Source organism: Mesoplodon densirostris, chromosome 1, assembly GCF_025265405.1.
Source record: "Mesoplodon densirostris isolate mMesDen1 chromosome 1, mMesDen1 primary haplotype, whole genome shotgun sequence".
Classification (NCBI taxonomy): domain Eukaryota; kingdom Metazoa; phylum Chordata; class Mammalia; order Artiodactyla; family Ziphiidae; genus Mesoplodon; species Mesoplodon densirostris.
This window is the reverse complement of record NC_082661.1, coordinates 239,394,831-239,683,188: the sequence shown is the minus strand read 5'-3', so window position 1 is coordinate 239,683,188 and position 288,358 is coordinate 239,394,831.

The following is a 288,358-nucleotide window of genomic DNA, read 5'->3' as shown; positions in this document are numbered from 1 at the left end:
GGCAATCACAGATTCATTAAACAAACTTAGGGTTCACCAATGGAAAGGTGTGAGGATTGGTTTCATTACGATATCGGGGTTAACAGACATAATCAAAAACAGGTGACATATATACTCACCAAAGACCTACGGAATACCAAGAGAAGACTACTCAACATTCTGTCCTAACGTACATGGGAAAAGGATCCCAGGAAGAACAGACATCTGTATATGAGTAAAAGAACCACATCTTCCACACCTACAACAAGCCAAACATTGTAATCAAACTTGCTGTAATAGAAAAAAAAATTAAAAACACGAACAAGAAGTAGTGAGACAAACTTGAGGGGCTTTCTCCTGGCACATTCCATTCTAAATTCCAATCTAGAACACGACTTCCATTGAGGCTCTGTTGCTCTAGTAACCAGATTTGGTAAGGGAGAACTGCTGCCACCTTGTGGCCGTTTCACGCAACAGCAGCTTTAATCCCAGCGCTAATGGTTAGTTGATATGCAAAATCATTGCAGGCCTGTAAATGACACCTGCCCTGAAAACAAATCCTGGGGTCACATATCGTCAAAAAAATTCAAAGGACGTCCATATTTCAAAACGACCATTTCAAAAGGCATATTTTACGCACATTAGTGTTCTGCTTCTTTTTCTTTCTTTCCTTTTTTGTTAAAAAAATCGGGAATGGAAAATGGCATCCCTCAGGATGGGCGAAAATCGTTGCAAATGAATCAATGGACAAAGATTTAATCTCCAATATATATATAAACAGCTCATGCAGCTTAATATTAGAAAAACAAACAACCCAATACAAAAATGGGCAGAAGATCTAAAGAGACGTTTCTTCAAAGAAGACACAGAGATGGCCAAGACGCCCATGAAAAGCTGCTCAACAGCACTAATTATTAGAGAAATGCAAATCAAAACTATAATGAGGTATCACCTCACACCTGTTAGAATCGGCATCATCAGAAAATCTACAAACAACAAATTCTGGGGAGGGTGTGGACAAAAGGAGCCCTCTTCCACTATTGGTGGGGAGGTAAATTGATACAGTCACTATGGAGAACAGTATGGAGTTTCCTTAAAAAAAATTGAAATAGAATTACCATCTGATCCAGCAATCCCACTTCTGGTCATATACCCAGAGAAAACCATAAATCAAAAAGGCACATTCACCACAATGTTCATTGCAGCACTATTTACAATAGCCAGGTAATGCAAGCAACCTAAATGCCCACAGACAGATGAATGGATAAAGATGTGGTACATATATAAAATGGAATACTACTCAGCCATAAAAGGGAATGAAACTGGGTCATTTGTAGAGACATCGATGGATCTAGAGACTGTCATACAGAATGAAGTAAGCCAGAAAGAGGAAAACAAATATTGTATATTAATGCATATATGTGGAACCTAATAAATGGTACAGATGAACTGGTTTTCAGGGAAGAAATAGACACAGAGGTAGAGAACAAACGTATGGACACCAAGTGTGGGAAGCCCTGGGGTGGTGGTGGTGGGATGAGTTGGGAGATTGGGATTGACCTGTATACATGTATATGCATAAAATACATAACTAATAATAACCTGCTGTATAAAAAAATAAATAATATTAAATTTCAAACTTTTAAAAAATAAAATTTTAAAATAAAACAGAGAAAAGTTCTTCCCTTCACACAGATGTATTTATAGGAATGAATTATTTCCATGCTTATATCTATAAATACATAAGAGGAATCAAATCTAACTTGAACCATAAAAGAAAAAAAAAAACCTGAACCCACCAGTTATACAGAGGGAAACACTATCAGGGCACTTGCTCCAGCGGTAAACAATTCTGAAATTGGTCAGAGGTGGGGAATCACCTCCCATACAGCCAGCAACCCACACCCCATGCAAGGAGCGTCCTCATTGCAAAGCTGGGGGACCGTGCTGAGGCATCTGTGAGTAAACGTGAGCTGAGCCCCAGGCCAGCTGCTGCTGAACTGTTCCCACCCTTCCCAGGTAAAACACCTAAATATGTACAAGGGCTTGAAAGCCTAGAGGAAGGGCCATGGAGCCACACCAGCGACAGCACGCAGGCCAACTTGGTGCCTGCAGGCCAGCCAGGATGGTCCTGGCCCCGGGCACTGTTCTGGAAGCTTTCTAATGCCCTACCTGAGATACCCCTCCTGTCCCGGCCTCCACTGCTTTTTTCGTTCCTCACCTCTGTCCGGAGAGAAATTCCATCGGAAGGTATGGGTGACACATCCTCTTCTTTACAGGTGGCAGCCTGGCAACTCCTGCAGAAAGGCCAGCAGAGCCCCACTCACACCGGGCCACCAACAAAGCCTTGGCCCCTCACTCCCTCCCACCAGCACAGCCCCGAGACTGCTGACGGGGCAGAGAATATGGAGTCAGGCACAACTTCAGGGTCTATTGCTGCCTGGAGTGCTGTTTATATTGACCTCAACCAGGCACACCTGGGGAGGGCCGGCCGGCAGGGTAAGGCTGCCCAGGTCAGCTAATCCACAACCCTCAGGGAATCACATTGTTGAAAATGGACCTCACTAAGGCAGAATAGAAGCCAAGGAAAAAAAGGACACAATGCCATTTGCAGCCCCGTAGATGAGTCTAGAGGTAATCACGTGACTTGGAGTAAGTCAGAAAGTGAAAGACACATATCGTATCATATCACTTATAGGTATTACCTAAAAATGGATACCAGGGCAGATACTTCCACGGAGAAGCGCAATCACAGATTCATTAAACAAACTTAGGGTTCACCAATGGAAAGGTGTGAGGATTGGTTTCATTACGATATTGGGGTTAACAGACATAATCAAACACAGGTGACATATATAATCACCAAAGACCTACGGAATACCAAGAGAAGACTACTCAACATTCTATCCTAACGTACATGGGAAAAGGATCCCAGGAAGAACAGACATCTGTATATGTGTAAAAGAACCACATCTTCCACACCTACAACAAGCCAAACATTGTAATCAAACTTGCTGTAATAGAAAAAAAAAGTAAAAACACGAACAAGAAGTAGTGAGACAAACTTGAGGGGATTTCTCCTGGCACATTCCATTCAAAATTCCAATCTAGAACACGACTTCCATTGAGGCTCTGTTGCTCTAGTAACCAGATTTGGTAAGGGAGAACTTCTGCCTCCTTGTGGCCGTTTCACGCAACAGCAGCTTTAATCCCAGCGCTAATGGTTAGTTGATATTCAAAATCATTGCAGGCCTGTAAATGACACCTGCCCTGAAAACAAATCGTGGGGTCACATATCGACCAAAAAATTCAAAGGACGTCCATATTTCAAAACGACCATTTCAAAAGGCATATTTTACGCACATTAGTGTTCTGCTTCTTTTTCTTTCTTTCCTTTTTTTTAAAAAAATGGGAATGGAAAAAGGCATCCCTCAGAATGGGCGAAAATCGTTGCAAATGAATCAATGGACAAAGGTATAATCTCCAATATATATATAAACAGCTCATGCAGCTTACGATTAAAAAAACAAACAACTCAATACAAAAATGGGCAGAAGATCTAAAGAGACGTTTCTTCAAAGAAGACACAGAGATGGCCAAGACGCACATGAAAAGCTGCTCAACAGCACTAATTATTAGAGAAATGCAAATCAAAACTACAATGAGGTATCACCTCACACCTGTTAGAATCGGCATCATCAGAAAATCTACAAACAACAAATTCTGGGGAGGGTGTGGACAAAAGGAGCCCTCTTCCACTATTGGTGGGGATGTAAATTGATACAGTCACTATGGAGAACAGTATGGAGTTTCCTTAAAAAAACTAGAAATAGAATTACCATCTGATCCAGCAATCCCACTTCTGGGCATATACCCAGAGAAAACCATAAATCAAAAAGGCACATTCACCACAATGTTCATTGCAGCACTATTTACAATAGCCAGGTAATGCAAGCAACCTAAATGCCCACAGACAGATGAATGGATAAAGATGTGGTACATATATAAAATGGAATACTACTCAGCCATAAAAGGGAATGAAACTGGGTCATTTGTAGAGACATCGATGGATCTAGAGACTGTCATACAGAATGAAGTAAGCCAGAAAGAGGAAAACAAATATTGTATATTAATGCATATATGTGGAACCTAAAAAATGGTACAGATGAACTGGTTTTCAGGGAAGAAATAGAGACACAGAGGTAGAGAACAAAAGTATGGACACCAAGTGTGGGAAGCCCTGGGGTGGTGGTGGTGGGATGAGTTGGGAGATTGGGATTGACCTGTATACATGTATATGCATAAAATACATAACTAATAATAACCTGCTGTAGAAAAAAATAAATAATATTAAATTTCAAACTTTTAAAAAATAAAATTTTAAAATAAAACAGAGAAAAGTTCTTCCCTTCACACAGATGTATTTATAGGAATGAATTATTTCCATGCTTATATCTATAAATACATAAGAGGAATCAAATCTAACTTGAACCATAAAAGAAAGAAAAAACCTGAACCCACCAGTTATACAGAGGGAAACCCTATCAGGGCACTTGCTCCAGCGGTAAATAATTCTGAAATTGGTCAGAGGTGGGGAATCACCTCCCATACAGCCAGCAACCCACACCCCATGCAAGGAGCGTCCTCATTGCAAAGCTGGGGGACCGTGCTGAGGCATCTGTGAGTAAACGTGAGCTGAGCCCCAGGCCAGCTGCTGCTGAACTGTTCCCACCCTTCCCAGGTAAAACACCTGAATATGTACAAGGGCTTGAAAGCCTAGAGGAAGGGCCATGGAGCCACACCAGCGACAGCACGCCGGCCAACTTGGTGCCTGCAGGCCAGCCAGGATGGTCCTGGCCCCGGGCGCTGTTCTGGAAGCTTTCTAATGCCCTACCTGAGATACCCCTCCTGTCCCGGCCCCCACTGCTTTTTTCCTTCCTCACCTCTGTCCGGAGAGAAATTCCATCGGAAGGAATGGGTGACACATCCTCTTCTTTACAGGTGGCAGCCTGGCAACTCCTGCAGAAAGGCCAGCAGAGCCCCACTCACACCGGGCCACCAACAAAGCCTTGGCCCCTCACACCCTCCCACCAGCACAGCCCCGAGACTGCTGACGGGGCAGAGAATATGGAGTCAGGCACAACTTCAGGGGCTATTGCTGCCTGGAGTGCTGTTTATATTGACCTCAACCAGGCACACCTGGGGAGGGCCGGCCGGCAGGGTAAGGCTGCCCAAGTCAGCTAATCCACAACCCTCAGGGAATCACATTGTTGAAAATGGACCTCGCTAAGGCAGAATAGAAGCCAAGGAAAAAAAGGACACAATGCCATTTGCAGCCCCGTAGATGAGTCTAGAGGTAATCACGTGACTTGGAGTAAGTCAGAAAGTGAAAGACACATATCGTATCATATCACTTATAGGTATTACCTAAAAATGGATACCAGGGCAGATACTTCCACGGAGAAGGGCAATCACAGATTCATTAAACAAACTTAGGGTTCACCAATGGAAAGGTGTGAGGATTGGTTTCATTACGATATCGGGGTTAACAGACATAATCAAAAACAGGTGACATATATACTCACCAAAGACCTACGGAATACCAAGAGAAGACTACTCAACATTCTGTCCTAACGTACATGGGAAAAGGATCCCAGGAAGAACAGACATCTGTATATGAGTAAAAGAACCACATCTTCCACACCTACAACAAGCCAAACATTGTAATCAAACTTGCTGTAATAGAAAAAAAAATTAAAAACACGAACAAGAAGTAGTGAGACAAACTTGAGGGGCTTTCTCCTGGCACATTCCATTCTAAATTCCAATCTAGAACACGACTTCCATTGAGGCTCTGTTGCTCTAGTAACCAGATTTGGTAAGGGAGAACTGCTGCCACCTTGTGGCCGTTTCACGCAACAGCAGCTTTAATCCCAGCGCTAATGGTTAGTTGATATGCAAAATCATTGCAGGCCTGTAAATGACACCTGCCCTGAAAACAAATCCTGGGGTCACATATCGTCAAAAAAATTCAAAGGACGTCCATATTTCAAAACGACCATTTCAAAAGGCATATTTTACGCACATTAGTGTTCTGCTTCTTTTTCTTTCTTTCCTTTTTTGTTAAAAAAATCGGGAATGGAAAATGGCATCCCTCAGGATGGGCGAAAATCGTTGCAAATGAATCAATGGACAAAGATTTAATCTCCAATATATATATAAACAGCTCATGCAGCTTAATATTAGAAAAACAAACAACCCAATACAAAAATGGGCAGAAGATCTAAAGAGACGTTTCTTCAAAGAAGACACAGAGATGGCCAAGACGCCCATGAAAAGCTGCTCAACAGCACTAATTATTAGAGAAATGCAAATCAAAACTATAATGAGGTATCACCTCACACCTGTTAGAATCGGCATCATCAGAAAATCTACAAACAACAAATTCTGGGGAGGGTGTGGACAAAAGGAGCCCTCTTCCACTATTGGTGGGGAGGTAAATTGATACAGTCACTATGGAGAACAGTATGGAGTTTCCTTAAAAAAAATTGAAATAGAATTACCATCTGATCCAGCAATCCCACTTCTGGGCATATACCCAGAGAAAACCATAAATCAAAAAGGCACATTCACCACAATGTTCATTGCAGCACTATTTACAATAGCCAGGTAATGCAAGCAACCTAAATGCCCACAGACAGATGAATGGATAAAGATGTGGTACATATATAAAATGGAATACTACTCAGCCATAAAAGGGAATGAAACTGGGTCATTTGTAGAGACATCGATGGATCTAGAGACTGTCATACAGAATGAAGTAAGCCAGAAAGAGGAAAACAAATATTGTATATTAATGCATATATGTGGAACCTAATAAATGGTACAGATGAACTGGTTTTCAGGGAAGAAATAGACACAGAGGTAGAGAACAAACGTATGGACACCAAGTGTGGGAAGCCCTGGGGTGGTGGTGGTGGGATGAGTTGGGAGATTGGGATTGACCTGTATACATGTATATGCATAAAATACATAACTAATAATAACCTGCTGTATAAAAAAATAAATAATATTAAATTTCAAACTTTTAAAAAATAAAATTTTAAAATAAAACAGAGAAAAGTTCTTCCCTTCACACAGATGTATTTATAGGAATGAATTATTTCCATGCTTATATCTATAAATACATAAGAGGAATCAAATCTAACTTGAACCATAAAAGAAAAAAAAAACCTGAACCCACCAGTTATACAGAGGGAAACACTATCAGGGCACTTGCTCCAGCGGTAAATAATTCTGAAATTGGTCAGAGGTGGGGAATCACCTCCCATACAGCCAGCAACCCACACCCCATGCAAGGAGCGTCCTCATTGCAAAGCTGGGGGACCGTGCTGAGGCATCTGTGAGTAAACGTGAGCTGAGCCCCACGCCAGCTGCTGCTGAACTGTTCCCACCCTTCCAAGGTAAAACACCTGAATATGTACAAGGGCTTGAAAGCCTAGAGGAAGGGCCATGGAGCCACACCAGCGACAGCACACAGGCCAACTTGGTGCCTGCAGGCCAGCCAGGATGGTCCTGGCCCCGGGCGCTGTTCTGGAAGCTTTCTAATGCCCTACCTGAGATACCCCTCCTGTCCCGGCCCCCACTGCTTTTTTCCTTCCTCACCTCTGTCCGGAGAGAAATTCCATCGGAAGGAATGGGTGACACATCCTCTTCTTTACAGGTGGCAGCCTGGCAACTCCTGCAGAAAGGCCAGCAGAGCCCCACTCACACCGGGCCACCAACAAAGCCTTGGCCCCTCACACCCTCCCACCAGCACAGCCCCGAGACTGCTGACGGGGCAGAGAATATGGAGTCAGGCACAACTTCAGGGGCTATTGCTGCCTGGAGCGCTGTTTATATTGACCTCAACCAGGCACACCTGGGGAGGGCCGGCTGGCAGGGTAAGGCTGCCCAAGTCAGCTAATCCACAACCCTCAGGGAATCACATTGTTGAAAATGGACCTCGCTAAGGCAGAATAGAAGCCAAGGAAAAAAAGGACACAATGCCATTTGCAGCCCCGTAGATGAGTCTAGAGGTAATCACGTGACTTGGAGTAAGTCAGAAAGTGAAAGACACATATCGTATCATATCACTTATAGGTATTACCTAAAAATGGATACCAGGGCAGATACTTCCACGGAGAAGGGCAATCACAGATTCATTAAACAAACTTAGGGTTCACCAATGGAAAGGTGTGAGGATTGGTTTCATTACGATATCGGGGTTAACAGACATAATCAAAAACAGGTGACATATATACTCACCAAAGACCTACGGAATACCAAGAGAAGACTACTCAACATTCTGTCCTAACGTACATGGGAAAAGGATCCCAGGAAGAACAGACATCTGTATATGAGTAAAAGAACCACATCTTCCACACCTACAACAAGCCAAACATTGTAATCAAACTTGCTGTAATAGAAAAAAAAATTAAAAACACGAACAAGAAGTAGTGAGACAAACTTGAGGGGCTTTCTCCTGGCACATTCCATTCTAAATTCCAATCTAGAACACGACTTCCATTGAGGCTCTGTTGCTCTAGTAACCAGATTTGGTAAGGGAGAACTGCTGCCACCTTGTGGCCGTTTCACGCAACAGCAGCTTTAATCCCAGCGCTAATGGTTAGTTGATATGCAAAATCATTGCAGGCCTGTAAATGACACCTGCCCTGAAAACAAATCCTGGGGTCACATATCGTCAAAAAAATTCAAAGGACGTCCATATTTCAAAACGACCATTTCAAAAGGCATATTTTACGCACATTAGTGTTCTGCTTCTTTTTCTTTCTTTCCTTTTTTGTTAAAAAAATCGGGAATGGAAAATGGCATCCCTCAGGATGGGCGAAAATCGTTGCAAATGAATCAATGGACAAAGATTTAATCTCCAATATATATATAAACAGCTCATGCAGCTTAATATTAGAAAAACAAACAACCCAATACAAAAATGGGCAGAAGATCTAAAGAGACGTTTCTTCAAAGAAGACACAGAGATGGCCAAGACGCCCATGAAAAGCTGCTCAACAGCACTAATTATTAGAGAAATGCTAATCAAAACTATAATGAGGTATCACCTCACACCTGTTAGAATCGGCATCATCAGAAAATCTACAAACAACAAATTCTGGGGAGGGTGTGGACAAAAGGAGCCCTCTTCCACTATTGGTGGGGAGGTAAATTGATACAGTCACTATGGAGAACAGTATGGAGTTTCCTTAAAAAAAATTGAAATAGAATTACCATCTGATCCAGCAATCCCACTTCTGGGCATATACCCAGAGAAAACCATAAATCAAAAAGGCACATTCACCACAATGTTCATTGCAGCACTATTTACAATAGCCAGGTAATGCAAGCAACCTAAATGCCCACAGACAGATGAATGGATAAAGATGTGGTACATATATAAAATGGAATACTACTCAGCCATAAAAGGGAATGAAACTGGGTCATTTGTAGAGACATCGATGGATCTAGAGACTGTCATACAGAATGAAGTAAGCCAGAAAGAGGAAAACAAATATTGTATATTAATGCATATATGTGGAACCTAATAAATGGTACAGATGAACTGGTTTTCAGGGAAGAAATAGACACAGAGGTAGAGAACAAACGTATGGACACCAAGTGTGGGAAGCCCTGGGGTGGTGGTGGTGGGATGAGTTGGGAGATTGGGATTGACCTGTATACATGTATATGCATAAAATACATAACTAATAATAACCTGCTGTATAAAAAAATAAATAATATTAAATTTCAAACTTTTAAAAAATAAAATTTTAAAATAAAACAGAGAAAAGTTCTTCCCTTCACACAGATGTATTTATAGGAATGAATTATTTCCATGCTTATATCTATAAATACATAAGAGGAATCAAATCTAACTTGAACCATAAAAGAAAAAAAAAACCTGAACCCACCAGTTATACAGAGGGAAACACTATCAGGGCACTTGCTCCAGCGGTAAATAATTCTGAAATTGGTCAGAGGTGGGGAATCACCTCCCATACAGCCAGCAACCCACACCCCATGCAAGGAGCGTCCTCATTGCAAAGCTGGGGGACCGTGCTGAGGCATCTGTGAGTAAACGTGAGCTGAGCCCCACGCCAGCTGCTGCTGAACTGTTCCCACCCTTCCAAGGTAAAACACCTGAATATGTACAAGGGCTTGAAAGCCTAGAGGAAGGGCCATGGAGCCACACCAGCGACAGCACGCAGGCCAACTTGGTGCCTGCAGGCCAGCCAGGATGGTCCTGGCCCCGGGCGCTGTTCTGGAAGCTTTCTAATGCCCTACCTGAGATACCCCTCCTGTCCCGGCCCCCACTGCTTTTTTCCTTCCTCACCTCTGTCCGGAGAGAAATTCCATCGGAAGGAATGGGTGACACATCCTCTTCTTTACAGGTGGCAGCCTGGCAACTCCTGCAGAAAGGCCAGCAGAGCCCCACTCACACCGGGCCACCAACAAAGCCTTGGCCCCTCACACCCTCCCACCAGCACAGCCCCGAGACTGCTGACGGGGCAGAGAATATGGAGTCAGGCACAACTTCAGGGTCTATTGCTGCCTGGAGTGCTGTTTATATTGACCTCAACCAGGCACACCTGGGGAGGGCCGGCCGGCAGGGTAAGGCTGCCCAGGTCAGCTAATCCACAACCCTCAGGGAATCACATTGTTGAAAATGGACCTCACTAAGGCAGAATAGAAGCCAAGGAAAAAAAGGACACAATGCCATTTGCAGCCCCGTAGATGAGTCTAGAGGTAATCACGTGACTTGGAGTAAGTCAGAAAGTGAAAGACACATATCGTATCATATCACTTATAGGTATTACCTAAAAATGGATACCAGGGCAGATACTTCCACGGAGAAGCGCAATCACAGATTCATTAAACAAACTTAGGGTTCACCAATGGAAAGGTGTGAGGATTGGTTTCATTACGATATTGGGGTTAACAGACATAATCAAACACAGGTGACATATATAATCACCAAAGACCTACGGAATACCAAGAGAAGACTACTCAACATTCTATCCTAACGTACATGGGAAAAGGATCCCAGGAAGAACAGACATCTGTATATGTGTAAAAGAACCACATCTTCCACACCTACAACAAGCCAAACATTGTAATCAAACTTGCTGTAATAGAAAAAAAAAGTAAAAACACGAACAAGAAGTAGTGAGACAAACTTGAGGGGATTTCTCCTGGCACATTCCATTCAAAATTCCAATCTAGAACACGACTTCCATTGAGGCTCTGTTGCTCTAGTAACCAGATTTGGTAAGGGAGAACTTCTGCCTCCTTGTGGCCGTTTCACGCAACAGCAGCTTTAATCCCAGCGCTAATGGTTAGTTGATATTCAAAATCATTGCAGGCCTGTAAATGACACCTGCCCTGAAAACAAATCGTGGGGTCACATATCGACCAAAAAATTCAAAGGACGTCCATATTTCAAAACGACCATTTCAAAAGGCATATTTTACGCACATTAGTGTTCTGCTTCTTTTTCTTTCTTTCCTTTTTTTTAAAAAAATGGGAATGGAAAAAGGCATCCCTCAGAATGGGCGAAAATCGTTGCAAATGAATCAATGGACAAAGGTATAATCTCCAATATATATATAAACAGCTCATGCAGCTTACGATTAAAAAAACAAACAACTCAATACAAAAATGGGCAGAAGATCTAAAGAGACGTTTCTTCAAAGAAGACACAGAGATGGCCAAGACGCACATGAAAAGCTGCTCAACAGCACTAATTATTAGAGAAATGCAAATCAAAACTACAATGAGGTATCACCTCACACCTGTTAGAATCGGCATCATCAGAAAATCTACAAACAACAAATTCTGGGGAGGGTGTGGACAAAAGGAGCCCTCTTCCACTATTGGTGGGGATGTAAATTGATACAGTCACTATGGAGAACAGTATGGAGTTTCCTTAAAAAAACTAGAAATAGAATTACCATCTGATCCAGCAATCCCACTTCTGGGCATATACCCAGAGAAAACCATAAATCAAAAAGGCACATTCACCACAATGTTCATTGCAGCACTATTTACAATAGCCAGGTAATGCAAGCAACCTAAATGCCCACAGACAGATGAATGGATAAAGATGTGGTACATATATAAAATGGAATACTACTCAGCCATAAAAGGGAATGAAACTGGGTCATTTGTAGAGACATCGATGGATCTAGAGACTGTCATACAGAATGAAGTAAGCCAGAAAGAGGAAAACAAATATTGTATATTAATGCATATATGTGGAACCTAAAAAATGGTACAGATGAACTGGTTTTCAGGGAAGAAATAGAGACACAGAGGTAGAGAACAAAAGTATGGACACCAAGTGTGGGAAGCCCTGGGGTGGTGGTGGTGGGATGAGTTGGGAGATTGGGATTGACCTGTATACATGTATATGCATAAAATACATAACTAATAATAACCTGCTGTAGAAAAAAATAAATAATATTAAATTTCAAACTTTTAAAAAATAAAATTTTAAAATAAAACAGAGAAAAGTTCTTCCCTTCACACAGATGTATTTATAGGAATGAATTATTTCCATGCTTATATCTATAAATACATAAGAGGAATCAAATCTAACTTGAACCATAAAAGAAAGAAAAAACCTGAACCCACCAGTTATACAGAGGGAAACCCTATCAGGGCACTTGCTCCAGCGGTAAATAATTCTGAAATTGGTCAGAGGTGGGGAATCACCTCCCATACAGCCAGCAACCCACACCCCATGCAAGGAGCGTCCTCATTGCAAAGCTGGGGGACCGTGCTGAGGCATCTGTGAGTAAACGTGAGCTGAGCCCCAGGCCAGCTGCTGCTGAACTGTTCCCACCCTTCCCAGGTAAAACACCTGAATATGTACAAGGGCTTGAAAGCCTAGAGGAAGGGCCATGGAGCCACACCAGCGACAGCACGCCGGCCAACTTGGTGCCTGCAGGCCAGCCAGGATGGTCCTGGCCCCGGGCGCTGTTCTGGAAGCTTTCTAATGCCCTACCTGAGATACCCCTCCTGTCCCGGCCCCCACTGCTTTTTTCCTTCCTCACCTCTGTCCGGAGAGAAATTCCATCGGAAGGAATGGGTGACACATCCTCTTCTTTACAGGTGGCAGCCTGGCAACTCCTGCAGAAAGGCCAGCAGAGCCCCACTCACACCGGGCCACCAACAAAGCCTTGGCCCCTCACACCCTCCCACCAGCACAGCCCCGAGACTGCTGACGGGGCAGAGAATATGGAGTCAGGCACAACTTCAGGGGCTATTGCTGCCTGGAGTGCTGTTTATATTGACCTCAACCAGGCACACCTGGGGAGGGCCGGCTGGCAGGGTAAGGCTGCCCAAGTCAGCTAATCCACAACCCTCAGGGAATCACATTGTTGAAAATGGACCTCGCTAAGGCAGAATAGAAGCCAAGGAAAAAAAGGACACAATGCCATTTGCAGCCCCGTAGATGAGTCTAGAGGTAATCACGTGACTTGGAGTAAGTCAGAAAGTGAAAGACACATATCGTATCATATCACTTATAGGTATTACCTAAAAATGGATACCAGGGCAGATACTTCCACGGAGAAGGGCAATCACAGATTCATTAAACAAACTTAGGGTTCACCAATGGAAAGGTGTGAGGATTGGTTTCATTACGATATCGGGGTTAACAGACATAATCAAAAACAGGTGACATATATACTCACCAAAGACCTACGGAATACCAAGAGAAGACTACTCAACATTCTGTCCTAACGTACATGGGAAAAGGATCCCAGGAAGAACAGACATCTGTATATGAGTAAAAGAACCACATCTTCCACACCTACAACAAGCCAAACATTGTAATCAAACTTGCTGTAATAGAAAAAAAAATTAAAAACACGAACAAGAAGTAGTGAGACAAACTTGAGGGGCTTTCTCCTGGCACATTCCATTCTAAATTCCAATCTAGAACACGACTTCCATTGAGGCTCTGTTGCTCTAGTAACCAGATTTGGTAAGGGAGAACTGCTGCCACCTTGTGGCCGTTTCACGCAACAGCAGCTTTAATCCCAGCGCTAATGGTTAGTTGATATGCAAAATCATTGCAGGCCTGTAAATGACACCTGCCCTGAAAACAAATCCTGGGGTCACATATCGTCAAAAAAATTCAAAGGACGTCCATATTTCAAAACGACCATTTCAAAAGGCATATTTTACGCACATTAGTGTTCTGCTTCTTTTTCTTTCTTTCCTTTTTTGTTAAAAAAATCGGGAATGGAAAATGGCATCCCTCAGGATGGGCGAAAATCGTTGCAAATGAATCAATGGACAAAGATTTAATCTCCAATATATATATAAACAGCTCATGCAGCTTAATATTAGAAAAACAAACAACCCAATACAAAAATGGGCAGAAGATCTAAAGAGACGTTTCTTCAAAGAAGACACAGAGATGGCCAAGACGCCCATGAAAAGCTGCTCAACAGCACTAATTATTAGAGAAATGCAAATCAAAACTATAATGAGGTATCACCTCACACCTGTTAGAATCGGCATCATCAGAAAATCTACAAACAACAAATTCTGGGGAGGGTGTGGACAAAAGGAGCCCTCTTCCACTATTGGTGGGGAGGTAAATTGATACAGTCACTATGGAGAACAGTATGGAGTTTCCTTAAAAAAAATTGAAATAGAATTACCATCTGATCCAGCAATCCCACTTCTGGGCATATACCCAGAGAAAACCATAAATCAAAAAGGCACATTCACCACAATGTTCATTGCAGCACTATTTACAATAGCCAGGTAATGCAAGCAACCTAAATGCCCACAGACAGATGAATGGATAAAGATGTGGTACATATATAAAATGGAATACTACTCAGCCATAAAAGGGAATGAAACTGGGTCATTTGTAGAGACATCGATGGATCTAGAGACTGTCATACAGAATGAAGTAAGCCAGAAAGAGGAAAACAAATATTGTATATTAATGCATATATGTGGAACCTAATAAATGGTACAGATGAACTGGTTTTCAGGGAAGAAATAGACACAGAGGTAGAGAACAAACGTATGGACACCAAGTGTGGGAAGCCCTGGGGTGGTGGTGGTGGGATGAGTTGGGAGATTGGGATTGACCTGTATACATGTATATGCATAAAATACATAACTAATAATAACCTGCTGTATAAAAAAATAAATAATATTAAATTTCAAACTTTTAAAAAATAAAATTTTAAAATAAAACAGAGAAAAGTTCTTCCCTTCACACAGATGTATTTATAGGAATGAATTATTTCCATGCTTATATCTATAAATACATAAGAGGAATCAAATCTAACTTGAACCATAAAAGAAAAAAAAAACCTGAACCCACCAGTTATACAGAGGGAAACACTATCAGGGCACTTGCTCCAGCGGTAAATAATTCTGAAATTGGTCAGAGGTGGGGAATCACCTCCCATACAGCCAGCAACCCACACCCCATGCAAGGAGCGTCCTCATTGCAAAGCTGGGGGACCGTGCTGAGGCATCTGTGAGTAAACGTGAGCTGAGCCCCACGCCAGCTGCTGCTGAACTGTTCCCACCCTTCCAAGGTAAAACACCTGAATATGTACAAGGGCTTGAAAGCCTAGAGGAAGGGCCATGGAGCCACACCAGCGACAGCACACAGGCCAACTTGGTGCCTGCAGGCCAGCCAGGATGGTCCTGGCCCCGGGCGCTGTTCTGGAAGCTTTCTAATGCCCTACCTGAGATACCCCTCCTGTCCCGGCCCCCACTGCTTTTTTCCTTCCTCACCTCTGTCCGGAGAGAAATTCCATCGGAAGGAATGGGTGACACATCCTCTTCTTTACAGGTGGCAGCCTGGCAACTCCTGCAGAAAGGCCAGCAGAGCCCCACTCACACCGGGCCACCAACAAAGCCTTGGCCCCTCACACCCTCCCACCAGCACAGCCCCGAGACTGCTGACGGGGCAGAGAATATGGAGTCAGGCACAACTTCAGGGGCTATTGCTGCCTGGAGCGCTGTTTATATTGACCTCAACCAGGCACACCTGGGGAGGGCCGGCTGGCAGGGTAAGGCTGCCCAGGTCAGCTAATCCACAACCCTCAGGGAATCACATTGTTGAAAATGGACCTCGCTAAGGCAGAATAGAAGCCAAGGAAAAAAAGGACACAATGCCATTTGCAGCCCCGTAGATGAGTCTAGAGGTAATCACGTGACTTGGAGTAAGTCAGAAAGTGAAAGACACATATCGTATCATATCACTTATAGGTATTACCTAAAAATGGATACCAGGGCAGATACTTCCACGGAGAAGGGCAATCACAGATTCATTAAACAAACTTAGGGTTCACCAATGGAAAGGTGTGAGGATTGGTTTCATTACGATATCGGGGTTAACAGACATAATCAAAAACAGGTGACATATATACTCACCAAAGACCTACGGAATACCAAGAGAAGACTACTCAACATTCTGTCCTAACGTACATGGGAAAAGGATCCCAGGAAGAACAGACATCTGTATATGAGTAAAAGAACCACATCTTCCACACCTACAACAAGCCAAACATTGTAATCAAACTTGCTGTAATAGAAAAAAAAATTAAAAACACGAACAAGAAGTAGTGAGACAAACTTGAGGGGCTTTCTCCTGGCACATTCCATTCTAAATTCCAATCTAGAACACGACTTCCATTGAGGCTCTGTTGCTCTAGTAACCAGATTTGGTAAGGGAGAACTGCTGCCACCTTGTGGCCGTTTCACGCAACAGCAGCTTTAATCCCAGCGCTAATGGTTAGTTGATATGCAAAATCATTGCAGGCCTGTAAATGACACCTGCCCTGAAAACAAATCCTGGGGTCACATATCGTCAAAAAAATTCAAAGGACGTCCATATTTCAAAACGACCATTTCAAAAGGCATATTTTACGCACATTAGTGTTCTGCTTCTTTTTCTTTCTTTCCTTTTTTGTTAAAAAAATCGGGAATGGAAAATGGCATCCCTCAGGATGGGCGAAAATCGTTGCAAATGAATCAATGGACAAAGATTTAATCTCCAATATATATATAAACAGCTCATGCAGCTTAATATTAGAAAAACAAACAACCCAATACAAAAATGGGCAGAAGATCTAAAGAGACGTTTCTTCAAAGAAGACACAGAGATGGCCAAGACGCCCATGAAAAGCTGCTCAACAGCACTAATTATTAGAGAAATGCAAATCAAAACTATAATGAGGTATCACCTCACACCTGTTAGAATCGGCATCATCAGAAAATCTACAAACAACAAATTCTGGGGAGGGTGTGGACAAAAGGAGCCCTCTTCCACTATTGGTGGGGAGGTAAATTGATACAGTCACTATGGAGAACAGTATGGAGTTTCCTTAAAAAAAATTGAAATAGAATTACCATCTGATCCAGCAATCCCACTTCTGGGCATATACCCAGAGAAAACCATAAATCAAAAAGGCACATTCACCACAATGTTCATTGCAGCACTATTTACAATAGCCAGGTAATGCAAGCAACCTAAATGCCCACAGACAGATGAATGGATAAAGATGTGGTACATATATAAAATGGAATACTACTCAGCCATAAAAGGGAATGAAACTGGGTCATTTGTAGAGACATCGATGGATCTAGAGACTGTCATACAGAATGAAGTAAGCCAGAAAGAGGAAAACAAATATTGTATATTAATGCATATATGTGGAACCTAATAAATGGTACAGATGAACTGGTTTTCAGGGAAGAAATAGACACAGAGGTAGAGAACAAACGTATGGACACCAAGTGTGGGAAGCCCTGGGGTGGTGGTGGTGGGATGAGTTGGGAGATTGGGATTGACCTGTATACATGTATATGCATAAAATACATAACTAATAATAACCTGCTGTATAAAAAAATAAATAATATTAAATTTCAAACTTTTAAAAAATAAAATTTTAAAATAAAACAGAGAAAAGTTCTTCCCTTCACACAGATGTATTTATAGGAATGAATTATTTCCATGCTTATATCTATAAATACATAAGAGGAATCAAATCTAACTTGAACCATAAAAGAAAAAAAAAACCTGAACCCACCAGTTATACAGAGGGAAACACTATCAGGGCACTTGCTCCAGCGGTAAATAATTCTGAAATTGGTCAGAGGTGGGGAATCACCTCCCATACAGCCAGCAACCCACACCCCATGCAAGGAGCGTCCTCATTGCAAAGCTGGGGGACCGTGCTGAGGCATCTGTGAGTAAACGTGAGCTGAGCCCCACGCCAGCTGCTGCTGAACTGTTCCCACCCTTCCAAGGTAAAACACCTGAATATGTACAAGGGCTTGAAAGCCTAGAGGAAGGGCCATGGAGCCACACCAGCGACAGCACGCAGGCCAACTTGGTGCCTGCAGGCCAGCCAGGATGGTCCTGGCCCCGGGCGCTGTTCTGGAAGCTTTCTAATGCCCTACCTGAGATACCCCTCCTGTCCCGGCCCCCACTGCTTTTTTCCTTCCTCACCTCTGTCCGGAGAGAAATTCCATCGGAAGGAATGGGTGACACATCCTCTTCTTTACAGGTGGCAGCCTGGCAACTCCTGCAGAAAGGCCAGCAGAGCCCCACTCACACCGGGCCACCAACAAAGCCTTGGCCCCTCACACCCTCCCACCAGCACAGCCCCGAGACTGCTGACGGGGCAGAGAATATGGATTCAGGCACAACTTCAGGGGCTATTGCTGCCTGGAGCGCTGTTTATATTGACCTCAACCAGGCACACCTGGGGAGGGCCGGCTGGCAGGGTAAGGCTGCCCAAGTCAGCTAATCCACAACCCTCAGGGAATCACATTGTTGAAAATGGACCTCGCTAAGGCAGAATAGAAGCCAAGGAAAAAAAGGACACAATGCCATTTGCAGCCCCGTAGATGAGTCTAGAGGTAATCACGTGACTTGGAGTAAGTCAGAAAGTGAAAGACACATATCGTATCATATCACTTATAGGTATTACCTAAAAATGGATACCAGGGCAGATACTTCCATGGAGAAGGGCAATCACAGATTCATTAAACAAACTTAGGGTTCACCAATGGAAAGGTGTGAGGATTGGTTTCATTACGATATCGGGGTTAACAGACATAATCAAACACAGGTGACATATATAATCACCAAAGACCTACGGAATACCAAGAGAAGACTACTCAACATTCTGTCCTAACGTACATGGGAAAAGGATCCCAGGAAGAACAGACATCTGTATATGAGTAAAAGAACCACATCTTCCACACCTACAACAAGCCAAACATTGTAATCAAACTTGCTGTAATAGAAAAAAAAAATTAAAAACACGAACAAGAAGTAGTGAGACAAACTTGAGGGGCTTTCTCCTGGCACATTCCATTCTAAATTCCAATCTAGAACACGACTTCCATTGAGGCTCTGTTGCTCTAGTAACAAGATTTGGTAAGGGAGAACTGCTGCCACCTTGTGGCCGTTTCACGCAACAGCAGCTTTAATCCCAGCGCTAATGGTTAGTTGATATGCAAAATCATTGCAGGCCTGTAAATGACACCTGCCCTGAAAACAAATCCTGGGGTCACATATCGTCAAAAAAATTCAAAGGACGTCCATATTTCAAAACGACCATTTCAAAAGGCATATTTTACGCACATTAGTGTTCTGCTTCTTTTTCTTTCTTTCCTTTTTTGTTAAAAAAATCGGGAATGGAAAAAGGCATCCCTCAGAATGGGCGAAAATCGTTGCAAATGAATCAATGGACAAAGATTTAATCTCCAATATATATATAAACAGCTCATGCAGCTTAATATTAGAAACACAAACAACCCAATACAAAAATGGGCAGAAGATCTAAAGAGACGTTTCTTCAAAGAAGACACAGAGATGGCCAAGACGCACATGAAAAGCTGCTCAACAGCACTAATTATTAGAGAAATGCAAATCAAAACTACAATGAGGTATCACCTCACACCTGTTAGAATCGGCATCATCAGAAAATCTACAAACAACAAATTCTGGGGAGGGTGTGGACAAAAGGAGCCCTCTTCCACTATTGGTGGGGATGTAAATTGATACAGTCACTATGGAGAACAGTATGGAGTTTCCTTAAAAAAAACTAGAAATAGAATTACCATCTGATCCAGCAATCCCACTTCTGGGCATATACCCAGAGAAAACCATAAATCAAAAAGGCACATTCACCACAATGTTCATTGCAGCACTATTTACAATAGCCAGGTAATGCAAGCAACCTAAATGCCCACAGACAGATGAATGGATAAAGATGTGGTACATATATAAAATGGAATACTACTCAGCCATAAAAGGGAATGAAACTGGGTCATTTGTAGAGACATCGATGGATCTAGAGACTGTCATACAGAATGAAGTAAGCCAGAAAGAGGAAAACAAATATTGTATATTAATGCATATATGTGGAACCTAAAAAATGGTACAGATGAACTGGTTTGCAGGGAAGAAATAGAGACACAGAGGTAGAGAACAAACGTATGGACACCAAGTGTGGGAAGCCATGGGGTGGTGGTGGTGGGATGAGTTGGGAGATTGGGATTGACCTGTATACATGTATATGCATAAAACACATAACTAATAATAACCTGCTGTATAAAAAAATAAATAAAATTAAATTTCAAAATTTTAAAAAATAAAATTTTAAAATAAAACAGAAAAAAAGTTCTTCCCTTCACACAGATGTATTTATAGGAATGAATTATTTCCATGCTTATATCTATAAATACATAAAAGAGGAATCAAATCTAATTGAACCATAAAAGAAAAAAAACCTGTACCCACCGGTTATATAGAGGGTAACCCTATCAGGGCACTTGCTCCAGCGGTAAACAATTCTGAAATTGGTCAGAGGTGGGGAATCACCTCCCATACAGCCAGCAACCCACACCCCATGCAAGGAGCGTCCTCATTGCAAAGCTGGGGGACCGTGCTGAGGCATCTGTGAGTAAACGTGAGCTGAGCCCCAGGCCAGCTGCTGCTGAACTGTTCCCACCCTTCCCAGGTAAAACACCTGAATATGTACAAGGGCTTGAAAGCCTAGAGGAAGGGCCATGGAGCCACACCAGCGACAGCACGCAGGCCAACTTGGTGCCTGCAGGCCAGCCAGGATGGTCCTGGCCCCGGGCACTGTTCTGGAAGCTTTCTAATGCCCTACCTGAGGTACCCCTCCTGTCCCGGCCTCCACTGCTTTTTTCGTTCCTCACCTCTGTCCGGAGAGAAATTCCATCGGAAGGTATGGGTGACACATCCTCTTCTTTACAGGTGGCAGCCTGGCAACTCCTGCAGAAAGGCCAGCAGAGCACCACTCACACCGGGCCACCAACAAAGCCTTGGCCCCTCACTCCCTCCCACCAGCACAGCCCCGAGACTGCTGACGGGGCAGAGAATATGGAGTCAGGCACAACTTCAGGGGCTATTGCTGCCTGGAGTGCTGTTTATATTGACCTCAACCAGGCACACCTGGGGAGGGCCGGCCGGCAGGGTAAGGCTGCCCAGGTCAGCTAATCCACAACCCTCAGGGAATCACATTGTTGAAAATGGACCTCGCTAAGGCAGAATAGAAGCCAAGGAAAAAAAGGACACAATGCCATTTGCAGCCCCGTAGATGAGTCTAGAGGTAATCACGTGACTTGGAGTAAGTCAGAAAGTGAAAGACACATATCGTATCATATCACTTATAGGTATTACCTAAAAATGGATACCAGGGCAGATACTTCCACGGAGAAGGGAAATCACAGATTCATTAAACAAACTTAGGGTTCACCAATGGAAAGGTGTGAGGATTGGTTTCATTACGATATCGGGGTTAACAGACATAATCAAACACAGGTGACATATATAATCACCAAAGACCTACGGAATACCAAGAGAAGACTACTCAACATTCTATCCTAACGTACATGGGAAAAGGATCCCAGGAAGAACAGACATCTGTATATGTGTAAAAGAACCACATCTTCCACACCTACAACAAGCCAAACATTGTAATCAAACTTGCTGTAATAGAAAAAAAAAGTAAAAACACGAACAAGAAGTAGTGAGACAAACTTGAGGGGCTTTCTCCTGGCACATTCCATTCAAAATTCCAATCTAGAACACGACTTCCATTGAGGCTCTGTTGCTCTAGTAACCAGATTTGGTAAGGGAGAACTTCTGCCACCTTGTGGCCGTTTCACGCAACAGCAGCTTTAATCCCAGCGCTAATGGTTAGTTGATATTCAAAATCATTGCAGGCCTGTAAATGACACCTGCCCTGAAAACAAATCGTGGGGTCACATATCGACCAAAAAATTCAAAGGACGTCCATATTTCAAAACGACCATTTCAAAAGGCATATTTTACGCACATTAGTGTTCTGCTTCTTTTTCTTTCTTTCCTTTTTTTTAAAAAAATGGGAATGGAAAAAGGCATCCCTCAGAATGGGCAAAAATCGTTGCAAATGAATCAATGGACAAAGGTTTAATCTCCAATATATATATAAACAGCTCATGCAGCTTACGATTAAAAAAACAAACAACCCAATACAAAAATGGGCAGAAGATCTAAAGAGACGTTTCTTCAAAGAAGACACAGAGATGGCCAAGACGCCCATGAAAAGCTGCTCAACAGCACTAATTATTAGAGAAATGCAAATCAAAACTACAATGAGGTATCACCTCACACCTGTTAGAATCGGCATCATCAGAAAATCTACAAACAACAAATTCTGGGGAGGGTGTGGACAAAAGGAGCCCTCTTCCACTATTGGTGGGGATGTAAATTGATACAGTCACTATGGAGAACAGTATGGAGTTTCCTTAAAAAAACTAGAAATAGAATTACCATCTGATCCAGCAATCCCACTTCTGGGCATATACCCAGAGAAAACCATAAATCAAAAAGGCACATTCACCACAATGTTCATTGCAGCACTATTTACAATAGCCAGGTAATGCAAGCAACCTAAATGCCCACAGACAGATGAATGGATAAAGATGTGGTACATATATAAAATGGAATACTACTCAGCCATAAAAGGGAATGAAACTGGGTCATTTGTAGAGACATCGATGGATCTAGAGACTGTCATACAGAATGAAGTAAGCCAGAAAGAGGAAAACAAATATTGTATATTAATGCATATATGTGGAACCTAATAAATGGTACAGATGAACTGGTTTTCAGGGAAGAAATAGAGATACAGAGGTAGAGAACAAACGTATGGACACCAAGTGTGGGAAGCCATGGGGTGGTGGTGGTGGGATGAGTTGGGAGATTGGGATTGACCTGTATACATGTATATGCATAAAATACATAACTAATAATAACCTGCTGTATAAAAAAAAATAATATTAAATTTCAAACTTTTAAAAAATAAAATTTTAAAATAAAACAGAGAAAAGTTCTTCCCTTCACACAGATGTATTTATAGGAATGAATTATTTCCATGCTTATATCTATAAACACATAAGAGGAATCAAATCTAACTTGAACCATAAAAGAAAAAAAAAACCTGAACCCACCAGTTATACAGAGGGAAACCCTATCAGGGCACTTGCTCCAGCGGTAAACAATTCTGAAATTGGTCAGAGGTGGGGAATCACCTCCCATACAGCCAGCAACCCACACCCCATGCAAGGAGCGTCCTCATTGCAAAGCTGGGGGACCGTGCTGAGGCATCTGTGAGTAAACGTGAGCTGAGCCCCAGGCCAGCTGCTGCTGAACTGTTCCCACCCTTCCCAGGTAAAACACCTGAATATGTACAAGGGCTTGAAAGCCTAGAGGAAGGGCCATGGAGCCACACCAGCGACAGCACACAGGCCAACTTGGTGCCTGCAGGCCAGCCAGGATGGTCCTGGCCCCGGGCGCTGTTCTGGAAGCTTTCTAATGCCCTACCTGAGATACCCCTCCTGTCCCGGCCCCCACTGCTTTTTTCCTTCCTCACCTCTGTCCGGGGAGAAATTCCATCGGAAGGAATGGGTGACACATCCTCTTCTTTACAGGTGGCAGCCTGGCAACTCCTGCAGAAAGGCCAGCAGAGCCCCACTCACACCGGGCCACCAACAAAGCCTTGGCCCCTCACACCCTCCCACCAGCACAGCCCCGAGACTGCTGACGGGGCAGAGAATATGGATTCAGGCACAACTTCAGGGGCTATTGCTGCCTGGAGCGCTGTTTATATTGACCTCAACCAGGCACACCTGGGGAGGGCCGGCTGGCAGGGTAAGGCTGCCCAAGTCAGCTAATCCACAACCCTCAGGGAATCACATTGTTGAAAATGGACCTCGCTAAGGCAGAATAGAAGCCAAGGAAAAAAAGGACACAATGCCATTTGCAGCCCCGTAGATGAGTCTAGAGGTAATCACGTGACTTGGAGTAAGTCAGAAAGTGAAAGACACATATCGAATCATATCACTTATAGGTATTACCTAAAAGTGGATACCAGGGCAGATACTCCACGGAGAAGGGCAATCACAGATTCATTAAACAAACTTAGGGTTCACCAATGGAAAGGTGTGAGGATTGGTTTCATTACGATATCGGGGTTAACAGACATAATCAAACACAGGTAACATATATAATCACCAAAGACCTACGGAATACCAAGAGAAGACTACTCAACATTCTGTCCTAACGTACATGGGAAAAGGATCCCAGGAAGAACAGACATCTGTATATGAGTAAAAGAACCACATCTTCCACACCTACAACAAGCCAAACATTGTAATCAAACTTGCTGTAATAGAAAAAAAAAATTAAAAACACGAACAAGAAGTAGTGAGACAATCTTGAGGGGCTTTCTCCTGGCACATTCCATTCTAAATTCCAATCTAGAACACGACTTCCATTGAGGCTCTGTTGCTCTAGTAACCAGATTTGGTAAGGGAGAACTGCTGCCACCTTGTGGCCGTTTCACGCAACAGCAGCTTTAATCCCAGCGCTAATGGTTAGTTGATATTCAAAATCATTGCAGGCCTGTAAATGACACCTGCCCTGAAAACAAATCCTGGGGTCACATATCGACCAAAAAATTCAAAGGACGTCCATATTTCAAAACGACCATTTCAAAAGGCATATTTTACGCACATTAGTGTTCTGCTTCTTTTTCTTTCTTTCCTTTTTTTTAAAAAAATGGGAATGGAAAAAGGCATCCCTCAGAATGGGCGAAAATCGTTGCAAATGAATCAATGGACAAAGGTTTAATCTCCAATATATATATAAACAGCTCATGCAGCTTACGATTAAAAAAACAAACAACCCAATACAAAAATGGGCAGAAGATCTAAAGAGACGTTTCTTCAAAGAAGACACAGAGATGGCCAAGACGCCCATGAAAAGCTGCTCAACAGCACTAATTATTAGAGAAATGCAAATCAAAACTACAATGAGGTATCACCTCACACCTGTTAGAATCGGCATCATCAGAAAATCTACAAACAACAAATTCTGGGGAGGGTGTGGACAAAAGGAGCCCTCTTCCACTATTGGAGGGGATGTAAATTGATACAGTCACTATGGAGAACAGTATGGAGTTTCCTTAAAAAAACTAGAAATAGAATTACCATCTGATCCAGCAATCCCACTTCTGGGCATATACCCAGAGAAAACCATAAATCAAAAAGGCACATTCACCACAATGTTCATTGCAGCACTATTTACAATAGCCAGGTAATGCAAGCAACCTAAATGCCCACAGACAGATGAATGGATAAAGATGTGGTACATATATAAAATGGAATACTACTCAGCCATAAAAGGGAATGAAACTGGGTCATTTGTAGAGACATCGATGGATCTAGAGACTGTCATACAGAATGAAGTAAGCCAGAAAGAGGAAAACAAATATTGTATATTAATGCATATATGTGGAACCTAATAAATGGTACAGATGAACTGGTTTTCAGGGAAGAAATAGAGACACAGAGGTAGAGAACAAACGTATGGACACCAACTGTGGGAAGCCCTGGGGTGGTGGTTGTGGGATGAGTTGGGAGATTGGGATTGACCTGTATACATGTATATGCATAAAATACATAACTAATAATAACCTGCTGTATAAAAAAATAAATAATATTAAATTTCAAACTTTTAAAAAATAAAATTTTAAAATAAAACAGAGAAAAGTTCTTCCCTTCACACAGATGTATTTATAGGAATGAATTATTTCCATGCTTATATCTATAAATACATAAGAGGAATCAAATCTAACTTGAACCATAAAAGAAAAAAAAAACCTGAATCCACCAGTTATACAGAGGGAAACCCTATCAGGGCACTTGCTCCAGCGGTAAACAATTCTGAAATTGGTCAGAGGTGGGGAATCACCTCCCATACAGCCAGCAACCCACACCCCATGCAAGGAGCGTCCTCATTGCAAAGCTGGGGGACCGTGCTGAGGCATCTGTGAGTAAACGTGAGCTGAGCCCCAGGCCAGCTGCTGCTGAACTGTTCCCACCCTTCCCAGGTAAAACACCTGAATATGTACAAGGGCTTGAAAGCCTAGAGGAAGGGCCATGGAGCCACACCAGCGACAGCACACAGGCCAACTTGGTGCCTGCAGGCCAGCCAGGATGGTCCTGGCACCGGGCGCTCTTCTGGAAGCTTTCTAATGCCCTACCTGAGATACCCCTCCTGTCCCGGCCCCCACTGCTTTTTTCCTTCCTCACCTCTGTCCGGCGAGAAATTCCATCGGAAGGTATGGGTGACACATCCTCTTCTTTACAGGTGGCAGCCTGGCAACTCCTGCAGAAAGGCCAGCAGAGCCCCACTCACACCGGGCCACCAACAAAGCCTTGGCCCCTCACTCCCTCCCACCAGCACAGCCCCGAGACTGCTGACGGGGGAGAGAATATGGAGTCAGGCACAACTTCAGGGGCTATTGCTGCCTGGAGTGCTGTTTATATTGACCTCAAACAGGCACACCGAGGGAGGGCCGGCCAGCAGGGTAAGGCTGCCCAGGTCAGCTAATCCACAACCCTCAGGGAATCACATTGTTGAAAATGGACCTCGCTAAGGCAGAATAGAAGCCAAGGAAAAAAAGGACACAATGCCATTTGCAGCCCCGTAGATGAGTCTAGAGGTAATCACGTGACTTGGAGTAAGTCAGAAAGTGAAAGACACATATCGTATCATATCACTTATAGGTATTACCTAAAAATGGATACCAGGGCAGATATTTCCACGGAGAAGGGCAATCACAGATTCATTAAACAAACTTAGGGTTCACCAATGGAAAGGTGTGAGGATTGGTTTCATTACGATATCGGGGTTAACAGACATAATCAAACACAGGTGACATATATAATCACCAAAGACCTACGGAATACCAAGAGAAGACTACTCAACATTCTGTCCTAACGTACATGGGAAAAGGATCCCAGGAAGAACAGACATCTGTATATGTGTAAAAGAACCACATCTTCCACACCTACAAAAAGCCAAACATTGTAATCAAACTTGCTGTAATAGAAAAAAAAAGTAAAAACACGAACAAGAAGTAGTGAGACAAACTTGAGGGGCTTTCTCCTGGCACATTCCATTCTAAATTCCAATCTAGAACACGACTTCCATTGAGGCTCTGTTGCTCTAGTAACCAGATTTGGTAATGGAGAACTGCTGCCACCTTGTGGCCGTTTCACGCAACAGCAGCTTTAATCCCAGCGCTAATGGTTAGTTGATATTCAAAATCATTGCAGGCCTGTAAATGACACCTGCCCTGAAAACAAATCCTTGGGTCACATATCGACCAAAAAATTCAAAGGACATCCATATTTCAAAACGACCATTTCAAAAGGCATATTTTACGCACATTAGTGTTCTGCTTCTTTTTCTTTCTTTCCTTTTTTGTTAAAAAAACGGGAATGGAAAAAGGCATCCCTCAGAATGGGAGAAAATTGTTGCAAATGAATCAATGGACAGAGGTTTAATCTCCAATATATATATAAACAGCTCATGCAGCTTAATATTAAAAAAACAAACAACCCAATACAAAAATGGGCAGAAGATCTAAAGAGACGTTTCTTCAAAGAACACACAGAGATGGCCAAGACGCCCATGAAAAGCTGCTAAACAGCACTAATTATTAGAGAAATGCAAATCAAAACTACAATGAGGTATCACCTCACACCTGTTAGAATCGGCATCATCAGAAAATCTACAAACAACAAATTCTGGGGAGGGTGTGGACAAAAGGAGCCCTCTTCCACTATTGGTGGGGATGTAAATTGATACAGTCACTATGGAGAACAGTATGGAGTTTCCTTAAAAAAACTAGAAATAGAATTACCATCTGATCCAGCAATCCCACTTCTGGGCAAATACCCAGAGAAAACCATAAATCAAAAAGGCACATTCACCACAATGTTCATTGCAGCACTATTTACAATAGCCAGGTAATGCAAGCAACCTAAATGCCCACAGACAGATGAATGGATAAAGATGTGGTACACATATAAAATGGAATATTACTCAGCCAAAAAAAGGAATGAAACTGGGTCATTTGTAGAGACATCGATGGATCTAGAGACTGTCATACAGAATGAAGTAAGCCAGAAAGAGGAAAACAAATATTGTATATTAATGCATATATGTGGAACCTAATAAATGGTACAGATGAACTGGTTTTCAGGGAAGAAATAGAGACACACAGGTAGAGAACAAACGTATGGACACCAAGTGTGGGAAGCCATGGGGTGGTGGTGGTGGGATGAGTTGGGAGATTGGGATTGACCTGTATACATGTATATGCATAAAACACATAACTAATAATAACCTGCTGTATAAAAAAATAAATACAATTAAATTTCAAAATTTTAAAAAATAAAATTTTAAAATAAAACAGAGGAAAGTTCTTCCCTTCACACAGATGTATTTATAGGAATGAATTATTTCCATGCTTATATCTATAAACACATAAGAGGAATCAAATCTAACTTGAACCATAAAAGAAAAAAAAAACCTGAACCCACCAGTTATACAGAGGGAAACCCTATCAGGGCACTTGCTCCAGCGGTAAACAATTCTGAAATTGGTCAGAGGTGGGGAATCACCTCCCATACAGCCAGCAACCCACACCCCATGCAAGGAGCGTCCTCATTGCAAAGCTGGGGGACCGTGCTGAGGCATCTGTGAGTAAACGTGAGCTGAGCCCCAGGCCAGCTGCTGCTGAACTGTTCCCACCCTTCCCAGGTAAAACACCTGAATATGTACAAGGGCTTGAAAGCCTAGAGGAAGGGCCATGGAGCCACACCAGCGACAGCACGCCGGCCAACTTGGTGCCTGCAGGCCAGCCAGGATGGTCCTGGCCCCGGGCGCTGTTCTGGAAGCTTTCTAATGCCCTACCTGAGATACCCCTCCTGTCCCGGCCCCCACTGCTTTTTTCCTTCCTCACCTCTGTCCGGAGAGAAATTCCATCGGAAGGAATGGGTGACACATCCTCTTCTTTACAGGTGGCAGCCTGGCAACTCCTGCAGAAAGGCCAGCAGAGCCCCACTCACACCGGGCCACCAACAAAGCCTTGGCCCCTCACACCCTCCCACCAGCACAGCCCCGAGACTGCTGACGGGGCAGAGAATATGGAGTCAGGCACAACTTCAGGGGCTATTGCTGCCTGGAGCGCTGTTTATATTGACCTCAACCAGGCACACCTGGGGAGGGCCGGCTGGCAGGGTAAGGCTGCCCAAGTCAGCTAATCCACAACCCTCAGGGAATCACATTGTTGAAAATGGACCTCGCTAAGGCAGAATAGAAGCCAAGGAAAAAAAGGACACAATGCCATTTGCAGCCCCGTAGATGAGTCTAGAGGTAATCACGTGACTTGGAGTAAGTCAGAAAGTGAAAGACACATATCGTATCATATCACTTATAGGTATTACCTAAAAATGGATACCAGGGCAGATACTTCCATGGAGAAGGGCAATCACAGATTCATTAAACAAACTTAGGGTTCACCAATGGAAAGGTGTGAGGATTGGTTTCATTACGATATCGGGGTTAACAGACATAATCAAACACAGGTGACATATATAATCACCAAAGACCTACGGAATACCAAGAGAAGACTACTCAACATTCTGTCCTAACGTACATGGGAAAAGGATCCCAGGAAGAACAGACATCTGTATATGAGTAAAAGAACCACATCTTCCACACCTACAACAAGCCAAACATTGTAATCAAACTTGCTGTAATAGAAAAAAAAAATTAAAAACACGAACAAGAAGTAGTGAGACAAACTTGAGGGGCTTTCTCCTGGCACATTCCATTCTAAATTCCAATCTAGAACACGACTTCCATTGAGGCTCTGTTGCTCTAGTAACAAGATTTGGTAAGGGAGAACTGCTGCCACCTTGTGGCCGTTTCACGCAACAGCAGCTTTAATCCCAGCGCTAATGGTTAGTTGATATGCAAAATCATTGCAGGCCTGTAAATGACACCTGCCCTGAAAACAAATCCTGGGGTCACATATCGTCAAAAAAATTCAAAGGACGTCCATATTTCAAAACGACCATTTCAAAAGGCATATTTTACGCACATTAGTGTTCTGCTTCTTTTTCTTTCTTTCCTTTTTTGTTAAAAAAATCGGGAATGGAAAAAGGCATCCCTCAGAATGGGCGAAAATCCTTGCAAATGAATCAATGGACAAAGATTTAATCTCCAATATATATATAAACAGCTCATGCAGCTTAATATTAGAAACACAAACAACCCAATACAAAAATGGGCAGAAGATCTAAAGAGACGTTTCTTCAAAGAAGACACAGAGATGGCCAAGACGCACATGAAAAGCTGCTCAACAGCACTAATTATTAGAGAAATGCAAATCAAAACTACAATGAGGTATCACCTCACACCTGTTAGAATCGGCATCATCAGAAAATCTACAAACAACAAATTCTGGGGAGGGTGTGGACAAAAGGAGCCCTCTTCCACTATTGGTGGGGATGTAAATTGATACAGTCACTATGGAGAACAGTATGGAGTTTCCTTAAAAAAAACTAGAAATAGAATTACCATCTGATCCAGCAATCCCACTTCTGGGCATATACCCAGAGAAAACCATAAATCAAAAAGGCACATTCACCACAATGTTCATTGCAGCACTATTTACAATAGCCAGGTAATGCAAGCAACCTAAATGCCCACAGACAGATGAATGGATAAAGATGTGGTACATATATAAAATGGAATACTACTCAGCCATAAAAGGGAATGAAACTGGGTCATTTGTAGAGACATCGATGGATCTAGAGACTGTCATACAGAATGAAGTAAGCCAGAAAGAGGAAAACAAATATTGTATATTAATGCATATATGTGGAACCTAAAAAATGGTACAGATGAACTGGTTTGCAGGGAAGAAATAGAGACACAGAGGTAGAGAACAAACGTATGGACACCAAGTGTGGGAAGCCATGGGGTGGTGGTGGTGGGATGAGTTGGGAGATTGGGATTGACCTGTATACATGTATATGCATAAAACACATAACTAATAATAACCTGCTGTATAAAAAAATAAATAAAATTAAATTTCAAAATTTTAAAAAATAAAATTTTAAAATAAAACAGAAAAAAAGTTCTTCCCTTCACACAGATGTATTTATAGGAATGAATTATTTCCATGCTTATATCTATAAATACATAAAAGAGGAATCAAATCTAATTGAACCATAAAAGAAAAAAAACCTGTACCCACCGGTTATATAGAGGGTAACCCTATCAGGGCACTTGCTCCAGCGGTAAACAATTCTGAAATTGGTCAGAGGTGGGGAATCACCTCCCATACAGCCAGCAACCCACACCCCATGCAAGGAGCGTCCTCATTGCAAAGCTGGGGGACCGTGCTGAGGCATCTGTGAGTAAACGTGAGCTGAGCCCCAGGCCAGCTGCTGCTGAACTGTTCCCACCCTTCCCAGGTAAAACACCTGAATATGTACAAGGGCTTGAAAGCCTAGAGGAAGGGCCATGGAGCCACACCAGCGACAGCACGCAGGCCAACTTGGTGCCTGCAGGCCAGCCAGGATGGTCCTGGCCCCGGGCGCTGTTCTGGAAGCTTTCTAATGCCCTACCTGAGATACCCCTCCTGTCCCGGCCCCCACTGCTTTTTTCCTTCCTCACCTCTGTCCGGGGAGAAATTCCATCGGAAGGTATGGGTGACACATCCTCTTCTTTACAGGTGGCAGCCTGGCAACTCCTGCAGAAAGGCCAGCAGAGCCCCACTCACACCGGGCCACCAACAAAGCCTTGGCCCCTCACACCCTCCCACCAGCACAGCCCCGAGACTGCTGACGGGGGAGAGAATATGGAGTCAGGCACAACTTCAGGGGCTATTGCTGCCTGGAGTGCTGTTTATATTGACCTCAAACAGGCACACCGAGGGAGGGCCGGCCAGCAGGGTAAGGCTGCCCAGGTCAGCTAATCCACAACCCTCAGGGAATCACATTGTTGAAAATGGACCTCGCTAAGGCAGAATAGAAGCCAAGGAAAAAAAGGACACAATGCCATTTGCAGCCCCGTAGATGAGTCTAGAGGTAATCACGTGACTTGGAGTAAGTCAGAAAGTGAAAGACACATATCGTATCATATCACTTATAGGTATTACCTAAAAATGGATACCAGGGCAGATATTTCCACGGAGAAGGGCAATCACAGATTCATTAAACAAACTTAGGGTTCACCAATGGAAAGGTGTGAGGATTGGTTTCATTACGATATCGGGGTTAACAGACATAATCAAACACAGGTGACATATATAATCACCAAAGACCTACGGAATACCAAGAGAAGACTACTCAACATTCTGTCCTAACGTACATGGGAAAAGGATCCCAGGAAGAACAGACATCTGTATATGTGTAAAAGAACCACATCTTCCACACCTACAACAAGCCAAACATTGTAATCAAACTTGCTGTAATAGAAAAAAAAAGTAAAAACACGAACAAGAAGTAGTGAGACAAACTTGAGGGGCTTTCTCCTGGCACATTCCATTCTAAATTCCAATCTAGAACACGACTTCCATTGAGGCTCTGTTGCTCTAGTAACCAGATTTGGTAATGGAGAACTGCTGCCACCTTGTGGCCGTTTCACGCAACAGCAGCTTTAATCCCAGCGCTAATGGTTAGTTGATATTCAAAATCATTGCAGGCCTGTAAATGACACCTGCCCTGAAAACAAATCCTTGGGTCACATATCGACCAAAAAATTCAAAGGACATCCATATTTCAAAACGACCATTTCAAAAGGCATATTTTACGCACATTAGTGTTCTGCTTCTTTTTCTTTCTTTCCTTTTTTGTTAAAAAAACGGGAATGGAAAAAGGCATCCCTCAGAATGGGAGAAAATTGTTGCAAATGAATCAATGGACAGAGGTTTAATCTCCAATATATATATAAACAGCTCATGCAGCTTAATATTAAAAAAACAAACAACCCAATACAAAAATGGGCAGAAGATCTAAAGAGACGTTTCTTCAAAGAACACACAGAGATGGCCAAGACGCCCATGAAAAGCTGCTCAACAGCACTAATTATTAGAGAAATGCAAATCAAAACTACAATGAGGTATCACCTCACACCTGTTAGAATCGGCATCATCAGAAAATCTACAAACAACAAATTCTGGGGAGGGTGTGGACAAAAGGAGCCCTCTTCCACTATTGGTGGGGATGTAAATTGATACAGTCACTATGGAGAACAGTATGGAGTTTCCTTAAAAAAACTAGAAATAGAATTACCATCTGATCCAGCAATCCCACTTCTGGGCAAATACCCAGAGAAAACCATAAATCAAAAAGGCACATTCACCACAATGTTCATTGCAGCACTATTTACAATAGCCAGGTAATGCAAGCAACCTAAATGCCCACAGACAGATGAATGGATAAAGATGTGGTACACATATAAAATGGAATATTACTCAGCCAAAAAAAGGAATGAAACTGGGTCATTTGTAGAGACATCGATGGATCTAGAGACTGTCATACAGAATGAAGTAAGCCAGAAAGAGGAAAACAAATATTGTATATTAATGCATATATGTGGAACCTAATAAATGGTACAGATGAACTGGTTTTCAGGGAAGAAATAGAGACACACAGGTAGAGAACAAACGTATGGACACCAAGTGTGGGAAGCCATGGGGTGGTGGTGGTGGGATGAGTTGGGAGATTGGGATTGACCTGTATACATGTATATGCATAAAACACATAACTAATAATAACCTGCTGTATAAAAAAATAAATACAATTAAATTTCAAAATTTTAAAAAATAAAATTTTAAAATAAAACAGAGGAAAGTTCTTCCCTTCACACAGATGTATTTATAGGAATGAATTATTTCCATGCTTATATCTATAAACACATAAGAGGAATCAAATCTAACTTGAACCATAAAAGAAAAAAAAAACCTGAACCCACCAGTTATACAGAGGGAAACCCTATCAGGGCACTTGCTCCAGCGGTAAACAATTCTGAAATTGGTCAGAGGTGGGGAATCACCTCCCATACAGCCAGCAACCCACACCCCATGCAAGGAGCGTCCTCATTGCAAAGCTGGGGGACCGTGCTGAGGCATCTGTGAGTAAACGTGAGCTGAGCCCCAGGCCAGCTGCTGCTGAACTGTTCCCACCCTTCCCAGGTAAAACACCTGAATATGTACAAGGGCTTGAAAGCCTAGAGGAAGGGCCGTGGAGCCACACCAGCGACAGCACGCAGGCCAACTTGGTGCCTGCAGGCCAGCCAGGATGGTCCTGGCCCCCGGCGCTCTTCTGGAAGCTTTCTATTGCCCTGCCTGAGATACCCCTCCTGTCCCGGCCCCCACTGCTTTTTTCCTTCCTCACCTCTGTCCGGAGAGAAATTCCATCGGAAGGTATGGGTGACACATCCTCTTCTTTACAGGTGGCAGCCGGGCAACTCCTGCAGAAAGGCCAGCAGAGCCCCACTCACACCGGGCCACCAACAAAGCCTTGGCCCCTCACTCCCTCCCACCAGCACAGCCCCGAGACTGCTGACGGGGCAGAGAATATGGAGTCAGGCACAACTTCAGGGGCTATTGCTGCCTGGAGCGCTGTTTATATTGACCTCAACCAGGCACACCTGGGGAGGGCCGGCCGGGAGGGTAAAACTGCCCAGGTCAGCTAATCCACAACCCTCAGGGAATCACATTGTTGAAAATGGACCTCGCTAAGGCAGAATAGAAGCCAAGGAAAAAAAGGACACAATGCCATTTGCAGCCCCGTAGATGAGTCTAGAGGTAATCACGTGACTTGGAGTAAGTCAGAAAGTGAAAGACACATATCGTATCATATCACTTATAGGTATTACCTAAACATGGATACCAGGGCAGATACTTCCACGGAGAAGGGCAATCACAGATTCATTAAACAAACTTAGGGTTCACCAATGGAAAGGTGTGAGGATTGGTTTCATTACGATATCGGGGTTAACAGACATAATCAAACACAGGTGACATATATAATCACCAAAGACCTACGGAATACCAAGAGAAGACTACTCAACATTCTGTCCTAACGTACATGGGAAAAGGATCCCAGGAAGAACAGACATCTGTATATGAGTAAAAGAACCACATCTTCCACACCTACAACAAGCCAAACATTGTAATCAAACTTGCTGTAATAGAAAAAAAAATTAAAAACACGAACAAGAAGTAGTGAGACAAACTTGAGGGGCTTTCTCCTGGCACATTCCATTCTAAATTCCAATCTAGAACACGACTTCCATTGAGGCTCTGTTGCTCTAGTAACCAGATTTGGTAAGGGAGAACTGCTGCCACCTTGTGGCCGTTTCACGCAACAGCAGCTTTAATCCCAGCGCTAATGGTTAGTTGATATTCAAAATCATTGCAGGCCTGTAAATGACACCTGCCCTGAAAACAAATCCTGGGGTCACATATCGTCCAAAAAATTCAAAGGACGTCCATATTTCAAAACGACCATTTCAAAAGGCATATTTTACGCACATTAGTGTTCTGCTTCTTTTTCTTTCTTTCCTTTTTTTTAAAAAAATGGGAATGGAAAAAGGCATCCCTCAGAATGGGCGAAAATCGTTGCAAATGAATCAATGGACAAAGGTTTAATCTCCAATATATATATAAACAGCTCATGCAGCTTAATATTAAAAAAACAAACAACCCAATAGAAAATGGGCAGAAGATCTAAACAGACGTTTCTTCAAAGAAGACACAGAGATGGCCAAGACGCACATGAAAAGCTGCTCAACAGCACTAATTATTAGAGAAATGCAAATCAAAACTACAATGAGGTATCACCTCACACCTGTTAGAATCGGCATCATCAGAAAATCTACAAACAACAAATTCTGGGGAGGGTGTGGACAAAAGGAGCCCTCTTCCACTATTGGTGGGGATGTAAATTGATACAGTCACTATGGAGAACAGTATGGAGTTTCCTTAAAAAAACTAGAAATAGAATTACCATCTGATCCAGCAATCCCACTTCTGGGCATATACCCAGAGAAAACCATAAATCAAAAAGGCACATTCACCACAATGTTCATTGCAGCACTATTTACAATAGCCAGGTAATGCAAGCAACCTAAATGCCCACAGACAGATGAATGGATAAAGATGTGGTACATATATAAAATGGAATACTACTCAGCCATAAAAGGGAATGAAACTGGGTCATTTGTAGAGACATCGATGGATCTAGAGACTGTCATACAGAATGAAGTAAGCCAGAAAGAGGAAAACAAATATTGTATATTAATGCATATATGTGGAACCTAAAAAATGGTACAGATGAACTGGTTTTCAGGGAAGAAATAGAGACACAGAGGTAGAGAACAAACGTATGGACACCAAGTGTGGGAAGCCATGGGGTGGTGGTGGTGGGATGAGTTGGGAGATTGGGATTGACCTGTATACATGTATATGCATAAAACACATAACTAATAATAACCTGCTGTATAAAAAAATAAATACAATTAAATTTCAAAATTTTAAAAAATAAAATTTTAAAATAAAACAGAAAAAAGTTCTTCCCTTCACACAGATATATTTAGAGGAATGAATTATTTCCATGCTTATATCTATAAATACATAAAAGAGGAATCAAATCTAACTTGAACCATAAAAGAAAAAAAAACCTGAACCCACCAGTTATACAGAGGGAAACCCTATCAGGGCACTTGCTCCAGCGGTAAACAATTCTGAAATTGGTCAGAGGTGGGGAATCACCTCCCATACAGCCAGCAACCCACACCCCATGCAAGGAGCGTCCTCATTGCAAAGCTGGGGGACCGTGCTGAGGCATCTGTGAGTAAACGTGAGCTGAGCCCCAGGCCAGCTGCTGCTGAACTGTTCCCACCCTTCCCAGGTAAAACACCTGAATATGTACAAGGGCTTGAAAGCCTAGAGGAAGGGCCATGGAGCCACACCAGCGACAGCACGCAGGCCAACTTGGTGCCTGCAGGCCAGCCAGGATGGTCCTGGCCCCGGGCGCTGTTCTGGAAGCTTTCTAATGCCCTACCTGAGATACCCCTCCTGTCCCGGCCCCCACTGCTTTTTTCCTTCCTCACCTCTGTCCGGAGAGAAATTCCATCGGAAGGAATGGGTGACACATCCTCTTCTTTACAGGTGGCAGCCTGGCAACTCCTGCAGAAAGGCCAGCAGAGCCCCACTCACACCGGGCCACCAACAAAGCCTTGGCCCCTCACACCCTCCCACCAGCACAGCCCCGAGACTGCTGACGGGGCAGAGAATATGGAGTCAGGCACAACTTCAGGGGCTATTGCTGCCTGGAGCGCTGTTTATATTGACCTCAACCAGGCACACATGGGGAGGGCCGGCCGGCAGGGTAAGGCTGCCCAAGTCAGCTAATCCACAACCCTCAGGGAATCACATTGTTGAAAATGGACCTCGCTAAGGCAGAATAGAAGCCAAGGAAAAAAAGGACACAATGCCATTTGCAGCCCCGTAGATGAGTCTAGAGGTAATCACGTGACTTGGAGTAAGTCAGAAAGTGAAAGACACATATCGTATCATATCACTTATAGGTATTACCTAAAAATGGATACCAGGGCAGATACTTCCACGGAGAAGGGCAATCACAGATTCATTAAACAAACTTAGGGTTCACCAATGGAAAGGTGTGAGGATTGGTTTCATTACGATATCGGGGTTAACAGACATAATCAAACACAGGTGACATATATAATCACCAAAGACCTACGGAATACCAAGAGAAGACTACTCAACATTCTATCCTAACGTACATGGGAAAAGGATCCCAGGAAGAACAGACATCTGTATATGTGTAAAAGAACCACATCTTCCACACCTACAACAAGCTAAACATTGTAATCAAACTTGCTGTAATAGAAAAAAAAAGTAAAAACACGAACAAGAAGTAGTGAGACAAACTTGAGGGGCTTTCTCCTGGCACATTCCATTCAAAATTCCAATCTAGAACACGACTTCCATTGAGGCTCTGTTGCTCTAGTAACCAGATTTGGTAAGGGAGAACTTCTGCCACCTTGTGGCCGTTTCACGCAACAGCAGCTTTAATCCCAGCGCTAATGGTTAGTTGATATTCAAAATCATTGCAGGCCTGTAAATGACACCTGCCCTGAAAACAAATCGTGGGGTCACATATCGACCAAAAAATTCAAAGGACGTCCATATTTCAAAACGACCATTTCAAAAGGCATATTTTACGCACATTAGTGTTCTGCTTCTTTTTCTTTCTTTCCTTTTTTTTAAAAAAATGGGAATGGAAAAAGGCATCCCTCAGAATGGGCGAAAATCGTTGCAAATGAATCAATGGACAAAGGTTTAATCTCCAATATATATATAAACAGCTCATGCAGCTTACGATTAAAAAAACAAACAACCCAATACAAAAATGGGCAGAAGATCTAAAGAGACGTTTCTTCAAAGAAGACACAGAGATGGCCAAGACGCACATGAAAAGCTGCTCAACAGCACTAATTATTAGAGAAATGCAAATCAAAACTACAATGAGGTATCACCTCACACCTGTTAGAATCGGCATCATCAGAAAATCTACAAACAACAAATTCTGGGGAGGGTGTGGACAAAAGGAGCCCTCTTCCACTATTGGTGGGGATGTAAATTGATACAGTCACTATGGAGAACAGTATGGAGTTTCCTTAAAAAAACTAGAAATAGAATTACCATCTGATCCAGCAATCCCACTTCTGGGCATATACCCAGAGAAAACCATAAATCAAAAAGGCACATTCACCACAATGTTCATTGCAGCACTATTTACAATAGCCAGGTAATGCAAGCAACCTAAATGCCCACAGACAGATGAATGGATAAAGATGTGGTACATATATAAAATGGAATACTACTCAGCCATAAAAGGGAATGAAACTGGGTCATTTGTAGAGACATCGATGGATCTAGAGACTGTCATACAGAATGAAGTAAGCCAGAAAGAGGAAAACAAATATTGTATATTAATGCATATATGTGGAACCTAAAAAATGGTACAGATGAACTGGTTTTCAGGGAAGAAATAGAGACACAGAGGTAGAGAACAAAAGTATGGACACCAAGTGTGGGAAGCCCTGGTGTGGTGGTGGTGGGATGAGTTGGGAGATTGGGATTGACCTGTATACATGTATATGCATAAAATACATAACTAATAATAACCTGCTGTAGAAAAAAATAAATAATATTAAATTTCAAACTTTTAAAAAATAAAATTTTAAAATAAAACAGAGAAAAGTTCTTCCCTTCACACAGATGTATTTATAGGAATGAATTATTTCCATGCTTATATCTATAAATACATAAGAGGAATCAAATCTAACATGAACCATAAAAGAAAGAAAAAACCTGAACCCACCAGTTATACAGAGGGAAACCCTATCAGGGCACTTGCTCCAGCGGTAAATAATTCTGAAATTGGTCAGAGGTGGGGAATCACCTCCCATACAGCCAGCAACCCACACCCCATGCAAGGAGCGTCCTCATTGCAAAGCTGGGGGACCGTGCTGAGGCATCTGTGAGTAAACGTGAGCTGAGCCCCAGGCCAGCTGCTGCTGAACTGTTCCCACCCTTCCCAGGTAAAACACCTGAATATGTACAAGGGCTTGAAAGCCTAGAGGAAGGGCCATGGAGCCACACCAGCGACAGCACGCCGGCCAACTTGGTGCCTGTAGGCCAGCCAGGATGGTCCTGGCCCCGGGCGCTGTTCTGGAAGCTTTCTAATGCCCTACCTGAGATACCCCTCCTGTCCCGGCCCCCACTGCTTTTTTCCTTCCTCACCTCTGTCCGGAGAGAAATTCCATCGGAAGGAATGGGTGACACATCCTCTTCTTTACAGGTGGCAGCCTGGCAACTCCTGCAGAAAGGCCAGCAGAGCCCCACTCACACCGGGCCACCAACAAAGCCTTGGCCCCTCACACCCTCCCACCAGCACAGCCCCGAGACTGCTGACGGGGCAGAGAATATGGAGTCAGGCACAACTTCAGGGGCTATTGCTGCCTGGAGTGCTGTTTATATTGACCTCAACCAGGCACACCTGGGGAGGGCCGGACGGCAGGGTAAGGCTGCCCAAGTCAGCTAATCCACAACCCTCAGGGAATCACATTGTTGAAAATGGACCTCGCTAAGGCAGAATAGAAGCCAAGGAAAAAAAGGACACAATGCCATTTGCAGCCCCGTAGATGAGTCTAGAGGTAATCACGTGACTTGGAGTAAGTCAGAAAGTGAAAGACACATATCGTATCATATCACTTATAGGTATTACCTAAAAATGGATACCAGGGCAGATACTTCCACGGAGAAGGGCAATCACAGATTCATTAAACAAACTTAGGGTTCACCAATGGAAAGGTGTGAGGATTGGTTTCATTACGATATCGGGGTTAACAGACATAATCAAAAACAGGTGACATATATACTCACCAAAGACCTACGGAATACCAAGAGAAGACTACTCAACAATCTGTCCTAACGTACATGGGAAAAGGATCCCAGGAAGAACAGACATCTGTATATGAGTAAAAGAACCACATCTTCCACACCTACAACAAGCCAAACATTGTAATCAAACTTGCTGTAATAGAAAAAAAAAATTAAAAACACGAACAAGAAGTAGTGAGACAAACTTGAGGGGCTTTCTCCTGGCACATTCCATTCTAAATTCCAATCTAGAACACGACTTCCATTGAGGCTCTGTTGCTCTAGTAACCAGATTTGGTAAGGGAGAACTGCTGCCACCTTGTGGCCGTTTCACGCAACAGCAGCTTTAATCCCAGCGCTAATGGTTAGTTGATATGCAAAATCATTGCAGGCCTGTAAATGACACCTGCCCTGAAAACAAATCCTGGGGTCACATATCGTCAAAAAAATTCAAAGGACGTCCATATTTCAAAACGACCATTTCAAAAGGCATATTTTACGCACATTAGTGTTCTGCTTCTTTTTCTTTCTTTCCTTTTTTGTTAAAAAAATCGGGAATGGAAAATGGCATCCCTCAGGATGGGCGAAAATCGTTGCAAATGAATCAATGGACAAAGATTTAATCTCCAATATATATATAAACAGCTCATGCAGCTTAATATTAGAAACACAAACAACCCAATACAAAAATGGGCAGAAGATCTAAAGAGACGTTTCTTCAAAGAAGACACAGAGATGGCCAAGACGCACATGAAAAGGTGCTCAACAGCACTAATTATTAGAGAAATGCAAATCAAAACTACAATGAGGTATCACCTCACACCTGTTAGAATCGGCATCATCAGAAAATCTACAAACAACAAATTCTGGGGAGGGTGTGGACAAAAGGAGGCCTCTTCCACTATTGGTGGGGATGTAAATTGATACAGTCACTATGGAGAACAGTATGGAGTTTCCTTAAAAAAACTAGAAATAGAATTACCATCTGATCCAGCAATCCCACTTCTGGGCATATACCCAGAGAAAACCATAAATCAAAAAGGCACATTCACCACAATGTTCATTGCAGCACTATTTACAATAGCCAGGTAATGCAAGCAACCTAAATGCCCACAGACAGATGAATGGATAAAGATGTGGTACATATATAAAATGGAATACTACTCAGCCATAAAAGGGAATGAAACTGGGTCATTTGTAGAGACATCGATGGATCTAGAGACTGTCATACAGAATGAAGTAAGCCAGAAAGAGGAAAACAAATATTGTATATTAATGCATATATGTGGAACCTAAAAAATGGTACAGATGAACTGGTTTGCAGAGAAGAAATAGAGACACACAGGTAGAGAACAAACGTATGGACACCAAGTGTGAGAAGCCATGGGGTGGTGGTGGTGGGATGAGTTGGGAGATTGGGATTGACCTGTATACATGTATATGCATAAAACACATAACAAATAATAACCTGCTGTATAAAAAAATAAATAAAATTAAATTTCAAAATTTTAAAAAATAAAATTTTAAAATAAAACAGAAAAAAGTTCTTCCCTTCACACAGATGTATTTATAGGAATGAATTATTTCCATGCTTATATCTATAAATACATAAAAGAGGAATCAAATCTAACTTGAACCATAAAAGAAAAAAAACCTGTACCCACCGGTTATACAGAGGGAAACCCTATCAGGGCACTTGCTCCAGCGGTAAACAATTCTGAAATTGGTCAGAGGTGGGGAATCACCTCCCATACAGCCAGCAACCCACCCCCCATGCAAGGAGCGTCCTCATTGCAAAGCTGGGGGACCGTGCTGAGGCATCTGTGAGTAAACGTGAGCTGAGCCCCAGGCCAGCTGCTGCTGAACTGTTCCCACCCTTCCCAGGTAAAACACCTGAATATGTACAAGGGCTTGAAAGCCTAGAGGAAGGGACATGGAGCCACACCAGCGACAGCACGCAGGCCAACTTGGTGCCTGCAGGCCAGCCAGGATGGTCCTGGCCCCGGGCACTGTTCTGGAAGCTTTCTAATGCCCTACCTGAGATACCCCTCCTGTCCCGGCCTCCACTGCTTTTTTCGTTCCTCACCTCTGTCCGGAGAGAAATTCCATCGGAAGGTATGGGTGACACATCCTCTTCTTTACAGGTGGCAGCCTGGCAACTCCTGCAGAAAGGCCAGCAGAGCCCCACTCACACCGGGCCACCAACAAAGCCTTGGCCCCTCACTCCCTCCCACCAGCACAGCCCCGAGACTGCTGACGGGGCAGAGAATATGGAGTCAGGCACAACTTCAGGGGCTATTGCTGCCTGGAGTGCTGTTTATATTGACCTCAACCAGGCACACCTGGGGAGGGCCGGCCGGCAGGGTAAGGCTGCCCAGGTCAGCTAATCCACAACCCTCAGGGAATCACATTGTTGAAAATGGACCTCGCTAAGGCAGAATAGAAGCCAAGGAAAAAAAGGACACAATGCCATTTGCAGCCCCGTAGATGAGTCTAGAGGTAATCACGTGACTTGGAGTAAGTCAGAAAGTGAAAGACACATATCGTATCATATCACTTATAGGTATTACCTAAAAATGGATACCAGGGCAGATACTTCCACGGAGAAGGGCAATCACAGATTCATTAAACAAACTTAGGGTTCACCAATGGAAAGGTGTGAGGATTGGTTTCATTACGATATTGGGGTTAACAGACATAATCAAACACAGGTGACATATATAATCACCAAAGACCTACGGAATACCAAGAGAGGACTACTCAACATTCTATCCTAACGTACATGGGAAAAGGATCCCAGGAAGAACAGACATCTGTATATGTGTAAAAGAACCACATCTTCCACACCTACAACAAGCCAAACATTGTAATCAAACTTGCTGTAATAGAAAAAAAAAGTAAAAACACGAACAAGAAGTAGTGAGACAAACTTGAGGGGATTTCTCCTGGCACATTCCATTCAAAATTCCAATCTAGAACACGACTTCCATTGAGGCTCTGTTGCTCTAGTAACCAGATTTGGTAAGGGAGAACTTCTGCCTCCTTGTGGCCGTTTCACGCAACAGCAGCTTTAATCCCAGCGCTAATGGTTAGTTGATATTCAAAATCATTGCAGGCCTGTAAATGACACCTGCCCTGAAAACAAATCGTGGGGTCACATATCGACCAAAAAATTCAAAGGACGTCCATATTTCAAAACGACCATTTCAAAAGGCATATTTTACGCACATTAGTGTTCTGCTTCTTTTTCTTTCTTTCCTTTTTTTTAAAAAAATGGGAATGGAAAAAGGCATCCCTCAGAATGGGCGAAAATCGTTGCAAATGAATCAATGGACAAAGGTATAATCTCCAATATATATATAAACAGCTCATGCAGCTTACGATTAAAAAAACAAACAACTCAATACAAAAATGGGCAGAAGATCTAAAGAGACGTTTCTTCAAAGAAGACACAGAGATGGCCAAGACGCACATGAAAAGCTGCTCAACAGCACTAATTATTAGAGAAATGCAAATCAAAACTACAATGAGGTATCACCTCACACCTGTTAGAATCGGCATCATCAGAAAATCTACAAACAACAAATTCTGGGGAGGGTGTGGACAAAAGGAGCCCTCTTCCACTATTGGTGGGGATGTAAATTGATACAGTCACTATGGAGAACAGTATGGAGTTTCCTTAAAAAAACTAGAAATAGAATTACCATCTGATCCAGCAATCCCACTTCTGGGCATATACCCAGAGAAAACCATAAATCAAAAAGGCACATTCACCACAATGTTCATTGCAGCACTATTTACAATAGCCAGGTAATGCAAGCAACCTAAATGCCCACAGACAGATGAATGGATAAAGATGTGGTACATATATAAAATGGAATACTACTCAGCCATAAAAGGGAATGAAACTGGGTCATTTGTAGAGACATCGATGGATCTAGAGACTGTCATACAGAATGAAGTAAGCCAGAAAGAGGAAAACAAATATTGTATATTAATGCATATATGTGGAACCTAAAAAATGGTACAGATGAACTGGTTTGCAGAGAAGAAATAGAGACACACAGGTAGAGAACAAACGTATGGACACCAAGTGTGAGAAGCCATGGGGTGGTGGTGGTGGGATGAGTTGGGAGATTGGGATTGACCTGTATACATGTATATGCATAAAACACATAACAAATAATAACCTGCTGTATAAAAAAATAAATAAAATTAAGTTTCAAAATTTTAAAAAATAAAATTTTAAAATAAAACAGAAAAAAGTTCTTCCCTTCACACAGATGTATTTATAGGAATGAATTATTTCCATGCTTATATCTATAAACACATAAGAGGAATCAAATCTAACTTGAACCATAAAAGAAAAAAAAAACCTGAACCCACCAGTTATACAGAGGGAAACCCTATCAGGGCACTTGCTCCAGCGGTAAATAATTCTGAAATTGGTCAGAGGTGGGGAATCACCTCCCATACAGCCAGCAACCCACACCCCATGCAAGGAGCGTCCTCATTGCAAAGCTGGGGGACCGTGCTGAGGCATCTGTGAGTAAACGTGAGCTGAGCCCCAGGCCAGCTGCTGCTGAACTGTTCCCACCCTTCCCAGGTAAAACACCTGAATATGTACAAGGGCTTGAAAGCCTAGAGGAAGGGCCGTGGAGCCACACCAGCGACAGCACGCAGGCCAACTTGGTGCCTGCAGGCCAGCCAGGATGGTCCTGGCCCCGGGCGCTCTTCTGGAAGCTTTCTATTGCCCTGCCTGAGATACCCCTCCTGTCCCGGCCCCCACTGCTTTTTTCCTTCCTCACCTCTGTCCGGAGAGAAATTCCATCGGAAGGAATGGGTGACACATCCTCTACTTTACAGGTGGCAGCCTGGCAACTCCTGCAGAAAGGCCAGCAGAGCCCCACTCACACCGGGCCACCAACAAAGCCTTGGCCCCTCACTCCCTCCCACCAGCACAGCCCCGAGACTGCTGACGGGGCAGAGAATATGGAGTCAGGCACAACTTCAGGGGCTATTGCTGCCTGGAGCGCTGTTTATATTGACCTCAACCAGGCACACCTGGGGAGGGCCGGCCGGCAGGGTAAGGCTGCCCAGGTCAGCTAATCCACAACCCTCAGGGAATCACATTGTTGAAAATGGACCTCGCTAAGGCAGAATAGAAGCCAAGGAAAAAAAGGACACAATGCCATTTGCAGCCCCGTAGATGAGTCTAGAGGTAATCACGTGACTTGGAGTAAGTCAGAAAGTGAAAGACACATATCGTATCATATCACTTATAGGTATTACCTAAAAATGGATACCAGGGCAGATACTTCCACGGAGAAGGGCAATCACAGATTCATTAAACAAACTTAGGGTTCACCAATGGAAAGGTGTGAGGATTGGTTTCATTACGATATCGGGGTTAACAGACATAATCAAACACAGGTGACATATATAATCACCAAAGACCTACGGAATACCAAGAGAAGACTACTCAACATTCTATCCTAACGTACATGGGAAAAGGATCCCAGGAAGAACAGACATCTGTATATGTGTAAAAGAACCACATCTTCCACACCTACAACAAGCCAAACATTGTAATCAAACTTGCTGTAATAGAAAAAAAAAGTAAAAACACGAACAAGAAGTAGTGAGACAAACTTGAGGGGATTTCTCCTGGCACATTCCATTCAAAATTCCAATCTAGAACACGACTTCCATTGAGGCTCTGTTGCTCTAGTAACCAGATTTGGTAAGGGAGAACTTCTGCCTCCTTGTGGCCGTTTCACGCAACAGCAGCTTTAATCCCAGTGCTAATGGTTAGTTGATATTCAAAATCATTGCAGGCCTGTAAATGACACCTGCCCTGAAAACAAATCGTGGGGTCACATATCGACCAAAAAATTCAAAGGACGTCCATATTTCAAAACGACCATTTCAAAAGGCATATTTTACGCACATTAGTGTTCTGCTTCTTTTTCTTTCTTTCCTTTTTTTTTAAAAAAATGGGAATGGAAAAAGGCATCTCTCAGAATGGGCGAAAATCGTTGCAAATGAATCAATGGACAAAGGTTTAATCTCCAATATATATATAAACAGCTCATGCAGCTTACGATTAAAAAAAACAAACAACCCAATACAAAAATGGGCAGAAGATCTAAAGAGACGTTTCTTCAAAGAAGACACAGAGATGGCCAAGACGCACATGAAAAGCTGCTCAACAGCACTAATTATTAGAGAAATGCAAATCAAAACTACAATGAGGTATCACCTCACACCTGTTAGAATCGGCATCATCAGAAAATCTACAAACAACAAATTCTGGGGAGGGTGTGGACAAAAGGAGCCCTCTTCCACTATTGGTGGGGATGTAAATTGATACAGTCACTATGGAGAACAGTATGGAGTTTCCTTAAAAAAACTAGAAATAGAATTACCATCTGATCCAGCAATCCCACTTCTGGGCATATACCCAGAGAAAACCATAAATCAAAAAGGCACATTCACCACAATGTTCATTGCAGCACTATTTACAATAGCCAGGTAATGCAAGCAACCTAAATGCCCACAGACAGATGAATGGATAAAGATGTGGTACATATATAAAATGGAATACTACTCAGCCATAAAAGGGAATGAAACTGGGTCATTTGTAGAGACATCGATGGATCTAGAGACTGTCATACAGAATGAAGTAAGCCAGAAAGAGGAAAACAAATATTGTATATTAATGCATATATGTGGAACCTAAAAAATGGTACAGATGAACTGGTTTTCAGGGAAGAAATAGAGACACAGAGGTAGAGAACAAACGTATGGACACCAAGTGTGGGAAGCCCTGGGGTGGTGGTGGTGGGATGAGTTGGGAGATTGGGATTGACCTGTATACATGTATATGCATAAAATACATAACTAATAATAACCTGCTGTAGAAAAAAATAAATAATATTAAATTTCAAACTTTTAAAAAATAAAATTTTAAAATAAAACAGAGAAAAGTTCTTCCCTTCACACAGATGTATTTATAGGAATGAATTATTTCCATGCTTATATCTATAAATACATAAGAGGAATCAAATCTAACTTGAACCATAAAAGAAAAAAAAAACCTGAACCCACCAGTTATACAGAGGGAAACCCTATCAGGGCACTTGCTCCAGCGGTAAATAATTCTGAAATTGGTCAGAGGTGGGGAATCACCTCCCATACAGCCAGCAACCCACACCCCATGCAAGGAGCGTCCTCATTGCAAAGCTGGGGGACCGTGCTGAGGCATCTGTGAGTAAACGTGAGCTGAGCCCCAGGCCAGCTGCTGCTGAACTGTTCCCACCCTTCCCAGGTAAAACACCTGAATATGTACAAGGGCTTGAAAGCCTAGAGGAAGGGCCATGGAGCCACACCAGTGACAGCACGCAGGCCAACTTGGTGCCTGCAGGCCATCCAGGATGGTCCTGGCCCCGGGCGCTCTTCTGGAAGCTTTCTATTGCCCTGCCTGAGATACCCCTCCTGTCCCGGCCCCCACTGCTTTTTTCCTTCCTCACCTCTGTCCGGAGAGAAATTCCATCGGAAGGAATGGGTGACACATCCTCTACTTTACAGGTGGCAGCCTGGCAACTCCTGCAGAAAGGCCAGCAGAGCCCCACTCACACCGGGCCACCAACAAAGCCTTGGCCCCTCACACCCTCCCACCAGCACAGCCCCGAGACTGCTGACGGGGCAGAGAATATGGAGTCAGGCACAACTTCAGGGGCTATTGCTGCCTGGAGTGCTGTTTATATTGACCTCAACCAGGCACACCTGGGGAGGGCCGGCCGGCAGGGTAAGGCTGCCCAGGTCAGCTAATCCACAACCCTCAGGGAATCACATTGTTGAAAATGGACCTCGCTAAGGCAGAATAGAAGCCAAGGAAAAAAAGGACACAATGCCATTTGCAGCCCCGTAGATGAGTCTAGAGGTAATCACGTGACTTGGAGTAAGTCAGAAAGTGAAAGACACATATCGTATCATATCACTTATAGGTATTACCTAAAAATGGATACCAGGGCAGATACTTCCACGGAGAAGGGAAATCACAGATTCATTAAACAAACTTAGGGTTCACCAATGGAAAGGTGTGAGGATTGGTTTCATTACGATATCGGGGTTAACAGACATAATCAAACACAGGTGACATATATAATCACCAAAGACCTACGGAATACCAAGAGAAGACTACTCAACATTCTATCCTAACGTACATGGGAAAAGGATCCCAGGAAGAACAGACATCTGTATATGTGTAAAAGAACCACATCTTCCACACCTACAACAAGCCAAACATTGTAATCAAACTTGCTGTAATAGAAAAAAAAAGTAAAAACACGAACAAGAAGTAGTGAGACAAACTTGAGGGGCTTTCTCCTGGCACATTCCATTCAAAATTCCAATCTAGAACACGACTTCCATTGAGGCTCTGTTGCTCTAGTAACCAGATTTGGTAAGGGAGAAGTTCTGCCACCTTGTGGCCGTTTCACGCAACAGCAGCTTTAATCCCAGCGCTAATGGTTAGTTGATATTCAAAATCATTGCAGGCCTGTAAATGACACCTGCCCTGAAAACAAATCGTGGGGTCACATATCGACCAAAAAATTCAAAGGACGTCCATATTTCAAAACGACCATTTCAAAAGGCATATTTTACGCACATTAGTGTTCTGCTTCTTTTTCTTTCTTTCCTTTTTTTTAAAAAAATGGGAATGGAAAAAGGCATCCCTCAGAATGGGCGAAAATCATTGCAAATGAATCAATGGACAAAGGTTTAATCTCCAATATATATATAAACAGCTCATGCAGCTTACGATTAAAAAAACAAACAACCCAATACAAAAATGGGCAGAAGATCTAAAGAGACGTTTCTTCAAAGAAGACACAGAGATGGCCAAGACGCACATGAAAAGCTGCTCAACAGCACTAATTATTAGAGAAATGCAAATCAAAACTACAATGAGGTATCACCTCACACCTGTTAGAATCGGCATCATCAGAAAATCTACAAACAACAAATTCTGGGGAGGGTGTGGACAAAAGGAGCCCTCTTCCACTATTGGTGGGGATGTAAATTGATACAGTCACTATGGAGAACAGTATGGAGTTTCCTTAAAAAAACTAGAAATAGAATTACCATCTGATCCAGCAATCCCACTTCTGGGCATATACCCAGAGAAAACCATAAATCAAAAAGGCACATTCACCACAATGTTCATTGCAGCACTATTTACAATAGCCAGGTAATGCAAGCAACCTAAATGCCCACAGACAGATGAATGGATAAAGATGTGGTACATATATAAAATGGAATACTACTCAGCCATAAAAGGGAATGAAACTGGGTCATTTGTAGAGACATCGATGGATCTAGAGACTGTCATACAGAATGAAGTAAGCCAGAAAGAGGAAAACAAATATTGTATATTAATGCATATATGTGGAACCTAAAAAATGGTACAGATGAACTGGTTTTCAGGGAAGAAATAGAGACACAGAGGTAGAGAACAAATGTATGGACACCAAGTGTGGGAAGCCCTGGGGTGGTGGTGGTGGGATGAGTTGGGAGATTGGGATTGACCTGTATACATGTATATGCATAAAATACATAACTAATAATAACCTGCTGTAGAAAAAAATAAATAATATTAAATTTCAAACTTTTAAAAAATAAAATTTTAAAATAAAACAGAGAAAAGTTCTTCCCTTCACACAGATGTATTTATAGGAATGAATTATTTCCATGCTTATATCTATAAATACATAAGAGGAATCAAATCTAACTTGAACCATAAAAGAAAAAAAAACCTGAACCCACCAGTTATACAGAGTGAAACCCTATCAGGGCACTTGCTCCAGCGGTAAATAATTCTGAAATTGGTCAGAGGTGGGGAATCACCTCCCATACAGCCAGCAACCCACACCCCATGCAAGGAGCGTCCTCATTGCAAAGCTGGGGGACCGTGCTGAGGCATCTGTGAGTAAACGTGAGCTGAGCCCCAGGCCAGCTGCTGCTGAACTGTTCCCACCCTTCCCAGGTAAAACACCTGAATATGTACAAGGGCTTGAAAGCCTAGAGGAAGGGCCATGGAGCCACACCAGCGACAGCACGCAGGCCAACTTGGTGCCTGCAGGCCAGCCAGGATGGTCCTGGCCCCGGGCGCTGTTCTGGAAGCTTTCTAATGCCCTACCTGAGATACCCCTCCTGTCCCGGCCCCCACTGCTTTTTTCCTTCCTCACCTCTGTCCGGAGAGAAATTCCATCGGAAGGAATGGGTGACACATCCTCTTCTTTACAGGTGGCAGCCTGGCAACTCCTGCAGAAAGGCCAGCAGAGCCCCACTCACACCGGGCCACCAACAAAGCCTTGGCCCCTCACACCCTCCCACCAGCACAGCCCCGAGACTGCTGACGGGGCAGAGAATATGGAGTCAGGCACAACTTCAGGGGCTATTGCTGCCTGGAGCGCTGTTTATATTGACCTCAACCAGGCACACCTGGGGAGGGCCGGCTGGCAGGGTAAGGCTGCCCAAGTCAGCTAATCCACAACCCTCAGGGAATCACATTGTTGAAAATGGACCTCGCTAAGGCAGAATAGAAGCCAAGGAAAAAAAGGACACAATGCCATTTGCAGCCCCGTAGATGAGTCTAGAGGTAATCACGTGACTTGGAGTAAGTCAGAAAGTGAAAGACACATATCGTATCATATCACTTATAGGTATTACCTAAAAATGGATACCAGGGCAGATACTTCCACGGAGAAGGGCAATCACAGATTCATTAAACAAACTTAGGGTTCACCAATGGAAAGGTGTGAGGATTGGTTTCATTACGATATCGGGGTTAACAGACATAATCAAACACAGGTGACATATATAATCACCAAAGACCTACGGAATACCAAGAGAAGACTACTCAACATTCTATCCTAACGTACATGGGAAAAGGATCCCAGGAAGAACAGACATCTGTATATGTGTAAAAGAACCACATCTTCCACACCCACAACAAGCCAAACATTGTAATCAAACTTGCTGTAATAGAAAAAAAAAGTAAAAACACGAACAAGAAGTAGTGAGACAAACTTGAGGGGCTTTCTCCTGGCACATTCCATTCAAAATTCCAAGCTAGAACACGACTTCCATTGAGGCTCTGTTGCTCTAGTAACCAGATTTGGTAAGGGAGAACTTCTGCCACCTTGTGGCCGTTTCACGCAACAGCAGCTTTAATCCCAGCGCTAATGGTTAGTTGATATTCAAAATCATTGCAGGCCTGTAAATGACACCTGCCCTGAAAACAAATCGTGGGGTCACATATCGACCAAAAAATTCAAAGGACGTCCATATTTCAAAACGACCATTTCAAAAGGCATATTTTACGCACATTAGTGTTCTGCTTCTTTTTCTTTCTTTCCTTTTTTTTAAAAAAATGGGAATGGAAAAAGGCATCCCTCAGAATGGGCGAAAATCGTTGCAAATGAATCAATGGACAAAGGTTTAATCTCCAATATATATATAAACAGCTCATGCAGCTTACGATTAAAAAAACAAACAACCCAATACAAAAATGGGCAGAAGATCTAAAGAGACGTTTCTTCAAAGAAGACACAGAGATGGCCAAGACGCACATGAAAAGCTGCTCAACAGCACTAATTATTAGAGAAATGCAAATCAAAACTACAATGAGGTATCACCTCACACCTGTTAGAATCGGCATCATCAGAAAATCTACAAACAACAAATTCTGGGGAGGGTGTGGACAAAAGGAGCCCTCTTCCACTATTGGTGGGGATGTAAATTGATACAGTCACTATGGAGAACAGTATGGAGTTTCCTTAAAAAAACTAGAAATAGAATTACCATCTGATCCAGCAATCCCACTTCTGGGCATATACCCAGAGAAAACCATAAATCAAAAAGGCACATTCACCACAATGTTCATTGCAGCACTATTTACAATAGCCAGGTAATGCAAGCAACCTAAATGCCCACAGACAGATGAATGGATAAAGATGTGGTACATATATAAAATGGAATACTACTCAGCCATAAAAGGGAATGAAACTGGGTCATTTGTAGAGACATCGATGGATCTAGAGACTGTCATACAGAATGAAGTAAGCCAGAAAGAGGAAAACAAATATTGTATATTAATGCATATATGTGGAACCTAAAAAATGGTACAGATGAACTGGTTTTCAGGGAAGAAATAGAGACACAGAGGTAGAGAACAAACGTATGGACACCAAGTGTGGGAAGCCCTGGGGTGGTGGTGGTGGGATGAGTTGGGAGATTGGGATTGACCTGTATACATGTATATGCATAAAATACATAACTAATAATAACCTGCTGTAGAAAAAAATAAATAATATTAAATTTCAAACTTTTAAAAAATAAAATTTTAAAATAAAACAGAGAAAAGTTCTTCCCTTCACACAGATGTATTTATAGGAATGAATTATTTCCATGCTTATATCTATAAATACATAAGAGGAATCAAATCTAACTTGAACCATAAAAGAAAAAAAAAACCTGAACCCACCAGTTATACAGAGGGAAACCCTATCAGGGCACTTGCTCCAGCGGTAAATAATTCTGAAATTGGTCAGAGGTGGGGAATCACCTCCCATACAGCCAGCAACCCACACCCCATGCAAGGAGCGTCCTCATTGCAAAGCTGGGGGACCGTGCTGAGGCATCTGTGAGTAAACGTGAGCTGAGCCCCAGGCCAGCTGCTGCTGAACTGTTCCCACCCTTCCCAGGTAAAACACCTGAATATGTACAAGGGCTTGAAAGCCTAGAGGAAGGGCCATGGAGCCACACCAGCGACAGCACGCAGGCCAACTTGGTGCCTGCAGGCCAGCCAGGATGGTCCTGGCCCCGGGCGCTGTTCTGGAAGCTTTCTAATGCCCTACCTGAGATACCCCTCCTGTCCCGGCCCCCACTGCTTTTTTCCTTCCTCACCTCTGTCCGGAGAGAAATTCCATCGGAAGGAATGGGTGACACATCCTCTTCTTTACAGGTGGCAGCCTGGCAACTCCTGCAGAAAGGCCAGCAGAGCCCCACTCACACCGGGCCACCAACAAAGCCTTGGCCCCTCACACCCTCCCACCAGCACAGCCCCGAGACTGCTGACGGGGCAGAGAATATGGAGTCAGGCACAACTTCAGGGGCTATTGCTGCCTGGAGCGCTGTTTATATTGACCTCAACCAGGCACACCTGGGGAGGGCCGGCTGGCAGGGTAAGGCTGCCCAAGTCAGCTAATCCACAACCCTCAGGGAATCACATTGTTGAAAATGGACCTCGCTAAGGCAGAATAGAAGCCAAGGAAAAAAAGGACACAATGCCATTTGCAGCCCCGTAGATGAGTCTAGAGGTAATCACGTGACTTGGAGTAAGTCAGAAAGTGAAAGACACATATCGTATCATATCACTTATAGGTATTACCTAAAAATGGATACCAGGGCAGATACTTCCACGGAGAAGGGCAATCACAGATTCATTAAACAAACTTAGGGTTCACCAATGGAAAGGTGTGAGGATTGGTTTCATTACGATATCGGGGTTAACAGACATAATCAAACACAGGTGACATATATAATCACCAAAGACCTACGGAATACCAAGAGAAGACTACTCAACATTCTATCCTAACGTACATGGGAAAAGGATCCCAGGAAGAACAGACATCTGTATATGTGTAAAAGAACCACATCTTCCACACCCACAACAAGCCAAACATTGTAATCAAACTTGCTGTAATAGAAAAAAAAAGTAAAAACACGAACAAGAAGTAGTGAGACAAACTTGAGGGGCTTTCTCCTGGCACATTCCATTCAAAATTCCAAGCTAGAACACGACTTCCATTGAGGCTCTGTTGCTCTAGTAACCAGATTTGGTAAGGGAGAACTTCTGCCACCTTGTGGCCGTTTCACGCAACAGCAGCTTTAATCCCAGCGCTAATGGTTAGTTGATATTCAAAATCATTGCAGGCCTGTAAATGACACCTGCCCTGAAAACAAATCGTGGGGTCACATATCGACCAAAAAATTCAAAGGACGTCCATATTTCAAAACGACCATTTCAAAAGGCATATTTTACGCACATTAGTGTTCTGCTTCTTTTTCTTTCTTTCCTTTTTTTTAAAAAAATGGGAATGGAAAAAGGCATCCCTCAGAATGGGCGAAAATCGTTGCAAATGAATCAATGGACAAAGGTTTAATCTCCAATATATATATAAACAGCTCATGCAGCTTACGATTAAAAAAACAAACAACCCAATACAAAAATGGGCAGAAGATCTAAAGAGACGTTTCTTCAAAGAAGACACAGAGATGGCCAAGACGCACATGAAAAGCTGCTCAACAGCACTAATTATTAGAGAAATGCAAATCAAAACTACAATGAGGTATCACCTCACACCTGTTAGAATCGGCATCATCAGAAAATCTACAAACAACAAATTCTGGGGAGGGTGTGGACAAAAGGAGCCCTCTTCCACTATTGGTGGGGATGTAAATTGATACAGTCACTATGGAGAACAGTATGGAGTTTCCTTAAAAAAACTAGAAATAGAATTACCATCTGATCCAGCAATCCCACTTCTGGGCATATACCCAGAGAAAACCATAAATCAAAAAGGCACATTCACCACAATGTTCATTGCAGCACTATTTACAATAGCCAGGTAATGCAAGCAACCTAAATGCCCACAGACAGATGAATGGATAAAGATGTGGTACATATATAAAATGGAATACTACTCAGCCATAAAAGGGAATGAAACTGGGTCATTTGTAGAGACATCGATGGATCTAGAGACTGTCATACAGAATGAAGTAAGCCAGAAAGAGGAAAACAAATATTGTATATTAATGCATATATGTGGAACCTAAAAAATGGTACAGATGAACTGGTTTTCAGGGAAGAAATAGAGACACAGAGGTAGAGAACAAACGTATGGACACCAAGTGTGGGAAGCCCTGGGGTGGTGGTGGTGGGATGAGTTGGGAGATTGGGATTGACCTGTATACATGTATATGCATAAAATACATAACTAATAATAACCTGCTGTAGAAAAAAATAAATAATATTAAATTTCAAACTTTTAAAAAATAAAATTTTAAAATAAAACAGAGAAAAGTTCTTCCCTTCACACAGATGTATTTATAGGAATGAATTATTTCCATGCTTATATCTATAAATACATAAGAGGAATCAAATCTAACTTGAACCATAAAAGAAAAAAAAAACCTGAACCCACCAGTTATACAGAGGGAAACCCTATCAGGGCACTTGCTCCAGCGGTAAATAATTCTGAAATTGGTCAGAGGTGGGGAATCACCTCCCATACAGCCAGCAACCCACACCCCATGCAAGGAGCGTCCTCATTGCAAAGCTGGGGGACCGTGCTGAGGCATCTGTGAGTAAACGTGAGCTGAGCCCCAGGCCAGCTGCTGCTGAACTGTTCCCACCCTTCCCAGGTAAAACACCTGAATATGTACAAGGGCTTGAAAGCCTAGAGGAAGGGCCATGGAGCCACACCAGCGACAGCACGCAGGCCAACTTGGTGCCTGCAGGCCAGCCAGGATGGTCCTGGCCCCGGGCGCTGTTCTGGAAGCTTTCTAATGCCCTACCTGAGATACCCCTCCTGTCCCGGCCCCCACTGCTTTTTTCCTTCCTCACCTCTGTCCGGAGAGAAATTCCATCGGAAGGAATGGGTGACACATCCTCTTCTTTACAGGTGGCAGCCTGGCAACTCCTGCAGAAAGGCCAGCAGAGCCCCACTCACACCGGGCCACCAACAAAGCCTTGGCCCCTCACACCCTCCCACCAGCACAGCCCCGAGACTGCTGACGGGGCAGAGAATATGGAGTCAGGCACAACTTCAGGGGCTATTGCTGCCTGGAGCGCTGTTTATATTGACCTCAACCAGGCACACCTGGGGAGGGCCGGCTGGCAGGGTAAGGCTGCCCAAGTCAGCTAATCCACAACCCTCAGGGAATCACATTGTTGAAAATGGACCTCGCTAAGGCAGAATAGAAGCCAAGGAAAAAAAGGACACAATGCCATTTGCAGCCCCGTAGATGAGTCTAGAGGTAATCACGTGACTTGGAGTAAGTCAGAAAGTGAAAGACACATATCGTATCATATCACTTATAGGTATTACCTAAAAATGGATACCAGGGCAGATACTTCCACGGAGAAGGGCAATCACAGATTCATTAAACAAACTTAGGGTTCACCAATGGAAAGGTGTGAGGATTGGTTTCATTACGATATCGGGGTTAACAGACATAATCAAACACAGGTGACATATATAATCACCAAAGACCTACGGAATACCAAGAGAAGACTACTCAACATTCTATCCTAACGTACATGGGAAAAGGATCCCAGGAAGAACAGACATCTGTATATGTGTAAAAGAACCACATCTTCCACACCTACAACAAGCCAAACATTGTAATCAAACTTGCTGTAATAGAAAAAAAAAGTAAAAACACGAACAAGAAGTAGTGAGACAAACTTGAGGGGCTTTCTCCTGGCACATTCCATTCAAAATTCCAATCTAGAACACGACTTCCATTGAGGCTCTGTTGCTCTAGTAACCAGATTTGGTAAGGGAGAACTTCTGCCACCTTGTGGCCGTTTCACGCAACAGCAGCTTTAATCCCAGCGCTAATGGTTAGTTGATATTCAAAATCATTGCAGGCCTGTAAATGACACCTGCCCTGAAAACAAATCGTGGGGTCACATATCGACCAAAAAATTCAAAGGACGTCCATATTTCAAAACGACCATTTCAAAAGGCATATTTTACGCACATTAGTGTTCTGCTTCTTTTTCTTTCTTTCCTTTTTTTTAAAAAAATGGGAATGGAAAAAGGCATCCCTCAGAATGGGCGAAAATCGTTGCAAATGAATCAATGGACAAAGGTTTAATCTCCAATATATATATAAACAGCTCATGCAGCTTACGATTAAAAAAACAAACAACCCAATACAAAAATGGGCAGAAGATCTAAAGAGACGTTTCTTCAAAGAAGACACAGAGATGGCCAAGACGCACATGAAAAGCTGCTCAACAGCACTAATTATTAGAGAAATGCAAATCAAAACTACAATGAGGTATCACCTCACACCTGTTAGAATCGGCATCATCAGAAAATCTACAAACAACAAATTCTGGGGAGGGTGTGGACAAAAGGAGCCCTCTTCCACTATTGGTGGGGATGTAAATTGATACAGTCACTATGGAGAACAGTATGGAGTTTCCTTAAAAAAACTAGAAATAGAATTACCATCTGATCCAGCAATCCCACTTCTGGGCATATACCCAGAGAAAACCATAAATCAAAAAGGCACATTCACCACAATGTTCATTGCAGCACTATTTACAATAGCCAGGTAATGCAAGCAACCTAAATGCCCACAGACAGATGAATGGATAAAGATGTGGTACATATATAAAATGGAATACTACTCAGCCATAAAAGGGAATGAAACTGGGTCATTTGTAGAGACATCGATGGATCTAGAGACTGTCATACAGAATGAAGTAAGCCAGAAAGAGGAAAACAAATATTGTATATTAATGCATATATGTGGAACCTAAAAAATGGTACAGATGAACTGGTTTTCAGGGAAGAAATAGAGACACAGAGGTAGAGAACAAACGTATGGACACCAAGTGTGGGAAGCCCTGGGGTGGTGGTGGTGGGATGAGTTGGGAGATTGGGATTGACCTGTATACATGTATATGCATAAAATACATAACTAATAATAACCTGCTGTAGAAAAAAATAAATAATATTAAATTTCAAACTTTAAAAAAATAAAATTTTAAAATAAAACAGAGAAAAGTTCTTCCCTTCACACAGATGTATTTATAGGAATGAATTATTTCCATGCTTATATCTATAAATACATAAGAGGAATCAAATCTAACTTGAACCATAAAAGAAAAAAAAAACCTGAACCCACCAGTTATACAGAGGGAAACCCTATCAGGGCACTTGCTCCAGCGGTAAATAATTCTGAAATTGGTCAGAGGTGGGGAATCACCTCCCATACAGCCAGCAACCCACACCCCATGCAAGGAGCGTCCTCATTGCAAAGCTGGGGGACCGTGCTGAGGCATCTGTGAGTAAACGTGAGCTGAGCCCCAGGCCAGCTGCTGCTGAACTGTTCCCACCCTTCCCAGGTAAAACACCTGAATATGTACAAGGGCTTGAAAGCCTAGAGGAAGGGCCATGGAGCCACACCAGTGACAGCACGCAGGCCAACTTGGTGCCTGCAGGCCAGCCAGGATGGTCCTGGCCCCGGGCGCTGTTCTGGAAGCTTTCTAATGCCCTACCTGAGATACCCCTCCTGTCCCGGCCCCCACTGCTTTTTTCCTTCCTCACCTCTGTCCGGAGAGAAATTCCATCGGAAGGAATGGGTGACACATCCTCTTCTTTACAGGTGGCAGCCTGGCAACTCCTGCAGAAAGGCCAGCAGAGCCCCACTCACACCGGGCCACCAACAAAGCCTTGGCCCCTCACACCCTCCCACCAGCACAGCCCCGAGACTGCTGACGGGGCAGAGAATATGGAGTCAGGCACAACTTCAGGGGCTATTGCTGCCTGGAGCGCTGTTTATATTGACCTCAACCAGGCACACCTGGGGAGGGCCGGCTGGCAGGGTAAGGCTGCCCAAGTCAGCTAATCCACAACCCTCAGGGAATCACATTGTTGAAAATGGACCTCGCTAAGGCAGAATAGAAGCCAAGGAAAAAAAGGACACAATGCCATTTGCAGCCCCGTAGATGAGTCTAGAGGTAATCACGTGACTTGGAGTAAGTCAGAAAGTGAAAGACACATATCGTATCATATCACTTATAGGTATTACCTAAAAATGGATACCAGGGCAGATACTTCCACGGAGAAGGGCAATCACAGATTCATTAAACAAACTTAGGGTTCACCAATGGAAAGGTGTGAGGATTGGTTTCATTACGATATCGGGGTTAACAGACATAATCAAACACAGGTGACATATATAATCACCAAAGACCTACGGAATACCAAGAGAAGACTACTCAACATTCTATCCTAACGTACATGGGAAAAGGATCCCAGGAAGAACAGACATCTGTATATGTGTAAAAGAACCACATCTTCCACACCTACAACAAGCCAAACATTGTAATCAAACTTGCTGTAATAGAAAAAAAAAGTAAAAACACGAACAAGAAGTAGTGAGACAAACTTGAGGGGCTTTCTCCTGGCACATTCCATTCAAAATTCCAATCTAGAACACGACTTCCATTGAGGCTCTGTTGCTCTAGTAACCAGATTTGGTAAGGGAGAACTTCTGCCACCTTGTGGCCGTTTCACGCAACAGCAGCTTTAATCCCAGCGCTAATGGTTAGTTGATATTCAAAATCATTGCAGGCCTGTAAATGACACCTGCCCTGAAAACAAATCGTGGGGTCACATATCGACCAAAAAATTCAAAGGACGTCCATATTTCAAAACGACCATTTCAAAAGGCATATTTTACGCACATTAGTGTTCTGCTTCTTTTTCTTTCTTTCCTTTTTTTTAAAAAAATGGGAATGGAAAAAGGCATCCCTCAGAATGGGCGAAAATCGTTGCAAATGAATCAATGGACAAAGGTTTAATCTCCAATATATATATAAACAGCTCATGCAGCTTACGATTAAAAAAACAAACAACCCAATACAAAAATGGGCAGAAGATCTAAAGAGACGTTTCTTCAAAGAAGACACAGAGATGGCCAAGACGCACATGAAAAGCTGCTCAACAGCACTAATTATTAGAGAAATGCAAATCAAAACTACAATGAGGTATCATCTCACACCTGTTAGAATCGGCATCATCAGAAAATCTACAAACAACAAATTCTGGGGAGGGTGTGGACAAAAGGAGCCCTCTTCCACTATTGGTGGGGATGTAAATTGATACAGTCACTATGGAGAACAGTATGGAGTTTCCTTAAAAAAACTAGAAATAGAATTACCATCTGATCCAGCAATCCCACTTCTGGGCATATACCCAGAGAAAACCATAAATCAAAAAGGCACATTCACCACAATGTTCATTGCAGCACTATTTACAATAGCCAGGTAATGCAAGCAACCTAAATGCCCACAGACAGATGAATGGATAAAGATGTGGTACATATATAAAATGGAATACTACTCAGCCATAAAAGGGAATGAAACTGGGTCATTTGTAGAGACATCGATGGATCTAGAGACTGTCATACAGAATGAAGTAAGCCAGAAAGAGGAAAACAAATATTGTATATTAATGCATATATGTGGAACCTAAAAAATGGTACAGATGAACTGGTTTTCAGGGAAGAAATAGAGACACAGAGGTAGAGAACAAATGTATGGACACCAAGTGTGGGAAGCCCTGGGGTGGTGGTGGTGGGATGAGTTGGGAGATTGGGATTGACCTGTATACATGTATATGCATAAAATACATAACTAATAATAACCTGCTGTAGAAAAAAATAAATAATATTAAATTTCAAACTTTTAAAAAATAAAATTTTAAAATAAAACAGAGAAAAGTTCTTCCCTTCACACAGATGTATTTATAGGAATGAATTATTTCCATGCTTATATCTATAAATACATAAGAGGAATCAAATCTAACTTGAACCATAAAAGAAAAAAAAACCTGAACCCACCAGTTATACAGAGTGAAACCCTATCAGGGCACTTGCTCCAGCGGTAAATAATTCTGAAATTGGTCAGAGGTGGGGAATCACCTCCCATACAGCCAGCAACCCACACCCCATGCAAGGAGCGTCCTCATTGCAAAGCTGGGGGACCGTGCTGAGGCATCTGTGAGTAAACGTGAGCTGAGCCCCAGGCCAGCTGCTGCTGAACTGTTCCCACCCTTCCCAGGTAAAACACCTGAATATGTACAAGGGCTTGAAAGCCTAGAGGAAGGGCCATGGAGCCACACCAGCGACAGCACGCAGGCCAACTTGGTGCCTGCAGGCCAGCCAGGATGGTCCTGGCCCCGGGCGCTGTTCTGGAAGCTTTCTAATGCCCTACCTGAGATACCCCTCCTGTCCCGGCCCCCACTGCTTTTTTCCTTCCTCACCTCTGTCCGGAGAGAAATTCCATCGGAAGGAATGGGTGACACATCCTCTTCTTTACAGGTGGCAGCCTGGCAACTCCTGCAGAAAGGCCAGCAGAGCCCCACTCACACCGGGCCACCAACAAAGCCTTGGCCCCTCACACCCTCCCACCAGCACAGCCCCGAGACTGCTGACGGGGCAGAGAATATGGAGTCAGGCACAACTTCAGGGGCTATTGCTGCCTGGAGCGCTGTTTATATTGACCTCAACCAGGCACACCTGGGGAGGGCCGGCTGGCAGGGTAAGGCTGCCCAAGTCAGCTAATCCACAACCCTCAGGGAATCACATTGTTGAAAATGGACCTCGCTAAGGCAGAATAGAAGCCAAGGAAAAAAAGGACACAATGCCATTTGCAGCCCCGTAGATGAGTCTAGAGGTAATCACGTGACTTGGAGTAAGTCAGAAAGTGAAAGACACATATCGTATCATATCACTTATAGGTATTACCTAAAAATGGATACCAGGGCAGATACTTCCACGGAGAAGGGCAATCACAGATTCATTAAACAAACTTAGGGTTCACCAATGGAAAGGTGTGAGGATTGGTTTCATTACGATATCGGGGTTAACAGACATAATCAAACACAGGTGACATATATAATCACCAAAGACCTACGGAATACCAAGAGAAGACTACTCAACATTCTATCCTAACGTACATGGGAAAAGGATCCCAGGAAGAACAGACATCTGTATATGTGTAAAAGAACCACATCTTCCACACCCACAACAAGCCAAACATTGTAATCAAACTTGCTGTAATAGAAAAAAAAAGTAAAAACACGAACAAGAAGTAGTGAGACAAACTTGAGGGGCTTTCTCCTGGCACATTCCATTCAAAATTCCAAGCTAGAACACGACTTCCATTGAGGCTCTGTTGCTCTAGTAACCAGATTTGGTAAGGGAGAACTTCTGCCACCTTGTGGCCGTTTCACGCAACAGCAGCTTTAATCCCAGCGCTAATGGTTAGTTGATATTCAAAATCATTGCAGGCCTGTAAATGACACCTGCCCTGAAAACAAATCGTGGGGTCACATATCGACCAAAAAATTCAAAGGACGTCCATATTTCAAAACGACCATTTCAAAAGGCATATTTTACGCACATTAGTGTTCTGCTTCTTTTTCTTTCTTTCCTTTTTTTTAAAAAAATGGGAATGGAAAAAGGCATCCCTCAGAATGGGCGAAAATCGTTGCAAATGAATCAATGGACAAAGGTTTAATCTCCAATATATATATAAACAGCTCATGCAGCTTACGATTAAAAAAACAAACAACCCAATACAAAAATGGGCAGAAGATCTAAAGAGACGTTTCTTCAAAGAAGACACAGAGATGGCCAAGACGCACATGAAAAGCTGCTCAACAGCACTAATTATTAGAGAAATGCAAATCAAAACTACAATGAGGTATCACCTCACACCTGTTAGAATCGGCATCATCAGAAAATCTACAAACAACAAATTCTGGGGAGGGTGTGGACAAAAGGAGCCCTCTTCCACTATTGGTGGGGATGTAAATTGATACAGTCACTATGGAGAACAGTATGGAGTTTCCTTAAAAAAACTAGAAATAGAATTACCATCTGATCCAGCAATCCCACTTCTGGGCATATACCCAGAGAAAACCATAAATCAAAAAGGCACATTCACCACAATGTTCATTGCAGCACTATTTACAATAGCCAGGTAATGCAAGCAACCTAAATGCCCACAGACAGATGAATGGATAAAGATGTGGTACATATATAAAATGGAATACTACTCAGCCATAAAAGGGAATGAAACTGGGTCATTTGTAGAGACATCGATGGATCTAGAGACTGTCATACAGAATGAAGTAAGCCAGAAAGAGGAAAACAAATATTGTATATTAATGCATATATGTGGAACCTAAAAAATGGTACAGATGAACTGGTTTTCAGGGAAGAAATAGAGACACAGAGGTAGAGAACAAACGTATGGACACCAAGTGTGGGAAGCCCTGGGGTGGTGGTGGTGGGATGAGTTGGGAGATTGGGATTGACCTGTATACATGTATATGCATAAAATACATAACTAATAATAACCTGCTGTAGAAAAAAATAAATAATATTAAATTTCAAACTTTTAAAAAATAAAATTTTAAAATAAAACAGAGAAAAGTTCTTCCCTTCACACAGATGTATTTATAGGAATGAATTATTTCCATGCTTATATCTATAAATACATAAGAGGAATCAAATCTAACTTGAACCATAAAAGAAAAAAAAAACCTGAACCCACCAGTTATACAGAGGGAAACCCTATCAGGGCACTTGCTCCAGCGGTAAATAATTCTGAAATTGGTCAGAGGTGGGGAATCACCTCCCATACAGCCAGCAACCCACACCCCATGCAAGGAGCGTCCTCATTGCAAAGCTGGGGGACCGTGCTGAGGCATCTGTGAGTAAACGTGAGCTGAGCCCCAGGCCAGCTGCTGCTGAACTGTTCCCACCCTTCCCAGGTAAAACACCTGAATATGTACAAGGGCTTGAAAGCCTAGAGGAAGGGCCATGGAGCCACACCAGTGACAGCACGCAGGCCAACTTGGTGCCTGCAGGCCAGCCAGGATGGTCCTGGCCCCGGGCGCTGTTCTGGAAGCTTTCTAATGCCCTACCTGAGATACCCCTCCTGTCCCGGCCCCCACTGCTTTTTTCCTTCCTCACCTCTGTCCGGAGAGAAATTCCATCGGAAGGAATGGGTGACACATCCTCTTCTTTACAGGTGGCAGCCTGGCAACTCCTGCAGAAAGGCCAGCAGAGCCCCACTCACACCGGGCCACCAACAAAGCCTTGGCCCCTCACACCCTCCCACCAGCACAGCCCCGAGACTGCTGACGGGGCAGAGAATATGGAGTCAGGCACAACTTCAGGGGCTATTGCTGCCTGGAGCGCTGTTTATATTGACCTCAACCAGGCACACCTGGGGAGGGCCGGCTGGCAGGGTAAGGCTGCCCAAGTCAGCTAATCCACAACCCTCAGGGAATCACATTGTTGAAAATGGACCTCGCTAAGGCAGAATAGAAGCCAAGGAAAAAAAGGACACAATGCCATTTTCAGCCCCGTAGATGAGTCTAGAGGTAATCACGTGACTTGGAGTAAGTCAGAAAGTGAAAGACACATATCGTATCATATCACTTATAGGTATTACCTAAAAATGGATACCAGGGCAGATACTTCCACGGAGAAGGGCAATCACAGATTCATTAAACAAACTTAGGGTTCACCAATGGAAAGGTGTGAGGATTGGTTTCATTACGATATCGGGGTTAACAGACATAATCAAACACAGGTGACATATATAATCACCAAAGACCTACGGAATACCAAGAGAAGACTACTCAACATTCTATCCTAACGTACATGGGAAAAGGATCCCAGGAAGAACAGACATCTGTATATGTGTAAAAGAACCACATCTTCCACACCTACAACAAGCCAAACATTGTAATCAAACTTGCTGTAATAGAAAAAAAAAGTAAAAACACGAACAAGAAGTAGTGAGACAAACTTGAGGGGCTTTCTCCTGGCACATTCCATTCAAAATTCCAATCTAGAACACGACTTCCATTGAGGCTCTGTTGCTCTAGTAACCAGATTTGGTAAGGGAGAACTTCTGCCACCTTGTGGCCGTTTCACGCAACAGCAGCTTTAATCCCAGCGCTAATGGTTAGTTGATATTCAAAATCATTGCAGGCCTGTAAATGACACCTGCCCTGAAAACAAATCGTGGGGTCACATATCGACCAAAAAATTCAAAGGACGTCCATATTTCAAAACGACCATTTCAAAAGGCATATTTTACGCACATTAGTGTTCTGCTTCTTTTTCTTTCTTTCCTTTTTTTTAAAAAAATGGGAATGGAAAAAGGCATCCCTCAGAATGGGCGAAAATCGTTGCAAATGAATCAATGGACAAAGGTTTAATCTCCAATATATATATAAACAGCTCATGCAGCTTACGATTAAAAAAACAAACAACCCAATACAAAAATGGGCAGAAGATCTAAAGAGACGTTTCTTCAAAGAAGACACAGAGATGGCCAAGACGCACATGAAAAGCTGCTCAACAGCACTAATTATTAGAGAAATGCAAATCAAAACTACAATGAGGTATCACCTCACACCTGTTAGAATCGGCATCATCAGAAAATCTACAAACAACAAATTCTGGGGAGGGTGTGGACAAAAGGAGCCCTCTTCCACTATTGGTGGGGATGTAAATTGATACAGTCACTATGGAGAACAGTATGGAGTTTCCTTAAAAAAACTAGAAATAGAATTACCATCTGATCCAGCAATCCCACTTCTGGGCATATACCCAGAGAAAACCATAAATCAAAAAGGCACATTCACCACAATGTTCATTGCAGCACTATTTACAATAGCCAGGTAATGCAAGCAACCTAAATGCCCACAGACAGATGAATGGATAAAGATGTGGTACATATATAAAATGGAATACTACTCAGCCATAAAAGGGAATGAAACTGGGTCATTTGTAGAGACATCGATGGATCTAGAGACTGTCATACAGAATGAAGTAAGCCAGAAAGAGGAAAACAAATATTGTATATTAATGCATATATGTGGAACCTAAAAAATGGTACAGATGAACTGGTTTTCAGGGAAGAAATAGAGACACAGAGGTAGAGAACAAACGTATGGACACCAAGTGTGGGAAGCCCTGGGGTGGTGGTGGTGGGATGAGTTGGGAGATTGGGATTGACCTGTATACATGTATATGCATAAAATACATAACTAATAATAACCTGCTGTAGAAAAAAATAAATAATATTAAATTTCAAACTTTTAAAAAATAAAATTTTAAAATAAAACAGAGAAAAGTTCTTCCCTTCACACAGATGTATTTATAGGAATGAATTATTTCCATGCTTATATCTATAAATACATAAGAGGAATCAAATCTAACTTGAACCATAAAAGAAAAAAAAAACCTGAACCCACCAGTTATACAGAGGGAAACCCTATCAGGGCACTTGCTCCAGCGGTAAATAATTCTGAAATTGGTCAGAGGTGGGGAATCACCTCCCATACAGCCAGCAACCCACACCCCATGCAAGGAGCGTCCTCATTGCAAAGCTGGGGGACCGTGCTGAGGCATCTGTGAGTAAACGTGAGCTGAGCCCCAGGCCAGCTGCTGCTGAACTGTTCCCACCCTTCCCAGGTAAAACACCTGAATATGTACAAGGGCTTGAAAGCCTAGAGGAAGGGCCATGGAGCCACACCAGTGACAGCACGCAGGCCAACTTGGTGCCTGCAGGCCATCCAGGATGGTCCTGGCCCCGGGCGCTCTTCTGGAAGCTTTCTATTGCCCTGCCTGAGATACCCCTCCTGTCCCGGCCCCCACTGCTTTTTTCCTTCCTCACCTCTGTCCGGAGAGAAATTCCATCGGAAGGAATGGGTGACACATCCTCTACTTTACAGGTGGCAGCCTGGCAACTCCTGCAGAAAGGCCAGCAGAGCCCCACTCACACCGGGCCACCAACAAAGCCTTGGCCCCTCACACCCTCCCACCAGCACAGCCCCGAGACTGCTGACGGGGCAGAGAATATGGAGTCAGGCACAACTTCAGGGGCTATTGCTGCCTGGAGTGCTCTTTATATTGACCTCAACCAGGCACACCTGGGGAGGGCCGGCCGGCAGGGTAAGGCTGCCCAGGTCAGCTAATCCACAACCCTCAGGGAATCACATTGTTGAAAATGGACCTCGCTAAGGCAGAATAGAAGCCAAGGAAAAAAAGGACACAATGCCATTTGCAGCCCCGTAGATGAGTCTAGAGGTAATCACGTGACTTGGAGTAAGTCAGAAAGTGAAAGACACATATCGTATCATATCACTTATAGGTATTACCTAAAAATGGATACCAGGGCAGATACTTCCACGGAGAAGGGAAATCACAGATTCATTAAACAAACTTAGGGTTCACCAATGGAAAGGTGTGAGGATTGGTTTCATTACGATATCGGGGTTAACAGACATAATCAAACACAGGTGACATATATAATCACCAAAGACCTACGGAATACCAAGAGAAGACTACTCAACATTCTATCCTAACGTACATGGGAAAAGGATCCCAGGAAGAACAGACATCTGTATATGTGTAAAAGAACCACATCTTCCACACCTACAACAAGCCAAACATTGTAATCAAACTTGCTGTAATAGAAAAAAAAAGTAAAAACACGAACAAGAAGTAGTGAGACAAACTTGAGGGGCTTTCTCCTGGCACATTCCATTCAAAATTCCAATCTAGAACACGACTTCCATTGAGGCTCTGTTGCTCTAGTAACCAGATTTGGTAAGGGAGAAGTTCTGCCACCTTGTGGCCGTTTCACGCAACAGCAGCTTTAATCCCAGCGCTAATGGTTAGTTGATATTCAAAATCATTGCAGGCCTGTAAATGACACCTGCCCTGAAAACAAATCGTGGGGTCACATATCGACCAAAAAATTCAAAGGACGTCCATATTTCAAAACGACCATTTCAAAAGGCATATTTTACGCACATTAGTGTTCTGCTTCTTTTTCTTTCTTTCCTTTTTTTTAAAAAAATGGGAATGGAAAAAGGCATCCCTCAGAATGGGCGAAAATCGTTGCAAATGAATCAATGGACAAAGGTTTAATCTCCAATATATATATAAACAGCTCATGCAGCTTACGATTAAAAAAACAAACAACCCAATACAAAAATGGGCAGAAGATCTAAAGAGACGTTTCTTCAAAGAAGACACAGAGATGGCCAAGACGCACATGAAAAGCTGCTCAACAGCACTAATTATTAGAGAAATGCAAATCAAAACTACAATGAGGTATCACCTCACACCTGTTAGAATCGGCATCATCAGAAAATCTACAAACAACAAATTCTGGGGAGGGTGTGGACAAAAGGAGCCCTCTTCCACTATTGGTGGGGATGTAAATTGATACAGTCACTATGGAGAACAGTATGGAGTTTCCTTAAAAAAACTAGAAATAGAATTACCATCTGATCCAGCAATCCCACTTCTGGGCATATACCCAGAGAAAACCATAAATCAAAAAGGCACATTCACCACAATGTTCATTGCAGCACTATTTACAATAGCCAGGTAATGCAAGCAACCTAAATGCCCACAGACAGATGAATGGATAAAGATGTGGTACATATATAAAATGGAATACTACTCAGCCATAAAAGGGAATGAAACTGGGTCATTTGTAGAGACATCGATGGATCTAGAGACTGTCATACAGAATGAAGTAAGCCAGAAAGAGGAAAACAAATATTGTATATTAATGCATATATGTGGAACCTAAAAAATGGTACAGATGAACTGGTTTTCAGGGAAGAAATAGAGACACAGAGGTAGAGAACAAATGTATGGACACCAAGTGTGGGAAGCCCTGGGGTGGTGGTGGTGGGATGAGTTGGGAGATTGGGATTGACCTGTATACATGTATATGCATAAAATACATAACTAATAATAACCTGCTGTAGAAAAAAATAAATAATATTAAATTTCAAACTTTTAAAAAATAAAATTTTAAAATAAAACAGAGAAAAGTTCTTCCCTTCACACAGATGTATTTATAGGAATGAATTATTTCCATGCTTATATCTATAAATACATAAGAGGAATCAAATCTAACTTGAACCATAAAAGAAAAAAAAACCTGAACCCACCAGTTATACAGAGTGAAACCCTATCAGGGCACTTGCTCCAGCGGTAAATAATTCTGAAATTGGTCAGAGGTGGGGAATCACCTCCCATACAGCCAGCAACCCACACCCCATGCAAGGAGCGTCCTCATTGCAAAGCTGGGGGACCGTGCTGAGGCATCTGTGAGTAAACGTGAGCTGAGCCCCAGGCCAGCTGCTGCTGAACTGTTCCCACCCTTCCCAGGTAAAACACCTGAATATGTACAAGGGCTTGAAAGCCTAGAGGAAGGGCCATGGAGCCACACCAGCGACAGCACGCAGGCCAACTTGGTGCCTGCAGGCCAGCCAGGATGGTCCTGGCCCCGGGCGCTGTTCTGGAAGCTTTCTAATGCCCTACCTGAGATACCCCTCCTGTCCCGGCCCCCACTGCTTTTTTCCTTCCTCACCTCTGTCCGGAGAGAAATTCCATCGGAAGGAATGGGTGACACATCCTCTTCTTTACAGGTGGCAGCCTGGCAACTCCTGCAGAAAGGCCAGCAGAGCCCCACTCACACCGGGCCACCAACAAAGCCTTGGCCCCTCACACCCTCCCACCAGCACAGCCCCGAGACTGCTGACGGGGCAGAGAATATGGAGTCAGGCACAACTTCAGGGGCTATTGCTGCCTGGAGCGCTGTTTATATTGACCTCAACCAGGCACACCTGGGGAGGGCCGGCTGGCAGGGTAAGGCTGCCCAAGTCAGCTAATCCACAACCCTCAGGGAATCACATTGTTGAAAATGGACCTCGCTAAGGCAGAATAGAAGCCAAGGAAAAAAAGGACACAATGCCATTTGCAGCCCCGTAGATGAGTCTAGAGGTAATCACGTGACTTGGAGTAAGTCAGAAAGTGAAAGACACATATCGTATCATATCACTTATAGGTATTACCTAAAAATGGATACCAGGGCAGATACTTCCACGGAGAAGGGCAATCACAGATTCATTAAACAAACTTAGGGTTCACCAATGGAAAGGTGTGAGGATTGGTTTCATTACGATATCGGGGTTAACAGACATAATCAAACACAGGTGACATATATAATCACCAAAGACCTACGGAATACCAAGAGAAGACTACTCAACATTCTATCCTAACGTACATGGGAAAAGGATCCCAGGAAGAACAGACATCTGTATATGTGTAAAAGAACCACATCTTCCACACCCACAACAAGCCAAACATTGTAATCAAACTTGCTGTAATAGAAAAAAAAAGTAAAAACACGAACAAGAAGTAGTGAGACAAACTTGAGGGGCTTTCTCCTGGCACATTCCATTCAAAATTCCAATCTAGAACACGACTTGAATTGAGGCTCTGTTGCTCTAGTAACCAGATTTGGTAAGGGAGAACTTCTGCCACCTTGTGGCCGTTTCACGCAACAGCAGCTTTAATCCCAGCGCTAATGGTTAGTTGATATTCAAAATCATTGCAGGCCTGTAAATGACACCTGCCCTGAAAACAAATCGTGGGGTCACATATCGACCAAAAAATTCAAAGGACGTCCATATTTCAAAACGACCATTTCAAAAGGCATATTTTACGCACATTAGTGTTCTGCTTCTTTTTCTTTCTTTCCTTTTTTTTAAAAAAATGGGAATGGAAAAAGGCATCCCTCAGAATGGGCGAAAATCGTTGCAAATGAATCAATGGACAAAGGTTTAATCTCCAATATATATATAAACAGCTCATGCAGCTTACGATTAAAAAAACAAACAACCCAATACAAAAATGGGCAGAAGATCTAAAGAGACGTTTCTTCAAAGAAGACACAGAGATGGCCAAGACGCACATGAAAAGCTGCTCAACAGCACTAATTATTAGAGAAATGCAAATCAAAACTACAATGAGGTATCACCTCACACCTGTTAGAATCGGCATCATCAGAAAATCTACAAACAACAAATTCTGGGGAGGGTGTGGACAAAAGGAGCCCTCTTCCACTATTGGTGGGGATGTAAATTGATACAGTCACTATGGAGAACAGTATGGAGTTTCCTTAAAAAAACTAGAAATAGAATTACCATCTGATCCAGCAATCCCACTTCTGGGCATATACCCAGAGAAAACCATAAATCAAAAAGGCACATTCACCACAATGTTCATTGCAGCACTATTTACAATAGCCAGGTAATGCAAGCAACCTAAATGCCCACAGACAGATGAATGGATAAAGATGTGGTACATATATAAAATGGAATACTACTCAGCCATAAAAGGGAATGAAACTGGGTCATTTGTAGAGACATCGATGGATCTAGAGACTGTCATACAGAATGAAGTAAGCCAGAAAGAGGAAAACAAATATTGTATATTAATGCATATATGTGGAACCTAAAAAATGGTACAGATGAACTGGTTTTCAGGGAAGAAATAGAGACACAGAGGTAGAGAACAAACGTATGGACACCAAGTGTGGGAAGCCCTGGGGTGGTGGTGGTGGGATGAGTTGGGAGATTGGGATTGACCTGTATACATGTATATGCATAAAATACATAACTAATAATAACCTGCTGTAGAAAAAAATAAATAATATTAAATTTCAAACTTTTAAAAAATAAAATTTTAAAATAAAACAGAGAAAAGTTCTTCCCTTCACACAGATGTATTTATAGGAATGAATTATTTCCATGCTTATATCTATAAATACATAAGAGGAATCAAATCTAACTTGAACCATAAAAGAAAAAAAAAACCTGAACCCACCAGTTATACAGAGGGAAACCCTATCAGGGCACTTGCTCCAGCGGTAAATAATTCTGAAATTGGTCAGAGGTGGGGAATCACCTCCCATACAGCCAGCAACCCACACCCCATGCAAGGAGCGTCCTCATTGCAAAGCTGGGGGACCGTGCTGAGGCATCTGTGAGTAAACGTGAGCTGAGCCCCAGGCCAGCTGCTGCTGAACTGTTCCCACCCTTCCCAGGTAAAACACCTGAATATGTACAAGGGCTTGAAAGCCTAGAGGAAGGGCCATGGAGCCACACCAGCGACAGCACGCAGGCCAACTTGGTGCCTGCAGGCCAGCCAGGATGGTCCTGGCCCCGGGCGCTGTTCTGGAAGCTTTCTAATGCCCTACCTGAGATACCCCTCCTGTCCCGGCCCCCACTGCTTTTTTCCTTCCTCACCTCTGTCCGGAGAGAAATTCCATCGGAAGGAATGGGTGACACATCCTCTTCTTTACAGGTGGCAGCCTGGCAACTCCTGCAGAAAGGCCAGCAGAGCCCCACTCACACCGGGCCACCAACAAAGCCTTGGCCCCTCACACCCTCCCACCAGCACAGCCCCGAGACTGCTGACGGGGCAGAGAATATGGAGTCAGGCACAACTTCAGGGGCTATTGCTGCCTGGAGCGCTGTTTATATTGACCTCAACCAGGCACACCTGGGGAGGGCCGGCTGGCAGGGTAAGGCTGCCCAAGTCAGCTAATCCACAACCCTCAGGGAATCACATTGTTGAAAATGGACCTCGCTAAGGCAGAATAGAAGCCAAGGAAAAAAAGGACACAATGCCATTTGCAGCCCCGTAGATGAGTCTAGAGGTAATCACGTGACTTGGAGTAAGTCAGAAAGTGAAAGACACATATCGTATCATATCACTTATAGGTATTACCTAAAAATGGATACCAGGGCAGATACTTCCACGGAGAAGGGCAATCACAGATTCATTAAACAAACTTAGGGTTCACCAATGGAAAGGTGTGAGGATTGGTTTCATTACGATATCGGGGTTAACAGACATAATCAAACACAGGTGACATATATAATCACCAAAGACCTACGGAATACCAAGAGAAGACTACTCAACATTCTATCCTAACGTACATGGGAAAAGGATCCCAGGAAGAACAGACATCTGTATATGTGTAAAAGAACCACATCTTCCACACCTACAACAAGCCAAACATTGTAATCAAACTTGCTGTAATAGAAAAAAAAAGTAAAAACACGAACAAGAAGTAGTGAGACAAACTTGAGGGGCTTTCTCCTGGCACATTCCATTCAAAATTCCAATCTAGAACACGACTTCCATTGAGGCTCTGTTGCTCTAGTAACCAGATTTGGTAAGGGAGAACTTCTGCCACCTTGTGGCCGTTTCACGCAACAGCAGCTTTAATCCCAGCGCTAATGGTTAGTTGATATTCAAAATCATTGCAGGCCTGTAAATGACACCTGCCCTGAAAACAAATCGTGGGGTCACATATCGACCAAAAAATTCAAAGGACGTCCATATTTCAAAACGACCATTTCAAAAGGCATATTTTACGCACATTAGTGTTCTGCTTCTTTTTCTTTCTTTCCTTTTTTTTTAAAAAAATGGGAATGGAAAAAGGCATCCCTCAGAATGGGCGAAAATCGTTGCAAATGAATCAATGGACAAAGGTTTAATCTCCAATATATATATAAACAGCTCATGCAGCTTACGATTAAAAAAACAAACAACCCAATACAAAAATGGGCAGAAGATCTAAAGAGACGTTTCTTCAAAGAAGACACAGAGATGGCCAAGACGCACATGAAAAGCTGCTCAACAGCACTAATTATTAGAGAAATGCAAATCAAAACTACAATGAGGTATCACCTCACACCTGTTAGAATCGGCATCATCAGAAAATCTACAAACAACAAATTCTGGGGAGGGTGTGGACAAAAGGAGCCCTCTTCCACTATTGGTGGGGATGTAAATTGATACAGTCACTATGGAGAACAGTATGGAGTTTCCTTAAAAAAACTAGAAATAGAATTACCATCTGATCCAGCAATCCCACTTCTGGGCATATACCCAGAGAAAACCATAAATCAAAAAGGCACATTCACCACAATGTTCATTGCAGCACTATTTACAATAGCCAGGTAATGCAAGCAACCTAAATGCCCACAGACAGATGAATGGATAAAGATGTGGTACATATATAAAATGGAATACTACTCAGCCATAAAAGGGAATGAAACTGGGTCATTTGTAGAGACATCGATGGATCTAGAGACTGTCATACAGAATGAAGTAAGCCAGAAAGAGGAAAACAAATATTGTATATTAATGCATATATGTGGAACCTAAAAAATGGTACAGATGAACTGGTTTTCAGGGAAGAAATAGAGACACAGAGGTAGAGAACAAACGTATGGACACCAAGTGTGGGAAGCCCTGGGGTGGTGGTGGTGGGATGAGTTGGGAGATTGGGATTGACCTGTATACATGTATATGCATAAAATACATAACTAATAATAACCTGCTGTGGAAAAAAATAAATAATATTAAATTTCAAACTTTAAAAAAATAAAATTTTAAAATAAAACAGAGAAAAGTTCTTCCCTTCACACAGATGTATTTATAGGAATGAATTATTTCCATGCTTATATCTATAAATACATAAGAGGAATCAAATCTAACTTGAACCATAAAAGAAAAAAAAAACCTGAACCCACCAGTTATACAGAGGGAAACCCTATCAGGGCACTTGCTCCAGCGGTAAATAATTCTGAAATTGGTCAGAGGTGGGGAATCACCTCCCATACAGCCAGCAACCCACACCCCATGCAAGGAGCGTCCTCATTGCAAAGCTGGGGGACCGTGCTGAGGCATCTGTGAGTAAACGTGAGCTGAGCCCCAGGCCAGCTGCTGCTGAACTGTTCCCACCCTTCCCAGGTAAAACACCTGAATATGTACAAGGGCTTGAAAGCCTAGAGGAAGGGCCATGGAGCCACACCAGTGACAGCACGCAGGCCAACTTGGTGCCTGCAGGCCAGCCAGGATGGTCCTGGCCCCGGGCGCTGTTCTGGAAGCTTTCTAATGCCCTACCTGAGATACCCCTCCTGTCCCGGCCCCCACTGCTTTTTTCCTTCCTCACCTCTGTCCGGAGAGAAATTCCATCGGAAGGAATGGGTGACACATCCTCTTCTTTACAGGTGGCAGCCTGGCAACTCCTGCAGAAAGGCCAGCAGAGCCCCACTCACACCGGGCCACCAACAAAGCCTTGGCCCCTCACACCCTCCCACCAGCACAGCCCCGAGACTGCTGACGGGGCAGAGAATATGGAGTCAGGCACAACTTCAGGGGCTATTGCTGCCTGGAGCGCTGTTTATATTGACCTCAACCAGGCACACCTGGGGAGGGCCGGCTGGCAGGGTAAGGCTGCCCAAGTCAGCTAATCCACAACCCTCAGGGAATCACATTGTTGAAAATGGACCTCGCTAAGGCAGAATAGAAGCCAAGGAAAAAAAGGACACAATGCCATTTGCAGCCCCGTAGATGAGTCTAGAGGTAATCACGTGACTTGGAGTAAGTCAGAAAGTGAAAGACACATATCGTATCATATCACTTATAGGTATTACCTAAAAATGGATACCAGGGCAGATACTTCCACGGAGAAGGGCAATCACAGATTCATTAAACAAACTTAGGGTTCACCAATGGAAAGGTGTGAGGATTGGTTTCATTACGATATCGGGGTTAACAGACATAATCAAACACAGGTGACATATATAATCACCAAAGACCTACGGAATACCAAGAGAAGACTACTCAACATTCTATCCTAACGTACATGGGAAAAGGATCCCAGGAAGAACAGACATCTGTATATGTGTAAAAGAACCACATCTTCCACACCTACAACAAGCCAAACATTGTAATCAAACTTGCTGTAATAGAAAAAAAAAGTAAAAACACGAACAAGAAGTAGTGAGACAAACTTGAGGGGCTTTCTCCTGGCACATTCCATTCAAAATTCCAATCTAGAACACGACTTCCATTGAGGCTCTGTTGCTCTAGTAACCAGATTTGGTAAGGGAGAACTTCTGCCACCTTGTGGCCGTTTCACGCAACAGCAGCTTTAATCCCAGCGCTAATGGTTAGTTGATATTCAAAATCATTGCAGGCCTGTAAATGACACCTGCCCTGAAAACAAATCGTGGGGTCACATATCGACCAAAAAATTCAAAGGACGTCCATATTTCAAAACGACCATTTCAAAAGGCATATTTTACGCACATTAGTGTTCTGCTTCTTTTTCTTTCTTTCCTTTTTTTTAAAAAAATGGGAATGGAAAAAGGCATCCCTCAGAATGGGCGAAAATCGTTGCAAATGAATCAATGGACAAAGGTTTAATCTCCAATATATATATAAACAGCTCATGCAGCTTACGATTAAAAAAACAAACAACCCAATACAAAAATGGGCAGAAGATCTAAAGAGACGTTTCTTCAAAGAAGACACAGAGATGGCCAAGACGCACATGAAAAGCTGCTCAACAGCACTAATTATTAGAGAAATGCAAATCACAACTACAATGAGGTATCATCTCACACCTGTTAGAATCGGCATCATCAGAAAATCTACAAACAACAAATTCTGGGGAGGGTGTGGACAAAAGGAGCCCTCTTCCACTATTGGTGGGGATGTAAATTGATACAGTCACTATGGAGAACAGTATGGAGTTTCCTTAAAAAAACTAGAAATAGAATTACCATCTGATCCAGCAATCCCACTTCTGGGCATATACCCAGAGAAAACCATAAATCAAAAAGGCACATTCACCACAATGTTCATTGCAGCACTATTTACAATAGCCAGGTAATGCAAGCAACCTAAATGCCCACAGACAGATGAATGGATAAAGATGTGGTACATATATAAAATGGAATACTACTCAGCCATAAAAGGGAATGAAACTGGGTCATTTGTAGAGACATCGATGGATCTAGAGACTGTCATACAGAATGAAGTAAGCCAGAAAGAGGAAAACAAATATTGTATATTAATGCATATATGTGGAACCTAAAAAATGGTACAGATGAACTGGTTTTCAGGGAAGAAATAGAGACACAGAGGTAGAGAACAAACGTATGGACACCAAGTGTGGGAAGCCCTGGGGTGGTGGTGGTGGGATGAGTTGGGAGATTGGGATTGACCTGTATACATGTATATGCATAAAATACATAACTAATAATAACCTGCTGTAGAAAAAAATAAATAATATTAAATTTCAAACTTTTAAAAAATAAAATTTTAAAATAAAACAGAGAAAAGTTCTTCCCTTCACACAGATGTATTTATAGGAATGAATTATTTCCATGCTTATATCTATAAATACATAAGAGGAATCAAATCTAACTTGAACCATAAAAGAAAAAAAAAACCTGAACCCACCAGTTATACAGAGGGAAACCCTATCAGGGCACTTGCTCCAGCGGTAAACCATTCTGAAATTGGTCAGAGGTGGGGAATCACCTCCCATACAGCCAGCAACCCACACCCCATGCAAGGAGCGTCCTCATTGCAAAGCTGGGGGACCGTGCTGAGGCATCTGTGAGTAAACGTGAGCTGAGCCCCAGGCCAGCTGCTGCTGAACTGTTCCCACCCTTCCCAGGTAAAACACCTGAATATGTACAAGGGCTTGAAAGCCTAGAGGAAGGGCCATGGAGCCACACCAGTGACAGCACGCAGGCCAACTTGGTGCCTGCAGGCCAGCCAGGATGGTCCTGGCCCCGGGCGCTGTTCTGGAAGCTTTCTAATGCCCTACCTGAGATACCCCTCCTGTCCCGGCCCCCACTGCTTTTTTCCTTCCTCACCTCTGTCCGGAGAGAAATTCCATCGGAAGGAATGGGTGACACATCCTCTTCTTTACAGGTGGCAGCCTGGCAACTCCTGCAGAAAGGCCAGCAGAGCCCCACTCACACCGGGCCACCAACAAAGCCTTGGCCCCTCACACCCTCCCACCAGCACAGCCCCGAGACTGCTGACGGGGCAGAGAATATGGAGTCAGGCACAACTTCAGGGGCTATTGCTGCCTGGAGCGCTGTTTATATTGACCTCAACCAGGCACACCTGGGGAGGGCCGGCTGGCAGGGTAAGGCTGCTCAAGTCAGCTAATCCACAACCCTCAGGGAATCACATTGTTGAAAATGGACCTCGCTAAGGCAGAATAGAAGCCAAGGAAAAAAAGGACACAATGCCATTTTCAGCCCCGTAGATGAGTCTAGAGGTAATCACGTGACTTGGAGTAAGTCAGAAAGTGAAAGACACATATCGTATCATATCACTTATAGGTATTACCTAAAAATGGATACCAGGGCAGATACTTCCACGGAGAAGGGCAATCACAGATTCATTAAACAAACTTAGGGTTCACCAATGGAAAGGTGTGAGGATTGGTTTCATTACGATATCGGGGTTAACAGACATAATCAAACACAGGTGACATATATAATCACCAAAGACCTACGGAATACCAAGAGAAGACTACTCAACATTCTATCCTAACGTACATGGGAAAAGGATCCCAGGAAGAACAGACATCTGTATATGTGTAAAAGAACCACATCTTCCACACCTACAACAAGCCAAACATTGTAATCAAACTTGCTGTAATAGAAAAAAAAAGTAAAAACACGAACAAGAAGTAGTGAGACAAACTTGAGGGGCTTTCTCCTGGCACATTCCATTCAAAATTCCAATCTAGAACACGACTTCCATTGAGGCTCTGTTGCTCTAGTAACCAGATTTGGTAAGGGAGAACTTCTGCCACCTTGTGGCCGTTTCACGCAACAGCAGCTTTAATCCCAGCGCTAATGGTTAGTTGATATTCAAAATCATTGCAGGCCTGTAAATGACACCTGCCCTGAAAACAAATCGTGGGGTCACATATCGACCAAAAAATTCAAAGGACGTCCATATTTCAAAACGACCATTTCAAAAGGCATATTTTACGCACATTAGTGTTCTGCTTCTTTTTCTTTCTTTCCTTTTTTTTAAAAAAATGGGAATGGAAAAAGGCATCCCTCAGAATGGGCGAAAATCGTTGCAAATGAATCAATGGACAAAGGTTTAATCTCCAATATATATATAAACAGCTCATGCAGCTTACGATTAAAAAAACAAACAACCCAATACAAAAATGGGCAGAAGATCTAAAGAGACGTTTCTTCAAAGAAGACACAGAGATGGCCAAGACGCACATGAAAAGCTGCTCAACAGCACTAATTATTAGAGAAATGCAAATCAAAACTACAATGAGGTATCACCTCACACCTGTTAGAATCGGCATCATCAGAAAATCTACAAACAACAAATTCTGGGGAGGGTGTGGACAAAAGGAGCCCTCTTCCACTATTGGTGGGGATGTAAATTGATACAGTCACTATGGAGAACAGTATGGAGTTTCCTTAAAAAAACTAGAAATAGAATTACCATCTGATCCAGCAATCCCACTTCTGGGCATATACCCAGAGAAAACCATAAATCAAAAAGGCACATTCACCACAATGTTCATTGCAGCACTATTTACAATAGCCAGGTAATGCAAGCAACCTAAATGCCCACAGACAGATGAATGGATAAAGATGTGGTACATATATAAAATGGAATACTACTCAGCCATAAAAGGGAATGAAACTGGGTCATTTGTAGAGACATCAATGGATCTAGAGACTGTCATACAGAATGAACTAAGCCAGAAAGAGGAAAACAAATATTGTATATTAATGCATATATGTGGAACCTAAAAAATGGTACAGATGAACTGGTTTTCAGGGAAGAAATAGAGACACAGAGGTAGAGAACAAACGTATGGACACCAAGTGTGGGAAGCCCTGGGGTGGTCGTGGTGGGATGAGTTGGGAGATTGGGATTGACCTGTATACATGTATATGCATAAAATACATAACTAATAATAACCTGCTGTAGAAAAAAATAAATAATATTAAATTTCAAACTTTTAAAAAATAAAATTTTAAAATAAAACAGAGAAAAGTTCTTCCCTTCACACAGATGTATTTATAGGAATGAATTATTTCCATGCTTATATCTATAAATACATAAGAGGAATCAAATCTAACTTGAACCATAAAAGAAAAAAAACCTGAACCCACCAGTTATACAGAGGGAAACCCTATCAGGGCACTTGCTCCAGCGGTAAATAATTCTGAAATTGGTCAGAGGTGGGGAATCACCTCCCATACAGCCAGCAACCCACACCCCATGCAAGGAGCGTCCTCATTGCAAAGCTGGGGGACCGTGCTGAGGCATCTGTGAGTAAACGTGAGCTGAGCCCCAGGCCAGCTGCTGCTGAACTGTTCCCACCCTTCCCAGGTAAAACACCTGAATATGTACAAGGGCTTGAAAGCCTAGAGGTAGGGCCATGGAGCCACACCAGCGACAGCACGCAGGCCAACTTGGTGCCTGCAGGCCAGCCAGGATGGTCCTGGCCCCGGGCGCTGTTCTGGAAGCTTTCTAATGCCCTACCTGAGATACCCCTCGTGTCCCGGCCTCCACTGCTTTTTTCGTTCCTCACCTCTGTCCGGAGAGAAATTCCATCGGAAGGTATGGGTGACACATCCTCTTCTTTACAGGTGGCAGCCTGGCAACTCCTGCAGAAAGGCCAGCAGAGCCCCACTCACACCGGGCCACCAACAAAGCCTTGGCCCCTCACTCCCTCCCACCAGCACAGCCCCGAGACTGCTGACGGGGCAGAGAATATGGAGTCAGGCACAACTTCAGGGGCTATTGCTGCCTGGAGTGCTGTTTATATTGACCTCAACCAGGCACACCTGGGGAGGGCCGGCCGACAGGGTAAGGCTGCCCAGGTCAGCTAATCCACAACCCTCAGGGAATCACATTGTTGAAAATGGACCTCGCTAAGGCAGAATAGAAGCCAAGGAAAAAAAGGACACAATGCCATTTGCAGCCCCGTAGATGAGTCTACAGGTAATCACGTGACTTGGAGTAAGTCAGAAAGTGAAAGACACATATCGTATCATATCACTTATAGGTATTACCTAAAAATGGATACCAGGGCAGATACTTCCACGGAGAAGGGCAATCACAGATTCATTAAACAAACTTAGGGTTCACCAATGGAAAGGTGTGAGGATTGGTTTCATTACGATATCGGGGTTAACAGACATAATCAAACACAGGTGACATATATAATCACCAAAGACCTACGGAATACCAAGAGAAGACTACTCAACATTCTATCCTAACGTACATGGGAAAAGGATCCCAGGAAGAACAGACATCTGTATATGTGTAAAAGAACCACATCTTCCACACCTACGACAAGCCAAACATTGTAATCAAACTTGCTGTAATAGAAAAAAAAAGTAAAAACACGAACAAGAAGTAGTGAGACAAACTTGAGGGGCTTTCTCCTGGCACATTCCATTCAAAATTCCAATCTAGAACACGACTTCCATTGAGGCTCTGTTGCTCTAGTAACCAGATTTGGTAAGGGAGAACTTCTGCCACCTTGTGGCCGTTTCACGCAACAGCAGCTTTAATCCCAGCGCTAATGGTTAGTTGATATTCAAAATCATTGCAGGCCTGTAAATGACACCTGCCCTGAAAACAAATCCTGGGGTCACATATCGACCAAAAAATTCAAAGGACGTCCATATTTCAAAACGACCATTTCAAAAGGCATATTTTACGCACATTAGTGTTCTGCTTCTTTTTCTTTCTTTCCTTTTTTTTAAAAAAATGGGAATGGAAAAAGGCATCCCTCAGAATGGGCGAAAATCGTTGCAAATGAATCAATGGACAAAGGTTTAATCTCCAATATATATATAAACAGCTCATGCAGCTTACGATTAAAAAAACAAACAACCCAATACAAAAATGGGCAGAAGATCTAAAGAGACGTTTCTTCAAAGAAGACACAGAGATGGCCAAGACGCACATGAAAAGCTGCTCAACAGCACTAATTATTAGAGAAATGCAAATCAAAACTACAATGAGGTATCACCTCACACCTGTTAGAATCGGCATCATCAGAAAATCTACAAACAACAAATTCTGGGGAGGGTGTGGACAAAAGGAGCCCTCTTCCACTATTGGTGGGGATGTAAATTGATACAGTCACTATGGAGAACAGTATGGAGTTTCCTTAAAAAAACTAGAAATAGAATTACCATCTGATCCAGCAATCCCACTTCTGGGCATATACCCAGAGAAAACCATAAATCAAAAAGGCACATTCACCACAATGTTCATTGCAGCACTATTTACAATAGCCAGGTAATGCAAGCAACCTAAATGCCCACAGACAGATGAATGGATAAAGATGTGGTACATATATAAAATGGAATACTACTCAGCCATAAAAGGGAATGAAACTGGGTCATTTGTAGAGACATCAATGGATCTAGAGACTGTCATACAGAATGAACTAAGCCAGAAAGAGGAAAACAAATATTGTATATTAATGCATATATGTGGAACCTAAAAAATGGTACAGATGAACTGGTTTTCAGGGAAGAAATAGAGACACAGAGGTAGAGAACAAACGTATGGACACCAAGTGTGGGAAGCCCTGGGGTGGTCGTGGTGGGATGAGTTGGGAGATTGGGATTGACCTGTATACATGTATATGCATAAAATACATAACTAATAATAACCTGCTGTAGAAAAAAATAAATAATATTAAATTTCAAACTTTTAAAAAATAAAATTTTAAAATAAAACAGAGAAAAGTTCTTCCCTTCACACAGATGTATTTATAGGAATGAATTATTTCCATGCTTATATCTATAAATACATAAGAGGAATCAAATCTAACTTGAACCATAAAAGAAAAAAAACCTGAACCCACCAGTTATACAGAGGGAAACCCTATCAGGGCACTTGCTCCAGCGGTAAACAATTCTGAAATTGGTCAGAGGTGGGGAATCACCTCCCATACAGCCAGCAACCCACACCCCATGCAAGGAGCGTCCTCATTGCAAAGCTGGGGGACCGTGCTGAGGCATCTGTGAGTAAACGTGAGCTGAGCCCCAGGCCAGCTGCTGCTGAACTGTTCCCACCCTTCCCAGGTAAAACACCTGAATATGTACAAGGGCTTGAAAGCCTAGAGGAAGGGCCATGGAGCCACACCAGCGACAGCACGCAGGCCAACTTGGTGCCTGCAGGCCAGCCAGGATGGTCCTGGCCCCGGGCGCTGTTCTGGAAGCTTTCTAATGCCCTACCTGAGATACCCCTCGTGTCCCGGCCTCCACTGCTTTTTTCGTTCCTCACCTCTGTCCGGAGAGAAATTCCATCGGAAGGTATGGGTGACACATCCTCTTCTTTACAGGTGGCAGCCTGGCAACTCCTGCAGAAAGGCCAGCAGAGCCCCACTCACACCGGGCCACCAACAAAGCCTTGGCCCCTCACTCCCTCCCACCAGCACAGCCCCGAGACTGCTGACGGGGCAGAGAATATGGAGTCAGGCACAACTTCAGGGGCTATTGCTGCCTGGAGTGCTGTTTATATTGACCTCAACCAGGCACACCTGGGGAGGGCCGGCCGACAGGGTAAGGCTGCCCAGGTCAGCTAATCCACAACCCTCAGGGAATCACATTGTTGAAAATGGACCTCGCTAAGGCAGAATAGAAGCCAAGGAAAAAAAGGACACAATGCCATTTGCAGCCCCGTAGATGAGTCTACAGGTAATCACGTGACTTGGAGTAAGTCAGAAAGTGAAAGACACATATCGTATCATATCACTTATAGGTATTACCTAAAAATGGATACCAGGGCAGATACTTCCACGGAGAAGGGCAATCACAGATTCATTAAACAAACTTAGGGTTCACCAATGGAAAGGTGTGAGGATTGGTTTCATTACGATATCGGGGTTAACAGACATAATCAAACACAGGTGACATATATAATCACCAAAGACCTACGGAATACCAAGAGAAGACTACTCAACATTCTATCCTAACGTACATGGGAAAAGGATCCCAGGAAGAACAGACATCTGTATATGTGTAAAAGAACCACATCTTCCACACCTACGACAAGCCAAACATTGTAATCAAACTTGCTGTAATAGAAAAAAAAAGTAAAAACACGAACAAGAAGTAGTGAGACAAACTTGAGGGGCTTTCTCCTGGCACATTCCATTCAAAATTCCAATCTAGAACACGACTTCCATTGAGGCTCTGTTGCTCTAGTAACCAGATTTGGTAAGGGAGAACTTCTGCCACCTTGTGGCCGTTTCACGCAACAGCAGCTTTAATCCCAGCGCTAATGGTTAGTTGATATTCAAAATCATTGCAGGCCTGTAAATGACACCTGCCCTGAAAACAAATCGTGGGGTCACATATCGACCAAAAAATTCAAAGGACGTCCATATTTCAAAACGACCATTTCAAAAGGCATATTTTACGCACATTAGTGTTCTGCTTCTTTTTCTTTCTTTCCTTTTTTTTAAAAAAATGGGAATGGAAAAAGGCATCCCTCAGAATGGGCGAAAATCGTTGCAAATGAATCAATGGACAAAGGTTTAATCTCCAATATATATATAAACAGCTCATGCAGCTTACGATTAAAAAAACAAACAACCCAATACAAAAATGGGCAGAAGATCTAAAGAGACGTTTCTTCAAAGAAGACACAGAGATGGCCAAGACGCACATGAAAAGCTGCTCAACAGCACTAATTATTAGAGAAATGCAAATCAAAACTACAATGAGGTATCACCTCACACCTGTTAGAATCGGCATCATCAGAAAATCTACAAACAACAAATTCTGGGGAGGGTGTGGACAAAAGGAGCCCTCTTCCACTATTGGTGGGGATGTAAATTGATACAGTCACTATGGAGAACAGTATGGAGTTTCCTTAAAAAAACTAGAAATAGAATTACCATCTGATCCAGCAATCCCACTTCTGGGCATATACCCAGAGAAAACCATAAATCAAAAAGGCACATTCACCACAATGTTCATTGCAGCACTATTTACAATAGCCAGGTAATGCAAGCAACCTAAATGCCCACAGACAGATGAATGGATAAAGATGTGGTACATATATAAAATGGAATACTACTCAGCCATAAAAGGGAATGAAACTGGGTCATTTGTAGAGACATCAATGGATCTAGAGACTGTCATACAGAATGAACTAAGCCAGAAAGAGGAAAACAAATATTGTATATTAATGCATATATGTGGAACCTAAAAAATGGTACAGATGAACTGGTTTTCAGGGAAGAAATAGAGACACAGAGGTAGAGAACAAACGTATGGACACCAAGTGTGGGAAGCCCTGGGGTGGTCGTGGTGGGATGAGTTGGGAGATTGGGATTGACCTGTATACATGTATATGCATAAAATACATAACTAATAATAACCTGCTGTAGAAAAAAATAAATAATATTAAATTTCAAACTTTTAAAAAATAAAATTTTAAAATAAAACAGAGAAAAGTTCTTCCCTTCACACAGATGTATTTATAGGAATGAATTATTTCCATGCTTATATCTATAAATACATAAGAGGAATCAAATCTAACTTGAACCATAAAAGAAAAAAAACCTGAACCCACCAGTTATACAGAGGGAAACCCTATCAGGGCACTTGCTCCAGCGGTAAATAATTCTGAAATTGGTCAGAGGTGGGGAATCACCTCCCATACAGCCAGCAACCCACACCCCATGCAAGGAGCGTCCTCATTGCAAAGCTGGGGGACCGTGCTGAGGCATCTGTGAGTAAACGTGAGCTGAGCCCCAGGCCAGCTGCTGCTGAACTGTTCCCACCCTTCCCAGGTAAAACACCTGAATATGTACAAGGGCTTGAAAGCCTAGAGGAAGGGCCATGGAGCCACACCAGCGACAGCACGCAGGCCAACTTGGTGCCTGCAGGCCAGCCAGGATGGTCCTGGCCCCGGGCGCTGTTCTGGAAGCTTTCTAATGCCCTACCTGAGATACCCCTCGTGTCCCGGCCTCCACTGCTTTTTTCGTTCCTCACCTCTGTCCGGAGAGAAATTCCATCGGAAGGTATGGGTGACACATCCTCTTCTTTACAGGTGGCAGCCTGGCAACTCCTGCAGAAAGGCCAGCAGAGCCCCACTCACACCGGGCCACCAACAAAGCCTTGGCCCCTCACTCCCTCCCACCAGCACAGCCCCGAGACTGCTGACGGGGCAGAGAATATGGAGTCAGGCACAACTTCAGGGGCTATTGCTGCCTGGAGTGCTGTTTATATTGACCTCAACCAGGCACACCTGGGGAGGGCCGGCCGACAGGGTAAGGCTGCCCAGGTCAGCTAATCCACAACCCTCAGGGAATCACATTGTTGAAAATGGACCTCGCTAAGGCAGAATAGAAGCCAAGGAAAAAAAGGACACAATGCCATTTGCAGCCCCGTAGATGAGTCTACAGGTAATCACGTGACTTGGAGTAAGTCAGAAAGTGAAAGACACATATCGTATCATATCACTTATAGGTATTACCTAAAAATGGATACCAGGGCAGATACTTCCACGGAGAAGGGCAATCACAGATTCATTAAACAAACTTAGGGTTCACCAATGGAAAGGTGTGAGGATTGGTTTCATTACGATATCGGGGTTAACAGACATAATCAAACACAGGTGACATATATAATCACCAAAGACCTACGGAATACCAAGAGAAGACTACTCAACATTCTATCCTAACGTACATGGGAAAAGGATCCCAGGAAGAACAGACATCTGTATATGTGTAAAAGAACCACATCTTCCACACCTACGACAAGCCAAACATTGTAATCAAACTTGCTGTAACAGAAAAAATAAGTAAAAACACGAACAAGAAGTAGTGAGACAAACTTGAGGGGCTTTCTCCTGGCACATTCCATTCAAAATTCCAATCTAGAACACGACTTCCATTGAGGCTCTGTTGCTCTAGTAACCAGATTTGGTAAGGGAGAACTTCTGCCACCTTGTGGCCGTTTCACGCAACAGCAGCTTTAATCCCAGCGCTAATGGTTAGTTGATATTCAAAATCATTGCAGGCCTGTAAATGACACCTGCCCTGAAAACAAATCGTGGGGTCACATATCGACCAAAAAATTCAAAGGACGTCCATATTTCAAAACGACCATTTCAAAAGGCATATTTTACGCACATTAGTGTTCTGCTTCTTTTTCTTTCTTTCCTTTTTTTTAAAAAAATGGGAATGGAAAAAGGCATCCCTCAGAATGGGCGAAAATCGTTGCAAATGAATCAATGGACAAAGGTTTAATCTCCAATATATATATAAACAGCTCATGCAGCTTACGATTAAAAAAACAAACAACCCAATACAAAAATGGGCAGAAGATCTAAAGAGACGTTTCTTCAAAGAAGACACAGAGATGGCCAAGACGCACATGAAAAGCTGCTCAACAGCACTAATTATTAGAGAAATGCAAATCAAAACTACAATGAGGTATCACCTCACACCTGTTAGAATCGGCATCATCAGAAAATCTACAAACAACAAATTCTGGGGAGGGTGTGGACAAAAGGAGCCCTCTTCCACTATTGGTGGGGATGTAAATTGATACAGTCACTATGGAGAACAGTATGGAGTTTCCTTAAAAAAACTAGAAATAGAATTACCATCTGATCCAGCAATCCCACTTCTGGGCATATACCCAGAGAAAACCATAAATCAAAAAGGCACATTCACCACAATGTTCATTGCAGCACTATTTACAATAGCCAGGTAATGCAAGCAACCTAAATGCCCACAGACAGATGAATGGATAAAGATGTGGTACATATATAAAATGGAATACTACTCAGCCATAAAAGGGAATGAAACTGGGTCATTTGTAGAGACATCAATGGATCTAGAGACTGTCATACAGAATGAACTAAGCCAGAAAGAGGAAAACAAATATTGTATATTAATGCATATATGTGGAACCTAAAAAATGGTACAGATGAACTGGTTTTCAGGGAAGAAATAGAGACACAGAGGTAGAGAACAAACGTATGGACACCAAGTGTGGGAAGCCCTGGGGTGGTCGTGGTGGGATGAGTTGGGAGATTGGGATTGACCTGTATACATGTATATGCATAAAATACATAACTAATAATAACCTGCTGTAGAAAAAAATAAATAATATTAAATTTCAAACTTTTAAAAAATAAAATTTTAAAATAAAACAGAGAAAAGTTCTTCCCTTCACACAGATGTATTTATAGGAATGAATTATTTCCATGCTTATATCTATAAATACATAAGAGGAATCAAATCTAACTTGAACCATAAAAGAAAAAATACCTGAACCCACCAGTTATACAGAGGGAAACCCTATCAGGGCACTTGCTCCAGCGGTAAACAATTCTGAAATTGGTCAGAGGTGGGGAATCACCTCCCATACAGCCAGCAACCCACACCCCATGCAAGGAGCGTCCTCATTGCAAAGCTGGGGGACCGTGCTGAGGCATCTGTGAGTAAACGTGAGCTGAGCCCCAGGCCAGCTGCTGCTGAACTGTTCCCAACCTTCCCAGGTAAAACACCTGAATATGTACAAGGGCTTGAAAGCCTAGAGGAAGGGCCATGGAGCCACACCAGCGACAGCACGCAGGCCAACTTGGTGCCTGCAGGCCAGCCAGGATGGTCCTGGCCCCGGGCGCTGTTCTGGAAGCTTTCTAATGCCCTACCTGAGATACCCCTCGTGTCCCGGCCTCCACTGCTTTTTTCGTTCCTCACCTCTGTCCGGAGAGAAATTCCATCGGAAGGTATGGGTGACACATCCTCTTCTTTACAGGTGGCAGCCTGGCAACTCCTGCAGAAAGGCCAGCAGAGCCCCACTCACACCGGGCCACCAACAAAGCCTTGGCCCCTCACTCCCTCCCACCAGCACAGCCCCGAGACTGCTGACGGGGCAGAGAATATGGAGTCAGGCACAACTTCAGGGGCTATTGCTGCCTGGAGTGCTGTTTATATTGACCTCAACCAGGCACACCTGGGGAGGGCCGGCCGACAGGGTAAGGCTGCCCAGGTCAGCTAATCCACAACCCTCAGGGAATCACATTGTTGAAAATGGACCTCGCTAAGGCAGAATAGAAGCCAAGGAAAAAAAGGACACAATGCCATTTGCAGCCCCGTAGATGAGTCTACAGGTAATCACGTGACTTGGAGTAAGTCAGAAAGTGAAAGACACATATCGTATCATATCACTTATAGGTATTACCTAAAAATGGATACCAGGGCAGATACTTCCACGGAGAAGGGCAATCACAGATTCATTAAACAAACTTAGGGTTCACCAATGGAAAGGTGTGAGGATTGGTTTCATTACGATATCGGGGTTAACAGACATAATCAAACACAGGTGACATATATAATCACCAAAGACCTACGGAATACCAAGAGAAGACTACTCAACATTCTATCCTAACGTACATGGGAAAAGGATCCCAGGAAGAACAGACATCTGTATATGTGTAAAAGAACCACATCTTCCACACCTACGACAAGCCAAACATTGTAATCAAACTTGCTGTAATAGAAAAAAAAAGTAAAAACACGAACAAGAAGTAGTGAGACAAACTTGAGGGGCTTTCTCCTGGCACATTCCATTCAAAATTCCAATCTAGAACACGACTTCCATTGAGGCTCTGTTGCTCTAGTAACCAGATTTGGTAAGGGAGAACTTCTGCCACCTTGTGGCCGTTTCACGCAACAGCAGCTTTAATCCCAGCGCTAATGGTTAGTTGATATTCAAAATCATTGCAGGCCTGTAAATGACACCTGCCCTGAAAACAAATCGTGGGGTCACATATCGACCAAAAAATTCAAAGGACGTCCATATTTCAAAACGACCATTTCAAAAGGCATATTTTACGCACATTAGTGTTCTGCTTCTTTTTCTTTCTTTCCTTTTTTTTAAAAAAATGGGAATGGAAAAAGGCATCCCTCAGAATGGGCGAAAATCGTTGCAAATGAATCAATGGACAAAGGTTTAATCTCCAATATATATATAAACAGCTCATGCAGCTTACGATTAAAAAAACAAACAACCCAATACAAAAATGGGCAGAAGATCTAAAGAGACGTTTCTTCAAAGAACACACAGAGATGGCCAAGACGCACATGAAAAGCTGCTCAACAGCACTAATTATTAGAGAAATGCAAATCAAAACTACAATGAGGTATCACCTCACACCTGTTAGAATCGGCATCATCAGAAAATCTACAAACAACAAATTCTGGGGAGGGTGTGGACAAAAGGAGCCCTCTTCCACTATTGGTGGGGATGTAAATTGATACAGTCACTATGGAGAACAGTATGGAGTTTCCTTAAAAAAACTAGAAATAGAATTACCATCTGATCCAGCAATCCCACTTCTGGGCATATACCCAGAGAAAACCATAAATCAAAAAGGCACATTCACCACAATGTTCATTGCAGCACTATTTACAATAGCCAGGTAATGCAAGCAACCTAAATGCCCACAGACAGATGAATGGATAAAGATGTGGTACATATATAAAATGGAATACTACTCAGCCATAAAAGGGAATGAAACTGGGTCATTTGTAGAGACATCAATGGATCTAGAGACTGTCATACAGAATGAACTAAGCCAGAAAGAGGAAAACAAATATTGTATATTAATGCATATATGTGGAACCTAAAAAATGGTACAGATGAACTGGTTTTCAGGGAAGAAATAGAGACACAGAGGTAGAGAACAAACGTATGGACACCAAGTGTGGGAAGCCCTGGGGTGGTCGTGGTGGGATGAGTTGGGAGATTGGGATTGACCTGTATACATGTATATGCATAAAATACATAACTAATAATAACCTGCTGTAGAAAAAAATAAATAATATTAAATTTCAAACTTTTAAAAAATAAAATTTTAAAATAAAACAGAGAAAAGTTCTTCCCTTCACACAGATGTATTTATAGGAATGAATTATTTCCATGCTTATATCTATAAATACATAAGAGGAATCAAATCTAACTTGAACCATAAAAGAATAAAAAAACCTGAACCCACCAGTTATACAGAGGGAAACCCTATCAGGGCACTTGCTCCAGCGGTAAACAATTCTGAAATTGGTCAGAGGTGGGGAATCACCTCCCATACAGCCAGCAACCCACACCCCATGCAAGGAGCGTCCTCATTGCAAAGCTGGGGGACCGTGCTGAGGCATCTGTGAGTAAACGTGAGCTGAGCCCCAGGCCAGCTGCTGCTGAACTGTTCCCACCCTTCCCAGGTAAAACACCTGAATATGTACAAGGGCTTGAAAGCCTAGAGGAAGGGCCATGGAGCCACACCAGCGACAGCACGCAGGCCAACTTGGTGCCTGCAGGCCAGCCAGGATGGTCCTGGCCCCGGGCGCTGTTCTGGAAGCTTTCTAATGCCCTACCTGAGATACCCCTCGTGTCCCGGCCTCCACTGCTTTTTTCGTTCCTCACCTCTGTCCGGAGAGAAATTCCATCGGAAGGTATGGGTGACACATCCTCTTCTTTACAGGTGGCAGCCTGGCAACTCCTGCAGAAAGGCCAGCAGAGCCCCACTCACACCGGGCCACCAACAAAGCCTTGGCCCCTCACTCCCTCCCACCAGCACAGCCCCGAGACTGCTGACGGGGCAGAGAATATGGAGTCAGGCACAACTTCAGGGGCTATTGCTGCCTGGAGTGCTGTTTATATTGACCTCAACCAGGCACACCTGGGGAGGGCCGGCCGACAGGGTAAGGCTGCCCAGGTCAGCTAATCCACAACCCTCAGGGAATCACATTGTTGAAAATGGACCTCGCTAAGGCAGAATAGAAGCCAAGGAAAAAAAGGACACAATGCCATTTTCAGCCCCGTAGATGAGTCTACAGGTAATCACGTGACTTGGAGTAAGTCAGAAAGTGAAAGACACATATCGTATCATATCACTTATAGGTATTACCTAAAAATGGATACCAGGGCAGATACTTCCACGGAGAAGGGCAATCACAGATTCATTAAACAAACTTAGGGTTCACCAATGGAAAGGTGTGAGGATTGGTTTCATTACGATATCGGGGTTAACAGACATAATCAAACACAGGTGACATATATAATCACCAAAGACCTACGGAATACCAAGAGAAGACTACTCAACATTCTATCCTAACGTACATGGGAAAAGGATCCCAGGAAGAACAGACATCTGTATATGTGTAAAAGAACCACATCTTCCACACCTACAACAAGCCAAACATTGTAATCAAACTTGCTGTAATAGAAAAAAAAAAGTAAAAACACGAACAAGAAGTAGTGAGACAAACTTGAGGGGCTTTCTCCTGGCACATTCCATTCAAAATTCCAATCTAGAACACGACTTCCATTGAGGCTCTGTTGCTCTAGTAACCAGATTTGGTAAGGGAGAACTTCTGCCACCTTGTGGCCGTTTCACGCAACAGCAGCTTTAATCCCAGCGCTAATGGTTAGTTGATATTCAAAATCATTGCAGGCCTGTAAATGACACCTGCCCTGAAAACAAATCGTGGGGTCACATATCGAACAAAAAATTCAAAGGACGTCCATATTTCAAAACGACCATTTCAAAAGGCATATTTTACGCACATTAGTGTTCTGCTTCTTTTTCTTTCTTTCCTTTTTTTTAAAAAAATGGGAATGGAAAAAGGCATCCCTCAGAATGGGCGAAAATCGTTGCAAATGAATCAATGGACAAAGGTTTAATCTCCAATATATATATAAACAGCTCATGCAGCTTACGATTAAAAAAACAAACAACCCAATACAAAAATGGGCAGAAGATCTAAAGAGACGTTTCTTCAAAGAAGACACAGAGATGGCCAAGACGCCCATGAAAAGCTGCTCAACAGCACTAATTATTAGAGAAATGCAAATCAAAACTAAAATGAGGTATCACCTCACACCTGTTAGAATCGGCATCATCAGAAAATCTACAAACAACAAATTCTGGGGAGGGTGTGGACAAAAGGAGCCCTCTTCCACTATTGGTGGGGATGTAAATTGATACAGTCACTATGGAGAACAGTATGGAGTTTCCTTAAAAAAACTAGAAATAGAATTACCATCTGATCCAGCAATCCCACTTCTGGGCATATACCCAGAGAAAACCATAAATCAAAAAGGCACATTCACCACAATGTTCATTGCAGCACTATTTACAATAGCCAGGTAATGCAAGCAACCTAAATGCCCACAGACAGATGAATGGATAAAGATGTGGTACATATATAAAATGGAATACTACTCAGCCATAAAAGGGAATGAAACTGGGTCATTTGTAGAGACATCGATGGATCTAGAGACTGTCATACAGAATGAAGTAAGCCAGAAAGAGGAAAACAAATATTGTATATTAATGCATATATGTGGAACCTAAAAAATGGTACAGATGAACTGGTTTTCAGGGAAGAAATAGAGACACAGAGGTAGAGAACAAACGTATGGACACCAAGTGTGGGAAGCCCTGGGGTGGTGGTGGTGGGATGAGTTGGGAGATTGGGATTGACCTGTATACATGTATATGCATAAAATACATAACTAATAATAACCTGCTGTAGAAAAAAATAAATAATATTAAATTTCAAACTTTTAAAAAATAAAATTTTAAAATAAAACAGAGAAAAGTTCTTCCCTTCACACAGATGTATTTATAGGAATGAATTATTTCCATGCTTATATCTATAAATACATAAGAGGAATCAAATCTAACTTGAACCATAAAAGAAAAAAAAAACCTGAACCCACCAGTTATACAGAGGGAAACCCTATCAGGGCACTTGCTCCAGCGGTAAATAATTCTGAAATTGGTCAGAGGTGGGGAATCACCTCCCATACAGCCAGCAACCCACACCCCATGCAAGGAGCGTCCTCATTGCAAAGCTGGGGGACCGTGCTGAGGCATCTGTGAGTAAACGTGAGCTGAGCCCCAGGCCAGCTGCTGCTGAACTGTTCCCACCCTTCCCAGGTAAAACACCTGAATATGTACAAGGGCTTGAAAGCCTAGAGGAAGGGCCATGGAGCCACACCAGCGACAGCACGCAGGCCAACTTGGTGCCTGCAGGCCAGCCAGGATGGTCCTGGCCCCGGGCGCTGTTCTGGAAGCTTTCTAATGCCCTACCTGAGATACCCCTCCTGTCCCGGCCCCCACTGCTTTTTTCCTTCCTCACCTCTGTCCGGAGAGAAATTCCATCGGAAGGAATGGGTGACACATCCTCTTCTTTACAGGTGGCAGCCTGGCAACTCCTGCAGAAAGGCCAGCAGAGCCCCACTCACACCGGGCCACCAACAAAGCCTTGGCCCCTCACTCCCTCCCACCAGCACAGCCCCGAGACTGCTGACGGGGCAGAGAATATGGAGTCAGGCACAACTTCAGGGGCTATTGCTGCCTGGAGTGCTGTTTATATTGACCTCAACCAGGCACACCGAGGGAGGGCCGGCCAGCAGTGTAAGGCTGCCCAGGTCAGCTAATCCACAACCCTCAGGGAATCACATTGTTGAAAATGGACCTCGCTAAGGCAGAATAGAAGCCAAGGAAAAAAAGGACACAATGCCATTTGCAGCCCCGTAGATGAGTCTAGAGGTAATCACGTGACTTGGAGTAAGTCAGAAAGTGAAAGACACATATCGTATCATATCACTTATAGGTATTACCTAAAAATGGATACCAGGGCAGATATTTCCACGGAGAAGGGCAATCACAGATTCATTAAAAAAACTTAGGGTTCACCAATGGAAAGGTGTGAGGATTGGTTTCATTACGATATCAGGGTTAACAGACATAATCAAACACAGGTGACATATATAATCACCAAAGACCTACGGAATACCAAGAGAAGACTACTCAACATTCTGTCCTAACGTACATGGGAAAAGGATCCCAGGAAGAACAGACATCTGTATATGTGTAAAAGAACCACATCTTCCACACCTACAACAAGCCAAACATTGTAATCAAACTTGCTGTAATAGAAAAAAAAGTAAAAACACGAACAAGAAGTAGTGAGACAAACTTGAGGGGCTTTCTCCTGGCACATTCCATTCTAAATTCCAATCTAGAACACGACTTCCATTGAGGCTCTGTTGCTCTAGTAACCAGATTTGGTAATGGAGAACTGCTGCCACCTTGTGGCCGTTTCACGCAACAGCAGCTTTAATCCCAGCGCTAATGGTTAGTTGATATTCAAAATCATTGCAGGCCTGTAAATGACACCTGCCCTGAAAACAAATCCTGGGGTCACATATCGTCCAAAAAATTCAAAGGACGTCCATATTTCAAAACGACCATTTCAAAAGGCATATTTTATGCACATTAGTGTTCTGCTTCTTTTTCTTTCTTTCCTTTTTTGTTAAAAAAACGGGAATGGAAAAAGGCATCCCTCAGAATGGGAGAAAATTGTTGCAAATGAATCAATGGACAGAGGTTTAATCTCCAATATATATATAAACAGCTCATGCAGCTTAATTTAAAAAAAACAAACAACCCAATACAAAAATGGGCAGAAGATCTAAAGAGACGTTTCTTCAAAGAACACACAGAGATGGCCAAGACGCCCATGAAAAGCTGCTCAACAGCACTAATTATTAGAGAAATGCAAATCAAAACTACAATGAAGTATCACCTCACACCTGTTAGAATCGGCATCATCAGAAAATCTACAAACAACAAATTCTGGGGAGGGTGTGGACAAAAGGAGCCCTCTTCCACTATTGGTGGGGATGTAAATTGATACAGTCACTATGGAGAACAGTATGGAGTTTCCTTAAAAAAACTAGAAATAGAATTACCATCTGATCCAGCAATCCCACTTCTGGGCATATACCCACAGAAAACCATAAATCAAAAAGGCACATTCACCACAATGTTCATTGCAGCACTATTTACAATAGCCAGGTAATGCAAGCAACCTAAATGCCCACAGACAGATGAATGGATAAAGATGTGGTACACATATAAAATGGAATATTACTCAGCCAAAAAAAGGAATGAAACTGGGTCATTTGTAGAGACATCGATGGATCTAGAGACTGTCATACAGAATGAAGTAAGCCAGAAAGAGGAAAACAAATATTGTATATTAATGCATATATGTGGAACCTAAAAAATGGTACAGATGTACTGGTTTCAGGGAAGAAATAGACACAGAGGTAGAGAACAAACGTATGGACACCAAGTGTGGGAAGCCCTGGGGTGGTGGTGGTGGGATGAGTTGGGAGATTGGGATTGACCTGTATACATGTATATGCATAAAATACATAACTAATAATAACCTGCTGTAGAAAAAAATAAATAATATTAAATTTCAAACTTTTAAAAAGTAAAATTTTAAAATAAAACAGAGAAAAGTTCTTCCCTTCACACAGATGTATTTATAGGAATGAATTATTTCCATGCTTATATCTATAAATACATAAGAGGAATCAAATCTAACTTGAACCATAAAAGAAAAAAAAAACCTGAACCCACTAGTTATACAGAGGGAAACCCTATCAGGGCACTTGCTCCAGCGGTAAATAATTCTGAAATTGGTCAGAGGTGGGGAATCACCTCCCATACAGCCAGCAACCCACACCCCATGCAAGGAGCGTCCTCATTGCAAAGCTGGGGGACCGTGCTGAGGCATCTGTGAGTAAACGTGAGCTGAGCCCCAGGCCAGCTGCTGCTGAACTGTTCCCACCCTTCCCAGGTAAAACACCTGAATATGTACAAGGGCTTGAAAGCCTAGAGGAAGGTCCATGGAGCCACACCAGCGACAGCACACAGGCCAACTTGGTGCCTGCAGGCCAGCCAGGATGGTCCTGGCCCCGGGCGCTGTTCTGGAAGCTTTCTAATGCCCTACCTGAGATACCCCTCCTGTCCCGGCCCCCACTGCTTTTTTCCTTCCTCACCTCTGTCCGGAGAGAAATTCCATCGGAAGGAATGGGTGACACATCCTCTTCTTTACAGGTGGCAGCCTGGCAACTCCTGCAGAAAGGCCAGCAGAGCCCCACTCACACCGGGCCACCAACAAAGCCTTGGCCCCTCACACCCTCCCACCAGCACAGCCCCGAGACTGCTGACGGGGCAGAGAATATGGAGTCAGGCACAACTTCAGGGGCTATTGCTGCCTGGAGCGCTGTTTATATTGACCTCAACCAGGCACACCTGGGGAGGGCCGGCTGGCAGGGTAAGGCTGCCCAAGTCAGCTAATCCACAACCCTCAGGGAATCACATTGTTGAAAATGGACCTCGCTAAGGCAGAATAGAAGCCAAGGAAAAAAAGGACACAATGCCATTTGCAGCCCCGTAGATGAGTCTAGAGGTAATCACGTGACTTGGAGTAAGTCAGAAAGTGAAAGACACATATCGTATCATATCACTTATAGGTATTACCTAAAAATGGATACCAGGGCAGATACTTCCACGGAGAAGGGCAATCACAGATTCATTAAACAAACTTAGGGTTCACCAATGGAAAGGTGTGAGGATTGGTTTCATTACGATATCGGGGTTAACAGACATAATCAAACACAGGTGACATATATAATCACCAAAGACCTACGGAATACCAAGAGAAGACTACTCAACATTCTGTCCTAACGTACATGGGAAAAGGATCCCAGGAAGAACAGACATCTGTATATGAGTAAAAGAACCACATCTTCCACACCTACAACAAGCCAAACATTGTAATCAAACTTGCTGTAATAGAAAAAAAAAATTAAAAACACGAACAAGAAGTAGTGAGACAAACTTGAGGGGCTTTCTCCTGGCACATTCCATTCTAAATTCCAATCTAGAACACGACTTCCATTGAGGCTCTGTTGCTCTAGTAACCAGATTTGGTAAGGGAGAACTGCTGCCACCTTGTGGCCGTTTCACGCAACAGCAGCTTTAATCCCACAGCTAATGGTTAGTTGATATGCAAAATCATTGCAGGCCTGTAAATGACACCTGCCCTGAAAACAAATCCTGGGGTCACATATCGTCAAAAAAATTCAAAGGACGTCCATATTTCAAAACGACCATTTCAAAAGGCATATTTTACGCACATTAGTGTTCTGCTTCTTTTTCTTTCTTTCCTTTTTTGTTAAAAAAATCGGGAATGGAAAAAGGCATCCCTCAGAATGGGCGAAAATCGTTGCAAATGAATCAATGGACAAAGATTTAATCTCCAATATATATATAAACAGCTCATGCAGCTTAATATTAGAAAAACAAACAACCCAATACAAAAATGGGCAGAAGATCTAAAGAGACGTTTCTTCAAAGAAGACACAGAGATGGCCAAGACGCACATGAAAAGCTGCTCAACAGCACTAATTATTAGAGAAATGCAAATCAAAACTACAATGAGGTATCACCTCACACCTGTTAGAATCGGCATCATCAGAAAATCTACAAACAACAAATTCTGGGGAGGGTGTGGACAAAAGGAGCCCTCTTCCACTATTGGTGGGATGTAAATTGATACAGTCACTATGGAGAACAGTATGGAGTTTCCTTAAAAAAACTAGAAATAGAATTACCATCTGATCCAGCAATCCCACTTCTGGGCATATACCCAGAGAAAACCATAAATCAAAAAGGCACATTCACCACAATGTTCATTGCAGCACTATTTACAATAGCCAGGTAATGCAAGAAACCTAAATGCCCACAGACAGATGAATGGATAAAGATGTGGTACATATATAAAATGGAATACTACTCAGCCATATAAGGGAATGAAACTGGGTCATTTGTAGAGACATCGATGGATCTAGAGACTGTCATACAGAATGAAGTAAGCCAGAAAGAGGAAAACAAATATTGTATATTAATGCATATATGTGGAACCTAAAAAATGGTACAGATGAACTTGTTTGCAGCTAAGAAATAGAGACACACAGGTAGAGAACAAACGTATGGACACCCAGTGTGGGAAGCCATGGGGTGGTGGTGGTGGGATGAGTTGGGAGATTGGGATTGACCTGTATACATGTATATGCATAAAACACATAACTAATAATAACCTGCTGTATAAAAAAATAAATAAAATTAAATTTCAAAATTTTAAAAAATAAAATTTTAAAATAAAACAGAGAAAAGTTCTTCCCTTCACACAGATGTATTTATAGGAATGAATTATTTCCATGCTTATATCTATAAATACATAAGAGGAATCAAATCTAACTTGAACCATAAAAGAAAAAAAAAACCTGAATTCACCAGTTATACAGAGGGAAACCCTATCAGGGCACTTGCTCCAGCGGTAAACAATTCTGAAATTGGTCAGAGGTGGGGAATCACCTCCCATACAGCCAGCAACCCACACCCCATGCAAGGAGCGTCCTCATTGCAAAGCTGGGGGACCGTGCTGAGGCATCTGTGAGTAAACGTGAGCTGAGCCCCAGGCCAGCTGCTGCTGAACTGTTCCCACCCTTCCCAGGTAAAACACCTGAATATGTACAAGGGCTTGAAAGCCTAGAGGAAGGGCCATGGAGCCACACCAGCGACAGCACGCAGGCCAACTTGGTGCCTGCAGGCCAGCCAGGATGGTCCTGGCCCCAGGCGCTCTTCTGGAAGCTTTCTAATGCCCTACTTGAGATACCCCTCCTGTCCCGGCCCCCACTGCTTTTTTCCTTCCTCACCTCTGTCCGGAGAGAAATTCCATCGGAAGGTATGGGTGACACATCCTCTTCTTTACAGGTGGCAGCCTGGCAACTCCTGCAGAAAGGCCAGCAGAGCCCCACTCACACCGGGCCACCAACAAAGCCTTGGCCCCTCACTCCCTCCCACCAGCACAGCCCCGAGACTGCTGACGGGGCAGAGAATATGGAGTCAGGCACAACTTCAGGGGCTATTGCTGCCTGGAGTGCTGTTTATATTGACCTCAACCAGGCACACCGAGGGAGGGCCGGCCAGCAGGGTAAGGCTGCCCAGGTCAGCTAATCCACAACCCTCAGGGAATCACATTGTTGAAAATAGACCTCGCTAAGGCAGAATAGAAGCCAAGGAAAAAAAGGACACAATGCCATTTGCAGCCCCGTAGATGAGTCTAGAGGTAATCACGTGACTTGGAGTAAGTCAGAAAGTGAAAGACACATATCGTATCATATCACTTATAGGTATTACCTAAAAATGGATACCAGGGCAGATATTTCCACGGAGAAGGGCAATCACAGATTCATTAAACAAACTTAGGGTTCACCAATGGAAAGGTGTGAGGATTGGTTTCATTACGATATCGGGGTTAACAGACATAATCAAACACAGGTGACATATATAATCACCAAAGACCTACGGAATACCAAGAGAAGACTACTCAACATTCTGTCCTAACGTACATGGGAAAAGGATCCCAGGAAGAACAGACATCTGTATATGTGTAAAAGAACCACATCTTCCACACCTACAACAAGCCAAACATTGTAATCAAACTTGCTGTAATAGAAAAAAAAGTAAAAACACGAACAAGAAGTAGTGAGACAAACTTGAGGGGCTTTCTCCTGGCACATTCCATTCTAAATTCCAATCTAGAACACGACTTCCATTGAGGCTCTGTTGCTCTAGTAACCAGATTTGGTAATGGAGAACTGCTGCCACCTTGTGGCCGTTTCACGCAACAGCAGCTTTAATCCCAGCGCTAATGGTTAGTTGATATTCAAAATCATTGCAGGCCTGTAAATGACACCTACCCTGAAAACAAATCCTTGGGTCACATATCGACCAAAAAATTCAAAGGACGTCCATATTTCAAAACGACCATTTCAAAAGGCATATTTTACGCACATTAGTGTTCTGCTTCTTTTTCTTTCTTTCCTTTTTTGTTAAAAAAACGGGAATGGAAAAAGGCATCCCTCAGAATGGGAGAAAATTGTTGCAAATGAATCAATGGACAGAGGTTTAATCTCCAATATATATATAAACAGCTCATGCAGCTTAATTTAAAAAAAACAAACAACCCAATACAAAAATGGGCAGAAGATCTAAAGAGACGTTTCTTCAAAGAACACACAGAGATGGCCAAGACGCCCATGAAAAGCTGCTCAACAGCACTAATTATTAGAGAAATGCAAATCAAAACTACAATGAAGTATCACCTCACACCTGTTAGAATCGGCATCATCAGAAAATCTACAAACAACAAATTCTGGGGAGGGTGTGGACAAAAGGAGCCCTCTTCCACTATTGGTGGGGATGTAAATTGATACAGTCACTATGGAGAACAGTATGGAGTTTCCTTAAAAAAACTAGAAATAGAATTACCATCTGATCCAGCAATCCCACTTCTGGGCATATACCCACAGAAAACCATAAATCAAAAAGGCACATTCACCACAATGTTCATTGCAGCACTATTTACAATAGCCAGGTAATGCAAGCAACCTAAATGCCCACAGACAGATGAATGGATAAAGATGTGGTACACATATAAAATGGAATATTACTCAGCCAAAAAAAGGAATGAAACTGGGTCATTTGTAGAGACATCGATGGATCTAGAGACTGTCATACAGAATGAAGTAAGCCAGAAAGAGGAAAACAAATATTGTATATTAATGCATATATGTGGAACCTAAAAAATGGTACAGATGTACTGGTTTCAGGGAAGAAATAGACACAGAGGTAGAGAACAAACGTATGGACACCAAGTGTGGGAAGCCCTGGGGTGGTGGTGGTGGGATGAGTTGGGAGATTGGGATTGACCTGTATACATGTATATGCATAAAATACATAACTAATAATAACCTGCTGTAGAAAAAAATAAATAATATTAAATTTCAAACTTTTAAAAAATAAAATTTTAAAATAAAACAGAGAAAAGTTCTTCCCTTCACACAGATGTATTTATAGGAATGAATTATTTCCATGCTTATATCTATAAATACATAAGAGGAATCAAATCTAACTTGAACCATAAAAGAAAAAAAAAACCTGAACCCACCAGTTATACAGAGGGAAACCCTATCAGGGCACTTGCTCCAGCGGTAAATAATTCTGAAATTGGTCAGAGGTGGGGAATCACCTCCCATACAGCCAGCAACCCACACCCCATGCAAGGAGCGTCCTCATTGCAAAGCTGGGGGACCGTGCTGAGGCATCTGTGAGTAAACGTGAGCTGAGCCCCAGGCCAGCTGCTGCTGAACTGTTCCCACCCTTCCCAGGTAAAACACCTGAATATGTACAAGGGCTTGAAAGCCTAGAGGAAGGTCCATGGAGCCACACCAGCGACAGCACACAGGGCAACTTGGTGCCTGCAGGCCAGCCAGGATGGTCCTGGCCCCGGGCGCTGTTCTGGAAGCTTTCTAATGCCCTACCTGAGATACCCGTCCTGTCCCGGCCCCCACTGCTTTTTTCCTTCCTCACCTCTGTCCGGAGAGAAATTCCATCGGAAGGAATGGTTGACACATCCTCTTCTTTACAGGTGGCAGCCTGGCAACTCCTGCAGAAAGGCCAGCAGAGCCCCACTCACACCGGGCCACCAACAAAGCCTTGGCCCCTCACTCCCTCCCACCAGCACAGCCCTGAGACTGCTGACGGGTCAGAGAATATGGAGTCAGGCACAACTTCAGGGGCTATTGCTGCCTGGAGCGCTGTTTATATTGACCTCAACCAGGCACACCTGGGGAGGGCCGGCTGGCAGGGTAAGGCTGCCCAAGTCAGCTAATACACAACCCTCAGGGAATCACATTGTTGAAAATGGACCTCGCTAAGGCAGAATAGAAGCCAAGGAAAAAAAGGACACAATGCCATTTGCAGCCCCGTAGATGAGTCTAGAGGTAATCACGTGACTTGGAGTAAGTCAGAAAGTGAAAGACACATATCGTATCATATCACTTATAGGTATTACCTAAAAATGGATACCAGGGCAGATACTTCCACGGAGAAGGGCAATCACAGATTCATTAAACAAACTTAGGGTTCACCAATGGAAAGGTGTGAGGATTGGTTTCATTACGATATCGGGGTTAACAGACATAATCAAACACAGGTGACATATATAATCACCAAAGACCTACGGAATACCAAGAGAAGACTACTCAACATGCTGTCCTAACGTACATGGGAAAAGGATCCCAGGAAGAACAGACATCTGTATATGAGTAAAAGAACCACATCTTCCACACCTACAACAAGCCAAACATTGTAATCAAACTTGCTGTAATAGAAAAAAAAAATTAAAAACACCAACAAGAATTAGTGAGACAAACTTGAGGGGCTTTCTCCTGGCACATTCCATTCTAAATTCCAATCTAGAACACGACTTCCATTGAGGCTCTGTTGCTCTAGTAACCAGATTTGGTAAGGGAGAACTGCTGCCACCTTGTGGCCGTTTCACGCAACAGCAGCTTTAATCCCAGCGCTAATGGTTAGTTGATATGCAAAATCATTGCAGGCCTGTAAATGACACCTGCCCTGAAAACAAATCCTGGGGTCACATATCGTCCAAAAAATTCAAAGGACGTCCATATTTCAAAACGACCATTTCAAAAGGCATATTTTACGCACATTAGTGTTGTGCTTCTTTTTCTTTCTTTCCTTTTTTGTTAAAAAAATCGGGAATGGAAAAAGGCATCCCTCAGAATGGGCGAAAATCGTTGCAAATGAATCAATGGACAAAGATTTAATCTCCAATATATATATAAACAGCTCATGCAGCTTAATATTAGAAAAACAAACAACCCAATACAAAAATGGGCAGAAGATCTAAAGAGACGTTTCTTCAAAGAAGACACAGAGATGGCCAAGACGCACATGAAAAGCTGCTCAACAGCACTAATTATTAGAGAAATGCAAATCAAAACTACAATGAGGTATCACCTCACACCTCTAAGAATCGGCATCATCAGAAAATCTACAAACAACAAATTCTGGGGAGGGTGTGGACAAAAGGAGCCCTCTTCCACTATTGGTGGGATGTAAATTGATACAGTCACTATGGAGAACAGTATGGAGTTTCCTTAAAAAAACTAGAAATAGAATTACCATCTGATCCAGCAATCCCACTTCTGGGCATATACCCAGAGAAAACCATAAATCAAAAAGGCACATTCACCACAATGTTCATTGCAGCACTATTTACAATAGCCAGGTAATGCAAGCAACCTAAATGCCCACAGACAGATGAATGGATAAAGATGTGGTACATATATAAAATGGAATACTACTCAGCCATATAAGGGAATGAAACTGGGTCATTTGTAGAGACATCGATGGATCTAGAGACTGTCATACAGAATGAAGTAAGCCAGAAAGAGGAAAACAAATATTGTATATTAATGCATATATGTGGAACCTAAAAAATGGTACAGATGAACTGGTTTGCAGGGAAGAAATAGAGACACACAGGTAGAGAACAAACGTATGGACACCAAGTGTGGGAAGCCATGGGGTGGTGGTGGTGGGATGAGTTGGGAGATTGGGATTGACCTGTATACATGTATATGCATAAAATACATAACTAATAATAACCTGCTGTAGAAAAAAATAAATAATATTAAATTTCAAACTTTTAAAAAATAAAATTTTAAAATAAAACAGAGAAAAGTTCTTCCCTTCACACAGATGTATTTATAGGAATGAATTATTTCCATGCTTATATCTATAAATACATAAGAGGAATAAAATCTAACTTGAACCATAAAAGAAAAAAAAACCTGAACCCACCAGTTATACAGAGGGAAACCCTATCAGGGCACTTGCTCCAGCGGTAAACAATTCTGAAATTGGTCAGAGGTGGGGAATCACCTCCCATACAGCCAGCAACCCACACCCCATGCAAGGAGCGTCCTCATTGCAAAGCTGGGGGACCGTGCTGAGGCATCTGTGAGTAAACGTGAGCTGAGCCCCAGGCCAGCTGCTGCTGAACTGTTCCCACCCTTCCCAGGTAAAACACCTGAATATGTACAAGGGCTTGAAAGCCTAGAGGAAGGGCCATGGAGCCACACCAGCGACAGCACGCAGGCCAACTTGGTGCCTGCAGGCCAGCCAGGATGGTCCTGGTCCCGGGCGCTCTTCTGGAAGCTTTCTAATGCCCTACCTGAGATACCCCTCGTGTCCCGGCCTCCACTGCTTTTTTCGTTCCTCACCTCTGTCCGGAGAGAAATTCCATCGGAAGGTATGGGTGACACATCCTCTTCTTTACAGGTGGCAGCCTGGCAACTCCTGCAGAAAGGCCAGCAGAGCCCCACTCACACCGGGCCACCAACAAAGCCTTGGCCCCTCACTCCCTCCCACCAGCACAGCCCCGAGACTGCTGACGGGGCAGAGAATATGGAGTCAGGCACAACTTCAGGGGCTATTGCTGCCTGGAGTGCTATTTATATTGACCTCAACCAGGCCCACCGAGGGAGGGCCGGCCGGCAGGGTAAGGCTGCCCAGGTCAGCTAATCCACAACCCTCAGGGAATCACATTGTTGAAAATGGACCTCGCTAAGGCAGAATAGAAGCCAAGGAAAAAAAGGACACAATGCCATTTGCAGCCCGGTAGATGAGTCTAGAGGTAATCACGTGACTTGGAGTAAGTCAGAAAGTGAAAGACACATATCGTATCATATCACTTATAGGTATTACCTAAAAATGGATATCAGGGCAGATATTTCCACGGAGAAGGGCAATCACAGATTCATTAAACAAACTTAGGGTTCACCAATGGAAAGGTGTGAGGATTGGTTTCATTACGATATTGGGGTTAACAGACATAATCAAACACAGGTGACATATATAATCACCAAAGACCTACGGAATACCAAGAGAAGACTACTCAACATTCTGTCCTAACGTACATGGGAAAAGGATCCCAGGAAGAACAGACATCTGTATATGTGTAAAAGAACCACAACTTCCACACCTACAACAAGCCAAACATTGTAATCAAACTTGCTGTAATAGAAAAAAAAAGTAAAAACACGAACAAGAAGTAGTGAGACAAACTTGAGGGGCTTTCTCCTGGCACATTCCATTCTAAATTCCAATCTAGAACACGACTTCCATTGAGGCTCTGTTGCTCTAGTAACCAGATTTGGTAATGGAGAACTGCTGCCACCTTGTGGCCGTTTCACGCAACAGCAGCTTTAATCCCAGCGCTAATGGTTAGTTGATATTCAAAATCATTGCAGGCCTGTAAATGACACCTGCCCTGAAAACAAATCCTTGGGTCACATATCGACCAAAAAATTCAAAGGACGTCCATATTTCAAAACGACCATTTCAAAAGGCATATTTTACGCACATTAGTGTTCTGCTTCTTTTTCTTTCTTTCCTTTTTTGTTAAAAAAACGGGAATGGAAAAAGGCATCCCTCAGAATGGGAGAAAATTGTTGCAAATGAATCAATGGACAGAGGTTTAATCTCCAATATATATATAAACAGCTCATGCAGCTTAATTTAAAAAAAACAAACAACCCAATACAAAAATGGGCAGAAGATCTAAAGAGACGTTTCTTCAAAGAACACACAGAGATGGCCAAGACGCCCATGAAAAGCTGCTCAACAGCACTAATTATTAGAGAAATGCAAATCAAAACTACAATGAAGTATCACCTCACACCTGTTAGAATCGGCATCATCAGAAAATCTACAAACAACAAATTCTGGGGAGGGTGTGGACAAAAGGAGCCCTCTTCCACTATTGGTGGGGATGTAAATTGATACAGTCACTATGGAGAACAGTATGGAGTTTCCTTAAAAAAACTAGAAATAGAATTACCATCTGATCCAGCAATCCCACTTCTGGGCATATACCCACAGAAAACCATAAATCAAAAAGGCACATTCACCACAATGTTCATTGCAGCACTATTTACAATAGCCAGGTAATGCAAGCAACCTAAATGCCCACAGACAGATGAATGGATAAAGATGTGGTACACATATAAAATGGAATATTACTCAGCCAAAAAAAGGAATGAAACTGGGTCATTTGTAGAGACATCGATGGATCTAGAGACTGTCATACAGAATGAAGTAAGCCAGAAAGAGGAAAACAAATATTGTATATTAATGCATATATGTGGAACCTAAAAAGTGGTACAGATGAACTGGTTTGCAGGGAAGAAATAGAGACACACAGGTAGAGAACAAACGTATGGACACCAAGTGTGGGAAGCCATGGGGTGGTGGTGGTGGGATGAGTTGGGAGATTGGGATTGACCTGTATACATGTATATGCATAAAACACATAACTAATAATAACCTGCTGTATAAAAAAATAAATAAAATTAAATTTCAAAATTTTAAAAAATAAAATTTTAAAATAAAACAGAAAAAAGTTCTTCCATTCACACAGATGTATTTATAGGAATGAATTATTTCCATGCTTATATCTATAAATACATAAAAGAGGAATCAAATCTAACTTGAACCATAAAAGAAAAAAAACCTGAACCCACCAGTTATACAGAGGGAAACCCTATCAGGGCACATGCTCCAGCGGTAAACAATTCTGAAATTGGTCAGAGGTGGGGAATCACCTCCCATACAGCCAGCAACCCACACCCCATGCAAGGAGCGTCCTCATTGCAAAGCTGGGGGACCGTGCTGAGGCATCTGTGAGTAAACGTGAGCTGAGCCCCAGGCCAGCTGCTGCTGAACTGTTCCCACCCTTCCCAGGTAAAACACCTGAATATGTACAAGGGCTTGAAAGCCTAGAGGAAGGGCCATGGAGCCACACCAGCGACAGCACGCAGGCCAACTTTGTGCCTGCAGGCCAGCCAGGATGGTCCTGGCCCCGGGCGCTGTTCTGGAAGCTTTCTAATGCCCTACCTGAGATACCCCTCCTGTCCCGGCCCCCACTGCTTTTTTCCTTCCTCACCTCTGTCCGGAGAGAAATTCCATCGGAAGGAATGGGTGACACATCCTCTTCTTTACAGGTGGCAGCCTGGCAACTCCTGCAGAAAGGCCAGCAGAGCCCCACTCACACCGGGCCACCAACAAAGCCTTGGCCCCTCACACCCTCCCACCAGCACAGCCCCGAGACTGCTGACGGGGCAGAGAATATGGAGTCAGGCACAACTTCAGGGGCTATTGCTGCCTGGAGCGCTGTTTATATTGACCTCAACCAGGCACACCTGGGGAGGGCCGGCTGGCAGGGTAAGGCTGCCCAAGTCAGCTAATCCACAACCCTCAGGGAATCACATTGTTGAAAATGGACCTCGCTAAGGCAGAATAGAAGCCAAGGAAAAAAAGGACACAATGCCATTTGCAGCCCCGTAGATGAGTCTAGAGGTAATCACGTGACTTGGAGTAAGTCAGAAAGTGAAAGACACATATCGTATCATATCACTTATAGGTATTACCTAAAAATGGATACCAGGGCAGATACTTCCACGGAGAAGGGCAATCACAGATTCATTAAACAAACTTAGGGTTCACCAATGGAAAGGTGTGAGGATTGGTTTCATTACGATATCGGGGTTAACAGACATAATCAAACACAGGTGACATATATAATCACCAAAGACCTACGGAATACCAAGAGAAGACTACTCAACATTCTATCCTAACGTACATGGGAAAAGGATCCCAGGAAGAACAGACATCTGTATATGTGTAAAAGAACCACATCTTCCACACCTACAACAAGCCAAACATTGTAATCAAACTTGCTGTAATAGAAAAAAAAAGTAAAAACACGAACAAGAAGTAGTGAGACAAACTTGAGGGGCTTTCTCCTGGCACATTCCATTCAAAATTCCAATCTAGAACACGACTTCCATTGAGGCTCTGTTGCTCTAGTAACCAGATTTGGTAAGGGAGAACTTCTGCCACCTTGTGGCCGATTCACGCAACAGCAGCTTTAATCCCAGCGCTAATGGTTAGTTGATATTCAAAATCATTGCAGGCCTGTAAATGACACCTGCCCTGAAAACAAATCGTGGGGTCACATATCGACCAAAAAATTCAAAGGACGTCCATATTTCAAAACGACCATTTCAAAAGGCATATTTCACGCACATTAGTGTTCTGCTTCTTTTTCTTTCTTTCCTTTTTTTTAAAAAAATGGGAATGGAAAAAGGCATCCCTCAGAATGGGCGAAAATCGTTGCAAATGAATCAATGGACAAAGGTTTAATCTCCAATATATATATAAACAGCTCATGCAGCTTACGATTAAAAAAACAAACAACCCAATACAAAAATGGGCAGAAGATCTAAAGAGACGTTTCTTCAAAGAAGACACAGAGATGGCCAAGACGCACATGAAAAGCTGCTCAACAGCACTAATTATTAGAGAAATGCAAATCAAAACTACAATGAGGTATCACCTCACACCTGTTAGAATCGGCATCATCAGAAAATCTACAAACAACAAATTCTGGGGAGGGTGTGGACAAAAGGAGCCCTCTTCCACTATTGGTGGGGATGTAAATTGATACAGTCACTATGGAGAACAGTATGGAGTTTCCTTAAAAAAACTAGAAATAGAATTACCATCTGATCCAGCAATCCCACTTCTGGGCATATACCCAGAGAAAACCATAAATCAAAAAGGCACATTCACCACAATGTTCATTGCAGCACTATTTACAATAGCCAGGTAATGCAAGCAACCTAAATGCCCACAGACAGATGAATGGATAAAGATGTGGTACATATATAAAATGGAATACTACTCAGCCATAAAAGGGAATGAAACTGGGTCATTTGTAGAGACATCGATGGATCTAGAGACTGTCATACAGAATGAAGTAAGCCAGAAAGAGGAAAACAAATATTGTATATTAATGCATATATGTGGAACCTAATAAATGGTACAGATGAACTGGTTTTCAGGGAAGAAATAGAGACACAGAGGTAGAGAACAAACGTATGGACACCAAGTGTGGGAAGCCATGGGGTGGTGGTGGTGGGATGAGTTGGGAGATTGGGATTGACCTGTATACATGTATATGCATAAAATACATAACTAATAATAACCTGCTGTAGAAAAAAATAAATAATATTAAATTTCAAACTTTTAAAAAATAAAATTTTAAAATAAAACAGAGAAAAGTTCTTCCCTTCACACAGATGTATTTATAGGAATGAATTATTTCCATGCTTATATCTATAAATACATAAGAGGAATCAAATCTAACTTGAACCATAAAAGAATAAAAAAACCTGAACCCACCAGTTATACAGAGGGAAACCCTATCAGGGCACTTGCTCCAGCGGTAAACAATTCTGAAATTGGTCAGAGGTGGGGAATCACCTCCCATACAGCCAGCAACCCACACCCCATGCAAGGAGCGTCCTCATTGCAAAGCTGGGGGACCGTGCTGAGGCATCTGTGAGTAAACGTGAGCTGAGCCCCAGGCCAGCTGCTGCTGAACTGTTCCCACACTTCCCAGGTAAAACACCTGAATATGTACAAGGGCTTGAAAGCCTAGAGGAAGGGCCATGGAGCCACACCAGCGACAGCACGCAGGCCAACTTGGTGCCTGCAGGCCAGCCAGGATGGTCCTGGCCCCGGGCACTCTTCTGGAAGCTTTCTAATGCCCTACCTGAGATACCCCTCCTGTCCCGGCCCCCACTGCTTTTTTCCTTCCTCACCTCTGTCCGGAGAGAAATTCCATCGGAAGGAATGGGTGACACATCCTCTTCTTTACAGGTGGCAGCCTGGCAACTCCTGCAGAAAGGCCAGCAGAGCCCCACTCACACCGGGCCACCAACAAAGCCTTGGCCCCTCACACCCTCCCACCAGCACAGCCCCGAGACTGCTGACGGGGCAGAGAATATGGAGTCAGGCACAACTTCAGGGGCTATTGCTGCCTAGAGCGCTGTTTATATTGACCTCAACCAGGCACACCTGGGGAGGGCCGGCCGGCAGGGTAAGGCTGCCCAAGTCAGCTAATCCACAACCCTCAGGGAATCACATTGTTGAAAATGGACCTCGCTAAGGCAGAATAGAAGCCAAGGAAAAAAAGGACACAATGCCATTTGCAGCCCCGTAGATGAGTCTAGAGGTAATCACGTGACTTGGAGTAAGTCAGAAAGTGAAAGACACATATCGTATCATATCACTTATAGGTATTACCTAAAAATGGATACCAGGGCAGATACTTCCACGGAGAAGGGCAATCACAGATTCATTAAACAAACTTAGGGTTCACCAATGGAAAGGTGTGAGGATTGGTTTCATTACGATATCGGGGTTAACAGACATAATCAAACACAGGTGACATATATAATCACCAAAGACCTACGGAATACCAAGAGAAGACTACTCAACATGCTGTCCTAACGTACATGGGAAAAGGATCCCAGGAAGAACAGACATCTGTATATGAGTAAAAGAACCACATCTTCCACACCTACAACAAGCCAAACATTGTAATCAAACTTGCTGTAATAGAAAAAAAAAATTAAAAACACGAACAAGAATTAGTGAGACAAACTTGAGGGGCTTTCTCCTGGCACATTCCATTCTAAATTCCAATCTAGAACACGACTTCCATTGAGGCTCGGTTGCTCTAGTAACCAGATTTGGTAAGGGAGAACTGCTGCCACCTTGTGGCCGTGTCACGCAACAGCAGCTTTAATCCCAGCGCTAATGGTTAGTTGATATGCAAAATCATTGCAGGCCTGTAAATGACACCTGCCCTGAAAACAAATCCTGGGGTCACATATCGTCAAAAAAATTCAAAGGACGTCCATATTTCAAAACGACCATTTCAAAAGGCATATTTTACGCACATTAGTGTTCTGCTTCTTTTTCTTTCTTTCCTTTTTTGTTAAAAAAATCGGGAATGGAAAAAGGCATCCCTCAGAATGGGCGAAAATCGTTGCAAATGAATCAATAGACAAAGATTTAATCTCCAATATATATATAAACAGCTCATGCAGCTTAATATTAGAAAAACAAACAACCCAATACAAAAATGGGCAGAAGATCTAAAGAGACGTTTCTTCAAAGAAGACACAGTGATGGCCAAGACGCACATGAAAAGCTGCTCAACAGCACTAATTATTAGAGAAATGCAAATCAAAACTACAATGAGGTATCACCTCACACCTGTTAGAATCGGCATCATCAGAAAATCTACAAACAACAAATTCTGGGGAGGGTGTGGACAAAAGGAGCCCTCTTCCACTATTGGTGGGATGTAAATTGATACAGTCACTATGGAGAACAGTATGGAGTTTCCTTAAAAAAACTAGAAATAGAATTACCATCTGATCCAGCAATCCCACTTCTGGGCATATACCCAGAGAAAACCATAAATCAAAAAGGCACATTCACCACAATGTTCATTGCAGCACTATTTACAATAGCCAGGTAATGCAAGCAACCTAAATGCCCACAGACAGATGAATGGAAAAGGTGTGGTACATATATAAAATGGAATACTACTCAGCCATATAAGGGAATGAAACTGGGTCATTTGTAGAGACATCGATGGATCTAGAGACTGTCATACAGAATGAAGTAAGCCAGAAAGAGGAAAACAAATATTGTATATTAATGTATATATGTGGAACCTAAAAAATGGTACAGATGAACTGGTTTGCAGGGAAGAAATAGAGACACACAGGTAGAGAACAAACGTATGGACACCAACTGTGGGAAGCCATGGGGTGGTGGTGGTGGGATGAGTTGGGAGATTGGGATTGACCTGTATACATGTATATGCATAAAACACATAACTAATAATAACCTGCTGTATAAAAAAATAAATAAAATTAAATTTCAAAATTTTAAAAAATAAAATTTTAAAATAAAACAGAAAAAAGTTCTTCCCTTCACACAGATGTATTTATAGGAATGAATTATTTCCATGCTTATATCTATAAATACATAAAAGAGGAATCAAATCTAACTTGAACCATAAAAGAAAAAAAACCTGAACCCACCAGTTATACAGAGGGAAACCCTATCAGGGCACTTGCTCCAGCGGTAAACAATTCTGAAATTGGTCAGAGGTGGGGAATCACCTCCCATACAGCCAGCAACCCACCCCCCATGCAAGGAGCGTCCTCATTGCAAAGCTGGGGGACCGTGCTGAGGCATCTGTGAGTAAACGTGAGCTGAGCCCCAGGCCAGCTGCTGCTGAACTGTTCCCACCCTTCCCAGGTAAAACACCTGAATATGTACAAGGGCTTGAAAGCCTAGAGGAAGGGCCATGGAGCCACACCAGCGACAGCACGCAGGCCAACTTGGTGCCTGCAGGCCAGCCAGGATGGTCCTGGCCCCGGGCGCTCTTCTGGAAGCTTTCTATTGCCCTGCCTGAGATACCCCTCCTGTCCCGGCCCCCACTGCTTTTTTCCTTCCTCACCTCTGTCCGGAGAGAAATTCCATCGGAAGGTATGGGTGACACATCCTCTTCTTTACAGGTGGCAGCCTGGCAACTCCTGCAGAAAGGCCAGCAGAGCCCCACTCACACCGGGCCACCAACAAAGCCTTGGCCCCTCACTCCCTCCCACCAGCACAGCCCCGAGACTGCTGACGGGGCAGAGAATATGGAGTCAGGCACAACTTCAGGGGCTATTGCTGCCTGGAGTGCTGTTTATATTGACCTCAACCAGGCCCACCGAGGGAGGTCCGGCCAGCAGGGTAAGGCTGCCCAGGTCAGCTAATCCACAACCCTCAGGGAATCACATTGTTGAAAATGGACCTCGCTAAGGCAGAATAGAAGCCAAGGAAAAAAAGGACACAATGCCATTTGCAGCCCCGTAGATGAGTCTAGAGGTAATCACGTGACTTGGAGTAAGTCAGAAAGTGAAAGACACATATCGTATCATATCACTTATAGGTATTACCTAAAAATGGATACCAGGGCAGATATTTCCACGGAGAAGGGCAATCACAGATTCATTAAACAAACTTAGGGTTCACCAATGGAAAGGTGTGAGGATTGGTTTCATTACGATATCGGGGTTAACAGACATAATCAAACACAGGTGACATATATAATCACCAAAGACCTACGGAATACCAAGAGAAGACTACTCAACATTCTGTCCTAACGTACATGGGAAAAGGATCCCAGGAAGAACAGACATCTGTATATGTGTAAAAGAACCACATCTTCCACACCTACAACAAGCCAAACATTGTAATCAAACTTGCTGTAATAGAAAAAAAAAGTAAAAACACGAACAAGAAGTAGTGAGACAAACTTGAGGGGCTTTCTCCTGGCACATTCCATTCTAAATTCCAATCTAGAACACGACTTCCATTGAGGCTCTGTTGCTCTAGTAACCAGATTTGGTAATGGAGAACTGCTGCCACCTTGTGGCCGTTTCACGCAACAGCAGCTTTAATCCCAGCGCTAATGGTTAGTTGATATTCAAAATCATTGCAGGCCTGTAAATGACACCTGCCCTGAAAACAAATCCTTGGGTCACATATCGACCAAAAAATTCAAAGGACGTCCATATTTCAAAACGACCATTTCAAAAGGCATATTTTACGCACATTAGTGTTCTGCTTCTTTTTCTTTCTTTCCTTTTTTGTTAAAAAAACGGGAATGGAAAAAGGCATCCCTCAGAATGGGAGAAAATTGTTGCAAATGAATCAATGGACAGAGGTTTAATCTCCAATATATATATAAACAGCTCATGCAGCTTAATTTAAAAAAAACAAACAACCCAATACAAAAATGGGCAGAAGATCTAAAGAGACGTTTCTTCAAAGAACACACAGAGATGGCCAAGACGCCCATGAAAAGCTGCTCAACAGCACTAATTATTAGAGAAATGCAAATCAAAACTACAATGAAGTATCACCTCACACCTGTTAGAATCGGCATCATCAGAAAATCTACAAACAACAAATTCTGGGGAGGGTGTGGACAAAAGGAGCCCTCTTCCACTATTGGTGGGGATGTAAATTGATACAGTCACTATGGAGAACAGTATGGAGTTTCCTTAAAAAAACTAGAAATAGAATTACCATCTGATCCAGCAATCCCACTTCTGGGCATATACCCACAGAAAACCATAAATCAAAAAGGCACATTCACCACAATGTTCATTGCAGCACTATTTACAATAGCCAGGTAATGCAAGCAACCTAAATGCCCACAGACAGATGAATGGATAAAGATGTGGTACACATATAAAATGGAATATTACTCAGCCAAAAAAAGGAATGAAACTGGGTCATTTGTAGAGACATCGATGGATCTAGAGACTGTCATACAGAATGAAGTAAGCCAGAAAGAGGAAAACAAATATTGTATATTAATGCATATATGTGGAACCTAAAAAGTGGTACAGATGAACTGGTTTGCAGGGAAGAAATAGAGACACACAGGTAGAGAACAAACGTATGGACACCAACTGTGGGAAGCCATGGGGTGGTGGTGGTGGGATGAGTTGGGAGATTGGGATTGACCTGTATACATGTATATGCATAAAACACATAACTAATAATAACCTGCTGTATAAAAAAATAAATAAAATTAAATTTCAAAATTTTAAAAAATAAAATTTTAAAATAAAACAGAAAAAAGTTCTTCCATTCACACAGATGTATTTATAGGAATGAATTATTTCCATGCTTATATCTATAAATACATAAAAGAGGAATCAAATCTAACTTGAACCATAAAAGAAAAAAAACCTGAACCCACCAGTTATACAGAGGGAAACCCTATCAGGGCACATGCTCCAGCGGTAAACAATTCTGAAATTGGTCAGAGGTGGGGAATCACCTCCCATACAGCCAGCAACCCACACCCCATGCAAGGAGCGTCCTCATTGCAAAGCTGGGGGACCGTGCTGAGGCATCTGTGAGTAAACGTGAGCTGAGCCCCAGGCCAGCTGCTGCTGAACTGTTCCCACCCTTCCCAGGTAAAACACCTGAATATGTACAAGGGCTTGAAAGCCTAGAGGAAGGGCCATGGAGCCACACCAGCGACAGCACGCAGGCCAACTTTGTGCCTGCAGGCCAGCCAGGATGGTCCTGGCCCCGGGCGCTGTTCTGGAAGCTTTCTAATGCCCTACCTGAGATACCCCTCCTGTCCCGGCCCCCACTGCTTTTTTCCTTCCTCACCTCTGTCCGGAGAGAAATTCCATCGGAAGGAATGGGTGACACATCCTCTTCTTTACAGGTGGCAGCCTGGCAACTCCTGCAGAAAGGCCAGCAGAGCCCCACTCACACCGGGCCACCAACAAAGCCTTGGCCCCTCACACCCTCCCACCAGCACAGCCCCGAGACTGCTGACGGGGCAGAGAATATGGAGTCAGGCACAACTTCAGGGGCTATTGCTGCCTGGAGCGCTGTTTATATTGACCTCAACCAGGCACACCTGGGGAGGGCCGGCTGGCAGGGTAAGGCTGCCCAAGTCAGCTAATCCACAACCCTCAGGGAATCACATTGTTGAAAATGGACCTCGCTAAGGCAGAATAGAAGCCAAGGAAAAAAAGGACACAATGCCATTTGCAGCCCCGTAGATGAGTCTAGAGGTAATCACGTGACTTGGAGTAAGTCAGAAAGTGAAAGACACATATCGTATCATATCACTTATAGGTATTACCTAAAAATGGATACCAGGGCAGATACTTCCACGGAGAAGGGCAATCACAGATTCATTAAACAAACTTAGGGTTCACCAATGGAAAGGTGTGAGGATTGGTTTCATTACGATATCGGGGTTAACAGACATAATCAAACACAGGTGACATATATAATCACCAAAGACCTACGGAATACCAAGAGAAGACTACTCAACATTCTATCCTAACGTACATGGGAAAAGGATCCCAGGAAGAACAGACATCTGTATATGTGTAAAAGAACCACATCTTCCACACCTACAACAAGCCAAACATTGTAATCAAACTTGCTGTAATAGAAAAAAAAAGTAAAAACACGAACAAGAAGTAGTGAGACAAACTTGAGGGGCTTTCTCCTGGCACATTCCATTCAAAATTCCAATCTAGAACACGACTTCCATTGAGGCTCTGTTGCTCTAGTAACCAGATTTGGTAAGGGAGAACTTCTGCCACCTTGTGGCCGATTCACGCAACAGCAGCTTTAATCCCAGCGCTAATGGTTAGTTGATATTCAAAATCATTGCAGGCCTGTAAATGACACCTGCCCTGAAAACAAATCGTGGGGTCACATATCGACCAAAAAATTCAAAGGACGTCCATATTTCAAAACGACCATTTCAAAAGGCATATTTCACGCACATTAGTGTTCTGCTTCTTTTTCTTTCTTTCCTTTTTTTTAAAAAAATGGGAATGGAAAAAGGCATCCCTCAGAATGGGCGAAAATCGTTGCAAATGAATCAATGGACAAAGGTTTAATCTCCAATATATATATAAACAGCTCATGCAGCTTACGATTAAAAAAACAAACAACCCAATACAAAAATGGGCAGAAGATCTAAAGAGACGTTTCTTCAAAGAAGACACAGAGATGGCCAAGACGCACATGAAAAGCTGCTCAACAGCACTAATTATTAGAGAAATGCAAATCAAAACTACAATGAGGTATCACCTCACACCTGTTAGAATCGGCATCATCAGAAAATCTACAAACAACAAATTCTGGGGAGGGTGTGGACAAAAGGAGCCCTCTTCCACTATTGGTGGGGATGTAAATTGATACAGTCACTATGGAGAACAGTATGGAGTTTCCTTAAAAAAACTAGAAATAGAATTACCATCTGATCCAGCAATCCCACTTCTGGGCATATACCCAGAGAAAACCATAAATCAAAAAGGCACATTCACCACAATGTTCATTGCAGCACTATTTACAATAGCCAGGTAATGCAAGCAACCTAAATGCCCACAGACAGATGAATGGATAAAGATGTGGTACATATATAAAATGGAATACTACTCAGCCATAAAAGGGAATGAAACTGGGTCATTTGTAGAGACATCGATGGATCTAGAGACTGTCATACAGAATGAAGTAAGCCAGAAAGAGGAAAACAAATATTGTATATTAATGCATATATGTGGAACCTAATAAATGGTACAGATGAACTGGTTTTCAGGGAAGAAATAGAGACACAGAGGTAGAGAACAAACGTATGGACACCAAGTGTGGGAAGCCATGGGGTGGTGGTGGTGGGATGAGTTGGGAGATTGGGATTGACCTGTATACATGTATATGCATAAAATACATAACTAATAATAACCTGCTGTAGAAAAAAATAAATAATATTAAATTTCAAACTTTTAAAAAATAAAATTTTAAAATAAAACAGAGAAAAGTTCTTCCCTTCACACAGATGTATTTATAGGAATGAATTATTTCCATGCTTATATCTATAAATACATAAGAGGAATCAAATCTAACTTGAACCATAAAAGAATAAAAAAACCTGAACCCACCAGTTATACAGAGGGAAACCCTATCAGGGCACTTGCTCCAGCGGTAAACAATTCTGAAATTGGTCAGAGGTGGGGAATCACCTCCCATACAGCCAGCAACCCACACCCCATGCAAGGAGCGTCCTCATTGCAAAGCTGGGGGACCGTGCTGAGGCATCTGTGAGTAAACGTGAGCTGAGCCCCAGGCCAGCTGCTGCTGAACTGTTCCCACACTTCCCAGGTAAAACACCTGAATATGTACAAGGGCTTGAAAGCCTAGAGGAAGGGCCATGGAGCCACACCAGCGACAGCACGCAGGCCAACTTGGTGCCTGCAGGCCAGCCAGGATGGTCCTGGCCCCGGGCACTCTTCTGGAAGCTTTCTAATGCCCTACCTGAGATACCCCTCCTGTCCCGGCCCCCACTGCTTTTTTCCTTCCTCACCTCTGTCCGGAGAGAAATTCCATCGGAAGGAATGGGTGACACATCCTCTTCTTTACAGGTGGCAGCCTGGCAACTCCTGCAGAAAGGCCAGCAGAGCCCCACTCACACCGGGCCACCAACAAAGCCTTGGCCCCTCACACCCTCCCACCAGCACAGCCCCGAGACTGCTGACGGGGCAGAGAATATGGAGTCAGGCACAACTTCAGGGGCTATTGCTGCCTAGAGCGCTGTTTATATTGACCTCAACCAGGCACACCTGGGGAGGGCCGGCCGGCAGGGTAAGGCTGCCCAAGTCAGCTAATCCACAACCCTCAGGGAATCACATTGTTGAAAATGGACCTCGCTAAGGCAGAATAGAAGCCAAGGAAAAAAAGGACACAATGCCATTTGCAGCCCCGTAGATGAGTCTAGAGGTAATCACGTGACTTGGAGTAAGTCAGAAAGTGAAAGACACATATCGTATCATATCACTTATAGGTATTACCTAAAAATGGATACCAGGGCAGATACTTCCACGGAGAAGGGCAATCACAGATTCATTAAACAAACTTAGGGTTCACCAATGGAAAGGTGTGAGGATTGGTTTCATTACGATATCGGGGTTAACAGACATAATCAAACACAGGTGACATATATAATCACCAAAGACCTACGGAATACCAAGAGAAGACTACTCAACATGCTGTCCTAACGTACATGGGAAAAGGATCCCAGGAAGAACAGACATCTGTATATGAGTAAAAGAACCACATCTTCCACACCTACAACAAGCCAAACATTGTAATCAAACTTGCTGTAATAGAAAAAAAAAATTAAAAACACGAACAAGAATTAGTGAGACAAACTTGAGGGGCTTTCTCCTGGCACATTCCATTCTAAATTCCAATCTAGAACACGACTTCCATTGAGGCTCGGTTGCTCTAGTAACCAGATTTGGTAAGGGAGAACTGCTGCCACCTTGTGGCCGTGTCACGCAACAGCAGCTTTAATCCCAGCGCTAATGGTTAGTTGATATGCAAAATCATTGCAGGCCTGTAAATGACACCTGCCCTGAAAACAAATCCTGGGGTCACATATCGTCAAAAAAATTCAAAGGACGTCCATATTTCAAAACGACCATTTCAAAAGGCATATTTTACGCACATTAGTGTTCTGCTTCTTTTTCTTTCTTTCCTTTTTTGTTAAAAAAATCGGGAATGGAAAAAGGCATCCCTCAGAATGGGCGAAAATCGTTGCAAATGAATCAATAGACAAAGATTTAATCTCCAATATATATATAAACAGCTCATGCAGCTTAATATTAGAAAAACAAACAACCCAATACAAAAATGGGCAGAAGATCTAAAGAGACGTTTCTTCAAAGAAGACACAGTGATGGCCAAGACGCACATGAAAAGCTGCTCAACAGCACTAATTATTAGAGAAATGCAAATCAAAACTACAATGAGGTATCACCTCACACCTGTTAGAATCGGCATCATCAGAAAATCTACAAACAACAAATTCTGGGGAGGGTGTGGACAAAAGGAGCCCTCTTCCACTATTGGTGGGATGTAAATTGATACAGTCACTATGGAGAACAGTATGGAGTTTCCTTAAAAAAACTAGAAATAGAATTACCATCTGATCCAGCAATCCCACTTCTGGGCATATACCCAGAGAAAACCATAAATCAAAAAGGCACATTCACCACAATGTTCATTGCAGCACTATTTACAATAGCCAGGTAATGCAAGCAACCTAAATGCCCACAGACAGATGAATGGAAAAGGTGTGGTACATATATAAAATGGAATACTACTCAGCCATATAAGGGAATGAAACTGGGTCATTTGTAGAGACATCGATGGATCTAGAGACTGTCATACAGAATGAAGTAAGCCAGAAAGAGGAAAACAAATATTGTATATTAATGTATATATGTGGAACCTAAAAAATGGTACAGATGAACTGGTTTGCAGGGAAGAAATAGAGACACACAGGTAGAGAACAAACGTATGGACACCAACTGTGGGAAGCCATGGGGTGGTGGTGGTGGGATGAGTTGGGAGATTGGGATTGACCTGTATACATGTATATGCATAAAACACATAACTAATAATAACCTGCTGTATAAAAAAATAAATAAAATTAAATTTCAAAATTTTAAAAAATAAAATTTTAAAATAAAACAGAAAAAAGTTCTTCCCTTCACACAGATGTATTTATAGGAATGAATTATTTCCATGCTTATATCTATAAATACATAAAAGAGGAATCAAATCTAACTTGAACCATAAAAGAAAAAAAACCTGAACCCACCAGTTATACAGAGGGAAACCCTATCAGGGCACTTGCTCCAGCGGTAAACAATTCTGAAATTGGTCAGAGGTGGGGAATCACCTCCCATACAGCCAGCAACCCACCCCCCATGCAAGGAGCGTCCTCATTGCAAAGCTGGGGGACCGTGCTGAGGCATCTGTGAGTAAACGTGAGCTGAGCCCCAGGCCAGCTGCTGCTGAACTGTTCCCACCCTTCCCAGGTAAAACACCTGAATATGTACAAGGGCTTGAAAGCCTAGAGGAAGGGCCATGGAGCCACACCAGCGACAGCACGCAGGCCAACTTGGTGCCTGCAGGCCAGCCAGGATGGTCCTGGCCCCGGGCGCTCTTCTGGAAGCTTTCTATTGCCCTGCCTGAGATACCCCTCCTGTCCCGGCCCCCACTGCTTTTTTCCTTCCTCACCTCTGTCCGGAGAGAAATTCCATCGGAAGGTATGGGTGACACATCCTCTTCTTTACAGGTGGCAGCCTGGCAACTCCTGCAGAAAGGCCAGCAGAGCCCCACTCACACCGGGCCACCAACAAAGCCTTGGCCCCTCACTCCCTCCCACCAGCACAGCCCCGAGACTGCTGACGGGGCAGAGAATATGGAGTCAGGCACAACTTCAGGGGCTATTGCTGCCTGGAGTGCTGTTTATATTGACCTCAACCAGGCCCACCGAGGGAGGTCCGGCCAGCAGGGTAAGGCTGCCCAGGTCAGCTAATCCACAACCCTCAGGGAATCACATTGTTGAAAATGGACCTCGCTAAGGCAGAATAGAAGCCAAGGAAAAAAAGGACACAATGCCATTTGCAGCCCCGTAGATGAGTCTAGAGGTAATCACGTGACTTGGAGTAAGTCAGAAAGTGAAAGACACATATCGTATCATATCACTTATAGGTATTACCTAAAAATGGATACCAGGGCAGATATTTCCACGGAGAAGGGCAATCACAGATTCATTAAACAAACTTAGGGTTCACCAATGGAAAGGTGTGAGGATTGGTTTCATTACGATATCGGGGTTAACAGACATAATCAAACACAGGTGACATATATAATCACCAAAGACCTACGGAATACCAAGAGAAGACTACTCAACATTCTGTCCTAACGTACATGGGAAAAGGATCCCAGGAAGAACAGACATCTGTATATGTGTAAAAGAACCACATCTTCCACACCTACAACAAGCCAAACATTGTAATCAAACTTGCTGTAATAGAAAAAAAAAGTAAAAACACGAACAAGAAGTAGTGAGACAAACTTGAGGGGCTTTCTCCTGGCACATTCCATTCTAAATTCCAATCTAGAACACGACTTCCATTGAGGCTCTGTTGCTCTAGTAACCAGATTTGGTAATGGAGAACTGCTGCCACCTTGTGGCCGTTTCACGCAACAGCAGCTTTAATCCCAGCGCTAATGGTTAGTTGATATTCAAAATCATTGCAGGCCTGTAAATGACACCTGCCCTGAAAACAAATCCTTGGGTCACATATCGACCAAAAAATTCAAAGGACGTCCATATTTCAAAACGACCATTTCAAAAGGCATATTTTACGCACATTAGTGTTCTGCTTCTTTTTCTTTCTTTCCTTTTTTGTTAAAAAAACGGGAATGGAAAAAGGCATCCCTCAGAATGGGAGAAAATTGTTGCAAATGAATCAATGGACAGAGGTTTAATCTCCAATATATATATAAACAGCTCATGCAGCTTAATTTAAAAAAAACAAACAACCCAATACAAAAATGGGCAGAAGATCTAAAGAGACGTTTCTTCAAAGAACACACAGAGATGGCCAAGACGCCCATGAAAAGCTGCTCAACAGCACTAATTATTAGAGAAATGCAAATCAAAACTACAATGAAGTATCACCTCACACCTGTTAGAATCGGCATCATCAGAAAATCTACAAACAACAAATTCTGGGGAGGGTGTGGACAAAAGGAGCCCTCTTCCACTATTGGTGGGGATGTAAATTGATACAGTCACTATGGAGAACAGTATGGAGTTTCCTTAAAAAAACTAGAAATAGAATTACCATCTGATCCAGCAATCCCACTTCTGGGCATATACCCACAGAAAACCATAAATCAAAAAGGCACATTCACCACAATGTTCATTGCAGCACTATTTACAATAGCCAGGTAATGCAAGCAACCTAAATGCCCACAGACAGATGAATGGATAAAGATGTGGTACACATATAAAATGGAATATTACTCAGCCAAAAAAAGGAATGAAACTGGGTCATTTGTAGAGACATCGATGGATCTAGAGACTGTCATACAGAATGAAGTAAGCCAGAAAGAGGAAAACAAATATTGTATATTAATGCATATATGTGGAACCTAAAAAGTGGTACAGATGAACTGGTTTGCAGGGAAGAAATAGAGACACACAGGTAGAGAACAAACGTATGGACACCAACTGTGGGAAGCCATGGGGTGGTGGTGGTGGGATGAGTTGGGAGATTGGGATTGACCTGTATACATGTATATGCATAAAACACATAACTAATAATAACCTGCTGTATAAAAAAATAAATAAAATTAAATTTCAAAATTTTAAAAAATAAAATTTTAAAATAAAACAGAAAAAAGTTCTTCCCTTCACACAGATGTATTTATAGGAATGAATTATTTCCATGCTTATATCTATAAATACATAAAAGAGGAATCAAATCTAACTTGAACCATAAAAGAAAAAAACCTGAACCCACCAGTTATACAGAGGGAAACCCTATCAGGGCACTTGCTCCAGCGGTAAACAATTCTGAAATTGGTCAGAGGTGGGGAATCACCTCCCATACAGCCAGCAACCCACACCCCATGCAAGGAGCGTCCTCATTGCAAAGCTGGGGGACCGTGCTGAGGCATCTGTGAGTAAACGTGAGCTGAGCCCCAGGCCAGCTGCTGCTGAACTGTTCCCACCCTTCCCAGGTAAAACACCTGAATATGTACAAGGGCTTGAAAGCCTAGAGGAAGGGCCATGGAGCCACACCAGCGACAGCACGCAGGCCAACTTTGTGCCTGCAGGCCAGCCAGGATGGTCCTGGCCCCGGGCGCTGTTCTGGAAGCTTTCTAATGCCCTACCTGAGATACCCCTCCTGTCCCGGCCCCCACTGCTTTTTTCCTTCCTCACCTCTGTCCGGAGAGAAATTCCATCGGAAGGAATGGGTGACACATCCTCTTCTTTACAGGTGGCAGCCTGGCAACTCCTGCAGAAAGGCCAGCAGAGCCCCACTCACACCGGGCCACCAACAAAGCCTTGGCCCGTCACACCCTCCCACCAGCACAGCCCCGAGACTGCTGACGGGGCAGAGAATATGGAGTCAGGCACAACTTCAGGGGCTATTGCTGCCTGGAGCGCTGTTTATATTGACCTCAACCAGGCACACCTGGGGAGGGCCGGCTGGCAGGGTAAGGCTGCCCAAGTCAGCTAATCCACAACCCTCAGGGAATCACATTGTTGAAAATGGACCTCGCTAAGGCAGAATAGAAGCCAAGGAAAAAAAGGACACAATGCCATTTGCAGCCCCGTAGATGAGTCTACAGGTAATCACGTGACTTGGAGTAAGTCAGAAAGTGAAAGACACATATCGTATCATATCACTTATAGGTATTACCTAAAAATGGATACCAGGGCAGATACTTCCACGGAGAAGGGCAATCACAGATTCATTAAACAAACTTAGGGTTCACCAATGGAAAGGTGTGAGGATTGGTTTCATTACGATATCGGGGTTAACAGACATAATCAAACACAGGTGACATATATAATCACCAAAGACCTACGGAATACCAAGAGAAGACTACTCAACATTCTATCCTAACGTACATGGGAAAAGGATCCCAGGAAGAACAGACATCTGTATATGTGTAAAAGAACCACATCTTCCACACCTACAACAAGCCAAACATTGTAATCAAACTTGCTGTAATAGAAAAAAAAAGTAAAAACACGAACAAGAAGTAGTGAGACAAACTTGAGGGGCTTTCTCCTGGCACATTCCATTCAAAATTCCAATCTAGAACACGACTTCCATTGAGGCTCTGTTGCTCTAGTAACCAGATTTGGTAAGGGAGAACTTCTGCCACCTTGTGGCCGTTTCACGCAACAGCAGCTTTAATCCCAGCGCTAATGGTTAGTTGATATTCAAAATCATTGCAGGCCTGTAAATGACACCTGCCCTGAAAACAAATCGTGGGGTCACATATCGACCAAAAAATTCAAAGGACGTCCATATTTCAAAACGACCATTTCAAAAGGCATATTTTACGCACATTAGTGTTCTGCTTCTTTTTCTTTCTTTCCTTTTTTTTAAAAAAATGGGAATGGAAAAAGGCATCCCTCAGAATGGGGGAAAATCGTTGCAAATGAATCAATGGACAAAGGTTTAATCTCCAATATATATATAAACAGCTCATGCAGCTTACGATTAAAAAAACAAACAACCCAATACAAAAATGGGCAGAAGATCTAAAGAGACGTTTCTTCAAAGAAGACACAGAGATGGCCAAGACGCACATGAAAAGCTGCTCAACAGCACTAATTATTAGAGAAATGCAAATCAAAACTACAATGAGGTATCACCTCACACCTGTTAGAATCGGCATCATCAGAAAATCTACAAACAACAAATTCTGGGGAGGGTGTGGACAAAAGGAGCCCTCTTCCACTATTGGTGGGGATGTAAATTGATACAGTCACTATGGAGAACAGTATGGAATTTCCTTAAAAAAACTAGAAATAGAATTACCATCTGATCCAGCAATCCCACTTCTGGGCATATACCCAGAGAAAACCATAAATCAAAAAGGCACATTCACCACAATGTTCATTGCAGCACTATTTACAATAGCCAGGTAATGCAAGCAACCTAAATGCCCACAGACAGATGAATGGATAAAGATGTGGTACATATATAAAATGGAATACTACTCAGCCATAAAAGGGAATGAAACTGGGTCATTTGTAGAGACATCGATGGATCTAGAGACTGTCATACAGAATGAAGTAAGCCAGAAAGAGGAAAACAAATATTGTATATTAATGCATATATGTGGAACCTAATAAATGGTACAGATGAACTGGTTTTCAGGGAAGAAATAGAGACACAGAGGTAGAGAACAAACATATGGACACCAAGTGTGGGAAGCCATGGGGTGGTGGTGGTGGGATGAGTTGGGAGATTGGGATTGACCTGTATACATGTATATGCATAAAATACATAACTAATAATAACCTGCTGTATAAAAAAATAAATAATATTAAATTTCAAACTTTTAAAAAATAAAATTTTAAAATAAAACAGAGAAAAGTTCTTCCCTTCACACAGATGTATTTATAGGAATGAATTATTTCCATGCTTATATCTATAAATACATAAGAGGAATCAAATCTAACTTGAACCATAAAAGAAAAAAAAAACCTGAACCCACCAGTTATACAGAGGGAAACCCTATCAGGGCACTTGCTCCAGCGGTAAACAATTCTGAAATTGGTCAGAGGTGGGGAATCACCTCCCATACAGCCAGCAACCCACACCCCATGCAAGGAGCGTCCTCATTGCAAAGCTGGGGGACCGTGCTGAGGCATCTGTGAGTAAACGTGAGCTGAGCCCCAGGCCAGCTGCTGCTGAACTGTTCCCACCCTTCCCAGGTAAAACACCTGAATATGTACAAGGGCTTGAAAGCCTAGAGGAAGGGCCATGGAGCCACACCAGCGACAGCACGCAGGCCAACTTGGTGCCTGCAGGCCAGCCAGGATGGTCCTGGCCCCGGGCACTCTTCTGGAAGCTTTCTAATGCCCTACCTGAGATACCCCTCCTGTCCCGGCCCCCACTGCTTTTTTCCTTCCTCACCTCTGTCCGGAGAGAAATTCCATCGGAAGGAATGGGTGACACATCCTCTTCTTTACAGGTGGCAGCCTGGCAACTCCTGCAGAAAGGCCAGCAGAGCCCCACTCACACCGGGCCACCAACAAAGCCTTGGCCCCTCACACCCTCCCACCAGCACAGCCCCGAGACTGCTGACGGGGCAGAGAATATGGAGTCAGGCACAACTTCAGGGGCTATTGCTGCCTGGAGCGCTGTTTATATTGACCTCAACCAGGCACACCTGGGGAGGGCCGGCTGGCAGGGTAAGGCTGCCCAAGTCAGCTAATCCACAACCCTCAGGGAATCACATTGTTGAAAATGGACCTCGCTAAGGCAGAATAGAAGCCAAGGAAAAAAAGGACACAATGCCATTTGCAGCCCCGTAGATGAGTCTAGAGGTAATCACGTGACTTGGAGTAAGTCAGAAAGTGAAAGACACATATCGTATCATATCACTTATAGGTATTACCTAAAAATGGATACCAGGGCAGATACTTCCACGGAGAAGGGCAATCACAGATTCATTAAACAAACTTAGGGTTCACCAATGGAAAGGTGTGAGGATTGGTTTCATTACGATATCGGGGTTAACAGACATAATCAAACACAGGTAACATATATAATCACCAAAGACCTACGGAATACCAAGAGAAGACTACTCAACATTCTGTCCTAACGTACATGGGAAAAGGATCCCAGGAAGAACAGACATCTGTATATGAGTAAAAGAACCACATCTTCCACACCTACAACAAGCCAAACATTGTAATCAAACTTGCTGTAATAGAAAAAAAAAATTAAAAACACAAACAAGAAGTAGTGAGACAAACTTGAGGGGCTTTCTCCTGGCAGATTCCATTCTAAATTCCAATCTAGAACAGGCCTTTCATTGAGGCTCTGTTGCTCTAGTAACCAGATTTGGTAAGGGAGAACTGCTGCCACCTTGTGGCCGTTTCACGCAACAGCAGCTTTAATCCCAGCGCTAATGGTTAGTTGATATTCAAAATCATTGCAGGCCTGTAAATGACACCTGCCCTGAAAACAAATCCTGGGGTCACATATCGTCCAAAAAATTCAAAGGACGTCCATATTTCAAAACGACCATTTCAAAAGGCATATTTTACGCACATTAGTGTTCTGCTTCTTTTTCTTTCTTTCCTTTTTTGTTAAAAAAATCGGGAATGGAAAAAGGCATCCCTCAGAATGGGCGAAAATCGTTGCAAATGAATCAATGGACAAAGATTTAATCTCCAATATATATATATATAAACAGCTCATGCAGCTTACGATTAAAAAAACAAACAACCCAATACAAAAATGGGCAGAAGATCTAAAGAGACGTTTCTTCAAAGAAGACACAGAGATGGCCAAGTCGCACATGAAAAGCTGCTCAACAGCACTAATTATTAGAGAAATGCAAATCAAAACTACAATGAGGTATCACGTCACACCTGTTAGAATCGGCATCATCAGAAAATCTACAAAAAACAAATTCTGGGGAGGGTGTGGACAAAAGGAGCCCTCTTCCACTATTGGTGGGGATGTAAATTGATACAGTCACTATGGAGAACAGTATGGAGTTTCCTTAAAAAAACTAGAAATAGAATTACCATCTGATCCAGCAATCCCACTTCTGGGCATATACCCAGAGAAAACCATAAATCAAAAAGGCACATTCACCACAATGTTCATTGCAGCACTATTTACAATAGCCAGGTAATGCAAGCAACCTAAATGCCCACAGACAGATGAATGGATAAAGATGTGGTACATATATAAAATGGAATACTACTCAGCCATAAAAGGGAATGAAACTGGGTCATTTGTAGAGACATCGATGGATCTAGAGACTGTCATACAGAATGAAGTAAGCCAGAAAGAGGAAAACAAATATTGTATATTAATGCATATATGTGGAACCTAATAAATGGTACAGATGAACTGGTTTTCAGGGAAGAAATAGAGACACAGAGGTAGAGAACAAACGTATGGACACCAACTGTGGGAAGCCCTGGGGTGGTGGTGGTGGGATGAGTTGGGAGATTGGGATTGACCTGTATACATGTATATGCATAAAGTACATAACTAATAATAACCTGCTGTATAAAAAAATAAATAATATTAAATTTCAAACTTTTAAAAAATAAAATTTTAAAATAAAACAGAGAAAAGTTCTTCCCTTCACACAGATGTATTTATAGGAATGAATTATTTCCATGCTTATATCTATAAATACATAAGAGGAATCAAATCTAACTTGAACCATAAAAGAAAAAAAAAACCTGAACCCACCAGTTATACAGAGGGAAACCCTATCAGGGCACTTGCTCCAGCGGTAAACAATTCTGAAATTGGTCAGAGGTGGGGAATCACCTCCCATACAGCCAGCAACCCACACCCCATGCAAGGAGCGTCCTCATTGCAAAGCTGGGGGACCGTGCTGAGGCATCTGTGAGTAAACGTGAGCTGAGCCCCAGGCCAGCTGCTGCTGAACTGTTCCCACCCTTCCCAGGTAAAACACCTGAATATGTACAAGGGCTTGAAAGCCTAGAGGAAGGGCCATGGAGCCACACCAGCGACAGCACACAGGCCAACTTGGTGCCTGCAGGCCAGCCAGGATGGTCCTGGGCCCGGGCGCTCTTCTGGAAGCTTTCTAATGCCCTACCTGAGATACCCCTCCTGTCCCGGCCCCCACTGCTTTTTTCCTTCCTCACCTCTGTCCGGAGAGAAATTCCATCGGAAGGTATGGGTGACACATCCTCTTCTTTACAGGTGGCAGCCGGGCAACTCCTGCAGAAAGGCCAGCAGAGCCCCACTCACACCGGGACACCAACAAAGCCTTGGCCCCTCACTCCCTCCCACCAGCACAGCCCCGAGACTGCTGACGGGGCAGAGAATATGGAGTCAGGCACAACTTCAGGGGCTATTGCTGCCTAGAGCGCTGTTTATATTGACCTCAACCAGGCACACCGAGGGAGGGCCGGCCAGCAGGGTAAGGCTGCCCAGGTCAGCTAATCCACAACCCTCAGGGAATCACATTGTTGAAAATGGACCTCGCTAAGGCAGAATAGAAGCCAAGGAAAAAAAGGACACAATGCCATTTGCAGCCCCGTAGATGAGTCTAGAGGTAATCACGTGACTTGGAGTAAGTCAGAAAGTGAAAGACACATATCGTATCATATCACTTATAGGTATTACCTAAAAATGGATACCAGGGCAGATACTTCCACGGAGAAGGGCAATCACAGATTCATTAAACAAACTTAGGGTTCACCAATGGAAAGGTGTGAGGATTGGTTTCATTACGATATCGGGGTTAACAGACATAATCAAACACAGGTGACATATATAATCACCAAAGACCTACGGAATACCAAGAGAAGACTACTCAACATTCTGTCCTAACGTACATGGGAAAAGGATCCCAGGAAGAACAGACATCTGTATATGTGTAAAAGAACCACATCTTCCACACCTACAACAAGCCAAACATTGTAATCAAACTTGCTGTAATAGAAAAAAAAAGTAAAAACACGAACAAGAAGTAGTGAGACAAACTTGAGGGGCTTTCTCCTGGCACATTCCATTCTAAATTCCAATCTAGAACACGACTTCCATTGAGGCTCTGTTGCTCTAGTAACCAGATTTGGTAATGGAGAACTGCTGCCACCTTGTGGCCGTTTCACGCAACAGCAGCTTTAATCCCAGCGCTAATGGTTAGTTGATATTCAAAATCATTGCAGGCCTGTAAATGACACCTGCCCTGAAAACAAATCCTTGGGTCACATATCGACCAAAAAATTCAAAGGACGTCCATATTTCAAAACGACCATTTCAAAAGGCATATTTTACGCACATTAGTGTTCTGCTTCTTTTTCTTTCTTTCCTTTTTTGTTAAAAAAACGGGAATGGAAAAAGGCATCCCTCAGAATGGGAGAAAATTGTTGCAAATGAATCAATGGACAGAGGTTTAATCTCCAATATATATATAAACAGCTCATGCAGCTTAATTTTACAAAAACAAACAACCCAATACAAAAATGGGCCGAAGATCTAAAGAGACGTTTCTTCAAAGAACACACAGAGATGGCCAAGACGCCCATGAAAAGCTGCTCAACAGCACTAATTATTAGAGAAATGCAAATCAAAACTACAATGAGGTATCACCTCACACCTGTTAGAATTGGCATCATCAGAAAATCTACAAACAACAAATTCTGGGGAGGGTGTGGACAAAAGGAGCCCTCTTCCACTATTGGTGGGGATGTAAATTGATACAGTCACTATGGAGAACAGTATGGAGTTTCCTTAAAAAAACTAGAAATAGAATTACCATCTGATCCAGCAATCCCACTTCTGGGCATATACCCAGAGAAAACCATAAATCAAAAAGGCACATTCACCACAATGTTCATTGCAGCACTATTTACAATAGCCAGGTAATGAAAGCAACCTAAATGCCCACAGACAGATGAATGGATAAAGATGTGGTACACATATAAAATGGAATATTACTCAGCCAAAAAAAGGAATGAAACTGGGTCATTTGTAGAGACATCGATGGATCTAGAGACTGTCATACAGAATGAAGTAAGCCAGAAAGAGGAAAACAAATATTGTATATTAATGCATATATGTGGAACCTAAAAAATGGTACAGATGAACTGGTTTTCAGGGAAGAAATAGAGACACAGAGGTAGAGAACAAACGTATGGACACCAAGTGTGGGAAGCCATGGGGTGGTGGTGGTGGGATGAGTTGGGAGATTGGGATTGACCTGTATACATGTATATGCATAAAACACATAACTAATAATAACCTGCTGTATAAAAAAAATAAATAAAATTAAATTTCAAAATTTTAAAAAATAAAATTTTAAAATAAAACAGAAAAAAGTTCTTCCCTTCACACAGATGTATTTATAGGAATGAATTATTTCCATGCTTATATCTATAAATACATAAAAGAGGAATCAAATCTAACTTGAACCATAAAAGAAAAAAAACCTGAACCCACCAGTTATACAGAGGGTAACCCTATCAGGGCACTTGCTCCAGCGGTAAACAATTCTGAAATTGGTCAGAGGTGGGGAATCACCTCCCATACAGCCAGCAACCCACACCCCATGCAAGGAGCGTCCTCATTGCAAAGCTGGGGGACCGTGCTGAGGCATCTGTGAGTAAACGTGAGCTGAGCCCCAGGCCAGCTGCTGCTGAACTGTTCCCACCCTTCCCAGGTAAAACACCTGAATATGTACAAGGGCTTGAACGCCTAGAGGAAGGGCCATGGAGCCACACCAGTGACAGCACGCAGGCCAACTTGGTGCCTGCAGGCCAGCCAGGATGGTCCTGGCCCCGGGCGCTGTTCTGGAAGCTTTCTAATGCCCTACCTGAGATACCCCTCCTGTCCCGGCCTTCACTGCTTTTTTCGTTCCACACCTCTGTCCGGAGAGAAATTCCAACGGAAGGTATGGGTGACACATCCTCTTCTTTACAGGTGGCAGCCTGGCAACTCCTGCAGAAAGGCCAGCAGAGCCCCACTCACACCGGGCCACCAACAAAGCCTTGGCCCCTCACTCCCTCCCACCAACACAGCCCCGAGACTGCTGACGGGGCAGAGAATATGGAGTCAGGCACAACTTCAGGGGCTATTGCTGCCTGGAGTGCTGTTTATATTGACCTCAACCAGGCACACCGAGGGAGGGCCGGCCAGCAGGGTAAGGCTGCCCAGGTCAGCTAATCCACAACCCTCAGGGAATCACATTGTTGAAAATGGACCTCGCTAAGGCAGAATAGAAGCCAAGGAAAAAAAGGACACAATGCCATTTGCAGCCCCGTAGATGAGTCTAGAGGTAATCACGTGACTTGGAGTAAGTCAGAAAGTGAAAGACACATATCGTATCATATCACTTATAGGTATTACCTAAGAATGGATACCAGGGCAGATACTTCCACGGAGAAGGGAAATCACAGATTCATTAAACAAACTTAGGGTTCACCAATGGAAAGGTGTGAGGATTGGTTTCATTACGATATCGGGGTTAACAGACATAATCAAACACAGGTGACATATATAATCACCAAAGACCTACGGAATACCAAGAGAAGACTACTCAACATTCTATCCTAACGTACATGGGAAAAGGATCCCAGGAAGAACAGACATCTGTATATGTGTAAAAGAACCACATCTTCCACACCAACAACAAGCCAAACATTGTAATCAAACTTGCTGTAATAGAAAAAAAATTAAAAACACGAACAAGAAGTAGTGAGACAAACTTGAGGGGCTTTCTCCTGGCACATTCCATTCAAAATTCCAATCTAGAACAGGACTTCCATTGAGGCTCTGTTGCTCTAGTAACCAGATTTGGTAAGGGAGAACTGCTGCCACCTTGTGGCCGTTTCACGCAACAGCAGCTTTAATCCCAGCGCTAATGGTTAGTTGATATTCAAAATCATTGCAGGCCTGTAAATGACACCTGCCCTGAAACAAATCCTTGGGTCACATATCGACCAAAAAATTCAAAGGACGTCCATATTTCAAAACGACCATTTCAAAAGGCATATTTTATGCACATTAGTGTTCTGCTTCTTTTTCTTTCTTTCCTTTTTTTTAAAAAAATGGGAATGGAAAAAGGCATCCCTCAGAATGGGCGAAAATCGTTGCAAATGAATCAATGGACAAAGGTTTAATCTCCAATATATATATATAAACCGCTCATGCAGCTTACGATTAAAAAAACAAACAACCCAATACAAAAATGGGCAGAAGATCTAAAGAGACGTTTCTTCAAAGAAGACACAGAGATGGCCAAGACGCACATGAAAAGCTGCTCAACAGCACTAATTATTAGAGAAATGCAAATCAAAACTACAATGAGGTATCACCTCACACCTGTTAGAATCGGCATCATCAGAAAATCTACAAACAACAAATTCTGGGGAGGGTGTGGACAAAAGGAGCCCTCTTCCACTATTGGTGGGGATGTAAATTGATACAGTCACTATGGAGAACAGTATGGAGTTTCCTTAAAAAAACTAGAAATAGAATTACCATCTGATCCAGCAATCCCACTTCTGGGCATATACCCAGAGAAAACCATAAATCAAAAAGGCACATTCACCACAATGTTCATTGCAGCACTATTTACAATAGCCAGGTAATGCAAGCAACCTAAATGCCCACAGACAGATGAATGGATAAAGATGTGGTACATATATAAAATGGAATACTACTCAGCCATAAAAGGGAATGAAACTGGGTCATTTGTAGAGACATCGATGGATCTAGAGACTGTCATACAGAATGAAGTAAGCCAGAAAGAGGAAAACAAATATTGTATATTAATGCATATATGTGGAACCTAATAAATGGTACAGATGAACTGGTTTTCAGGGAAGAAATAGAGACACAGAGGTAGAGAACAAACGTATGGACACCAACTGTGGGAAGCCCTGGGGTGGTGGTGGTGGGATGAGTTGGGAGATTGGGATTGACCTGTATACATGTATATGCATAAAATACATAACTAATAATAACCTGCTGTATAAAAAAATAAATAATATTAAATTTCAAACTTTTAAAAAATAAAATTTTAAAATAAAACAGAGAAAAGTTCTTCCCTTCACACAGATGTATTTATAGGAATGAATTATTTCCATGCTTATATCTATAAATACATAAGAGGAATCAAATCTAACTTGAACCATAAAAGAAAAAAAAAACCTGAACCCACCAGTTATACAGAGGGAAACCCTATCAGGGCACTTGCTCCAGCGGTAAACAATTCTGAAATTGGTCAGAGGTGGGGAATCACCTCCCATACAGCCAGCAACCCACACCCCATGCAAGGAGCGTCCTCATTGCAAAGCTGGGGGACCGTGCTGAGGCATCTGTGAGTAAACGTGAGCTAAGCCCCAGGCCAGCTGCTGCTGAACTGTTCCCACCCTTCCCAGGTAAAACACCTGAATATGTACAAGGGCTTGAAAGCCTAGAGGAAGGGCCATGGAGCCACACCAGCGACAGCACGCAGGCCAACTTGGTGCCTGCAGGCCAGCCAGGATGGTCCTGGCCCCGGGCACTCTTCTGGAAGCTTTCTAATGCCCTACCTGAGATACCCCTCCTGTCCCGGCCCCCACTGCTTTTTTCCTTCCTCACCTCTGTCCGGAGAGAAATTCCATCGGAAGGAATGGGTGACACATCCTCTTCTTTACAAGTGGCAGCCTGGCAACTCCTGCAGAAAGGCCAGCAGAGCCCCACTCACACCGGGCCACCAACAAAGCCTTGGCCCCTCACACCCTCCCACCAGCACAGCCCCGAGACTGCTGACGGGGCAGAGAATATGGAGTCAGGCACAACTTCAGGGGCTATTGCTGCCTGGAGCGCTGTTTATATTGACCTCAACCAGGCACACCTGGGGAGGGCCGGCTGGCAGGGTAAGGCTGCCCAAGTCAGCTAATCCACAACCCTCAGGGAATCACATTGTTGAAAATGGACCTCGCTAAGGCAGAATAGAAGCCAAGGAAAAAAAGGACACAATGCCATTTGCAGCCCCGTAGATGAGTCTAGAGGTAATCACGTGACTTGGAGTAAGTCAGAAAGTGAAAGACACATATCGTATCATATCACTTATAGGTATTACCTAAAAATGGATACCAGGGCAGATACTTCCACGGAGAAGGGCAATCACAGATTCATTAAACAAACTTAGGGTTCACCAATGGAAAGGTGTGAGGATTGGTTTCATTACGATATCGGGGTTAACAGACATAATCAAACACAGGTAACATATATAATCACCAAAGACCTACGGAATACCAAGAGAAGACTACTCAACATTCTGTCCTAACGTACATGGGAAAAGGATCCCAGGAAGAACAGACATCTGTATATGAGTAAAAGAACCACATCTTCCACACCTACAACAAGCCAAACATTGTAATCAAACTTGCTGTAATAGAAAAAAAAAATTAAAAACACGAACAAGAAGTAGTGAGACAAACTTGAGGGGCTTTCTCCTGGCAGATTCCATTCTAAATTCCAATCTAGAACAGGCCTTTCATTGAGGCTCTGTTGCTCTAGTAACCAGATTTGGTAAGGGAGAACTGCTGCCACCTTGTGGCCGTTTCACGCAACAGCAGCTTTAATCCCAGCGCTAATGGTTAGTTGATATGCAAAATCATTGCAGGCCTGTAAATGACACCTGCCCTGAAAACAAATCCTGGGGTCACATATCGTCCAAAAAATTCAAAGGACGTCCATATTTCAAAACGACCATTTCAAAAGGCATATTTTACGCACATTAGTGTTCTGCTTCTTTTTCTTTCTTTCCTTTTTTGTTAAAAAAATCGGGAATGGAAAAAGGCATCCCTCAGAATGGGCGAAAATCGATGCAAATGAATCAATGGACAAAGATTTAATCTCCAATATATATATATATATAAACAGCTCATGCAGCTTACGATTAAAAAAACAAACAACCCAATACAAAAATGGGCAGAAGATCTAAAGAGACGTTTCTTCAAAGAACACACAGAGATGGCCAAGTCGCACATGAAAAGCTGCTCAACAGCACTAATTATTAGAGAAATGCAAATCAAAACTACAATGAGGTATCACCTCACACCTGTTAGAATCAGCATCATCAGAAAATCTACAAACAACAAATTCTGGGGAGGGTGTGGACAAAAGGAGCCCTCTTCCACTATTGGTGGGGATGTAAATTGATACAGTCACTATGGAGAACAGTATGGAGTTTCCTTAAAAAAACTAGAAATAGAATTACCATCTGATCCAGCAATCCCACTTCTGGGCATATACCCAGAGAAAACCATAAATCAAAAAGGCACATTCACCACAATGTTCATTGCAGCACTATTTACAATAGCCAGGTAATGCAAGCAACCTAAATGCCCACAGACAGATGAATGGATAAAGATGTGGTACATATATAAAATGGAATACTACTCAGCCATAAAAGGGAATGAAACTGGGTCATTTGTAGAGACATCGATGGATCTAGAGACTGTCATACAGAATGAAGTAAGCCAGAAAGAGGAAAACAAATATTGTATATTAATGCATATATGTGGAACCTAATAAATGGTACAGATGAACTGGTTTTCAGGGAAGAAATAGAGACACAGAGGTAGAGAACAAACGTATGGACACCAACTGTGGGAAGCCCTGGGGTGGTGGTGGTGGGATGAGTTGGGAGATTGGGATTGACCTGTATACATGTATATGCATAAAATACATAACTAATAATAACCTGCTGTAGAAAAAAATAAATAATATTAAATTTCAAACTTTTAAAAAATAAAATTTTAAAATAAAACAGAGAAAAGTTCTTCCCTTCACACAGATGTATTTATAGGAATGAATTATTTCCATGCTTATATCTATAAATACATAAGAGGAATCAAATCTAACTTGAACCATAAAAGAAAAAAAAAAACCTGAACCCACCAGTTATACAGAGGGAAACCCTATCAGGGCACTTGCTCCAGCGGTAAACAATTCTGAAATTGGTCAGAGGTGGGGAATCACCTCCCATACAGCCAGCAACCCACACCCCATGCAAGGAGCGTCCTCATTGCAAAGCTGGGGGACCGTGCTGAGGCATCTGTGAGTAAACGTGAGCTGAGCCCCAGGCCAGCTGCTGCTGAACTGTTCCCACCCTTCCCAGGTAAAACACCTGAATATGTACAAGGGCTTGAAAGCCTAGAGGAAGGGCCATGGAGCCACACCAGCGACAGCACACAGGCCAACTTGGTGCCTGCAGGCCAGCCAGGATGGTCCTGGGCCCGGGCGCTCTTCTGGAAGCTTTCTAATGCCCTACCTGAGATACCCCTCCTGTCCCGGCCCCCACTGCTTTTTTCCTTCCTCACCTCTGTCCGGAGAGAAATTCCATCGGAAGGTATGGGTGACACATCCTCTTCTTTACAGGTGGCAGCCGGGCAACTCCTGCAGAAAGGCCAGCAGAGCCCCACTCACACCGGGACACCAACAAAGCCTTGGCCCCTCACTCCCTCCCACCAGCACAGCCCCGAGACTGCTGACGGGGCAGAGAATATGGAGTCAGGCACAACTTCAGGGGCTATTGCTGCCTAGAGCGCTGTTTATATTGACCTCAACCAGGCACACCGAGGGAGGGCCGGCCAGCAGGGTAAGGCTGCCCAGGTCAGCTAATCCACAACCCTCAGGGAATCACATTGTTGAAAATGGACCTCGCTAAGGCAGAATAGAAGCCAAGGAAAAAAAGGACACAATGCCATTTGCAGCCCCGTAGATGAGTCTAGAGGTAATCACGTGACTTGGAGTAAGTCAGAAAGTGAAAGACACATATCGTATCATATCACTTATAGGTATTACCTAAAAATGGATACCAGGGCAGATACTTCCACGGAGAAGGGCAATCACAGATTCATTAAACAAACTTAGGGTTCACCAATGGAAAGGTGTGAGGATTGGTTTCATTACGATATCGGGGTTAACAGACATAATCAAACACAGGTGACATATATAATCACCAAAGACCTACGGAATACCAAGAGAAGACTACTCAACATTCTGTCCTAACGTACATGGGAAAAGGATCCCAGGAAGAACAGACATCTGTATATGTGTAAAAGAACCACATCTTCCACACCTACAACAAGCCAAACATTGTAATCAAACTTGCTGTAATAGAAAAAAAAAGTAAAAACACGAACAAGAAGTAGTGAGACAAACTTGAGGGGCTTTCTCCTGGCACATTCCATTCTAAATTCCAATCTAGAACACGACTTCCATTGAGGCTCTGTTGCTCTAGTAACCAGATTTGGTAATGGAGAACTGCTGCCACCTTGTGGCCGTTTCACGCAACAGCAGCTTTAATCCCAGCGCTAATGGTTAGTTGATATTCAAAATCATTGCAGGCCTGTAAATGACACCTGCCCTGAAAACAAATCCTTGGGTCACATATCGACCAAAAAATTCAAAGGACGTCCATATTTCAAAACGACCATTTCAAAAGGCATATTTTACGCACATTAGTGTTCTGCTTCTTTTTCTTTCTTTCCTTTTTTGTTAAAAAAACGGGAATGGAAAAAGGCATCCCTCAGAATGGGAGAAAATTGTTGCAAATGAATCAATGGACAGAGGTTTAATCTCCAATATATATATAAACAGCTCATGCAGCTTAATTTTACAAAAACAAACAACCCAATACAAAAATGGGCCGAAGATCTAAAGAGACGTTTCTTCAAAAAACACACAGAGATGGCCAAGACGCCCATGAAAAGCTGCTCAACAGCACTAATTATTAGAGAAATGCAAATCAAAACTACAATGAGGTATCACCTCACACCTGTTAGAATTGGCATCATCAGAAAATCTACAAACAACAAATTCTGGGGAGGGTGTGGACAAAAGGAGCCCTCTTCCACTATTGGTGGGGATGTAAATTGATACAGTCACTATGGAGAACAGTATGGAGTTTCCTTAAAAAAACTAGAAATAGAATTACCATCTGATCCAGCAATCCCACTTCTGGGCATATACCCAGAGAAAACCATAAATCAAAAAGGCACATTCACCACAATGTTCATTGCAGCACTATTTACAATAGCCAGGTAATGAAAGCAACCTAAATGCCCACAGACAGATGAATGGATAAAGATGTGGTACACATATAAAATGGAATATTACTCAGCCAAAAAAAGGAATGAAACTGGGTCATTTGTAGAGACATCGATGGATCTAGAGACTGTCATACAGAATGAAGTAAGCCAGAAAGAGGAAAACAAATATTGTATATTAATGCATATATGTGGAACCTAAAAAATGGTACAGATGAACTGGTTTTCAGGGAAGAAATAGAGACACAGAGGTAGAGAACAAACGTATGGACACCAAGTGTGGGAAGCCATGGGGTGGTGGTGGTGGGATGAGTTGGGAGATTGGGATTGACCTGTATACATGTATATGCATAAAACACATAACTAATAATAACCTGCTGTATAAAAAAATAAATAAAATTAAATTTCAAAATTTTAAAAAATAAAATTTTAAAATAAAACAGAAAAAAGTTCTTCCCTTCACACAGATGTATTTATAGGAATGAATTATTTCCATGCTTATATCTATAAATACATAAAAGAGGAATCAAATCTAACTTGAACCATAAAAGAAAAAAAACCTGAACCCACCAGTTATACAGAGGGTAACCCTATCAGGGCACTTGCTCCAGCGGTAAACAATTCTGAAATTGGTCAGAGGTGGGGAATCACCTCCCATACAGCCAGCAACCCACACCCCATGCAAGGAGCGTCCTCATTGCAAAGCTGGGGGACCGTGCTGAGGCATCTGTGAGTAAACGTGAGCTGAGCCCCAGGCCAGCTGCTGCTGAACTGTTCCCACCCTTCCCAGGTAAAACACCTGAATATGTACAAGGGCTTGAACGCCTAGAGGAAGGGCCATGGAGCCACACCAGTGACAGCACGCAGGCCAACTTGGTGCCTGCAGGCCAGCCAGGATGGTCCTGGCCCCGGGCGCTGTTCTGGAAGCTTTCTAATGCCCTACCTGAGATACCCCTCCTGTCCCGGCCTCCACTGCTTTTTTCGTTCCACACCTCTGTCCGGAGAGAAATTCCATCGGAAGGTATGGGTGACACATCCTCTTCTTTACAGGTGGCAGCCTGGCAACTCCTGCAGAAAGGCCAGCAGAGCCCCACTCACACCGGGCCACCAACAAAGCCTTGGCCCCTCACTCCCTCCCACCAACACAGCCCCGAGACTGCTGACGGGGCAGAGAATATGGAGTCAGGCACAACTTCAGGGGCTATTGCTGCCTGGAGTGCTGTTTATATTGACCTCAACCATGCACACTGAGGGAGGGCCGGCCAGCAGGGTAAGGCTGCCCAGGTCAGCTAATCCACAACCCTCAGGGAATCACATTGTTGAAAATGGACCTCGCTAAGGCAGAATAGAAGCCAAGGAAAAAAAGGACACAATGCCATTTGCAGCCCCGTAGATGAGTCTAGAGGTAATCACGTGACTTGGAGTAAGTCAGAAAGTGAAAGACACATATCGTATCATATCACTTATAGGTATTACCTAAAAATGGATACCAGGGCAGATACTTCCACGGAGAAGGGAAATCACAGATTCATTAAACAAACTTAGGGTTCACCAATGGAAAGGTGTGAGGATTGGTTTCATTACGATATCGGGGTTAACAGACATAATCAAACACAGGTGACATATATAATCACCAAAGACCTATGGAATACCAAGAGAAGACTACTCAACATTCTATCCTAACGTACATGGGAAAAGGATCCCAGGAAGAACAGACATCTGTATATGTGTAAAAGAACCACATCTTCCACACCAACAACAAGCCAAACATTGTAATCAAACTTGCTGTAATAGAAAAAAAATTAAAAACACGAACAAGAAGTAGTGAGACAAACTTGAGGGGCTTTCTCCTGGCACATTCCATTCAAAATTCCAATCTAGAACACGACTTCCATTGAGGCTCTGTTGCTCTAGTAACCAGATTTGGTAAGGGAGAACTTCTGCCACCTTGTGGCCGTTTCACGCAACAGCAGCTTTAATCCCAGCGCTAATGGTTAGTTGATATTCAAAATCATTGCAGGCCTGTAAATGACACCTGCCCTGAAAACAAATCCTTGGGTCACATATCGACCAAAAAATTCAAAGGACGTCCATATTTCAAAACGACCATTTCAAAAGGCATATTTTATGCACAATAGTGTTCTGCTTCTTTTTCTTTCTTTCCTTTTTTTTAAAAAAATGGGAATGGAAAAAGGCATCCCTCAGAATGGGAGAAAATCGTTGCAAATGAATCAATGGACAAAGGTTTAATCTCCAATATATATATATAAACAGCTCATGCAGCTTACGATTAAAAAAACAAACAACCCAATACAAAAATGGGCAGAAGATCTAAAGAGACGTTTCTTCAAAGAAGACACAGAGATGGGCAAGACGCACATGAAAAGCTGCTCAACAGCACTAATTATTAGAGAAATGCAAATCAAAACTACAATGAGGTATCACCTCACACCTGTTAGAATCGGCATCATCAGAAAATCTACAAACAACAAATTCTGGGGAGGGTGTGGACAAAAGGAGCCCTCTTCCACTATTGGTGGGGATGTAAATTGATACAGTCACTATGGAGAACAGTATGGAGTTTCCTTAAAAAAACTAGAAATAGAATTACCATCTGATCCAGCAATCCCACTTCTGGGCATATACCCAGAGAAAACCATAAATCAAAAAGGCACATTCACCACAATGTTCATTGCAGCACTATTTACAATAGCCAGGTAATGCAAGCAACCTAAATGCCCACAGACAGATGAATGGATAAAGATGTGGTACATATATAAAATGGAATACTACTCAGCCATAAAAGGGAATGAAACTGGGTCATTTGTAGAGACATCGATGGATCTAGAGACTGTCATACAGAATGAAGTAAGCCAGAAAGAGGAAAACAAATATTGTATATTAATGCATATATGTGGAACCTAATAAATGGTACAGATGAACTGGTTTTCAGGGAAGAAATAGAGACACAGAGGTAGAGAACAAACGTATGGACACCAACTGTGGGAAGCCCTGGGGTGGTGGTGGTGGGATGAGTTGGGAGATTGGGATTGACCTGTATACATGTATATGCATAAAATACATAACTAATAATAACCTGCTGTATAAAAAATTAAATAATATTAAATTTCAAACTTTTAAAAAATAAAATTTCAAAATAAAACAGAGAAAAGTTCTTCCCTTCACACAGATGTATTTATAGGAATGAATTATTTCCATGCTTATATCTATAAATACATAAGAGGAATCAAATCTAACTTGAACCATAAAAGAAAAAAAAACCTGAATCCACCAGTTATACAGAGGGAAACCCTATCAGGGCACTTGCTCCAGCGGTAAACAATTCTGAAATTGGTCAGAGGTGGGGAATCACCTCCCATACAGCCAGCAACCCACACCCCATGCAAGGAGCGTCCTCATTGCAAAGCTGGGGGACCGTGCTGAGGCATCTGTGAGTAAACGTGAGCTGAGCCCCAGGCCAGCTGCTGCTGAACTGTTCCCACCCTTCCCAGGTAAAACACCTGAATATGTACAAGGGCTTGAAAGCCTAGAGGAAGGGCCATGGAGCCACACCAGCGACAGCACACAGGCCAACTTGGTGCCTGCAGGCCAGCCAGGATGGTCCTGGCCCCGGGCACTCTTCTGGAAGCTTTCTAATGCCCTACCTGAGATACCCCTCCTGTCCCGGCCCCCACTGCTTTTTTCCTTCCTCACCTCTGTCCGGAGAGAAATTCCATCGGAAGGAATGGGTGACACATCCTCTTCTTTACAGGTGGCAGCCTGGCAACTCCTGCAGAAAGGCCAGCAGAGCCCCACTCACACCGGGCCACCAACAAAGCCTTGGCCCCTCACACCCTCCCACCAGCACAGCCCCGAGACTGCTGACGGGGCAGAGAATATGGAGTCAGGCACAACTTCAGGGGCTATTGCTGCCTGGAGCGCTGTTTATATTGACCTCAACCAGGCACACCTGGGGAGGGCCGGCTGGCAGGGTAAGGCTGCCCAAGTCAGCTAATCCACAACCCTCAGGGAATCACATTGTTGAAAATGGACCTCGCTAAGGCAGAATAGAAGCCAAGGAAAAAAAGGACACAATGCCATTTGCAGCCCCGTAGATGAGTCTAGAGGTAATCACGTGACTTGGAGTAAGTCAGAAAGTGAAAGACACATATCGTATCATATCACTTATAGGTATTACCTAAAAATGGATACCAGGGCAGATACTTCCACGGAGAAGGGCAATCACAGATTCATTAAACAAACTTAGGGTTCACCAATGGAAAGGTGTGAGGATTGGTTTCATTACGATATCGGGGTTAACAGACATAATCAAACACAGGTAACATATATAATCACCAAAGACCTACGGAATACCAAGAGAAGACTACTCAACATTCTGTCCTAACGTACATGGGAAAAGGATCCCAGGAAGAACAGACATCTGTATATGAGTAAAAGAACCACATCTTCAACACCTACAACAAGCCAAACATTGTAATCAAACTTGCTGTAATAGAAAAAAAAAATTAAAAACACGAACAAGAAGTAGTGAGACAAACTTGAGGGGCTTTCTCCTGGCAGATTCCATTCTAACTTCCAATCTAGAACACGACTTCCATTGAGGCTCTGTTGCTCTAGTAACCAGATTTGGTAATGGAGAACTGCTGCCACCTTGTGGCCGTTTCACGCAACAGCAGCTTTAATCCCAGCGCTAATGGTTAGTTGATATTCAAAATCATTGCAGGCCTGTAAATGACACCTGCCCTGAAAACAAATCCTTGGGTCACATATCGACCAAAAAATTCAAAGGACGTCCATATTTCAAAACGACCATTTCAAAAGGCATATTTTACGCACATTAGTGTTCTGCTTCTTTTTCTTTCTTTCCTTTTTTGTTAAAAAAACGGGAATGGAAAAAGGCATCCCTCAGAATGGGAGAAAATTGTTGCAAATGAATCAATGGACAGAGGTTTAATCTCCAATATATATATAAACAGCTCATGCAGCTTAATTTTACAAAAACAAACAACCCAATACAAAAATGGGACGAAGATCTAAAGAGACGTTTCTTCAAAGAACACACAGAGATGGCCAAGACGCACATGAAAAGCTGCTCAACAGCACTAATTATTAGAGAAATGCAAATCAAAACTACAATGAGGTATCACCTCACACCTGTTAGAATCGGCATCATCAGAAAATCTACAAACAACAAATTCTGGGGAGGGTGTGGACAAAAGGAGCCCTCTTCCACTATTGGTGGGGATGTAAATTGATACAGTCACTATGGAGAACAGTATGGAGTTTCCTTAAAAAAACTAGAAATAGAATTACCATCTGATCCAGCAATCCCACTTCTGGGCATATACCCAGAGAAAACCATAAATCAAAAAGGCACATTCACCACAATGTTCATTGCAGCACTATTTACAATAGCCAGGTAATGCAAGCAACCTAAATGCCCACAGACAGATGAATGGATAAAGATGTGGTACATATATAAAATGGAATACAACTCAGCCATAAAAGGGAATGAAACTGGGTCATTTGTAGAGACATCGATGGATCTAGAGACTGTCATACAGAATGAAGTAAGCCAGAAAGAGGAAAACAAATATTGTATATTAATGCATATATGTGGAACCTAATAAATGGTACAGATGAACTGGTTTTCAGGGAAGAAATAGAGACACAGAGGTAGAGAACAAACGTATGGACACCAAGTGTGGGAAGCCCTGGGGTGGTGGTGGTGGGATGAGTTGGGAGATTGGGATTGACCTGTATACATGTATATGCATAAAATACATAACTAATAATAACCTGCTGTATAAAAAAATAAATAATATTAAATTTCAAACTTTTAAAAAATAAAATTTTAAAATAAAACAGAGAAAAGTTCTTCCCTTCACACAGATGTATTTATAGGAATGAATTATTTCCATGCTTATATCTATAAATACATAAGAGGAATCAAATCTAACTTGAACCATAAAAGAAAAAAAAAACCTGAATCCACCAGTTATACAGAGGGAAACCCTATCAGGGCACTTGCTCCAGCGGTAAACAATTCTGAAATTGGTCAGAGGTGGGGAATCACCTCCCATACAGCCAGCAACCCACACCCCATGCAAGGAGCGTCCTCATTGCAAAGCTGGGGGACCGTGCTGAGGCATCTGTGAGTAAACGTGAGCTGAGCCCCAGGCCAGCTGCTGCTGAACTGTTCCCACCCTTCCCAGGTAAAACACCTGAATATGTACAAGGGCTTGAAAGCCTAGAGGAAGGGCCATGGAGCCACACCAGCGACAGCACGCAGGCCAACTTGGTGCCTGCAGGCCAGCCAGGATGGTCCTGGCCCCGGGCGCTGTTCTGGAAGCTTTCTAATGCCCTACCTGAGATACCCCTCCTGTCCCGGCCCCCACTGCTTTTTTCCTTCCTCACCTCTGTCCGGAGAGAAATTCCATCGGAAGGTATGGGTGACACATCCTCTTCTTTACAGGTGGCAGCCTGGCAACTCCTGCAGAAAGGCCAGCAGAGCCCCACTCACACCGGGCCACCAACAAAGCCTTGGCCCCTCACTCCCTCCCACCAGCACAGCCCCGAGACTGCTGACGGGGCAGAGAATATGGAGTCAGGCACAACTTCAGGGGCTATTGCTGCCTGGAGTGCTGTTTATATTGACCTCAACCAGGCACACCGAGGGAGGCCCGGCCAGCAGTGTAAGGCTGCCCAGGTCAGCTAATCCACAACCCTCAGGGAATCACATTGTTGAAAATGGACCTCGCTAAGGCAGAATAGAAGCCAAGGAAAAAAAGGACACAATGCCATTTGCAGCCCCATAGATGAGTCTAGAGGTAATCACGTGACTTGGAGTAAGTCAGAAAGTGAAAGACACATATCGTTTCATATCACTTATAGGTATTACCTAAAAATGGATACCAGGGCAGATATTTCCACGGAGAAGGGCAATCACATATTCATTAAACAAACTTAGGGTTCACCAATGGAAAGGTGTGAGGATTGGTTTCATTACGATATCGGGGTTAACAGACATAATCAAACACAGGTGACATATATAATCACCAAAGACCTACGGAATACCAAGAGAAGACTACTCAACATTCTGTCCTAACGTACATGGGAAAAGGATCCCAGGAAGAACAGACATCTGTATATGTGTAAAAGAACCACATCTTCCACACCTACAACAAGCCAAACATTGTAATCAAACTTGCTGTAATAGAAAAAAAAGTAAAAACACGAACAAGAAGTAGTGAGACAAACTTGAGGGGCTTTCTCCTGGCACATTCCATTCTAAATTCCAATCTAGAACACGACTTCCATTGAGGCTCTGTTGCTCTAGTAACCAGATTTGGTAAGGGAGAACTGCTGCCACCTTGTGGCCGTTTCACGCAACAGCAGCTTTAATCCCAGCGCTAATGGTTAGTTGATATTCAAAATCATTGCAGGCCTGTAAATGACACCTGCCCTGAAAACAAATCCTTGGGTCACATATCGACCAAAAAATTCAAAGGACGTCCATATTTCAAAACGACCATTTCAAAAGGCATATTTTACGCACATTAGTGTTCTGCTTCTTTTTCTTTCTTTCCTTTTTTGTTAAAAAAACGGGAATGGAAAAAGGCATCCCTCAGAATGGGAGAAAATTGTTGCAAATGAATCAATGGACAGAGGTTTAATCTCCAATATATATATAAACAGCTCATGCAGCTTAATTTTAAAAAAACAAACAACCCAATACAAAAATGGGCCGAAGATCTAAAGAGACGTTTCTTCAAAGAACACACAGAGATGGCCAAGACGCCCATGAAAAGCTGCTCAACAGCACTAATTATTAGAGAAATGCAAATCAAAACTACAATGAGGTATCACCTCACACCTGTTAGAATCGGCATCATCAGAAAATCTACAAACAACAAATTCTGGGGAGGGTGTGGACAAAAGGAGCCCTCTTCCACTATTGGTGGGGATGTAAATTGATACAGTCACTATGGAGAACAGTATGGAGTTTCCTTAAAAAAACTAGAAATAGAATTACCATCTGATCCAGCAATCCCACTTCTGGGCATATACCCAGAGAAAACCATAAATCAAAAAGGCACATTCACCACAATGTTCATTGCAGCACTATTTACAATAGCCAGGTAATGCAAGCAACCTAAATGCCCACAGACAGATGAATGGATAAAGATGTGGTACACATATAAAATGGAATATTACTCAGCCAAAAAAAGGAATGAAACTGGCTCATTTGTAGAGACATCGATGGATCTAGAGACTGTCATACAGAATGAAGTAAGCCAGAAAGAGGAAAACAAATATTGTATATTAATGCATATATGTGGAACCTAAAAAATGGTACAGATGAACTGGTTTGCAGGGAAGAAATAGAGACACACAGGTAGAGAACAAACGTATGGACACCAAGTGTGGGAAGCCATGGGGTGGTGGTGGTGGGATGAGTTGGGAGATTGGGATTGACCTGTATACATGTATATGCATAAAACACATAACTAATAATAACCTGCTGTATAAAAAAATAAATACAATTAAATTTCAAAATTTTAAAAAATAAAATTTTAAAATAAAACAGAAAAAAGTTCTTCCCTTCACACAGATGTATTTATAGGAATGAATTATTTCCATGCTTATATCTATAAATACATAAAAGAGGAATCAAATCTAACTTGAACCATAAAAGAAAAAAAACCTGAACCCACCAGTTATACAGAGGGTAACCCTATCAGGGCACTTGCTCCAGCGGTAAACAATTCTGAAATTGGTCAGAGGTGGGGAATCACCTCCCATACAGCCAGCAACCCACACCCCATGCAAGGAGCGTCCTCATTGCAAAGCTGGGGGACCGTGCTGAGGCATCTGTGAGTAAACGTGAGCTGAGCCCCAGGCCAGCTGCTGCTGAACTGTTCCCACCCTTCCCAGGTAAAACACCTGAATATGTACAAGGGCTTGAACGCCTAGAGGAAGGGCCATGGAGCCACACCAGTGACAGCACGCAGGCCAACTTGGTGCCTGCAGGCCAGCCAGGATGGTCCTGGCCCCGGGCGCTGTTCTGGAAGCTTTCTAATGCCCTACCTGAGATACCCCTCCTGTCCCGGCCTCCACTGCTTTTTTCGTTCCACACCTCTGTCCGGAGAGAAATTCCATCAGAAGGTATGGGTGACACATCCTCTTCTTTACAGGTGGCAGCCTGGCAACTCCTGCAGAAAGGCCAGCAGAGCCCCACTCACACCGGGCCACCAACAAAGCCTTGGCCCCTCACTCCCTCCCACCAACACAGCCCCGAGACTGCTGACGGGGCAGAGAATATGGAGTCAGGCACAACTTCAGGGGCTATTGCTGCCTGGAGTGCTGTTTATATTGACCTCAACCAGGCACACCGAGGGAGGGCCGGCCAGCAGGGTAAGGCTGCCCAGGTCAGCTAATCCACAACCCTCAGGGAATCACATTGTTGAAAATGGACCTCGCTAAGGCAGAATAGAAGCCAAGGAAAAAAAGGACACAATGCCATTTGCAGCCCCATAGATGAGTCTAGAGGTAATCACGTGACTTGGAGTAAGTCAGAAAGTGAAAGACACATATCGTATCATATCACTTATAGGTATTACCTAAAAATGGATACCAGGGCAGATACTTCCACGGAGAAGGGAAATCACAGATTCATTAAACAAACTTAGGGTTCACCAATGGAAAGGTGTGAGGATTGGTTTCATTACGATATCGGGGTTAACAGACATAATCAAACACAGGTGACATATATAATCACCAAAGACCTACGGAATACCAAGAGAAGACTACTCAACATTCTATCCTAACGTACATGGGAAAAGGATCCCAGGAAGAACAGACATCTGTATATGTGTAAAAGAACCACATCTTCCACACCAACAACAAGCCAAACATTGTAATCAAACTTGCTGTAATAGAAAAAAAATTAAAAACACGAAAAAGAAGTAGTGAGACAAACTTGAGGGGCTTTCTCCTGGCACATTCCATTCAAAATTCCAATCTAGAACACGACTTCCATTGAGGCTCTGTTGCTCTAGTAACCAGATTTGGTAAGGGAGAACTTCTGCCACCTTGTGGCCGTTTCACCCAACAGCAGCTTTAATCCCAGCGCTAATGGTTAGTTGATATTCAAAATCATTGCAGGCCTGTAAATGACACCTGCCCTGAAAACAAATCGTGGGGTCACATATCGACCAAAAAATTCAAAGGACGTCCATATTTCAAAACGACCATTTCAAAAGGCATATTTTACGCACATTAGTGTTCTGCTTCTTTTTCTTTCTTTCCTTTTTTTTAAAAAAATGGGAATGGAAAAAGGCATCCCTCAGAATGGGCGAAAATCGTTGCAAATGAATCAATGGACAAAGGTTTAATCTCCAATATATATATATAAACAGCTCATGCAGCTTACGATTAAAAAAACAAACAACCCAATACAAAAATGGGCAGAAGATCTAAAGAGACGTTTCTTCAAAGAAGACACAGAGATGGCCAAGACGCACATGAAAAGCTGCTCAACAGCACTAATTATTAGAGAAATGCAAATCAAAACTACAATGAGGTATCACCTCACACCTGTTAGAATCGGCATCATCAGAAAATCTACAAACAACAAATTCTGGGGAGGGTGTGGACAAAAGGAGCCCTCTTCCACTATTGGTGGGGATGTAAATTGATACAGTCACTATGGAGAACAGTATGGAGTTTCCTTAAAAAAACTAGAAATAGAATTACCATCTGATCCAGCAATCCCACTTCTGGGCATATACCCAGAGAAAACCATAAATCAAAAAGGCACATTCACCACAATGTTCATTGCAGCACTATTTACAATAGCCAGGTAATGCAAGCAACCTAAATGCCCACAGACAGATGAATGGATAAAGATGTGGTACATATATAAAATGGAATACTACTCAGCCATAAAAGGGAATGAAACTGGGTCATTTGTAGAGACATCGATGGATCTAGAGACTGTCATACAGAATGAAGTAAGCCAGAAAGAGGAAAACAAATATTGTATATTAATGCATATATGTGGAACCTAATAAATGGTACAGATGAACTGGTTTTCAGGGAAGAAATAGAGACACAGAGGTAGAGAACAAACGTATGGACACCAACTGTGGGAAGCCCTGGGGTGGTGGTGGTGGGATGAGTTGGGAGATTGGGATTGACCTGTATACATGTATATGCATAAAATACATAACTAATAATAACCTGCTGTATAAAAAAATAAATAATATTAAATTTCAAACTTTTAAAAAATAAAATTTTAAAATAAAACAGAGAAAAGTTCTTCCCTTCACACAGATGTATTTATAGGAATGAATTATTTCCATGCTTATATCTATAAATACATAAGAGGAATCAAATCTAACTTGAACCATAAAAGAAAAAAAAAACCTGAATCCACCAGTTATACAGAGGGAAACCCTATCAGGGCACTTGCTCCAGCGGTAAACAATTCTGAAATTGGTCAGAGGTGGGGAATCACCTCCCATACAGCCAGCAACCCACACCCCATGCAAGGAGCGTCCTCATTGCAAAGCTGGGGGACCGTGCTGAGGCATCTGTGAGTAAACGTGAGCTGAGCCCCAGGCCAGCTGCTGCTGAACTGTTCCCACCCTTCCCAGGTAAAACACCTGAATATGTACAAGGGCTTGAAAGCCTAGAGGAAGGGCCATGGAGCCACACCAGCGACAGCACGCAGGCCAACTTGGTGCCTGCAGGCCAGCCAGGATGGTCCTGGCCCCGGGCGCTGTTCTGGAAGCTTTCTAATGCCCTACCTGAGATACCCCTCCTGTCCCGGCCTCCACTGCTTTTTTCCTTCCTCACCTCTGTCCGGAGAGAAATTCCATCGGAAGGTATGGGTGACACATCCTCTTCTTTACAGGTGGCAGCCTGGCAACTCCTGCAGAAAGGCCAGCAGAGCCCCACTCACACCGGGCCACCAACAAAGCCTTGGCCCCTCACTCCCTCCCACCAGCACAGCCCCGAGACTGCTGACGGGGCAGAGAATATGGAGTCAGGCACAACTTCAGGGGCTATTGCTGCCTGGAGTGCTGTTTATATTGACCTCAACCAGGCACACCGAGGGAGGCCCGGCCAGCAGGGTAAGGCTGCCCAGGTCAGCTAATCCACAACCCTCAGGGAATCACATTGTTGAAAATGGACCTCGCTAAGGCAGAATAGAAGCCAAGGAAAAAAAGGACACAATGCCATTTGCAGCCCCATAGATGAGTCTAGAGGTAATCACGTGACTTGGAGTAAGTCAGAAAGTGAAAGACACATATCGTATCATATCACTTATAGGTATTACCTAAAAATGGATACCAGGGCAGATATTTCCACGGAGAAGGGCAATCACAGATTCATTAAACAAACTTAGGGTTCACCAATGGAAAGGTGTGAGGATTGGTTTCATTACGATATCGGGGTTAACAGACATAATCAAACACAGGTGACATATATAATCACCAAAGACCTACGGAATACCAAGAGAAGACTACTCAACATTCTGTCCTAACGTACATGGGAAAAGGATCCCAGGAAGAACAGACATCTGTATATGTGTAAAAGAACCACATCTTCCACACCTACAACAAGCCAAACATTGTAATCAAACTTGCTGTAATAGAAAAAAAAGTAAAAACACGAACAAGAAGTAGTGAGACAAACTTGAGGGGCTTTCTCCTGGCACATTCCATTCTAAATTCCAATCTAGAACACGACTTCCATTGAGGCTCTGTTGCTCTAGTAACCAGATTTGGTAAGGGAGAACTGCTGCCACCTTGTGGCCGTTTCACGCAACAGCAGCTTTAATCCCAGCGCTAATGGTTAGTTGATATTCAAAATCATTGCAGGCCTGTAAATGACACCTGCCCTGAAAACAAATCCTTGGGTCACATATCGACCAAAAAATTCAAAGGACGTCCATATTTCAAAACGACCATTTCAAAAGGCATATTTTACGCACATTAGTGTTCTGCTTCTTTTTCTTTCTTTCCTTTTTTGTTAAAAAAACGGGAATGGAAAAAGGCATCCCTCAGAATGGGAGAAAATTGTTGCAAATGAATCAATGGACAGAGGTTTAATCTCCAATATATATATAAACAGCTCATGCAGCTTAATTTTAAAAAAACAAACAACCCAATACAAAAATGGGCCGAAGATCTAAAGAGACGTTTCTTCAAAGAACACACAGAGATGGCCAAGACGCCCATGAAAAGCTGCTCAACAGCACTAATTATTAGAGAAATGCAAATCAAAACTACAATGAGGTATCACCTCACACCTGTTAGAATCGGCATCATCAGAAAATCTACAAACAACAAATTCTGGGGAGGGTGTGGACAAAAGGAGCCCTCTTCCACTATTGGTGGGGATGTAAATTGATACAGTCACTATGGAGAACAGTATGGAGTTTCCTTAAAAAAACTAGAAATAGAATTACCATCTGATCCAGCAATCCCACTTCTGGGCATATACCCAGAGAAAACCATAAATCAAAAAGGCACATTCACCACAATGTTCATTGCAGCACTATTTACAATAGCCAGGTAATGCAAGCAACCTAAATGCCCACAGACAGATGAATGGATAAAGATGTGGTACACATATAAAATGGAATATTACTCAGCCAAAAAAAGGAATGAAACTGGCTCATTTGCAGAGACATCGATGGATCTAGAGACTGTCATACAGAATGAAGTAAGCCAGAAAGAGTAAAACAAATATTGTATATTAATGCATATATGTGGAACCTAAAAAATGGTACAGATGAACTGGTTTGCAGGGAAGAAATAGAGACACACAGGTAGAGAACAAACGTATGGACACCAAGTGTGGGAAGCCATGGGGTGGTGGTGGTGGGATGAGTTGGGAGATTGGGATTGACCTGTATACATGTATATGCATAAAACACATAACTAATAATAACCTGCTGTATAAAAAAATAAATACAATTAAATTTCAAAATTTTAAAAAATAAAATTTTAAAATAAAACAGAAAAAAGTTCTTCCCTTCACACAGATGTATTTATAGGAATGAATTATTTCCATGCTTATATTTATAAATACATAAAAGAGGAATCAAATCTAACTTGAACCATAAAAGAAAAAAAACCTGTACACACCGGTTATACAGAGGGAAACCCTATCAGGGCACTTGCTCCAGCGGTAAACAATTCTGAAATTGGTCAGAGGTGGGGAATCACCTCCCATACAGCCAGCAACCCACCCCCCATGCAAGGAGCGTCCTCATTGCAAAGCTGGGGGACCGTGCTGAGGCATCTGTGAGTAAACGTGAGCTGAGCCCCAGGCCAGCTGCTGCTGAACTGTTCCCACCCTTCCCAGGTAAAACACCTGAATATGTACAAGGGCTTGAACGCCTAGAGGAAGGGCCATGGAGCCACACCAGCGACAGCACGCAGGCCAACTTGGTGCCTGCAGGCCAGCCAGGATGGTCCTGGCCCCGGGCGCTGTTCTGGAAGCTTTCTAATGCCCTACCTGAGATACCCCTCCTGTCCCGGCCTCCACTGCTTTTTTCGTTCCTCACCTCTGTCCGGAGAGAAATTCCATCGGAAGGTATGGGTGACACATCCTCTTCTTTACAGGTGGCAGCCTGGCAACTCCTGCAGAAAGGTCAGCAGAGCCCCACTCACACCGGGCCACCAACAAAGCCTTGGCCCCTCACTCCCTCCCACCAGCACAGCCCCGAGACTGCTGACGGGGCAGAGAATATGGAGTCAGGCACAACTTCAGGGGCTATTGCTGCCTGGAGTGCTGTTTATATTGACCTCAACCAGGCACACCTGGGGAGGGCCGGCCGGCAGGGTAAGGCTGCCCAGGTCAGCTAATCCACAACCCTCAGGGAATCACATTGTTGAAAATGGACCTCGCTAAGGCAGAATAGAAGCCAAGGAAAAAAAGGACACAATGCCATTTGCAGCCCCGTAGATGAGTCTAGAGGTAATCACGTGACTTGGAGTAAGTCAGAAAGTGAAAGACACTTATCGTAGCATATCACTTATAGGTATTACCTAAAAATGGATACCAGGGAAGATACTTCCACGGAGAAGGGAAATCACAGATTCATTAAACAAACTTAGGGTTCACCAATGGAAAGGTGTGAGGATTGGTTTCATTACGATATCGGGGTTAACAGACATAATCAAACACAGGTGACATATATAATCACCAAAGACCTACGGAATACCAAGAGAAGACTACTCAACATTCTATCCTAACGTACATGGGAAAAGGATCCCAGGAAGAACAGACATCTGTATATGTGTAAAAGAACCACATCTTCCACACCTACAACAAGCCAAACATTGTAATCAAACTTGCTGTAATAGAAAAAAAAAGTAAAAACACGAACAAGAAGTAGTGAGACAAACTTGAGGGGCTTTCTCCTGGCACATTCCATTCAAAATTCCAATCTAGAACACGACTTCCATTGAGGCTCTGTTGCTCTAGTAACCAGATTTGGTAAGGGAGAACTTCTGCCACCTTGTGGCCGTTTCACCCAACAGCAGCTTTAATCCCAGCGCTAATGGTTAGTTGATATTCAAAATCATTGCAGGCCTGTAAATGACACCTGCCCTGAAAACAAATCGTGGGGTCACATATCGACCAAAAAATTCAAAGGACGTCCATATTTCAAAACGACCATTTCAAAAGGCATATTTTACGCACATTAGTGTTCTGCTTCTTTTTCTTTCTTTCCTTTTTTTTAAAAAAATGGGAATGGAAAAAGGCATCCCTCAGAATGGGCGAAAATCGTTGCAAATGAATCAATGGACAAAGGTTTAATCTCCAATATATATATATAAACAGCTCATGCAGCTTACGATTAAAAAAACAAACAACCCAATACAAAAATGGGCAGAAGATCTAAAGAGACGTTTCTTCAAAGAAGACACAGAGATGGCCAAGACGCACATGAAAAGCTGCTCAACAGCACTAATTATTAGAGAAATGCAAATCAAAACTACAATGAGGTATCACCTCACACCTGTTAGAATCGGCATCATCAGAAAATCTACAAACAACAAATTCTGGGGAGGGTGTGGACAAAAGGAGCCCTCTTCCACTATTGGTGGGGATGTAAATTGATACAGTCACTATGGAGAACAGTATGGAGTTTCCTTAAAAAAAACTAGAAATAGAATTACCATCTGATCCAGCAATCCCACTTCTGGGCATATACCCAGAGAAAACCATAAATCAAAAAGGCACATTCACCACAATGTTCATTGCAGCACTATTTACAATAGCCAGGTAATGCAAGCAACCTAAATGCCCACAGACAGATGAATGGATAAAGATGTGGTACATATATAAAATGGAATACTACTCAGCCATAAAAGGGAATGAAACTGGGTCATTTGTAGAGACATCGATGGATCTAGAGACTGTCATACAGAATGAAGTAAGCCAGAAAGAGGAAAACAAATATTGTATATTAATGCATATATGTGGAACCTAAAAAATGGTACAGATGAACTGGTTTTCAGGGAAGAAATAGAGACACAGAGGTAGAGAACAAACGTATGGACACCAACTGTGGGAAGCCCTGGGGTGGTGGTGGTGGGATGAGTTGGGAGATTGGGATTGACCTGTATACATGTATATGCATAAAATACATAACTAATAATAACCTGCTGTATAAAAAAATAAATAATATTAAATTTCAAACTTTTAAAAAATAAAATTTTAAAATAAAACAGAGAAAAGTTCTTCCCTTCACACAGATGTATTTATAGGAATGAATTATTTCCATGCTTATATCTATAAATACATAAGAGGAATCAAATCTAACTTGAACCATAAAAGAAAAAAAAAACCTGAATCCACCAGTTATACAGAGGGAAACCCTATCAGGGCACTTGCTCCAGCGGTAAACAATTCTGAAATTGGTCAGAGGTGGGGAATCACCTCCCATACAGCCAGCAACCCACACCCCATGCAAGGAGCGTCCTCATTGCAAAGCTGGCGGACCGTGCTGAGGCATCTGTGAGTAAACGTGAGCTGAGCCCCAGGCCAGCTGCTGCTGAACTGTTCCCACCCTTCCCAGGTAAAACACCTGAATATGTACAAGGGCTTGAAAGCATAGAGGAAGGGCCATGGAGCCACACCAGCGACAGCACGCAGGCCAACTTGGTGCCTGCAGGCCAGCCAGGATGGTCCTGGCCCCGGGCGCTGTTCTGGAAGCTTTCTAATGCCCTACCTGAGATACCCCTCCTGTCCCGGCCTCCACTGCTTTTTTCCTTCCTCACCTCTGTCCGGAGAGAAATTCCATCGGAAGGTATGGGTGACACATCCTCTTCTTTACAGGTGGCAGCCTGGCAACTCCTGCAGAAAGGCCAGCAGAGCCCCACTCACACCGGGCCACCAACAAAGCCTTGGCCCCTCACTCCCTCCCACCAGCACAGCCCCGAGACTGCTGACGGGGCAGAGAATATGGAGTCAGGCACAACTTCAGGGGCTATTGCTGCCTGGAGCGCTGTTTATATTGACCTCAACCAGGCACACCTGGGGAGGGCCGGCTGGCAGGGTAAGGCTGCCCAAGTCAGCTAATCCACAACCCTCAGGGAATCACATTGTTGAAAATGGACCTCGCTAAGGCAGAATAGAAGCCAAGGAAAAAAAGGACACAATGCCATTTGCAGCCCCTTAGATGAGTCTAGAGGTAATCACGTGACTTGGAGTAAGTCAGAAAGTGAAAGACACATATCGTATCATATCACTTATAGGTATTACCTAAAAATGGATACCAGGGCAGATACTTCCACGGAGAAGGGCAATCACAGATTCATTAAACAAACTTAGGGTTCACCAATGGAAAGGTGTGAGGATTGGTTTCATTACAATATCGGGGTTAACAGACATAATCAAACACAGGTGACATATATAATCACCAAAGACCTACGGAATACCAAGAGAAGACTACTCAACATTCTGTCCTAAAGTACATGGGTAAAGGATCCCAGGAAGGACAGACATCTGTATATGAGTAAAAGAACCACATCTTCCACACCTACAACAAGCCAAACATTGTAATCAAACTTGCTGTAATAGAAAAAAAAAATTAAAAACACGAACAAGAAGTAGTGAGACAAACTTGAGGGGCTTTCTCCTTGCACATTCCATTCTAAATTCCAATCTAGAACACGACTTCCATTGAGGCTCTGTTGCTCTAGTAACCCGATTTGGTAAGGGAGAACTGCTGCCACCTTGTGGCCGTTTCACGCAACAGCAGCTTTAATCCCAGCGCTAATGGTTAGTTGATATTCAAAATCATTGCAGGCCTGTAAATGACACCTGCCCTGAAAACAAATCCTGGGGTCACATATCGTCCAAAAAATTCAAAGGACGTCCATATTTCAAAACGACCATTTCAAAAGGCATATTTTACGCACATTAGTGTTCTGCTTCTTTTTCTTTCTTTCCTTTTTTGTTAAAAAAACGGGAATGGAAAAAGGCATCCCTCAGAATGGGCGAAAATCGTTGCAAATGAATCAATGGACAAAGATTTAATCTCCAATATATATATATAAACAGCTCATGCAGCTTACGATTAAAAAAACAAACAACCCAATACAAAAATGGGCAGAAGATCTAAAGAGACGTTTCTTCAAAGAAGACACAGAGATGGCCAAGACGCCCATGAAAAGCTGCTCAACAGCACTAATTATTAGAGAAATGCAAATCAAAACTACAATGAGGTATCACCTCACACCTGTTAGAATCGGCATCATCAGAAAATCTACAAACAACAAATTCTGGGGAGGGTGTGGACAAAAGGAGCCCTCTTCCACTATTGGTGGGGATGTAAATTGATACAGTCACTATGGAGAACAGTATGGAGTTTCCTTAAAAAAACTAGAAATAGAATTACCATCTGATCCAGCAATCCCACTTCTGGGCATATACCCAGAGAAAACCATAAATCAAAAAGGCACATTCACCACAATGTTCATTGCAGCACTATTTACAGTAGCCAGGTAATGCAAGCAACCTAAATGCCCACAGACAGATGAATGGATAAAGATGTGGTACACATATAAAATGGAATATTACTCAGCCAAAAAAAGGAATGAAACTGGGTCATTTGTAGAGACATCGATGGATCTAGAGACTGTCATACAGAATGAAGTAAGCCAGAAAGAGGAAAACAAATATTGTATATTAATGCATATATGTGGAACCTAAAAAATGGTACAGATGAACTGGTTTGCAGGGAAGAAATAGAGACACAGAGGTAGAGAACAAACGTATGGACACCAAGTGTGGGAAGCCATGGGGTGGTGGTGGTGGGATGAGTTGGGAGATTGGGATTGACCTGTATACATGTATATGCATAAAACACATAACTAATAATAACCTGCTGTATAAAAAAATAAATACAATTAAATTTCAAAATTTTAAAATAAAACAGAAAAAAGTTCTTCCCTTCACACAGATGTATTTATAGGAATGAATTATTTCCATGCTTATATCTATAAATACATAAAAGAGGAATCAAATCTAACTTGAACCATAAAAGAAAAAAAAACCTGAACCCACCAGTTATACAGAGGGAAACCCTATCAGGGCACTTGCTCCAGCGGTAAACAATTCTGAAATTGGTCAGAGGTGGGGAATCACCTCCCATACAGCCAGCAACCCACCCCCCATGCAAGGAGCGTCCTCATTGCAAAGCTGGGGGACCGTGCTGAGGCATCTGTGAGTAAACGTGAGCTGAGCCCCAGGCCAGCTGCTGCTGAACTGTTCCCACCCTTCCCAGGTAAAACACCTGAATATGTACAAGGGCTTGAAAGCCTAGAGGAAGGGCCGTGGAGCCACACCAGCGACAGCACGCAGGCCAACTTGGTGCCTGCAGGCCAGCCAGGGTGGTCCTGGCCCCGGGCGCTCTTCTGGAAGCTTTCTATTGCCCTGCCTGAGATACCCCTCCTGTCCCGGCCCCCACTGCTTTTTTCCTTCCTCACCTCTGTCCGGAGAGAAATTCCATCGGAAGGTATGGGTGACACATCCTCTTCTTTACAGGTGGCAGCCTGGCAACTCCTGCAGAAAGGCCAGCAGAGCCCCACTCACACCGGGCCACCAACAAAGCCTTGGCCCCTCACTCCCTCCCACCAGCACAGCCCCGAGACTGCTGACGGGGCAGAGAATATGGAGTCAGGCACAACTTCAGGGGCTATTGCTGCCTGGAGCGCTGTTTATATTGACCTCAACCAGGCACAACTGGGGAGGGCCGGCCGGCAGGTTAAGGCTGCCCAGGTCAGCTAATCCACAACCCTCAGGGAATCACATTGTTGAAAATGGACCTCGCTAAGGCAGAATAGAAGCCAAGGAAAAAAAGGACACAATGCCATTTGCAGCCCCATAGATGAGTCTAGAGGTAATCACGTGACTTGGAGTAAGTCAGAAAGTGAAAGACACATATCGTATCATATCACTTATAGGTATTACCTAAAAATGGATACCAGGGCAGATATTTCCACGGAGAAGGGCAATCACAGATTCATTAAACAAACTTAGGGTTCACCAATGGAAAGGTGTGAGGATTGGTTTCATTACGATATCGGGGTTAACAGACATAATCAAACACAGGTGACATATATAATCACCAAAGACCTACGGAATACCAAGAGAAGACTACTCAACATTCTGTCCTAACGTACATGGGAAAAGGATCCCAGGAAGAACAGACATCTGTATATGTGTAAAAGAACCACATCTTCCACACCTACAACAAGCCAAACATTGTAATCAAACTTGCTGTAATAGAAAAAAAAGTAAAAACACGAACAAGAAGTAGTGAGACAAACTTGAGGGGCTTTCTCCTGGCACATTCCATTCTAAATTCCAATCTAGAACACGACTTCCATTGAGGCTCTGTTGCTCTAGTAACCAGATTTGGTAAGGGAGAACTGCTGCCACCTTGTGGCCGTTTCACGCAACAGCAGCTTTAATCCCAGCGCTAATGGTTAGTTGATATTCAAAATCATTGCAGGCCTGTAAATGACACCTGCCCTGAAAACAAATCCTGGGGTCACATATTGTCCAAAAAATTCAAAGGACGTCCATATTTCAAAACGACCATTTCAAAAGGCATATTTTACGCACATTAGTGTTCTGCTTCTTTTTCTTTCTTTCCTTTTTTGTTAAAAAAACGGAAAGGAAAAAGGCATCCCTCAGAATGTGAGAAAATCGTTGCAAATGAATCAATGGACAAAGGTTTAATCTCCAATATATATATCAACAGCTCATGCAGCTTAATATTAAAAAAACAAACAACCCAATACAAAAATGGGCAGAAGATCTAAAGAGACGTTTCTTCAAAGAACACACAGAGATGGCCAAGACGCCCATGAAAAGCTGCTCAACAGCACTAATTATTAGAGAAATGCAAATCAAAACTACAATGAGGTATCACCTCACACCTGTTAGAATCGGCATCATCAGAAAATCTACAAACAACAAATTCTGGGGAGGGTGTGGACAAAAGGAGCCCTCTTCCACTATTGGTGGGGATGTAAATTGATACAGTCACTATGGAGAACAGTATGGAGTTTCCTTAAAAAAACTAGAAATAGAATTACCATCTGATCCAGCAATCCCACTTCTGGGCATATACCCAGAGAAAACCATAAATCAAAAAGGCACATTCACCACAATGTTCATTGCAGCACTATTTACAATAGCCAGGTAATGCAAGCAACCTAAATGCCCACAGACAGATGAATGGATAAAGATGTGGTACACATATAAAATGGAATATTACTCAGCCAAAAAAGGAATGAAACTGGGTCATTTCTAGAGACATCGATGGATCTAGAGACTGTCATACAGAATGAAGTAAGCCAGAAAGAGGAAAACAAATATTGTATATTAATGCATATATGTGGAACCTAAAAAATGGTACAGATGAACTGGTTTGCAGGGAAGAAATAGAGACACAGAGGTAGAGAACAAACGTATGGACACCAAGTGTGGGAAGCCATGGGGTGGTGGTGGTGGGATGAGTTGGGAGATTGGGATTGACCTGTATACATGTATATGCATAAAACACATAACTAATAATAACCTGCTGTATAAAAAAATAAATACAATTAAATTTCAATATTTTAAAAAATAAAATTTTAAAATAAAACAGAAAAAAGTTCTTCCCTTCACACAGATGTATTTATAGGAATGAATTATTTCCATGCTTATATCTATAAATACATAAAAGAGGAATCAAATCTAACTTGAACCATAAAAGAAAAAAAAACCTGAACCCACCAGTTATACAGAGGGAAACCCTATCAGGGCATGTGCTCCAGCGGTAAACAATTCTGAAATTGGTCAGAGGTGGGGAATCACCTCCCATACAGCCAGCAACCCACCCCCCATGCAAGGAGCGTCCTCATTGCAAAGCTGGGGGACCGTGCTGAGGCATCTGTGAGTAAACGTGAGCTGAGCCCCAGGCCAGCTGCTGCTGAACTGTTCCCACCCTTCCCAGGTAAAACACCTGAATATGTACAAGGGCTTGAAAGCCTAGAGGAAGGGCCGTGGAGCCACACCAGCGACAGCACGCAGGCCAACTTGGTGCCTGCAGGCCAGCCAGGATGGTCCTGGCCCCGGGCGCTCTTCTGGAAGCTTTCTATTGCCCTGCCTGAGATACCCCTCCTGTCCCGGCCCCCACTGCTTTTTTCCTTCCTCACCTCTGTCCGGAGAGAAATTCCATCGGAAGGTATGGGTGACACATCCTCTTCTTTACAGGTGGCAGCCTGGCAACTCCTGCAGAAAGGCCAGCAGAGCCCCACTCACACCGGGCCACCAACAAAGCCTTGGCCCCTCACTCCCTCCCACCAGCACAGCCCCGAGACTGCTGACGGGGCAGAGAATATGGAGTCAGGCACAACTTCAGGGGCTATTGCTGCCTGGAGCGCTGTTTATATTGACCTCAACCAGGCACACCTGGGGAGGGCCGGCCGGCAGGGTAAGGCTGCCCAGGTCAGCTAATCCACAACCCTCAGGGAATCACATTGTTGAAAATGGACCTCGCTAAGGCAGAATAGAAGCCAAGGAAAAAAAGGACACAATGCCATTTGCAGCCCCGTAGATGAGTCTAGAGGTAATCACGTGACTTGGAGTAAGTCAGAAAGTGAAAGACACATATCGTATCATATCACTTATAGGTATTACCTAAAAATGGATACCAGGGCAGATACTTCCACGGAGAAGGGCAATCACAGATTCATTAAACAAACTTAGGGTTCACCAATGGAAAGGTGTGAGGATTGGTTTCATTACGATATCGGGGTTAACAGACATAATCAAACACAGGTGACATATATAATCACCAAAGACCTACGGAATACCAAGAGAAGACTACTCAACATTCTGTCCTGACGTACATGGGAAAAGGATCCCAGGAAGAACAGACATCTGTATATGTGTAAAAGAACCACATCTTCCACACCTACAACAAGCCAAACATTGTAATCAAACTTGCTGTAATAGAAAAAAAAAGTAAAAACACGAACAAGAAGTAGTGAGACAAACTTGAGGGGCTTTCTCCTGGCACATTCCATTCTAAATTCCAATCTAGAACACGACTTCCATTGAGGCTCTGTTGCTCTAGTAACCAGATTTGGTAAGGGAGAACTGCTGCCACCTTGTGGCCGTTTCACGCAACAGCAGCTTTAATCCCAGCGCTAATGGTTAGTTGATATTCAAAATCATTGCAGGCCTGTAAATGACACCTGCCCTGAAAACAAATCCTTGGGTCACATATCGACCAAAAAATTCAAAGGACGTCCATATTTCAAAACGACCATTTCAAAAGGCATATTTTACGCACATTAGTGTTCTGCTTCTTTTTCTTTCTTTCCTTTTTTGTTAAAAAAACGGGAATGGAAAAAGGCATCCCTCAGAATGGGAGAAAATTGTTGCAAATGAATCAATGGACAGAGGTTTAATCTCCAATATATATATAAACAGCTCATGCAGCTTAATTTAAAAAAAACAAACAACCCAATACAAAAATGGGCCGAAGATCTAAAGAGACGTTTCTTCAAAGAACACACAGAGATGGCCAAGACGCCCATGAAAAGCTGCTCAACAGCACTAATTATTAGAGAAATGCAAATCAAAACTACAATGAGGTATCACCTCACACCTGTTAGAATCGGCATCATCAGAAAATCTACAAACAACAAATTCTGGGGAGGGTGTGGACAAAAGGAGCCCTCTTCCACTATTGGTGGGGATGTAAATTGATACAGTCACTATGGAGAACAGTATGGAGTTTCCTTAAAAAAACTAGAAATAGAATTACCATCTGATCCAGCAATCCCACTTCTGGGCATATACCCAGAGAAAACCATAAATCAAAAAGGCACATTCACCACAATGTTCATTGCAGCACTATTTACAATAGCCAGGTAATGCAAGCAACCTAAATGCCCACAGACAGATGAATGGATAAAGATGTGGTACACATATAAAATGGAATATTACTCAGCCAAAAAAAGGAATGAAACTCGGTCATTTGTAGAGACATCGATGGATCTAGAGACTGTCATACAGAATGAAGTAAGCCAGAAAGAGGAAAACAAATATTGTATATTAATGCATATATGTGGAACCTAAAAAATGGTACAGATGAACTGGTTTTCAGGGAAGAAATAGAGACACAGAGGTAGAGAACAAACGTATGGACACCAAGTGTGGGAAGCCATGGGGTGGTGGTGGTGGGATGAGTTGGGAGATTGGGATTGACCTGTATACATGTATATGCATAAAACACATAACTAATAATAACCTGCTGTATAAAAAAATAAATACAATTAAATTTCAAAATTTTAAAAAATATAATTTTAAAATAAAACAGAAAAAAGTTCTTCCCTTCACACAGATGTATTTATAGGAATGAATTATTTCCATGCTTATATCTATAAATACATAAAAGAGGAATCAAATCTAACTTGAACCATAAAAGAAAAAAAAACCTGAACCCACCAGTTATACAGAGGGAAACCCTATCAGGGCACTTGCTCCAGCGGTAAACAATTCTGAAATTGGTCAGAGGTGGGGAATCACCTCCCATACAGCCAGCAACCCACCCCCCATGCAAGGAGCGTCCTCATTGCAAAGCTGGGGGACCGTGCTGAGGCATCTGTGAGTAAACGTGAGCTGAGCCCCAGGCCAGCTGCTGCTGAACTGTTCCCACCCTTCCCAGGTAAAACACCTGAATATGTACAAGGGCTTGAAAGCCTAGAGGAAGGGCCGTGGAGCCACACCAGCGACAGCACGCAGGCCAACTTGGTGCCTGCAGGCCAGCCAGGATGGTCCTGGCCCCGGGCGCTCTTCTGGAAGCTTTCTATTGCCCTGCCTGAGATACCCCTCCTGTCCCGGCCCCCACTGCTTTTTTCCTTCCTCACCTCTGTCCGGAGAGAAATTCCATCGGAAGGTATGGGTGACACATCCTCTTCTTTACAGGTGGCAGCCTGGCAACTCCTGCAGAAAGGCCAGCAGAGCCCCACTCACACCGGGCCACCAACAAAGCCTTGGCCCCTCACTCCCTCCCACCAGCACAGCCCCGAGACTGCTGACGGGGCAGAGAATATGGAGTCAGGCACAACTTCAGGGGCTATTGCTGCCTGGAGCGCTGTTTATATTGACCTCAACCAGGCACACCTGGGGAGGGCCGGCCGGCAGGGTAAGGCTGCCCAGGTCAGCTAATCCACAACCCTCAGGGAATCACATTGTTGAAAATGGACCTCGCTAAGGCAGAATAGAAGCCAAGGAAAAAAAGGACACAATGCCATTTGCAGCCCCATAGATGAGTCTAGAGGTAATCACGTGACTTGGAGTAAGTCAGAAAGTGAAAGACACATATCGTATCATATCACTTATAGGTATTACCTAAAAATGGATACCAGGGCAGATATTTCCACGGAGAAGGGCAATCACAGATTCATTAAACAAACTTAGGGTTCACCAATGGAAAGGTGTGAGGATTGGTTTCATTACGATATCGGGGTTAACAGACATAATCAAACACAGGTGACATATATAATCACCAAAGACCTACGGAATACCAAGAGAAGACTACTCAACATTCTGTCCTAACGTACATGGGAAAAGGATCCCAGGAAGAACAGACATCTGTATATGTGTAAAAGAACCACATCTTCCACACCTACAACAAGCCAAACATTGTAATCAAACTTGCTGTAATAGAAAAAAAAGTAAAAACACGAACAAGAAGTAGTGAGACAAACTTGAGGGGCTTTCTCCTGGCACATTCCATTCTAAATTCCAATCTAGAACACGACTTCCATTGAGGCTCTGTTGCTCTAGTAACCAGATTTGGTAAGGGAGAACTGCTGCCACCTTGTGGCCGTTTCACGCAACAGCAGCTTTAATCCCAGCGCTAATGGTTAGTTGATATTCAAAATCATTGCAGGCCTGTAAATGACACCTGCCCTGAAAACAAATCCTGGGGTCACATATCGTCCAAAAAATTCAAAGGACGTCCATATTTCAAAACGACCATTTCAAAAGGCATATTTTATGCACATTAGTGTTCTGCTTCTTTTTCTTTCTTTCCTTTTTTGTTAAAAAAACGGGAATGGAAAAAGGCATCCCTCAGAATGTGAGAAAATCGTTGCAAATGAATCAATGGACAAAGGTTTAATCTCCAATATATATATCAACAGCTCATGCAGAATAGTATTAAAAAAACAAACAACCCAATACAAAAATGGGCAGAAGATCTAAAGAGACGTTTCTTCAAAGAACACACAGAGATGGCCAAGACGCCCATGAAAAGCTGCTCAACAGCACTAATTATTAGAGAAATGCAAATCAAAACTACAATGAGGTATCACCTCACACCTGTTAGAATCGGCATCATCAGAAAATCTACAAACAACAAATTCTGGGGAGGGTGTGGACAAAAGGAGCCCTCTTCCACTATTGGTGGGGATGTAAATTGATACAGTCACTATGGAGAACAGTATGGAGTTTCCTTAAAAAAACTAGAAATAGAATTACCATCTGATCCAGCAATCCCACTTCTGGGCATATACCCAGAGAAAACCATAAATCAAAAAGGCACATTCACCACAATGTTCATTGCAGCACTATTTACAATAGCCAGGTAATGCAAGCAACCTAAATGCCCACAGACAGATGAATGGATAAAGATGTGGTACACATATAAAATGGAATATTACTCAGCCAAAAAAAGGAATGAAACTGGGTCATTTGTAGAGACATCGATGGATCTAGAGACTGTCATACAGAATGAAGTAAGCCAGAAAGAGGAAAACAAATATTGTATATTAATGCATATATGTGGAACCTAAAAAATGGTACAGATGAACTGGTTTGCAGGGAAGAAATAGAGACACAGAGGTAGAGAACAAACGTATGGACACCAAGTGTGGGAAGCCATGGGGTGGTGGTGGTGGGATGAGTTGGGAGATTGGGATTGACCTGTATACATGTATATGCATAAAACACATAACTAATAATAACTTGCTGTATAAAAAAATAAATACAATTAAATTTCAAAATTTTAAAAAATAAAATTTTAAAATAAAACAGAAAAAAGTTCTTCCCTTCACACAGATGTATTTATAGGAATGAATTATTTCCATGCTTATATCTATAAATACATAAAAGAGGAATCAAATCTAACTTGAACCATAAAAGAAAAAAAAACCTGAACCCACCAGTTATACAGAGGGAAACCCTATCAGGGCACTTGCTCCAGCGGTAAACAATTCTGAAATTGGTCAGAGGTGGGGAATCACCTCCCATACAGCCAGCAACCCACCCCCCATGCAAGGAGCGTCCTCATTGCAAAGCTGGGGGACCGTGCTGAGGCATCTGTGAGTAAACGTGAGCTGAGCCCCAGGCCAGCTGCTGCTGAACTGTTCCCACCCTTCCCAGGTAAAACACCTGAATATGTACAAGGGCTTGAAAGCCTAGAGGAAGGGCCGTGGAGCCACACCAGCGACAGCACGCAGGCCAACTTGGTGCCTGCAGGCCAGCCAGGATGGTCCTGGCCCCGGGCGCTCTTCTGGAAGCTTTCTATTGCCCTGCCTGAGATACCCCTCCTGTCCCGGCCCCCACTGCTTTTTTCCTTCCTCACCTCTGTCCGGAGAGAAATTCCATCGGAAGGAATGGGTGACACATCCTCTTCTTTACAGGTGGCAGCCTGGCAACTCCTGCAGAAAGGCCAGCAGAGCCCCACTCACACCGGGCCACCAACAAAGCCTTGGCCCCTCACACCCTCCCACCAGCACAGCCCCGAGACTGCTGACGGGGCAGAGAATATGGAGTCAGGCACAACTTCAGGGGCTATTGCTGCCTGGAGCGCTGTTTATATTGACCTCAACCAGGCACACCGAGGGATGGCCGGCCAGCAGGGTAAGGCTGCCCAGGTCAGCTAATCCACAACCCTCAGGGAATCACATTGTTGAAAATGGACCTCGCTAAGGCAGAATAGAAGCCAAGGAAAAAAAGGACACAATGCCATTTGCAGCCCCGTAGATGAGTCTAGAGGTAATCACGTGACTTGGAGTAAGTCAGAAAGTGAAAGACACATATCGTATCATATCACTTATAGGTATTACCTAAAAATGGATACCAGGGCAGATATTTCCACGGAGAAGGGCAATCACAGATTCATTAAACAAACTTAGGGTTCACCAATGGAAAGGTGTGAGGATTGGTTTCATTACGATATCGGGGTTAACAGACATAATCAAACACAGGTGACATATATAATCACCAAAGACCTACGGAATACCAAGAGAAGACTACTCAACATTCTGTCCTAACGTACATGGGAAAAGGATCCCAGGAAGAACAGACATCTGTATATGTGTAAAAGAACCACATCTTCCACACCTACAACAAGCCAAACATTGTAATCAAACTTGCTGTAATAGAAAAAAAAAGTAAAAACACGAACAAGAAGTAGTGAGACAAACTTGAGGGGCTTTCTCCTGGCACATTCCATTCTAAATTCCAATCTAGAACACGACTTCCATTGAGGCTCTGTTGCTCTAGTAACCAGATTTGGTAAGGGAGAACTGCTGCCACCTTGTGGCCGTTTCGCGCAACAGCAGCTTTAATCCCAGCGCTAATGGTTAGTTGATATTCAAAATCACTGCAGGCCTGTAAATGACACCTGCCCTGAAAACAAATCCTTGGGTCACATATCGACCAAAAAATTCAAAGGACGTCCATATTTCAAAACGACCATTTCAAAAGGCATATTTTACGCACATTAGTGTTCTGCTTCTTTTTCTTTCTTTCCTTTTTTGTTAAAAAAACGGGAATGGAAAAAGGCATCCCTCAGAATGGGAGAAAATTGTTGCAAATGAATCAATGGACAGAGGTTTAATCTCCAATATATATATAAACAGCTCATGCAGCTTAATTTAAAAAAAACAAACAACCCAATACAAAAATGGGCCGAAGATCTAAAGAGACGTTTCTTCAAAGAACACACAGAGATGGCCAAGACGCCCATGAAAAGCTGCTCAACAGCACTAATTATTAGAGAAATGCAAATCAAAACTACAATGAGGTATCACCTCACACCTGTTAGAATCGGCATCATCAGAAAATCTACAAACAACAAATTCTGGGGAGGGTGTGGACAAAAGGAGCCCTCTTCCACTATTGGTGGGGATGTAAATTGATACAGTCACTATGGAGAACAGTATGGAGTTTCCTTAAAAAAACTAGAAATAGAATTACCATCTGATCCAGCAATCCCACTTCTGGGCATATACCCAGAGAAAACCATAAATCAAAAAGGCACATTCACCACAATGTTCATTGCAGCACTATTTACAATAGCCAGGTAATGCAAGCAACCTAAATGCCCACAGACAGATGAATGGATAAAGATGTGGTACACATATAAAATGGAATATTACTCAGCCAAAAAAAGGAATGAAACTGGGTCATTTGTAGAGACATCGATGGATCTAGAGACTGTCATACAGAATGAAGTAAGCCAGAAAGAGGAAAACAAATATTGTATATTAATGCATATATGTGGAACCTAAAAACTGGTACAGATGAACTGGTTTGCATGGAAGAAAGAGAGACACAGAGGTAGAGAACAAACGTATGGACACGAAGTGTGGGAAGCCATGGGGTGGTGGTGGTGGGATGAGTTGCGAGATTGGGATTGACCTGTATACATGTATATGCATAAAACACATAACTAATAATAACCTGCTGTATAAAAAAATAAATACAATTAAATTTCAAAATGTTAAAAAATAAAATTTTAAAATAAAACAGAAAAAAGTTCTTCCCTTCACACAGATGTATTTATAGGAATGAATTATTTCCATGCTTATATCTATAAATACATAAAAGAGGAATCAAATCTAACTTGAAACATAAAAGAAAAAAAAACCTGAACACACCAGTTATACAGAGGGAAACCCTATCAGGGCACTTGCTCCAGCGGTAAACAATTCTGAAATTGGTCAGAGGTGGGGAATCACCTCCCATACAGCCAGCAACCCACCCCCCATGCAAGGAGCGTCCTCATTGCAAAGCTGGGGGACCGTGCTGAGGCATCTGTGAGTAAACGTGAGCTGAGCCCCAGGCCAGCTGCTGCTGAACTGTTCCCACCCTTCCCAGGTAAAACACCTGAATATGTACAAGGGCTTGAAAGCCTAGAGGAAGGGCCGTGGAGCCACACCAGCGACAGCACACAGGCCAACTTGGTGCCTGCAGGCCAGCCAGGATGGTCCTGGCCCCGGGCGCTCTTCTGGAAGCTTTCTATTGCCCTGCCTGAGATACCCCTCCTGTCCCGGCCCCCACTGTTTTTTTCCTTCCACACCTCTGTCCGGAGAGAAATTCCATCGGAAGGTATGGGTGACACATCCTCTTCTTTACAGGTGGCAGCCTGGCAACTCCTGCAGAAAGGCCAGCAGAGCCCCACTCACACCGGGCCACCAACATAGCCTTGGCCCCTCACTCCCTCCCACCAGCACAGCCCCGAGACTGCTGACGGGGAAGAGAATATGGAGTCAGGCACAACTTCAGGGGCTATTGCTGCCTGGAGCGCTGTTTATATTGACCTCAACCAGGCACACATGGGGAGGGCTGGACGGCAGGGTAAGGCTGCCCAAGTCAGCTAATCCACAACCCTCAGGAATCACATTGTTGAAAATGGACCTCGCTTAGGCAGAAGAGAAGCCAAGGAAAAAAAGGACACAATGCCATTTGCAGCCCCGTAGATGAGTCTAGAGGTAATCACGTGACTTGGAGTAAGTCAGAAAGTGAAAGACACATATCGTATCATATCACTTATAGGTATTACCTAAAAATGGATACCAGGGCAGATACTTCCACGGAGAAGGGCAATCACAGATTCATTAAACAAACTTAGGGTTCACCAATGGAAAGGTGTGAGGATTGGTTTCATTACGATATCGGGGTTAACAGACATAATCAAACACAGGTGACATATATAATCACCAAAGACCTACGGAATACCAAGAGAAGACTACTCAACATTCTATCCTAACGTACATGGGAAAAGGATCCCAGGAAGAACAGACATCTGAATATGTGTAAAAGAACCACATCTTCCACACCTACAACAAGCCAAACATTGTAATCAAAGTTGCTGTAATAGAAAATAAAAAAATAAATAAAAACACGAACAAGAAGTAGTGAGACAAACTTGAGGGGCTTTCTCCTGGCACATTCCATTCTAAATTCCAATCTAGAACATGACTTCCATTGAGGCTCTGTTGCTCTAGTAACCAGATTTGGTAAGGGAGAACTTCTGCCACCTTGTGGCCGTTTCACGCAACAGCAGCTTTAATCCCAGCGCTAATGGTTAGTTGATATTCAAAATCATTGCAGGCCTGTAAATGACACCTGCCCTGAAAACAAATCGTGGGGTCACATATCGACCAAAAAATTCAAAGGACGTCCATATTTCAAAACGACCATTTCAAAAGGCATATTTTACGCACATTAGTGTTCTGCTTCTTTTTCTTTCTTTCCTTTTTTGTTAAAAAAAGGGGAATGGAATAAGGCATCCCTCAGAATGGGCGAAAATCGTTGCAAATGAATCAATGGATAAAGATTTAATCTCCAATATATATATATAAACAGCTCATGCAGCTTAATATTAAAAAAACAAACAACCCAATACAATAATGGGCAGAAGATCTAAAGAGACGTTTCTTCAAAGAAGACACAGAGATGGCCAAGACGCACATGAAAAGCTGCTCAACAGCACTAATTATTAGAGAAATGCAAATCAAAACTACAATGAGGTATCACCTCACACCTGTTAGAATCGGCATCATCAGAAAATCTACAAACAACAAATTCTGGGGAGGGTGTGGACAAAAGGAGCCCTCTTCCACTATTGGTGGGGATGTAAATTGATACAGTCACTATGGAGAACAGTATGGAGTTTCCTTAAAAAAACTAGAAATAGAATTACCATCTGATCCAGCAATCCCACTTCTGGGCATATACCCAGAGAAAACCATAAATCAAAAAGGCACATTCACCACAATGTTCATTGCAGCACTATTTACAATAGCCAGGTAATGCAAGCAACCTAAATGCCCACAGACAGATGAATGGATAAAGATGTGGTACATATATAAAATGGAATACTACTCAGCCATAAAAGGGAATGAAACTGGGTCATTTGTAGAGACATCGATGGATCTAGAGACTGTCATACAGAATGAAGTAAGCCAGAAAGAGGAAAACAAATATTGTATATTAATGCATATATGTGGAACCTAAAAAATGGTACAGATGAACTGGTTTGCAGGGAAGAAATAGAGACACAGAGGTAGAGAACAAACGTATGGACACCAAGTGTGGGAAGCCATGGGGTGGTGGTGGTGGGATGAGTTGGGAGATTGGGATTGACCTGTATACATGTATATGCATAAAACACATAACTAATAATAACCTGCTGTATAAAAAAATAAATACAATTAAATTTCAAAATGTTAAAAAATAAAATTTTAAAATAAAACAGAAAAAAGTTCTTCCCTTCACACAGATGTATTTATAGGAATGAATTCTTTCCATGCTTATATCTATAAATACATAAAAGAGGAATCAAATCTAACTTGAACCATAAAAGAAAAAAAAACCTGAACCCACCAGTTATACAGAGGGAAACCCTATCAGGGCACTTGCTCCAGCGGTAAACAATTCTGAAATTGGTCAGAGGTGGGGAATCACCTCCCATACAGCCAGCAACCCACCCCCCATGCAAGGAGCGTCCTCATTGCAAAGCTGGGGGACCGTGCTGAGGCATCTGTGAGTAAACGTGAGCTGAGCCCCAGGCCAGCTGCTGCTGAACTCTTCCCACCCTTCCCAGGTAAAACACCTGAATATGTACAAGGGCTTGAAAGCCTAGAGGAAGGGCCGTGGAGCCACACCAGCAACAGCACGCAGGCCAACTTGGTGCCTGCAGGCCAGCCAGGATGGTCCTGGCCCCGGGCGCTCTTCTGGAAGCTTTCTATTGCCCTGCCTGAGATACCCCTCCTGTCCCGGCCCTCACTGCTTTTATCCTTCCTCACCTCTGTCCGGAGAGAAATTCCATCGGAAGGTATGGGTGACACATCCTCTTCTTTACAGGTGGCAGCCTGGCAACTCCTGCAGAAAGGCCAGCAGAGCCCCACTCACACCGGGCCACCAACAAAGCCTTGGCCCCTCACTCCCTCCCACCAGCACAGCCCCGAGACTGCTGACGGGGCAGAGAATATGGAGTCAGGCACAACTTCAGGGGCTATTGCTGCCTGGAGCGCTGTTTATATTGACCTCAACCAGGCACACCTGGGGAGGGCCGGCCGGCAGGGTAAGGCCGCCCAGGTCAGCTAATCCACAACCCTCAGGGAATCACATTGTTGAAAATGGACCTCGCTAAGGCAGAAGAGAAGCCAAGGAAAAAAAGGACACAATGCCATTTGCAGCCCCGTAGATGAGTCTAGAGGTAATCACGTGACTTGGAGTAAGTCAGAAAGTGAAAGACACATATCGTATCATATCACTTATAGGTATTACCTAAAAATGGATACCAGGGCAGATATTTCCACGGAGAAGGGCAATCACAGATTCATTAAACAAACTTAGGGTTCACCAATGGAAAGGTGTGAGGATTGGTTTCATTACAATATTGGGGTTAACAGACATAATCAAACACAGGTGACATATATAATCACCAAAGACCTATGGAATACCAAGAGAAGACTACTCAACATTCTATCCTAACGTACATGGGAAAAGGATCCGAGGAAGAACAGACATCTGTATATGTGTAAAAGAACCACATCTTCCACACCTACAACAAGCCAAACATTGTAATCAAACTTGCTGTAATAGAAAATAAAAAAATAAATAAAAACACGAACAAGAAGTAGTGAGACAAACTTGAGGGGCTTTCTCCTGGCACATTCCATTCTAAATTCCAATCTAGAACACGACTTCCATTGAGGCTCTGTTGCTCTAGTAACCAGATTTGGTAAGGGAGAACTTCTGCCACCTTGTGGCCGTTTCACGCAACAGCAGCTTTAATCCCAGCGCTAATGGTCAGTTGATATTCAAAATCATTGCAGGCCTGTAAATGACACCTGCCCTGAAAACAAATCCTGGGGTCACATATCGACCAAAAAATTCAAAGGACGTCCATATTTCAAAACGACCATTTCAAAAGGCATATTTTACGCACATTAGTGTTCTGCTTCTTTTTCTTTCTTTCCTTTTTTGTTAAAAAAACGGGAATGGAATAAGGCATCCCTCAGAACGGGCGAAAATCGTTGCAAATGAATCAATGGACAAAGGTTTAATCTGCAATATATATATAAACAGCTCATGCAGCTTAATATTAAAAAAACAAACAACCCAATACAAAAATGGGCAGAAGATCTAAAGAGACGTTTCTTCAAAGAACACACAGAGATGGCCAAGACGCCCATGAAAAGCTGCTCAACAGCACTAATTATTAGAGAAATGGAAATCAAAACTACAATGAGGTATCACCTCACACCTGTTAGAATCGGCATCATCAGAAAATCTACAAACAACAAATTCTGGGGAGGGTGTGGACAAAAGGAGCCCTCTTCCACTATTGGTGGGGATGTAAATTGATACAGTCACTATGGAGAACAGTATGGAGTTTCCTTAAAAAAACTAGAAATAGAATTACCATCTGATCCAGCAATCTCACTTCTGGGCATATACCCAGAGAAAACCATAAATCAAAAAGGCACATTCACCACAATGTTCATTGCAGCACTATTTACAATAGCCAGGTAATGCAAGCAACCTAAATGCCCACAGACAGATGAATGGATAAAGATGTGGTATATATATAAAATGGAATATTACTCAGCCATAAAAAGGAATGAAACTGGGTCATTGTAGAGACATCGATGGATCTAGAGACTGTCATACAGAATGAAGTAAGCCAGAAAGAGGAAAACAAATATTGTATATTAATGCATATATGTGGAACCTAAAAAATGGTACAGATGAACTGGTTTTCAGGGAAGAAATAGAGACACAGAGGTAGAGAACAAACGTATGGACACCAAGTGTGGGAAGCCATGGGGTGGTGGTGGTGGGATGAGTTGGGAGATTGGGATTGACCTGTATACATGTATATGCATAAAACACATAACTAATAATAACCTGCTGTATAAAAAAATAAATACAATTAAATTTCAAAATGTTAAAAAATAAAATTTTAAAATAAAACAGAAAAAAGTTCTTCCCTTCACACAGATGTATTTATAGGAATGAATTATTTCCATGCTTATATCTATAAATACATAAAAGAGGAATCAAATCTAACTTGAACCATAAAAGAAAAAAAAACCTGAACCCACCAGTTATACAGAGGGAAACCCTATCAGGGCACTTGCTCCAGCGGTAAACAATTCTGAAATTGGTCAGAGGTGGGGAATCACCTCCCATACAGCCAGCAACCCACCTCCCATGCAAGGAGCGTCCTCATTGCAAAGCTGGGGGACCGTGCTGGGGCATCTGTGAGTAAACGTGAGCTGAGCCCCAGGCCAGCTGCTGCTGAACTGTTCCCACCCTTCCCAGGTAAAACACCTGAATATGTACAAGGGCTTGAAAGCCTAGAAGAAGGGCCGTGGAGCCACACCAGCGACAGCACGCAGGCCAACTTGGTGCCTGCAGGCCAGCCAGGATGGTCCTGGCCCCGGGCGCTATTCTGGAAGCTTTCTATTGCCCTGCCTGAGATACCCCTCCTGTCCCGGCCCCCACTGCTTTTTTCCTTCCTCACCTCTGTCCGGAGAGAAATTCCATCGGAAGGTATGGGTGACACATCCTCTTCTTTACAGGTGGCAGCCTGGCAACTCCTGCAGAAAGGCCAGCAGAGCCCCACTCACACCGGGCCACCAACAAAGCCTTGGCCCCTCACTCCCTCCCACCAGCACAGCCCCGAGACTGCTGACGGGGAAGAGAATATGGAGTCAGGCACAACTTCAGGGGCTATTGCTGCCTGGAGCGCTGTTTATATTGACCTCAACCAGGCACACCTGGGGAGGGCCGGCCGGCAGGGTAAGGCTGCCCAGGTCACCTAATCCACAACCCTCAGGGAATCACATTGTTGAAAATGGACCTCGCTAAGGCAGAAGAGAAGCCAAGGAAAAAAAGGACACAATGCCATTTGCAGCCCCGTAGATGAGTCTAGAGGTAATCACGTGACTTGGAGTAAGTCAGAAAGTGAAAGACACATATCGTATCATATCACTTATAGGTGTTACCTAAAAATGGATACCAGGGCAGATATTTCCACGGAGAAGGGCAATCACAGATTCATTAAACAAACTTAGGGTTCACCAATGGAAAGGTGTGAGGATTGGTTTCATTACGATATCGGGGTTAACAGACATAATCAAACACAGGTGACATATATAATCACCAAAGACCTACGGAATACCAAGAGAAGACTACTCAACATTCTATCCTAACGTACATGGGAAAAGGATCCCAGGAAGAACAGACATCTGTATATGTGTAAAAGAACCACGTCTTCCACACCTACAACAAGCCAAACATTGTAATCAAACTTGCTGTAATAGAAAATAAAAAAATAAATAAAAACACGAACAAGAAGTAGTGAGACAAACTTGAGGGGCTTTCTCCTGGCACATTCCATTCTAAATTCCAATCTAGAACACGACTTCCATTGAGGCTCTGTTGCTCTAGTAACCAGATTTGGTAAGGGAGAACTGCTGCCACCTTGTGGCCGTTTCACGCAACAGCAGCTTTAATCCCAGCGCTAATGGTTAGTTGATATTCAAAGTCATTGCAGGCCTGTAAATGACACCTGCCCTGAAAACAAATCCTGGGGTCACATATCGACCAAAAAATTCAAAGGACGTCCATATTTCAAAACGACCATTTCAAAAGGCATATTTTACGCACATTAGTGTTCTGCTTCTTTTTCTTTCTTTTCTCTTTTTAAAAAAATGGGAATGGAAAAAGGCATCCCTCAGAATGGGCGAAAATCGTTGCAAATGAATCAATGGACAAAGGTTTAATCTCCAATATATATATAAACAGCTCATGCAGCTTACGATTAAAAAAACAAACAACCCAATACAAAAATGGGGAGAAGATCTAAAGAGACGTTTCTTCGAAGAAGACACAGAGATGGCCAAGACGCCCATGAAAAGCTGCTCAACAGCACTAATTATTAGAGAAATGCAAATCAAAACTACAATGAGGTATCACCTCACACCTGTTAGAATCGGCATCATCAGAAAATCTACAAACAACAAATTCTGGGGAGGGTGTGGACAAAAGGAGCCCTCTTCCACTATTGGTGGGGATGTAAATTGATACAGTCACTATGGAGAACAGTATGGAGTTTCCTTAAAAAAACTAGAAATAGAATTACCATCTGATCCAGCAATCCCACTTCTGGGCACATACCCACAGAAAACCATAAATCAAAAAGGCACATTCACCACAATGTTCATTGAAGCACTATTTACAATAGCCAGGTAATGCAAGCAACCTAAATGCCCACAGACAGATGAATGGATAAAGATGTGGTACATATATAAAATGGAATATTACTCAGCCATAAAAAGGAATGAAACTGGGTCATTTGTAGAGACATCGATGGATCTAGAGACTGTCATACAGAATGAAGTAAGTCAGAAAGAGGAAAACAAATATTGTATATTAATGCATATATGTGGAACCTAAAAAATGGTACAGATGAACTGGTTTTCAGGGAAGAAATGGAGACACAGAGGTAGAGAACAAACGTATGGACACCAAGTGTGGGAAGCCATGGGGTGGTGGTGGTGGGATGAGTTGGGAGATTGGGATTGACCTGTATACATGTATATGCATAAAATACATAACTAATAATAACATGCTGTATAAAAAAATAAATAAAATTAAATTTCAAAATTTTAAAAAATAAAATTTTAAAATAAAACAGAAAAAAGTTCTTCCCTTCACACAGATGTATTTATAGGAAGGAATTATTTCCATGCTTATATCTATAAATACATAAAAGAGGAATCAAATCTAACTTGAACCATAAAAGAAAAAGAAAACCTGAACCCACCAGTTATACAGAGGGAAACCCTATCAGGGCACTTGCTCCAGCGGTAAACAATTCTGAAATTGGTCAGAGGTGGGGAATCACCTCCCATACAGCCAGCAACCCACACCCCATGCAAGGAGCGTGCTCATTGCAAAGCAGGGGGACCGTGCTGAGGCATCTGTGAGTAAACGTGAGCTGAGCCCCAGGCCAGCTGCTGCTGAACTGTTCCCACCCTTCCCAGGTAAAACACCTGAATATGTACAAGGGCTTGAAAGCCTAGAGGAAGGGCCGTGGAGCCACACCAGCGACAGCACGCAGGCCAACTTGGTGCCTGCAGGCCAGCCAGGATGGTCCTGGCCCCGGGCGCTCTTCTGGAAGCTTTCTATTGCCCTGCCTGAGATACCCCTCCTGTCCCGGCCCCCACTGCTTTTTTCCTTCCTCACCTCTGTCCGGAGAGAAATTCCATCGGAAGGTATGGGTGACACATCCTCTTCTTTACAGGTGGCAGCCTGGCAACTCCTGCAGAAAGGCCAGCAGAGCCCCACTCACACCGGGCCACCAACAAAGCCTTGGCCCCTCACTCCCTCCCACCAGCACAGCCCCGCGACTGCTGACGGGGCAGAGAATATGGAGTCAGGCACAACTTCAGGTGCTATTGCTGCCTGGAGCGCTGTTTATATTGACCTCAACCAGGCACACCTGGGGAGGGCCGGCCGGCAGGGTAAGGCTGCCCAGGTCAGCTAATCCACAACCCTCAGGGAATCACATTGTTGAAAATGGACCTCGCTAAGGCAGAATAGAAGCCAAGGAAAAAAAGGACACAATGCCATTTGCAGCCCCGTAGATGAGTCTAGAGGTAATCACGTGACTTGGAGTAAGTCAGAAAGTGAAAGACACATATCATATCATATCACTTATAGGTGTTACCTAAAAATGGATACCAGGGCAGATATTTCCACGGAGAAGGGCAATCACAGATTCATTAAACAAACTTATGGTTCACCAATGGAAAGGTGTGAGGATTGGTTTCATTACGATATCGGGGTTAACAGACATAATCAAACACAGGTGACATATATAATCACCAAAGACCTACGGAATACCAAGAGAAGACTACTCAACATTCTGTCCTAACGTACATGGGAAAAGGATCCCAGGAAGAACAGACATCTGTATATGTGTAAAAGAACCACATCTTCCACACCTACAACAAGCCAAACATTGTAATCAAACTTGCTGTAATAGAAAAAAAAAGTAAAAACACGAACAAGAAGTAGTGAGACAAACTTGAGGGGCTTTCTCCTGGCACATTCCATTCTAAATTCCAATCTAGAACACGACTTCCATTGAGGCTCTGTTGCTCTAGTAACCAGATTTGGTAAGGGAGAACTGCTGCCACCTTGTGGCCGTTTCATGCAACAGCAGCTTTAATCCCAGCGCTAATGGTTAGTTGATATTCAAAATCATTGCAGGCCTGTAAATGACACCTGCCCTGAAAACAAATCCTGGGGTCACATATCGACCAAAAAATTCAAAGGACGTCCATATTTCAAAACGACCATTTCAAAAGGCATATTTTACGCACATTAGTGTTCTGCTTCTTTTTCTTTCTTTTCTCTTTTTAAAAAAATGGGAATGGAAAAAGGCATCCCTCAGAATGGGCGAAAATCGTTGCAAATGAATCAATGGACAAAGGTTTAATCTCCAATATATATATAAACAGCTCATGCAGCTTACGATTAAAAAAACAAACAACCCAATACAAAAATGGGGAGAAGATCTAAAGAGACGTTTCTTCGAAGAAGACACAGAGATGGCCAAGACGCCCATGAAAAGCTGCTCAACAGCACTAATTATTAGAGAAATGCAAATCAAAACTACAATGAGGTATCACCTCACACCTGTTAGAATCGGCATCATCAGAAAATCTACAAACAACAAATTCTGGGGAGGGTGTGGACAAAAGGAGCCCTCTTCCACTATTGGTGGGGATGTAAATTGATACAGTCACTATGGAGAACAGTATGGAGTTTCCTTAAAAAAACTAGAAATAGAATTACCATCTGATCCAGCAATCCCACTTCTGGGCATATACCCAGAGAAAACCATAAATCAAAAAGGCACATTCACCACAATGTTCATTGCAGCACTATTTACAATAGCCAGGTAATGCAAGCAACCTAAATGCCCACAGACAGATGAATGGATAAAGATGTGGTACATATATAAAATGGAATACTACTCAGCCATAAAAGGGAATGAAACTGGGTCATTTGTAGAGACATCGATGGATCTAGAGACTGTCATACAGAATGAAATAAGTCAGAAAGAGGAAAACAAATATTGTATATTAATGCATATATGTGGAACCTAATAAATGGTACAGATGAACTGGTTTTCAGGGAAGAAATAGAGACACAGAGGTAGAGAACAAACGTATGGACACCAAGTGTGGGAAGCCCTGGTGTGGTGGTGGTGGGATGAGTTGGGAGATTGGGATTGACCTGGATACATGTATATGCATAAAATACATAACTAATAATAACCTGCTGTATAAAAAAATAAATAATATTAAATTTCAAACTTTTAAAAAATAAAATTTTAAAATAAAACAGAGAAAAGTTCTTCCCTTCACACAGATGTATTTATAGGAATGAATTATTTCCATGCTTATATCTATAAATACATAAATGAGGAATCAAATCTAACTTGAACCATAAAAGAAAAAAAAACCTGAACCCACCAGTTATACAGAGGGAAACCCTATCAGGGCACTTGCTCCAGCGGTAAACAATTCTGAAATTGGTCAGAGGTGGGGAATCACCTCCCATACAGCCAGCAACCCACCCCCCATGCAAGGAGCGTCCTCATTGCAAAGCTGGGGGACCGTGCTGAGGCATCTGTGAGTAAACGTGAGCTGAGCCCCAGGCCAGCTGCTGCTGAACTGTTCCCACCCTTCCCAGGTAAAACACCTGAATATGTACAAGGGCTTGAAAGCCTAGAAGAAGGGACGTGGAGCCACACCAGCGACAGCACGCAGGCCAACTTGGTGCCTGCAGGCCAGCCAGGATGGTCCTGGCCCCGGGCGCTCTTCTGGAAGCTTTCTATTGCCCTGCCTGAGATACCCCTCCTGTCCCGGCCCCCACTGCTTTTTTCCTTCCTCACCTCTGTCCGGAGAGAAATTCCATCGGAAGGTATGGGTGACACATCCTCTTCTTTACAGGTGGCAGCCTGGCAACTCCTGCAGAAAGGCCAGCAGAGCCCCACTCACACCGGGCCACCAACAAAGCCTTGGCCCCTCACTCCCTCCCACCAGCACAGCCCCGAGACTGCTGACGGGGCAGAGAATATGGAGTCAGGCACAACTTCAGGTGCTATTGCTGCCTGGAGCGCTGTTTATATTGACCTCAACCAGGCACACCTGGGGAGGGCCGGCCGGCAGGGTAAGGCTGCCCAGGTCAGCTAATCCACAACCCTCAGGGAATCACATTGTTGAAAATGGACCTCGCTAAGGCAGAAGAGAAGCCAAGGAAAAAAAGGACACAATGCCATTTGCAGCCCCGTAGATGAGCCTAGAGGTAATCACGTGACTTGGAGTAAGTCAGAAAGTGAAAGACACATATCGTATCATATCACTTATAGGTGTTACCTAAAAATGGATACCAGGGCAGATATTTCCACGGAGAAGGGCAATCACAGATTCATTAAACAAACTTAGGGTTCACCAATGGAAAGGTGTGAGGATTGGTTTCATTACGATATCGGGGTTAACAGACATAATCAAACACAGGTGACATATATAATCACCAAAGACCTACGGAATACCAAGAGAAGACTACTCAACATTCTGTCCTAACGTACATGGGAAAAGGATCCCAGGAAGAACAGACATCTGTATATGTGTAAAAGAACCACATCTTCCACACCTACAACAAGCCAAACATTGTAATCAAACTTGCTGTAATAGAAAAAAAAAGTAAAAACACGAACAAGAAGTAGTGAGACAAACTTGAGGGGCTTTCTCCTGGCACATTCCATTCTAAATTCCAATCTAGAACACGACTTCCATTGAGGCTCTGTTGCTCTAGTAACCAGATTTGGTAAGGGAGAACTGCTGCCACCTTGTGGCCGTTTCATGCAACAGCAGCTTTAATCCCAGCGCTAATGGTTAGTTGATATTCAAAATCATTGCAGGCCTGTAAATGACACCTGCCCTGAAAACAAATCCTGGGGTCACATATCGACCAAAAAATTCAAAGGACGTCCATATTTCAAAACGACCATTTCAAAAGGCATATTTTACGCACATTAGTGTTCTGCTTCTTTTTCTTTCTTTTCTCTTTTTAAAAAAATGGGAATGGAAAAAGGCATCCCTCAGAATGGGCGAAAATCGTTGCAAATGAATCAATGGACAAAGGTTTAATCTCCAATATATATATAAACAGCTCATGCAGCTTACGATTAAAAAAACAAACAACCCAATACAAAAATGGGGAGAAGATCTAAAGAGACGTTTCTTCGAAGAAGACACAGAGATGGCCAAGACGCCCATGAAAAGCTGCTCAACAGCACTAATTATTAGAGAAATGCAAATCAAAACTACAATGAGGTATCACCTCACACCTGTTAGAATCGGCATCATCAGAAAATCTACAAACAACAAATTCTGGGGAGGGTGTGGACAAAAGGAGCCCTCTTCCACTATTGGTGGGGATGTAAATTGATACAGTCACTATGGAGAACAGTATGGAGTTTCCTTAAAAAAACTAGAAATAGAATTACCATCTGATCCAGCAATCCCACTTCTGGGCATATACCCAGAGAAAACCATAAATCAAAAAGGCACATTCACCACAATGTTCATTGCAGCACTATTTACAATAGCCAGGTAATGCAAGCAACCTAAATGCCCACAGACAGATGAATGGATAAAGATGTGGTACATATATAAAATGGAATACTACTCAGCCATAAAAGGGAATGAAACTGGGTCATTTGTAGAGACATCGATGGATCTAGAGACTGTCATACAGAATGAAATAAGTCAGAAAGAGGAAAACAAATATTGTATATTAATGCATATATGTGGAACCTAATAAATGGTACAGATGAACTGGTTTTCAGGGAAGAAATAGAGACACAGAGGTAGAGAACAAACGTATGGACACCAAGTGTGGGAAGCCCTGGTGTGGTGGTGGTGGGATGAGTTGGGAGATTGGGATTGACCTGGATACATGTATATGCATAAAATACATAACTAATAATAACCTGCTGTATAAAAAAATAAATAATATTAAATTTCAAACTTTTAAAAAATAAAATTTTAAAATAAAACAGAGAAAAGTTCTTCCCTTCACACAGATGTATTTATAGGAATGAATTATTTCCATGCTTATATCTATAAATACATAAATGAGGAATCAAATCTAACTTGAACCATAAAAGAAAAAAAAACCTGAACCCACCAGTTATACAGAGGGAAACCCTATCAGGGCACTTGCTCCAGCGGTAAACAATTCTGAAATTGGTCAGAGGTGGGGAATCACCTCCCATACAGCCAGCAACCCACCCCCCATGCAAGGAGCGTCCTCATTGCAAAGCTGGGGGACCGTGCTGAGGCATCTGTGAGTAAACGTGAGCTGAGCCCCAGGCCAGCTGCTGCTGAACTGTTCCCACCCTTCCCAGGTAAAACACCTGAATATGTACAAGGGCTTGAAAGCCTAGAAGAAGGGACGTGGAGCCACACCAGCGACAGCACGCAGGCCAACTTGGTGCCTGCAGGCCAGCCAGGATGGTCCTGGCCCCGGGCGCTCTTCTGGAAGCTTTCTATTGCCCTGCCTGAGATACCCCTCCTGTCCCGGCCCCCACTGCTTTTTTCCTTCCTCACCTCTGTCCGGAGAGAAATTCCATCGGAAGGTATGGGTGACACATCCTCTTCTTTACAGGTGGCAGCCTGGCAACTCCTGCAGAAAGGCCAGCAGAGCCCCACTCACACCGGGCCACCAACAAAGCCTTGGCCCCTCACTCCCTCCCACCAGCACAGCCCCGAGACTGCTGACGGGGCAGAGAATATGGAGTCAGGCACAACTTCAGGTGCTATTGCTGCCTGGAGCGCTGTTTATATTGACCTCAACCAGGCACACCTGGGGAGGGCCGGCCGGCAGGGTAAGGCTGCCCAGGTCAGCTAATCCACAACCCTCAGGGAATCACATTGTTGAAAATGGACCTCGCTAAGGCAGAATAGAAGCCAAGGAAAAAAAGGACACAATGCCATTTGCAGCCCCGTAGATGAGTCTAGACGTAATCACGTGACTTGGAGTAAGTCAGAAAGTGAAAGACACATATCGTATCATATCACTTATAGGTGTTACCTAAAAATGGATACCAGGGCAGATATTTCCACGGAGAAGGGCAATCACAGATTCATTAAACAAACTTATGGTTCACCAATGGAAAGGTGTGAGGATTGGTTTCATTACGATATCGGGGTTAACAGACATAATCAAACACAGGTGACATATATAATCACCAAAGACCTACGGAATAGCAAGAGAAGACTACTCAACATTCTGTCCTAACGTACATGGGAAAAGGATCCCAGGAAGAACAGACATCTGTATATGTGTAAAAGAACCACATCTTCCACACCTACAACAAGCCAAACATTGTAATCAAACTTGCTGTAATAGAAAAAAAAAGTAAAAACACGAACAAGAAGTAGTGAGACAAACTTGAGGGGCTTTCTCCTGGCACATTCCATTCTAAATTCCAATCTAGAACACGACTTCCATTGAGGCTCTGTTGCTCTAGTAACCAGATTTGGTAAGGGAGAACTGCTGCCACCTTGTGGCCGTTTCATGCAACAGCAGCTTTAATCCCAGCGCTAATGGTTAGTTGATATTCAAAATCATTGCAGGCCTGTAAATGACACCTGCCCTGAAAACAAATCCTGGGGTCACATATCGACCAAAAAATTCAAAGGACGTCCATATTTCAAAACGACCATTTCAAAAGGCATATTTTACGCACATTAGTGTTCTGCTTCTTTTTCTTTCTTTTCTCTTTTTAAAAAAATGGGAATGGAAAAAGGCATCCCTCAGAATGGGCGAAAATCGTTGCAAATGAATCAATGGACAAAGGTTTAATCTCCAATATATATATAAACAGCTCATGCAGCTTACGATTAAAAAAACAAACAACCCAATACAAAAATGGGGAGAAGATCTAAAGAGACGTTTCTTCGAAGAAGACACAGAGATGGCCAAGACGCCCATGAAAAGCTGCTCAACAGCACTAATTATTAGAGAAATGCAAATCAAAACTACAATGAGGTATCACCTCACACCTGTTAGAATCGGCATCATCAGAAAATCTACAAACAACAAATTCTGGGGAGGGTGTGGACAAAAGGAGCCCTCTTCCACTATTGGTGGGGATGTAAATTGATACAGTCACTATGGAGAACAGTATGGAGTTTCCTTAAAAAAACTAGAAATAGAATTACCATCTGATCCAGCAATCCCACTTCTGGGCATATACCCAGAGAAAACCATAAATCAAAAAGGCACATTCACCACAATGTTCATTGCAGCACTATTTACAATAGCCAGGTAATGCAAGCAACCTAAATGCCCACAGACAGATGAATGGATAAAGATGTGGTACATATATAAAATGGAATACTACTCAGCCATAAAAGGGAATGAAACTGGGTCATTTGTAGAGACATCGATGGATCTAGAGACTGTCATACAGAATGAAATAAGTCAGAAAGAGGAAAACAAATATTGTATATTAATGCATATATGTGGAACCTAATAAATGGTACAGATGAACTGGTTTTCAGGGAAGAAATAGAGACACAGAGGTAGAGAACAAACGTATGGACACCAAGTGTGGGAAGCCCTGGTGTGGTGGTGGTGGGATGAGTTGGGAGATTGGGATTGACCTGGATACATGTATATGCATAAAATACATAACTAATAATAACCTGCTGTATAAAAAAATAAATAATATTAAATTTCAAACTTTTAAAAAATAAAATTTTAAAATAAAACAGAGAAAAGTTCTTCCCTTCACACAGATGTATTTATAGGAATGAATTATTTCCATGCTTATATCTATAAATACATAAATGAGGAATCAAATCTAACTTGAACCATAAAAGAAAAAAAAACCTGAACCCACCAGTTATACAGAGGGAAACCCTATCAGGGCACTTGCTCCAGCGGTAAACAATTCTGAAATTGGTCAGAGGTGGGGAATCACCTCCCATACAGCCAGCAACCCACCCCCCATGCAAGGAGCGTCCTCATTGCAAAGCTGGGGGACCGTGCTGAGGCATCTGTGAGTAAACGTGAGCTGAGCCCCAGGCCAGCTGCTGCTGAACTGTTCCCACCCTTCCCAGGTAAAACACCTGAATATGTACAAGGGCTTGAAAGCCTAGAAGAAGGGACGTGGAGCCACACCAGCGACAGCACGCAGGCCAACTTGGTGCCTGCAGGCCAGCCAGGATGGTCCTGGCCCCGGGCGCTCTTCTGGAAGCTTTCTATTGCCCTGCCTGAGATACCCCTCCTGTCCCGGCCCCCACTGCTTTTTTCCTTCCTCACCTCTGTCCGGAGAGAAATTCCATCGGAAGGTATGGGTGACACATCCTCTTCTTTACAGGTGGCAGCCTGGCAACTCCTGCAGAAAGGCCAGCAGAGCCCCACTCACACCGGGCCACCAACAAAGCCTTGGCCCCTCACTCCCTCCCACCAGCACAGCCCCGAGACTGCTGACGGGGCAGAGAATATGGAGTCAGGCACAACTTCAGGTGCTATTGCTGCCTGGAGCGCTGTTTATATTGACCTCAACCAGGCACACCTGGGGAGGGCCGGCCGGCAGGGTAAGGCTGCCCAGGTCAGCTAATCCACAACCCTCAGGGAATCACATTGTTGAAAATGGACCTCGCTAAGGCAGAATAGAAGCCAAGGAAAAAAAGGACACAATGCCATTTGCAGCCCCGTAGATGAGTCTAGACGTAATCACGTGACTTGGAGTAAGTCAGAAAGTGAAAGACACATATCGTATCATATCACTTATAGGTGTTACCTAAAAATGGATACCAGGGCAGATATTTCCACGGAGAAGGGCAATCACAGATTCATTAAACAAACTTATGGTTCACCAATGGAAAGGTGTGAGGATTGGTTTCATTACGATATCGGGGTTAACAGACATAATCAAACACAGGTGACATATATAATCACCAAAGACCTACGGAATACCAAGAGAAGACTACTCAACATTCTGTCCTAACGTACATGGGAAAAGGATCCCAGGAAGAACAGACATCTGTATATGTGTAAAAGAACCACATCTTCCACACCTACAACAAGCCAAACATTGTAATCAAACTTGCTGTAATAGAAAAAAAAAGTAAAAACACGAACAAGAAGTAGTGAGACAAACTTGAGGGGCTTTCTCCTGGCACATTCCATTCTAAATTCCAATCTAGAACACGACTTCCATTGAGGCTCTGTTGCTCTAGTAACCAGATTTGGTAAGGGAGAACTGCTGCCACCTTGTGGCCGTTTCATGCAACAGCAGCTTTAATCCCAGCGCTAATGGTTAGTTGATATTCAAAATCATTGCAGGCCTGTAAATGACACCTGCCCTGAAAACAAATCCTGGGGTCACATATCGACCAAAAAATTCAAAGGACGTCCATATTTCAAAACGACCATTTCAAAAGGCATATTTTACGCACATTAGTGTTCTGCTTCTTTTTCTTTCTTTTCTCTTTTTAAAAAAATGGGAATGGAAAAAGGCATCCCTCAGAATGGGCGAAAATCGTTGCAAATGAATCAATGGACAAAGGTTTAATCTCCAATATATATATAAACAGCTCATGCAGCTTACGATTAAAAAAACAAACAACCCAATACAAAAATGGGGAGAAGATCTAAAGAGACGTTTCTTCGAAGAAGACACAGAGATGGCCAAGACGCCCATGAAAAGCTGCTCAACAGCACTAATTATTAGAGAAATGCAAATCAAAACTACAATGAGGTATCACCTCACACCTGTTAGAATCGGCATCATCAGAAAATCTACAAACAACAAATTCTGGGGAGGGTGTGGACAAAAGGAGCCCTCTTCCACTATTGGTGGGGATGTAAATTGATACAGTCACTATGGAGAACAGTATGGAGTTTCCTTAAAAAAACTAGAAATAGAATTACCATCTGATCCAGCAATCCCACTTCTGGGCATATACCCAGAGAAAACCATAAATCAAAAAGGCACATTCACCACAATGTTCATTGCAGCACTATTTACAATAGCCAGGTAATGCAAGCAACCTAAATGCCCACAGACAGATGAATGGATAAAGATGTGGTACATATATAAAATGGAATACTACTCAGCCATAAAAGGGAATGAAACTGGGTCATTTGTAGAGACATCGATGGATCTAGAGACTGTCATACAGAATGAAATAAGTCAGAAAGAGGAAAACAAATATTGTATATTAATGCATATATGTGGAACCTAATAAATGGTACAGATGAACTGGTTTTCAGGGAAGAAATAGAGACACAGAGGTAGAGAACAAACGTATGGACACCAAGTGTGGGAAGCCCTGGTGTGGTGGTGGTGGGATGAGTTGGGAGATTGGGATTGACCTGGATACATGTATATGCATAAAATACATAACTAATAATAACCTGCTGTATAAAAAAATAAATAATATTAAATTTCAAACTTTTAAAAAATAAAATTTTAAAATAAAACAGAGAAAAGTTCTTCCCTTCACACAGATGTATTTATAGGAATGAATTATTTCCATGCTTATATCTATAAATACATAAATGAGGAATCAAATCTAACTTGAACCATAAAAGAAAAAAAAACCTGAACCCACCAGTTATACAGAGGGAAACCCTATCAGGGCACTTGCTCCAGCGGTAAACAATTCTGAAATTGGTCAGAGGTGGGGAATCACCTCCCATACAGCCAGCAACCCACCCCCCATGCAAGGAGCGTCCTCATTGCAAAGCTGGGGGACCGTGCTGAGGCATCTGTGAGTAAACGTGAGCTGAGCCCCAGGCCAGCTGCTGCTGAACTGTTCCCACCCTTCCCAGGTAAAACACCTGAATATGTACAAGGGCTTGAAAGCCTAGAAGAAGGGACGTGGAGCCACACCAGCGACAGCACGCAGGCCAACTTGGTGCCTGCAGGCCAGCCAGGATGGTCCTGGCCCCGGGCGCTCTTCTGGAAGCTTTCTATTGCCCTGCCTGAGATACCCCTCCTGTCCCGGCCCCCACTGCTTTTTTCCTTCCTCACCTCTGTCCGGAGAGAAATTCCATCGGAAGGTATGGGTGACACATCCTCTTCTTTACAGGTGGCAGCCTGGCAACTCCTGCAGAAAGGCCAGCAGAGCCCCACTCACACCGGGCCACCAACAAAGCCTTGGCCCCTCACTCCCTCCCACCAGCACAGCCCCGAGACTGCTGACGGGGCAGAGAATATGGAGTCAGGCACAACTTCAGGGGCTATTGCTGCCTGGAGCGCTGTTTATATTGACCTCAACCAGGCACACCTGGGGAGGGCCAGCCGGCAGGGTAAGGCTGCCCAGGTCAGCTAATCCACAACCCTCAGGGAATCACATTGTTGAAAATGGACCTCGCTAAGGCAGAATAGAAGCCAAGGAAAAAAAGGACACAATGCCATTTGCAGCCCCGTAGATGAGTCTAGAGGTAATCACGTGACTTGGAGTAAGTCAGAAAGTGAAAGACACATATCGTATCATATCACTTATAGGTGTTACCTAAAAATGGATACCAGGGCAGATATTTCCACGGAGAAGGGCAATCACAGATTCATTAAACAAACTTAGGGTTCACCAATGGAAAGGTGTGAGGATTGGTTTCATTACGATATCGGGGTTAACAGACATAATCAAACACAGGTGACATATAAAATCACCAAAGACCTACGGAATACCAAGAGAAGACTACTCAACATTCTGTCCTAACGTACATGGGAAAAGGATCCCAGGAAGAACAGACATCTGTATATGTGTAAAAGAACCACATCTTCCACACCTACAACAAGCCAAACATTGTAATCAAACTTGCTGTAATAGAAAATAAAAAAAAAATTAAAAACACGAAAAAGAAGTAGTGAGACAAACTTGAGGGGCTTTCTCCTGGCACATTGCATTCTAAATTCCAATCTAGAACACGACTTCCTTTGAGGCTCTGTTGCTCTAGTAACCACATTTGGTAAGGGAGAACTGCTGCCACCTTGTGGCCGTTTCACTCAACAGCAGCTTTAATCCCAGCGCTAATGGTTAGTTGATATTCAAAATCATTGCAGGCCTGTAAATGACACCTGCCCTGAAAACAACTCCTGGGGTCACATATCGTCCAAAAAATACAAAGGACGTCAATATTTCAAAACGACCATTTCAAAAGGCATATTTTACGCACATTAGTGTTTTGCTTCTTTTTCTTCCTTTCCTTTTTTGTTAAAAAAAACGGGAATGTAAAAAGGCATCCCTCAGAATGGGCGAAAATCGTTGCAAATGAATCAATGGACAAAGATTTAATCTCCAATATATATATATATATAAACAGCTCATGCAGCTTAATATTAAAAAAAAACAACCCAATACAAAAATGGGCAGAAGATCTAAAGAGACGTTTCTTCAAAGAAGACACAGAGATGGCCAAGACGCCCATGAAAAGCTGCTCAACAGCACTAATTATTAGAGAAATGCAAATCAAAACTACAATGAGGTATCACCTCACACCTGTTAGAATCGGCATCATCAGAAAATCTACAAACAACAAATTCTGGGGAGGGTGTGGACAAAAGGAGCCCTCTTCCACTATTGGTGGGGATGTAAATTGATACAGTCACTATGGAGAACAGTATGGAGTTTCCTTAAAAAAACTAGAAATAGAATTACCATCTGATCCAGCAATCCCACTTCTGGGCACATACCCACAGAAAACCATAAATCAAAAAGGCACATTCACCACAATGTTCATTGAAGCACTATTTACAATAGCCAGGTAATGCAAGCAACCTAAATGCCCACAGACAGATGAATGGATAAAGATGTGGTACATATATAAAATGGAATATTACTCAGCCATAAAAAGGAATGAAACTGGGTCATTTGTAGAGACATCGATGGATCTAGAGACTGTCATACAGAATGAAGTAAGTCAGAAAGAGGAAAACAAATATTGTATATTAATGCATATATGTGGAACCTAAAAATGGTACAGATGAACTGGTTTTCAGGGAAGAAATGGAGACACAGAGGTAGAGAACAAACGTATGGACACCAAGTGTGGGAAGCCATGGGGTGGTGGTGGTGGGATGGGTTGGGAGATTGGGATTGACCTGTATACATGTATATGCATAAAATACATAACTAATAATAACCTGCTGTATAAAAAAATAAATAAAATTAAATTTCAAAATTTTAAAAAATAAAATTTTAAAATAAAACAGAAAAAAGTTCTTCCCTTCACACAGATGTATTTATAGGAATGAATTATTTCCATGCTTATATCTATAAATACATAAAAGAGGAATAAAATCTAACTTGAACCATAAAAGAAAAAGAAAACCTGAACCCACCAGTTATACAGAGGGAAACCCTATCAGGGCACTTGCTCCAGCGGTAAACAATTCTGAAATTGGTCAGAGGTGGGGAATCACCTCCCATACAGCCAGCAACCCACACCCCATGCAAGGAGCGTGCTCATTGCAAAGCTGGGGGACCGTGCTGAGGCATCTGTGAGTAAACGTGAGCTGAGCCCCAGGCCAGCTGCTGCTGAACTGTTCCCACCCTTCCCAGGTAAAACACCTGAATATGTACAAGGGCTTGAAAGCCTAGAGGAAGGGCCGTGGAGCCACACCAGCGACAGCACGCAGGCCAACTTGGTGCCTGCAGGCCAGCCAGGATGGTCCTGGCCCCAGGCGCTCTTCTGGAAGCTTTCTATTGCCCTGCCTGAGATACCCCTCCTGTCCCGGCCCCCACTGCTTTTTTCCTTCCTCACCTCTGTCCGGAGAGAAATTCCATCGGAAGGTATGGGTGACACATCCTCTTCTTTACAGGTGGCAGCCTGGCAACTCCTGCAGAAAGGCCAGCAGAGCCCCACTCACACCGGGCCACCAACAAAGCCTTGGCCCCTCACTCCCTCCCACCAGCACAGCCCCGAGACTGCTGACGGGGCAGAGAATATGGAGTCAGGCACAACTTCAGGGGCTATTGCTGCCTGGAGCGCTGTTTATATTGACCTCAACCAGGCACACCTGGGGAGGGCCGGCCGGCAGGGTAAGGCTGCCCAGGTCAGCTAATCCACAACCCTCAGGGAATCACATTGTTGAAAATGGACCTCGCTAAGGCAGAATGGAAGCCAAGGAAAAAAAGGACACAATGCCATTTGCAGCCCCGTAGATGAGTCTAGAGGTAATCACGTGACTTGGAGTAAGTCAGAAAGTGAAAGACACATATCGTATCATATCACTTATAGGTGTTACCTAAAAATGGATACCAGGGCAGATATTTCCACGGAGAAGGGCAATCACAGATTCATTAAACAAACTTAGGGTTCACCAATGGAAAGGTGTGAGGATTGGTTTCATTACGATATCGGGGTTAACAGACATAATCAAACACAGGTGACATATATAATCACCAAAGACCTACGGAATACCAAGAGAAGACTACTCAACATTCTGTCCTAACGTACATGGGAAAAGGATCCCAGGAAGAACAGACATCTGTATATGTGTAAAAGAACCACATCTTCCACACCTACAACAAGCCAAACATTGTAATCAAACTTGCTGTAATAGAAAAAAAAAGTAAAAACACGAACAAGAAGTAGTGAGACAAACTTGAGGGGCTTTCTCCTGGCACATTCCATTCTAAATTCCAATCTAGAACACGACTTCCATTGAGGCTCTGTTGCTCTAGTAACCAGATTTGGTAAGGGAGAACTGCTGCCACCTTGTGGCCGTTTCGCGCAACAGCAGCTTTAATCCCAGTGCTAATGGTCAGTTGATATTCAAAATCATTGCAGGCCTGTAAATGACACCTGCCCTGAAAACAAATCGTGGGGTCACATATCGAACAAAAAATTCAAAGGACGTCCATATTTCAAAACGACCATTTCAAAAGGCATATTTTACGCACATTAGTGTTCTGCTTCTTTTTCTTTCTTTCCTTTTTTGTTAAAAAAACGGGAATGGAAAAGGCATCCCTCAGAATGGGAGAAAATTGTTGCAAATGAATCAATGGACAAAGGTTTAATCTCCAATATATATATAAACAGCTCATGCAGCTTAATATTAAAAAAACAAACAACCCAATACAAAAATGGAGAGAAGATCTAAAGAGACGTTTCTTCAAAGAAGACACAGAGATGGCCAAGACGCCCATGAAAAGCTGCTCAACAGCACTAATTATTAGAGAAATGCAAATCAAAACTACAATGAGGTATCACCTCACACCTGTTAGAATCGGCATCATCAGAAAATCTACAAACAACAAATTCTGGGGAGGGTGTGGACAAAAGGAGCCCTCTTCCACTATTGGTGGGGATGTAAATTGATACAGTCACTATGGAGAACAGTATGGAGTTTCCTTAAAAAAACTAGAAATAGAATTACCATCTGATCCAGCAATCCCACTTCTGGGCACATACCCACAGAAAACCATAAATCAAAAAGGCACATTCACCACAATGTTCATTGCAGCACTATTTACAATAGCCAGGTAATGCAAGCAACCTAAATGCCCACAGACAGATGAATGGATAAAGATGTGGTACATATATAAAATGGAATATTACTCAGCCATAAAAAGGAATGAAACTGGGTCATTTGTAGAGACATCGATGGATCTAGAGACTGTCATACAGAATGAAGTAAGTCAGAAAGAGGAAAACAAATATTGTATATTAATGCATATATGTGGAACCTAAAAAATGGTACAGATGAACTGGTTTTCAGGGAAGAAATGGAGACACAGAGGTAGAGAACAAACGTATGGACACCAAGTGTGGGAAGCCATGGGGTGGTGGTGGTGGGATGAGTTGGGAGATTGGGATTGACCTGTATACATGTATATGCATAAAATACATAACTAATAATAACCTGCTGTATAAAAAAATAAATAAAATTAAATTTCAAAATTTTAAAAAATAAAATTTTAAAATAAAACAGAAAAAAGTTCTTCCCTTCACACAGATGTATTTATAGGAAGGAATTATTTCCATGCTTATATCTATAAATACATAAAAGAGGAATCAAATCTAACTTGAACCATAAAAGAAAAAGAAAACCTGAACCCACCAGTTATACAGAGGGAAACCCTATCAGGGCACTTGCTCCAGCGGTAAACAATTCTGAAATTGGTCAGAGGTGGGGAATCACCTCCCATACAGCCAGCAACCCACACCCCATGCAAGGAGCGTGCTCATTGCAAAGCAGGGGGACCGTGCTGAGGCATCTGTGAGTAAACGTGAGCTGAGCCCCAGGCCAGCTGCTGCTGAACTGTTCCCACCCTTCCCAGGTAAAACACCTGAATATGTACAAGGGCTTGAAAGCCTAGAGGAAGGGCCGTGGAGCCACACCAGCGACAGCACGCAGGCCAACTTGGTGCCTGCAGGCCATCCAGGATGGTCGTGGCCCTGGGCGCTCTTCTGGAAGCTTTCTATTGCCCTGCCTGAGATACCCCTCCTGTCCCGGCCCCCACTGCTTTTTTCCTTCCTCACCTCTGTCCGGAGAGAAATTCCATCGGAAGGTATGGGTGACACATCCTCTTCTTTACAGGTGGCAGCCTGGCAACTCCTTCAGAAAGGCCAGCAGAGCCCCACTCACACCGGGCCACCAACATAGCCTTGGCCCCTCACTCCCTCCCACCAGCACAGCCCCGAGACTGCTGACGGGGCAGAGAATATGGAGTCAGGCACAACTTCAGGGGCTATTGCTGCCTGGAGCGCTGTTTATATTGACCTCAACCAGGCACACCTGGGGAGGGCCGGCCGGCAGGGTAAGGCTGCCCAGGTCAGCTAATCCACAACCCTCAGGGAATCACATTGTTGAAAATGGACCTCGCTAAGGCAGAATAGAAGCCAAGGAAAAAAAGGACACAATGCCATTTGCAGCCCCGTAGATGAGTCTAGAGGTAATCACGTGACTTGGAGTAAGTCAGAAAGTGAAAGACACATATCGTATCATATCACTTATAGGTGTTACCTAAAAATGGATACCAGGGCAGATATTTCCACGGAGAAGGGCAATCACAGATTCATTAAACAAACTTAGGGTTCACCAATGGAAAGGTGTGAGGATTGGTTTCATTACGATATCGGGGTTAACAGACATAATCAAACACAGGTGACATATATAATCACCAAAGACCTACGGAATACCAAGAGAAGACTACTCAACATTCTGTCCTAACGTACATGGGAAAAGGATCCCAGGAAGAACAGACATCTGTATATGTGTAAAAGAACCACATCTTCCACACCTACAACAAGCCAAACATTGTAATCAAACTTGCTGTAATAGAAAAAAAAAGTAAAAACACGAACAAGAAGTAGTGAGACAAACTTGAGGGGCTTTCTCCTGGCACATTCCATTCTAAATTCCAATCTAGAACACGACTTCCATTGAGGCTCTGTTGCTCTAGTAACCAGATTTGGTAAGGGAGAACTGCTGCCACCTTGTGGCCGTTTCGCGCAACAGCAGCTTTAATCCCAGTGCTAATGGTCAGTTGATATTCAAAATCATTGCAGGCCTGTAAATGACACCTGCCCTGAAAACAAATCGTGGGGTCACATATCGAACAAAAAATTCAAAGGACGTCCATATTTCAAAACGACCATTTCAAAAGGCATATTTTACGCACATTAGTGTTCTGCTTCTTTTTCTTTCTTTCCTTTTTTGTTAAAAAAACGGGAATGGAAAAGGCATCCCTCAGAATGGGAGAAAATTGTTGCAAATGAATCAATGGACAAAGGTTTAATCTCCAATATATATATAAACAGCTCATGCAGCTTACGATTAAAAAAACAAACAACCCAATACAAAAATGGGGAGAAGATCTAAAGAGACGTTTCTTCGAAGAAGACACAGAGATGGCCAAGACGCCCATGAAAAGCTGCTCAACAGCACTAATTATTAGAGAAATGCAAATCAAAACTACAATGAGGTATCACCTCACACCTGTTAGAATCGGCATCATCAGAAAATCTACAAACAACAAATTCTGGGGAGGGTGTGGACAAAAGGAGCCCTCTTCCACTATTGGTGGGGATGTAAATTGATACAGTCACTATGGAGAACAGTATGGAGTTTCCTTAAAAAAACTAGAAATAGAATTACCATCTGATCCAGCAATCCCACTTCTGGGCATATACCCAGAGAAAACCATAAATCAAAAAGGCACATTCACCACAATGTTCATTGCAGCACTATTTACAATAGCCAGGTAATGCAAGCAACCTAAATGCCCACAGACAGATGAATGGATAAAGATGTGGTACATATATAAAATGGAATACTACTCAGCCATAAAAGGGAATGAAACTGGGTCATTTGTAGAGACATCGATGGATCTAGAGACTGTCATACAGAATGAAATAAGTCAGAAAGAGGAAAACAAATATTGTATATTAATGCATATATGTGGAACCTAATAAATGGTACAGATGAACTGGTTTTCAGGGAAGAAATAGAGACACAGAGGTAGAGAACAAACGTATGGACACCAAGTGTGGGAAGCCCTGGTGTGGTGGTGGTGGGATGAGTTGGGAGATTGGGATTGACCTGGATACATGTATATGCATAAAATACATAACTAATAATAACCTGCTGTATAAAAAAATAAATAATATTAAATTTCAAACTTTTAAAAAATAAAATTTTAAAATAAAACAGAGAAAAGTTCTTCCCTTCACACAGATGTATTTATAGGAATGAATTATTTCCATGCTTATATCTATAAATACATAAATGAGGAATCAAATCTAACTTGAACCATAAAAGAAAAAAAAACCTGAACCCACCAGTTATACAGAGGGAAACCCTATCAGGGCACTTGCTCCAGCGGTAAACAATTCTGAAATTGGTCAGAGGTGGGGAATCACCTCCCATACAGCCAGCAACCCACCCCCCATGCAAGGAGCGTCCTCATTGCAAAGCTGGGGGACCGTGCTGAGGCATCTGTGAGTAAACGTGAGCTGAGCCCCAGGCCAGCTGCTGCTGAACTGTTCCCACCCTTCCCAGGTAAAACACCTGAATATGTACAAGGGCTTGAAAGCCTAGAAGAAGGGACGTGGAGCCACACCAGCGACAGCACGCAGGCCAACTTGGTGCCTGCAGGCCAGCCAGGATGGTCCTGGCCCCGGGCGCTCTTCTGGAAGCTTTCTATTGCCCTGCCTGAGATACCCCTCCTGTCCCGGCCCCCACTGCTTTTTTCCTTCCTCACCTCTGTCCGGAGAGAAATTCCATCGGAAGGTATGGGTGACACATCCTCTTCTTTACAGGTGGCAGCCTGGCAACTCCTGCAGAAAGGCCAGCAGAGCCCCACTCACACCGGGCCACCAACAAAGCCTTGGCCCCTCACTCCCTCCCACCAGCACAGCCCCGAGACTGCTGACGGGGCAGAGAATATGGAGTCAGGCACAACTTCAGGTGCTATTGCTGCCTGGAGCGCTGTTTATATTGACCTCAACCAGGCACACCTGGGGAGGGCCGGCCGGCAGGGTAAGGCTGCCCAGGTCAGCTAATCCACAACCCTCAGGGAATCACATTGTTGAAAATGGACCTCGCTAAGGCAGAATAGAAGCCAAGGAAAAAAAGGACACAATGCCATTTGCAGCCCCGTAGATGAGTCTAGACGTAATCACGTGACTTGGAGTAAGTCAGAAAGTGAAAGACACATATCGTATCATATCACTTATAGGTGTTACCTAAAAATGGATACCAGGGCAGATATTTCCACGGAGAAGGGCAATCACAGATTCATTAAACAAACTTATGGTTCACCAATGGAAAGGTGTGAGGATTGGTTTCATTACGATATCGGGGTTAACAGACATAATCAAACACAGGTGACATATATAATCACCAAAGACCTACGGAATACCAAGAGAAGACTACTCAACATTCTGTCCTAACGTACATGGGAAAAGGATCCCAGGAAGAACAGACATCTGTATATGTGTAAAAGAACCACATCTTCCACACCTACAACAAGCCAAACATTGTAATCAAACTTGCTGTAATAGAAAAAAAAAGTAAAAACACGAACAAGAAGTAGTGAGACAAACTTGAGGGGCTTTCTCCTGGCACATTCCATTCTAAATTCCAATCTAGAACACGACTTCCATTGAGGCTCTGTTGCTCTAGTAACCAGATTTGGTAAGGGAGAACTGCTGCCACCTTGTGGCCGTTTCATGCAACAGCAGCTTTAATCCCAGCGCTAATGGTTAGTTGATATTCAAAATCATTGCAGGCCTGTAAATGACACCTGCCCTGAAAACAAATCCTGGGGTCACATATCGACCAAAAAATTCAAAGGACGTCCATATTTCAAAACGACCATTTCAAAAGGCATATTTTACGCACATTAGTGTTCTGCTTCTTTTTCTTTCTTTTCTCTTTTTAAAAAAATGGGAATGGAAAAAGGCATCCCTCAGAATGGGCGAAAATCGTTGCAAATGAATCAATGGACAAAGGTTTAATCTCCAATATATATATAAACAGCTCATGCAGCTTACGATTAAAAAAACAAACAACCCAATACAAAAATGGGGAGAAGATCTAAAGAGACGTTTCTTCGAAGAAGACACAGAGATGGCCAAGACGCCCATGAAAAGCTGCTCAACAGCACTAATTATTAGAGAAATGCAAATCAAAACTACAATGAGGTATCACCTCACACCTGTTAGAATCGGCATCATCAGAAAATCTACAAACAACAAATTCTGGGGAGGGTGTGGACAAAAGGAGCCCTCTTCCACTATTGGTGGGGATGTAAATTGATACAGTCACTATGGAGAACAGTATGGAGTTTCCTTAAAAAAACTAGAAATAGAATTACCATCTGATCCAGCAATCCCACTTCTGGGCATATACCCAGAGAAAACCATAAATCAAAAAGGCACATTCACCACAATGTTCATTGCAGCACTATTTACAATAGCCAGGTAATGCAAGCAACCTAAATGCCCACAGACAGATGAATGGATAAAGATGTGGTACATATATAAAATGGAATACTACTCAGCCATAAAAGGGAATGAAACTGGGTCATTTGTAGAGACATCGATGGATCTAGAGACTGTCATACAGAATGAAATAAGTCAGAAAGAGGAAAACAAATATTGTATATTAATGCATATATGTGGAACCTAATAAATGGTACAGATGAACTGGTTTTCAGGGAAGAAATAGAGACACAGAGGTAGAGAACAAACGTATGGACACCAAGTGTGGGAAGCCCTGGTGTGGTGGTGGTGGGATGAGTTGGGAGATTGGGATTGACCTGGATACATGTATATGCATAAAATACATAACTAATAATAACCTGCTGTATAAAAAAATAAATAATATTAAATTTCAAACTTTTAAAAAATAAAATTTTAAAATAAAACAGAGAAAAGTTCTTCCCTTCACACAGATGTATTTATAGGAATGAATTATTTCCATGCTTATATCTATAAATACATAAATGAGGAATCAAATCTAACTTGAACCATAAAAGAAAAAAAAACCTGAACCCACCAGTTATACAGAGGGAAACCCTATCAGGGCACTTGCTCCAGCGGTAAACAATTCTGAAATTGGTCAGAGGTGGGGAATCACCTCCCATACAGCCAGCAACCCACCCCCCATGCAAGGAGCGTCCTCATTGCAAAGCTGGGGGACCGTGCTGAGGCATCTGTGAGTAAACGTGAGCTGAGCCCCAGGCCAGCTGCTGCTGAACTGTTCCCACCCTTCCCAGGTAAAACACCTGAATATGTACAAGGGCTTGAAAGCCTAGAAGAAGGGACGTGGAGCCACACCAGCGACAGCACGCAGGCCAACTTGGTGCCTGCAGGCCAGCCAGGATGGTCCTGGCCCCGGGCGCTCTTCTGGAAGCTTTCTATTGCCCTGCCTGAGATACCCCTCCTGTCCCGGCCCCCACTGCTTTTTTCCTTCCTCACCTCTGTCCGGAGAGAAATTCCATCGGAAGGTATGGGTGACACATCCTCTTCTTTACAGGTGGCAGCCTGGCAACTCCTGCAGAAAGGCCAGCAGAGCCCCACTCACACCGGGCCACCAACAAAGCCTTGGCCCCTCACTCCCTCCCACCAGCACAGCCCCGAGACTGCTGACGGGGCAGAGAATATGGAGTCAGGCACAACTTCAGGGGCTATTGCTGCCTGGAGCGCTGTTTATATTGACCTCAACCAGGCACACCTGGGGAGGGCCAGCCGGCAGGGTAAGGCTGCCCAGGTCAGCTAATCCACAACCCTCAGGGAATCACATTGTTGAAAATGGACCTCGCTAAGGCAGAATAGAAGCCAAGGAAAAAAAGGACACAATGCCATTTGCAGCCCCGTAGATGAGTCTAGAGGTAATCACGTGACTTGGAGTAAGTCAGAAAGTGAAAGACACATATCGTATCATATCACTTATAGGTGTTACCTAAAAATGGATACCAGGGCAGATATTTCCACGGAGAAGGGCAATCACAGATTCATTAAACAAACTTAGGGTTCACCAATGGAAAGGTGTGAGGATTGGTTTCATTACGATATCGGGGTTAACAGACATAATCAAACACAGGTGACATATAAAATCACCAAAGACCTACGGAATACCAAGAGAAGACTACTCAACATTCTGTCCTAACGTACATGGGAAAAGGATCCCAGGAAGAACAGACATCTGTATATGTGTAAAAGAACCACATCTTCCACACCTACAACAAGCCAAACATTGTAATCAAACTTGCTGTAATAGAAAATAAAAAAAAAATTAAAAACACGAAAAAGAAGTAGTGAGACAAACTTGAGGGGCTTTCTCCTGGCACATTGCATTCTAAATTCCAATCTAGAACACGACTTCCTTTGAGGCTCTGTTGCTCTAGTAACCACATTTGGTAAGGGAGAACTGCTGCCACCTTGTGGCCGTTTCACTCAACAGCAGCTTTAATCCCAGCGCTAATGGTTAGTTGATATTCAAAATCATTGCAGGCCTGTAAATGACACCTGCCCTGAAAACAACTCCTGGGGTCACATATCGTCCAAAAAATACAAAGGACGTCAATATTTCAAAACGACCATTTCAAAAGGCATATTTTACGCACATTAGTGTTTTGCTTCTTTTTCTTCCTTTCCTTTTTTGTTAAAAAAAACGGGAATGTAAAAAGGCATCCCTCAGAATGGGCGAAAATCGTTGCAAATGAATCAATGGACAAAGATATAATCTCCAATATATATATATATATATAAACAGCTCATGCAGCTTAATATTAAAAAAAAACAACCCAATACAAAAATGGGCAGAAGATCTAAAGAGACGTTTCTTCAAAGAAGACACAGAGATGGCCAAGACGCCCATGAAAAGCTGCTCAACAGCACTAATTATTAGAGAAATGCAAATCAAAACTACAATGAGGTATCACCTCACACCTGTTAGAATCGGCATCATCAGAAAATCTACAAACAACAAATTCTGGGGAGGGTGTGGACAAAAGGAGCCCTCTTCCACTATTGGTGGGGATGTAAATTGATACAGTCACTATGGAGAACAGTATGGAGTTTCCTTAAAAAAACTAGAAATAGAATTACCATCTGATCCAGCAATCCCACTTCTGGGCACATACCCACAGAAAACCATAAATCAAAAAGGCACATTCACCACAATGTTCATTGAAGCACTATTTACAATAGCCAGGTAATGCAAGCAACCTAAATGCCCACAGACAGATGAATGGATAAAGATGTGGTACATATATAAAATGGAATATTACTCAGCCATAAAAAGGAATGAAACTGGGTCATTTGTAGAGACATCGATGGATCTAGAGACTGTCATACAGAATGAAGTAAGTCAGAAAGAGGAAAACAAATATTGTATATTAATGCATATATGTGGAACCTAAAAATGGTACAGATGAACTGGTTTTCAGGGAAGAAATGGAGACACAGAGGTAGAGAACAAACGTATGGACACCAAGTGTGGGAAGCCATGGGGTGGTGGTGGTGGGATGGGTTGGGAGATTGGGATTGACCTGTATACATGTATATGCATAAAATACATAACTAATAATAACCTGCTGTATAAAAAAATAAATAAAATTAAATTTCAAAATTTTAAAAAATAAAATTTTAAAATAAAACAGAAAAAAGTTCTTCCCTTCACACAGATGTATTTATAGGAATGAATTATTTCCATGCTTATATCTATAAATACATAAAAGAGGAATAAAATCTAACTTGAACCATAAAAGAAAAAGAAAACCTGAACCCACCAGTTATACAGAGGGAAACCCTATCAGGGCACTTGCTCCAGCGGTAAACAATTCTGAAATTGGTCAGAGGTGGGGAATCACCTCCCATACAGCCAGCAACCCACCCCCCATGCAAGGAGCGTGCTCATTGCAAAGCTGGGGGACCGTGCTGAGGCATCTGTGAGTAAACGTGAGCTGAGCCCCAGGCCAGCTGCTGCTGAACTGTTCCCACCCTTCCCAGGTAAAACACCTGAATATGTACAAGGGCTTGAAAGCCTAGAGGAAGGGCCGTGGAGCCACACCAGCGACAGCACGCAGGCCAACTTGGTGCCTGCAGGCCAGCCAGGATGGTCCTGGCCCCAGGCGCTCTTCTGGAAGCTTTCTATTGCCCTGCCTGAGATACCCCTCCTGTCCCGGCCCCCACTGCTTTTTTCCTTCCTCACCTCTGTCCGGAGAGAAATTCCATCGGAAGGTATGGGTGACACATCCTCTTCTTTACAGGTGGCAGCCTGGCAACTCCTGCAGAAAGGCCAGCAGAGCCCCACTCACACCGGGCCACCAACAAAGCCTTGGCCCCTCACTCCCTCCCACCAGCACAGCCCCGAGACTGCTGACGGGGCAGAGAATATGGAGTCAGGCACAACTTCAGGGGCTATTGCTGCCTGGAGCGCTGTTTATATTGACCTCAACCAGGCACACCTGGGGAGGGCCGGCCGGCAGGGTAAGGCTGCCCAGGTCAGCTAATCCACAACCCTCAGGGAATCACATTGTTGAAAATGGACCTCGCTAAGGCAGAATAGAAGCCAAGGAAAAAAAGGACACAATGCCATTTGCAGCCCCGTAGATGAGTCTAGAGGTAATCACGTGACTTGGAGTAAGTCAGAAAGTGAAAGACACATATCGTATCATATCACTTATAGGTGTTACCTAAAAATGGATACCAGGGCAGATATTTCCACGGAGAAGGGCAATCACAGATTCATTAAACAAACTTAGGGTTCACCAATGGAAAGGTGTGAGGATTGGTTTCATTACGATATCGGGGTTAACAGACATAATCAAACACAGGTGACATATATAATCACCAAAGACCTACGGAATACCAAGAGAAGACTACTCAACATTCTGTCCTAACGTACATGGGAAAAGGATCCCAGGAAGAACAGACATCTGTATATGTGTAAAAGAACCACATCTTCCACACCTACAACAAGCCAAACATTGTAATCAAACTTGCTGTAATAGAAAAAAAAAGTAAAAACACGAACAAGAAGTAGTGAGACAAACTTGAGGGGCTTTCTCCTGGCACATTCCATTCTAAATTCCAGTGTAGAACATGACTTCCTTTGAGGCTCTGTTGCTCTAGTAACCACATTTGGTAAGGGAGAACTGCTGCCACCTTGTGGCCGTTTCACGCAACAGCAGCTTTAATCCCAGCGCTAATGGTCAGTTGATATTCAAAATCATTGCAGGCCTGTAAATGACACCTACCCTGAAAACAAATCCTGGGGTCACATATCGTCCAAAAAATTCAAAGGACGTCCATATTTCAAAACGACCATTTCAAAAGGCATATTTTACGCACATTAGTGTTCTGCTTCTTTTTCTTTCTTTCCTTTTTTGTTAAAAAAAACGGGAATGGAAAAAGGCATCCCTCAGAATGGGCGAAAATCGTTGCAAATGAATCAATGGACAAAGATTTAATCTCCAATATATATATATATAAACACCTCATGCAGCTTAATATTAAAAAAAAACAACCCAATACAAAAATGGGCAGAAGATCTAAAGAGACGTTTCTTCAAAGAAGACACAGAGATGGCCAAGACGCCCATGAAAAGCTGCTCAACAGCACTAATTATTAGAGAAATGCAAATCAAAACTACAATGAGGTATCACCTCACACCTGTTAGAATCGGCATCATCAGAAAATCTACAAACAACAAATTCTGGGGAGGGTGTGGACAAAAGGAGCCCTCTTCCACTATTGGTGGGGATGTAAATTGATACAGTCACTATGGAGAACAGTATGGAGTTTCCTTAAAAAAACTAGAAATAGAATTACCATCTGATCCAGCAATCCCACTTCTGGGCATATACCCAGAGAAAACCATAAATCAAAAAGGCACATTCACCACAATGTTCATTGCAGCACTATTTACAATAGCCAGGTAATGCAAGCAACCTAAATGCCCACAGACAGATGAATGGATAAAGATGTGGTACATATATAAAATGGAATATTACTCAGCCATAAAAAGGAATGAAACTGGGTCATTTGTAGAGACATCGATGGATCTAGAGACTGTCATACAGAATGAAGTAAGTCAGAAAGAGGAAAACAAATATTGTATATTAATGCATATATATGGAACCTAAAAACTGGTACAGATGAACTGGTTTTCAGGGAAGAAATAGAGACACAGAGGTAGAGAACAAACGTATGGACACCAAGTGTGGGAAGCCATGGGGTGGTGGTGGTGGGATGAGTTGGGAGATTGGGATTGACCTGTATACATGTATATGCATAAAACACATAACTAATAATAACCTGCTGTATAAAAAAATAAATAAAATTAAATTTCACAATTTTAAAAAATAAAATTTTAAAATAAAACAGAAAAAAGTTCTTCCCTTCACACAGATGTATTTATAGGAATGAATTATTTCCATGCTTATATCTATAAATACATAAAAGAGGAATCAAATCTAACTTGAACCATAAAAGAAAAAAAAACCTGAACCCACCAGTTATACAGAGGGAAACCCTATGTGGGCACTTGCTCCAGCGGTAAACAATTCTGAAATTGGTCAGAGGTGGGGAATCACCTCCCATACAGCCAGCAACCCACACCCCATGCAAGGAGCGTCCTCATTGCAAAGCTGGGGGACCGTGCTGAGGCATCTGTGAGTAAACGTGGGCTGAGCCCCAGGCCAGCTGCTGCTGAACTGTTCCCACCCTTCCCAGGTAAAACACCTGAATATGTACAAGGGCTTGAAAGCCTAGAGGAAGGGCCGTGGAGCCACACCAGCGACAGCACGCAGGCCAACTTGGTGCCTGCAGGCCAGCCAGGATGGTCCTGGCCCCGGGCGCTCTTCTGGAAGCTTTCTATTGCCCTGCCTGAGATACCCCTCCTGTCCCGGCCCCCACTGCTTTTTTCCTTCCTCACCTCTGTCCGGAGAGAAATTCCATCGGAAGGTATGGGTGACACATCCTCTTCTTTACAGGTGGCAGCCTGGCAACTCCTGCAGAAAGGCCAGCAGAGCCCCACTCACACCGGGAAACCAACAAAGTATTGGCCCCTCACTCCCTCCCACCAGCACAGCCCCGAGACTGCTGACGGGGCAGAGAATATGGAGTCAGGCACAACTTCAGGGGCTATTGCTGCCTGGAGCGCTGTTTATATTGACCTCAACCAGGCACACCTGGGGAGGGCCGGCCGGCAGGGTAAGGCTGCCCAGGTCAGCTAATCCACAACCCTCAGGGAATCACATTGTTGAAAATGGACCTCGCTAAGGCAGAATAGAAGCCAAGGAAAAAAAGGACACAATGCCATTTGCAGCCCCGTAGATGAGTCTAGAGGTAATCACGTGACTTGGAGTAAGTCAGAAAGTGAAAGACACATATCGTATCATATCACTTATAGGTGTTACCTAAAAATGGATACCAGGGCAGATATTTCCACGGAGAAGGGCAATCACAGATTCATTAAACAAACTTCTGGTTCACCAATGGAAAGGTGTGAGGATTGGTTTCATTACGATATCGGGGTTAACAGACATAATCAAACACAGGTGACATATATAATCACCAAAGACCTACGGAATACCAAGAGAAGACTACTCAACATTCTGTCCTAACGTACATGGGAAAAGGATCCCAGGAAGAACAGACATCTGTATATGTGTAAAAGAACCACATCTTCCACACCTACAACAAGCCAAACATTGTAATCAAACTTGCTGTAATAGAAAAAAAAAGTAAAAACACGAACAAGAAGTAGTGAGACAAACTTGAGGGGCTTTCTCCTGGCACATTCCATTCTAAATTCCAATCTAGAACACGACTTCCATTGAGGCTCTGTTGCTCTAGTAACCAGATTTGGTAAGGGAGAACTGCTGCCACCTTGTGGTCGTTTCGCGCAACAGCAGCTTTAATCCCAGTGCTAATGGTCAGTTGATATTCAAAATCATTGCAGGCCTGTAAATGACACCTGCCCTGAAAACAAATCCTGAGGTCACATATCGAACAAAAAATTCAAAGGACGTCCATATTTCAAAACGACCATTTCAAAAGGCATATTTTACGCACATTAGTGTTCTGCTTCTTTTTCTTTCTTTCCTTTTTTGTTAAAAAAACGGGAATGGAAAAGGCATCCCTCAGAATGGGAGAAAATTGTTGCAAATGAATCAATGGACAAAGGTTTAATCTCCAATATATATATAAACAGCTCATGCAGCTTAATATTAAAAAAACAAACAACCCAATACAAAAATGGAGAGAAGATCTAAAGAGACGTTTCTTCAAAGAAGACACAGAGATGGCCAAGACGCCCATGAAAAGCTACTCAACAGCACTAATTATTAGAGAAATGCAAATCAAAACTACAATGAGGTATCACCTCACACCTGTTAGAATCGGCATCATCAGAAAATCTACAAACAACAAATTCTGGGGAGGGTGTGGACAAAAGGAGCCCTCTTCCACTATTGGTGGGGATGTAAATTGATACAGTCACTATGGAGAACAGTATGGAGTTTCCTTAAAAAAACTAGAAATAGAATTACCATCTGATCCAGCAATCCCACTTCTGGGCACATACCCACAGAAAACCATAAATCAAAAAGGCACATTCACCACAATGTTCATTGAAGCACTATTTACAATAGCCAGGTAATGCAAGCAACCTAAATGCCCACAGACAGATGAATGGATAAAGATGTGGTACATATATAAAATGGAATATTACTCAGCCATAAAAAGGAATGAAACTGGGTCATTTGTAGAGACATCGATGGATCTAGAGACTGTCATACAGAATGAAGTAAGTCAGAAAGAGGAAAACAAATATTGTATATTAATGCATATATGTGGAACCTAAAAAATGGTACAGATGAACTGGTTTTCAGGGAAGAAATGGAGACACAGAGGTAGAGAACAAACGTATGGACACCAAGTGTGGGAAGCCATGGGGTGGTGGTGGTGGGATGAGTTGGGAGATTGGGATTGACCTGTATACATGTATATGCATAAAATACATAACTAATAATAACCTGCTGTATAAAAAAATAAATAAAATTAAATTTCAAAATTTTAAAAAATAAAATTTTAAAATAAAACAGAAAAAAGTTCTTCCCTTCACACAGATGTATTTATAGGAATGAATTATTTCCATGCTTATATCTATAAATACATAAAAGAGGAATCAAATCTAACTTGAACCATAAAAGAAAAAGAAAACCTGAACCCACCAGTTATACAGAGGGAAACCCTATCAGGGCACTTGCTCCAGCGGTAAACAATTCTGAAATTGGTCAGAGGTGGGGAATCACCTCCCATACAGCCAGCAACCCACACCCCATGCAAGGAGCGTGCTCATTGCAAAGCAGGGGGACCGTGCTGAGACATCTGTGAGTAAACGTGAGCTGAGCCCCAGGACAGCTGCTGCTGAACTGTTCCCACCCTTCCCAGGTAAAACACCTGAATATGTACAAGGGCTTGAAAGCCTAGAGGAAGGGCCGTGGAGCCACACCAGCGACAGCACGCAGGCCAACTTGGTGCCTGCAGGCCAGCCAGGATGGTCCTGGCCCTGGGCGCTCTTCTGGAAGCTTTCTATTGCCCTGCCTGAGATACCCCTCCTGTCCCGGCCCCCACTGCTTTTTTCCTTCCTCACCTCTGTCCGGAGAGAAATTCCATCGGAAGGTATGGGTGACACATCCTCTTCTTTACAGGTGGCAGCCTGGCAACTCCTTCAGAAAGGCCAGCAGAGCCCCACTCACACCGGGCCACCAACAAAGCCTTGGCCCCTCACTCCCTCCCACCAGCACAGCCCCGAGACTGCTGACGGGGCAGAGAATATGGAGTCAGGCACAACTTCAGGGGCTATTGCTGCCTGGAGCGCTGTTTATATTGACCTCAACCAGGCACACCTGGTGAGGGCCGGCCGGCAGGGTAAGGCTGCCCAGGTCAGCTAATCCACAACCCTCAGGGAATCACATTGTTGAAAATGGACCTCGCTAAGGCAGAATAGAAGCCAAGGAAAAAAAGGACACAATGCCATTTGCAGCCCCGTAGATGAGTCTAGAGGTAATCACGTGACTTGGAGTAAGTCAGAAAGTGAAAGACACATATCGTATCATATCACTTATAGGTGTTACCTAAAAATGGATACCAGGGCAGATATTTCCACGGAGAAGGGCAATCACAGATTCATTAAACAAACTTAGGGTTCACCAATGGAAAGGTGTGAGGATTGGTTTCATTACGATATCGGGGTTAACAGACATAATCAAACACAGGTGACATATATAATCACCAAAGACCTACGGAATACCAAGAGAAGACTACTCAACATTCTGTCCTAACGTACATGGGAAAAGGATCCCAGGAAGAACAGACATCTGTATATGTGTAAAAGAACCACATCTTCCACACCTACAACAAGCCAAACATTGTAATCAAACTTGCTGTAATAGAAAATAAAAAAAAAATTAAAAACACGAACAAGAAGTAGTGAGACAAACTTGAGGGGCTTTCTCCTGGCACATTCCATTCTAAATTCCAGTGTAGAACATGACTTCCTTTGAGGCTCTGTTGCTCTAGTAACCACATTTGGTAAGGGAGAACTGCTGCCACCTTGTGGCCGTTTCACGCAACAGCAGCTTTAATCCCAGCGCTAATGGTCAGTTGATATTCAAAATCATTGCAGGCCTGTAAATGACACCTACCCTGAAAACAAATCCTGGGGTCACATATCGTCCAAAAAATTCAAAGGACGTCCATATTTCAAAACGACCATTTCAAAAGGCATATTTTACGCACATTAGTGTTCTGCTTCTTTTTCTTTCTTTCCTTTTTTGTTAAAAAAAACGGGAATGGAAAAAGGCATCCCTCAGAATGGGCGAAAATCGTTGCAAATGAATCAATGGACAAAGATTTAATCTCCAATATATATATATATATAAACACCTCATGCAGCTTAATATTAAAAAAAAACAACCCAATACAAAAATGGGCAGAAGATCTAAAGAGACGTTTCTTCAAAGAAGACACAGAGATGGCCAAGACGCCCATGAAAAGCTGCTCAACAGCACTAATTATTAGAGAAATGCAAATCAAAACTACAATGAGGTATCACCTCACACCTGTTAGAATCGGCATCATCAGAAAATCTACAAACAACAAATTCTGGGGAGGGTGTGGACAAAAGGAGCCCTCTTCCACTATTGGTGGGGATGTAAATTGATACAGTCACTATGGAGAACAGTATGGAGTTTCCTTAAAAAAACTAGAAATAGAATTACCATCTGATCCAGCAATCCCACTTCTGGGCATATACCCAGAGAAAACCATAAATCAAAAAGGCACATTCACCACAATGTTCATTGCAGCACTATTTACAATAGCCAGGTAATGCAAGCAACCTAAATGCCCACAGACAGATGAATGGATAAAGATGTGGTACATATATAAAATGGAATATTACTCAGCCATAAAAAGGAATGAAACTGGGTCATTTGTAGAGACATCGATGGATCTAGAGACTGTCATACAGAATGAAGTAAGTCAGAAAGAGGAAAACAAATATTGTATATTAATGCATATATATGGAACCTAAAAACTGGTACAGATGAACTGGTTTTCAGGGAAGAAATAGAGACACAGAGGTAGAGAACAAACGTATGGACACCAAGTGTGGGAAGCCATGGGGTGGTGGTGGTGGGATGAGTTGGGAGATTGGGATTGACCTGTATACATGTATATGCATAAAACACATAACTAATAATAACCTGCTGTATAAAAAATAAATAAAATTAAATTTCACAATTTTAAAAAATAAAATTTTAAAATAAAACAGAAAAAAGTTCTTCCCTTCACACAGATGTATTTATAGGAATGAATTATTTCCATGCTTATATCTATAAATACATAAAAGAGGAATCAAATCTAACTTGAACCATAAAAGAAAAAAAAACCTGAACCCACCAGTTATACAGAGGGAAACCCTATGTGGGCACTTGCTCCAGCGGTAAACAATTCTGAAATTGGTCAGAGGTGGGGAATCACCTCCCATACAGCCAGCAACCCACCCCCCATGCAAGGAGCGTCCTCATTGCAAAGCTGGGGGACCGTGCTGAGGCATCTGTGAGTAAACGTGGGCTGAGCCCCAGGCCAGCTGCTGCTGAACTGTTCCCACCCTTCCCAGGTAAAACACCTGAATATGTACAAGGGCTTGAAAGCCTAGAGGAAGGGCCGTGGAGCCACACCAGCGACAGCACGCAGGCCAACTTGGTGCCTGCAGGCCAGCCAGGATGGTCCTGGCCCCGGGCGCTCTTCTGGAAGCTTTCTATTGCCCTGCCTGAGATACCCCTCCTGTCCCGGCCCCCACTGCTTTTTTCCTTCCTCACCTCTGTCCGGAGAGAAATTCCATCGGAAGGTATGGGTGACACATCCTCTTCTTTACAGGTGGCAGCCTGGCAACTCCTGCAGAAAGGCCAGCAGAGCCCCACTCACACCGGGAAACCAACAAAGTATTGGCCCCTCACTCCCTCCCACCAGCACAGCCCCGAGACTGCTGACGGGGCAGAGAATATGGAGTCAGGCACAACTTCAGGGGCTATTGCTGCCTGGAGCGCTGTTTATATTGACCTCAACCAGGCACACATGGGGAGGGCCGGCCGGCAGGGTAAGGCTGCCCAGGTCAGCTAATCCACAACCCTCAGGGAATCACATTGTTGAAAATGGACCTCGCTAAGGCAGAATAGAAGCCAAGGAAAAAAAGGACACAATGCCATTTGCAGCCCCGTAGATGAGTCTAGAGGTAATCACGTGACTTGGAGTAAGTCAGAAAGTGAAAGACACATATCGTATCATATCACTTATAGGTATTACCTAAAAATGGATACCAGGGCAGATATTTCCACGGAGAAGGGCAATCACAGATTCATTAAACAAACTTAGGGTTCACCAATGGAAAGGTGTGAGGATTGGTTTCATTACGATATCGGGGTTAACAGACATAATCAAACACAGGTGACATATATAATCACCAAAGACCTACGGAATACCAAGAGAAGACTACTCAACATTCTGTCCTAACGTACATGGGAAAAGGATCCCAGGAAGAACAGACATCTGTATATGTGTAAAAGAACCACATCTTCCACACCTACAACAAGCCAAACATTGTAATCAAACTTGCTGTAAGAGAAAAAAAAAGTAAAAACACGAACAAGAAGTAGTGAGACAAACTTGAGGGGCTTTCTCCTGGCACATTCCATTCTAAATTCCAATCTAGAACACGACTTCCATTGAGGCTCTGTTGCTCTAGTAACCAGATTTGGTAAGGGAGAACTGCTGCCACCTTGTGGCCGTTTCACGCAACAGCAGCTTTAATCCCAGCGCTAATGGTTAGTTGATATTCAAAATCATTGCAGGCCTGTAAATGATACCTGCCCTGAATTCAAATCCTGGGGTCACATATCGACCAAAAAATTCAAAGGACGTCCATATTTCAAAACGACCATTTCAAAAGGCATATTTTACGCACATTAGTGTTCTGCTTCTTTTTCTTTCTTTCCTTTTTTGTTAAAAAAACGGGAATGGAAAAAGGCATCCCTCAGAATGGGAGAAAATTGTTGCAAATGAATCAATGGACAAAGGTTTAATCTCCAATATATATATAAACAGCTCATGCAGCTTAATATTAAAAAAACAAACAACCCAATACAAAAATGGGCAGAAGATCTAAAGAGACGTTTCTTCAAAGAAGACACAGAGATGGCCAAGACGCCCATGAAAAGCTGCTCAACAGCACTAACTATTAGAGAAATGCAAATCAAAACTACAATGAGGTATCACCTCACACCTGTTAGAATCGGCATCATCAGAAAATCTACAAACAACAAATTCTGGGGAGGGTGTGGACAAAAGGGGCCCTCTTCCACTATTGGTGGGGATGTAAATTGATACAGTCACTATGGAGAACAGTATGGAGTTTCCTTAAAAAAACTAGAAATAGAATTACCATCTGATCCAGCAATCCCACTTCTGGGCATATACCAAGAGAAAACCATAAATCAAAAAGGCACATTCAGGGCTTCCCTGGTGGCGCAGTGGTTGAGAGTCCGCCTGCCGATGCAGGGGACACGGGTTCGTGCCCCGATCCCGGAAGATGCCACATGCCGCGAAGCGGCTGGGCCCGCGAGCCATGGCCGCGGAGCCTGTGTGTCCGGAGCCTGTGCTCCGCAACGAGAGAGGCCACAGCAGTGAGAGGCCCACGTACAGCAAAAAAAAAAAAAAAAAAAAAAGGCACATTCACCACAATGTTCATTGCAGCACTATTTACAATAGCCAGGTAATGCAAGCAACCTAAATGCCCACAGACAGATGAATGGATAAAGATGTGGTACACATATAAAATGGAATATTACTCAGCCAAAAAAAGGAATGAAACGGGGTCATTTGTAGAGACATCGATGGATCTAGAGACTGTCATACAGAATGAAGTAAGCCAGAAAGAGGAAAACAAATATTGTATATTAATGCATATATGTGGAACCTAAAAACTGGTACAGATGAACTGGTTTGCATGGAAGAAAGAGAGACACAGAGGTAGAGAACAAACGTATGGACACGAAGTGTGGGAAGCCATGGGGTGGTGGTGGTGGGATGAGTTGCGAGATTGGGATTGACCTGTATACATGTATATGCATAAAACACATAACTAATAATAACCTGCTGTATAAAAAAATAAATACAATTAAATTTCAAAATGTTAAAAAATAAAATTTTAAAATAAAACAGAAAAAAGTTCTTCCCTTCACACAGATGTATTTATAGGAATGAATTATTTCCATGCTTATATCTATAAATACATAAAAGAGGAATCAAATCTAACTTGAACCATAAAAGAAAAAAAAACCTGAACCCACCAGTTATACAGAGGGAAACCCTATCAGGGCACTTGCTCCAGCGGTAAACAATTCTGAAATTGGTCAGAGGTGGGGAATCACCTCCCATACAGCCAGCAACCCACCCCCCATGCAAGGAGCGTCCTCATTGCAAAGCTGGGGGACCGTGCTGAGGCATCTGTGAGTAAACGTGAGCTGAGCCCCAGGCCAGCTGCTGCTGAACTGTTCCCACCCTTCCCAGGTAAAACACCTGAATATGTACAAGGGCTTGAAAGCCTAGAGGAAGGGCCGTGGAGCCACACCAGCGACAGCACGCAGGCCAACTTGGTGCCTGCAGGCCAGCCAGGATGGTCCTGGCCCCGGGCGCTCTTCTGGAAGCTTTCTATTGCCCTGCCTGAGATACCCCTCCTGTCCCGGCCCCCACTGTTTTTTTCCTTCCTCACCTCTGTCCGGAGAGAAATTCCATCGGAAGGTATGGGTGACACATCCTCTTCTTTACAGGTGGCAGCCTGGCAACTCCTGCAGAAAGGCCAGCAGAGCCCCACTCACACCGGGCCACCAACATAGCCTTGGCCCCTCACTCCCTCCCACCAGCACAGCCCCGAGACTGCTGACGGGGAAGAGAATATGGAGTCAGGCACAACTTCAGGGGCTATTGCTGCCTGGAGCGCTGTTTATATTGACCTCAACCAGGCACACATGGGGAGGGCTGGACGGCAGGGTAAGGCTGCCCAAGTCAGCTAATCCACAACCCTCAGGAATCACATTGTTGAAAATGGACCTCGCTAAGGCAGAAGAGAAGCCAAGGAAAAAAAGGACACAATGCCATTTGCAGCCCCGTAGATGAGTCTAGAGGTAATCACGTGACTTGGAGTAAGTCAGAAAGTGAAAGACACATATCGTATCATATCACTTATAGGTATTACCTAAAAATGGATACCAGGGCAGATACTTCCACGGAGAAGGGCAATCACAGATTCATTAAACAAACTTAGGGTTCACCAATGGAAAGGTGTGAGGATTGGTTTCATTACGATATCGGGGTTAACAGACATAATCAAACACAGGTGACATATATAATCACCAAAGACCTACGGAATACCAAGAGAAGACTACTCAACATTCTATCCTAACGTACATGGGAAAAGGATCCCAGGAAGAACAGACATCTGAATATGTGTAAAAGAACCACATCTTCCACACCTACAACAAGCCAAACATTGTAATCAAAGTTGCTGTAATAGAAAATAAAAAAATAAATAAAAACACGAACAAGAAGTAGTGAGACAAACTTGAGGGGCTTTCTCCTGGCACATTCCATTCTAAATTCCAATCTAGAACATGACTTCCATTGAGGCTCTGTTGCTCTAGTAACCAGATATGGTAAGGGAGAAATTCTGCCACCTTGTGGCCGTTTCACGCAACAGCAGCTTTAATCCCAGCGCTAATGGTTAGTTGATATTCAAAATCATTGCAGGCCTGTAAATGACACCTGCCCTGAAAACAAATCGTGGGGTCACATATCGACCAAAAAATTCAAAGGACGTCCATATTTCAAAACGACCATTTCAAAAGGCATATTTTACACACATTAGTGTTCTGCTTCTTTTTCTTTCTTTCCTTTTTTGTTAAAAAAAGGGGAATGGAATAAGGCATCCCTCAGAATGGGCGAAAATCGTTGCAAATGAATCAATGGATAAAGATTTAATCTCCAATATATATATATAAACAGCTCATGCAGCTTAATATTAAAAAAACAAACAACCCAATACAATAATGGGCAGAAGATCTAAAGAGACGTTTCTTCAAAGAAGACACAGAGATGGCCAAGACGCACATGAAAAGCTGCTCAACAGCACTAATTATTAGAGAAATGCAAATCAAAACTACAATGAGGTATCACCTCACACCTGTTAGAATCGGCATCATCAGAAAATCTACAAACAACAAATTCTGGGGAGGGTGTGGACAAAAGGAGCCCTCTTCCACTATTGGTGGGGATGTAAATTGATACAGTCACTATGGAGAACAGTATGGAGTTTCCTTAAAAAAACTAGAAATAGAATTACCATCTGATCCAGCAATCCCACTTCTGGGCATATACCCAGAGAAAACCATAAATCAAAAAGGCACATTCACCACAATGTTCATTGCAGCACTATTTACAATAGCCAGGTAATGCAAGCAACCTAAATGCCCACAGACAGATGAATGGATAAAGATGTGGTACATATATAAAATGGAATACTACTCAGCCATAAAAGGGAATGAAACTGGGTCATTTGTAGAGACATCGATGGATCTAGAGACTGTCATACAGAATGAAGTAAGCCAGAAAGAGGAAAACAAATATTGTATATTAATGCATATATGTGGAACCTAAAAAATGGTACAGATGAACTGGTTTGCAGGGAAGAAATAGAGACACAGAGGTAGAGAACAAACGTATGGACACCAAGTGTGGGAAGCCATGGGGTGGTGGTGGTGGGATGAGTTGGGAGATTGGGATTGACCTGTATACATGTATATGCATAAAACACATAACTAATAATAACCTGCTGTATAAAAAAATAAATACAATTAAATTTCAAAATGTTAAAAAATAAAATTTTAAAATAAAACAGAAAAAAGTTCTTCCCTTCACACAGAGGTATTTATAGGAATGAATTCTTTCCATGCTTATATCTATAAATACATAAAAGAGGAATCAAATCTAACTTGAACCATAAAAGAAAAAAAAACCTGAACCCACCAGTTATACAGAGGGAAACCCTATCAGGGCACTTGCTCCAGCGGTAAACAATTCTGAAATTGGTCAGAGGTGGGGAATCACCTCCCATACAGCCAGCAACCCACCCCCCATGCAAGGAGCGTCCTCATTGCAAAGCTGGGGGACCGTGCTGAGGCATCTGTGAGTAAACGTGAGCTGAGCCCCAGGCCAGCTGCTGCTGAACTCTTCCCAACCTTCCCAGGTAAAACACCTGAATATGTACAAGGGCTTGAAAGCCTAGAGGAAGGGCCGTGGAGCCACACCAGCAACAGCACGCAGGCCAACTTGGTGCCTGCAGGCCAGCCAGGATGGTCCTGGCCCCGGGCGCTCTTCTGGAAGCTTTCTATTGCCCTGCCTGAGATACCCCTCCTGTCCCGGCCCTCACTGCTTTTATCCTTCCTCACCTCTGTCCGGAGAGAAATTCCATCGGAAGGTATGGGTGACACATCCTCTTCTTTACAGGTGGCAGCCTGGCAACTCCTGCAGAAAGGCCAGCAGAGCCCCACTCACACCGGGCCACCAACAAAGCCTTGGCCCCTCACTCCCTCCCACCAGCACAGCCCCGAGACTGCTGACGGGGCAGAGAATATGGAGTCAGGCACAACTTCAGGGGCTATTGCTGCCTGGAGCGCTGTTTATATTGACCTCAACCAGGCACACCTGGGGAGGGCCGGCCGGCAGGGTAAGGCCGCCCAGGTCAGCTAATCCACAACCCTCAGGGAATCACATTGTTGAAAATGGACCTCGCTAAGGCAGAAGAGAAGCCAAGGAAAAAAAGGACACAATGCCATTTGCAGCCCCGTAGATGAGTCTAGAGGTAATCACGTGACTTGGAGTAAGTCAGAAAGTGAAAGACACATATCGTATCATATCACTTATAGGTATTACCTAAAAATGGATACCAGGGCAGATATTTCCACGGAGAAGGGCAATCACAGATTCATTAAACAAACTTAGGGTTCACCAATGGAAAGGTGTGAGGATTGGTTTCATTACAATATTGGGGTTAACAGACATAATCAAACACAGGTGACATATATAATCACCAAAGACCTATGGAATACCAAGAGAAGACTACTCAACATTCTATCCTAACGTACATGGGAAAAGGATCCGAGGAAGAACAGACATCTGTATATGTGTAAAAGAACCACATCTTCCACACCTACAACAAGCCAAACATTGTAATCAAACTTGCTGTAATAGAAAATAAAAAAATAAATAAAAACACGAACAAGAAGTAGTGAGACAAACTTGAGGGGCTTTCTCCTGGCACATTCCATTCTAAATTCCAATCTAGAACACGACTTCCATTGAGGCTCTGTTGCTCTAGTAACCAGATTTGGTAAGGGAGAACTTCTGCCACCTTGTGGCCGTTTCACGCAACAGCAGCTTTAATCCCAGCGCTAATGGTCAGTTGATATTCAAAATCATTGCAGGCCTGTAAATGACACCTGCCCTGAAAACAAATCCTGGGGTCACATATCGACCAAAAAATTCAAAGGACGTCCATATTTCAAAACGACCATTTCAAAAGGCATATTTTACGCACATTAGTGTTCTGCTTCTTTTTCTTTCTTTTCTCTTTTTAAAAAAATGGGAATGGAAAAAGGCATCCCTCAGAATGGGCGAAAATCGTTGCAAATGAATCAATGGACAAAGGTTTAATCTCCAATATATATATAAACAGCTCATGCAGCTTACGATTAAAAAAACAAACAACCCAATACAAAAATGGGGAGAAGATCTAAAGAGACGTTTCTTCGAAGAAGACACAGAGATGGCCAAGACGCACATGAAAAGCTGCTCAACAGCACTAATTATTAGAGAAATGCAAATCAAAACTACAATGAGGTATCACCTCACACCTGTTAGAATCGGCATCATCAGAAAATCTACAAACAACAAATTCTGGGGAGGGTGTGGACAAAAGGAGCCCTCTTCCACTATTGGTGGGTATGTAAATTGATACAGTCACTATGGAGAACAGTATGGAGTTTCCTTAAAAAAACTAGAAATAGAATTACCATCTGATCCAGCAATCCCACTTCTGGGCATATACCCAGAGAAAACCATAAATCAAAAAGGCACATTCACCACAATGTTCATTGCAGCACTATTTACAATAGCCAGGTAATGCAAGCAACCTAAATGCCCACAGACAGATGAATGGATAAAGATGTGGTACATATATAAAATGGAATACTACTCAGCCATAAAAGGGAATGAAACTGGGTCATTTGTAGAGTCATCGATGGATCTAGAGACTGTCATACAGAATGAAATAAGTCAGAAAGAGGAAAACAAATATTGTATATTAATGCATATATGTGGAACCTAAAAACTGGTACAGATGAACTGGTTTTCAGGGAAGAAATAGAGACACAGAGGTAGAGAACAAACGTATGGACACCAAGTGTGGGAAGCCATGGGGTGGTGGTGGTGGGATGAGTTGGGAGATTGGGATTGACCTGGATACATGTATATGCATAAAATACATAACTAATAATAACCTGCTGTATAAAAAAATAAATAATATTAAATTTCAAACTTTTAAAAAATAAAATTTTAAAATAAAACAGAGAAAAGTTCTTCTCTTCACACAGATGTATTTATAGGAATGAATTATTTCCATGCTTATATCTATAAATACATAAATGAGGAATCAAATCTAACTTGAACCATAAAAGAAAGAAAAACCTGAACCCACCAGTTATACAGAGGGAAACCCTATCAGGGCACTTGCTCCAGCGGTAAACAATTCTGAAATTGGTCAGAGGTGGGGAATCACCTCCCATACAGCCAGCAACCCACCCCCCATGCAAGGAGCGTCCTCATTGCAAAGCTGGGGGACCGTGCTGAGGCATCTGTGAGTAAACGTGAGCTGAGCCACAGGCCAGCTGCTGCTGAACTGTTCCCACCCTTCCCAGGTAAAACACCTGAATATGTACAAGGGCTTGAAAGCCTAGAAGAAGGGACGTGGAGCCACACCAGCAACAGCACGCAGGCCAACTTGGTGCCTGCAGGCCAGCCAGGATGGTCCTGGCCCCGGGCGCTCTTCTGGAAGCTTTCTATTGCCCTGCCTGAGATACCCCTCCTGTCCCGGCCCCCACTGCTTTTTTCCTTCCTCACCTCTGTCCGGAGAGAAATTCCATCGGAAGGTATGGGTGACACATCCTCTTCTTTACAGGTGGCAGCCTGGCAACTCCTGCAGAAAGGCCAGCAGAGCCCCACTCACACCGGGCCACCAACAAAGCCTTGGCCCCTCACTCCCTCCCACCAGCACAGCCCCGAGACTGCTGACGGGGAAGAGAATATGGAGTCAGGCACAACTTCAGGGGCTATTGCTGCCTGGAGCGCTGTTTATATTGACCTCAACCAGGCACACCTGGGGAGGGCCGGCCGGCAGGGTAAGGCTGCCCAGGTCACCTAATCCACAACCCTCAGGGAATCACATTGTTGAAAATGGACCTCGCTAAGGCAGAAGAGAAGCCAAGGAAAAAAAGGACACAATGCCATTTGCAGCCCCGTAGATGAGTCTAGAGGTAATCACGTGACTTGGAGTAAGTCAGAAAGTGAAAGACACATATCGTATCATATCACTTATAGGTGTTACCTAAAAATGGATACCAGGGCAGATATTTCCACGGAGAAGGGCAATCACAGATTCATTAAACAAACTTAGGGTTCACCAATGGAAAGTTGTGAGGATTGGTTTCATTACGATATCGGGGTTAACAGACATAATGAAACACAGGTGACATATATAATCACCAAAGACCTACGGAATACCAAGAGAAGACTACTCAACATTCTATCCTAACGTACATGGGAAAAGGATCCCAGGAAGAACAGACATCTGTATATGTGTAAAAGAACCACGTCTTCCACACCTACAACAAGCCAAACATTGTAATCAAACTTGCTGTAATAGAAAATAAAAAAATAAATAAAAACACGAACAAGAAGTAGTGAGACAAACTTGAGGGGCTTTCTCCTGGCACATTCCATTCTAAATTCCAATCTAGAACACGACTTCCATTGAGGCTCTGTTGCTCTAGTAAACAGATTTGGTAAGGGAGAACTGCTGCCACCTTGTGGCCGTTTCACGCAACAGCAGCTTTAATCCCAGCGCTAATGGTTAGTTGATATTCAAAGTCATTGCAGGCCTGTAAATGACACCTGCCCTGAAAACAAATCCTGGGGTCACATATCGACCAAAAAATTCAAAGGACGTCCATATTTCAAAACGACCATTTCAAAAGGCATATTTTACGCACATTAGTGTTCTGCTTCTTTTTCTTTCTTTTCTCTTTTTAAAAAAATGGGAATGGAAAAAGGCATCCCTCAGAATGGGCGAAAATCGTTGCAAATGAATCAATGGACAAAGCTTTAATCTCCAATATATATATAAACAGCTCATGCAGCTTACGATTAAAAAAACAAACAACCCAATACAAAAATGGGGAGAAGATCTAAAGAGACGTTTCTTCGAAGAAGACACAGAGATGGCCAAGACGCACATGAAAAGCTGCTCAACAGCACTAATTATTAGAGAAATGCAAATCAAAACTACAATGAGGTATCACCTCACACCTGTTAGAATCGGCATCATCAGAAAATCTACAAACAACAAATTCTGGGGAGGGTGTGGACAAAAGGAGCCCTCTTCCACTATTGGTGGGTATGTAAATTGATACAGTCACTATGGAGAACAGTATGGAGTTTCCTTAAAAAAACTAGAAATAGAATTACCATCTGATCCAGCAATCCCACTTCTGGGCATATACCCAGAGAAAACCATAAATCAAAAAGGCACATTCACCACAATGTTCATTGCAGCACTATTTACAATAGCCAGGTAATGCAAGCAACCTAAATGCCCACAGACAGATGAATGGATAAAGATGTGGTACATATATAAAATGGAATACTACTCAGCCATAAAAGGGAATGAAACTGGGTCATTTGTAGAGTCATCGATGGATCTAGAGACTGTCATACAGAATGAAATAAGTCAGAAAGAGGAAAACAAATATTGTATATTAATGCATATATGTGGAACCTAAAAACTGGTACAGATGAACTGGTTTTCAGGGAAGAAATAGAGACACAGAGGTAGAGAACAAACGTATGGACACCAAGTGTGGGAAGCCATGGGGTGGTGGTGGTGGGATGAGTTGGGAGATTGGGATTGACCTGGATACATGTATATGCATAAAATACATAACTAATAATAACCTGCTGTATAAAAAAATAAATAATATTAAATTTCAAACTTTTAAAAAATAAAATTTTAAAATAAAACAGAGAAAAGTTCTTCTCTTCACACAGATGTATTTATAGGAATGAATTATTTCCATGCTTATATCTATAAATACATAAATGAGGAATCAAATCTAACTTGAACCATAAAAGAAAGAAAAACCTGAACCCACCAGTTATACAGAGGGAAACCCTATCAGGGCACTTGCTCCAGCGGTAAACAATTCTGAAATTGGTCAGAGGTGGGGAATCACCTCCCATACAGCCAGCAACCCACCCCCCATGCAAGGAGCGTCCTCATTGCAAAGCTGGGGGACCGTGCTGAGGCATCTGTGAGTAAACGTGAGCTGAGCCACAGGCCAGCTGCTGCTGAACTGTTCCCACCCTTCCCAGGTAAAACACCTGAATATGTACAAGGGCTTGAAAGCCTAGAAGAAGGGACGTGGAGCCACACCAGCGACAGCACGCAGGCCAACTTGGTGCCTGCAGGCCAGCCAGGATGGTCCTGGCCCCGGGCGCTCTTCTGGAAGCTTTCTATTGCCCTGCCTGAGATACCCCTCCTGTCCCGGCCCCCACTGCTTTTTTCCTTCCTCACCTCTGTCCGGAGAGAAATTCCATCGGAAGGTATGGGTGACACATCCTCTTCTTTACAGGTGGCAGCCTGGCAACTCCTGCAGAAAGGCCAGCAGAGCCCCACTCACACCGGGCCACCAACAAAGCCTTGGCCCCTCACTCCCTCCCACCAGCACAGCCCCGAGACTGCTGACGGGGAAGAGAATATGGAGTCAGGCACAACTTCAGGGGCTATTGCTGCCTGGAGCGCTGTTTATATTGACCTCAACCAGGCACACCTGGGGAGGGCCGGCCGGCAGGGTAAGGCTGCCCAGGTCACCTAATCCACAACCCTCAGGGAATCACATTGTTGAAAATGGACCTCGCTAAGGCAGAAGAGAAGCCAAGGAAAAAAAGGACACAATGCCATTTGCAGCCCCGTAGATGAGTCTAGAGGTAATCACGTGACTTGGAGTAAGTCAGAAAGTGAAAGACACATATCGTATCATATCACTTATAGGTGTTACCTAAAAATGGATACCAGGGCAGATATTTCCACGGAGAAGGGCAATCACAGATTCATTAAACAAACTTAGGGTTCACCAATGGAAAGGTGTGAGGATTGGTTTCATTACGATATCGGGGTTAACAGACATAATCAAACACAGGTGACATATATAATCACCAAAGACCTACGGAATACCAAGAGAAGACTACTCAACATTCTATCCTAACGTACATGGGAAAAGGATCCCAGGAAGAACAGACATCTGTATATGTGTAAAAGAACCACGTCTTCCACACCTACAACAAGCCAAACATTGTAATCAAACTTGCTGTAATAGAAAATAAAAAAATAAATAAAAACACGAACAAGAAGTAGTGAGACAAACTTGAGGGGCTTTCTCCTGGCACATTCCATTCTAAATTCCAATCTAGAACACGACTTCCATTGAGGCTCTGTTGCTCTAGTAACCAGATTTGGTAAGGGAGAACTGCTGCCACCTTGTGGCCGTTTCACGCAACAGCAGCTTTAATCCCAGCGCTAATGGTTAGTTGATATTCAAAGTCATTGCAGGCCTGTAAATGACACCTGCCCTGAAAACAAATCCTGGGGTCACATATCGACCAAAAAATTCAAAGGACGTCCATATTTCAAAACGACCATTTCAAAAGGCATATTTTACGCACATTAGTGTTCTGCTTCTTTTTCTTTCTTTTCTCTTTTTAAAAAAATGGGAATGGAAAAAGGCATCCCTCAGAATGGGCGAAAATCGTTGCAAATGAATCAATGGACAAAGGTTTAATCTCCAATATATATATAAACAGCTCATGCAGCTTACGATTAAAAAAACAAACAACCCAATACAAAAATGGGGAGAAGATCTAAAGAGACGTTTCTTCGAAGAAGACACAGAGATGGCCAAGACGCACATGAAAAGCTGCTCAACAGCACTAATTATTAGAGAAATGCAAATCAAAACTACAATGAGGTATCACCTCACACCTGTTAGAATCGGCATCATCAGAAAATCTACAAACAACAAATTCTGGGGAGGGTGTGGACAAAAGGAGCCCTCTTCCACTATTGGTGGGTATGTAAATTGATACAGTCACTATGGAGAACAGTATGGAGTTTCCTTAAAAAAACTAGAAATAGAATTACCATCTGATCCAGCAATCCCACTTCTGGGCATATACCCAGAGAAAACCATAAATCAAAAAGGCACATTCACCACAATGTTCATTGCAGCACTATTTACAATAGCCAGGTAATGCAAGCAACCTAAATGCCCACAGACAGATGAATGGATAAAGATGTGGTACATATATAAAATGGAATACTACTCAGCCATAAAAGGGAATGAAACTGGGTCATTTGTAGAGTCATCGATGGATCTAGAGACTGTCATACAGAATGAAATAAGTCAGAAAGAGGAAAACAAATATTGTATATTAATGCATATATGTGGAACCTAAAAAATGGTACAGATGAACTGGTTTTCAGGGAAGAAATAGAGACACAGAGGTAGAGAACAAACGTATGGACACCAAGTGTGGGAAGCCATGGGGTGGTGGTGGTGGGATGAGTTGGGAGATTGGGATTGACCTGGATACATGTATATGCATAAAATACATAACTAATAATAACCTGCTGTATAAAAAAATAAATAATATTAAATTTCAAACTTTTAAAAAATAAAATTTTAAAATAAAACAGAGAAAAGTTCTTCTCTTCACACAGATGTATTTATAGGAATGAATTATTTCCATGCTTATATCTATAAATACATAAATGAGGAATCAAATCTAACTTGAACCATAAAAGAAAGAAAAACCTGAACCCACCAGTTATACAGAGGGAAACCCTATCAGGGCACTTGCTCCAGCGGTAAACAATTCTGAAATTGGTCAGAGGTGGGGAATCACCTCCCATACAGCCAGCAACCCACCCCCCATGCAAGGAGCGTCCTCATTGCAAAGCTGGGGGACCGTGCTGAGGCATCTGTGAGTAAACGTGAGCTGAGCCACAGGCCAGCTGCTGCTGAACTGTTCCCACCCTTCCCAGGTAAAACACCTGAATATGTACAAGGGCTTGAAAGCCTAGAAGAAGGGACGTGGAGCCACACCAGCGACAGCACGCAGGCCAACTTGGTGCCTGCAGGCCAGCCAGGATGGTCCTGGCCCCGGGCGCTCTTCTGGAAGCTTTCTATTGCCCTGCCTGAGATACCCCTCCTGTCCCGGCCCCCACTGCTTTTTTCCTTCCTCACCTCTGTCCGGAGAGAAATTCCATCGGAAGGTATGGGTGACACATCCTCTTCTTTATAGGTGGCAGCCTGGCAACTCCTGCAGAAAGGCCAGCAGAGCCCCACTCACACCGGGCCACCAACAAAGCCTTGGCCCCTCACTCCCTCCCACCAGCACAGCCCCGAGACTGCTGACGGGGCAGAGAATATGGAGCCAGGCACAACTTCAGGGGCTATTGCTGCCTGGAGCGCTGTTTATATTGACCTCAACCAGGCACACCTGGGGAGGGCGGGCCGGCAGGGTAAGGCGGCCCAGGTCAGCTAATCCACAACCCTCAGGGAATCACATTGTTGAAAATGGACCTCGCTAAGGCAGAATAGAAGCCAAGGAAAAAAAGGACACAATGCCATTTGCAGCCCCGTAGATGAGTCTAGAGGTAATCACGTGACTTGGAGTAAGTCAGAAAGTGAAAGACACATATCGTATCATATCACTTATAGGTGTTACCTAAAAATGGATACCAGGGCAGATATTTCCACGGAGAAGGGCAATCACAGATTCATTAAACAAACTTAGGGTTCACCAATGGAAAGGTGTGAGGATTGGTTTCATTACGATATCGGGGTTAACAGACATAATCAAACACAGGTGACATATATAATCACCAAAGACCTACGGAATACCAAGAGAAGACTACTCAACATTCTGTCCTAACGTACATGGGAAAAGGATCCCAGGAAGAACAGACATCTGTATATGTGTAAAAGAACCACATCTTCCACACCTACAACAAGCCAAACATTGTAATCAAACTTGCTGTAATAGAAAAAAAAGTAAAAACACGAACAAGAAGTAGTGAGACAAACTTGAGGGGCTTTCTCCTGGCACATTCCATTCTAAATTCCAATCTAGAACACGACTTCCATTGAGGCTCTGTTGCTCTAGTAACCAGATTTGGTAAGGGAGAACTGCTGCCACCTTGTGGCCGTTTCACGCAACAGCAGCTTTAATCCCAGCGCTAATGGTTAGTTGATATTCAAAATCATTGCAGGCCTGTAAATGACACCTGCCCTGAAAACAAATCCTGGGGTCACATATCGACCAAAAAATTCAAAGGACGTCCATATTTCAAAACGACCATTTCAAAAGGCATATTTTACGCACATTAGTGTTCTGCTTCTTTTTCTTTCTTTCCTTTTTTGTTAAAAAAACGGGAATGGAAAAGGCATCCCTCAGAATGGGAGAAAATTGTTGCAAATGAATCAATGGACAAAGGTTTAATCTCCAATATATATATAAACAGCTCATGCAGCTTACGATTAAAAAAACAAACAACCCAATACAAAAATGGGGAGAAGATCTAAAGAGACGTTTCTTCAAAGAAGACACAGAGATGGCCAAGACGCCCATGAAAAGCTACTCAACAGCACTAATTATTAGAGAAATGCAAATCAAAACTACAATGAGGTATCACCTCACACCTGTTAGAATCGGCATCATCAGAAAAGCTACAAACAACAAATTCTGGGGAGGGTGTGGACAAAAGGAGCCCTCTTCCACTATTGGTGGGGATGTAAATTGATACAGTCACTATGGAGAACAGTATGGAGTTTCCTTAAAAAAACTAGAAATAGAATTACCATCTGATCCAGCAATCCCACTTCTGGGCACATACCCACAGAAAACCATAAATCAAAAAGGCACATTCACCACAATGTTCATTGAAGCACTATTTACAATAGCCAGGTAATGCAAGCAACCTAAATGCCCACAGACAGATGAATGGATAAAGATGTGGTACATATATAAAATGGAATATTACTCAGCCATAAAAAGGAATGAAACTGGGTCATTTGTAGAGACATCGATGGATCTAGAGACTGTCATACAGAATGAAGTAAGTCAGAAAGAGGAAAACAAATATTGTATATTAATGCATATATGTGGAACCTAAAAAATGGTACAGATGAACTGGTTTTCAGGGAAGAAATGGAGACACAGAGGTAGAGAACAAACGTATGGACACCAAGTGTGGGAAGCCATGGGGTGGTGGTGGTGGGATGAGTTGGGAGATTGGGATTGACCTGTATACATGTATATGCATAAAATACATAACTAATAATAACCTGCTGTATAAAAAAATAAATAAAATTAAATTTCAAAATTTTAAAAAATAAAATTTTAAAATAAAACAGAAAAAAGTTCTTCCCTTCACACAGATGTATTTATAGGAATGAATTATTTCCATGCTTATATCTATAAATACATAAAAGAGGAATCAAATCTAACTTGAACCATAAAAGAAAAAGAAAACCTGAACCCACCAGTTATACAGAGGGAAACCCTATCAGGGCACTTGCTCCAGCGGTAAACAATTCTGAAATTGGTCAGAGGTGGGGAATCACCTCCCATACAGCCAGCAACCCACACCCCATGCAAGGAGCGTGCTCATTGCAAAGCAGGGGGACCGTGCTGAGACATCTGTGAGTAAACGTGAGCTGAGCCCCAGGACAGCTGCTGCTGAACTGTTCCCACCCTTCCCAGGTAAAACACCTGAATATGTACAAGGGCTTGAAAGCCTAGAGGAAGGGCCGTGGAGCCACACCAGCGACAGCACGCAGGCCAACTTGGTGCCTGCAGGCCAGCCAGGATGGTCCTGGCCCTGGGCGCTCTTCTGGAAGCTTTCTATTGCCCTGCCTGAGATACCCCTCCTGTCCCGGCCCCCACTGCTTTTTTCCTTCCTCACCTCTGTCCGGAGAGAAATTCCATCGGAAGGTATGGGTGACACATCCTCTTCTTTACAGGTGGCAGCCTGGCAACTCCTTCAGAAAGGCCAGCAGAGCCCCACTCACACCGGGCCACCAACAAAGCCTTGGCCCCTCACTCCCTCCCACCAGCACAGCCCCGAGACTGCTGACGGGGCAGAGAATATGGAGTCAGGCACAACTTCAGGGGCTATTGCTGCCTGGAGCGCTGTTTATATTGACCTCAACCAGGCACACCTGGTGAGGGCCGGCCGGCAGGGTAAGGCTGCCCAGGTCAGCTAATCCACAACCCTCAGGGAATCACATTGTTGAAAATGGACCTCGCTAAGGCAGAATAGAAGCCAAGGAAAAAAAGGACACAATGCCATTTGCAGCCCCGTAGATGAGTCTAGAGGTAATCACGTGACTTGGAGTAAGTCAGAAAGTGAAAGACACATATCGTATCATATCACTTATAGGTGTTACCTAAAAATGGATACCAGGGCAGATATTTCCACGGAGAAGGGCAATCACAGATTCATTAAACAAACTTAGGGTTCACCAATGGAAAGGTGTGAGGATTGGTTTCATTACGATATCGGGGTTAACAGACATAATCAAACACAGGTGACATATATAATCACCAAAGACCTACGGAATACCAAGAGAAGACTACTCAACATTCTGTCCTAACGTACATGGGAAAAGGATCCCAGGAAGAACAGACATCTGTATATGTGTAAAAGAACCACATCTTCCACACCTACAACAAGCCAAACATTGTAATCAAACTTGCTGTAATAGAAAATAAAAAAAAAATTAAAAACACGAACAAGAAGTAGTGAGACAAACTTGAGGGGCTTTCTCCTGGCACATTCCATTCTAAATTCCAGTGTAGAACATGACTTCCTTTGAGGCTCTGTTGCTCTAGTAACCACATTTGGTAAGGGAGAACTGCTGCCACCTTGTGGCCGTTTCACGCAACAGCAGCTTTAATCCCAGCGCTAATGGTCAGTTGATATTCAAAATCATTGCAGGCCTGTAAATGACACCTACCCTGAAAACAAATCCTGGGGTCACATATCGTCCAAAAAATTCAAAGGACGTCCATATTTCAAAACGACCATTTCAAAAGGCATATTTTACGCACATTAGTGTTCTGCTTCTTTTTCTTTCTTTCCTTTTTTGTTAAAAAAAACGGGAATGGAAAAAGGCATCCCTCAGAATGGGCGAAAATCGTTGCAAATGAATCAATGGACAAAGATTTAATCTCCAATATATATATATATAAACACCTCATGCAGCTTAATATTAAAAAAAAACAACCCAATACAAAAATGGGCAGAAGATCTAAAGAGACGTTTCTTCAAAGAAGACACAGAGATGGCCAAGACGCCCATGAAAAGCTGCTCAACAGCACTAATTATTAGAGAAATGCAAATCAAAACTACAATGAGGTATCACCTCACACCTGTTAGAATCGGCATCATCAGAAAATCTACAAACAACAAATTCTGGGGAGGGTGTGGACAAAAGGAGCCCTCTTCCACTATTGGTGGGGATGTAAATTGATACAGTCACTATGGAGAACAGTATGGAGTTTCCTTAAAAAAACTAGAAATAGAATTACCATCTGATCCAGCAATCCCACTTCTGGGCATATACCCAGAGAAAACCATAAATCAAAAAGGCACATTCACCACAATGTTCATTGCAGCACTATTTACAATAGCCAGGTAATGCAAGCAACCTAAATGCCCACAGACAGATGAATGGATAAAGATGTGGTACATATATAAAATGGAATATTACTCAGCCATAAAAAGGAATGAAACTGGGTCATTTGTAGAGACATCGATGGATCTAGAGACTGTCATACAGAATGAAGTAAGTCAGAAAGAGGAAAACAAATATTGTATATTAATGCATATATATGGAACCTAAAAACTGGTACAGATGAACTGGTTTTCAGGGAAGAAATAGAGACACAGAGGTAGAGAACAAACGTATGGACACCAAGTGTGGGAAGCCATGGGGTGGTGGTGGTGGGATGAGTTGGGAGATTGGGATTGACCTGTATACATGTATATGCATAAAACACATAACTAATAATAACCTGCTGTATAAAAAAATAAATAAAATTAAATTTCACAATTTTAAAAAATAAAATTTTAAAATAAAACAGAAAAAAGTTCTTCCCTTCACACAGATGTATTTATAGGAATGAATTATTTCCATGCTTATATCTATAAATACATAAAAGAGGAATCAAATCTAACTTGAACCATAAAAGAAAAAAAAACCTGAACCCACCAGTTATACAGAGGGAAACCCTATGTGGGCACTTGCTCCAGCGGTAAACAATTCTGAAATTGGTCAGAGGTGGGGAATCACCTCCCATACAGCCAGCAACCCACCCCCCATGCAAGGAGCGTCCTCATTGCAAAGCTGGGGGACCGTGCTGAGGCATCTGTGAGTAAACGTGGGCTGAGCCCCAGGCCAGCTGCTGCTGAACTGTTCCCACCCTTCCCAGGTAAAACACCTGAATATGTACAAGGGCTTGAAAGCCTAGAGGAAGGGCCGTGGAGCCACACCAGCGACAGCACGCAGGCCAACTTGGTGCCTGCAGGCCAGCCAGGATGGTCCTGGCCCCGGGCGCTCTTCTGGAAGCTTTCTATTGCCCTGCCTGAGATACCCCTCCTGTCCCGGCCCCCACTGCTTTTTTCCTTCCTCACCTCTGTCCGGAGAGAAATTCCATCGGAAGGTATGGGTGACACATCCTCTTCTTTACAGGTGGCAGCCTGGCAACTCCTGCAGAAAGGCCAGCAGAGCCCCACTCACACCGGGAAACCAACAAAGTATTGGCCCCTCACTCCCTCCCACCAGCACAGCCCCGAGACTGCTGACGGGGCAGAGAATATGGAGTCAGGCACAACTTCAGGGGCTATTGCTGCCTGGAGCGCTGTTTATATTGACCTCAACCAGGCACACATGGGGAGGGCCGGCCGGCAGGGTAAGGCTGCCCAGGTCAGCTAATCCACAACCCTCAGGGAATCACATTGTTGAAAATGGACCTCGCTAAGGCAGAATAGAAGCCAAGGAAAAAAAGGACACAATGCCATTTGCAGCCCCGTAGATGAGTCTAGAGGTAATCACGTGACTTGGAGTAAGTCAGAAAGTGAAAGACACATATCGTATCATATCACTTATAGGTATTACCTAAAAATGGATACCAGGGCAGATATTTCCACGGAGAAGGGCAATCACAGATTCATTAAACAAACTTAGGGTTCACCAATGGAAAGGTGTGAGGATTGGTTTCATTACGATATCGGGGTTAACAGACATAATCAAACACAGGTGACATATATAATCACCAAAGACCTACGGAATACCAAGAGAAGACTACTCAACATTCTGTCCTAACGTACATGGGAAAAGGATCCCAGGAAGAACAGACATCTGTATATGTGTAAAAGAACCACATCTTCCACACCTACAACAAGCCAAACATTGTAATCAAACTTGCTGTAAGAGAAAAAAAAAGTAAAAACACGAACAAGAAGTAGTGAGACAAACTTGAGGGGCTTTCTCCTGGCACATTCCATTCTAAATTCCAATCTAGAACACGACTTCCATTGAGGCTCTGTTGCTCTAGTAACCAGATTTGGTAAGGGAGAACTGCTGCCACCTTGTGGCCGTTTCACGCAACAGCAGCTTTAATCCCAGCGCTAATGGTTAGTTGATATTCAAAATCATTGCAGGCCTGTAAATGATACCTGCCCTGAATTCAAATCCTGGGGTCACATATCGACCAAAAAATTCAAAGGACGTCCATATTTCAAAACGACCATTTCAAAAGGCATATTTTACGCACATTAGTGTTCTGCTTCTTTTTCTTTCTTTCCTTTTTTGTTAAAAAAACGGGAATGGAAAAAGGCATCCCTCAGAATGGGAGAAAATTGTTGCAAATGAATCAATGGACAAAGGTTTAATCTCCAATATATATATAAACAGCTCATGCAGCTTAATATTAAAAAAACAAACAACCCAATACAAAAATGGGCAGAAGATCTAAAGAGACGTTTCTTCAAAGAAGACACAGAGATGGCCAAGACGCCCATGAAAAGCTGCTCAACAGCACTAACTATTAGAGAAATGCAAATCAAAACTACAATGAGGTATCACCTCACACCTGTTAGAATCGGCATCATCAGAAAATCTACAAACAACAAATTCTGGGGAGGGTGTGGACAAAAGGGGCCCTCTTCCACTATTGGTGGGGATGTAAATTGATACAGTCACTATGGAGAACAGTATGGAGTTTCCTTAAAAAAACTAGAAATAGAATTACCATCTGATCCAGCAATCCCACTTCTGGGCATATACCAAGAGAAAACCATAAATCAAAAAGGCACATTCAGGGCTTCCCTGGTGGCGCAGTGGTTGAGAGTCCGCCTGCCGATGCAGGGGACACGGGTTCGTGCCCCGATCCCGGAAGATGCCACATGCCGCGAAGCGGCTGGGCCCGCGAGCCATGGCCGCGGAGCCTGTGTGTCCGGAGCCTGTGCTCCGCAACGAGAGAGGCCACAGCAGTGAGAGGCCCACGTACAGCAAAAAAAAAAAAAAAAAAAAAGGCACATTCACCACAATGTTCATTGCAGCACTATTTACAATAGCCAGGTAATGCAAGCAACCTAAATGCCCACAGACAGATGAATGGATAAAGATGTGGTACACATATAAAATGGAATATTACTCAGCCAAAAAAAGGAATGAAACGGGGTCATTTGTTGAGACATCGATGGATCTAGAGACTGTCATACAGAATGAAGTAAGCCAGAAAGAGGAAAACAAATATTGTATATTAATGCATATATGTGGAACCTAAAAACTGGTACAGATGAACTGGTTTGCATGGAAGAAAGAGAGACACAGAGGTAGAGAACAAACGTATGGACACGAAGTGTGGGAAGCCATGGGGTGGTGGTGGTGGGATGAGTTGCGAGATTGGGATTGACCTGTATACATGTATATGCATAAAACACATAACTAATAATAACCTGCTGTATAAAAAAATAAATACAATTAAATTTCAAAATGTTAAAAAATAAAATTTTAAAATAAAACAGAAAAAAGTTCTTCCCTTCACACAGATGTATTTATAGGAATGAATTATTTCCATGCTTATATCTATAAATACATAAAAGAGGAATCAAATCTAACTTGAACCATAAAAGAAAAAAAAACCTGAACCCACCAGTTATACAGAGGGAAACCCTATCAGGGCACTTGCTCCAGCGGTAAACAATTCTGAAATTGGTCAGAGGTGGGGAATCACCTCCCATACAGCCAGCAACCCACCCCCCATGCAAGGAGCGTCCTCATTGCAAAGCTGGGGGACCGTGCTGAGGCATCTGTGAGTAAACGTGAGCTGAGCCCCAGGCCAGCTGCTGCTGAACTGTTCCCACCCTTCCCAGGTAAAACACCTGAATATGTACAAGGGCTTGAAAGCCTAGAGGAAGGGCCGTGGAGCCACACCAGCGACAGCACGCAGGCCAACTTGGTGCCTGCAGGCCAGCCAGGATGGTCCTGGCCCCGGGCGCTCTTCTGGAAGCTTTCTATTGCCCTGCCTGAGATACCCCTCCTGTCCCGGCCCCCACTGTTTTTTTCCTTCCTCACCTCTGTCCGGAGAGAAATTCCATCGGAAGGTATGGGTGACACATCCTCTTCTTTACAGGTGGCAGCCTGGCAACTCCTGCAGAAAGGCCAGCAGAGCCCCACTCACACCGGGCCACCAACATAGCCTTGGCCCCTCACTCCCTCCCACCAGCACAGCCCCGAGACTGCTGACGGGGAAGAGAATATGGAGTCAGGCACAACTTCAGGGGCTATTGCTGCCTGGAGCGCTGTTTATATTGACCTCAACCAGGCACACATGGGGAGGGCTGGACGGCAGGGTAAGGCTGCCCAAGTCAGCTAATCCACAACCCTCAGGAATCACATTGTTGAAAATGGACCTCGCTAAGGCAGAAGAGAAGCCAAGGAAAAAAAGGACACAATGCCATTTGCAGCCCCGTAGATGAGTCTAGAGGTAATCACGTGACTTGGAGTAAGTCAGAAAGTGAAAGACACATATCGTATCATATCACTTATAGGTATTACCTAAAAATGGATACCAGGGCAGATACTTCCACGGAGAAGGGCAATCACAGATTCATTAAACAAACTTAGGGTTCACCAATGGAAAGGTGTGAGGATTGGTTTCATTACGATATCGGGGTTAACAGACATAATCAAACACAGGTGACATATATAATCACCAAAGACCTACGGAATACCAAGAGAAGACTACTCAACATTCTATCCTAACGTACATGGGAAAAGGATCCCAGGAAGAACAGACATCTGAATATGTGTAAAAGAACCACATCTTCCACACCTACAACAAGCCAAACATTGTAATCAAAGTTGCTGTAATAGAAAATAAAAAAATAAATAAAAACACGAACAAGAAGTAGTGAGACAAACTTGAGGGGCTTTCTCCTGGCACATTCCATTCTAAATTCCAATCTAGAACATGACTTCCATTGAGGCTCTGTTGCTCTAGTAACCAGATATGGTAAGGGAGAAATTCTGCCACCTTGTGGCCGTTTCACGCAACAGCAGCTTTAATCCCAGCGCTAATGGTTAGTTGATATTCAAAATCATTGCAGGCCTGTAAATGACACCTGCCCTGAAAACAAATCGTGGGGTCACATATCGACCAAAAAATTCAAAGGACGTCCATATTTCAAAACGACCATTTCAAAAGGCATATTTTACGCACATTAGTGTTCTGCTTCTTTTTCTTTCTTTCCTTTTTTGTTAAAAAAAGGGGAATGGAATAAGGCATCCCTCAGAATGGGCGAAAATCGTTGCAAATGAATCAATGGATAAAGATTTAATCTCCAATATATATATATAAACAGCTCATGCAGCTTAATATTAAAAAAACAAACAACCCAATACAATAATGGGCAGAAGATCTAAAGAGACGTTTCTTCAAAGAAGACACAGAGATGGCCAAGACGCACATGAAAAGCTGCTCAACAGCACTAATTATTAGAGAAATGCAAATCAAAACTACAATGAGGTATCACCTCACACCTGTTAGAATCGGCATCATCAGAAAATCTACAAACAACAAATTCTGGGGAGGGTGTGGACAAAAGGAGCCCTCTTCCACTATTGGTGGGGATGTAAATTGATACAGTCACTATGGAGAACAGTATGGAGTTTCCTTAAAAAAACTAGAAATAGAATTACCATCTGATCCAGCAATCCCACTTCTGGGCATATACCCAGAGAAAACCATAAATCAAAAAGGCACATTCACCACAATGTTCATTGCAGCACTATTTACAATAGCCAGGTAATGCAAGCAACCTAAATGCCCACAGACAGATGAATGGATAAAGATGTGGTACATATATAAAATGGAATACTACTCAGCCATAAAAGGGAATGAAACTGGGTCATTTGTAGAGACATCGATGGATCTAGAGACTGTCATACAGAATGAAGTAAGCCAGAAAGAGGAAAACAAATATTGTATATTAATGCATATATGTGGAACCTAAAAAATGGTACAGATGAACTGGTTTGCAGGGAAGAAATAGAGACACAGAGGTAGAGAACAAACGTATGGACACCAAGTGTGGGAAGCCATGGGGTGGTGGTGGTGGGATGAGTTGGGAGATTGGGATTGACCTGTATACATGTATATGCATAAAACACATAACTAATAATAACCTGCTGTATAAAAAAATAAATACAATTAAATTTCAAAATGTTAAAAAATAAAATTTTAAAATAAAACAGAAAAAAGTTCTTCCCTTCACACAGAGGTATTTATAGGAATGAATTCTTTCCATGCTTATATCTATAAATACATAAAAGAGGAATCAAATCTAACTTGAACCATAAAAGAAAAAAAAACCTGAACCCACCAGTTATACAGAGGGAAACCCTATCAGGGCACTTGCTCCAGCGGTAAACAATTCTGAAATTGGTCAGAGGTGGGGAATCACCTCCCATACAGCCAGCAACCCACCCCCCATGCAAGGAGCGTCCTCATTGCAAAGCTGGGGGACCGTGCTGAGGCATCTGTGAGTAAACGTGAGCTGAGCCCCAGGCCAGCTGCTGCTGAACTCTTCCCAACCTTCCCAGGTAAAACACCTGAATATGTACAAGGGCTTGAAAGCCTAGAGGAAGGGCCGTGGAGCCACACCAGCAACAGCACGCAGGCCAACTTGGTGCCTGCAGGCCAGCCAGGATGGTCCTGGCCCCGGGCGCTCTTCTGGAAGCTTTCTATTGCCCTGCCTGAGATACCCCTCCTGTCCCGGCCCTCACTGCTTTTATCCTTCCTCACCTCTGTCCGGAGAGAAATTCCATCGGAAGGTATGGGTGACACATCCTCTTCTTTACAGGTGGCAGCCTGGCAACTCCTGCAGAAAGGCCAGCAGAGCCCCACTCACACCGGGCCACCAACAAAGCCTTGGCCCCTCACTCCCTCCCACCAGCACAGCCCCGAGACTGCTGACGGGGCAGAGAATATGGAGTCAGGCACAACTTCAGGGGCTATTGCTGCCTGGAGCGCTGTTTATATTGACCTCAACCAGGCACACCTGGGGAGGGCCGGCCGGCAGGGTAAGGCCGCCCAGGTCAGCTAATCCACAACCCTCAGGGAATCACATTGTTGAAAATGGACCTCGCTAAGGCAGAAGAGAAGCCAAGGAAAAAAAGGACACAATGCCATTTGCAGCCCCGTAGATGAGTCTAGAGGTAATCACGTGACTTGGAGTAAGTCAGAAAGTGAAAGACACATATCGTATCATATCACTTATAGGTATTACCTAAAAATGGATACCAGGGCAGATATTTCCACGGAGAAGGGCAATCACAGATTCATTAAACAAACTTAGGGTTCACCAATGGAAAGGTGTGAGGATTGGTTTCATTACAATATTGGGGTTAACAGACATAATCAAACACAGGTGACATATATAATCACCAAAGACCTATGGAATACCAAGAGAAGACTACTCAACATTCTATCCTAACGTACATGGGAAAAGGATCCGAGGAAGAACAGACATCTGTATATGTGTAAAAGAACCACATCTTCCACACCTACAACAAGCCAAACATTGTAATCAAACTTGCTGTAATAGAAAATAAAAAAATAAATAAAAACACGAACAAGAAGTAGTGAGACAAACTTGAGGGGCTTTCTCCTGGCACATTCCATTCTAAATTCCAATCTAGAACACGACTTCCATTGAGGCTCTGTTGCTCTAGTAACCAGATTTGGTAAGGGAGAACTTCTGCCACCTTGTGGCCGTTTCACGCAACAGCAGCTTTAATCCCAGCGCTAATGGTCAGTTGATATTCAAAATCATTGCAGGCCTGTAAATGACACCTGCCCTGAAAACAAATCCTGGGGTCACATATCGACCAAAAAATTCAAAGGACGTCCATATTTCAAAACGACCATTTCAAAAGGCATATTTTACGCACATTAGTGTTCTGCTTCTTTTTCTTTCTTTTCTCTTTTTAAAAAAATGGGAATGGAAAAAGGCATCCCTCAGAATGGGCGAAAATCGTTGCAAATGAATCAATGGACAAAGGTTTAATCTCCAATATATATATAAACAGCTCATGCAGCTTACGATTAAAAAAACAAACAACCCAATACAAAAATGGGGAGAAGATCTAAAGAGACGTTTCTTCGAAGAAGACACAGAGATGGCCAAGACGCACATGAAAAGCTGCTCAACAGCACTAATTATTAGAGAAATGCAAATCAAAACTACAATGAGGTATCACCTCACACCTGTTAGAATCGGCATCATCAGAAAATCTACAAACAACAAATTCTGGGGAGGGTGTGGACAAAAGGAGCCCTCTTCCACTATTGGTGGGTATGTAAATTGATACAGTCACTATGGAGAACAGTATGGAGTTTCCTTAAAAAAACTAGAAATAGAATTACCATCTGATCCAGCAATCCCACTTCTGGGCATATACCCAGAGAAAACCATAAATCAAAAAGGCACATTCACCACAATGTTCATTGCAGCACTATTTACAATAGCCAGGTAATGCAAGCAACCTAAATGCCCACAGACAGATGAATGGATAAAGATGTGGTACATATATAAAATGGAATACTACTCAGCCATAAAAGGGAATGAAACTGGGTCATTTGTAGAGTCATCGATGGATCTAGAGACTGTCATACAGAATGAAATAAGTCAGAAAGAGGAAAACAAATATTGTATATTAATGCATATATGTGGAACCTAAAAACTGGTACAGATGAACTGGTTTTCAGGGAAGAAATAGAGACACAGAGGTAGAGAACAAACGTATGGACACCAAGTGTGGGAAGCCATGGGGTGGTGGTGGTGGGATGAGTTGGGAGATTGGGATTGACCTGGATACATGTATATGCATAAAATACATAACTAATAATAACCTGCTGTATAAAAAAATAAATAATATTAAATTTCAAACTTTTAAAAAATAAAATTTTAAAATAAAACAGAGAAAAGTTCTTCTCTTCACACAGATGTATTTATAGGAATGAATTATTTCCATGCTTATATCTATAAATACATAAATGAGGAATCAAATCTAACTTGAACCATAAAAGAAAGAAAAACCTGAACCCACCAGTTATACAGAGGGAAACCCTATCAGGGCACTTGCTCCAGCGGTAAACAATTCTGAAATTGGTCAGAGGTGGGGAATCACCTCCCATACAGCCAGCAACCCACCCCCCATGCAAGGAGCGTCCTCATTGCAAAGCTGGGGGACCGTGCTGAGGCATCTGTGAGTAAACGTGAGCTGAGCCACAGGCCAGCTGCTGCTGAACTGTTCCCACCCTTCCCAGGTAAAACACCTGAATATGTACAAGGGCTTGAAAGCCTAGAAGAAGGGACGTGGAGCCACACCAGCAACAGCACGCAGGCCAACTTGGTGCCTGCAGGCCAGCCAGGATGGTCCTGGCCCCGGGCGCTCTTCTGGAAGCTTTCTATTGCCCTGCCTGAGATACCCCTCCTGTCCCGGCCCCCACTGCTTTTTTCCTTCCTCACCTCTGTCCGGAGAGAAATTCCATCGGAAGGTATGGGTGACACATCCTCTTCTTTACAGGTGGCAGCCTGGCAACTCCTGCAGAAAGGCCAGCAGAGCCCCACTCACACCGGGCCACCAACAAAGCCTTGGCCCCTCACTCCCTCCCACCAGCACAGCCCCGAGACTGCTGACGGGGAAGAGAATATGGAGTCAGGCACAACTTCAGGGGCTATTGCTGCCTGGAGCGCTGTTTATATTGACCTCAACCAGGCACACCTGGGGAGGGCCGGCCGGCAGGGTAAGGCTGCCCAGGTCACCTAATCCACAACCCTCAGGGAATCACATTGTTGAAAATGGACCTCGCTAAGGCAGAAGAGAAGCCAAGGAAAAAAAGGACACAATGCCATTTGCAGCCCCGTAGATGAGTCTAGAGGTAATCACGTGACTTGGAGTAAGTCAGAAAGTGAAAGACACATATCGTATCATATCACTTATAGGTGTTACCTAAAAATGGATACCAGGGCAGATATTTCCACGGAGAAGGGCAATCACAGATTCATTAAACAAACTTAGGGTTCACCAATGGAAAGTTGTGAGGATTGGTTTCATTACGATATCGGGGTTAACAGACATAATGAAACACAGGTGACATATATAATCACCAAAGACCTACGGAATACCAAGAGAAGACTACTCAACATTCTATCCTAACGTACATGGGAAAAGGATCCCAGGAAGAACAGACATCTGTATATGTGTAAAAGAACCACGTCTTCCACACCTACAACAAGCCAAACATTGTAATCAAACTTGCTGTAATAGAAAATAAAAAAATAAATAAAAACACGAACAAGAAGTAGTGAGACAAACTTGAGGGGCTTTCTCCTGGCACATTCCATTCTAAATTCCAATCTAGAACACGACTTCCATTGAGGCTCTGTTGCTCTAGTAAACAGATTTGGTAAGGGAGAACTGCTGCCACCTTGTGGCCGTTTCACGCAACAGCAGCTTTAATCCCAGCGCTAATGGTTAGTTGATATTCAAAGTCATTGCAGGCCTGTAAATGACACCTGCCCTGAAAACAAATCCTGGGGTCACATATCGACCAAAAAATTCAAAGGACGTCCATATTTCAAAACGACCATTTCAAAAGGCATATTTTACGCACATTAGTGTTCTGCTTCTTTTTCTTTCTTTTCTCTTTTTAAAAAAATGGGAATGGAAAAAGGCATCCCTCAGAATGGGCGAAAATCGTTGCAAATGAATCAATGGACAAAGCTTTAATCTCCAATATATATATAAACAGCTCATGCAGCTTACGATTAAAAAAACAAACAACCCAATACAAAAATGGGGAGAAGATCTAAAGAGACGTTTCTTCGAAGAAGACACAGAGATGGCCAAGACGCACATGAAAAGCTGCTCAACAGCACTAATTATTAGAGAAATGCAAATCAAAACTACAATGAGGTATCACCTCACACCTGTTAGAATCGGCATCATCAGAAAATCTACAAACAACAAATTCTGGGGAGGGTGTGGACAAAAGGAGCCCTCTTCCACTATTGGTGGGTATGTAAATTGATACAGTCACTATGGAGAACAGTATGGAGTTTCCTTAAAAAAACTAGAAATAGAATTACCATCTGATCCAGCAATCCCACTTCTGGGCATATACCCAGAGAAAACCATAAATCAAAAAGGCACATTCACCACAATGTTCATTGCAGCACTATTTACAATAGCCAGGTAATGCAAGCAACCTAAATGCCCACAGACAGATGAATGGATAAAGATGTGGTACATATATAAAATGGAATACTACTCAGCCATAAAAGGGAATGAAACTGGGTCATTTGTAGAGTCATCGATGGATCTAGAGACTGTCATACAGAATGAAATAAGTCAGAAAGAGGAAAACAAATATTGTATATTAATGCATATATGTGGAACCTAAAAACTGGTACAGATGAACTGGTTTTCAGGGAAGAAATAGAGACACAGAGGTAGAGAACAAACGTATGGACACCAAGTGTGGGAAGCCATGGGGTGGTGGTGGTGGGATGAGTTGGGAGATTGGGATTGACCTGGATACATGTATATGCATAAAATACATAACTAATAATAACCTGCTGTATAAAAAAATAAATAATATTAAATTTCAAACTTTTAAAAAATAAAATTTTAAAATAAAACAGAGAAAAGTTCTTCTCTTCACACAGATGTATTTATAGGAATGAATTATTTCCATGCTTATATCTATAAATACATAAATGAGGAATCAAATCTAACTTGAACCATAAAAGAAAGAAAAACCTGAACCCACCAGTTATACAGAGGGAAACCCTATCAGGGCACTTGCTCCAGCGGTAAACAATTCTGAAATTGGTCAGAGGTGGGGAATCACCTCCCATACAGCCAGCAACCCACCCCCCATGCAAGGAGCGTCCTCATTGCAAAGCTGGGGGACCGTGCTGAGGCATCTGTGAGTAAACGTGAGCTGAGCCACAGGCCAGCTGCTGCTGAACTGTTCCCACCCTTCCCAGGTAAAACACCTGAATATGTACAAGGGCTTGAAAGCCTAGAAGAAGGGACGTGGAGCCACACCAGCGACAGCACGCAGGCCAACTTGGTGCCTGCAGGCCAGCCAGGATGGTCCTGGCCCCGGGCGCTCTTCTGGAAGCTTTCTATTGCCCTGCCTGAGATACCCCTCCTGTCCCGGCCCCCACTGCTTTTTTCCTTCCTCACCTCTGTCCGGAGAGAAATTCCATCGGAAGGTATGGGTGACACATCCTCTTCTTTACAGGTGGCAGCCTGGCAACTCCTGCAGAAAGGCCAGCAGAGCCCCACTCACACCGGGCCACCAACAAAGCCTTGGCCCCTCACTCCCTCCCACCAGCACAGCCCCGAGACTGCTGACGGGGAAGAGAATATGGAGTCAGGCACAACTTCAGGGGCTATTGCTGCCTGGAGCGCTGTTTATATTGACCTCAACCAGGCACACCTGGGGAGGGCCGGCCGGCAGGGTAAGGCTGCCCAGGTCACCTAATCCACAACCCTCAGGGAATCACATTGTTGAAAATGGACCTCGCTAAGGCAGAAGAGAAGCCAAGGAAAAAAAGGACACAATGCCATTTGCAGCCCCGTAGATGAGTCTAGAGGTAATCACGTGACTTGGAGTAAGTCAGAAAGTGAAAGACACATATCGTATCATATCACTTATAGGTGTTACCTAAAAATGGATACCAGGGCAGATATTTCCACGGAGAAGGGCAATCACAGATTCATTAAACAAACTTAGGGTTCACCAATGGAAAGGTGTGAGGATTGGTTTCATTACGATATCGGGGTTAACAGACATAATCAAACACAGGTGACATATATAATCACCAAAGACCTACGGAATACCAAGAGAAGACTACTCAACATTCTATCCTAACGTACATGGGAAAAGGATCCCAGGAAGAACAGACATCTGTATATGTGTAAAAGAACCACGTCTTCCACACCTACAACAAGCCAAACATTGTAATCAAACTTGCTGTAATAGAAAATAAAAAAATAAATAAAAACACGAACAAGAAGTAGTGAGACAAACTTGAGGGGCTTTCTCCTGGCACATTCCATTCTAAATTCCAATCTAGAACACGACTTCCATTGAGGCTCTGTTGCTCTAGTAACCAGATTTGGTAAGGGAGAACTGCTGCCACCTTGTGGCCGTTTCACGCAACAGCAGCTTTAATCCCAGCGCTAATGGTTAGTTGATATTCAAAGTCATTGCAGGCCTGTAAATGACACCTGCCCTGAAAACAAATCCTGGGGTCACATATCGACCAAAAAATTCAAAGGACGTCCATATTTCAAAACGACCATTTCAAAAGGCATATTTTACGCACATTAGTGTTCTGCTTCTTTTTCTTTCTTTTCTCTTTTTAAAAAAATGGGAATGGAAAAAGGCATCCCTCAGAATGGGCGAAAATCGTTGCAAATGAATCAATGGACAAAGGTTTAATCTCCAATATATATATAAACAGCTCATGCAGCTTACGATTAAAAAAACAAACAACCCAATACAAAAATGGGGAGAAGATCTAAAGAGACGTTTCTTCGAAGAAGACACAGAGATGGCCAAGACGCACATGAAAAGCTGCTCAACAGCACTAATTATTAGAGAAATGCAAATCAAAACTACAATGAGGTATCACCTCACACCTGTTAGAATCGGCATCATCAGAAAATCTACAAACAACAAATTCTGGGGAGGGTGTGGACAAAAGGAGCCCTCTTCCACTATTGGTGGGTATGTAAATTGATACAGTCACTATGGAGAACAGTATGGAGTTTCCTTAAAAAAACTAGAAATAGAATTACCATCTGATCCAGCAATCCCACTTCTGGGCATATACCCAGAGAAAACCATAAATCAAAAAGGCACATTCACCACAATGTTCATTGCAGCACTATTTACAATAGCCAGGTAATGCAAGCAACCTAAATGCCCACAGACAGATGAATGGATAAAGATGTGGTACATATATAAAATGGAATACTACTCAGCCATAAAAGGGAATGAAACTGGGTCATTTGTAGAGTCATCGATGGATCTAGAGACTGTCATACAGAATGAAATAAGTCAGAAAGAGGAAAACAAATATTGTATATTAATGCATATATGTGGAACCTAAAAAATGGTACAGATGAACTGGTTTTCAGGGAAGAAATAGAGACACAGAGGTAGAGAACAAACGTATGGACACCAAGTGTGGGAAGCCATGGGGTGGTGGTGGTGGGATGAGTTGGGAGATTGGGATTGACCTGGATACATGTATATGCATAAAATACATAACTAATAATAACCTGCTGTATAAAAAAATAAATAATATTAAATTTCAAACTTTTAAAAAATAAAATTTTAAAATAAAACAGAGAAAAGTTCTTCTCTTCACACAGATGTATTTATAGGAATGAATTATTTCCATGCTTATATCTATAAATACATAAATGAGGAATCAAATCTAACTTGAACCATAAAAGAAAGAAAAACCTGAACCCACCAGTTATACAGAGGGAAACCCTATCAGGGCACTTGCTCCAGCGGTAAACAATTCTGAAATTGGTCAGAGGTGGGGAATCACCTCCCATACAGCCAGCAACCCACCCCCCATGCAAGGAGCGTCCTCATTGCAAAGCTGGGGGACCGTGCTGAGGCATCTGTGAGTAAACGTGAGCTGAGCCACAGGCCAGCTGCTGCTGAACTGTTCCCACCCTTCCCAGGTAAAACACCTGAATATGTACAAGGGCTTGAAAGCCTAGAAGAAGGGACGTGGAGCCACACCAGCGACAGCACGCAGGCCAACTTGGTGCCTGCAGGCCAGCCAGGATGGTCCTGGCCCCGGGCGCTCTTCTGGAAGCTTTCTATTGCCCTGCCTGAGATACCCCTCCTGTCCCGGCCCCCACTGCTTTTTTCCTTCCTCACCTCTGTCCGGAGAGAAATTCCATCGGAAGGTATGGGTGACACATCCTCTTCTTTATAGGTGGCAGCCTGGCAACTCCTGCAGAAAGGCCAGCAGAGCCCCACTCACACCGGGCCACCAACAAAGCCTTGGCCCCTCACTCCCTCCCACCAGCACAGCCCCGAGACTGCTGACGGGGCAGAGAATATGGAGCCAGGCACAACTTCAGGGGCTATTGCTGCCTGGAGCGCTGTTTATATTGACCTCAACCAGGCACACCTGGGGAGGGCGGGCCGGCAGGGTAAGGCGGCCCAGGTCAGCTAATCCACAACCCTCAGGGAATCACATTGTTGAAAATGGACCTCGCTAAGGCAGAATAGAAGCCAAGGAAAAAAAGGACACAATGCCATTTGCAGCCCCGTAGATGAGTCTAGAGGTAATCACGTGACTTGGAGTAAGTCAGAAAGTGAAAGACACATATCGTATCATATCACTTATAGGTGTTACCTAAAAATGGATACCAGGGCAGATATTTCCACGGAGAAGGGCAATCACAGATTCATTAAACAAACTTAGGGTTCACCAATGGAAAGGTGTGAGGATTGGTTTCATTACGATATCGGGGTTAACAGACATAATCAAACACAGGTGACATATATAATCACCAAAGACCTACGGAATACCAAGAGAAGACTACTCAACATTCTGTCCTAACGTACATGGGAAAAGGATCCCAGGAAGAACAGACATCTGTATATGTGTAAAAGAACCACATCTTCCACACCTACAACAAGCCAAACATTGTAATCAAACTTGCTGTAATAGAAAAAAAAGTAAAAACACGAACAAGAAGTAGTGAGACAAACTTGAGGGGCTTTCTCCTGGCACATTCCATTCTAAATTCCAATCTAGAACACGACTTCCATTGAGGCTCTGTTGCTCTAGTAACCAGATTTGGTAAGGGAGAACTGCTGCCACCTTGTGGCCGTTTCACGCAACAGCAGCTTTAATCCCAGCGCTAATGGTTAGTTGATATTCAAAATCATTGCAGGCCTGTAAATGACACCTGCCCTGAAAACAAATCCTGGGGTCACATATCGACCAAAAAATTCAAAGGACGTCCATATTTCAAAACGACCATTTCAAAAGGCATATTTTACGCACATTAGTGTTCTGCTTCTTTTTCTTTCTTTCCTTTTTTGTTAAAAAAACGGGAATGGAAAAGGCATCCCTCAGAATGGGAGAAAATTGTTGCAAATGAATCAATGGACAAAGGTTTAATCTCCAATATATATATAAACAGCTCATGCAGCTTACGATTAAAAAAACAAACAACCCAATACAAAAATGGGGAGAAGATCTAAAGAGACGTTTCTTCAAAGAAGACACAGAGATGGCCAAGACGCCCATGAAAAGCTACTCAACAGCACTAATTATTAGAGAAATGCAAATCAAAACTACAATGAGGTATCACCTCACACCTGTTAGAATCGGCATCATCAGAAAAGCTACAAACAACAAATTCTGGGGAGGGTGTGGACAAAAGGAGCCCTCTTCCACTATTGGTGGGGATGTAAATTGATACAGTCACTATGGAGAACAGTATGGAGTTTCCTTAAAAAAACTAGAAATAGAATTACCATCTGATCCAGCAATCCCACTTCTGGGCACATACCCACAGAAAACCATAAATCAAAAAGGCACATTCACCACAATGTTCATTGAAGCACTATTTACAATAGCCAGGTAATGCAAGCAACCTAAATGCCCACAGACAGATGAATGGATAAAGATGTGGTACATATATAAAATGGAATATTACTCAGCCATAAAAAGGAATGAAACTGGGTCATTTGTAGAGACATCGATGGATCTAGAGACTGTCATACAGAATGAAGTAAGTCAGAAAGAGGAAAACAAATATTGTATATTAATGCATATATGTGGAACCTAAAAAATGGTACAGATGAACTGGTTTTCAGGGAAGAAATGGAGACACAGAGGTAGAGAACAAACGTATGGACACCAAGTGTGGGAAGCCATGGGGTGGTGGTGGTGGGATGAGTTGGGAGATTGGGATTGACCTGTATACATGTATATGCATAAAATACATAACTAATAATAACCTGCTGTATAAAAAAATAAATAAAATTAAATTTCAAAATTTTAAAAAATAAAATTTTAAAATAAAACAGAAAAAAGTTCTTCCCTTCACACAGATGTATTTATAGGAATGAATTATTTCCATGCTTATATCTATAAATACATAAAAGAGGAATCAAATCTAACTTGAACCATAAAAGAAAAAGAAAACCTGAACCCACCAGTTATACAGAGGGAAACCCTATCAGGGCACTTGCTCCAGCGGTAAACAATTCTGAAATTGGTCAGAGGTGGGGAATCACCTCCCATACAGCCAGCAACCCACACCCCATGCAAGGAGCGTGCTCATTGCAAAGCAGGGGGACCGTGCTGAGACATCTGTGAGTAAACGTGAGCTGAGCCCCAGGCCAGCTGCTGCTGAACTGTTCCCACCCTTCCCAGGTAAAACACCTGAATATGTACAAGGGCTTGAAAGCCTAGAGGAAGGGCCGTGGAGCCACACCAGCGACAGCACGCAGGCCAACTTGGTGCCTGCAGGCCAGCCAGGATGGTCCTGGCCCTGGGCGCTCTTCTGGAAGCTTTCTATTGCCCTGCCTGAGATACCCCTCCTGTCCCGGCCCCCACTGCTTTTTTCCTTCCTCACCTCTGTCCGGAGAGAAATTCCATCGGAAGGTATGGGTGACACATCCTCTTCTTTACAGGTGGCAGCCTGGCAACTCCTTCAGAAAGGCCAGCAGAGCCCCACTCACACCGGGCCACCAACAAAGCTTTGGCCCCTCACTCCCTCCCACCAGCACAGCCCCGAGACTGCTGACGGGGCAGAGAATATGGAGTCAGGCACAACTTCAGGGGCTATTGCTGCCTGGAGCGCTGTTTATATTGACCTCAACCAGGCACACCTGGTGAGGGCCGGCCGGCAGGGTAAGGCTGCCCAGGTCAGCTAATCCACAACCCTCAGGGAATCACATTGTTGAAAATGGACCTCGCTAAGGCAGAATAGAAGCCAAGGAAAAAAAGGACACAATGCCATTTGCAGCCCCGTAGATGAGTCTAGAGGTAATCACGTGACTTGGAGTAAGTCAGAAAGTGAAAGACACATATCGTATCATATCACTTATAGGTGTTACCTAAAAATGGATACCAGGGCAGATATTTCCACGGAGAAGGGCAATCACAGATTCATTAAACAAACTTAGGGTTCACCAATGGAAAGGTGTGAGGATTGGTTTCATTACGATATTGGGGTTAACAGACATAATCAAACACAGGTGACATATATAATCACCAAAGACCTACGGAATACCAAGAGAAGACTACTCAACATTCTGTCCTAACGTACATGGGAAAAGGATCCCAGGAAGAACAGACATCTGTATATGTGTAAAAGAACCACATCTTCCACACCTACAACAAGCCAAACATTGTAATCAAACTTGCTGTAATAGAAAATAAAAAAAAAATTAAAAACACGAACAAGAAGTAGTGAGACAAACTTGAGGGGCTTTCTCCTGGCACATTCCATTCTAAATTCCAATGTAGAACATGACTTCCTTTGAGGCTCTGTTGCTCTAGTAACCACATTTGGTAAGGGAGAACTGCTGCCACCTTGTGGCCGTTTCACGCAACAGCAGCTTTAATCCCAGCGCTAATGGTCAGTTGATATTCAAAATCATTGCAGGCCTGTAAATGACACCTACCCTGAAAACAAATCCTGGGGTCACATATCGTCCAAAAAATTCAAAGGACGTCCATATTTCAAAACGACCATTTCAAAAGGCATATTTTACGCACATTAGTGTTCTGCTTCTTTTTCTTTCTTTCCTTTTTTGTTAAAAAAAACGGGAATGGAAAAAGGCATCCCTCAGAATGGGCGAAAATCGTTGCAAATGAATCAATGGACAAAGATTTAATCTCCAATATATATATATATAAACACCTCATGCAGCTTAATATTAAAAAAAAACAACCCAATACAAAAATGGGCAGAAGATCTAAAGAGACGTTTCTTCAAAGAAGACACAGAGATGGCCAAGACGCCCATGAAAAGCTGCTCAACAGCACTAATTATTAGAGAAATGCAAATCAAAACTACAATGAGGTATCACCTCACACCTGTTAGAATCGGCATCATCAGAAAATCTACAAACAACAAATTCTGGGGAGGGTGTGGACAAAAGGAGCCCTCTTCCACTATTGGTGGGGATGTAAATTGATACAGTCACTATGGAGAACAGTATGGAGTTTCCTTAAAAAAACTAGAAATAGAATTACCATCTGATCCAGCAATCCCACTTCTGGGCATATACCCAGAGAAAACCATAAATCAAAAAGGCACATTCACCACAATGTTCATTGCAGCACTATTTACAATAGCCAGGTAATGCAAGCAACCTAAATGCCCACAGACAGATGAATGGATAAAGATGTGGTACATATATAAAATGGAATATTACTCAGCCATAAAAAGGAATGAAACTGGGTCATTTGTAGAGACATCGATGGATCTAGAGACTGTCATACAGAATGAAGTAAGTCAGAAAGAGGAAAACAAATATTGTATATTAATGCATATATATGGAACCTAAAAACTGGTACAGATGAACTGGTTTTCAGGGAAGAAATAGAGACACAGAAGTAGAGAACAAACGTATGGACACCAAGTGTGGCAAGCCATGGGGTGGTGGTGGTGGGATGAGTTGGGAGATTGGGATTGACCTGTATACATGTATATGCATAAAATACATAACTAATAATAACCTGCTGTATAAAAAAATAAATAAAATTAAATTTCAAAATTTTAAAAAATAAAATTTTAAAATAAAACAGAAAAAAGTTCTTCCCTTCACACAGATGTATTTATAGGAATGAATTATTTCCATGCTTATATCTATAAATACATAAAAGAGGAATCAAATCTAACTTGAACCATAAAAGAAAAAGAAAACCTGAACCCACCAGTTATACAGAGGGAAACCCTATCAGGGCACTTGCTCCAGCGGTAAACAATTCTGAAATTGGTCAGAGGTGGGGAATCACCTCCCATACAGCCAGCAACCCACACCCCATGCAAGGAGCGTGCTCATTGCAAAGCAGGGGGACCGTGCTGAGACATCTGTGAGTAAACGTGAGCTGAGCCCCAGGCCAGCTGCTGCTGAACTGTTCCCACCCTTCCCAGGTAAAACACCTGAATATGTACAAGGGCTTGAAAGCCTAGAGGAAGGGCCGTGGAGCCACACCAGCGACAGCACGCAGGCCAACTTGGTGCCTGCAGGCCAGCCAGGATGGTCCTGGCCCTGGGCGCTCTTCTGGAAGCTTTCTATTGCCCTGCCTGAGATACCCCTCCTGTCCCGGCCCCCACTGCTTTTTTCCTTCCTCACCTCTGTCCGGAGAGAAATTCCATCGGAAGGTATGGGTGACACATCCTCTTCTTTACAGGTGGCAGCCTGGCAACTCCTTCAGAAAGGCCAGCAGAGCCCCACTCACACCGGGCCACCAACAAAGCTTTGGCCCCTCACTCCCTCCCACCAGCACAGCCCCGAGACTGCTGACGGGGCAGAGAATATGGAGTCAGGCACAACTTCAGGGGCTATTGCTGCCTGGAGCGCTGTTTATATTGACCTCAACCAGGCACACCTGGTGAGGGCCGGCCGGCAGGGTAAGGCTGCCCAGGTCAGCTAATCCACAACCCTCAGGGAATCACATTGTTGAAAATGGACCTCGCTAAGGCAGAATAGAAGCCAAGGAAAAAAAGGACACAATGCCATTTGCAGCCCCGTAGATGAGTCTAGAGGTAATCACGTGACTTGGAGTACGTCAGAAAGTGAAAGACACATATCGTATCATATCACTTATAGGTGTTACCTAAAAATGGATACCAGGGCAGATATTTCCACGGAGAAGGGCAATCACAGATTCATTAAACAAACTTAGGGTTCACCAATGGAAAGGTGTGAGGATTGGTTTCATTACGATATCGGGGTTAACAGACATAATCAAACACAGGTGACATATATAATCACCAAAGACCTACGGAATACCAAGAGAAGACTACTCAACATTCTGTCCTAACGTACATGGGAAAAGGATCCCAGGAAGAACAGACATCTGTATATGTGTAAAAGAACCACATCTTCCACACCTACAACAAGCCAAACATTGTAATCAAACTTGCTGTAATAGAAAATAAAAAAAAAATTAAAAACACGAACAAGAAGTAGTGAGACAAACTTGAGGGGCTTTCTCCTGGCACATTCCATTCTAAATTCCAATGTAGAACATGACTTCCTTTGAGGCTCTGTTGCTCTAGTAACCACATTTGGTAAGGGAGAACTGCTGCCACCTTGTGGCCGTTTCACGCAACAGCAGCTTTAATCCCAGCGCTAATGGTCAGTTGATATTCAAAATCATTGCAGGCCTGTAAATGACACCTACCCTGAAAACAAATCCTGGGGTCACATATCGTCCAAAAAATTCAAAGGACGTCCATATTTCAAAACGACCATTTCAAAAGGCATATTTTACGCACATTAGTGTTCTGCTTCTTTTTCTTTCTTTCCTTTTTTGTTAAAAAAAACGGGAATGGAAAAAGGCATCCCTCAGAATGGGCGAAAATCGTTGCAAATGAATCAATGGACAAAGATTTAATCTCCAATATATATATATATATAAACAGCTCATGCAGCTTAATATTAAAAAAAAACAACCCAATACAAAAATGGGCAGAAGATCTAAAGAGACGTTTCTTCAAAGAAGACACAGAGATGGCCAAGACGCCCATGAAAAGCTGCTCAACAGCACTAATTATTAGAGAAATGCAAATCAAAACTACAATGAGGTATCACCTCACACCTGTTAGAATCGGCATCATCAGAAAATCTACAAACAACAAATTCTGGGGAGGGTGTGGACAAAAGGAGCCCTCTTCCACTATTGGTGGGGATGTAAATTGATACAGTCACTATGGAGAACAGTATGGAGTTTCCTTAAAAAAACTAGAAATAGAATTACCATCTGATCCAGCAATCCCACTTCTGGGCATATACCCAGAGAAAACCATAAATCAAAAAGGCACATTCACCACAATGTTCATTGCAGCACTATTTACAATAGCCAGGTAATGCAAGCAACCTAAATGCCCACAGACAGATGAATGGATAAAGATGTGGTACATATATAAAATGGAATATTACTCAGCCATAAAAAGGAATGAAACTGGGTCATTTGTAGAGACATCGATGGATCTAGAGACTGTCATACAGAATGAAGTAAGTCAGAAAGAGGAAAACAAATATTGTATATTAATGCATATATATGGAACCTAAAAACTGGTACAGATGAACTGGTTTTCAGGGAAGAAATAGAGACACAGAAGTAGAGAACAAACGTATGGACACCAAGTGTGGGAAGCCATGGGGTGGTGGTGGTGGGATGAGTTGGGAGATTGGGATTGACCTGTATACATGTATATGCATAAAACACATAACTAATAATAACCTGCTGTATAAAAAAATAAATAAAATTAAATTTCACAATTTTAAAAAATAAAATTTTAAAATAAAACAGAAAAAAGTTCTTCCCTTCACACAGATGTATTTATAGGAATGAATTATTTCCATGCTTATATCTATAAATACATAAAAGAGGAATCAAATCTAACTTGAACCATAAAAGAAAAAAAAACCTGAACCCACCAGTTATACAGAGGGAAACCCTATGTGGGCACTTGCTCCAGCGGTAAACAATTCTGAAATTGGTCAGAGGTGGGGAATCACCTCCCATACAGCCAGCAACCCACCCCCCATGCAAGGAGCGTCCTCATTGCAAAGCTGGGGGACCGTGCTGAGGCATCTGTGAGTAAACGTGGGCTGAGCCCCAGACCAGCTGCTGCTGAACTGTTCCCACCCTTCCCAGGTAAAACACCTGAATATGTACAAGGGCTTGAAAGCCTAGAAGAAGGGACGTGGAGCCACACCAGCGACAGCACGCAGGCCAACTTGGTGCCTGCAGGCCAGCCAGGATGGTCCTGGCCCCGGGCGCTCTTCTGGAAGCTTTCTATTGCCCTGCCTGAGATACCCCTCCTGTCCCGGCCCCCACTGCTTTTTTCCTTCCTCACCTCTGTCCGGAGAGAAATTCCATCGGAAGGTATGGGTGACACATCCTCTTCTTTACAGGTGGCAGCCTGGCAACTCCTGCAGAAAGGCCAGCAGAGCCCCACTCACACCGGGAAACCAACAAAGTATTGGCCCCTCACTCCCTCCCACCAGCACAGCCGCGAGACTGCTGACGGGGCAGAGAATATGGAATCAGGCACAACTTCAGGGGCTATTGCTGCCTGGAGCGCTGTTTATATTGACCTCAACCAGGCACACATGGGGAGGGCCGGCCGGCAGGGTAAGGCTGCCCAGGTCAGCTAATCCACAACCCTCAGGGAATCACATTGTTGAAAATGGACCTCGCTAAGGCAGAATAGAAGCCAAGGAAAAAAAGGACACAATGCCATTTGCAGCCCCGTAGATGAGTCTAGAGGTAATCACGTGACTTGGAGTAAGTCAGAAAGTGAAAGACACATATCGTATCATATCACTTATAGGTATTACCTAAAAATGGATACCAGGGCAGATATTTCCACGGAGAAGGGCAATCACAGATTCATTAAACAAACTTAGGGTTCACCAATGGAAAGGTGTGAGGATTGGTTTCATTACGATATCGGGGTTAACAGACATAATCAAACACAGGTGACATTTATAATCACCAAAGACCTACGGAATACCAAGAGAAGACTACTCAAAATTCTGTCCTAACGTACATGGGAAAAGGATCCCAGGAAGAACAGACATCTGTATATGTGTAAAAGAACCACATCTTCCACACCTACAACAAGCCAAACATTGTAATCAAACTTGCTGTAAGAGAAAAAAAAAGTAAAAACACGAACAAGAAGTAGTGAGACAAACTTGAGGGGCTTTCTCCTGGCACATTCCATTCTAAATTCCTAATCTAGAACACGACTTCCATTGAGGCTCTGTTGCTCTAGTAACCAGATTTGGTAAGGGAGAACTGCTGCCACCTTGTGGCCGTTTCACGCAACAGCAGCTTTAATCCCAGCGCTAATGGTTAGTTGATATTCAAAATCATTGCAGGCCTGTAAATGATACCTGCCCTGAATTCAAATCCTGGGGTCACATATCGACCAAAAAATTCAAAGGACGTCCATATTTCAAAACGACCATTTCAAAAGGCATATTTTACGCACATTAGTGTTCTGCTTCTTTTTCTTTCTTTCCTTTTTTGTTAAAAAAACGGGAATGGAAAAAGGCATCCCTCAGAATGGGAGAAAATTGTTGCAAATGAATCAATGGACAAAGGTTTAATCTCCAATATATATATAAACAGCTCATGCAGCTTAATATTAAAAAAACAAACAACCCAATACAAAAATGGGCAGAAGATCTAAAGAGACGTTTCTTCAAAGAAGACACAGAGATGGCCAAGACGCCCATGAAAAGCTGCTCAACAGCACTAACTATTAGAGAAATGCAAATCAAAACTACAATGAGGTATCACCTCACACCTGTTAGAATCGGCATCATCAGAAAATCTACAAACAACAAATTCTGGGGAGGGTGTGGACAAAAGGAGCCCTCTTCCACTATTGGTGGGGATGTAAAATGATACAGTCACTATGGAGAACAGTATGGAGTTTCCTTAAAAAAACTAGAAATAGAATTACCATCTGATCCAGCAATCCCACTTCTGGGCATATACCCAGAGAAAACCATAAATCAAAAAGGCACATTCACCACAATGTTCATTGCAGCACTATTTACAATAGCCAGGTAATGCAAGCAACCTAAATGCCCACAGACAGATGAATGGATAAAGATGTGGTACATATATAAAATGGAATACTACTCAGCCATAAAAGGGAATGAAACTGGGTCATTTGTAGAGACATCGATGGATCTAGAGACTGTCATACAGAATGAAGTAAGCCAGAAAGAGGAAAACAAATATTGTATATTAATGCATATATGTGGAACCTAAAAATGGTACAGATGAACTGGTTTGCAGGGAAGAAATAGAGACACAGAGGTAGAGAACAAACGTATGGACACCAAGTGTGGGAAGCCATGGGGTGGTGGTGGTGGGATGAGTTGGGAGATTGGGATTGACCTGTATACATGTATATGCATAAAACACATAACTAATAATAACCTGCTGTATAAAAAAATAAATACAATTAAATTTCAAAATGTTAAAAAATAAAATTTTAAAATAAAACAGAAAAAAGTTCTTCCCTTCACACAGATGTATTTATAGGAATGAATTCTTTCCATGCTTATATCTATAAATACATAAAAGAGGAATCAAATCTAACTTGAACCATAAAAGAAAAAAAAACCTGAACCCACCAGTTATACAGAGGGAAACCCTATCAGGGCACTTGCTCCAGCGGTAAACAATTCTGAAATTGGTCAGAGGTGGGGAATCACCTCCCATACAGCCAGCAACCCACACCCCATGCAAGGAGCGTCCTCATTGCAAAGCTGGGGGACCGTGCTGAGGCATCTGTGAGTAAACGTGAGCTGAGCCCCAGGCCAGCTGCTGCTGAACTCTTCCCACCCTTCCCAGGTAAAATACCTGAATATGTACAAGGGCTTGAAAGCCTAGAGGAAGGGCCGTGGAGCCACACCAGCAACAGCACGCAGGCCAACTTGGTGCCTGCAGGCCAGCCAGGATGGTCCTGGCCCCGGGCGCTCTTCTGGAAGCTTTCTATTGCCCTGCCTGAGATACCCCTCCTGTCCCGGCCCTCACTGCTTTTATCCTTCCTCACCTCTGTCCGGAGAGAAATTCCATCGGAAGGTATGGGTGACACATCCTCTTCTTTACAGGTGGCAGCCTGGCAACTCCTGCAGAAAGGCCAGCAGAGCCCCACTCACACCGGGCCACCAACAAAGCCTTGGCCCCTCACTCCCTCCCACCAGCACAGCCCCGAGACTGCTGACGGGGCAGAGAATATGGAGTCAGGCACAACTTCAGGGGCTATTGCTGCCTGGAGCGCTGTTTATATTGACCTCAACCAGGCACACCTGGGGAGGGCCGGCCGGCAGGGTAAGGCCGCCCAGGTCAGCTAATCCACAACCCTCAGGGAATCACATTGTTGAAAATGGACCTCGCTAAGGCAGAAGAGAAGCCAAGGAAAAAAAGGACACAATGCCATTTGCAGCCCCGTAGATGAGTCTAGAGGTAATCACGTGACTTGGAGTAAGTCAGAAAGTGAAAGACACATATCGTATCATATCACTTATAGGTATTACCTAAAAATGGATACCAGGGCAGATATTTCCACGGAGAAGGGCAATCACAGATTCATTAAACAAACTTAGGGTTCACCAATGGAAAGGTGTGAGGATTGGTTTCATTACAATATTGGGGTTAACAGACATAATCAAACACAGGTGACATATATAATCACCAAAGACCTATGGAATACCAAGAGAAGACTACTCAACATTCTATCCTAACGTACATGGGAAAAGGATCCGAGGAAGAACAGACATCTGTATATGTGTAAAAGAACCACATCTTCCACACCTACAACAAGCCAAACATTGTAATCAAACTTGCTGTAATAGAAAATAAAAAAATAAATAAAAACACGAACAAGAAGTAGTGAGACAAACTTGAGGGGCTTTCTCCTGGCACATTCCATTCTAAATTCCAATCTAGAACACGACTTCCATTGAGGCTCTGTTGCTCTAGTAACCAGATTTGGTAAGGGAGAACTTCTGCCACCTTGTGGCCGTTTCACGCAACAGCAGCTTTAATCCCAGCGCTAATGGTCAGTTGATATTCAAAATCATTGCAGGCCTGTAAATGACACCTGCCCTGAAAACAAATCCTGGGGTCACATATCGACCAAAAAATTCAAAGGACGTCCATATTTCAAAACGACCATTTCAAAAGGCATATTTTACGCACATTAGTGTTCTGCTTCTTTTTCTTTCTTTCCTTTTTTGTTAAAAAAACGGGAATGGAATAAGGCATCCCTCAGAACGGGCGAAAATCGTTGCAAATGAATCAATGGACAAAGGTTTAATCTGCAATATATATATAAACAGCTCATGCAGCTTAATATTAAAAAAACAAACAACCCAATACAAAAATGGGCAGAAGATCTAAAGAGACGTTTCTTCAAAGAACACACAGAGATGGCCAAGACGCCCATGAAAAGCTGCTCAACAGCACTAATTATTAGAGAAATGGAAATCAAAACTACAATGAGGTATCACCTCACACCTGTTAGAATCGGCATCATCAGAAAATCTACAAACAACAAATTCTGGGGAGGGTGTGGACAAAAGGAGCCCTCTTCCACTATTGGTGGGGATGTAAATTGATACAGTCACTATGGAGAACAGTATGGAGTTTCCTTAAAAAAACTAGAAATAGAATTACCATCTGATCCAGCAATCTCACTTCTGGGCATATACCGAGAGAAAACCATAAATCAAAAAGGCACATTCACCACAATGTTCATTGCAGCACTATTTACAATAGCCAGGTAATGCAAGCAACCTAAATGCCCACAGACAGATGAATGGATAAAGATGTGGTATATATATAAAATGGAATATTACTCAGCCATAAAAAGGAATGAAACTGGGTCATTGTAGAGACATCGATGGATCTAGAGACTGTCATACAGAATGAAGTAAGCCAGAAAGAGGAAAACAAATATTGTATATTAATGCATATATGTGGAACCTAAAAAATGGTACAGATGAACTGGTTTTCAGGGAAGAAATAGAGACACAGAGGTAGAGAACAAACGTATGGACACCAAGTGTGGGAAGCCATGGGGTGGTGGTCGTGGGATGAGTTGGGAGATTGGGATTGACCTGTATACATGTATATGCATAAAACACATAACTAATAATAACCTGCTGTATAAAAAAATAAATACAATTAAATTTCAAAATGTTAAAAAATAAAATTTTAAAATAAAACAGAAAAAAGTTCTTCCCTTCACACAGATGTATTTATAGGAATGAATTATTTCCATGCTTATATCTATAAATACATAAAAGAGGAATCAAATCTAACTTGAACCATAAAAGAAAAAAAAACCTGAACCCACCAGTTATACAGAGGGAAACCCTATCAGGGCACTTGCTCCAGCGGTAAACAATTCTGAAATTGGTCAGAGGTGGGGAATCACCTCCCATACAGCCAGCACCCCACCTCCCATGCAAGGAGCGTCCTCATTGCAAAGCTGGGGGACCGTGCTGGGGCATCTGTGAGTAAACGTGAGCTGAGCCCCAGGCCAGCTGCTGCTGAACTGTTCCCACCCTTCCCAGGTAAAACACCTGAATATGTACAAGGGCTTGAAAGCCTAGAAGAAGGGCCGTGGAGCCACACCAGCGACAGCACGCAGGCCAACTTGGTGCCTGCAGGCCAGCCAGGATGGTCCTGGCCCCGGGCGCTCTTCTGGAAGCTTTCTATTGCCCTGCCTGAGATACCCCTCCTGTCCCGGCCCCCACTGCTTTTTTCCTTCCTCACCTCTGTCCGGAGAGAAATTCCATCGGAAGGTATGGGTGACACATCCTCTTCTTTACAGGTGGCAGCCTGGCAACTCCTGCAGAAAGGCCAGCAGGGCCCCACTCACACCGGGCCACCAACAAAGCCTTGGCCCCTCACTCCCTCCCACCAGCACAGCCCCGAGACTGCTGACGGGGAAGAGAATATGGAGTCAGGCACAACTTCAGGGGCTATTGCTGCCTGGAGCGCTGTTTATATTGACCTCAACCAGGCACACCTGGGGAGGGCCGGCCGGCAGGGTAAGGCTGCCCAGGTCACCTAATCCACAACCCTCAGGGAATCACATTGTTGAAAATGGACCTCGCTAAGGCAGAAGAGAAGCCAAGGAAAAAAAGGACACAATGCCATTTGCAGCCCCGTAGATGAGTCTAGAGGTAATCACGTGACTTGGAGTAAGTCAGAAAGTGAAAGACACATATCGTATCATATCACTTATAGGTGTTACCTAAAAATGGATACCAGGGCAGATATTTCCACGGAGAAGGGCAATCACAGATTCATTAAACAAACTTAGGGTTCACCAATGGAAAGGTGTGAGGATTGGTTTCATTACGATATCGGGGTTAACAGACATAATCAAACACAGGTGACATATATAATCACCAAAGACCTACGGAATACCAAGAGAAGACTACTCAACATTCTATCCTAACGTACATGGGAAAAGGATCCCAGGAAGAACAGACATCTGTATATGTGTAAAAGAACCACGTCTTCCACACCTACAACAAGCCAAACATTGTAATCAAACTTGCTGTAATAGAAAATAAAAAAATAAATAAAAACACGAACAAGAAGTAGTGAGACAAACTTGAGGGGCTTTCTCCTGGCACATTCCATTCTAAATTCCAATCTAGAACACGACTTCCATTGAGGCTCTGTTGCTCTAGTAACCAGATTTGGTAAGGGAGAACTGCTGCCACCTTGTGGCCGTTTCACGCAACAGCAGCTTTAATCCCAGCGCTAATGGTTAGTTGATATTCAAAGTCATTGCAGGCCTGTAAATGACACCTGCCCTGAAAACAAATCCTGGGGTCACATATCGACCAAAAAATTCAAAGGACGTCCATATTTCAAAACGACCATTTCAAAAGGCATATTTTACGCACATTAGTGTTCTGCTTCTTTTTCTTTCTTTTCTCTTTTTAAAAAAATGGGAATGGAAAAAGGCATCCCTCAGAATGGGCGAAAATCGTTGCAAATGAATCAATGGACAAAGGTTTAATCTCCAATATATATATAAACAGCTCATGCAGCTTACGATTAAAAAAACAAACAACCCAATACAAAAATGGGGAGAAGATCTAAAGAGACGTTTCTTCGAAGAAGACACAGAGATGGCCAAGACGCACATGAAAAGCTGCTCAACAGCACTAATTATTAGAGAAATGCAAATCAAAACTACAATGAGGTATCACCTCACACCTGTTAGAATCGGCATCATCAGAAAATCTACAAACAACAAATTCTGGGGAGGGTGTGGACAAAAGGAGCCCTCTTCCACTATTGGTGGGTATGTAAATTGATACAGTCACTATGGAGAACAGTATGGAGTTTCCTTAAAAAAACTAGAAATAGAATTACCATCTGATCCAGCAATCCCACTTCTGGGCATATACCCAGAGAAAACCATAAATCAAAAAGGCACATTCACCACAATGTTCATTGCAGCACTATTTACAATAGCCAGGTAATGCAAGCAACCTAAATGCCCACAGACAGATGAATGGATAAAGATGAGGTACATATATAAAATGGAATACTACTCAGCCATAAAAGGGAATGAAACTGGGTCATTTGTAGAGTCATCGATGGATCTAGAGACTGTCATACAGAATGAAATAAGTCAGAAAGAGGAAAACAAATATTGTATATTAATGCATATATGTGGAACCTAAAAACTGGTACAGATGAACTGGTTTTCAGGGAAGAAATAGAGACACAGAGGTAGAGAACAAACGTATGGACACCAAGTGTGGGAAGCCATGGGGTGGTGGTGGTGGGATGAGTTGGGAGATTGGGATTGACCTGGATACATGTATATGCATAAAATACATAACTAATAATAACCTGCTGTATAAAAAAATAAATAATATTAAATTTCAAACTTTTAAAAAATAAAATTTTAAAATAAAACAGAGAAAAGTTCTTCTCTTCACACAGATGTATTTATAGGAATGAATTATTTCCATGCTTATATCTATAAATACATAAATGAGGAATCAAATCTAACTTGAACCATAAAAGAAAGAAAAACCTGAACCCACCAGTTATACAGAGGGAAACCCTATCAGGGCACTTGCTCCAGCGGTAAACAATTCTGAAATTGGTCAGAGGTGGGGAATCACCTCCCATACAGCCAGCAACCCACCCCCCATGCAAGGAGCGTCCTCATTGCAAAGCTGGGGGACCGTGCTGAGGCATCTGTGAGTAAACGTGAGCTGAGCCACAGGCCAGCTGCTGCTGAACTGTTCCCACCCTTCCCAGGTAAAACACCTGAATATGTACAAGGGCTTGAAAGCCTAGAAGAAGGGACGTGGAGCCACACCAGCGACAGCACGCAGGCCAACTTGGTGCCTGCAGGCCAGCCAGGATGGTCCTGGCCCCGGGCGCTCTTCTGGAAGCTTTCTATTGCCCTGCCTGAGATACCCCTCCTGTCCCGGCCCCCACTGCTTTTTTCCTTCCTCACCTCTGTCCGGAGAGAAATTCCATCGGAAGGTATGGGTGACACATCCTCTTCTTTACAGGTGGCAGCCTGGCAACTCCTGCAGAAAGGCCAGCAGAGCCCCACTCACACCGGGCCACCAACAAAGCCTTGGCCCCTCACTCCCTCCCACCAGCACAGCCCCGAGACTGCTGACGGGGCAGAGAATATGGAGTCAGGCACAACTTCAGGGGCTATTGCTGCCTGGAGCGCTGTTTATATTGACCTCAACCAGGCACACCTGGGGAGGGCCGGCCGGCAGGGTAAGGCTGCCCAGGTCACCTAATCCACAACCCTCAGGGAATCACATTGTTGAAAATGGACCTCGCTAAGGCAGAAGAGAAGCCAAGGAAAAAAAGGACACAATGCCATTTGCAGCCCCGTAGATGAGTCTAGAGGTAATCACGTGACTTGGAGTAAGTCAGAAAGTGAAAGACACATATCGTATCATATCACTTATAGGTGTTACCTAAAAATGGATACCAGGGCAGATATTTCCACGGAGAAGGGCAATCACAGATTCATTAAACAACTTAGGGTTCACCAATGGAAAGGTGTGAGGATTGGTTTCATTACGATATCGGGGTTAACAGACATAATCAAACACAGGTGACATATATAATCACCAAAGACCTACGGAATACCAAGAGAAGACTACTCAACATTCTATCCTAACGTACATGGGAAAAGGATCCCAGGAAGAACAGACATCTGTATATGTGTAAAAGAACCACGTCTTCCACACCTACAACAAGCCAAACATTGTAATGAAACTTGCTGTAATAGAAAATAAAAAAATAAATAAAAACACGAACAAGAAGTAGTGAGACAAACTTGAGGGGCTTTCTCCTGGCACATTCCATTCTAAATTCCAATCTAGAACACGACATCCATTGAGGCTCTGTTGCTCTAGTAACCAGATTTGGTAAGGGAGAACTGCTGCCACCTTGTGGCCGTTTCACGCAACAGCAGCTTTAATCCCAGCGCTAATGGTTAGTTGATATTCAAAGTCATTGCAGGCCTGTAAATGACACCTGCCCTGAAAACAAATCCTGGGGTCACATATCGACCAAAAAATTCAAAGGACGTCCATATTTCAAAACGACCATTTCAAAAGGCATATTTTACGCACATTAGTGTTCTGCTTCTTTTTCTTTCTTTTCTCTTTTTAAAAAAATGGGAATGGAAAAAGGCATCCCTCAGAATGGGCGAAAATCGTTGCAAATGAATCAATGGACAAAGGTTTAATCTCCAATATATATATAAACAGCTCATGCAGCTTACGATTAAAAAAACAAACAACCCAATACAAAAATGGGGAGAAGATCTAAAGAGACGTTTCTTCGAAGAAGACACAGAGATGGCCAAGACGCACATGAAAAGCTGCTCAACAGCACTAATTATTAGAGAAATGCAAATCAAAACTACAATGAGGTATCACCTCACACCTGTTAGAATCGGCATCATCAGAAAATCTACAAACAACAAATTCTGGGGAGGGTGTGGACAAAAGGAGCCCTCTTCCACTATTGGTGGGTATGTAAATTGATACAGTCACTATGGAGAACAGTATGGAGTTTCCTTAAAAAAACTAGAAATAGAATTACCATCTGATCCAGCAATCCCACTTCTGGGCATATACCCAGAGAAAACCATAAATCAAAAAGGCACATTCACCACAATGTTCATTGCAGCACTATTTACAATAGCCAGGTAATGCAAGCAACCTAAATGCCCACAGACAGATGAATGGATAAAGATGTGGTACATATATAAAATGGAATACTACTCAGCCATAAAAGGGAATGAAACTGGGTCATTTGTAGAGTCATCGATGGATCTAGAGACTGTCATACAGAATGAAATAAGTCAGAAAGAGGAAAACAAATATTGTATATTAATGCATATATGTGGAACCTAAAAACTGGTACAGATGAACTGGTTTTCAGGGAAGAAATAGAGACACAGAGGTAGAGAACAAACGTATGGACACCAAGTGTGGGAAGCCATGGGGTGGTGGTGGTGGGATGAGTTGGGAGATTGGGATTGACCTGGATACATGTATATGCATAAAATACATAACTAATAATAACCTGCTGTATAAAAAAATAAATAATATTAAATTTCAAACTTTTAAAAAATAAAATTTTAAAATAAAACAGAGAAAAGTTCTTCTCTTCACACAGATGTATTTATAGGAATGAATTATTTCCATGCTTATATCTATAAATACATAAATGAGGAATCAAATCTAACTTGAACCATAAAAGAAAGAAAAACCTGAACCCACCAGTTATACAGAGGGAAACCCTATCAGGGCACTTGCTCCAGCGGTAAACAATTCTGAAATTGGTCAGAGGTGGGGAATCACCTCCCATACAGCCAGCAACCCACCCCCCATGCAAGGAGCGTCCTCATTGCAAAGCTGGGGGACCGTGCTGAGGCATCTGTGAGTAAACGTGAGCTGAGCCACAGGCCAGCTGCTGCTGAACTGTTCCCACCCTTCCCAGGTAAAACACCTGAATATGTACAAGGGCTTGAAAGCCTAGAAGAAGGGACGTGGAGCCACACCAGCGACAGCACGCAGGCCAACTTGGTGCCTGCAGGCCAGCCAGGATGGTCCTGGCCCCGGGCGCTCTTCTGGAAGCTTTCTATTGCCCTGCCTGAGATACCCCTCCTGTCCCGGCCCCCACTGCTTTTTTCCTTCCTCACCTCTGTCCGGAGAGAAATTCCATCGGAAGGTATGGGTGACACATCCTCTTCTTTATAGGTGGCAGCCTGGCAACTCCTGCAGAAAGGCCAGCAGAGCCCCACTCACACCGGGCCACCAACAAAGCCTTGGCCCCTCACTCCCTCCCACCAGCACAGCCCCGAGACTGCTGACGGGGCAGAGAATATGGAGTCAGGCACAACTTCAGGGGCTATTGCTGCCTGGAGCGCTGTTTATATTGACCTCAACCAGGCACACCTGGGGAGGGCCGGCCGGCAGGGTAAGGCTGCCCAGGTCAGCTAATCCACAACCCTCAGGGAATCACATTGTTGAAAATGGACCTCGCTAAGGCAGAATAGAAGCCAAGGAAAAAAAGGACACAATGCCATTTGCAGCCCCGTAGATGAGTCTAGAGGTAATCACGTGACTTGGAGTAAGTCAGAAAGTGAAAGACACATATCGTATCATATCACTTATAGGTGTTACCTAAAAATGGATACCAGGGCAGATATTTCCACGGAGAAGGGCAATCACAGATTCATTAAACAAACTTAGGGTTCACCAATGGAAAGGTGTGAGGATTGGTTTCATTACGATATCGGGGTTAACAGACATAATCAAACACAGGTGACATATATAATCACCAAAGACCTACGGAATACCAAGAGAAGACTACTCAACATTCTGTCCTAACGTACATGGGAAAAGGATCCCAGGAAGAACAGACATCTGTATATGTGTAAAAGAACCACATCTTCCACACCTACAACAAGCCAAACATTGTAATCAAACTTGCTGTAATAGAAAAAAAAAGTAAAAACACGAACAAGAAGTAGTGAGACAAACTTGAGGGGCTTTCTCCTGGCACATTCCATTCTAAATTCCAATCTAGAACACGACTTCCATTGAGGCTCTGTTGCTCTAGTAACCAGATTTGGTAAGGGAGAACTGCTGCCACCTTGTGGCCGTTTCATGCAACAGCAGCTTTAATCCCAGCGCTAATGGTTAGTTGATATTCAAAATCATTGCAGGCCTGTAAATGACACCTGCCCTGAAAACAAATCCTGGGGTCACATATCGACCAAAAAATTCAAAGGACGTCCATATTTCAAAACGACCATTTCAAAAGGCATATTTTACGCACATTAGTGTTCTGCTTCTTTTTCTTTCTTTTCTCTTTTTAAAAAAATGGGAATGGAAAAAGGCATCCCTCAGAATGGGCGAAAATCGTTGCAAATGAATCAATGGACAAAGGTTTAATCTCCAATATATATATAAACAGCTCATGCAGCTTACGATTAAAAAAACAAACAACCCAATACAAAAATGGGGAGAAGATCTAAAGAGACGTTTCTTCGAAGAAGACACAGAGATGGCCAAGACGCCCATGAAAAGCTGCTCAACAGCACTAATTATTAGAGAAATGCAAATCAAAACTACAATGAGGTATCACCTCACACCTGTTAGAATCGGCATCATCAGAAAATCTACAAACAACAAATTCTGGGGAGGGTGTGGACAAAAGGAGCCCTCTTCCACTATTGGTGGGGATGTAAATTGATACAGTCACTATGGAGAACAGTATGGAGTTTCCTTAAAAAAACTAGAAATAGAATTACCATCTGATCCAGCAATCCCACTTCTGGGCACATACCCACAGAAAACCATAAATCAAAAAGGCACATTCACCACAATGTTCATTGAAGCACTATTTACAATAGCCAGGTAATGCAAGCAACCTAAATGCCCACAGACAGATGAATGGAGAAAGATGTGGTACATATATAAAATGGAATATTACTCAGCCATAAAAAGGAATGAAACTGGGTCATTTGTAGAGACATCGATGGATCTAGAGACTGTCATACAGAATGAAGTAAGTCAGAAAGAGGAAAACAAATATTGTATATTAATGCATATATGTGGAACCTAAAAAATGGTACAGATGAACTGGTTTTCAGGGAAGAAATGGAGACACAGAGGTAGAGAACAAACGTATGGACACCAAGTGTGGGAAGCCCTGGTGTGGTGGTGGTGGGATGAGTTGGGAGATTGGGATTGACCTGGATACATGTATATGCATAAAATACATAACTAATAATAACCTGCTGTATAAAAAAATAAATAATATTAAATTTCAAACTTTTAAAAAATAAAATTTTAAAATAAAACAGAGAAAAGTTCTTCCCTTCACACAGATGTATTTATAGGAATGAATTATTTCCATGCTTATATCTATAAATACATAAATGAGGAATCAAATCTAACTTGAACCATAAAAGAAAAAAAAACCTGAACCCACCAGTTATACAGAGGGAAACCCTATCAGGGCACTTGCTCCAGCGGTAAACAATTCTGAAATTGGTCAGAGGTGGGGAATCACCTCCCATACAGCCAGCAACCCACACCCCATGCAAGGAGCGTCCTCATTGCAAAGCTGGGGGACCGTGCTGAGGCATCTGTGAGTAAACGTGAGCTGAGCCCCAGGCCAGCTGCTGCTGAACTGTTCCCACCCTTCCCAGGTAAAACACCTGAATATGTACAAGGGCTTGAAAGCCTAGAAGAAGGGACGTGGAGCCACACCAGCGACAGCACGCAGGCCAACTTGGTGCCTGCAGGCCAGCCAGGATGGTCCGGGCCCCGGGCGCTCTTCTGGAAGCTTTCTATTGCCCTGCCTGAGATACCCCTCCTGTCCCGGCCCCCACTGCTTTTTTCCTTCCTCACCTCTGTCCGGAGAGAAATTCCATCGGAAGGTATGGGTGACACATCCTCTTCTTTACAGGTGGCAGCCTGGCAACTCCTGCAGAAAGGCCAGCAGAGCCCCACTCACACCGGGCCACCAACAAAGCCTTGGCCCCTCACTCCCTCCCACCAGCACAGCCCCGAGACTGCTGACGGGGCAGAGAATATGGAGTCAGTCACAACTTCAGGGGCTATTGCTGCCTGGAGCGCTGTTTATATTGACCTCAACCAGGCACACCTGGGGAGGGCCGGCCGGCAGGGTAAGGCTGCCCAGGTCAGCTAATCCACAACCCTCAGGGAATCACATTGTTGAAAATGGACCTCGCTAAGGCAGAATAGAAGCCAAGGAAAAAAAGGACACAATGCCATTTGCAGCCCCGTAGATGAGTCTAGAGGTAATCACGTGACTTGGAGTAAGTCAGAAAGTGAAAGACACATATCGTATCATATCACTTATAGGTGTTACCTAAAAATGGATACCAGGGCAGATATTTCCACGGAGAAGGGCAATCACAGATTCATTAAACAAACTTATGGTTTTCAAATGGAAAGGTGTGAGGATTGGTTTCATTACGATATCAGGATTAACAGACATAATCAAACACAGGTGACATATAAAATCACCAAAGACCTACGGAATACCAAGAGAAGACTACTCAACATTCTGTCCTAACGTACATGGGAAAAGGATCCCAGGAAGAACAGACATCTGTATATGTGTAAAAGAACCACATCTTCCACACCTACAACAAGCCAAACATTGTAATCAAACTTGCTGTAATAGAAAAAAAAAGTAAAAACACGAACAAGAAGTAGTGAGACAAACTTGAGGGGCTTTCTCCTGGCACATTCCATTCTAAATTCCAATCTAGAACACGACTTCCATTGAGGCTCTGTTGCTCTAGTAACCAGATTTGGTAAGGGAGAACTGCTGCCACCTTGTGGCCGTTTCGCGCAACAGCAGCTTTAATCCCAGTGCTAATGGTCAGTTGATATTCAAAATCATTGCAGGCCTGTAAATGACACCTGCCCTGAAAACAAATCGTGGGGTCACATATCGAACAAAAAATTCAAAGGACGTCCATATTTCAAAACGACCATTTCAAAAGGCATATTTTACGCACATTAGTGTTCTGCTTCTTTTTCTTTCTTTCCTTTTTTGTTAAAAAAACGGGAATGGAAAAGGCATCCCTCAGAATGGGAGAAAATTGTTGCAAATGAATCAATGGACAAAGGTTTAATCTCCAATATATATATAAACAGCTCATGCAGCTTAATATTAAAAAAACAAACAACCCAATACAAAAATGGAGAGAAGATCTAAAGAGACGTTTCTTCAAAGAAGACACAGAGATGGCCAAGACGCCCATGAAAAGCTGCTCAACAGCACTAATTATTAGAGAAATGCAAATCAAAACTACAATGAGGTATCACCTCACACCTGTTAGAATCGGCATCATCAGAAAATCTACAAACAACAAATTCTGGGGAGGGTGTGGACAAAAGGAGCCCTCTTCCACTATTGGTGGGGATGTAAATTGATACAGTCACTATGGAGAACAGTATGGAGTTTCCTTAAAAAAACTAGAAATAGAATTACCATCTGATCCAGCAATCCCACTTCTGGGCACATACCCACAGAAAACCATAAATCAAAAAGGCACATTCACCACAATGTTCATTGAAGCACTATTTACAATAGCCAGGTAATGCAAGCAACCTAAATGCCCACAGACAGATGAATGGATAAAGATGTGGTACATATATAAAATGGAATATTACTCAGCCATAAAAAGGAATGAAACTGGGTCATTTGTAGAGACATCGATGGATCTAGAGACTGTCATACAGAATGAAGTAAGTCAGAAAGAGGAAAACAAATATTGTATATTAATGCATATATGTGGAACCTAAAAAATGGTACAGATGAACTGGTTTTCAGGGAAGAAATGGAGACACAGAGGTAGAGAACAAACGTATGGACACCAAGTGTGGGAAGCCATGGGGTGGTGGTGGTGGGATGAGTTGGGAGATTGGGATTGACCTGTATACATGTATATGCATAAAATACATAACTAATAATAACCTGCTGTATAAAAAAATAAATAAAATTAAATTTCAAAATTTTAAAAAATAAAATTTTAAAATAAAACAGAAAAAAGTTCTTCCCTTCACACAGATGTATTTATAGGAATGAATTATTTCCATGCTTATATCTATAAATACATAAAAGAGGAATCAAATCTAACTTGAACCATAAAAGAAAAAGAAAACCTGAACCCACCAGTTATACAGAGGGAAACCCTATCAGGGCACTTGCTCCAGCGGTAAACAATTCTGAAATTGGTCAGAGGTGGGGAATCACCTCCCATACAGCCAGCAACCCACACCCCATGCAAGGAGCGTGCTCATTGCAAAGCAGGGGGACCGTGCTGAGGCATCTGTGAGTAAACGTGAGCTGAGCCCCAGGCCAGCTGCTGCTGAACTGTTCCCACCCTTCCCAGGTAAAACACCTGAATATGTACAAGGGCTTGAAAGCCTAGAGGAAGGGCCGTGGAGCCACACCAGCGACAGCACGCAGGCCAACTTGGTGCCTGCAGGCCAGCCAGGATGGTCCTGGCCCTGGGCGCTCTTCTGGAAGCTTTCTATTGCCCTGCCTGAGATACCCCTCCTGTCCCGGCCCCCACTGCTTTTTTCCTTCCTCACCTCTGTCCGGAGAGAAATTCCATCGGAAGGTATGGGTGACACATCCTCTTCTTTACAGGTGGCAGCCTGGCAACTCCTGCAGAAAGGCCAGCAGAGCCCCACTCACACCGGGCCACCAACAAAGCCTTGGCCCCTCACTCCCTCCCACCAGCACAGCCCCGAGACTGCTGACGGGGCAGAGAATATGGAGTCAGGCACAACTTCAGGGGCTATTGCTGCCTGGAGCGCTGTTTATATTGACCTCAACCAGGCACACCTGGGGAGGGCCGGCCGGCAGGGTAAGGCTGCCCAGGTCAGCTAATCCACAACCCTCAGGGAATCACATTGTTGAAAATGGACCTCGCTAAGGCAGAATAGAAGCCAAGGAAAAAAAGGACACAATGCCATTTGCAGCCCCGTAGATGAGTCTAGAGGTAATCACGTGACTTGGAGTAAGTCAGAAAGTGAAAGACACATATCGTATCATATCACTTATAGGTGTTACCTAAAAATGGATACCAGGGCAGATATTTCCACGGAGAAGGGCAATCACAGATTCATTAAACAAACTTAGGGTTCACCAATGGAAAGGTGTGAGGATTGGTTTCATTACGATATCGGGGTTAACAGACATAATCAAACACAGGTGACATATATAATCACCAAAGACCTACGGAATACCAAGAGAAGACTACTCAACATTCTGTCCTAACGTACATGGGAAAAGGATCCCAGGAAGAACAGACATCTGTATATGTGTAAAAGAACCACATCTTCCACACCTACAACAAGCCAAACATTGTAATCAAACTTGCTGTAATAGAAAAAAAAAGTAAAAACACGAACAAGAAGTAGTGAGACAAACTTGAGGGGCTTTCTCCTGGCACATTCCATTCTAAATTCCAATCTAGAACACGACTTCCATTGAGGCTCTGTTGCTCTAGTAACCAGATTTGGTAAGGGAGAACTGCTGCCACCTTGTGGCCGTTTCGCGCAACAGCAGCTTTAATCCCAGTGCTAATGGTCAGTTGATATTCAAAATCATTGCAGGCCTGTAAATGACACCTGCCCTGAAAACAAATCGTGGGGTCACATATCGAACAAAAAATTCAAAGGACGTCCATATTTCAAAACGACCATTTCAAAAGGCATATTTTACGCACATTAGTGTTCTGCTTCTTTTTCTTTCTTTCCTTTTTTGTTAAAAAAACGGGAATGGAAAAGGCATCCCTCAGAATGGGAGAAAATTGTTGCAAATGAATCAATGGACAAAGGTTTAATCTCCAATATATATATAAACAGCTCATGCAGCTTAATATTAAAAAAACAAACAACCCAATACAAAAATGGAGAGAAGATCTAAAGAGACGTTTCTTCAAAGAAGACACAGAGATGGCCAAGACGCCCATGAAAAGCTGCTCAACAGCACTAATTATTAGAGAAATGCAAATCAAAACTACAATGAGGTATCACCTCACACCTGTTAGAATCGGCATCATCAGAAAATCTACAAACAACAAATTCTGGGGAGGGTGTGGACAAAAGGAGCCCTCTTCCACTATTGGTGGGGATGTAAATTGATACAGTCACTATGGAGAACAGTATGGAGTTTCCTTAAAAAAACTAGAAATAGAATTACCATCTGATCCAGCAATCCCACTTCTGGGCACATACCCACAGAAAACCATAAATCAAAAAGGCACATTCACCACAATGTTCATTGAAGCACTATTTACAATAGCCAGGTAATGCAAGCAACCTAAATGCCCACAGACAGATGAATGGAGAAAGATGTGGTACATATATAAAATGGAATATTACTCAGCCATAAAAAGGAATGAAACTGGGTCATTTGTAGAGACATCGATGGATCTAGAGACTGTCATACAGAATGAAGTAAGTCAGAAAGAGGAAAACAAATATTGTATATTAATGCATATATGTGGAACCTAAAAAATGGTACAGATGAACTGGTTTTCAGGGAAGAAATGGAGACACAGAGGTAGAGAACAAACGTATGGACACCAAGTGTGGGAAGCCATGGGGTGGTGGTGGTGGGATGAGTTGGGAGATTGGGATTGACCTGTATACATGTATATGCATAAAATACATAACTAATAATAACCTGCTGTATAAAAAAATAAATAAAATTAAATTTCAAAATTTTAAAAAATAAAATTTTAAAATAAAACAGAAAAAAGTTCTTCCCTTCAAACAGATGTATTTATAGGAATGAATTATTTCCATGCTTATATCTATAAATACATAAAAGAGGAATCAAATCTAACTTGAACAATAAAAGAAAAAGAAAACCTGAACCCACCAGTTATACAGAGGGAAACCCTATCAGGGCACTTGCTCCAGCGGTAAACAATTCTGAAATTGGTCAGAGGTGGGGAATCACCTCCCATACAGCCAGCAACCCACACCCCATGCAAGGAGCGTCCTCATTGCAAAGCAGGGGGACCGTGCTGAGGCATCTGTGAGTAAACGTGAGCTGAGCCCCAGGCCAGCTGCTGCTGAACTGTTCCCACCCTTCCCAGGTAAAACACCTGAATATGTACAAGGGCTTGAAAGCCTAGAGGAAGGGCCGTGGAGCCACACCAGCGACAGCACGCAGGCCAACTTGGTGCCTGCAGGCCAGCCAGGATGGTCCTGGCCCCGGGCGCTCTTCTGGAAGCTTTCCATTGCGCTGCCTGAGATACCCCTCCTGTCCCGGCCCCCACTGCTTTTTTCCTTCCTCACCTCTGTCCGGAGAGAAATTCCATCGGAAGGTATGGGTGACACATCCTCTTCTTTACAGGTGGCAGCCTGGCAACTCCTTCAGAAAGGCCAGCAGAGCCCCACTCACACCGGGCCACCAACAAAGCCTTGGCCCCTCACTCCCTCCCACCAGCACAGCCCCGAGACTGCTGACGGGGCAGAGAATATGGAGTCAGGCACAACTTCAGGGGCTATTGCTGCCTGGAGCGCTGTTTATATTGACCTCAACCAGGCACACCTGGGGAGGGCCGGCCGGCAGGGTAAGGCTGCCCAGGTCAGCTAATCCACAACCCTCAGGGAATCACATTGTTGAAAATGGACCTCGCTAAGGCAGAATAGAAGCCAAGGAAAAAAAGGACACAATGCCATTTGCAGCCCCGTAGATGAGTCTAGAGGTAATCACGTGACTTGGAGTAAGTCAGAAAGTGAAAGACACATATCGTATCATATCACTTATAGGTGTTACCTAAAAATGGATACCAGGGCAGATATTTCCACGGAGAAGGGCAATCACAGATTCATTAAACAAACTTATGGTTCACCAATGGAAAGGTGTGAGGATTGGTTTCATTACGATATCGGGCTTAACAGACATAATCAAACACAGGTGACATATAAAATCACCAAAGACCTACGGAATACCAAGAGAAGACTACTCAACATTCTGTCCTAACGTACATGGGAAAAGGATCCCAGGAAGAACAGACATCTGTATATGTGTAAAAGAACCACATCTTCCACACCTACAACAAGCCAAACATTGTAATCAAACTTGCTGTAATAGAAAAAAAAAGTAAAAACACGAACAAGAAGTAGTGAGACAAACTTGAGGGGCTTTCTCCTGGCACATTCCATTCTAAATTCCAATCTAGAACACGACTTCCATTGAGGCTCTGTTGCTCTAGTAACCAGATTTGGTAAGGGAGAACTGCTGCCACCTTGTGGCCGTTTCGCGCAACAGCAGCTTTAATCCCAGTGCTAATGGTCAGTTGATATTCAAAATCATTGCAGGCCTGTAAATGACACCTGCCCTGAAAACAAATCGTGGGGTCACATATCGAACAAAAAATTCAAAGGACGTCCATATTTCAAAACGACCATTTCAAAAGGCATATTTTACGCACATTAGTGTTCTGCTTCTTTTTCTTTCTTTCCTTTTTTGTTAAAAAAACGGGAATGGAAAAGGCATCCCTCAGAATGGGAGAAAATTGTTGCAAATGAATCAATGGACAAAGGTTTAATCTCCAATATATATATAAACAGCTCATGCAGCTTAATATTAAAAAAACAAACAACCCAATACAAAAATGGAGAGAAGATCTAAAGAGACGTTTCTTCAAAGAAGACACAGAGATGGCCAAGACGCCCATGAAAAGCTGCTCAACAGCACTAATTATTAGAGAAATGCAAATCAAAACTACAATGAGGTATCACCTCACACCTGTTAGAATCGGCATCATCAGAAAATCTACAAACAACAAATTCTGGGGAGGGTGTGGACAAAAGGAGCCCTCTTCCACTATTGGTGGGGATGTAAATTGATACAGTCACTATGGAGAACAGTATGGAGTTTCCTTAAAAAAACTAGAAATAGAATTACCATCTGATCCAGCAATCCCACTTCTGGGCACATACCCACAGAAAACCATAAATCAAAAAGGCACATTCACCACAATGTTCATTGAAGCACTATTTACAATAGCCAGGTAATGCAAGCAACCTAAATGCCCACAGACAGATGAATGGATAAAGATGTGGTACATATATAAAATGGAATATTACTCAGCCATAAAAAGGAATGAAACTGGGTCATTTGTAGAGACATCGATGGATCTAGAGACTGTCATACAGAATGAAGTAAGTCAGAAAGAGGAAAACAAATATTGTATATTAATGCATATATGTGGAACCTAAAAAATGGTACAGATGAACTGGTTTTCAGGGAAGAAATGGAGACACAGAGGTAGAGAACAAACGTATGGACACCAAGTGTGGGAAGCCATGGGGTGGTGGTGGTGGGATGAGTTGGGAGATTGGGATTGACCTGTATACATGTATATGCATAAACTACATAACTAATAATAACCTGCTGTATAAAAAAATAAATAAAATTAAATTTCAAAATTTTAAAAAATAAAATTTTAAAATAAAACAGAAAAAAGTTCTTCCCTTCAAACAGATGTATTTATAGGAATGAATTATTTCCATGCTTATATCTATAAATACATAAAAGAGGAATCAAATCTAACTTGAACAATAAAAGAAAAAGAAAACCTGAACCCACCAGTTATACAGAGGGAAACCCTATCAGGGCACTTGCTCCAGCGGTAAACAATTCTGAAATTGGTCAGAGGTGGGGAATCACCTCCCATACAGCCAGCAACCCACACCCCATGCAAGGAGCGTCCTCATTGCAAAGCAGGGGGACCGTGATGAGGCATCTGTGAGTAAACGTGAGCTGAGCCCCAGGCCAGCTGCTGCTGAACTGTTCCCACCCTTCCCAGGTAAAACACCTGAATATGTACAAGGGCTTGAAAGCCTAGAGGAAGGGCCGTGGAGCCACACCAGCGACAGCACGCAGGCCAACTTGGTGCCTGCAGGCCAGCCAGGATGGTCCTGGCCCCGGGCGCTCTTCTGGAAGCTTTCCATTGCCCTGCCTGAGATACCCCTCCTGTCCCGGCCCCCACTGCTTTTTTCCTTCCTCACCTCTGTCCGGAGAGAAATTCCATCGGAAGGTATGGGTGACACATCCTCTTCTTTACAGGTGGCAGCCTGGCAACTCCTGCAGAAAGGCCAGCAGAGCCCCACTCACACCGGGCCACCAACAAAGCCTTGGCCCCTCACTCCCTCCCACCAGCACAGCCCCGAGACTGCTGACGGGGCAGAGAATATGGAGTCAGGCACAACTTCAGGGGCTATTGCTGCCTGGAGCGCTGTTTATATTGACCTCAACCAGGCACACCTGGGGAGGGCCGGCCGGCAGGGTAAGGCTGCCCAGGTCAGCTAATCCACAACCCTCAGGGAATCACATTGTTGAAAATGGACCTCGCTAAGGCAGAATAGAAGCCAAGGAAAAAAAGGACACAATGCCATTTGCAGCCCCGTAGATGAGTCTAGAGGTAATCACGTGACTTGGAGTAAGTCAGAAAGTGAAAGACACATATCGTATCATATCACTTATAGGTGTTACCTAAAAATGGATACCAGGGCAGATATTTCCACGGAGAAGGGCAATCACAGATTCATTAAACAAACTTAGGGTTCACCAATGGAAAGGTGTGAGGATTGGTTTCATTACGATATCGGGGTTAACAGACATAATCAAACACAGGTGACATATATAATCACCAAAGACCTACGGAATACCAAGAGAAGACTACTCAACATTCTGTCCTAACGTACATGGGAAAAGGATCCCAGGAAGAACAGACATCTGTATATGTGTAAAAGAACCACATCTTCCACACCTACAACAAGCCAAACATTGTAATCAAACTTGCTGTAATAGAAAAAAAAAGTAAAAACACGAACAAGAAGTAGTGAGACAAACTTGAGGGGCTTTCTCCTGGCACATTCCATTCTAAATTCCAATCTAGAACACGACTTCCATTGAGGCTCTGTTGCTCTAGTAACCAGATTTGGTAAGGGAGAACTGCTGCCACCTTGTGGTCGTTTCGCGCAACAGCAGCTTTAATCCCAGTGCTAATGGTCAGTTGATATTCAAAATCATTGCAGGCCTGTAAATGACACCTGCCCTGAAAACAAATCGTGGGGTCACATATCGAACAAAAAATTCAAAGGACGTCCATATTTCAAAACGACCATTTCAAAAGGCATATTTTACACACATTAGTGTTCTGCTTCTTTTTCTTTCTTTCCTTTTTTGTTAAAAAAACGGGAATGGAAAAGGCATCCCTCAGAATGGGAGAAAATTGTTGCAAATGAATCAATGGACAAAGGTTTAATCTCCAATATATATATAAACAGCTCATGCAGCTTAATATTAAAAAAACAAACAACCCAATACAAAAATGGAGAGAAGATCTAAAGAGACGTTTCTTCAAAGAAGACACAGAGATGGCCAAGACGCCCATGAAAAGCTGCTCAACAGCACTAATTATTAGAGAAATGCAAATCAAAACTACAATGAGGTATCACCTCACACCTGTTAGAATCGGCATCATCAGAAAATCTACAAACAACAAATTCTGGGGAGGGTGTGGACAAAAGGAGCCCTCTTCCACTATTGGTGGGGATGTAAATTGATACAGTCACTATGGAGAACAGTATGGAGTTTCCTTAAAAAAACTAGAAATAGAATTACCATCTGATCCAGCAATCCCACTTCTGGGCACATACCCACAGAAAACCATAAATCAAAAAGGCACATTCACCACAATGTTCATTGAAGCACTATTTACAATAGCCAGGTAATGCAAGCAACCTAAATGCCCACAGACAGATGAATGGAGAAAGATGTGGTACATATATAAAATGGAATATTACTCAGCCATAAAAAGGAATGAAACTGGGTCATTTGTAGAGACATCGATGGATCTAGAGACTGTCATACAGAATGAAGTAAGTCAGAAAGAGGAAAACAAATATTGTATATTAATGCATATATGTGGAACCTAAAAAATGGTACAGATGAACTGGTTTTCAGGGAAGAAATGGAGACACAGAGGTAGAGAACAAACGTATGGACACCAAGTGTGGGAAGCCATGGGGTGGTGGTGGTGGGATGAGTTGGGAGATTGGGATTGACCTGTATACATGTATATGCATAAAATACATAACTAATAATAACCTGCTGTATAAAAAAATAAATAAAATTAAATTTCAAAATTTTAAAAAATAAAATTTTAAAATAAAACAGAAAAAAGTTCTTCCCTTCAAACAGATGTATTTATAGGAATGAATTATTTCCATGCTTATATCTATAAATACATAAAAGAGGAATCAAATCTAACTTGAACAATAAAAGAAAAAGAAAACCTGAACCCACCAGTTATACAGAGGGAAACCCTATCAGGGCACTTGCTCCAGCGGTAAACAATTCTGAAATTGGTCAGAGGTGGGGAATCACCTCCCATACAGCCAGCAACCCACACCCCATGCAAGGAGCGTCCTCATTGCAAAGCAGGGGGACCGTGCTGAGGCATCTGTGAGTAAACGTGAGCTGAGCCCCAGGCCAGCTGCTGCTGAACTGTTCCCACCCTTCCCAGGTAAAACACCTGAATATGTACAAGGGCTTGAAAGCCTAGAGGAAGGGCCGTGGAGCCACACCAGCGACAGCACGCAGGCCAACTTGGTGCCTGCAGGCCAGCCAGGATGGTCCTGGCCCCGGGCGCTCTTCTGGAAGCTTTCCATTGCGCTGCCTGAGATACCCCTCCTGTCCCGGCCCCCACTGCTTTTTTCCTTCCTCACCTCTGTCCGGAGAGAAATTCCATCGGAAGGTATGGGTGACACATCCTCTTCTTTACAGGTGGCAGCCTGGCAACTCCTTCAGAAAGGCCAGCAGAGCCCCACTCACACCGGGCCACCAACAAAGCCTTGGCCCCTCACTCCCTCCCACCAGCACAGCCCCGAGACTGCTGACGGGGCAGAGAATATGGAGTCAGGCACAACTTCAGGGGCTATTGCTGCCTGGAGCGCTGTTTATATTGACCTCAACCAGGCACACCTGGGGAGGGCCGGCCGGCAGGGTAAGGCTGCCCAGGTCAGCTAATCCACAACCCTCAGGGAATCACATTGTTGAAAATGGACCTCGCTAAGGCAGAATAGAAGCCAAGGAAAAAAAGGACACAATGCCATTTGCAGCCCCGTAGATGAGTCTAGAGGTAATCACGTGACTTGGAGTAAGTCAGAAAGTGAAAGACACATATCGTATCATATCACTTATAGGTGTTACCTAAAAATGGATACCAGGGCAGATATTTCCACGGAGAAGGGCAATCACAGATTCATTAAACAAACTTATGGTTCACCAATGGAAAGGTGTGAGGATTGGTTTCATTACGATATCGGGCTTAACAGACATAATCAAACACAGGTGACATATAAAATCACCAAAGACCTACGGAATACCAAGAGAAGACTACTCAACATTCTGTCCTAACGTACATGGGAAAAGGATCCCAGGAAGAACAGACATCTGTATATGTGTAAAAGAACCACATCTTCCACACCTACAACAAGCCAAACATTGTAATCAAACTTGCTGTAATAGAAAAAAAAAGTAAAAACACGAACAAGAAGTAGTGAGACAAACTTGAGGGGCTTTCTCCTGGCACATTCCATTCTAAATTCCAATCTAGAACACGACTTCCATTGAGGCTCTGTTGCTCTAGTAACCAGATTTGGTAAGGGAGAACTGCTGCCACCTTGTGGCCGTTTCGCGCAACAGCAGCTTTAATCCCAGTGCTAATGGTCAGTTGATATTCAAAATCATTGCAGGCCTGTAAATGACACCTGCCCTGAAAACAAATCGTGGGGTCACATATCGAACAAAAAATTCAAAGGACGTCCATATTTCAAAACGACCATTTCAAAAGGCATATTTTACGCACATTAGTGTTCTGCTTCTTTTTCTTTCTTTCCTTTTTTGTTAAAAAAACGGGAATGGAAAAGGCATCCCTCAGAATGGGAGAAAATTGTTGCAAATGAATCAATGGACAAAGGTTTAATCTCCAATATATATATAAACAGCTCATGCAGCTTAATATTAAAAAAACAAACAACCCAATACAAAAATGGAGAGAAGATCTAAAGAGACGTTTCTTCAAAGAAGACACAGAGATGGCCAAGACGCCCATGAAAAGCTGCTCAACAGCACTAATTATTAGAGAAATGCAAATCAAAACTACAATGAGGTATCACCTCACACCTGTTAGAATCGGCATCATCAGAAAATCTACAAACAACAAATTCTGGGGAGGGTGTGGACAAAAGGAGCCCTCTTCCACTATTGGTGGGGATGTAAATTGATACAGTCACTATGGAGAACAGTATGGAGTTTCCTTAAAAAAACTAGAAATAGAATTACCATCTGATCCAGCAATCCCACTTCTGGGCACATACCCACAGAAAACCATAAATCAAAAAGGCACATTCACCACAATGTTCATTGAAGCACTATTTACAATAGCCAGGTAATGCAAGCAACCTAAATGCCCACAGACAGATGAATGGATAAAGATGTGGTACATATATAAAATGGAATATTACTCAGCCATAAAAAGGAATGAAACTGGGTCATTTGTAGAGACATCGATGGATCTAGAGACTGTCATACAGAATGAAGTAAGTCAGAAAGAGGAAAACAAATATTGTATATTAATGCATATATGTGGAACCTAAAAAATGGTACAGATGAACTGGTTTTCAGGGAAGAAATGGAGACACAGAGGTAGAGAACAAACGTATGGACACCAAGTGTGGGAAGCCATGGGGTGGTGGTGGTGGGATGAGTTGGGAGATTGGGATTGACCTGTATACATGTATATGCATAAACTACATAACTAATAATAACCTGCTGTATAAAAAAATAAATAAAATTAAATTTCAAAATTTTAAAAAATAAAATTTTAAAATAAAACAGAAAAAAGTTCTTCCCTTCAAACAGATGTATTTATAGGAATGAATTATTTCCATGCTTATATCTATAAATACATAAAAGAGGAATCAAATCTAACTTGAACAATAAAAGAAAAAGAAAACCTGAACCCACCAGTTATACAGAGGGAAACCCTATCAGGGCACTTGCTCCAGCGGTAAACAATTCTGAAATTGGTCAGAGGTGGGGAATCACCTCCCATACAGCCAGCAACCCACACCCCATGCAAGGAGCGTCCTCATTGCAAAGCAGGGGGACCGTGATGAGGCATCTGTGAGTAAACGTGAGCTGAGCCCCAGGCCAGCTGCTGCTGAACTGTTCCCACCCTTCCCAGGTAAAACACCTGAATATGTACAAGGGCTTGAAAGCCTAGAGGAAGGGCCGTGGAGCCACACCAGCGACAGCACGCAGGCCAACTTGGTGCCTGCAGGCCAGCCAGGATGGTCCTGGCCCCGGGCGCTCTTCTGGAAGCTTTCCATTGCCCTGCCTGAGATACCCCTCCTGTCCCGGCCCCCACTGCTTTTTTCCTTCCTCACCTCTGTCCGGAGAGAAATTCCATCGGAAGGTATGGGTGACACATCCTCTTCTTTACAGGTGGCAGCCTGGCAACTCCTGCAGAAAGGCCAGCAGAGCCCCACTCACACCGGGCCACCAACAAAGCCTTGGCCCCTCACTCCCTCCCACCAGCACAGCCCCGAGACTGCTGACGGGGCAGAGAATATGGAGTCAGGCACAACTTCAGGGGCTATTGCTGCCTGGAGCGCTGTTTATATTGACCTCAACCAGGCACACCTGGGGAGGGCCGGCCGGCAGGGTAAGGCTGCCCAGGTCAGCTAATCCACAACCCTCAGGGAATCACATTGTTGAAAATGGACCTCGCTAAGGCAGAATAGAAGCCAAGGAAAAAAAGGACACAATGCCATTTGCAGCCCCGTAGATGAGTCTAGAGGTAATCACGTGACTTGGAGTAAGTCAGAAAGTGAAAGACACATATCGTATCATATCACTTATAGGTGTTACCTAAAAATGGATACCAGGGCAGATATTTCCACGGAGAAGGGCAATCACAGATTCATTAAACAAACTTAGGGTTCACCAATGGAAAGGTGTGAGGATTGGTTTCATTACGATATCGGGGTTAACAGACATAATCAAACACAGGTGACATATATAATCACCAAAGACCTACGGAATACCAAGAGAAGACTACTCAACATTCTGTCCTAACGTACATGGGAAAAGGATCCCAGGAAGAACAGACATCTGTATATGTGTAAAAGAACCACATCTTCCACACCTACAACAAGCCAAACATTGTAATCAAACTTGCTGTAATAGAAAAAAAAAGTAAAAACACGAACAAGAAGTAGTGAGACAAACTTGAGGGGCTTTCTCCTGGCACATTCCATTCTAAATTCCAATCTAGAACACGACTTCCATTGAGGCTCTGTTGCTCTAGTAACCAGATTTGGTAAGGGAGAACTGCTGCCACCTTGTGGTCGTTTCGCGCAACAGCAGCTTTAATCCCAGTGCTAATGGTCAGTTGATATTCAAAATCATTGCAGGCCTGTAAATGACACCTGCCCTGAAAACAAATCGTGGGGTCACATATCGAACAAAAAATTCAAAGGACGTCCATATTTCAAAACGACCATTTCAAAAGGCATATTTTACACACATTAGTGTTCTGCTTCTTTTTCTTTCTTTCCTTTTTTGTTAAAAAAACGGGAATGGAAAAGGCATCCCTCAGAATGGGAGAAAATTGTTGCAAATGAATCAATGGACAAAGGTTTAATCTCCAATATATATATAAACAGCTCATGCAGCTTAATATTAAAAAAACAAACAACCCAATACAAAAATGGAGAGAAGATCTAAAGAGACGTTTCTTCAAAGAAGACACAGAGATGGCCAAGACGCCCATGAAAAGCTGCTCAACAGCACTAATTATTAGAGAAATGCAAATCAAAACTACAATGAGGTATCACCTCACACCTGTTAGAATCGGCATCATCAGAAAATCTACAAACAACAAATTCTGGGGAGGGTGTGGACAAAAGGAGCCCTCTTCCACTATTGGTGGGGATGTAAATTGATACAGTCACTATGGAGAACAGTATGGAGTTTCCTTAAAAAAACTAGAAATAGAATTACCATCTGATCCAGCAATCCCACTTCTGGGCACATACCCACAGAAAACCATAAATCAAAAAGGCACATTCACCACAATGTTCATTGAAGCACTATTTACAATAGCCAGGTAATGCAAGCAACCTAAATGCCCACAGACAGATGAATGGATAAAGATGTGGTACATATATAAAATGGAATATTACTCAGCCATAAAAAGGAATGAAACTGGGTCATTTGTAGAGACATCGATGGATCTAGAGACTGTCATACAGAATGAAGTAAGTCAGAAAGAGGAAAACAAATATTGTATATTAATGCATATATGTGGAACCTAAAAAATGGTACAGATGAACTGGTTTTCAGGGAAGAAATGGAGACACAGAGGTAGAGAACAAACGTATGGACACCAAGTGTGGGAAGCCATGGGGTGGTGGTGGTGGGATGAGTTGGGAGATTGGGATTGACCTGTATACATGTATATGCATAAAATACATAACTAATAATAACCTGCTGTATAAAAAAATAAATAAAATTAAATTTCAAAATTTTAAAAAATAAAATTTTAAAATAAAACAGAAAAAAGTTCTTCCCTTCAAACAGATGTATTTATAGGAATGAATTATTTCCATGCTTATATCTATAAATACATAAAAGAGGAATCAAATCTAACTTGAACAATAAAAGAAAAAGAAAACCTGAACCCACCAGTTATACAGAGGGAAACCCTATCAGGGCACTTGCTCCAGCGGTAAACAATTCTGAAATTGGTCAGAGGTGGGGAATCACCTCCCATACAGCCAGCAACCCACACCCCATGCAAGGAGCGTCCTCATTGCAAAGCAGGGGGACCGTGCTGAGGCATCTGTGAGTAAACGTGAGCTGAGCCCCAGGCCAGCTGCTGCTGAACTGTTCCCACCCTTCCCAGGTAAAACACCTGAATATGTACAAGGGCTTGAAAGCCTAGAGGAAGGGCCGTGGAGCCACACCAGCGACAGCACGCAGGCCAACTTGGTGCCTGCAGGCCAGCCAGGATGGTCCTGGCCCCGGGCGCTCTTCTGGAAGCTTTCCATTGCCCTGCCTGAGATACCCCTCCTGTCCCGGCCCCCACTGCTTTTTTCCTTCCTCACCTCTGTCCGGAGAGAAATTCCATCGGAAGGTATGGGTGACACATCCTCTTCTTTACAGGTGGCAGCCTGGCAACTCCTGCAGAAAGGCCAGCAGAGCCCCACTCACACCGGGCCACCAACAAAGCCTTGGCCCCTCACTCCCTCCCACCAGCACAGCCCCGAGACTGCTGACGGGGCAGAGAATATGGAGTCAGGCACAACTTCAGGGGCTATTGCTGCCTGGAGTGCTGTTTATATTGACCTCAACCAGGCACACCTGGGGAGGGCCGGCCGGCAGGGTAAGGCTGCCCAGGTCAGCTAATCCACAACCCTCAGGGAATCACATTGTTGAAAATGGACCTCGCTAAGGCAGAATAGAAGCCAAGGAAAAAAAGGACACAATGCCATTTGCAGCCCCGTAGATGAGTCTAGAGGTAATCACGTGACTTGGAGTAAGTCAGAAAGTGAAAGACACATATCGTATCATATCACTTATAGGTGTTACCTAAAAATGGATACCAGGGCAGATATTTCCACGGAGAAGGGCAATCACAGATTCATTAAACAAACTTAGGGTTCACCAATGGAAAGGTGTGAGGATTGGTTTCATTACGATATCGGGGTTAACAGACATAATCAAACACAGGTGACATATATAATCACCAAAGACCTACGGAATACCAAGAGAAGACTACTCAACATTCTGTCCTAACGTACATGGGAAAAGGATCCCAGGAAGAACAGACATCTGTATATGTGTAAAAGAACCACATCTTCCACACCTACAACAAGCCAAACATTGTAATCAAACTTGCTGTAATAGAAAAAAAAAGTAAAAACACGAACAAGAAGTAGTGAGACAAACTTGAGGGGCTTTCTCCTGGCACATTCCATTCTAAATTCCAATCTAGAACACGACTTCCATTGAGGCTCTGTTGCTCTAGTAACCAGATTTGGTAAGGGAGAACTGCTGCCACCTTGTGGCCGTTTCGCGCAACAGCAGCTTTAATCCCAGTGCTAATGGTCAGTTGATATTCAAAATCATTGCAGGCCTGTAAATGACACCTGCCCTGAAAACAAATCGTGGGGTCACATATCGAACAAAAAATTCAAAGGACGTCCATATTTCAAAACGACCATTTCAAAAGGCATATTTTACACACATTAGTGTTCTGCTTCTTTTTCTTTCTTTCCTTTTTTGTTAAAAAAACGGGAATGGAAAAGGCATCCCTCAGAATGGGAGAAAATTGTTGCAAATGAATCAATGGACAAAGGTTTAATCTCCAATATATATATAAACAGCTCATGCAGCTTAATATTAAAAAAACAAACAACCCAATACAAAAATGGAGAGAAGATCTAAAGAGACGTTTCTTCAAAGAAGACACAGAGATGGCCAAGACGCCCATGAAAAGCTACTCAACAGCACTAATTATTAGAGAAATGCAAATCAAAACTACAATGAGGTATCACCTCACACCTGTTAGAATCGGCATCATCAGAAAATCTACAAACAACAAATTCTGGGGAGGGTGTGGACAAAAGGAGCCCTCTTCCACTATTGGTGGGGATGTAAATTGATACAGTCACTATGGAGAACAGTATGGAGTTTCCTTAAAAAAACTAGAAATAGAATTACCATCTGATCCAGCAATCCCACTTCTGGGCACATACCCACAGAAAACCATAAATCAAAAAGGCACATTCACCACAATGTTCATTGAAGCACTATTTACAATAGCCAGGTAATGCAAGCAACCTAAATGCCCACAGACAGATGAATGGATAAAGATGTGGTACATATATAAAATGGAATATTACTCAGCCATAAAAAGGAATGAAACTGGGTCATTTGTAGAGACATCGATGGATCTAGAGACTGTCATACAGAATGAAGTAAGTCAGAAAGAGGAAAACAAATATTGTATATTAATGCATATATGTGGAACCTAAAAAATGGTACAGATGAACTGGTTTTCAGGGAAGAAATGGAGACACAGAGGTAGAGAACAAACGTATGGACACCAAGTGTGGGAAGCCATGGGGTGGTGGTGGTGGGATGAGTTGGGAGATTGGGATTGACCTGTATACATGTATATGCATAAAATACATAACTAATAATAACCTGCTGTATAAAAAAATAAATAAAATTAAATTTCAAAATTTTAAAAAATAAAATTTTAAAATAAAACAGAAAAAAGTTCTTCCCTTCACACAGATGTATTTATAGGAATGAATTATTTCCATGCTTATATCTATAAATACATAAAAGAGGAATCAAATCTAACTTGAACCATAAAAGAAAAAGAAAACCTGAACCCACCAGTTATACAGAGGGAAACCCTATCAGGGCACTTGCTCCAGCGGTAAACAATTCTGAAATTGGTCGGAGGTGGGGAATCACCTCCCATACAGCCAGCAACCCACACCCCATGCAAGGAGCGTGCTCATTGCAAAGCAGGGGGACCGTGCTGAGACATCTGTGAGTAAACGTGAGCTGAGCCCCAGGCCAGCTGCTGCTGAACTGTTCCCACCCTTCCCAGGTAAAACACCTGAATATGTACAAGGGCTTGAAAGCCTAGAGGAAGGGCCGTGGAGCCACACCAGCGACAGCACGCAGGCCAACTTGGTGCCTGCAGGCCAGCCAGGATGGTCCTGGCCCCGGGCGCTCTTCTGGAAGCTTTCTATTGCCCTGCCTGAGATACCCCTCCTGTCCCGGCCCCCACTGCTTTTTTCCTTCCTCACCTCTGTCCGGAGAGAAATTCCATCGGAAGGTATGGGTGACACATCCTCTTCTTTACAGGTGGCAGCCTGGCAACTCCTGCAGAAAGGCCAGCAGAGCCCCACTCACACCGGGCCACCAACAAAGCCTTGGCCCCTCACTCCCTCCCACCAGCACAGCCCCGAGACTGCTGACGGGGCAGAGAATATGGAGTCAGGCACAACTTCAGGGGCTATTGCTGCCTGGAGCGCTGTTTATATTGACCTCAACCAGGCACACCTGGTGAGGGCCGGCCGGCAGGGTAAGGCTGCCCAGGTCAGCTAATCCACAACCCTCAGGGAATCACATTGTTGAAAATGGACCTCGCTAAGGCAGAATAGAAGCCAAGGAAAAAAAGGACACAATGCCATTTGCAGCCCCGTAGATGAGTCTAGAGGTAATCACGTGACTTGGAGTAAGTCAGAAAGTGAAAGACACATATCGTATCATATCACTTATAGGTGTTACCTAAAAATGGATACCAGGGCAGATATTTCCACGGAGAAGGGCAATCACAGATTCATTAAACAAACTTAGGGTTCACCAATGGAAAGGTGTGAGGATTGGTTTCATTACGATATCGGGGTTAACAGACATAATCAAACACAGGTGACATATATAATCACCAAAGACCTACGGAATACCAAGAGAAGACTACTCAACATTCTGTCCTAACGTACATGGGAAAAGGATCCCAGGAAGAACAGACATCTGTATATGTGTAAAAGAACCACATCTTCCACACCTACAACAAGCCAAACATTGTAATCAAACTTGCTGTAATAGAAAAAAAAAGTAAAAACACGAACAAGAAGTAGTGAGACAAACTTGAGGGGCTTTCTCCTGGCACATTCCATTCTAAATTCCAATCTAGAACACGACTTCCATTGAGGCTCTGTTGCTCTAGTAACCAGATTTGGTAAGGGAGAACTGCTGCCACCTTGTGGCCGTTTCGCGCAACAGCAGCTTTAATCCCAGTGCTAATGGTCAGTTGATATTCAAAATCATTGCAGGCCTGTAAATGACACCTGCCCTGAAAACAAATCGTGGGGTCACATATCGAACAAAAAATTCAAAGGACGTCCATATTTCAAAACGACCATTTCAAAAGGCATATTTTACGCACATTAGTGTTCTGCTTCTTTTTCTTTCTTTCCTTTTTTGTTAAAAAAACGGGAATGGAAAAGGCATCCCTCAGAATGGGAGAAAATTGTTGCAAATGAATCAATGGACAAAGGTTTAATCTCCAATATATATATAAACAGCTCATGCAGCTTAATATTAAAAAAACAAACAACCCAATACAAAAATGGGCAGAAGATCTAAAGAGACGTTTCTTCAAAGAAGACACAGAGATGGCCAAGACGCCCATGAAAAGCTGCTCAACAGCACTAATTATTAGAGAAATGCAAATCAAAACTACAATGAGGTATCACCTCACACCTGTTAGAATCGGCATCATCAGAAAATCTACAAACAACAAATTCTGGGGAGGGTGTGGACAAAAGGAGCCCTCTTCCACTATTGGTGGGGATGTAAATTGATACAGTCACTATGGAGAACAGTATGGAGTTTCCTTAAAAAAACTAGAAATAGAATTACCATCTGATCCAGCAATCCCACTTCTGGGCACATACCCACAGAAAACCATAAATCAAAAAGGCACATTCACCACAATGTTCATTGAAGCACTATTTACAATAGCCAGGTAATGCAAGCAACCTAAATGCCCACAGACAGATGAATGGATAAAGATGTGGTACATATATAAAATGGAATATTACTCAGCCATAAAAAGGAATGAAACTGGGTCATTTGTAGAGACATCGATGGATCTAGAGACTGTCATACAGAATGAAGTAAGTCAGAAAGAGGAAAACAAATATTGTATATTAATGCATATATGTGGAACCTAAAAAATGGTACAGATGAACTGGTTTTCAGGGAAGAAATGGAGACACAGAGGTAGAGAACAAACGTATGGACACCAAGTGTGGGAAGCCATGGGGTGGTGGTGGTGGGATGAGTTGGGAGATTGGGATTGACCTGTATACATGTATATGCATAAAATACATAACTAATAATAACCTGCTGTATAAAAAAATAAATAAAATTAAATTTCAAACTTTTAAAAAATAAAATTTTAAAATAAAACAGAAAAAAGTTCTTCCCTTCAAACAGATGTATTTATAGGAATGAATTATTTCCATGCTTATATCTATAAATACATAAAAGAGGAATCAAATCTAACTTGAACAATAAAAGAAAAAGAAAACCTGAACCCACCAGTTATACAGAGGGAAACCCTATCAGGGCACTTGCTCCAGCGGTAAACAATTCTGAAATTGGTCAGAGGTGGGGAATCACCTCCCATACAGC